This window comes from Drosophila hydei, unplaced genomic scaffold, assembly GCF_003285905.1.
Source record: "Drosophila hydei strain 15085-1641.00,03,60 unplaced genomic scaffold, DhydRS2 tig00008119-arrow-pilon, whole genome shotgun sequence".
Classification (NCBI taxonomy): domain Eukaryota; kingdom Metazoa; phylum Arthropoda; class Insecta; order Diptera; family Drosophilidae; genus Drosophila; species Drosophila hydei.
In genome coordinates this window covers 5784591-6025096 of record NW_022045830.1, presented here as the reverse complement: position 1 = coordinate 6025096, position 240506 = coordinate 5784591, and the positions used below count along the sequence as shown (strand labels likewise).

At 42.6% G+C, this 240506-nt stretch overlaps 14 protein-coding genes across 22 annotated transcripts; 7 read left to right on the top strand and 7 right to left on the bottom strand.

Annotated features, from left to right (window-relative positions):
- Positions 1–14707: 14707 nt before the first annotated feature.
- On the bottom strand, positions 14708–18086 carry LOC111596404 (glycine receptor subunit alpha-2). The gene is made up of 2 exons (XM_023310610.2): positions 17401–18086; positions 14708–16406 (listed from the first exon to the last, which is right to left on the bottom strand). The coding sequence occupies exons 1-2, from the start codon at positions 17495–17497 to the stop codon at positions 14926–14928; spliced, it is 1578 nt and encodes a 525-aa protein (XP_023166378.1). The 5' UTR covers positions 17498–18086; the 3' UTR covers positions 14708–14925.
- A 5097-nt stretch (positions 18087–23183) lies between these two features.
- On the top strand, positions 23184–82464 carry LOC111596405 (band 4.1-like protein 4). 5 transcript variants are annotated; one of them, XM_030224902.1, is made up of 18 exons: positions 23184–24169; positions 49391–49584; positions 59879–59983; positions 60492–60616; positions 62488–62585; positions 62654–62862; positions 63807–63959; positions 65030–65202; positions 66437–66670; positions 68520–68972; positions 69032–69421; positions 69477–69761; positions 69824–69970; positions 70049–70195; positions 70292–71609; positions 76848–77599; positions 81123–81131; positions 81186–81340. In XM_030224902.1, the coding sequence occupies exons 2-18, from the start codon at positions 49501–49503 to the stop codon at positions 81250–81252; spliced, it is 4749 nt and encodes a 1582-aa protein (XP_030080762.1). In that variant the 5' UTR covers positions 23184–24169; positions 49391–49500; the 3' UTR covers positions 81253–81340. The 5 variants fall into 5 exon arrangements, with proteins under 5 accessions (XP_030080762.1, XP_030080763.1, XP_030080761.1 ...); XM_030224903.1 differs by having other exon boundaries at positions 23184–24174; positions 69857–69970; XM_030224901.1 differs by having other exon boundaries at positions 23184–24174.
- Positions 82465–84240: 1776 nt separating this feature from the next.
- Positions 84241–86204, bottom strand: LOC111597913 (CD81 antigen-like). Its single transcript, XM_023312854.2, has 5 exons — positions 86138–86204; positions 84901–85092; positions 84673–84834; positions 84410–84607; positions 84241–84353 (listed from the first exon to the last, which is right to left on the bottom strand). The coding sequence occupies exons 1-5, from the start codon at positions 86195–86197 to the stop codon at positions 84294–84296; spliced, it is 672 nt and encodes a 223-aa protein (XP_023168622.1). The 5' UTR covers positions 86198–86204; the 3' UTR covers positions 84241–84293.
- A 130-nt stretch (positions 86205–86334) lies between these two features.
- Positions 86335–88342, top strand: LOC111597912 (glycogen synthase kinase-3; the record flags this gene model as incomplete). The annotated part of the gene is made up of 1 exon (XM_023312853.2): positions 86335–88342. A coding segment is annotated over exon 1 (1542 nt), but the record flags the coding sequence as incomplete, so codon positions are not given.
- Positions 88343–97275: 8933 nt separating this feature from the next.
- LOC111597908 (Y+L amino acid transporter 2) lies at positions 97276–108113 on the top strand. Of its 2 annotated transcripts, none has more exons than XM_023312848.2 (10): positions 97276–97529; positions 102974–103302; positions 103805–104051; positions 105150–105223; positions 105292–105437; positions 105515–105729; positions 105803–106032; positions 106094–106346; positions 106494–106555; positions 106820–108113. In XM_023312848.2, exons 2-10 carry the CDS (start codon positions 103003–103005, stop codon positions 106820–106822), a joined length of 1530 nt encoding a protein of 509 aa, XP_023168616.1. In that variant the 5' UTR covers positions 97276–97529; positions 102974–103002; the 3' UTR covers positions 106823–108113. The 2 variants fall into 2 exon arrangements, with proteins under 2 accessions (XP_023168616.1, XP_023168615.1); XM_023312847.2 differs by lacking the exon at positions 97276–97529 and adding an exon at positions 99983–100092.
- A 121-nt stretch (positions 108114–108234) lies between these two features.
- On the bottom strand, positions 108235–109943 carry LOC111597909. Its single transcript, XM_023312849.2, has one exon. The coding sequence runs from the start codon at positions 109836–109838 to the stop codon at positions 108423–108425; it is 1416 nt and encodes a 471-aa protein (XP_023168617.2). The 5' UTR covers positions 109839–109943; the 3' UTR covers positions 108235–108422.
- A 75-nt stretch (positions 109944–110018) lies between these two features.
- On the bottom strand, positions 110019–111405 carry LOC111597910. Its single transcript, XM_023312850.2, has 2 exons — positions 110408–111405; positions 110019–110348 (listed from the first exon to the last, which is right to left on the bottom strand). The coding sequence occupies exons 1-2, from the start codon at positions 111284–111286 to the stop codon at positions 110085–110087; spliced, it is 1143 nt and encodes a 380-aa protein (XP_023168618.2). The 5' UTR covers positions 111287–111405; the 3' UTR covers positions 110019–110084.
- A 93-nt stretch (positions 111406–111498) lies between these two features.
- On the top strand, positions 111499–117238 carry LOC111597889 (eIF-2-alpha kinase GCN2). Its single transcript, XM_023312825.2, has 11 exons — positions 111499–111912; positions 111974–112146; positions 112206–112711; positions 112772–113399; positions 113455–114039; positions 114101–114301; positions 114358–114566; positions 114623–114918; positions 114971–116023; positions 116086–117050; positions 117112–117238. The coding sequence occupies exons 1-11, from the start codon at positions 111856–111858 to the stop codon at positions 117236–117238; spliced, it is 4800 nt and encodes a 1599-aa protein (XP_023168593.1). The 5' UTR covers positions 111499–111855.
- A 354-nt stretch (positions 117239–117592) lies between these two features.
- LOC111597890 (polyribonucleotide nucleotidyltransferase 1, mitochondrial) lies at positions 117593–120483 on the bottom strand. Its single transcript, XM_023312826.2, has 4 exons — positions 120219–120483; positions 119739–120158; positions 118452–119672; positions 117593–118389 (listed from the first exon to the last, which is right to left on the bottom strand). The coding sequence occupies exons 1-4, from the start codon at positions 120356–120358 to the stop codon at positions 117861–117863; spliced, it is 2310 nt and encodes a 769-aa protein (XP_023168594.2). The 5' UTR covers positions 120359–120483; the 3' UTR covers positions 117593–117860.
- Positions 120484–121227: 744 nt separating this feature from the next.
- On the top strand, positions 121228–180315 carry LOC111597155 (G protein-coupled receptor kinase 2). Of its 2 annotated transcripts, XM_030224825.1 has the most exons (13): positions 121228–121649; positions 126749–126771; positions 147606–148088; positions 176630–176725; positions 176821–176941; positions 177012–177593; positions 177661–177766; positions 177839–178028; positions 178877–179125; positions 179190–179347; positions 179418–179627; positions 179695–179958; positions 180025–180315. In XM_030224825.1, exons 3-13 carry the CDS (start codon positions 148037–148039, stop codon positions 180115–180117), a joined length of 2121 nt encoding a protein of 706 aa, XP_030080685.1. In that variant the 5' UTR covers positions 121228–121649; positions 126749–126771; positions 147606–148036; the 3' UTR covers positions 180118–180315. The 2 variants fall into 2 exon arrangements, with proteins under 2 accessions (XP_030080685.1, XP_030080686.1); XM_030224826.1 differs by lacking the exons at positions 121228–121649; positions 126749–126771; positions 147606–148088 and adding an exon at positions 176501–176519.
- A 1799-nt stretch (positions 180316–182114) lies between these two features.
- LOC111597158 (lysyl oxidase homolog 4) lies at positions 182115–183373 on the bottom strand. Its single transcript, XM_023311714.2, has 2 exons — positions 182534–183373; positions 182115–182473 (listed from the first exon to the last, which is right to left on the bottom strand). The coding sequence occupies exons 1-2, from the start codon at positions 183357–183359 to the stop codon at positions 182241–182243; spliced, it is 1059 nt and encodes a 352-aa protein (XP_023167482.1). The 5' UTR covers positions 183360–183373; the 3' UTR covers positions 182115–182240.
- Positions 183374–183468: 95 nt separating this feature from the next.
- On the bottom strand, positions 183469–186995 carry LOC111597156 (methylthioribose-1-phosphate isomerase). 2 transcript variants are annotated; one of them, XM_023311711.2, is made up of 6 exons: positions 186920–186995; positions 185395–185553; positions 184579–184814; positions 184299–184525; positions 184072–184235; positions 183469–184009 (listed from the first exon to the last, which is right to left on the bottom strand). In XM_023311711.2, exons 2-6 carry the CDS (start codon positions 185524–185526, stop codon positions 183680–183682), a joined length of 1089 nt encoding a protein of 362 aa, XP_023167479.1. In that variant the 5' UTR covers positions 185527–185553; positions 186920–186995; the 3' UTR covers positions 183469–183679. The 2 variants fall into 2 exon arrangements, with proteins under 2 accessions (XP_023167479.1, XP_023167477.1); XM_023311709.2 differs by lacking the exon at positions 186920–186995 and adding an exon at positions 185618–186214 and having other exon boundaries at positions 183470–184009.
- Positions 186996–187290: 295 nt separating this feature from the next.
- LOC111597157 (isochorismatase domain-containing protein 1) lies at positions 187291–189241 on the top strand. 2 transcript variants are annotated; one of them, XM_023311712.2, is made up of 3 exons: positions 187291–187519; positions 187567–187776; positions 187835–189241. In XM_023311712.2, exons 1-3 carry the CDS (start codon positions 187385–187387, stop codon positions 188117–188119), a joined length of 630 nt encoding a protein of 209 aa, XP_023167480.2. In that variant the 5' UTR covers positions 187291–187384; the 3' UTR covers positions 188120–189241. The 2 variants fall into 2 exon arrangements, with proteins under 2 accessions (XP_023167480.2, XP_023167481.1); XM_023311713.2 differs by having other exon boundaries at positions 187438–187519; positions 187571–187776; positions 187835–189240.
- Positions 189242–231198: 41957 nt separating this feature from the next.
- Positions 231199–234472, top strand: LOC111597154. Its single transcript, XM_023311707.2, has 6 exons — positions 231199–231620; positions 231924–232084; positions 232159–232360; positions 232429–233618; positions 233950–234159; positions 234378–234472. The coding sequence occupies exons 1-6, from the start codon at positions 231199–231201 to the stop codon at positions 234470–234472; spliced, it is 2280 nt and encodes a 759-aa protein (XP_023167475.2).
- Positions 234473–240506: the final 6034 nt, after the last annotated feature.

Below are 240506 nucleotides of genomic sequence, written 5' to 3'. Positions count from 1 at the left end.
AACCTTTAAGGCTTTCCAGCTAAATGTGACCCATATAGGGTTCCGTATATGGCCGATGGACATATCAAAAGTGAAACGCAGCCAGTCAGGCAATTTTATCGTTTACCTTCAAATGCAGCCGATAGACATCTTCGTGCAATGCAAATAGACATATGCAAAAGTCTCTTACGGCTTGCCATTGCCGTTGCCGCTGCAGATTGTCATTTGGCGATAAGCGTTTGTGCTGCAAGCGCTGCGAAATGAAATCGAGATACATTTGTAGCTGCGCTGACCCAGTTCCTTTATTTTACAAATGCCATTTACACTGGCGATGCCTAATGAAAGCAAAAACTACAAACAACAAAAAAGACCAGATAAATATGTGTATATGTGTGTGTGTGTCTGATTATTTCTCTGTGTGTGTATGTGTAGTTGTAGTCATGTGTGCGGTCATGTGGCGCCTTTTGTACAAATTGACTCATCGGCTTTTTAGTTCCCACTCGAATGTACTTTTTAGCCAGTACTTTATATCGTGTTTGTCTGCCTCTCTCTCTTTCTGACTTGGTGTAAATATTTTTATCGTCTGCCATTGAAATTGCAGTATTTCAATTGAGGCTCATAAATTTTTATTGTCTGACATTTTGTTTATTTATTTAAGCATTTGAGCGTGTCTATTTTTAAATGGACTGACTAACTTTCGCACCCCGTCAGCCGAGTTAAGCTGAAAGCATTTCTAACCCTCCATTGCAAGGCTCACATCTATCTCCCTCTCTCTCTCTCTCTCTCTCTCTCTCTCTCTCTCTCTCTCTGATGCCTGGGCTGGCAATTAAACGACATTTGCCAGACGCCAAGACAAACAATGACAATTACGATTGCTAAAATGTAATAAATATCTGGCAAACTTTTGTTGTTGTTGTTATTCGTCTTGGTGCTGCTGTTCGGAGTTGTGGGTGGCCTGCCGCAAGAGCACTGCCCTCCAGTGAGCTATTAATTTCTTGACTGCAAATTTTATTGTTGCACCAGCTCATGGCATAAACTTTATTATACACTTAGCATAACTCAAATTGGGGCAGCTGGTAGTTGGGCGTGTTCATAGGTCCAAGCTCGCCTCAGATACCTTGGCGACTTGCCAAGCATTCGTTGCTGTGGCAGCTTTGGATGTCAAAGTCTATATTTGGTTCGACTTTAATTGTTTAAGGCATTTAAATTTTAGTGTTAATTTAAACATTCATCAATATTAAAATTATGGGGAATTTGCTTATCAATATTTTAATTATTTGTCGGGATTTTGAAGGCAATTTCTGTGACAGTCGTGAATGCAAAAGGCTTAAAATTTATGTTTCACATTAAAAATTGAATATATTATAATATATTACGTTTGTATTGTTGTTTATTATTTATTTATTTACTATTCGAATTTCATTAAATCCTTTTTTATTAAGATTCATTAATGAACGCGTACGCACAGCTATTTTATTTATAAAAATATGAATTATATTTAAATATATTAAATATTCTGCCTAAATGACTAGAAACAAATTCGTTGAACGAAATAAATTATATATTTCTAACAAAAAAAATAAATAGCTTGCAAATTGTCAACCGTAGGAAATATATTTTAATTAGATGCTCAGCATAAGAATTCTATTTGATTGTTGGAATTTATATTGCGAAATGTCACAATAAATTTCTGCTCCAAAAAAGATGAAAAGTCAAATAGCGAACGAAATGACGTACCGGGAACCTGGCATATTATAACATACCGTAGCCGGGCTGGGGACGGATGGGGAGGGTTGGGCAGGGCAGGGCGGGGGGCAACATCTGGAGCAAAAGTAAAATCAAAATCTACTCGTAAATGTTTTGCTCGCATCGCAATAGTATAACAAATATGCGTTGCAGCCTGCAGGAGCTGGAGCTGAGGGAATATGTTGAAGTACTTGTCCATTGGGAGCAACTGGGTTGAAAATGACACACCATGAAATTACATTTATGCCTGCAGTGCAAATATTTTACAGTTATGAACATGGTTAGCACATGTCGCTTTCCGCCGGCTAACACAGTCCCCAGTGTGTGTGTATGAGTGTGTGTCTAATACAGTGCTGAACATAGCTGGAGCAGACGACGACGACGCCGCCCTGTCTCAATGGGTCGCAACTTGTGCGTTTATGAATTGAGGTCTCAATGTAGTCAAATGTCACTATGCCACTTGGAGCAATTGCAAAATGTGTTGCAAATATTTATATAGTAATATCTACAAACACATACACATAAACACACACCGACACATGCTCAGACACACTCCTTGCTAGGCGGCAGTAGACTTGTTGGCAGTCACATTACTCATACGCAGAGTGTTTGATTAAATTAGCAAGAAATGTTGCGAGCCTTCATCCAGCCAGTTACTATTTCTTGGCAAGTGGCACAAATGACAGCGTCAGTTAAATAATTAAATTTGTTGATTACTTCCTGCAGGATATAAATACATAGACGTATGCATTTATGCACACTCCGAAGCAGTGCAAAAAGCGATACAAATGTTTTGGTAAATATCTGTGTCACATGTAGACGCTGCTTGCGCATAATTAAAGAAAATATGTATCTGCAATATGCACAACATTTATGCCGGGGGTTGGGGCATTCGTTGGCTTAATTAAAAAGAAAAAAGAAGAAGCCGAGGCAGAGGCAGAGGTAGAGAGGCAGATAAAGAGTAGGACGCTCTGTCTGTTGAAATTGCAACGAAATTCTATCGTATTGCAAATTGTTTCCGCCTGTAACCCGACCTGCCTGTTGTGGCCCGAGCCCAGCCAAGCGGCCAGGCGACAGACGCAACAACGGGCCAGCCGACGTACAGTGGGATGGGGAGACATCGGGCAGGCATGAACTTGCAACACCTCATTTAAGCGCCTTTGTATTGCAAATTTTTGCAGGTATTAAATTACAATTTGCCACTGTTTGCTGTTGCTTATGCTGCCGATGTGACGGTACGCAGCGACATAAAGCCAAACAATGAAGCCCAGCCCTGAAACACAATGCGCTCCGAATAAACACACAGATACGTTGGGCACGGAGCTGGGCTCTGGGATTGGCTGCAGATTGAAATGTATCTACAAGTGAACGTCAATCCAATGCTGGCTGTTGGAGAAACATTAATCGTACTTTGGCTGAGCGCAAAGAAAGCGCAATAATTAAGTGCTCAGCGAACAAAAAACTGAAAAAGAAAACATATATATATATTAAGTGAAAATGAAGAGGATTGAACGCTAATGAGTCTCAAGTCTTTAGTGCTTTAAGCGACTCAATAGTCTAACTTGGCTATAAATCAAGTTCTTGGCCAAGTTAATTTACATTTCCAATAAATTATTGCTTTTGCAGTCTCATACGCAAATAAACTTAGAGTCAGTCAAATATACTTGATACTCATTTTCCCTTTTCAGCTTAAGTTAAGTTTGCCTATGCAATTTTGCTCACTTAAAATAGCTCAAATTGTTTTCTTTATTATATATTACAACGAAAGTCTGAGCTGACTACTACAAAGTGATAGTACTTTAAGCTGTTTAAGCTGCTAGTCATTGTAATTGTGTATAAATGCACACATTTCCCAGGAACTTCTAGAATAATTAAATATAATTTCTGTCGAGAAATACATTAAATGAAACAAGAGAGAGGAATCACAGCTATGAACTGGCATGTCTGGCTGTGCTGATCGAGGCCCATTGGCAACCAAATGCCAAACGGAAATGACGAAAACAGTTAAGACGACGGCAAAGTTTCGGCCAAAATGCACATGCAGAAACATTTAAGCAGATATGTGAATGAGAATGAGAATGCGAATGCAATGAAATTTAGTCGAAAAATATGCAAAGAGCTGAAAATTGTTCTCCAGCCCGATGCTGGCAGCATGCTGTTGGCTTAAAGCCTGCTAAGTCCACAGCCAGCATCAATGGCCAGGCTCGCAGTGAAACGAATCGAGTTTATACAAAATGCAAATTTTCGCCAGTGCATTTTCTTTTGTTTTCGCTTGCTGCCTGCTGCAACTTCCGCATTGTTGATCATGAATAAAAATTTAAGTTCTTATTGTTGTTGAGTGGACCGGGGCACGTGGGTCGTACTCACAGCCGAGTCGCATAAACTGAAGTTGTTCGAGTTGTCGTTGATGTTGCTGACATCGCCCACGCCCCATGCCACAAAACGAAACAAAACAAAAAACCAAAAAAAACCAAAAAGACAAAATAAATAAACTTAAAGAGTGCGCTTCATTGATTTAGTTTGGGCTTGAACTGAGCTTCATATCTTTTTGGCCAGAAATCTTAGCTACAATACTTTCTAACTGCCGTCCATTAATCTAGCGCCTGGTTGCCGCTACAAGTGTCCGGCCGTATGACTAAATTAATTTTTGTTCTGGTAGCCACGAACAAGGCAGCAACTTGTAGGTTCTGTCGTGATTTATAGTGCACTCATTTAGAAAGTTGCTCAACAAGCAGCTGCCTTGCTGCATGCAACATGCTGCCCATTGCCCATTGCCCGCTGAATGCTGCGGGCTGCCTGCTGCCTGCTGCATGCTGCAGAACAGTTCCTTGTTACAGTTTAGTCGTGCCTGTCGTTGTTTGTGCCTGGTTAGCTAGCAGCTAGCTGGCTGGCTGCAACAGTTGCCCGCTAGCCTTTTGGGCCGGCTTTGTCCTCTCGGGCCTGTGGCTTTTGGCCATTTCGAGTCGCTTGTTCCATTTAATGAATGACATTTGCTGCGCTGGCGTTTGATTGAGTTGTTTTGAGTGGCCATGATGGCCAATTGACGATTACCAACTGCTAGTTGTTAGCTGTCTCCTTGTCTCGCTGCCAGCAATCGCCGAGGTTCGCTTTAATATGGCTCGCATCAGGTTTCAGCTGTCTCACCTGCTCGGCGAATCATAAATCTTCCGTTTTTTTATCGACCACTGCCCTGTGGTCTTCTTCTTATCACGGCACATAAATTATTTGATGCGCTTGAACGTTTTATCGCAGTTTAAAGAGCCACCTCCAATGTTTATGACAATATTTTGGCACTCACAATATCTGACATTTATTGGCAACTGTCCAACAGAACAACAACAACAAAAGCCGCACTATATATGTCTTCATATAAATTTTATGAGCCCGCAAAGAGAAGCGACTTTTTATGACTCTGCTGACGCCTGCTAAGGCCACAACTGTTCTGAGATCACATATTACAAAGCCAATGGCAGTTAATGTAAGTGACAAGCTCCAAAGGCTCTGCACTTACTCTTGAGGCGACATCAAATGCAGGTCAAAGAAATTTCTCAAATGTAGGAAGTTGGTTAAATGTATATATATATATATATATATATATATATATATATATATATATATATATATATATATATATATATATATATATATATATATATATATATACATATATATATATATATATAACTATATACATAGTTATAACTCAATTTTTGCTGGCTATGCTCTGCACACTTTCTGCTCTCGTGAAGTGCCCTAAGCTGCTAACACAGTCCGCAAATAGAGAACATTCAGTAAGAAGTTTTAATCACTTCCCTGATAAAAATGACACCCACCAAAAAATCCTTTGTCTTTTTATTTGATTTTGGAGCCGACTCTTTTGTGCCACCAGAAAGAGGAAAAGAATACAATGAATGTTGGCAAGCCCATGTCGTTGTAGTCCTTTAAGCTCACAAAGTGCTGCTCTTAGCAGTCGCTTAAAGCAAATAAATTGAGTTGTAAGCCAGCCTTTGTAGCCACGCATTCACGTGGCTTTGGGTGTCAGCAATCATATTGAAATATGACCAGGTCTGACGACTGATAAAGGTAGGTGTTTCTGACAATGAAATTTTCTGTTGCTTGTGCCCAGAGAAGCTAGCACGTCACGTTGGTCACTATCACTACGCTCAAAGCAAATGGCATGCGTTTCATCAAGCAACACAAAAAAAGAAGGAACAGCTGAAAATGTGTTGTCCGAGTGTGTGGATATTGAAACTTGCCAAAGGAAACAATAGACAGCGCTTCATCCTGCTGTGCCTGCCTGTTGTTGGAACTGTTATTTCTGCCATATTGGTTGCAACTGCAAAGGCTTTTGTGCTGGCAGCGAGCAGCAACTGACCCAGTTAAACCTAGTGCTCTTGTTGGCAAATAAGCAATGAAGTCAGGAGTGGCAGTCGATGGGACTCTCGACTTGCGAACTGTCGAGTGTTGCACGTTTGCTGCCTGATTTGTAGTAACTTTCAAATTGGATAATTACTAAATACTTGCTTATTTTATTGTAATGGCCAAGACGATAAATGTAATAGCCGTCATTAGAGGCAGCAGCTTCCGTGCTACGTATGAGACAGCTGAAAACGAGTTGGGGCAAGCTGCAACAGCAGACCCAGCCGCAGCCGCAGCCGCAGTCGCAGCCTTAGCCATGTCTTGTATTGCTTTGCATGCTGCCACTCATTAATGCTGCGCCCCCGGGGCGCAACGACCAAATTGCAGTTACGTGTGGAGCGCATCGTCAGGGCCCGGTCCTTGGGTCCAGCTTGGCACCCAACGTGGCCAGCTCGTACACTTTAATAGCTTCGATTGCAATCTGTAAAATTGAATTGAAATCAATTGGCAGTGCTTGTAGCGACATCGACATGGGGCACCGTGCACCAACCCAGAGCATTGCCTGATTGATAAACTGACGGCGGGGCCATTGACATATTTGCTATAAACAATTTGACATGGGCCCCGCTTAGTAATTGTCACTCAACTGCGTCGTTCCTGTGTACACTGCCTATAACAGATACACTTTCAACATTGATTGATGGCACACCTTCGATATTTGCCTGTCCGAGCTAAGCACTGCCATATGACAGTATGTTTATGAGCTGCCAGTTAGATGGACATGCGCCGGAAATTAGCTTTATTAAGTTGAAAGCCTGACGCTGCCAACTTTAGCAGAGTGCTTGCCAAAAATTGTGGCTTATTGAAAAAGTTCCATTTTGTTGGCCGGGCAGACAAGTGTAAGACAAACTTTGTCTCAAAGGCAGACAGTTTTGGGCTGCTTGCAGCACAAAGTCATGTGCACGATTCTTGTTGAAGTTCGGCACTTGACTTCAACTTTGGAGACAAGTGCCACGCCTCAGAGCTGCAAGCTCACTTGAGGCAAATTCCTGTGGCTTTAAACTTAACTTCAGTACGCATGCATTAGGCAGTCGGCCAACGGGTCGCATGATTAATATTAAAGTTTTACGCTGACTGCGTAGCGCTGTTCCACTTTTATTTTGCTATTTTTTCTTAAGTCTCATTAATGGCAGGGCTTAATGAGTCAGGGCTGTTCCAGTTTTGCTCACAAACCAAATTATTTTACACATAGTTCTCAACTGCTTCATTACACAGCGCAATTCAAACTTTGCACACTCAACACATATGAGTGGGTGAGTGTACGTGTGTGTGTGTGTGTGTGTGTGCCAGCCACCCACTTGATTTGCCCACTTGACTTCCTCTTGAATTGAAATGCAGATTGTGCATGCGGGCTGAGAAATGCCAACGTACACTCAGAGCGCCACTTATTTTGCTAGATTTGCTTGAAATGTATTTTCCACACGTGCCGGCCGAGGTGTGCAGTGGTGTGGTGGTGCGAACAGGGTTCATACTAAAGCTATAGATAGTCTTGGCCAATACCTCCACGCCCTTATCGCTTTTTCTACTTTGATTTAAAAGAAAAAAATAAAATGTACCCTCTGACAGCATTTATTTATGTATGGACCTAGTGATACCTATTTTGGCTTCGCATCACCTCACCTCTCCTGTCCTCGTCTTAATTTCGCAGAACTCCTACGTGATGCCTGACAACTGTTGCCATTAACAGCTGGCCGGGAGCAGCCACAACAACGATCCACAATTTGCCACTTGCTCGTGGTGTTTAATGCGTCTCCATGGTGTCATTGTGCGTGAGTTTCCTGTTCTCCTCTTCTTCTCGCTGCTGCCTGTTGGCTGCTGGTTGTTATTGTTTTTGGCTGACAAAGTTTTTAACATAAATTTAGGAACGAAAACAACTTGAAAATTTGGCTGTGATTTGGTTTTGTGCTCTTCAAATTATTTAAAAGCCTCTTTGGATTTGTTTCTCCTGTGATTCACATAGGCCTGGTTTTACCAATGTTGTATTTAGGAAATGAAATTCGCTTGTTTAATGCATATATTTTATGTATAGATGAATTTAAAATTTTATTAAAATTTAAATATAGAGTTCACATATGAATAGGTATAAAAAGTCTCACTCAGTCGAGCTCTGAGCTCTTTAACTCTGCCCTTTATTTCTTTCCTAATTGAAATCGATTTCAAGTAGTGCAAATACACATATATTATCCACTAATATATTTAAATCACTTATTGTATTTCAGCTTAAAGTATTCAGTATAGATTTCAAGACTAGACGCAAATACTTGCAACTAAAACTGACAAAGGCTGCTGCCGCTGCTGCGTAGCTGCTTTAGATAAATAGAGCTCAAAAGTGCACGTTCATAGACAAAAGTTTTCCACAATTTGATGTTTTTTATTTTCACGCAAATGCAAACAAACAATACTCTCAGCAGACTAATTATTTTAGCTGCTCCAATCCCAGACCCAGTCCCAGTCGCAGTCCCAGACGCAAACTCAAACCAAAGTAAAGGCGAGTCGGAGAAACTAATCAAAATATTTTCGCAACTTTCCATTATGAAGTGAAAAGTTGAAGACGCGACGCAGACGTCTACGTTTGCATTTGCATGAACAATGAAAAGCAAATATTTTGCCGCTATTGACATTCATCTACATAAGGAGCAGAGGGCGACAGCACCGAGTGCTGTCTGCAGTATCTTTGCGCCCCTGCCGCTGTGTTGCCCGCAAAGACCCGAGAAACATTCAATTAAGACAAATTATGAGCACCAGCTCGCATTTCAATAACCTTCACTGAGGCATCAAGTGGCCTGACAATTTTTGCGCTTACGTCCAGCAGATGCAATCGAGTGCTGGGTCCGGTGCGGCTCTTTGTGGGTCCTTGAGCACAGCTTGTTCAGCGGAAATCATTGCAAGGTTGGCACAATTTCAAGATAAGCACAAGAAGGAAAAATATAAAAATTTTTGAATTGAAGTCGTCGCGTTTACCGTTTCTCAAGAATTTCATAGCTGCGCGATGTTTTCTCTACATGGCTTCAGCCGCTGTTCGCCTGTCGTCTGTCTGACATTTTGGCTGTCCGCCCATCGACCCGTCCGCCCGTCTTGCTGCTGATTTATGAATTTAATTAAAAGCAGCAGCACGACAAAAATGTTTGGAAGTGCTCAGGCTCGGCTACAAAGGCCTCTCTTTGTGAATTATTTTCGTTAGAAGTGCGTTTAAAATGTGTTTATGATGAAGATTTTAGTACCCAGCCACCCACAAGACACACAACGTTGGGGCATACAACGAAAACAAGAAGACTTAGGAGCCGACTGTCTGCTCCATTCGCAATAATGCACTTCAGTTTGAGTTATGCGGCCACGTGTTTGTATTTAATTAGCATTTGGCATTGCCGTATTATTCAGGCAGCTACAGGCTACAGGCAATACGCTTTGTTATTTGGTCATATTAAAAATGCGCTTCAAGCAATTATTTTCGCTGTGCTATGCCATTGTGCAACATGAGAGAACCTTGGCCGGAACAAGAAGAGCAACAAAAAAAAAACGTTGCCTGGGATACGGCTGCAGCTACGATGCAAGCCGCAAGTATCTTAATTTGGAGCGTATTTTCAGCTTCTTTAGCTGCTGCTACTACAACCCACATAATCAAGACAAAGCTAAAAGCTACACGATGAAACCTACCGCCCCCCGTGCCATACACATAGATACTCCTTACCACAGCATCATTCAGCTTCTTTGGCTTTGTCTGGGCGCTTCTGGCGTGCCATGTTTATCTTTTAACTAATTTTTTTCATGTTGCCTGCTCTCGCATAGTAGTTAACTTTGTTGTGTCTGTGTGTTGTGCTGTTGATGTTTAATTTCTTTAGTGGAAGTAATGGCCAAGTCGCCAAGTTGCATGCTGCAAAAGTTTTGCTTGCTCTGTGGCCGCTGCCAATACGACAGCCGGACCCAAAAAATATTCTCAAGTGCTGCTGCACTTACTTTATAAACTACGACTGGCTACCAGTTCCAGAATCATTCACAAAGGCGAAGCACAACAATCAAGGGAAGTAACTTAATTTTAAGTGTGAAACGTGCAAGTCCCAAAATAACTTCAACTAAGCTCGTTTAATTTTGGCTACATTATGCAACATATCTCAAGAATTCTCTTGGCATTTGCTTAAAATAATATTACTTTTGCATAAAATATAAATTGTCATAACTTGTTGATTATTTAAAGTTGATTATTAAAGCAAAAGCGCCATCTATTGAGCATAGTCGATGCATTTATGATGCCACCTCCCTTTGCGCTTCTCATCAAGTTGGCAGTGAATGATTTGCGCTTAAGCGTATCCGTGCGGTTGCCGTGCCGCACAAATGGTGCGATAACCACGGCAGGTTGATGTTGTACTTGATTATCATCTGGCATTGGCCACGGCGTCTGTGGCTGGGTTAGCCGCAACTGTGGAGTCAATGGTGGCATTGGCGGCGCCGTCTTTTGGCGCTGGCCTCGCGCTGTTGCATTTAGTGTATCGATATCGTGTCTAATTAAAGCGCAGCTTAGTTAAGCAGCTTGAAAATTTGCTTTAAGGTTGCCCAACGTTAAGCACCACTGCTCATAAGACCGTATAAGTAGGTTAATGTGGTTCAAGTTGAATACTTTGCTAAAGGAAAGAAACTGAAAACTCATCATTACATATATGTATATATATCATACACAGTAGTTTCCTCGAGTCATAAATAACGGATGAGCACAGCATACGAGATATTGCGCAGCACTGCATAAGCCACTCTAACCAAATGGAAGTTTAGATAATGTCACGCCGCCTTTGGACTTGTCCGATAAGATCAGTTGTTGGAAAGCGTTGACGTCGCGTCGTGGCCAAATGGGGCACGCCCCCGCCATATATCTATGACAAATGTAGCAGTCGAGCTGGCCCACCGATAAGCAGATACTAATTAATAACTGCTGGCCCAGCGATTGGCGCTGCTGTCACATGGCTACCTCTAGAGGCATTTGCCAAATTAAATGGCCAGTCAAATAGATGGGCCTTAGAGCCGTAGGCGCAGGCACAGCAACAGGCACAGGCACAGGCACAGCAACAACCGCAACTAGTTGCACTTACAAGTTGTTTTCATTAATTATGAGTAAGAGGTGTGGTGCGCGGTGCCAGTTGCAGCTTCATTGGAAAAACGTGCAAAACGTTTTGGCTCTAGGCGGCTTAGCCAAGTGAATGATTCGTATCTCTGGCAACATGAGGCGCCACTAAACAGACCAAGTTGTTGATTTTCCTGCTGCTGCTGCCGCTGTTGCTGTTGCTGTTGCTGTTGCATGCACCTAATCGACAGGCGCCATCATCAACATCAACATCAAGATGATGATGATCATGATCATGATCATGGGTCAAGGCAAACCATGCGTACCGAACGTCTACAGTGTCTACAGCGTGTACAGCGTCTGGCAAGGTGCTTGCCATTAACGCATTGCGTTCCACGTCCGACATTCTATTAAATTAGCTCCAAAGGCCTCGCCTTATTAGTACCGTAATATCGTATGCACGCCCACTTGGCCTAAGCCAGCACTTCGAATGCGGCTGTGGCTGCTACTGTGCGGCCAAGTTTTGTTTGCAATTTGTTAAAAGGTTGTGGCATGCAGCATGTAAATACCTAAACTAATCAGAGGGAGGCGAAGTAGCAAAGAGGATTGAAGCAGCTGGCACGACGTCGCTTCCTCGCTGGCTCATTAGGCAAGCAGCTTCGTCGGACGACCAATACCCGATACGGCATCGCTTGGCAACTTAATCTGTTTGGAGAAGCATTAAATTTGCAAATGGATTTGGCCAAATTATCCCTTTTGGGCAGTTATTTAAGGCATCTATTAGTCATAAGAGAGCTATTGATTGCATGCGGGGCTAGTCGTTGGCTTGAGCTCATTCGCACGCCTCGTCCAAATGGACGACTGTTGTACTTGACTTCTGAACCAGCGCCCACAGAGCGTGACTGGACTGGTACCAAACCCAGCGCCACGCTCAAAATTGGCTAACCAAAAACTAACAACAATAAGCATTGTAGTTGGTGGTGCTGGTGGTGCCGGTGGTGGCGTTGCTTGTTCTGGTTACTTGTGCTTGTTTAGATAGGCAATCTCTTGAACGCCACTTGAAATAGAATTTTCCCACCATCTAAAAATAAAACTCAACATGCCATTGTCAACACACTCCACTCGACTACGGCAACACTCTCTCAACAGACTGTTCCAGATTAATCTATCGTAAAACTCTATGTAAACTGTTCTAGCTCTAATTCCAGTTTCAATAGGCTCCTACAAATATGAGACATAATTCCCTGAGCAAAGCATAAGCTGAAAACCAATAACATTTCTACCAGCCCTCACAGCGCAATATACCCTGTACTTTTAATTATGCGATATTTAAGAACGCATAACATTCAGTTTTCAGTTTTCAGAGTTCAGTTTTCTTTGTCTCTTCTTATCTGTTTACATATATTTCTACTTATATTTCTTATTTATACAATCATTTTTGCTGTTGGTCGGCAATTTTTTTTGTTTTTATTTCATGCTTCAAAAGCTGGGGACATGTGGGAGAACGGGCTGAGCACTTAACTGCAAATTATACAGCAGTCCGCAGGAGGGGCTGACCCAACTATAATAATAAATGAAAATGTCTGTAATTCTCATGTGCGGACTGGCCGGCAAAAAAAGAAAAATAAAAAATAATGCCAGCAGAAGAAGGCGAAAAACAAAACCAAACTTGAGCACATGCTTATTATGCAGCCCATTTCCTAAGGAGAGAGCAGCGGCCAGCAAGTGGTTCTCACAGCTGCGGGAATCGGAAGCTAAGCCAAGCAAATAGACGGCGTGTAAACGAACTCTGTTTAGCTGAGCTGGCTGTGCGGGGATTACACGCTGAAGAGCTCTAAGTGCAGCATGTTGACCCATTATTGGCCGAGGCAGCGATCAATAAAAAATTTGCTGTTGAGTGCTCATATTTGGGCTGTAATTAACGGGTGCTGATTGATAAATACATGGCAAACAGCTGTAGCCAGTTGTTGGAGGTATCTATCATGTCATATTGCAGGGCTTAACTAGGTGACATGGGAACATCCGCTGCACGAATGAGGGGTGATTTACCTGGCCTCTAAACGTGCTGCTCAACTGGCAATGGTATCGAGCAGCCCTCGCCATGGCATTCGCTGTGGGGTTCAATAAACTTGCCCAGCCGCAAAAGTTTTGTGCAGCAGACGCAAAAAACTGTGCTGAAATACACAAAGTGGACTTGGACCCATCAAAAGCAAGCAGCAAGCCACCAGGCAGCCAACCAGCCAGCCAGTCAGCCAGCTAACCAGCAGCCGGCCAGTCAGCCTACCAGGTGGAGGAGAGGAGAGGTAAAAGAGCCTGTCGCTGTGGGCCTGCGATACACTTCATTTTGACAGATTACATCTCATTATGTACACCTCGCGGTCAGATGCAGTGCAACGGAGTAGCTGGCAGCCAAACGAGTTGTCTGCCGCTTACAGTTTGGCAGTCATTGCAACCGTTGCAAGATTGATGGCCAGATATTGGCTTTGCATAGCAAATTTTCCTTTCTGGTCCAAAGCAATGACGATGACGTCCAAGAGACTGCATTGAGTTATGAGCACTTCAAATTAATTCACAGCCTCGGATCAGGCAGCACTAAAAACCAAGAAATAGAATATTCCGATAGTGCACGACCAGAAGATGCGCTCTACCTCACGACAGTCGCACGTGCCCATAGCAATATATGAATTTATGACTGATAGATAACTAAAGTCATAAATGTCAATTTAGTTGAGAAGAGATCGAGGAAAGCTAATAACTATATTGAAGATTTTATTTGTAGCCAAACTGTGACAGACTCAAACCGATCGCAAAATAGTATCATCCCACGCGCTGAGTACAGGGTATTCAATAGAATTTGCCATGCTGCGGCTAGTGCGCAATAAAATGCGCAACTTTTTCATTGTTTATGGCAAGTTGAATTGAAGTTCATTTATAAGGCAATTTAAAAACAATTTACGTGTTGCATGTGCCGTTAATTTATCAAGTAGTCGAGTCGAGTCGCTAGTTTAAAACAATTTCCAGAGCAAGCCCAAGCCCAAGCCCAGGCCAACGGAGGAGTGGGAGGAGCTGGCAACTGTTTTTCAACACACTCATCATAGGCAATTAATTAAAAATTGAAAAGCAGCCATGAGCAGCAGTCAGCCAGCGTCAGCAGTCAGCAGTCAGCAGTCAGCAGTGGAGCTGTGGCATCCACCGAAGCCACTCCAAGTGCCGTGCGCCAGTGTTTTGGGGGCTGTCTGGCATTATGATTTTTTCATTGATACAAATAGAGCAGCTATGCCTTACCTCCCTGCCTCCCTCCCCTTCTCTTGTGTGAGTGTGCGTCTGTGCAACTTGTTGCCGCGCAGCCTGTTTCGAGTGGCATTATTTTTATTGACTCCGCCTGGCTAATAAGCACAAATTTATCAGCTCTGTACGTGCGTGGGGCTTAAGTCCGAGGTGTTGAGTGTGCAGCAAGCTGGCAAGTCTGGCAGCTTGTTAACGGTGCCCCAGCCCACAATGTTCGACGAGTCGATGCCACAGATCGAGTACACAAATTAGTGTTTAATATAAAATCCATAAATACGAATACTAAATGACTATATGACACATAAACTAGACTACTTAAAGGCTATAGACAAAACTGTTATATTGCAGCACAGTTGTGGCATCATCACAGCACAGTTTCGTCTGCTCCTAATTGGTCGTATTTGAACTTTGAGCATTGCATTCCCCAGGCCAGTACCCACTGGTCACAGGCAGTAGACCAGCGTCCAGAAGAATGCGTTGAATATTAGGAAGGCGAGAGGAAAGACAAAGCGCATCTTGTGATCGATCCACAGCGATACCTCCTTGGGCGTCATTGTGGCAAAGGTTTGCGGCGGCTTCTCTTTCGGCGTCTCGGTCAGCGTCGCTGTGGAACTGGACGATATGCTCGCGTCATTCTCCTCCATGCTTATCGTCGAGTTCTCTCTGCTCAGGCCATTGCCTATGATGATGGGCGTCTCGATGGTGATGACTGTGTTCTTCTGGTTGCCACCAGAGATCTTGCTGCAGCTGCTCATTGTGCTGCTGCTGCGATTGAAGCTGCGCGGGTTGCGCCTCATCTTGGGCACAAAAGTCGAGCGCACAATGTATTTGGTGGTGCGTTTCTTGACCTCCAGATTGTTGTTGCGTCGGAAAATGGTGTTCACGAAGGCGAACTCCATGAGGCTGCCAAAGATGAAGACGGTGCAAACTAGGAACCACACCTCGGACATGGTCACATAGCTGACTTTCGACAAGCTATTCTCCTGCGATAGCGAGAGTGTGATGAACGACAAAAGTGTCGAGCAGCCCAGCATGGACCGCGCCGGAGTCTGATCCGCCTGCAGCCAGAAGGACACCCACGAGATGGCCACTATCATCATGGAGGGTACAAAGTAGTCTATGATGTAGTAGCCCACTTCGCGGCTAAGCTGCACAGTAAAGCTGAGCGAACTGTAGTTGCCCTCCAGGGCGCCATGTGACATGGAATAGGCATCTGAGATGCTGATGGACTCGTTGCACACCCAGCCATCCAGATCATACTCTGTTAGCTGCAGTTGGGTGTGAAAGCTCACTGGATTTGTGGGCTCCCAGTGCAGCTGCATAATCGAAGTGTTGTACATCCAGCTCTCTAGTACTGTGGTGCACTTCTGTTCGTCAAACGGAAACTTTTGGAAGTTCATCCAGCAATACAGCGTGGCTTGTATGCGCGTCGAGATGAGCACGGTGCCATTGGGATAAATCGTGGTCAGCTGATCCTTCTCACTTGTGCCCAGCACATTGGAGCTCTGCTCATTTGCCAAAAAGATGTGTGGCACCCACAGCATATTCCTCAACGAACCATCGCCCACAATGGGCTCGCGATTTGGGGCATAGCCGGAAAAGGCCAAGCGCGTGTCGTTGTAGCGCAGCTGCAGCAAACCTTGCAGCATGAACTGCAAGTCGTTCGAATCCAGATCCTTGAGCGCATAGATATAGAAGCGAGCATTCACACCAATTGGCATGACGTCGCCTGTCTCATTGACCGTTATGGGAGCCTCCAGGCGATCATAGCGACAGAGGTCTGTGAGTCGATTAATAAGTTCCGTTTGGCTCAAGGAATCTGCATTCAGCAGTGATGGACAGATTTTCGTCGTTGACTCGGACAGATTCAGAGAGACGTTGAAGATGGGGCTGGCATCAGTGGATATGTATGACCCGTTGCCAGCTGTGAAGTTGGAGAAATAAATTATAATTAAGAATTGCTAATTAAACTATTTCAATTTTAAAATTTAAATTTAAAAAAAAATTTTAAATTAAAAATTTCAAAAATTTTCAAATATAAAATTTAACAAAATTTAAAAATACAAATTTTAAGACAACATTAAATTTAAATTTAAAAAATTTCAATTTCATTAAAAATTTTGAAATATTTTTTTGTACTTCAATTTTCATAGAATATATTGCGTGTTAAGGAAAAGTGTCCAAAAAGAGGAGCAACGTGAGTTTCGTATTGATTTACAATATATTGGGCTTACATGGGCTTAACACTGATTTTATTTTTTGCCAGGTGGGCTTATTGATAAGGAGCTTGGAATACATGCTATAAGTCACGCAATAGTTTTATAAATTTATTGTATAAATAAATTTAATTGTAAATTTAAAAATCAAATCAAAGTTGTTCAGTTTTATCTTTTAATAGTAAACTAATAGAAGTTTACTGTAACAGCCAGGTTTCAGAAAGAATATAGTTATGAGATATTTATTTTGTATTTAATTTAAAAGTGTTTAAGAAATATTTTTTTAAATTTACAATTTTCTTAATTACAAATATATTTTTTATATTTTATTTTCTTTCAGTTTTATATAACATATACGTTGATTATGAAACAAATACAAGCTGCAATCTAATAGAATTCACTTTTTTCGGGTTGGTTTAATAAATCTGATTTTCTCCAAAAGTCAACATAAATTTTGATTATGTAATCAATTGATTTTTAATTTATATTTTTCGTGAGTTTTATTGCAAGTATAGCAAATCATAAAATTATTTTTATGAGGTTCCCAAGTATATATATTTAAATAAATAATTGGATGAAATATTTTAGTTCATTTTATAATAATATAAATTGTATAAAATTGTAATTTCGTCACGTGTTTGCCTATGAAGCAGTTTTCATACTCGACAAACACAAATTGCACTGTGAAAAAGAAAAACTAACCAAATTGCAACTGTTTTTCACTAAATCCGACGTTTAGGCTCGCCGCTGCCACAAGTCCAATGACAGATAATCTCAATAGAGTCGAAAGGATATCCATTTTATGTATTTGATTTTGGAATTTTCGAGCTGTTTTTCGGGTTCGTTGGCGCTTCGACGGCGCGTCGCTTGGCCTTCGCAACGGACAACTATTTGACGACAAGTTCGCGGACACACGCCGAACGCTTCTGGCTAATAGATATTACTAAGTTATTATATTAATAGTGAGTTGCTTTTAATACTTGTACAGGCTATTTCGCCAGTTGTTATCTCGACTAGCATATAAATCGCCACTGTCGGCAGGCTCTTAGGTGGGGCTTTTCTGGCACTCACTTTGGCAATGGGGCTAATTGCTGTTATCTGCGCCGGAGCTGAATGCGAATTGTTTGCCCATGTCTGAATTTTGATTAAGTGGCCAACGCCACTGTCAGCTTGTGTCAGTATTTAAACTTTCTGCTTTTTTATTTATAAGCAAGAGATATTTATGTCGCCCATTCGCATACTTTTTGTATTCATTCGCTCGACAATTTAAAATTTTGTTGTTCCTCCAATTGTGGCCATATAATTGATGATGAGCTCTTTGTCAGCCTTAATTGAGCGCCGGTTTATTTTTGGCAAACAATTTTTGCGATTATTGAGCAATTCGATTGAAAGTAAATAACTAAATTTAGCCTGTCTGATAAATAATATGTGACGAATTTGTTGTGCTTCATGGAGACTGACACAGTGTACTGAGAGTGGAATTGGAAGGACCTGGAAAACTCCAATATTATCGATACTTTAATATCTGATTTCAATTACATTCGAAGTGTAACATTATGAAGTGTAATTAGAATAAAAAGAAATTCTAACATATAGTTGATATAATATTTAGTTCTTTAAATATATTTGAAAGCATTTCGACACGTGCCATGGTAGCTGCATTCGGTTGATCGGCAGGCAATGAAGCACTTGCCACCGCTTATCACTGGGCAGTGGGTTCGGGTCTGGCTATTTGTAGCCGTAACACATCACGTTTGCGTCTATTTGTCAAAGACAAACAATCATTTCTGAGTCGAGATGCGTCAAACACCGAGCACTCACGCACGGTGTACTGGGCGTGAAAGTGACGCTGATTAGATTAGAGATATTTTTTGCAGTTCATGTTGCATCCGGTCGTAGGCTATCGTCTAAAGCAAGTTGACATTCTGAAAAAGAAAAACAGAAAACTATCAAATTGTTTAAGCACCTTTGACGGGGTAAAAAGCTTTTTAGATTTTTTGGATATTTATTTCGTTTTTGTCGGGATTCGAGCGAGCGCATTTAATTTAAGCCGTCAGGGACATGAAGGCAACTCGTCTAACTAAGCCGATTTAAAAGCACATTTGAATTCAAATGCCGTAAAATGAAATAAAAACTGAAAACTAAAAACCATCAAAATTCCCACCGATGTCGAGCCAAAATGGCACAAAAACTGTCTGCAAAGTTTGCGCCTGAAGTTTTCAGCTTTCAGTTTTTCGGGCAATGCTAAAAATTATAATCCCTTAAATGGCAATCGGGTAGGCTCAGCCATACCCCATTAGTGTCTAGTTAAGCAAATGTTGTCTCTGCGCTTTAAGTGGGCATTATAAACTGTTTTCTAATTATCTTCTATTGCCTGTCTCAATGGATGTGTGGACAATTTGACTGACTCAGCAACAAAACGTGGATAGATCTATGTGACGTCATATGAACTCTCAGCACTAGGGAATTCCACAGACTTCAACCCGACTCTCACTTGCTTAAGCTGCCATCAGCCCAGACTGCTAAGTTTCTTACATCAGATTGTGACAGGGTATGCCAGGGACGATGATGTCCTGCGCTGCATTCCGATGCAGTGGGTAATGACAGATGGAATAACGGTTGTTGGAAGCCGCACCAATTAAGCCTCTCCAGACTTGCAGCCAGCAGACGCAAGTTCAAGGCACAGACGTTGACAGCTGCCCATAAATCACTCACTCAGCTGGGCAGCACTGCCAGCAGGCCGGCAGACATCCTATGCATCCTTCGGCCCTCAGGCATTTCGTCTACTTCTTCAATTTTTGCCATGCATTTGCACTATTTCCCATTCATTTGTTACTCCTTATGGCTTTGGCTTTTTCAATGCGTTTTTGATTAAAGACACTTCTTTATATTTAAATTCTTTTGTTTTTATCAGTTTCTTGTTGCTGTTTGCCACGGCGGAAGCTGCAATCGCCATTTTCCATTTTCCATTTTCTCCACTTGATGTTTTTTCGTTCGTTTTGTTTTTGCTTTTTTGTGGTCCTGGCGTGTTCCATTATTGTTTCCTTTGATTTATGCTCGGTTTCAAGTGATTTCCGCTAGCATTCAACACTTTATGTTTGCTTTTCGGCTTCGGCCAGCGACATTTTAACCGAAACTCTTAAGTGCGAGCATTTGTCATTTGACTTTTTGCCGGGGTATTTTTATTGCTGCTGCTGACGCTGTTGGTGCCGCGGTTTCGGTTACGTTTACGGTTGCGGCTACGGATATTTGTGTTGCTTTTGGCTTTGGCTTTGGCTTTGGGTTTGGCTTTGGCTTTGGCTTTCGCTTTGGCTATGAGTCTGCCGCTGATTTGGGGCGCTTAATCGTTGGCGTCGTCTGCGGTTCGCTCTTTGGTTTTTTGTATGCAGATTCGTAAATGCTTTCGACCATGCAGCTCATAAATTCTTTGCAACTTTTATTTTCCTTCCCCCTTCAGGGGGTAGAGTTTAGGGCTCCTGCGCGTAATTGAAAACAGCAGGGTGACTACTGTGGCTTACTGTGCAGCAGCAACATTTGAAGCTCACTGAATTTATGGCAGTTCAATGTGCAGCTACATGCCGAAAATACCAAATATAAGCATCGCCGGGCATCGAGCTATTGATTAAAGCGAACGGCTGGTGGCTTACCCAAGTCGTCGCCCGGGGCCCACTCAATGCCTTGTAATCTGTCAAAATTAGCAGCCTTCTGCGGCAAACGGAAGTGCGGACAAAAAACTCCAAAAACTTAAACAGGTTATTTAATGCTACACTTTGCCTTTTGGCTCAGCCGAAAGGGCTGTGCTTGAGTTCATTGTCCCCAGTCGTATTGCAGGCGTGGCTCTTGACTTTGAATTCGCTTTTTTTTTTCTTTCAATATGCTGCAATTTGTAGTTTCAATTTGATACACAGCTCTCTCTAGATACCCTGTAAAACAGGTAGATTAAGTCGTCATTTTCTTATTTGTTCAACTGACCTATCTCAAAAGTTTACCCAACACTTCCTAGACTGAAAGATAGCACAAGATTTGCGACATAAATATGATGACATTTCTTATATAATAATAAATGTATTCATTAAGAGCACAGGGTAACTCATAGTCACACACATTTGAGTTGATTTATGTGGTTTCACTGGGACTTAATGCGAGGCAAATAAACCAGCGACAAATGAATTTGTGCATGGAAAGCGCACAAAGATTGAAGTATTTTTATTTGTGCATGTGAATAATACCATGAGCTCCGCACATCATAATATCATAATCATCGGCTTGATAGACGACTCTGTGTGCGGCGGGGACTTTATGAAACTGAAAGTTTTGCCGCTCACCATATTGGACTTTCACATGGCGCAGACAAATTGTGCTGTCGAGACGATGCCGTTGACATTATCTGCGAGCTGCGAACTGCGAGTTGTCAGCTGCTGAAGGCTGCTCAGCTGAGCTGTAATTGATCATGGGAGCGCATGAGTCAAATATTTGTGCAAAAGACAAATAGAAATCGAAACCAGTGTCCATTCAATGCAGAATATCACGTCAACTGTGTCTCGAGCTGCACACAAGACAACAAATGGAACGCAATTCGTATTAAGCGATCAATAATCATTGTAAATACGCCAAAGTGACGCCGGGGCGATAAGCCAGAAATATTAACGCATAAGCAGGAGAGAAGCAGTCAAAGGGGGCGAGGCCTGAGCCTGGGCCAGGGCCTGGGCTTGGGCTTGGACATGGGCCTGGCATCGGGTCTGCTGCTTGTGCCTGGCGCGTCGTAGATAAACAATAGAAAAGCATAGAGAACGGGTCAGCATTGAGAGCTAAACGCTTGCGGCTGCCTTGCTTTTTGGCTTACCTCAGACTCTGACTCCGACTCCGACTCCGACTCCAACACCAAATCTGACTCTGACGCTGGCTGGGCAACGATACAAAGTAAGCGGGCGCATTGAATGCAAAAAGACCAAAAATCGATCGGCTGGACACTCAATGATGATGATGATGAGCATAGCAAATACAAATTATGGTTGAAAAGCGCAACGTAAATACTGCAATCATTTTAATAGACCAAAAACGGCGGCGCATAAACCATAAACCAAACGCCAGGCTCCCCCTCGATGCGAGTTCTATGAGAAATTGGAGGCGTTCATGCGAAGACTGCCAAAGTGCAAGACTGCGGCTAGAGACTCAAAAACAGAAGAAAAAAAACAGAAGAGAAAGAATAGTGGTCCGCAGAGCTGGTAGATGCGCTGGAAGCTGCATTCACAACATTGGCAACGGCACGCGAACAGCGAAAATTGCGGTCGATGATGCGGTTTTATTACACAAGTTTAGCTCTGAAATTAGCGTAGATAAATTTCTAGCTGAATTCCTTTCCCTCACTGACAGTGTGTGTGTGCGCGTGTGTGTGTGCGCTAGACGATGACCAATGCTCGATAGTGGGCCGCTGCAAACGGCACGCAAAGTTTCCAGCCTATTTTAAGCCATTTGGGCATTCCAAGGCGTTTCGGGCTTTTGTGGCGTCTTCTGATCCGCAATCATAGCAAATTATATTGAAAATTCTCTAATTCTGTTTGCTGCTACTCAAATGCCCGGCATCACTAGGCATCAACTGTGCTTGGGAATTTTTAGATTCGTACAGATCTTCCCCTACGATCTAACTCCCCCTTAAACAGATAGACAGCTAGCAGCACACTTAAGACAATTAGGGATCTTAAGGCATCAGTTACTTAGCAATGCCTCTGATATAAAGCAGATGCTATTGCTACCGTACGCATCCAGCTTCCCCCTCACCCACGCCTTAGCTCTAGCCTAGGTGATTGCTGCTGCTGTTTCTTTTGCTTTTGGTGGTGTCTTTTTCATGTGGCTATGCAATGTGTTTATTTTTATGGTCGTTGCCATTGCCGGCTCTGTCGTGGTCTCTTTTTCTCTCTCAATAGCTGGGACGCTCTTGGCGCATGCGCATGCGCTCTCAAAGTCTACACACTTTTGCAGTTTGTTTTGCTCGACATGTTCGTAACATGTGCAATGCATTTTGAAAGAAGTTGCCCAAAAGCAACAAAATACCTGAGAAGTTTTAAAAAATTCTTGAAATTAATTAAATTAATATTAATTAAAGCACAGACGCCTTTATTTTGTTAAGTATCTAACACAAATTCGCAGAAATAGTGCATAAATGTATTTAGAATTTTTTAATAAAATTTACAAAAATTGTTGAGTAATATAATAAGATTTAATTATTTCATAGACTATTCATGAAATGAATACTGATAAACGGGAGACCGGCTTTTGGCTGCACGTGCTACTTGCTTTCATTCCTTTTGCCTTTTATTCGCTCTCCACGCTCTCAATGAATAGCCGGCACTGTGAAACTCTACAAAGCTGGCGCCAAAAACTCGACGTCAATAGCATCCACAGTCCACAAATGCGTTCCACATAGAGCTGACGGCTGCAGCTCGAAGCGCCCGGCCTAAGCAGTTGCTGTTGAAACGTCGTGCCGAACGCATGCTTGGAGCGCATCTAACGATTGGCTAATTCGGGAAGCAGTCGCGCGACTCTTTCGTTCGTATCGAATTCGGTTTCGGTGTTTGATTCGGTTTCGGTTTCGTTTTCGGTGTGGTTCGATCGTTTGGTTGCAATTGAAGCGCTTTTCTCGGCAATTGCATTCGGCTTTGTCGCTTTGATTGATGAACTCAACTGAACTAAGCCCAGTTGTCGACTCGGACTCGGTCAGTGCAGTCGACGAAGCGCGCGTTTCGTCCATTTGAGTTCACTCAGAGGCTTTGCTCTTTAAACGTTGACAATTCAAATCTAAAACTCCAATCAAAATACCAACGAAATAAAACCCGGTGTGTAATCAAATTTTTTGTGTGCTATTCAATTTGTTGTTATTGCCATCGCGTTGTGACGCTTTCGCTTTCGGTCACTGTGACCCTGCGTTTTATAGCGGTCCCTGCAGGCGCTTTATTCTAATAACCCTCCAGTCAACAAGGGCCCAAAAACACAACGAACACAAGTCTATATATATATATATATCTTTATATAATATATATGTATGTATATAAATACGAATATAAAACAAGTTCAATTCGCATTTCAAAATGTTTATCGAGTTCGTCCCCAGTACGCAGCTCAGAGCCAGCGTCGTCGTGTGCTTCGCCTTCATAAATTATACAAGCGCATTTTTGTGAACGACTTGCAAATAAATAAGCATTTACGCTTTTATTATTGTGCCGAAGTGTGTGCGGGTGTATGTGTATGTGTGTGTGTGTAAGTCGCGTTTGTTCTGCAGAAATCGGTCCCATGCGGCGCAGAGTTAACCAAACGCAAACCCAACCGAAAGCAACAGCAAGAAAGCTTCAGCCAGCACCAAGCAGCTGGCAGTGCTTATAAGCCATACCATCGTCATATTTTGGTCTTGATTTGTATACGATCTGTGAATATCATCATAAAAAAAAAACAAGAAAAAACAAAGACATATTTAACTGTAAGGTAAGCATTTGCCACATGACGTATACGCACGTTGAACCTTTGCTTTAAGTTCAAACTTATAAAGCGGCGGGTGCATTGACTTGAAATGCACATACGCACACACCCAGCCATAGGGGTACTCGTTTCTGCCACCATTATGAGCGCTTCAGTTGCTTGCAACGTCATTCGACATTATGCAAATACATAAGCAGCAGTTGCAGTGGCAGTGGCAGAGGCAGAGGCAACATCCTGATGCTGTCGCGTATCCTTAGCCCCGCTCTCATCATCAGCTAACTGCATAATTGGAGTTACCATGTGTGTGTGCGTGTGTGCCCCATTAGTGTTTGTGCTGGGTGTCTCTAACTGCCTCTAATGAATAAATAAGTGCCACTAATAGTTTTAGCACTTCCTGCCGCACATGCAACATTCGTAGCCGTAGACCGCAATACGAGCAGCCTCATCAAATTGCAGTTGAGAGCAAATCTTGACAAACAATGCCAACAACAGCAGCGCGGACAGGTTGACATTATTTAATTAAGAAGCAGCAACTGTCAAGGTTGCCGCAGCAGCAGCAGCAACAACAGCAATAATTGTGATCAATTTTCTGACAGATGGTTTTTATGCAGAGGCTAACAAATTCATGCAGTATAAATTATATAACAAGGTGTTTTTTGTTGTTTATTATTATATGAACAAAATGTTGGCTTCGCTAGCAAAAATTGTTCCCAGGGTATTTAGCCAGCTGCTAACAAATTTTGCTTGTGCTTTTTTTGTTTTTTTTTTTTTGTTGCTGCCACAAAGTTCTGTGGGCCGTGGCAAACAAGTCAATTGGCCGTCGAGACGGTCGTCGTCATCGCAGTTGTCGTAATAATTTTATTTGCCATTCCCACACAAACAGTTGAGCAAAAACTTTATGAATACACCCATAGCATGTTTAGGGTTTTTTTTACATTTATTTTGCATTTTTATAGTGCAACTTTGTCACATTTATCGCTGCTGGAACATTTCCTCTCACAACTATTTCGCTGGGCGGATGTGTCTGTCCCTCATCTGCAGATACCTTCGACCATCTTTGAGATAAACATCGCAGACGTGCGGAGACGACAGCTTTGCGATGACTTGCGCAAGTGAAAAATAAGAAGAAAAAAACCACGTAAAAGAAATAAATGTTATAAAAATACAAGTGCTTGGGCATAACATTTTCCACAGAATTTTCTGACCAGCAGCAGCAGCAGCAACTTCCTCATTTGCTTATCGAATGGGCTCAGTGAGCGGGCTGCGGGGCAATGCTCTGTGCTTGATTTCACTCACGCAGACTCATCAACTTTTAATTAGTTGTAATTTGTAAATTCAACGTCAGGCACAAACCACGAACGCACCAAATGGAAGGGGACTTGGAGAATTGAGGGCGAGGCAACCTCTTTGATGCTGCCGCAACTGCCGCGACCGCTGTTGCTGATGATGATGTTGCCGCTTTGTTGCCACACTGACAGATTGCTGATAAAGACGCAACGACTCCCACTCCGACTCCGCTTAACAACCGTCAAGCATAACCGTCTAATCGGGTAAGCTGTCGCGGCTTTTGGCTTTCGGCTTTCGGCATTTGGGCTTCCGCATCCATCAAACAGCTGTCAGCGGGGGCGGCCTAAAGGATTGCCCTCAGCTTGACAATTAAATTGCGCCAAAACGTTTGAGCTGTTTGTTTACACAGTGTCGCCCGATAAGTCTGTCGCAGCCAGCCAACTGATATTGCCACAAAGTTCAGACGCATTTCGAAGTTATCAATCTAAAAAGTCCAAGTTCAGAAAATCAATTTGATTTATGGCTCTTTCAGCTATTGAATATGCTTGACATTTATTTATTATTATTAATATAATTGTCAGTGCTCCAAGTGATTCAAATAAACTATTTGTCAAAAAGTTAAAATATTGTTTATTAGTTTTTTTTATTCAACATTTTAATAGTTCTTTTTTTCTTTTCATTTCCGTTACGAGCTTACGTTGGCTTCCACAACTTTCGCATATTTATGAAAAATAGTTAAAATTAAATTTAAATATAAAATCAATTTATTCTTTCATAACTTTCATATTAAACTTTGCCAAAGGGCTATTAAAAGTCTTTGTTTTAAGCACTCGCATCCGTTTCCTTAATTAGCAACTTTGACTGGGCAAATATTGTAAGCATATTTTGTGCGAAAATAAAAAATAAAAAAACAACAACAAAACAAAGTTTACGATCTAATTTTATGGTTGTTGCAAATTCATAAAAATTGCTTAACTTTTTATTACCCGAACGCAAAAAGCAAGAACAAATCTCGTGTGACACAGAAGCTGGCCTCTAAGCAACAACAGCAACAACTAACAACTAACTAACAGCACAACAACTTTGGCTACAAGCTCTATAAATCCGCAGCCAGGGCACTTAATTAATTTCTGCAAAAAAGAGAGGGTAAAAACTTTAAGAACAAAGGACCAAAGTTGTTCAGGTCCTAGCCTAGTTGCACGTTAATTTCCAATTTGACGCAACAGCAGCAGCCAACAAAAAAAACACTATTGTCATACATAGAAACAACAACAACAACAAGAGCAACGAGTAGAAAATCAGTGGCCACTGCAACAGTAAAACTAACTGCAAACTTGCAGCAGTAAAAACAGCAGCAGCAAAATAGAAAAAAAAACGACAGCCGAGAGAACAACAGGCTAAGAAGAGGAAGCAGCAGCAATGCTTGCACCAGTTTCGCAGCAGTTGAAACAGTTACCTGGGCGCTAAACAAAAACACAAAAAACAACAACAACAACAACAACCATAAGAAGAACAACTAAAAGACACTGCACACTAACCAAGTGAACCGAGATGCGAAGATGTCGAGTTGGGTAGATGCCATGCAGGCAGCCAGGCGGAGGCTGCTTTAGAAAGTAGCCAAAGCCGAAGCCAAAGTTAAAGCTAAAATTGAAGCGGCAGCAGAAGTCGTAGCTGAAGCTGAAAACGAAGTCCAAGCTGAAGCTGTAGCTGAAGCTGAAGACGAAGCCCAATTCGATGCTGAAGCTGAATCTGTGGACAAAAACCCGTTGGCTCCATCAACAACGTCGCCTTTGCGTGATGCAATTGCCAGCAACGCGCCAAAAGATTGAAAGCAACGACAGCAGCCACGTAACTAGAACACTTGACGATGCTGTGTGTAAATGTGTTTGGTTGTATGTGATGCAACAGCAGCAACTGCTGCTGATGCGCTTTTACCTAGCCCCGCAACAATTTCCAATTAAAGCAGCTGCTGTTGCTGTTGCTGCTGCTGCTGCTGCTGCTGCTGCTGCGACTTGCGCAATCATACGGCAACTTCTGGATGCATCATCCCAGGCATTGGCAATGTCTTATGTAAGCAACTGCGACAGGAAGCCATCGGTAATGGCCTTAAAATACACACTTTATGCCCAGGCAGCGTCTCCAATTAGAGTTTAGTTAATTGCAGCGCGCCAAAGTTGCTCATTAGATTTCTTAGAGGGCCGGTTTCGGGCTGTTCTGCTTGCCCTCCCGAATGCCGCGCCCAGTCGGAAGCTAACGGTATCGCGTCCCACTCCCCAGGTGACTGCCCCAACGTCAACGGCCAAAACTAATTGATCATTAAGTCTATTTCCGCACCAAGTTGGCAATGGCAAAAGTTGAGGTTGTATTTTCAAAGTAAGTCATAAAGCGCCAGCGTTTTTATGACAACAACTAGAACAACAGGCATGTTGCACGCAACACTAACAGCCAACGGAACGCGATGACGCTGCCTAAATGATGACGTTGCCTTGAACTGAACTGGGTGGGGCAGCAATGTCCACATAGGGGAACAGTCCAAATATCTAGTACATTTTCAAGTTTTATGGCTACGGAGCACATCCATTGTAGAAGGGAACAATAACGACAAGAAAAGTCATAAAAGCAAATGCGCTGCATGTTAAAATCTATGAAGAAACAAAAACAGAACTGGGTAAAATCGATTTGTATTTCTTTGTAATGCGGCTTGATGAAGATTCCAATGAAGTTAAAATGAAAAAAAAAGAAAGAAAGAGAGAAAAACTAAAACAAATGGCGCAACGAAACGATACGAAACGTTGCAGTTGATCAGGGCGAAAGAAAGGTTGATGGATAATTCAAGTAGACAAAGTGAAAGGGAAGCTGCATGGCTGTTTATGATGCTATTCAGAGTTAAATCGTTGGCCATCTAGAAAATCATGAGTGAGAGCTCAGTTAGTGTGTGAGTGTGCGAGTGTGTGCTGCATGGTAAAACGATACGACAAAGAGAGGGAGAGGGACAGATAGAAGAAGTTAAAGAAAGTCCATGCTGACTGACTAAAAGATGCCTAGTAAACATATGCATAGCTTAGCTTTACCTTTATACCAATATACCCCAATGGATGAGCCGCATGAAAATCAGCTGTGATTAAGCGCAGTGAAAGAACACAAGAAAAGACTTTGAATTAAGATAAAAGAACTGTTAAGAGCTCGCTTGCATAAAGAACAAATGAAGAGTTAAGATTAGAGAACAGTGAAAGAGCTTAAGAGACAGAAAAGAAAAAAAAACAAATGATGAACAGACTTTTAGCTATTGATAGAAACAACTTTCGAAGCGCTGCTAATGCTGACCCACTGCCCACATGCAAATGATGTGCGCCTGCTGTGCCTCTCTCTGTGTGTGCGTGTGTATCTGTGGACTTTGATAGACAGGAGCTGATGAGCTGCAGGGAACTGGTAAACTGCGCAGCACTTGTGTCTAGTTGCTGCAGTTGCCTGTCTCTCATATGTTTCATGTGCGTTTGCGTTGGCGTTGACTGCATTCTGTCTGCATGCAGAACCCCGACCGTCTTTTTCTCTCTTGTTCAGTCTTGCAGCTAGTTTTGTGGCCTTTTTTGGGCAGCTTCCCATATTTCTTGCTGGCCGTGGCTAAAAATAAAACAGACATTCGACTCAATTTTTTCAAGCTTGTTTGCTCGTTTTTGTCCCATTCTTTTGTTTACTTCTAGCTGGGCCTAAACACATTTTGTTTTTGTTTAGTTTTGTTTTTATTTTTTGTTTTTTTTTTGGTTAGTTGCAAAAGAACTTGCTACCTTGGCTGGCTGCTGTGCTTTGGCTTGGTTATGGGGCAGCAAGAACAAGCGATCTTAATTTACGTTAGCTCGTTAACTTGAATTACCGTTAGGCAGACCACTCACAGCTCTTTCACTCTCAGGCGCAAGTAGGCATTGCTTTTGGGCTCTCGAAATCGGTTTGTTTCGTGGTCTTGCTCTTGGTCTTGGTCTTGGGCTCTGGTCTATTTTGTGGCTGCAACCTTTTTTGGGCATTTACAACGCCTCTGCTCCATTGTGGCTGCTTGGAGGGCGCGTGAAAATGCCATTGTTACCCCCAGCTTGTACACAAGCAAAAGATACATTTGTATCTCTGTGTGTGTGTGTGTGTGTGTGCGCAGTGTATCTGAGCGCGGTAATCAACATTTTGTGGTCAACACGGGTGCGCTGAAATGGAAAAGAAAGGAGCACAAAAAACTAAAAGAAATACCATTGGTTTTCGCATGCTTTATTGCCAATTGGAAAGTTGGCTGACCAACTCGATACAGCGCCCAGAGAACCCATTCAGGCAGCGGTCTCTGGTGCTAGAATGCTTTATGCGCCATTGTCTGTGTTAACTGTAATTGGCAAAAGACGCAAATGCAGATGCCAATGCAAAAAAGAAATGGAAAACAAACTGAGCAGCGGCAGCGGCGGCAGCAGCAACGAGTGTGCGCTATGCATACCAATAAATATGGCTAGAAACAAAACGCCGTTAAGTAATAAATTGTGGCTAAGGCAAAATTGATTTAATAACTGCCGCATGAATAGTTCGCGCTCGGGCCAACTGGCACATCATTAAATAGCCAGACTAATTGCATTCTTCCGCGTTCGCACAGCTGCGACCTGAACGAATGCAGCAACAGCTAATCGAATTAAACTAAATCAAAGCGGCTAACCAACTGGCCAAGTGGCTTCCACTAACTAACCAACGAGCTAACTAACTAACGATCTATCAAACGATGCGCTCCGCAGATTCATCAAATGCTCGAATGACTCGATTGAATGCCAACGCCATAAGATTCGAATCAGCTGCAATACTCATAGTTTGTCTATTTAATGAGGAGTAGCCGATGGGCGGGTGACGCGAGACGCGAGACGGGTGACGGGTGACGGGGCACAGACCACCATCAAGTCAACTACGGCAAGTCAATCAATTAGGCATTTCAACACATGTTGTTTACAGTTCTAATTCTAGACGCGTTCAGTCAAATGCCTCGTTGTCTGCGCTGCAGCAACTGCAGCCAAAAAGGTGAAGGGGCATGGGGAGTGGGGAGTGGAGAGCATTGGAACACATCTTCGCGTCTGTTGCTGGGCGTGAATTATTTTTAAATAGGACCTAGCGTCGCGCACAACGCTTAATGATTTCCTGTTAAATTATGCGGCATTGACTTTTAACTATGTAAATGGAAAAGTTTTGTGAGTTGTTTTTAGGCTTTTTATGGTCTGCCTTTGCAAGTGAATCTTTCTGGTATTTGGGCAGCGTGTGATCGTAAATTTGTAGGTTTTCAGTTTTCGTTTTTTGTGTAACCAAAATGCTTCCAACGTATAAAAGTCAAATGTTAAATGCCTGCGCATAAATCAGGAAACTTTGGTAATAGCCCCCAAAACTACACCGAGCTCATGTGATTGGCGGCCTTTGATGAGCTCAGGCTGATGACTTGCCGAAACTCTTGCTACAGTTGCTGTTCGACCCAAATGCGGCAACATACTAACCCACAAAAATCGTACAAGCTATGGCCACAATGCGCTTGGCCAAGCAGCCAATCCACAAAAGAGACCGAAAAAAGTAATATTGATCAATAATTTCTCAGCTACTCAAAAAGTCATTAGGTTATTTTTGGCCGCGGCAACACTAATGGCTCAGCTGGACTGTAGCTAATCCCAGGCCGGATTCTGGGAAGCACACACACACAGTCACACATAATCTTGGCCAAAAATTGCTTTTGCCACTTTCGCTTGCGGCGCAACAGACACGAAATTAAAAGTGTAAACCTGCTAATTTTGGGAAGTGCCAAACTTGTCTAACTCAAGTAGCCATAGAAGTTTTTGCTTTGAAATATCAATTAGCAGCAACGGATGTATATATCTATATATATATATATATATATTTGAGCTGGCCAAGAACAAGTCGAGCCTTATGATTAATGATGTGGCGCAGCGAGGCCAAGCTAAGCAAACATTGACAGGCAGCACATCAAATGGACTCCACTGTGTTAGCTTAGAGGTGGGGCAGCCAGTTCCCATTGCCTGATTGCCGGCAATCTGTGGACCAGATTTGATTAATAGGCTCTGACCACCCACAAGCCGCAAGTCGCACTTTATAATTGTTATTATGACCATATGGAAAGCAGCAACGAGACCAGATACAAAACGGAACTGAAATACATTTGTCTTAACAAGTTTATTAAACGGCAACTTTCCAGGTCCAACTAAAGACTTGGCTACAATTCTGTGTTTGCTTTTGGCCTTCCCATGTCTATGGAAAATAATTTAGTTTTTAATTGACTCTCTGGTGTTTGTTTCTTCATAGATAGATTTGGTCTTGCTCAAACCTGATTTAGTTTAATTCAAATATTTACACATTTGGCAGCATCAAACAAAAGTTGCAATCATCAATTTTGATTCCATTTGGCCAGGTTGACTGAATGTGCCAGATCCAATACGCCTTGTTGACAAGAAACAACTTTTGGACCGCCATAAAACAAAAGGCTTTTTGCTTTTTAATGACACGAACATGAGTAGCTGTAGTTGTAGCTGTAGCTGTAGCTGTATCTGGGCATCTGAGAGAAGCTGCAACTTCACTAGAAATTTTGCTAAAAGGGAATAATAAATAATCTCTATCATTATGGCTGATCGTTAGGCAACCGCACAGCTGCTTCAGGTATGAGCGAAATGATCATTTGCTAATGAATACAAATCGCACAATTATTTGTGACCACGAAAGTTTCCTTTTGAAATTTATGATAACACATTTGTCAGATCTTTTTAGATTTTGGCTCGCTCACAAGTTCTCCATGGGACCTCCCTCTCTCTCTCTCCCTCTCTCTTGCTCTCTTTTACACAGCATCTACAAGTGACCTGAATTTCGGTTACGCTCGTGCCGTCAAATGCTTAACCTTGACACCGACGGCGTTTCGAGCTTGAATCTGAGTTGGGTTTGGGCTTGGGTTTCAGCTGGGCGCTGAGACGCTGATGTCCAAGACGCCTGTACCGTTAAAGCCAAAAGTGAGTCTCTCAGCCCAGGCCGTCGGTCAGTCCGTCTGTCTTTCTGTGCGGGTTGCCGTTAGTTTTGTAGTCATAAAAACTTTTGCTTGTGTTTTTTCTTTGCCTTTTTCAATTTTTGTTGTTTTTATACGCTTAGACAATTGCGTGGCATGACTCAAACGAAATAAATTGCAAAATCTTTCGCCGCGCTTATGAAAAGTGCGGCTGTTTTTTATTGTTTTGTTTTGCTTCCCTCTCTCCGACGTGTCGCTGGCTGTTTGCTTACTTTTCTCAGTATAATTTTATAGTTCTCTGTGTCTGACAACGTGTAGCTATTTTTATTAGACGCGGCCTTTGCGCCAATATAAAAATGTTCTTTATTGCGAAATGTCTGCATTGAAGTGGGACATACGACGCCAAGTCTAAATATTTAATAAGTTGTATTGAATTAACTACAACGACTAAGTGGGAGTCGGCGCAAAGACGGATGGAGTTGCATATAGCAAATAAAATGTGGCTCCATTACTTGGCTGGGCCTGGCTGGGATTGGCAATAGGCTCTTTAAAAATGTATGTCAATTGGTCAATTTCCGCTTTGGAGCCGTATCGACTTAAGGCCAATTAAATGTCATTAACCTGCTGCGATGCCTGCACCACTTACGACGGCCATTAGCTGAAGTAAAAGATATTAAATATTTATATTGCCACAGCTGCTCTAGAGTCTCAGCTTATCCACTTAACTGTCCACGGGGCATTTTAATTAGGCAAATGGCATAAATGTGGACAATGCACAGAAATTAGTTAAATTATAGCACAATATCTGCTGGCGATTGACAGTTCAATCAACTCACTATGCGCTTTGCAAATTGCAAATTGCAAAGCTATTCGCTGTCTGCTGTCCGCTGTCCACTGACCACTGACCACTGTCCATAGTCCGCTGCAAGCTGTAATAGAAATTGCAAATCAAATATTACGTATACGCCTGGCGGTAACAAATATCATGTTCGCTGCCACCAGCTAGCCCATTGTTGTGTCAGCGCGTTAAGCGAACTCCAAAAAAGTCAAGCATGAAACGAAAAACAAAATAAAAAGCCAACAACATGCCAACGGCGACGTCGCAATGCGACAGCGGCAGCAACACCTTTGGAGTGGCAATTTGTTGGAGCTGCCGCTTGCAGCTTGCGGCCTGTTGCCTGCTGCCTGCTGCCTGCTGCCGATTGCCTGGCCCGCTCCCGGCTTGGCGACACAGCCAAACTGCACAGCACTCAAAAAGGCATACAAATGTTGTTGTTATTGTTTTTATTGTTGCTCCAACTGGAAACCCGTTGTGCTCAAGCAATCAATTGGCAGCAGCAGCAGCGGCAACAGCAGCGACTCCTACTTGAGCGCGGAATCAGCAATCGAACATCTCAAGAATGACTTACCAGCATGAAATCCAGCCACAATAACAACAACTAAAAGCTGCTAATAGCTTGCAAACTCTGTCAGGTTTGTAACACCTTTTAGAGCCGATTGTATTTCAGTTCCGGCCAAACACGCCATATGCTCAAACTCATATTACACACTCTGCGTTACGTAGAGGTCTGTTCATTGGTAAAATGAACTAAAGAGTGTCGAATGCATTCACTGAGTGAAATATCTGTAATTTGCATCGCATATATGAGCTCTCATTCTCGTTGCACTTCGTTATTTTTGCACAATTTTCATTTGGATTGCGCAAAATTGCGAAAATTGCAAATACGACGCTGAAAATTTGTTGCCAATTTTCGATGGCCATAAATTGTTGCAAACTGTCGTTTGCATAAAATTCCAACAACAACGACAACACACAAAGACAAACTTGCAACTGGAGTAAAATCAACACCAAACGCGAACTGATCAAACAGACAGACAGACAGCCAGCCGGGCAGACAGCCAGCCAGACACTGGGACAAACTGCCAAACGTCAATTTTCAATACGTTCAGCGAGTGCGCATAAATTTCGACAGCTCCAATTCTGATGGAAAATTGATATGTGCCCAGCCACATGCATGTGTACATGTGTACATGTGTATGTATTTGTGTAGCTATATAAAAATATATATATATTCATCCAAATACTCTTTCATTGACAAATAAACAGAGCTCGAATGTGAGCAATATATTAAAAGCAACCTTAGAAAAATATCAATAATCTCTATTAAATATTTATATATGTATAGAAAGGAGTATTAAATAAATTGCAAATGTTTATAAACTGTGGTAAGTTTTGAATATTTTTGCAGGAATATAAAGAGTATATTCTATGCTAATATTATAAAAAATATTATATAAATTATATAAAACATTATATAAATTTGAGACTATGATTAGGAATTAATTTCATTGATTTGGCAATGATTGCTTCAGCCAACGCTAAGCCAATCAAAATGTCATGTAAGCAAATTGTTTGAAATATTTTCCAATTATTTTGAACAGATTAACAAATCAAGCGACACAGGGCCTAAGCAGTTTACGTATAAAACAAAGCCTTTAGCCGTTTCGCTTTTAATTAGACATGCAAAATAAATTAAATTAACATCTGAGAGCCACAGCAAAAGAGGTTGTACACAAACATAATTGCTACGGCAACCGAAATGCTAAATTTATTTTATTTTTTTCTATTTTTTCCACAATTTATTAGCAAGCCGAAAAATTGATTGATCTGGCCCCAGAGCGGCTCTGTGTCTGTGCCCCCCAGAGACTGGCTGTCCGTGTGGAGAGGCTGTCTATCGTCTATCAGTCGATTCGTTGGGGTTCAATCAAAATTTGTAATGAACAAGCCGGAAAAAATTAAACACACACAAATATTCTACAGCGCGTTTTTGTTTGTTAGTTGTTTGCTTTGCTTACTTTGCTGCTGCTGTGGTTGTTGGAGTTGGTGTTGGTTGTTTCATTATGCTGCTCCTGCTGCTGCGGCTCTCTGGGTTGCCTTTACATTTTAATGATACAATTTAAAATCAACGCAGACTCATGATTTTGCATATTTCGAGCATTAAAGTTGTGGGTTCGTGGGCCACAGCCGCGGCTGCTGCTGTTCTGGTTCCATTTCTGCTGGCTGGGCGCATAATTCAGCCACGGTTTTCAGTTGTTGTTTTTTTTTCTTTTTACACAACAATCAATGGACGAGAACCAAGCAGCCGCCTGCTGTGATTTGACCAAAACTGACGGCCCGTCTTAGCTTGGCCTGCTGGCTGCCCGCTTGTCCGCCTGCCAAAGCTATCAAATAAATAACCGCGAGACCCGCAGTGTGTGCGAAATAATATAAAAGCAACTTTGCTTCTAATGCTGCTGATGGGTGTGCCACCCCATCTAAAGCACCGAATAGATTCAAGCCAAGTGCTGGGAGGGGAACGCAACATTTTAGCTAAAAGGCGCGCATTACTTTTAATTAAAAGCAACCAACGCCAGCAACTGCACATGACTTGAACTTGAACTCACATAACGAGCGAGTGAGCGACCCCAAGACCCGAGACACAAGCGCAAGAGCAGCCAAGACCCAGGCCCAGACCCAGACCCAGACCCAGACCCAGACCGAGACCCAGACCGAGACCGAAGCAGCGATAGACGCGTAGATGGAGACGGAAAGGGAGACGAAAGCGTAGACTAAGCGCACGACCACCACTGTGTCTAATTCCAGGTCCAAGCTGCACATGATTACCCATAAGCTGACAACGCTCGTTCCACAGTTCGTTGCACAGAGCGTCACAGTTTGACTTTAATCAGTTTGCCACAGCGACAACAGCAACAACGTGAGCCATGGCCACGGCAAGCGAACAAGCTGACATTTGATGTTAATTTGCAGCGAATGACATTGCGCATACGCAACGTTGTCTGTCAGCTGCTTAATTACATCAGAGCCAAACTTGCAGCCAGATTATTTACAAGCCATAAGCAATAAGCCATAAAAATTCAATTAGTCACGCATTAATTAGCCACATTAAGGCATTTAATGTAGGTGTAAAGAAACTTTTTGCCCATATCAAAGAACTTCCAAGCGTAATACGCTGCTAGTCAAGTCTGGAGCAAGTTTTTGGATAAACGTGGGAAGCCATGAGAAATTAAAAATTATATCTAATTTTTAATTGTTATTCATATTTTCAGTTCACTAAATAGATATAACAGACAGCGAAAAGGTCGTAAGTTAGTTGATTTATTACGTTTGTAGGAGTTGTTTCCTTCTGAGAGCTCAGAGTTTATATTCATTAACTTATCTATTGAATATGGCTAATTAATTGATTGTGCGTCTGCTGGCTTTAGCTGTTTGCCTCCGGTGCCAGCGTCGGCCCACGCCCAATTCCAGCAAGTGATTAGCATAAAGCACGTGCGCTGTCAGCTTGTGCGCGCCTTCCTCATTTGTATGCCCAACTGGAGCTGGGGCAGCCCACTGCTACCAGTTCGGCAGCTGTCTGGGCCTGGCAGTGAAGTTGGTGCTGGGTGGCTACCTGTTGGCAAAGCATTCAGCACAGGTGCGTTTCGATAACGCCCCCCAGAACGTAGAGCGGGCCGCACTGAAACCGATTCGCAGTTGCTTTATGGAAATTCCGCATGCAATGGCTGACTTAGACCTTGCAGACATTTGCGCATTTCATTTCATTTGGCTGCATTTCAGTTCTGCTCTGTTTTAACTGATTTATGCCCTGGAGACAAGGCATGAATCACAGCTCAACTCAACTGACTAAAGTCTGTGCGTAGTCACCTGCGAGCTAATACCCTGTAAATCATTGCAAGGCTGCCATCACAATATATATTTATATTGGTCCGCTCTAGTCACTATATGTATAAACTCAGCTTTTTTCTTTATGTAAGCCTTAACCTCATAACCTGAGGCTAACTGCCACAAGTCTATAAAAACTTGTGATTAATAGTCTAGCCTAGTCTATGCATTTTATAGCAGACTTTTTATTGCAAGCTTAGTTGATACAGAAATAAATGTGCGTTTAGCTGCAGCGCGCTGAGTGTGCAGCACTCGAGCTCATTATCTTGTTCCTGCTGTTATTGTTGTTATTACCGCTATCCTGGCTAACTGGAGCAGTTTTTTCTAATTTGTTGTGGTCTGTGCATTTCACGCTTAGTCAAATTGCTAACTTGACCAGCACCAAAGCAAATCACGAATATGCCGCTGCCTGCATGGTCTATGGGGGATGTGTGTTGCTCATAACATTTTATTTAATGCACATTTCGTTCACAATTTGTTGTTAATGAATGCTGGCGCAATGCTTGGCTAGCTGCCTGCCTGATGCCAGACTAAAACCGGCCAGCCGACCGCCCGACCGGCCGTCTGCCTGGTTAGCTGTTAGTTGCCACAGATTTGCAGCAAATTGCGCCCACAAATGAGGTCAGACAGCCGCACAATGCGCGCCCCGTTACTTACAGCTGCCTCACGTGTTGACTTGTGAAAGTAAACGCCCCCAGCCGCACCGGTTCTCTCTGGCTTCACTCGCTTGCAATTTCGTGTGAGCTTGCAACTAACCTTCACATAAATTATTCCCATGAAAAGCTGCAGCCATTGGAGAGCCGCTGCAGTTGGCAGTTTAAGGCATCGTGATAAGCTGCAAGATATTTATCTGGCTAGCAAATTACATGAGGCAACGCCTAGACAAGTGCCGCAACAAGAAAGAGTCCACGGAGAAAGAGAAGGGGAAATTAAATGAAAGAGACGAAGCACATGCGAGCTGGCAGCATGCTAAAGAAATGAGGTGTCGAAACTATTGTTAGGCGTTGCACATACCCAACACTCATACGCCCTGTGCTACGTGCGCTGCAGTTCAAAGAAGATGACAAAGACAAATGAAGAAACTGTGAAATACCAGCTAAAGAATTGTTAATTGCCAGCAGAAGAATTATATGCAATATCTGTTAAGTTTAAGGTCTCTCTTTCGTAGTTGGCATTTAACGGGCTAATGAGGCGCACATAATATTATTTTAATTGGCAACACACAATCAGATACATATATATACATATGCTGATATTTACCTATAATAATTCATTGTGCGCTGCTATTGAACCAAGCCCATTTTTTTTTCATATGTACTCTATGCATAGGCCCTGCTGCCAAGAATCTACGTGTAGCAGCAATCATTTCGATAACACTTGAATACAAAATGAGGGTCATTAATTTTATAACAAACTATGTTGGCCCCGGCCGGGGCACGCTTGAAGTTGGCTAGGAGTCACCGCCGTCGCCGAATCGTCAGAGTCAGAGTCAGAGTCAGAGTCAGAGCTGGAGCCGGAGTAGACTTTCGAGTGAGCCTCAGAGCTGCCGTCAGGCTTTTTCTTATTTTTGTCGTCTTTCGGCCTGGCTTAGCTGGCTGCCAATGTCGGGCGTACGGCAGTCAGTTGGCCAGTACGTCAGTCAGCCGGACTGTCAGTCAATCATAACCCGTTTCAGTTGCTTCGAGTACAAATCAAACTCGTTATCGTTCCAAAAAGATCTATGCGACCAATAAAATATACAGCGCACAGCGCACAGCGCTCGGCTCAGGCCAGACGCCTACCTTGCCATTGGCTGCCCTGGCTACTTGGCGTAAAAAGAAAAAAAAATTGTCAAGCTCTACGTGTTTGGCCATCAAAATGCTGCACGCCTCATCAGGCACCAGGCAGCAGTCAGCAGTCAGCAGGCAGCAGGCAGCAGTCAGCCGTCAGCAGACATCAGAGAGCTTGGCCCGATGGCAGCATTTTAATTGCAGCGCGCCTGCAAATGTCGTTTACATTTGAACTTCGAGGCAAGTCGTGGCCGCTGCTTTTTGGGTCATGTCTGGCTAATCAGCGTCAGCTAGGCAGTTGTCACGCCCACAGAAATTTATCAGCCTCTGTCTTAGCCAGAGCTTTAGATGCCGCTTTTATTAAACATATTTTCCGCAGTGCCGAGCTGCCTGGCAGACATTCGGGCTGGCAGCCAGGGAAACGTGAGCTTATGGTTTATGGCGACTTAATAAGCCTGGCCAGCTAACAGCCTGTTGCCTTGTTGCCGTGTTCCCTGCTGTCCCGGCCACGATTCCAGCCAGCCAGCCGTGTCGACGTCAACTAATGGCGCTGCCAGCGACCTCAGCTGCGCCACCAGCATCAGCAGCAGCAGCGGCAGCACATTAGCCGCAGCACCTAAGCAGCGACTCGGGCTGGAGTTTGGGTGGACTGCGGCATGATAAACAACCGAAGCGTTTTAAACGGCTTCATTAATCTTATTCAGCGCTCCGCTGCGGTTGTCTATTAAAGCTTGTAATGCCAAGTCGCAGTTACTGCGTGCCAGATCCTGGAGTAGCTGCTGCCGATGAGCAGCTGTGGCCGCCGCAATCAACAGCAGCGCTCAGGTTGAAATGTACTAACTGTCAGCTTCACGTCATTCCGGCATTTTATGAGCTGCTGCCGCCGCTGTCACTGCCAATGCGAGGGCCAATTCCGGCACCAGGGCCGCAGGCAGCCTTTACACTATGCTTTAACTCTTACTGCCATTGTCAGCAGAGACTCAAGCTTGGCTAGAGAAGACAGCGTGTCGGGACTAAGGCATGGCCTATAACTCATATTGCCAGATGATGCTTGAAGCTGTGTATATCCTGTAAAAAGGGCTGATCGTATATGAGATAAGCGACTTATTCAGCAGATATGATCTGCTCCAAGCTCTGCTCCGTCGATATAAACGAAATAAACCGAGTAATACAGGCAAAAGAACTGTATTTTTTAGAATTTATTTATGGTTGTAACTAATTGAATTTGTTTTATGGCCCAGAGAGAGAGAGAGAATCTTTATGGTTCAACAGAAAAATAGCTGGCATATTTTGTGGCGGTTGCACAAAGGAAAGAACTTAAATATTACACGTGACCATCTCTAATCTCTATTTAATTACGTTGAGTTGGCAAACTTTGGCCGAGGAAAACACAAAATGAGTTAAGTGTGATTTGCGTGACGGGATTAGCTGTCACGTGTCTATCTTTAGGGAAACCTTTGTCACGTGCTCATCGCTTGATTTGTGCCCTGTGACGAATTTGCATTCATTTTCGGCATGCATTCACTGCTCTCTGTCTATTTTGGCCAACAGCAAGTCTTTGGCACGCCGCCTCGTCGGGCTGGGCATGACAATTTCTTGGCTCGATGGCTTATCATTTCATAATGAATTTGTTTTGTCAGCTAATAAATTATGAACATCACGCTCCACCGTTTGCCCACTAGCTCGCACACATTGCAAAGCTAGAACAGAGCACATCATAATCAACATTCGCATCCGCATTGGCATCGCCATCGTCGTCATCATCATCATCATCATCATAAGCAGCATCATTGGTAAATGTTGTCCCTAGCATGGTATGCTGTTCGGCTAGGTTTATCGTGCGGCTCGTTGATTTAGTGGCCCGCAGTTTGTTTAGTTATTAGCCTTTTTGCCCTTTGCGCAGAACAAATTGCATTTTGATTTATGTGCGCTGAATTAGTTTATCTGGAAAAAAGAATATCATGGGAGACACGCGACAGGCAGGAAACGAGACGACAAGCAACAACTGCCGCCGCCCACATCAAAAGCCACACAAACACACACTGAGAGAGAAGAGGAAATGACACCCATGCTTAGAGCTAATGCATACCGATGGATATATACGTATACCAACTGGCTGGCCACATCAAAGGGCATTCAAAAACCAATTCAGTAATTAAGTAAAACGCATAAACCACAAAGTGAGCTGGTCGATTATTTACACTTCAAGTCTGGCAATAGCAGCCGCAGCAGCAGCAGCAGCAGCAGTGAGTGTGTCAAGCCCTCCAACTGACTGAGTGACTGACGCGCATTTCCTTTCAAACTGCAGAACCACATTGAACCACAGCAAAGCGTATTAAATAACCGCTGGCGAAAGCTTAACTCAAACAGAGCGACCGTCGACAGGGCCAACAACTTGAGAGCACGCTGCAAATAAACAATTTGTAATTGAGTAGTCAACCAATTGCCAGGCTGGCCCACAGGAAAGCCACTGTCAACCAACTGACTCGACTCGAACTGGCCCGAGCTGTGTCGCGGCCTGGTTCATTAACGCATCGAGCCACCCGGTCTGGGTAAGCGCCAGTAAATATTTGAGCGCACCCTGAAAAAGGTAATACACAGCCGCAGACCAGGACCAGGTCGCAGAGCGGCAAACTTGCAATAATTTTGCTCCACATTTTAGTTTGCTTTGCTGTTGGCCAGTCGTTCATTTGGGCCCAGTTAGCGCTGCACCAATGGGCCCGATTCTAGTCGCACTTTGCTCTGTGCCGTCTGTGTGCCAGCAAATTAATGCAATGCAAATTTTTGTTGTGTCTAAAAGTTGCTGACACTATCCGCTGGCTGACCCGATTCCCCACAGACACCTATTTTCAGCACAGCGTAGATTTGTGTGCCAGACACCGATGGCCAAGCTGCGATATCGAGGCAGCTAACAGGCAACAGTCTCCTGCCCATGTACTGCTGCTGTTGCCGTAGAAAGCTCGGCTCAGGCAAAGTTACCTAATTCGATCGTTGCATATTTTAAATAATTTTCAAATGCAATTACAATGCTTGTCAGGCATGCCATGAAGTATACAGAACTTCTATGGCTGCGGCAACAACATATGCACAGCACCAACAATAGTAGCTGACTAACAGCTTTTGACATCGCTGGGCATGCAATTAAAACCACGTTAAGCCTGCAAGCCTGATTAACTTTGAAAGCGCAACACAAAAAGCGACAAAGCCCTCGCACCATCTCTATCTCTCGGCTTAAGCCGTTTGCAAAAAAAAAAAAACAGTTTCAACAGCCTACCATGGAAAAAGGTTTTGCAAAAATTGAATTTTCCCATTGGATTTGTGCAGACTGCATAAAAAGCGACCAAAGCGACCAAAGCGCCTGATGCCATATGATTCGGAAAAGAGTTTTTCCAAGCTTTAGCTGCACTCTGTCAATTATATCAAAAGTTGCCATAACTAATCCATTTGTGCTCTTTTTTATTTATTTCTTTCAAATTCATTCAAAGCGTAGTTGTTGCTAGATGTTGTAATATCTTTTATGTATCAATTTATTTCAGATTTTGTGGTCAAATAAAGCCATGTTATTCTAATAACTTGCTTATTGACCATCTGTTAATTTTGATGCAATATGCAAATTGAGTTTGAAATGTGTCCCACATGCTTATAAAAGCTTCACACGTAACTATTATCTGATAGGTGTTTATATTTATTGCACTTAAGTATCGGGTACATCATTTAATAGTTAATTATAATCATTAATTATGATAATTATATAAAGAAAGCCCCGGCTCTTGATTAATTATGCAAACAAAAGTTGAGAGTTTGGCCCACATTTGTGACGCGTCTTTGGTTCAGTGAACCGAAAATTGGAGAAATGGGTCGCAGAACCTGTTGGGCCCCAAGCCAAATATTGAGACTCCATTCAGATCGATTCGAATGGCTGTTGACAACATTTGAATAATATGCTTATTAATGTGCAAATGAGACGCAGGTTGAACGTTTGAGCGTTTGACACTTTTGACGCATTCATTGATTCGGCCAGATGTTTTATTCTCATTTAATGGTGGAGCATGAAGCAGCTAATGGCCGCAAGGGAGCGCGGCAAAGCGGCTCAGAGATGAAGCAGCGTAAAACGTTTTGTGGCATAAATTTTATGGGCTGCGCCGCGAGTTGGCGGCTGCTGACCAAGAGATAAAAGCCCTATTGCCCTTGGCCATAAATATAATGCAGCATGAGGAAATGTGTGAAATTCAATGCAAAACGAGCCCAAACGATGTGTGAGCCGGTCATAAAATGCTGACATTAAAAGCAGCTCAGCATATTAGTGCTCCGCGGCTAATTGAAGTCATATCGCATATTAACCATACGCCTAGTGCTCCAAATGGCTTTAAATATATGCGTGTACGGTGCCGCAGGGGAAGGTAAACGGAATAGTTGGGAATGAGAACAGAAGACGAAGGCAAATAAGTAAATTGGATTTACCCCAACAGGCACACACACACACACACACAGGCACACAAAGTGCGGCAACTTTGCCTGATTGCCTAGTGATATTGGACTGGGAGTTAGCACTGGGAGCTGAGATGCTCAGCTGCACCTTCAGCTGTTGCCTTTTGCCTATTTCAGCTACTTTTACAGCTCAGCTGACAATGTTGCCAATGTTGTACGGTAATTTTACATAAAAGCACATAAAGTGCAATGTTTGATCGTAAAACTTTTTTACGGCGTTTTTCCTGTACGCATATATAAAAATGCCGTCAACCAGCAGCAGTTTACCAAGACGCTCCTCCGTCCATCTGCTGTTGCTGCTCCTCTGAGTATTTGGCTTTATCTGTTGTGCGTTTATATTATATTATTTTTTTTCGTTCTTTTTTTGGTAGGGAGTAGGCGTCATGAAAATTGTTTGCTCATATAAAATTTGTAACACGTGTGCGAAGACGTCGACGCGACGGCCGAGCTTCTTTTGCTTGAGACATGGAAAATTTATGCTTTCTGGCTAGGCGGAGCGCAATATCTGGTTTATTGTTTGGCGGCAAGTGAAACACTTTGGAGAATTACCCAGCAGAAGGCTACTTTGTGCGTTTTGGTCTCTAAATGTCAATCGAAGGCGGGTCCTGGGCAGAGCCAAAGAGCCGCCTGGCAATATACTAAAATGACTTTTGTACGCCGCAATTGCAATTACAACTGCAATTGCAGCTTCCGTTACCTTGAGCCAGTCCCGGTTTCTAGATGGAGCAACACACAACATTTAAGCACTCATAATGTTAATGACATGCACAGCAGCAAATAGCAACAAAAACAAAAACAACAGCAACAGCAACAGCTATGGCATAAGAGAAAACGCCCACGCTTTCAACTGCTTTTGCCAGCATAATGGCTTGAGCCTGGGACTGAGGCCCTGTCTTAGCCATTGTATCCAGAAAATGCAAATGCAAATGCAGCTGAATGCAACTGTTCCATTTCAGTCCGGGTCTGTTACTTTCAACTCAGCTGTCCCGTCATCCACGTCATCATCGCCATCATCTGAGTCATTAAAAATAAAGTAATTTTCACGCATGTGCCATGCCGAATAGAAAATAAAATGCATTTTCCGCAACAAGACGAATGAGCTGATTCTATTTTACAGTTTCACATGCTGCCTAGCTAGCCCTCGGCCCACGCCCCTACTCCACTCTCAAAAGAATTTTCTATTAGAAAAATCACGTAACGCAAGTCATAAGCAACGGGGGCAGCGACGTTGATGACTGTTGCCTTACCTTGCGGCTACACGACTACGAAATACTTTATATCAAATGCCAATTATCAGACAAAGATAAAATGTAAATCTTTAATTTTTTTTTTTAAATTGTTTAAGATTATTTTTTTAACAATTTAAATACCTATCAGTATTTGCATTCATATATAGATAAGTCTAAAACATATTTTTTATATATTAAAAATATATTTTAATATTAAAGCTAATTGCCATGTTTAGGCAAGACTCTCTCAAACAAATTATGCTACACATGTGCTAGCCACGCCTACAAGAGTCAATGCGAAATGCCCGTGGGTAAGCCACAGTATGCAGACTATGAAAAAAATCCAATGACTACAAGCTGGCAACCTGGCAGCGTGGCAGCCTAGCAGTCACGCCCCCTCGCAGGCAACGAGTCAAGTCAAGTTGTCCTAGACGTGGCTGGCGTCGCGTCAGCCGCGCCAACTGCGGCGCACTTTAAGCGAATTTCATTTGTCTGCAGCGTCAACCACTTGACAATCACTCACGTGGCCCAGCCCCAGACCCAGACCCAGCCAGCCAGCCAGCAGCTTCCTGCATCCAGCAGCACCAAAGGCAGCAGCAGCAGCGGCGCCCCCGTCACTCCCTTGAGCTGGCTGCTGGTCTGTGCTGTTGTTGTTGTTGTTGTTGTTGCTGCTGTTGTTGGCTTGGTTGGTGTTAACAAGTTCCCATGTAGCCGCTTAAATATTAACGCACACACGCTCAGTTGTCGCTGCTGTCGTCAACGCAGTCGGCAACTGTAAATAAATACTCATAGAGCACACGGCACAAGAACTTGTGTGTCATTGCACTCGACGCCTGCAAGTTACAACCAGCAAGTTCCCTAGAGATACAGCGAGAGAGAGAGAGAGAGAGAGGAGTCTGGTCAAGACGTAAACCAAATGCTTGAAATATTTGCTTGAAAACCGCTACAAATCATTAAAATCATCGAAATGCCACCTGGATATAATTAACTGCAACTCAATTCACACAATGCGGCCTGAAGGCTGTGGCTGCTGCTGCGGCTGACATACTCAATGTCATGCCAAAGCGAACGCGTCAATGCAATTAGAGCCAGCTTCGGCAGTCGTCCTGGCTCATTACGTGCTAAAAATAAAAAGAGTCTACAAGAAATTGCTTGGCAGGCACAAGTGGGCGCCAAGGCACGCCGTCGACCGTGTTAATTGCTGCAAATGCCCGAGGTATGCAACATGCCGCCTACTGCCGCTGCCTCTCGCAACTCTTTTGAGCGTCGCACTCGCCAGCAACTGTTGTTGCTGCAAAATTTATGCTCGCCTGTGGCCGCCTGCTGCTGTAGCTGTGGCTCTGTGCAACACACACGCACACACACTGCACCCATGTGTGTAAATGCTCGAACATAATTGTTCGGGTCATAAAAAAATATGGGGGCATTCGGCATGTTAAATTATTTTAGAAATGCATATCTATGAGGGGCAATAAAAACTGTTTAGGATTGTGTTCCACTGTAAATTCTTAGAACTTAATTACGCTGATTTCGAATACAAAATCTTATATCATTAGCTTTCCGTTATTTGGGAAATAGTCAACCAAATAAATCCACCAGCTCAGTTCATTTTCCAGGTCATTTGATTGAGCTCAGCTTCATAGACGCCTGAACGAAAAGCAGCCACAACAAAATGGAGAAAACAGTGAGAGGAAAAGGTAAATCACTGCTCGACAAAATGTGTCAGAGTGCCTTCCTCAAAACCCAGGCTGAGACGCATTTAATCATCATTAAAGGGGGGTTCGAAGCAATCCTTCTGCCTTTTACAGCACACGGTTCACCTTTAGCCATTTGCACTTTTCGATGCTTTCACGTTTTTCATCATCATTACCAGCAGCCTCTATGCATACAGCGGCAGCAACAGCACAGACCGCCATTTGCGCCGAAAGTAATAAATAATTTCGTTTAGCTCGGCAAACAGACCAAAAGAAACTGGAGCACTGAGATGCCAGCCACACAGCATCCTGTGTAGTCGTCAGATGGAAGAGGTTGGCTGAATGTATGGGCATGTGCTAAAAGTTTGTTTGCTCTGCTTTTTGGGTGTTACTTCCGCAAACATCAAATGAGGTGGGTTGCTAAAGGGGCTGAGGGCGTGGCATTCATTGAAATATGACAAAATGCTGTTTGAGACATTTTCAGTTATTGATACGCCCGTCAGCAGGCAGCAAAAAAGCGAAGTAAATAAATAAAAAGAAAATGGAATGCAGCCAGGCAAAGAGTCGACCTGATGACTGTATGTGAGTGTGTGAGTGTGCGAGTGTGTGCTTGTGTGTGTACTTATTAATAATAAACCCAAAATGCTGGATGGCAATGAACAGAGTGTGAGGCCGCAGTAAAATTCGCCTGAAATTGAAAGCAAAGTTCGGTCTTGGCTGCTGCCTGATAAATAGACAGATTTGGCAATGGGTCGATCAGGTCGAAACGGACGCTTTAGTCGTTCTGGTTGGCCAATGCCACACACACGCACTTTATCACAAATCAAGCGAACTTTTTTGGGCAAGCCCGAAAAATCACGCCTCACACACAGCCACCCGCACCGTCTCCTGAAGACTTTGCTCACTGGTGATAAATTTGATGGCATAAGAAATTATGAGGGTGTCGTCGCTGGCTGCTCCTGATGATGTCCTGTTGTGCATAAGGCCAGGCGTAAAGATATGACGCTATAAATATGCCGAAGCTATAAATTTTGTAAGTGCCTAGTTGGGCAGGGGGATGGAGGACAGTGGGGGCAGTAGGGGGTTGGGTTGTACCCGCTCAAAAACCGATCAATGTCATATTTATCACATGTTTTCAAGTTTTTGGCTTAGCTTCGGTGGTTTGGTAGTTAGATGTGGTTAATGCCGCGATTTGTCAGTTTGAAGAAGTTTTATGATAAATTTGATGAAATATATCAGAAATATGGAAAGCTTCAATATGCTTTAAGAAACGAATGTGTAATTTGTAAAATATTGTCAGAAAAATGCGATACGCAGATGTAAATGGTATTTTCCGCTGTGTGGCTGCAAGTGCCGTGCTGTGGCATGTTGCTTCTGCTTCTGGTTGTTGCTTCTGTTGTTGTTGCGGGTGGTGCACGCAGCAACTGTGCTGTGGAGTTGAACGAACTGCCGTTTGTCCGCGTTTGAATGCAATTAAAATTACATGCAGCGCCATTCATAGCGACTGTCATTCACATGAATATATATATGATATATCTCACATACATATATGCTCTTATTAAATTTAATTGAGGCATGTTGCCCGCGTTGCCATGGTCGCGTTGACAGAGTGACCAAGTTAAAGACACTTGTCTGACACATGCCAGTCTAGCTGACAGTCAGTCAGCCGACTTTCCATTAATTAGGCATAATACTTCATTAGCGTAATGAGCGCCTTGAGTATGAGCCCCCCCCTGAGAAATGTGCCAGCTGTGCGCATACGAAGACAGCAACAACTTCATCAACTTCAACGGCACTGGCGAACGGCGAACGGCAAACGGCAAACGGCAACGGCAAAGGCAACTATTGAAAGGCCATGCAAATCTCATAGCAGCAGCTATCATCAGTAATGCCTAAGCTGCAGCTCCCAGCTCTATGCAAAACAACAGACCTCCAGCTGAATCTCTTCGTCTGCAGCTTGCAGTTGGCTGCCATGCGAAATGTGTGAAATGTTAACATGACTTGCTGCCTCTTGTCGCTTTTTTCATACGTCTGTTGTTGCCTCTTTCGCCGTTGCTTTTCATTATGCGAAACGTGCATTAATTATTTTGTAGTTGCCACAGAAGCTGCCACAAACGGCTGTCAGCTGAATTTGATGCCACATCCAAGTGTAACATACCGCAAATCTCTCTAGAAGCACAGAATTTATATGGGAAAACTGCGAATTCAAGCCAACCCAACAAATTTAGCCAGAATTAAATTTGAAGTAAATATTGTTGTTATTATTGAAGAGTTATGTAAATTAAAACTTAATCAAATATGTATAAAGATATTAGGTTTATGTTTATATACGAACGGCTTACCTTAGTTGCAATCCCCAAAGCTGCCAAGAGCTTAAAGCCCGAGCGCAGCTGCTGGCGTAGCTTCCTTCTCTATATATACTATAAGTATCTCTAATGACATAATCTGCTTTTAGGCAACAGTAAATAGATGCGGGGTTCAGAACCAACACTCACAGAAGCGCCCTTAAACTAATCCGCTTAAGTGACTTTTGTTGCTGTTGTTGTTGTGGCTGTTGTTTTTGTAACTGCTTCGTGCATATTAAACTTATCGCTGGCAACAACCGCAATTATAAAATTATAATGATAATACTCGACTGGGGAGCGGCACAACTGCTGACAGTTGGTTTGTCATTGCCATTCCTGTTGGTGTAGTTGCTGATGTTGTTGCCGCGATCTGCGGCAGAGATAAGTGCCAGCGGCTTTAATACAAGCCACGGCCAAAAAGAGTTATTAAAACAAGGCATTTGCGCTAACTGTCAGCGCCAGTTTGTTTGCGTTGACGCTAGCATTGCCTTAGCGAGTCCTCGTCTATCTTTAAGTGTATCTCAAACTGAAACCCGTTTACAGCTGGCTAATTGCTGCATGCAACTAACTCGAATGATAGCGAGCACATCCAAAACTATTTATTAGTTATGTGCACAGTTTAATTACTACTTTCCATGCAGCTCACGCTTACTATATCTGTTTCTCTATCTCAATCTCCACTTGCAGCTCACGCGAAAATGCTGACGATTTCGACTGACAACGCGGCGCATACGCAACTCGCTTAAACTCCAAAGAGGTAACAAATACGAACTGAGTAACAGAGTAACGGCTGCAATATGAACTGCCTGTGTCGACCCTCGCGGATAATGTCCGTGCGCATTAATTTGCTGGATGAGACCGACTTCATACACGAGATCAAGGTAAGTTAGCCTCTCATGATACCCTTTAGTGTCAACATTAGCCACATAAGCAGCGACAAGTACATCAAATGACAGCAACATGAACATCCTAAAACTACACGCACTCGCCACACGCCGCACGGCACTCGTCCTGCTCGTGTTGCCTCTCACAAGGCCTGTGATTTATGTCAATTGACAAAAAGTGTTGCATACTTTGCACGTGCCTACCATATGCTAACCATCATACGCCTTAACCCCTAGCAGCCCAGCCGGCAACCCTTGGCGCCCATCACTGGGCACCCTCATCAATATTTAGTGCAGAGCCTGAGCCGCAGTCTGTGACTTGGCAAACATGCAAAGTGTCATCATTCACACGTCGCCTGCTGCTGCTGCTGCTGCTGTTGCTGTTGTTGCTGCCACACGGACAGAGCCTGTGGTTGCCTCTTGCTTTAAAACTGCGCACGTTTGCCAAATTAAATGGGTCGTCAGCGACGACAAGAGCTGAGAGATGAGAGCTCCCAGCTCTGAACTGTCGCATCGTTGTCGCCTTTTGTCTGTGTGCGTTGCTTAGAAAATTCTGCTGATTTTGCACGCCATCTCATAGTTGGCATCATTGTGCGGACAAATCAAATAAATAGTTGTGATTTTCTCATGTGTGTGTGGCCTGGTTTTGGTGTTTGATTTTAGCAGAGCTTGGCAAAAATGCTATCCAAGCGTGCAATAAAAATAAATATATATAAAATTCCCAAGAAATCAGAAACCTTGTTCATGGCCTTTGTCTCAGGCCGTTTAATTATTAAATATTTTTTGATTAAGCAAACATCGCAAACATAAACAAAGTGAGAGAAATTTTGAAAAAAAAAAAACAATAAAATCACAAATCACAAAATACATAAAAAGAACTTCACAGTTATCAGATTACATTATTCTATATATTTACTTGAAAGGAAATAAAGTTTTCTGCTTTAATTTATAATAAAGACAGTAAAACTTTAAGAAGTTTATAACAATATTGGCTTAAATCTTTTATAGAGACAGCATCTTTGTTATCTCAATGGAGTCCCTTTACATATCAGGAGCGAGTGCATTGCACTACCTCTGTTAAGTGGAACACAATATGACATGATAAGCATACTTATGCGTATATCTTATGCAAATGCATGTCATCAAGGTTGCCTGTGGGGTCTGCGACATAATGAGCGGTGTGGCTTGAGAGGCCTGCCGGTTAATTATATGGCTCAGCGATACACACGTCTCGGTCTGAGCATAAAGATACGTACATGTATCTGCATAATCAGAGCAGTTGATTTGTAAGGCGCCCACGGCATAGTGTTCCAGTTCGTTCCTGATTGATCGAGCAGGCCAAGGGGACGACAGGCTAGTTAGCAATTCTCGGAACTGACTAATGACACTTGGCGTCTCATTGAGCTGCCAAGTTGCATGTTGCATGCCTTAAGTTTTTACCACATCTGCTATTTGCGGCTGTTGTGGCCGTTTCAACTGTGGCTGCAGCAGAATTGAAGCACGTAAACGTTAATAATCACAGCTCATCAACAAGACATTTATAATAATTTTACAACTACATGCACTTGGCTGCCGCAACAAGTCTTAAATGCGAGCCACAACAAGCTGTAAGCCGTAGTAAGCCACCAAATCGACTGAAAACAAGCGGCTCTAAGCTATTCAAAGCGACTTTGTCTGCCCCCCTTTCCCTACCCGTCTACCTGGCTGTTGGCTAGCATAAATTGCGCATTAGACATGTGTTACGATTCAGGCGTTGTGTAGTGGGCGTGTCCCACAATTTGACAATGGCAACCTGGGCGGACAACCACTGGCAGTCGTCGCTATCGACGTCGTTGTCGTTGTCGGCGCGACGCGGCGCACGCCTCGGGTCATTATTAATGAGTTTAAACTGGCAACAGGGACAGAAATTGCAAATAGCGGAGGAGGCAGGTGGAGGAGGGTTGACAGCGACGGGACACACATTTGTCTCTGGCCTGCACTTGGGCAACTTATCGCATGTAATTATTGGCCGAGAGGCTCACGTACCATGACAGCCGCATGATTGATAAAAGGCTTGCCGACAAAATACCAAAAAATCAGCCATGAATGAAAATACGCGGCTTAAAGTGCTGAGGCTCGACGAGGTATGCAAAAGGCAGGGAAAAATTAACTTTGATTAAGAATAAAGTAGACTATCCGACTCTACGATACTCTTTAAAGAAGAGCACCTTAAAGTAAGAGAGGCCTAAAATGCTTAAATATGAATTTACTTACGGATCGGGCCATTCACTTGTCTCAGGCTAACATTAGCTTGACATTCATTCAATAAAAGTAAAGCTATTTGAACCTTTTTAAAGTCTCGCATACCCCTCGCAGAGCTGCTGCGTGTCGGGTATTGAAATGCGTGTGGCCGGCCTGTTGCGAACGTAATTTTATTTACGCGTACACTTGTCCCAGCTGTCTGTCAATGTGGCAACCACGTCGACTCTTACTGCTGCTGCCGCGTTGTTGTCTGCGCTGCTTTTGACGGCTGCCGATGGCACTAAGCGCACGCACTTAAAGTCGCCATCGCACGACTGCAGTTGTGTTAATGAAACACAAAGGGGGACGGAATGGTGGTCTAGCGGGTAGAGGGGGCGCTGGGTCTACTGTTGCGGCTGGCAGTAGCTTGCGGTTGACTCGTTTTGCATTTCATTTCGACAAACTGGCAAACAGCTGGAGCTGCTTTTATCTGTGGAGTAACAGCAGCAACAGCAACAGCTACAGCAACAAGATATAGATACACATATCCGCGACATAAGTCAATGGTGTGCGACTGCCTCGGCAACGTGTCGTAATCGATATTTCATTGCCATGACGAGCGGAGCGCACGTTGCGTATGATTGATTTCTGCTATGTTTGCAAGATGAGAAGGCAACAAATATAACACACACACACACATACACACATATATATATATAGATAGTACATAAATATGATAGCTACAACTTTGGCCGTGATTCAAAAAACATGTCTGCGAGCATCGCATAGCACAATTTATGATGTATGTAGCAACCATTGGGAGAGATGTTGATGTTGTATGTAAACATCTACTATTAGAGGATTGGTAGTTGGTTACTTGCCTCATCATTTCCAACTAATTGGAAATGTTCGATTGTTATGTTAAAGTAGCTGAAAATATGATTAACGTATTTCTGACTTTATTGTAGGAGAAAAAAGAATATATTGAAAATATTACAGAGTTCAGCAAGCTGCAAATCAAGTTCTCTTGCGTGTGCCTAGCCACATGAATTGAAATTTCAGCGAGTAGAATAATAGACTTAAAGCCATGACAATGGTTAAGTAATGGAGCTGCCCAGTCATGGCGCGGCTTTAAAGCTCAGCTCCCAAAAACCTGGCAAAACTGTGACAAATGGTTTCTGACGACTTCATGCCAAGACACGCCGCTCGTAGCCGTTCGTCCAGACAAATGTTTTTTTCTGTTTTGTAGCCGTCTAAAGCGCAGTCTGTGCGCGTTCACATTTTAGTCATTTATCATGCTTACATGCTAATGACATCTGGCCAGGGCCCAGAAGAAACAATTCGCGGCCCAAGTCGCATAACTTCAAGTGCTCGCGCCCAGTTGCTGCTTGCTGCCGTTATATAAGGTTATATATACAATTATATATTTTTAACAGTTAAAATTGAAGCACTCACTGTGCTGTGAGCTGTATGCTGTGTGGGTTTCTGTTTGGCTAGCGCTTAGTTCTGTCAATACAGGGTGCTCGCCGCATGGCCATTTCAGAATTTATGTAAATCATTCAACACACTTCAAGCTGGCCACAATGACAGAGCCGAAACGGACAGAAATGATTGCTTCAAGTATTTCACGAGCAAACACTTCACCACAAGGCAGCTCGCAGCAGCGCCTAGCGAGCACAGTATCTGTGTGCTTCGTCTACGTATCTTGATCCCATTGTATGTGTGTGTGTGTGTGTATTTTCGGCCACGGCATAGACTTTATGCCTCGGGGGACATTTAATTAGACTTGCTTCGTTCCAAGCGTTCACACGCCAAGCTGGCCAAATAAACCTGCAGTTTATGGCCAACATAATTAAGTTAAAAGCTTTTTTACAGCTCGGCCTGCGCGCTTTTAAATTGATAATGAAAATAAGCAAAACCCATGAAGCGTATTTAATAGCTAAATAAATGTTGCCCCTAGATGTTGCCCAAGCACCCATGCCACACCCACACCCACACCTGCCACAGTGCTTAAAGACAACATTTCCTTCGTAATGTAAATGAAAATTGACCGTTTTCCAATGACAGCTCATTGATTTCACCTATCAAATGATATTGAAAAAGGTTGCAAAATGCAAATCAAAAAAGAGCAAAAAGTATTCGGAAAACAACGAACTATAAATTCTCTAAAATACGTTTTATCTAGATTGAAATAATTAGTTGTCGGATTTGATTTTGTGCATGGAGCTCGCTTAGTCTCGTCTGGCATATACCCTTTTTGGCGAGTGTATAAAAGGGCGCAATTAATAAAAAGGTTAGGCCTAAAAGTTGAACATTTTACCTTTTGGCAAAATTCAGCGAAGCATCTATTGGGGTGTGGGGTAATTACTTTATCTGTTGCTGAAGTTGCGTTTTGGTTGCTAATAGGATTATATAACAGACAAAATAAAGAAGTAAAAAACGAACTGGCTGGTTGGCTGGCTGGTTGGTTGGCTAAAAAGCGTCGGCATGAATTCTGTGGCAGTTGCTGGGGCTTTTTGCAGCTGTCAGAACCATAACTCAGTGTCATGTCGGTTTGTTGGCTACGATTCTTTGTATCTGAATACATATAGTATATATTCAGATACGAGTATCTGCGTGGCTGGCCGCAAAGCCTTCAGACAAGACAAAAAGCAATTGTTCGATGGGGGCCCTGGCCGGCAACAGAATCGAAATAGATTTGCAAACAATTTGCAACAATTCAATCAAAAAACTTTAAACGCAAATACACAGAAATACAACGGATAGAAAGACAAACGGCCAGCCGGGTGGAGCAGCAGCAACAGCGGCGGGGGCACATGACGGCCATCAGATAACTCACTCACTTGGTGGTCTGGTTGGGCCGGGTTGAGTTTGAGCTGCGCTAAGCTCTGTGTATGGTCTGGTCTCCAGCATGGGCTGGACCAGACGAGACCAATAAAGACCACTTCTAGACATTTTGCGCCCTATGTCTCTGTCGGTATCTCTGTGTGCCGTCTGTTTATCCAAGCGTTTGAATGGCGCACAAGCCAACAAGTAAAACGCCAAAGAAATTCAAGGTAAGTCCGTGCCATCCACCAAGCTTTTTTCTTTTTCAATTCTTCGTTTGATGTGCGAGGATAAGCGCAAAATATTTGCCAACCAGCCAGCTAGTCAGCCGGCCAGCCAGCCAGCCAGCCAGCCAGCCAGTTAGTCAGCCAGCGAGTCAAACAATGATATCCAACATATCTGCTGTCTGCTCGCAACGTTTTGCGTGCGGAAAATGCAAGTGATGCAGGTGAGATGCAAGTCAAGGCGTTGACGGCGTCTCGACAGCAGCGGAAGTTGTAGCTCTTGCTATCCATGCCGGAAAGCAGTCGACAAGCTGAACAGTTGCATGTGCAATATTTCACAGAAGAAACAGCGAACGGGCCAGTCAGACACCAAGCTACACTCACACATATGCACATTGATTACTCGCGCCGCAAATGAGCTGTGGCTCTGCTAGCTCAGTGCCAAAGCCAAAAAGATGCGCAAAATGTCAACGGGGCCAACGAACGCGGACCGACCGACCGAGCGGCCAACTGACAACAACTGACAACTGACAACCAGCAACTGACATAGCCTAGAAAGCAAAAAGTGCCGCTATGAGAATGGACGAATGAGTGTGCTCTTAACTCATATTGCATTCGCATGGCATCGCATAGCATTGCTCGAGCTGAAGCTAAGGCCATCCGCATGCAGCATTGTCAGGCTTTGTGCCGTGGCGTGGCATGTGAAATAAAACTCCCGTAAGCAGACAGCCAGCCTCTAAGATCTAAGAGCGCAAGTAAAACTGGAAGACAAGTGTAGCTGACACCGAGTTGCTCTTCTTGAAGAGATTATTGACAACTAGTACGTGCGTTTGCTGAAGGCTAAAAACATTAATAGAAAAGAAAATGTTGTCTGAAAGCGGACTTAAGCATATTTACTCAAATATAGTTAGCTACTTTGGCGTTGCCAGTCTAATGGCAGCTTGTAATATGCCCCAACTCGATGAGAGTATGCCAAATGTTGAGGCATCTCTCGACAGCGGGAACAAACCGACAAATAGTAAGCCGGGACGAACCTTGACTGAGCTGCAGGAATTACGCAAATCTCGTTTGTTGAATGTGTTTTCAGTTAGGTGAAGATGCGCCGGCATCAACGTTTCAGCCTCAATTGGTATGTGCCGTGAGGCGGGCAGGGCGGTTCCTGGAGCCGAGGCGGCATGGACATAAATCTGTTTTAAGCATTTTGGCTCCAGCTTGTTTTGTGCATAACGTTGACGATGTCGACGACTGCGACACGATGTAGCTGCCATTGCTCTGTCCCATACTCTGCTTCATCTCTCTTCTATATGTCGCCGTTTTGTCTCTGACATTGCAAACGACTGCGTTGCTTTTTTATATTTTTATTTTTGCTTTTGCCTTGGCTTTGTTTGCTCGCAGCAGCTTAAAACTCATAATGCCGTTATAAACACAAACGAATGTGTGTATCTGTGTGTTTGTGTGTGTTGTTGTATCGTTGTCAAAGGTCAGCGCACGTTTAAGCCAAGCAGCGCAATTAAACGCACAATGCAATCGTGGAAGGCAGCAAAAGCAGCAAAAGCTAAGGATACAAACAGACAGATGTGGCTACAGGGTTACAGTTAGAGATACATTTGTAGAGGTGTAATCTCAGCTCTTCGGAGCAGCAGACCAACTAAGTTGCAGTGAGTGGCTAATTGCGCACAAAGTTGCGCTGGATAATCCCCGACTGCACATGCTGAGAGTGAACTATGTGTTAATTATGTTAAATTCAAAGATGTTGCACATCAGAGACCAGATTCAGATTCAGATTCAGATTCAGATTGTGATTCATTTTTCACACAATTCCCTGGTCGTGGCAATGTGGGTTAGTCACGTAGCTAAAGTTTTGGCGGCAATGGCGTTGATTAAGTTAACCAAAAGACGCTGACGGGATTTTGTGGGCTGGGGAAGTTTCGGAAAGTGTCGCCCCCGTTGTCTTTAGACAGCAGGCAGCTCGAATCGAGTGCTCTGCATGGCAGAGTGGAGGGGACACACACGCGCATGTGGTATATTTTCTTGTATTCCACTTGCCGCTCACTAATTAAGTTGCATGGCAAAAGTTCTTCGCCGACAGCTGACAAGAAAAGCGCTTGGTAAAAATACAGACAACTTCAGTATATGGGGCATTTCGAGTGGTCGTTCAATGTGGAACAGAGCAGCTGGGTGTGGGAGTGGCTAAAAGTGTAAGCTCATTAAGTGGGTTTTCCGGCTAGCGTTGGATTTGCCGTCAGTCGCCGCCAACAGCTACTCCAGAAACATCAAAGTAAGCATAATTTGATTAAGACATTTAAGCCAAATACCTAATCATCATTAGCATCAACATAATCATCGGGCTGGCTCATGGCTCATCGAAAAATCAGCACTCATGCCAGCCTTTGATGCCCTCGACTTGTATACATCATTGATTCTCAGCAAGGCGAACGTAATTTATTGAACCCGGCAACCAAGTGACTTACGGACCAAAACCAATAACCAGAGACGAGGGTGGACACCGCCCTGTCTGCCCTGACTGCCCTGACTGCCTGTCTGCCAAGCCCTAGCCTGCCAGACAACTTGGTCAAACCTTTTGGGACTTAAATGCACAAGTTTTTCCGGACTTGAGCCGAGTTTGTGATTAATTGCTGGCCATTGCGGCCTTTACATGTTACGTTGATTTTAAGCCATAAGTTTGTTAAAGGCTTTTAGGCATGCATGAGGCGTAGTTCATTAGAAACGAAATGAATGGTCTATATTAGTTCGAGCCGGGCTTTCCGTATTGATGAGGCAGAAGGGCCTTTAAAAGCCTTAAAGTACGCATAACCCACAGAGATATGACTTTCTCTGCTTATACTCAAAATTACTTAAGCCCGTGCAGATTGCTCTGAAATTGAGAATTGACTTTTATAGAGGTTGCTCAACAATGTATTCTTAAGGCTTAAGTCAGCTTTTCTTTAAGTCTTGGTTTATTTCCAAACATTTGATTTCAAACAATTTCTAGTGGAAGAGTGCAACATTGCTACAAGTTTCATGGAATCTCTGAATGTACTTTAAATTGAAGCCACAATAATATATCCATTTTTCACATCACCACATAGCATAACGCATTTTGTTGTGAAAGGTGCCAAGCTCTTGCAGAAGATTACATTACACATTAAGTATTCTATTTTCGAGATAGAGTTGGCAGATTTTCGTTGCGAAGCTCGCTGGAAACTCGGTTTCTAAGTAAATGGCAGTCAACGATATCACGAGCTCTCATGTAGCTTATACATTTTTAAAATGCACTTTTCTACTTATGTCCTTACGTAAAAGCACTGACAACAATGCAGCAACAGGCAATAGGCAACAGGCAGCAGGCAGCAGGCAGCAGGCAGCAGGCGGCAGGCGGCAGGCTATGGGCGACAACAGTTGCAAGCTGAAAGTTGCAAGTTGAAAGCAAGAATAAGGACATGCATCGTTCTGCTTGTAGTTGAACATTTTACGAGTCATTGTTTAATGTGCTTGCTTGCACAACGTCCTGTTTTACACGTACTCTCGTATTTCTAATGCAATTTTACAGGACATTGCATTAAGAGTTTAGCAGCTGTCACTGTCAATGTGTCATTTGTGTTGTTCTTTTGCTTCCGTTGTGCTCTGCACTCGCCTGTCATGCAATTGACAATTAGTTTTTGAGTATTATTCACATTGCATGCTTGGCTGAGGCTAACAATAACGGGGCGATAGGCAAGAGGTCAATTCCAGCTTGACCTTTTGAAAGACTGCACGTGCTGTTATATACAGATTATCGCAAGGCAAGCGTAATTCTTGGGCCCTCAATTCCCAAATGACAGCTTACAATCGCTTTCAGCAGTTCATTGCCGCGTAGCATCAGATCTCTGGAGTTGGTTTGTTCTTTTGCTGGTCAGCAAAAGGTTTAACATAAATTCAAAGGGCGCTGCCAATGGTAGCCTCAGCTTCGGATTGTTCACACTTGGCAACCATTAAGTTTATGACGCAACAACAATGAAACATGCCCAATACAAAAGGGATGCAGGCTGGATGCGAGCATCTCACTGGCCACCAGGGGATGTTTGGTCAAGCCAAAATACTATAAATAAAACATGGCAGTGTTGGGCATGCCTAACCACCCAAAGCACCGCTTCGCCCGCCCACGCCTGTCCGCAAAACAAGAAAAAAGCGCAACAAAAATGTAGCTGCTCCGAGAAGTCAGAAAGGGTCTAGTGACGCTCTGAAGTGTCTGGTCAACGCCAAAAATCAAGCATGTTGAGCGCCAGCTGCGGCAGACAATGAAGAAGCAGCCATGCCACAGCATGTGGAATGTGGAATGTGTGTGGGCTTGTGGTTAACAATGGTACGCCTCCTGATCCATAGTTCGGCTGTTCTGCGGTTGCAGCTGTGCCCGAACGCCCTTGGGGAATCGACTCAATTTATTATTGGCGCTAGTCAAAAGCCAAAAACAAAAATTGGCTTTTTAAAGCGTTTGCAGCCCGCACACGAATTAAATTAAATCCACAACAACAAAAACGCGTTGGCTTCGGCGACCAGCAAATGTTAAAAAGGGGGCCAGTGTGGGACACTGTCTGGACCAAGGCGTGGCATTTAGCGCGCAATGTTTTTTATCAGAAAAAAAGGAGCAATTTTCCAATTGAATAATTGTCGCCGGCAAGTTTTCACTTTTGTTGGCCGGACGCAGCCAAGCAGGAAGATAGCAGCAAAAGCAGAGCGGCGCAGCCGGACGACAGGACGACAGGACGACAAGATGGCAAACGAGGCAATGGCCGTGTCCATTCAATGGCTCAACAGTTTGCCAGTGTTTCACTGTTTCAAGGCTCTAAGTGTTTGCCTGGCCATTGAATAGATTTTGCCAGTGCCTTGCTTGGCCAACGATTTCACTATCTGCACTGTCTCTGCGCTACGGGCTCCCTCTCTCTGTCTGTCGCTCCCTCTTGGCATATCTCTTCATCTCATAGCGTTTTTATCTCTATGCTGCTGCACAGCCTTTTAACAACAATTTTCTTGTCTATTTTCAGGATGATTTGCCGGGCCAAGCGCTGCTGGATGTCGTTTTTGCCAGGCTCAATTTAATCGAGACTTCATACTTTGGCATTCGCTATATAGACGATGAGAATCAAACGGTAAGTGGCGGCAGGGACGGCGTCCTGCGCACAGGATATGGCAACTGACTGGCGTATCCTGCTCTGCCGGTTCTCTTGCTGCTGTGCAAACATATTGGTTTTTGAAATTCATTTTCGTTTTCATTGAAATTCATTGAGGCGCATTGAGGGGCGTTAAGAAACGAAAACAAAAAGTCGAGCTCGGCCAACTCTTTGAGCCTTTGACGCAGCCGGCGAGACACCCACGCCCGCAAGGCAAATTATATAATTTCGCTTTCAGAGAGTCGAGCGGCGGACGCAGGCAGCCAGGGGGTCTGTGTTGCCTTGGCCTTTCATTGAAATTCACTTTTATGCCACTTGTCACACGCACATTAGTGCCTGCGTGTCGTCGCCAGCTTTTATGTGTGGCTATAAAAACGGGCATATGGGCTCACCTGTCAACTTCAAGCTGACGCGCACACCTGCGAGTCGTGTGTGTTATCATTTTTAAATTTATATTTCTATTTCCTTTGTTTGGGCCCATTTATAGCACTGGCTGGATCCAGCGTCACGCATCTCTCGCCAGCTGAAGCCCAAATCGGATCCCTACGACTTGTACTTTGGTGTCAAGTTCTATGCCGCCGATCCATGCAAACTGCTCGAAGAAATAACGAGGTAAGTTGAATCCATATTAAAACAATTAAGCTCAAAGTGCATGAAATATTATTTTAAATATTTGCATTAAATGAATTCCAATAAGTAAATTATGCAGCTCTTTTTAAGGGCAGGGCCTTTTTTCAATAATACAAATTTTTTACATTTAAATGCTTGGCATTTTATTAAATGAATTCAATTTATTAATTGCCACACACTCGCCACTCAATAGCCAACAACAAATTAAACGAGTTGACGGCCAGAGGTCCTCGACAGAGGGCAGACAACTAATGGATGGTGAAATAATGCTTTTAATGAATTTATGCATAGTATGCACATCTAGCAAAATAAATTGAATAAAAACCACTTTTGACGAGAATGACCTGCTGGAAGATACCCTAAAATTATAAAATTATATTATAAAAATCTGAAAAAGATTTTTCTATTATTTTTTGCTGCACTTTCAGATTTAATGAGTTTAATGAGTCTAGATAAAAATTTTAAAATATTATATTTTGACTTAAACGAGTCAGAATATAAAACTGACTGAAGGATTGTTAAGAGATCAATCATAAATTATAGATTCCTCAATATTTTATGCCATACCCAGATGTTTATAATTACGTAGTATACTCTCCTTTTGTCAATTTGATAAATAAATGGGTATTAAAATGGCAATCGTCATAAAGTTTTGGTACGGGAAATTGCAAAAATCCCAAAGGATAATTGGGCAGGCAGCCAGGCGGCTCTATGGTGGTCCAGAGCGCTCTTATGTGTACGTGAAATGTGCTTTAGCTATGCAGTTAGCTGCATCCATCAAGCATTTGGTGTGTGCAAATATTTGCGCTTAATACGACGACACGTAGCAGCCATAATCGTCACCAAGTGGGGACGCCAACTGGATCACCAGGAAATCTGTTCGACTGGACTGAAGCCTGGGCCTGGCGAGGGGGGCACGGGGGCAACGTTAACGGATGCCAATCGCTGGCCAAACATCATCAAAACTCGTACGCGCGGACTGCCAACGGTTGAGCTAATATTGGCGCATATAAATCCAGTGAAATGCAGTTAAATGCACTGAAATGAAATGCACTTATAACGCGGTGGCAGTTGGCGATTTTGCTGAATATTACTGAAGTGCAGCGAGTGGAGGGAAATTTTGTTATTTTAGCTATACAAAGTCTGCGGCACACAATTAATGGCAATTGACTTTGACGGCAAGTTGCATGCGCCACATTGTGCTTCAAGTGCCACCAGCCATTGGATAGTTGCAATGAGTTTGCTCACAACATTCAATACACACCATAATATACAGCAAGCCATTTGATATATATAGATGAAATCAAAGCTAAGCAAACAATTAACGAGAGCCTGCGGCACATATGTTGTGGAAATATGTACCGACCTCTTCAGTGTTGCGGTTCTTGTTGTTATCAGTGAAATGCTCAAAGTGGGGCATATTGGAGCTATGACTCCTATTTGATTTATTTGGTATTTCGAATCTCTATGTTAGGGTAATGATCCCAGAAAGTCATTTCATATACAGAAAAGTGATAGTGTCTTTCAATATTTCTATGAAACCTTTTTATAAGGTAGAAAACAGCTTTGAGTTTAATTCATACAATCCTGATCTTGCAGGGTATTTTCCAGTCAGACACTCTAACTTCTTGTTTATTTGTTAAATGATTTTGTCTTGCAAAGTAAACAGTTTGTTTGGGTGTTGCGTTTTGTGTGTGCTTAGGCCAAACATCAAAGTCGTATCCAAATAATTTTATTCGGCGATTTGTTTGCCAACTTGTTAACTGCTTCCATGACGGGTTGCGTCCTTTGTTGTTGTTGTTGTGGCTATAGAGACAACTAATTAAATTTGTTCACTTTTATTTATACGACAGATATCAACTCTTCTTGCAAGTCAAACAGGATGTGCTACAGGGACGTCTGCCCGTAGCCTTTGAACTGGCCGCCGAACTGGGCGCCTTTGTGGTGCAATGTAAGTACAACCACAAAGAAAGCTGGAGGACGTCAGCTAAATCAATTTGTTAATCTCTCCCTCACTAGCCGAATTGGGTGACTATGATCAGCGACGCCATTCGAAGGGCTATGTGTCGGAGTTTCGCCTGCTGCCCAACCAGAGCAGCGAGTTGGAAACCCGCGTCTCAGAACTGCATCAACAGCTCAAGGGCATGTCACCATCCAGCGCCGAGCTGAACTATTTGGACAAAGTCAAATGGCATGACATGTATGGCGTTGACTTGCATCCCGTGCTGGTAAGTGTACATATGTTGTGCTTGGCTTATCCCTTCCTTATTCCCTGCCTAAACCAAGAGCAGCCACATCACGGAGTTTGAATCGTTGCCCCTGCAGCTCCGCTGCCCCGCTGCTCTGCACGCAGCCAGCCATAAAAGGGGTCAGAGCAAATGCAAAGTTTAATTTCATTTCATGGCAAATATTATAAATCATTTGCTCACACACATTTCTGGGGACCAACGCAATGATTACCCCAAGCCGCCCCGTCCACAGACACGCCTGGTCTGTCTCCAGTCCAGACTCTACCGATATCCACACCCCCCCTTGTCCCATTCGTATGTCGTGGCCGCTTTTGTGCTGCGTAAGTTGGCACTTCATTTGCATTTTTTATTGCCCTTTACTTTGATATCAAACCTCAATAAATCACCAGCTGTGTTTGTATTCCAGCTACACATGTGTGGGGAGTGCGTACGCAGGGGTGTTGGGGCGACGCTGTAAACCCTTGTACTCCACATGCCTGTGGTATGTGTGCTCCCGTCTACTTCTGTTTGTTTATAGACACAAATCATTGACTATCGCGGCGCCAGTTGCCAGTTGCCAGCCAACACGGCTCTCCATATCCCTGTCCGGTCTACCCTCATTCCTTTGAAACGTCTTTGTGCTCGCTCTGCTTTTTAATTTAATTAACAGCTAAAATTACATTTATTTTGTGTTGTGTGCTTTTTGCTTTATGTGAGTGGGTTAACGTGGGTGGGCCATAAAGCGTCGCACAGCTGCTAATAGGCCAAGCTGGCCAAAACTTTGCTCTCTTGTTAACACACAAATAGCCAAAAACTTTCTGCTGAAACAATGAGCGAGTCTCTCTCTCCCTCCGTAGCTTCTTTGTTCTCCAAAAGAGCCTCTAACTCGAACTTCTGCTTGAACTTAGCTCATTCTCGATTCTATTTTGTTTTGTGTTTTTCAGGGCGAGGACAGTGTGGAGTACTTTCTGGGCCTGACGCCTAGCGGGATTGTGGTGCTGCGCAACAAGACGACGGTGGCTCATTACTATTGGCCGCGCATTGCCAAAGTTTATTATAAAGGACGCTATTTTATGCTCAGGATAAGCGATAAAAATGTAAATTTCAACGAGTCAGGCAACAATGCCAAAGCCCGATGACGATGACGATGACGACGACGACGACGGCGAAGGCGACGAAGTATTCGCTACTAACCATAAATATTTCGCTGTCGAGTGCTTCGCACAATTTGCAGTTCGTTTTCTATTGTTCGCCTCAAGTTTTTAATGTTTCTTCCAGAAAGGGTATCAGCAGGCGCTTCCGCAATCTAGTCAATTAGAGTCAGTTTTTTATAATTGATATCAATTAGCTTGACATTTTATATAGATCATTTTAGGCATAGCTAGCACATAGTTTATATAGATAAATTCATTTTTTACTGCATTCTTGCATTAGGCTCATTTTTATAAGATCTAACAAAAAATAAAAATTTCTGCGTCTAGTCAAAATTTCATTATTGCTCACGAAATATTCACCTAAACTAAATCTTTTCCTGCACGCAAATATAATATAATAGGATGACAGCAAATTGAACTTAAGGGCACTCAGAATAGAACAGTTTTCCTTTTAGACTCGAAGTGTATAAGGGTTTCGATGCACGAAAAACTGTTTCCATTTTCAAAGCATTTCGCAGCGTTGCCAATTTTTTCGTTGTGTGACAACTTTTTGGCTGTCAGCATACTCAAGTGGGGCAGCTGAAGCACTCGTTAGACAACAAGTAGCTGGTAGATGTTAGCTGGCAGCAGATAGCTCTTGCTACCAGCTCCTTGTCAGCTTTTCTAACTTGAACACTTTTCGGTGCTAACGCTTTGATAATCAAAAAACTTTTCCGCAGTTGACGCACACAAAAGCGAAACTTTACCATTTTCCTCTTTTCTCTTTTAACTTGTGTCGGATGTTTTTTTTTTTGGCCAAGAATTCACACTTTACATTGGTGCGGCACAGAATTCAGCCGGGCATTCATTCACTCAATTTGCCTCCACTTGGCAACTGCAACTTTTGTCTGTCCACGTCTGCGCCGCCGTCCTTGTCATCGTCATCGTGCTCGTCCTCGTCATCGTCATCGTCATCGTCGTGACTTGACTTGGTGCTTATCACACTTGCGTTATTCCTTGTGCCTTCTTCACAGAATGAGCTAAGCACTTATGGCTTCGAAACTCCACGCAAATCGGCGTGCAAACATTTGTGGAGATGCTGCGTGGAGCATCATGCGTTCTTCAGACAGGTGCGCGTTGCACCTCTGCCCAATTCCCAGTCACACGCTGCGGATTTGTTTCAGCTGGGCTCCCGCTTCAGACACAGGTGAGTACTCCTTCCGCCCCCCACCAACCGGCCACAGCTCCATCAGCAGAGCCAAAGGTGCTTTAAGTGCGCAGCCCAATCTGCCGGAAGTATAATTACATACGAGTGGGTGATGGCTGTGTGAGTGTGTGAGTGTGTGTGTTGGTTCGGTATTAAAATAAAGTTATTAAACTCAAGCTGAGGCCATAAGCGAGATGCACAGTTTGTGCGCTTTTGGCCAATTTATTAGCCAGTCGGCCAATTTGCAGCGCTTCAAAAAGTGCAGCCAATTAAAATGTAACCAAGCACTCGAAATCCTGTACCGAATGTGCAGCTCATGTGATTAGATCATTAAAGAGCACCTCAATTCAGTGCTGAGCTACACAAATCGTTCAAATGAGCTAGTTCAATGAACATCCGACGCCCTTCCAACTGCTGACAAGCAAAGCTTGGCCTTCATGTATGTTGTGCATTCGAACCGGATCAGCGGTAGGTGCGGCATCTCTACTAGATGCAACCACATGGTTGCACACAGACATAGATCAAGTTTACACCAACTCGAATGCCCAGCTAATTGGAAGTCCAATAAAAATGTCGGATCTGCAGGCAGTCCGACAAACTCAAGTCGAGCGCAAAGCCCACTAATGACTTTCTGTGAAATGCCTCCAAGCTGTAGCCGGAGCTGCAGTCAGAGTCGGAGTCGGAGTTGGAGTTAGATCTAGTGCCAATGCTTGAGCCTAAGCCGCCAACAAATGCAAGGCAATTGTGCATGACGAATGTGGCAGGGACCCAGGTCTGGCCCCCGTTTGCACCATGTCCAGGTTCATGTTTATGACAGCCATTTGCGGTGACTGCGGCTGGCCATTTGCTGGGCGAAACTTTCTTGCACTTCGCCAGCCGCAAACTTGGTCTAATTCGAGTTCACGTGGCTAAGCGTTACACTGGGAAACTATTAGCCTGGCAGGGTGGTTGGCCAAAAGTTTTAGGACGCCACCAAACATTTTACGAGCGCTCGACAGGCTCGACCAGCTCGACTGGCTCGACCGGCGTTTTTAATTTGTGAAACAAATGAAAGTTTTTTACAACCTTTTTATGGTTCACTGTTCATTATTACGAACCATCAGCATCTTGTACTATTATTGTTTTTATTTTTCCGTTGCTTATTTCTGTTAATATTTTTGGACGCCTTCATGCCTACTTTTATGTTGCCCAACAATCGCATGTCTGACCCAACCCAACCAACCCACAACCAAAGTCGCTCGGACAAGCAAATGGAGAAGGATGCACTTGCTGCCGGACGTGCGCCGCCCGCCTTTACGCGCGTACCCTCCAAGCGCCAGCCTCGGCGCGTGATTGATGACTTTTTCAACAGTAACGGCGGAGGTGGAGTCGGTGGTGGCGGCATCGTCCACATTGGCAACCGCCCCCTGCCATCGCAGCCGCTGCCGCTTCAGAGCTTGGCCAACACCAGTGGCAATGCCAACGCCAAGTGAGTACTCCAAATATCCATCATTTGTTTTCATTTCATGCACAAAAGTTTTGATTTACCCAGCATCAGTTCTCTATGTGTCTACATGTGTACGCACACATATGCATATACTCCTTTTATACACTTCCTTTGGCGCAGTTGTCCTTTTTTATTTATTTTTTTTTTTTTTGGGCCAATTCTTTTTTCGGTCATAATTTTGTAGAGCCGCGCCGGCCGGAAGTGCTCTCGTGCTGCTCATTGCAGCATCTTCCTTTGATCTGTTTTTAATTTTGAACATGCGAGTTTTTTTGAGGCTGTCTGCAGCAGCCGCCCCAAAATACGGCATCTGCTCCCCAAGGGGGAAAATTTATATGCAGTTTCCCAGTTTTGGCATAGTGAAACTGTCGCCCTCTCTCTCCCTCGCTCTCTGTTTATTTCTTTCCTTCTATTGTATCACTTGAATTTACAAAAAAGAGAAAGCGAAAAAACAATGCACAAAACACTTCATCATGCCCCATGTGTGCATGTGTGTGGGTGTGTGGGTGTGTGTGTGTGCGTGCGAGTTGTGTTTGACAGGCCGCCGCCTTCACATTGTTTTAGTGAATGTTATTGTTATTGTTGTTGTTGCGATGTCCTTATCCGAGTGCTCCTGTGGCATGTGTTCTTGTGCTGCCCTTTTTTCGATTTCGTGCTCAAAATCCATTTAGTTGCCATTTGAAGGCAGTTACATTGTCTAGACGCAACATTTATTAAATGTTTTATGGTTCTGAACATCAAATTATATATGGACAAATAAAAATCGGCCATTAGAAAAGCGTTGGCGTTAGCGTGACGTTAGCGGAAATGTTGCCAAGATGTTATGCCAAGGAGAGCGAGATTTTAATGGAAATTGAGTCATACGTCGACAAATCGAAGATTTATCTGTATAGGGCGGGGCAAACAGAATGCGATAGTTGTTAAGGAAACTTCTTAAACATAAGGTAGAAAATGCTATGAGAGCGAATGAACTCTGCAAAAAGTCAGATTAGTTAGATTAATAATAATTTGTCAATCTTGAATCAGTAATTCAGGGAAACAATAATTCATAGATCAAGCATAGTCAAGCATAGTTCTAGTGGGTAAGGATCAGTGGAGTTACAAGCTCATTATTTACTCGAGCAGTGGCAAAGCCCATCATTGACCCCATCAATGTCGCTGGCGCAGAAGCCACCAGCTATGCATAAATTATCCATGATGGTAATAGAGTCTACGAGCTGTGGCAGCATACAGAAATGTAATCGCTGCCGCAACATTTCCTAGGAACACAAGAAAGTACAGATCAGCACAGAGCTGAGTGAGTCGAACCGAATAGAACTAAGCTAGACGCTCACGTCGTTTATCATTTGCAAACAAAGAAGCCAAACGTCAGGCAGCGGGCGCAGTGGCAGCCAGGACAGGCCAATCAAGTTGCCCACACCATTGGCAAGCGGGACATAAATCACAAGGCGCGACCGGAGCAATGGCACGTCCGGGGAGTCCACATCCAAGTGCATGCCCATGTCCATGTCCATGTCTGTTGCGATGGGGAGCTCGAAATGATTGCCCGCTGATTGCCAGTGCGGCAATTACTCAATTTTACACACGCGCATTATTTGTCTGTGTCGATCTGACTGGCAGGCTGGCTGAGGACGATCCTCCCGGCCAGCCCCGATCCTCAGACAGAGGCCATTCAAGCGACAGCCTAAATGCTGCGATGCTGCAGACTTTAATCAACGTTTATGTTAAACAATTTAAATTTATGGCAAAATAATGCGAGACAGCGTTGCAATTGCTGACTGATACCATCCACCTTCCTCTCTCCATACCCTGTCTACGTTTTATGGCTTTGCAGCAACTACGACAGTCCCTACCGCTCCACGTATAGCATACCCACCAGCTTGGGTGTGCGTCCCAGCCATCAGCAGTCCTCGCAGCAGAACAACAACTCCAGCAGCTACAACAACAACGGCAGCAATTTGCAGACACCTGACTCGCCGCGCAGCACGCGCAGCGCACCCTGGCCGAGATCCCAGCAGCGCTCGCTCTTCGGCCACAATCCGTCAAGTCCGCGCTCGGTGCGTTCGGTGAGCACCACGGGCGGCGGGTTGCATCATCACCACAGTCATAGCCATGGCCATGGTACGAGTCATCATCATCATCATCAGCATCAGCAATCTTCGTCGTCGTCGCATCATCAGCAGCGGCAGCAGCGTGCCAGCTCATCATCCGCCTCGCATCAGCAGCAGCGCTATCGCTCCAGCTCCGTGGAGAGTCATTCATCAAACGATTCACGCTCTACACGCCGGTAAGTCCAGATGGTTTCACCTTCGCACACTGGGAGACTCACTTGCTCCACACTCCTAGACACAAGCATCGGCATCGCCGCACCTCCGACAATGAGAGCGAGTTGTCACGTGGTTCGGGTCGCTCGGGACGTTCGCATCATCGCAAGCATCGACGCTCGCATCGACATCGACGCGACTCAGCTGGCGGCTCGGATCATGACAGCACCAGGGGACGAAGTTACTCAGGTCATCGCAGCTCCTCCATGCGCAGCGGTAGCGCCGAGTTGATTGATTCAACCACGCAGTGGCGCGAGGTGCAACGGCGACAGGCGGAAGCGAGTCTGGGCCAGAGCTCCGTGCAGCAGGCGTCCGTGTCCAAGAGCAGCATGGTGGCTCGCAGTCTGCACAGCAACGACAGCCACTCGGACACACATTCGCACCACAAGTCACGACGACATCGCAAGAACAAGTAAGTCAATTGTGTGGGCATGTTCGCTTCTGAGTCTAAATTGTTCACCAAATAGATCTCCGTCGGAGTCGCGCAGTCGCATGTGGAACAGCGAGCTGGCCAAGCACTTGCAGTTCGATCTGGTGGATACCGCCGGCATGTCGGAGCAGCAGTTGCGCGAGATACCCTACACCGTGGTGGAGACGACTTCAAAGCGCTCCAACTCCAATCTTAAGATCCACAAGAGCAACAGCAAGAGCAGCGTGGGCGCTAAGAGCACCGGATCGGGCAACACAATCACGAACGGCAACGGTTCGACTGGCGCTGGGCAGGCGAAGAATCGAGTGGATCGCATTAGAGGGTAAGTTGAGCCACAGAATTCTAGGACTGCTTCAGGCAGTTTCTCATGTTGCCGATTTGTAGACTCTATTACCAAAGCTCTCATCCGCATGATAGCAATGTCGGCGGCGTGGGCGGCAGCGGCGGCGCTCCCAAAAACGGTTCAATACGCTCGGCGAGCACAATCTCCTCACGCGAATGCGAGCGCAACAACGGACATGGCCTAGTGCGGTAAGTTGCAAGAGCGTTGCAACTGAGAGTCATCATCTTTAATATTTGGCCACATCTCGTCTGTTGCACCTTTCACAGCATGATGTCTAGCATGAGCATGGGTGACTTTATCTCGCCCACGGGCTCCAATCTGAGCCCCTTGGAGAACTCAGCGCTACGCGTTTCTCATGAGCACACGGACTCGGGACTAGGTGCTGATCAGGACTATGCCTACTCCTCAGAAAGGTAACTGACCCACGATGAATGAGCCTTGTAACTTTAATCAGTTGAAATCTTTCCTCAACATTGTTTCAACGTCTATTGTTTTGAAATCTTCGGCAGGTCCAGCGACAGCACACGCTATGGCACCAACAAATCCTCTGGCGCCTCAAGTGGCAGTCACCGCAAGTCGATTGGCAGCGCCGGTGGTGGTGGTGGCAACAACGGTGGCTACAACAGCCTCATGCAACAGACTGTGAGTAATCAACAGCAACAGCAGCGCTCACTTTTCGCACAGCAGCAACGCCAACAGAAGCCCAATTACAAATACGCTTCCTCCTCGTCTACTAACCCGAATCACAATCCAAACCCAAGCCTGGCACCGGTGCATAACGCATCTGCCTCAGCTACTAACTCAACGCCGCCGCCGCTGCAGCCAAGCTCTTCGGGCGGCAACAGCAGCAGCGCCGGCGCCGGCAATCGTCTGCTAAGTTACACGACCTTTGAGAATAATCAGTACAAGTTCAGTTTGAACAATGCGCTGGGCAAGGGATCGGGCGGCGGTGGTGCCGGCGGCTGCGGCGGCGGCGTTGCCAGCTGCAGCAGCAGCAATCTCACGGGTAACATGGTGTCAGCTAGTGGTGGTGGTGGTGGTGCTTTCAGCAGGCAACGCAGTTTTGTCGAGTGGCCAAACAATCCGGCTGCGCCATACTATTATCAAGGTCCATCATCCAGTGCGGCGCAGGTCAAGCGGCGCGATGCCAAATCGGATATTGGCGTGCCCACGCGTCGTTTATCCGGTCAAAGTCTGACAAAGACGCAGCTGCTCACTGGTGGTGCAGTGGGCGGCAGCTCTCAGCTGGCCAATGCCAGCTGCTATCCCATGCACTATGCCAGCAGTAGCGTCTCCAACGCTGGCTACAATCGGGCCCTGGGCCAACGTGGAGCGGCCGGAGCCTCACACATCGGTGGCTATGGCCTGCAGCCGGCCAAATCTGATCTTTTCTTGTCCTACATACATGGCGGCGAGTACGAGCGCCCCTACATCTACAACTACAAGATGCCGCAGATGCCGCCGGGCATTGCAAGCAACAGCTCTAGCTCTGGCGCTGGCTCTGGCATCGGTTCGGGCACCGGCTCTGGCTCCGGCACTGGCTCGCCCAAGCAGCTGGCCAGCGCGTATCACATTTCGGGCGCCCAGACAGCGGATCCGCCGCCACCGCCGCCGCCTTTGTACGGTGGCTCGGCGCCCGCCAACGACGTCATGTACTATCAGTTTGACAAAGGCGCCGCCGTCAAGCCCGCACAGCAGCCGCCCATAGTGCAGCAGCCGAAAGCGTCAGCGGCTGCCGCAGGTACTGGGGGCAGCAGTGGGCCATTAGTGTATCTGCAACATGGACAGAATATCGCGCCATCGAATGTCACCTCGACGCAGCAAACTGTGAGTAAGCCCTAGGCTCAGTCCCGCATCTCTTACGCATGTTGCGTCAACCTGTAGCATGTTTCGTTGTTGTTCGTCTCCTTATTGTTGTTGTTGTTGTTTAACCGTCCTCTGTCTTGCCGCATCCTTGTTTGTGTTGCATGTTCCCCCACTCTCTGTGTCTCTCTCTCTCCCTCTGTGTGTACTTAGCTGCTTAAGTTCAAGTTTTGTTGTGTTTTATTTTCATTTTATATTTGCCGCCTTTTAATTGAATTCGTATTTTATTTGTACTATCTTAAGCACCTCGTTTTTTATGTACTTAGCTGCAACTGCAACTGCAACAGCAGTGGCGACTGCAACGAGCAGTGGCAAGGCAATGCCATGCACTCATAACGTATACTTAATTTCTAAACTTCAGCTTATATCTATATATGACTATATATATACATTTATATATATATATTTTTTACGTATTCTCTTATATTTTCGTCTAATAAGTAACTTAAGCTTTTATGTTGATTATTCTGTAAGACTCATTGTAAACATTGGGCGGTGCTTTGGCCAAAAGGACTTCTGTTCCGGCTTTAGTAACATGCACACTTATCTTTGTATGCACACACTTATCCTTGCATGTGTGTGAGCTTACTCCTGTGTCTGTGTGTTTGTGTGGGTTATCAAAAACGACGCGCTGTCTGCAAATAAACTTGCTGCTATCTGCGCTTGGTGTCTGGCGCATAGACTGGAATTTAATTAACTTAAATAGACTGCGCGAAAGTAGGCGTGGGGCGAAACCATACACACACACACACACACACACCATACACATTCCAGCCACGTATCTTTAAGATACAGATAATTGCAGTAATGTGTTTTGAAGTAAATTTATATAAGATTTCATACATCACCAGGGACACAGCAAAGCTCTTTATGATTTATACATTTTGCTGTGAGAATTAAAAGAAACTCCAAAGAGTTACTTCTGTCAGGCTGAAAACCTTGCTCAGCTTGCTAAGTTCTATTAATCAATTTTTACAAAGGATTTTCTATGCCCCAGCGATTCTTTAGTCTTAAAGCTCTGCTCCAAAAGTTCTAACCAATAAACTTGAGCTCAATTTCACGCACCACTAATTAACAACAGAAATATGCCAACTAATTTTTGTCTAGCAAACAAACAAATTGCTCGAAAAGCAAAAGATATTTTAGGCCAAGAGCAGACACGGGCCATGGCAGTGCAGGCTGAGGCTGGCTAGAGGGCAATAAAGCAGCATAAATAATAAGCAACTATTTGCGCTACATTATCCAAGTTTATGTAACAGCAAGGCGGAGCTTGGTGCGGAGCCAAGCTCACAGTGGGTCCAGTGGGTTGCCAAAGCAAATAATTTCAAGTCAAGTTGATGGCACAAATTTCGCAGCTACCACAGCAAAAATACTTACAATTCTTAAATAAATTTTGTGAGAGCGTAGCTCGACCCGCTTACACACACATGCCACATGTGTGTGTGCGTGTGTATTTATGTGTGTCACAAATGGCCTTCATAGCAAGAACAGCCACTACATAGAAACATTCTCGAAATGTTTGGCATAATTTTGCTATAAAATAAATTTTGCAAAATTGTTTTTCCCTAAGCTGGAGGCAGCTTAGCAAAGCGAAGACAGCGCCTGGCAGCGGCAGCAGCAGCAGCAGCAGCGGCAACAACAGCAATAGCAACAGCCAAAGGACATCAAATAAAACAAGCAAATCAAAAATTATGACAGCACAGCAAGGAGCAAGTCAGGAACTCAAACAGCCACTGGCAGAGCAAAAGAGATAGCAATAAAGCCAAACCAACACGCTGCAAAAAAAGATACTGAGAACTCTCTGCTGAGCCCAAAGGGCAAACGTAAGGCATGGGCATGGGCATGGACAGGGGCGGGGACATGGTAGTGGGCGTGGCTGGCATGTGGCATGTCCTTGCCAAAGCAGTTAAGTCAATAAATTTACTGATTTAATGTGCCAAAAGTTTCGATTGTTGTTGTTGCCGTCTTCTGGCCAATACGCACTTCACGCTGCCCCCTGAAGAGTTGAGCAAGCGCCTGCAGTTGTTATTGCTATTGTTAATATTGTTTGCTATTGTTGTTGCTCTACGTCGCCCTCGAGCGACGTACACTAACAAATGCTAGATTAACACAATTGGTAAACAATAAAAGCGACAACTTATGGCCAAGCTTATTTAGCTTAAAGCCATTTTACTTAAACGACCATAGCCAGAAAGCAGCATGAAGCCCAAAGTGTAACTAAATGCAATTTGAAAATAAATACGATAATTGAATATAAATAAGAGTACTCCGCCGGGGTCTCTGTCAAGAGTGGCATATATTCGACTTTAATTATTTTAAGTGTTTAAACACAATTCACAAATTAAAGTAAATGCCATAATTCAACAACAAAGCAAAAGTTTCTATCACAAGCTCAAAATTGTATATATTTTTGCAATATCAATTAAAATCACTTTCCAATTAAGTAAACATGCATTATTGCAATCTAAAATTTCAAACAATTTTGATGAAGCCAGCGTCCGCAAAAGTCCTAAAAAATATATATTTAAAATTAAGCGCATGCCATGTCTGGTTAGTGTTTCCATATATTATTACATTCAGTTCCCAGTTGGGAAACTTTTAATAAAACAAAAAGCAGACAGCTCTGCAAATTTTATTCATATTTCTGCCCGGTGCTGACTAACTTTGTACCGGAGCCCTCAACGAATGGAAAAGCATTAGAACTTCATCAATATAAGCCACACGGGGGGTTTTCATTGCAAAATGTTTTCTATATAAAAAACTTTAAGCAAAACAAAGAGAAAATATGTGAAAAAATAGAACAAAAAGCAAATATTTTTGCATTGGCGATTGATTTATGAGCAGAAAACAATTTACGACTCAAATAGTGCGGAAAATGCTGCAAAAAAGTTTATTTTACAATTGAATTTATTATTTATGCCACACACCGAGTGATTTAATTATGCATCATTCAGACAATAGACGTCGGCTAAATATTTTTTTTATTTTCTGTTTTCATTTTGTTAATTTTTTATGTATGTAGCTCTAAGCTGGTCTTTTGTCTTTCAGCTGTGGACATCTGTCGCTTTTAATATTTATGTGAACTTTTATTTGCAACAAAAACATTTTCAATATTTTTTTTGGTTTCATGGCATTGCATGAAAAAATGCAGACAAAATACTCTGCTGAGTAAATAGTGAAAAAATGAGAGCTCGGGGAGCGTAGGTAATAATTATCTAGACGAGTGTGTTGACACGCCTGCTGGCAGTTGGCCCTGACAGTTGCCAGACATTGAAAGAGTCCTTTTTAGCGGGTTCTGCTAATTGCGGGGGGCGTTTCATGGCCGCCAACGTTTTTGTCAGGCAATTTGATGCATTTGCGTTTGGGCCAAAGAGCCAAGGGGCGTATGTGAGCTTTTAGACTATGCCTAATTAACACACACACACATACATACACACACTTATAGACAGAGGCACACCCATGAAAGTGGAGGAAAATTAATTAAATTTCTACATTCAGCCAGAAGCCAGAAATTCCTGCTACACCCGCTCTTCTGCCTCTATTCATGCTGATTTAAGCAATCCCGTACGTGTTTCCATTAGGCTACAATTCAAGCTTTGATTATTGATGGAATGGTTGGAGGTTGGAGTGCTCTCATCGGATAAGCTCCCTCTTAAGGCAACAAATACAATTTTCAAGTTGAATGCAATTTTAATTAATGGCAAATCAAACAAACTTCAAGAAAATTCACAAAACAAACTTAGCCAGACATAAGTAAAGTTTTAGCTGGCTGCCAAAAGCATAAGCTGCCAACACACGCACACACACATACCAGTTTCTCAAGTGCTTGTATCCACAAGATACAGATACACAGATAGCCATTTGCCATATGCTAACTAAAGATCCCTTTGCGCATGCACCTTTATGTTTTTATTTACAAATGAATATGTCTGTCTACATCTATTCTCCCAGCTAGAGTTGAGTCGGAGTAAAGAAACATTATGTTTACCTTCTGCCACATGTGCCCACAACTAAGAGTGTGTGTGTGTGGGGGTGTGTGTGTATGAATTCAATCATAATAACAGCAAAGCTGCTACAGCAAACATGTCTTTGGCCAAATTGAATGAGCTTTTGAGTGTATTGAGATTGACTCGCAGACAAAAAGAGAGAACAGGGCAAAGCTGTAGCTAAAGATATTGCAATTACGAAATTAATTCAATTGAAATATATTTATATTAATTCAATGAGGCATTTTTAGATTCATTAAATAGAGATCAAATGTGTTCATATAAATGTATTATCATATTTGAAACTTGAACGTGTTTTGGTCAGCTTAAGAGTTTTTTCGGGTTTCCTTTTCGGACTTTGTGTTTTGTCAGCTTCAATTTCTATGGCAGCAGCAACAACAACAGCCTGAGAATGCAATCAATCGTAAACCACAGAGTGCATGTCCTGTGGCACGAGCACCCAACTCGCCCCGCCTCCGACTGTCTCGCCCACCCGGTTTCGGTCAGGTGTTTAGCCGGCGGTCACTTTATGAACGCAATCAGGCGAGCTTTTGTTAAACTCCATCCACTGGCATTTGGCATGTGCCATTCTGTTGTTCACATTGTTGTGGCTGTGAATTGTCGTTGTTGTCGTTGTTATTGTTGTTGTTGTTGAGTATTTTACGCAGAATTTGAATGTATGTAATTAAAATTTGTTCGCCTGCGGATCTAATAATAAATTTATGTGCATACATCGCCAGCTCTTGCAGCTGATTTTTAAATTGAATTTCAATTACACTAAAGTACACAGTCAGCGAACTTTTTTGATTTGTTTTGCTACATGTCGCTATATTATTATTTAGTATTTATGACCTTAAATATTGCATATTTAGTAATAAGTCAAGCATGGCGCATGTTTGCCCGCATATATCATAATAATTATTTATTGTTTGTTTAGTCTATTGCTAATGTTGATGTTGAATTACCAGCAATAATATTTGATTAAGTCTGTGGCTAAGCTCGTTTCATATTGTAAGTGCATGATGAATTGTGCTAAAATTGTGATATATATTGAAACATATATATATATATATATATCTGTGTATATAGTGCCTGTTCATAATTGTACGTAGACCCAAAATCCCTGCAAGAGAGCTAAACCTTGTTTGTGTTTTCAATACCCCCAACTCCACAAAAACTCAAATCAAAACCCGCAAAAACCCATCGCAATGCACAGGCAATACACTCGTCGCACTCCTGCAGCGAGGAGGACGAGGTGATGGCCGTTTTGGAGGCCCTTCAACCGGATGCGACCACAACTAATGATGAAACCGAAGACACCGATGATATATATGACGATGAGGCCGCTGAGGCAGAGGATATGTTTGACGCTGACGTTCCTTTGATGTCGCCCACGGGCAGCCACAATAGTGCCAGCAACAGTCACTGCAATAACAACAACAACAACAACATTAGCAGCAACAACAGCAGCAGCAACAGCAATGGCAATCGTAATGCAATTGCAGCAACAACAACAGTTGCATCCATTTCCGCTTTGGCCAATATTAATCTAGATAATTGCAATGCGAATGTCTACAGTGGTCAGCAGTGTGCCAACGACACCAATGCACAACAGCAACAGCAGCAGCAGCAGCAGCAGCAGCAGCAAGCATTGCCAATTACCAAAGCCAACCAAACGTTAAATTGTCCCACATTGAATGCAAATAGCAATAGCAATAGCCATAGTAGCCAAACCAACTCCAATACGAATGCCAACCCGAATTTGAATGCGCCACCCAGTGACCACCCAACATCCCCCACCAGCCAACAGCAACACCAATCCACAGCAACAGCAGCAGCTGCAACAGTTGCTGCCGCAACGAACTCACTACGAACCAATTCCAATACGCACTCGAATTTACAACAAAATCAAAACATTTCCTCCAGCTTAGAGATAATCCTATCGCCAATTATACAAAGTAGTCGCCGGTAAGTTTATTTCTTAGTTTTTCCTTTACTTATTTTCCTTATTCGTATTTCCGTTGAATTCTGCTGTAAACTTGGTTTAGCCAGTTTTGGCCCTTTAAATAGTATTTCCCTTTTCATTTCTTTTAGTTCTATACCAATTGTGTGTAGCTAACAAGCAGATACTTTCATACAAGTATTGTTCAAGTCTAGTCTTAAGTAGGTGCGCCCTTTGACCCACCCGCATGCAAACAAAGCAACCACAGCGCTAAAAGTGAAACGTAGTCTGCAGTGCCCCGTTGCAGTTGATCCCAGAGATTGTGTATTGAAACCGCAATAGCCTTTGTGTTTGAGTTGTTATGCTTACAATCAATAAGCCAATTTCTGTTGAATGTTTCATCTTAAGCAATTGTAAGTTCATATCGATTTTCGTATATTGTTATCCAGCAGATTAAAGCATAAATTGTGAACAATTCGAGTTAATTTAAAGCAAACGATCTCGACTCCACGACTTGAATATCTTATGTTTATGTTAACAATATTATCTAAGATGGTGCTCAAGTTATTCTCTCAGCTGCTTCAATGGAAAATCACTTATACTCATCCGCAGCTCGAAATTTCTTAATCAAATTGCTCTACAAGCCACACGCACATAACGATATGCCGCCTTAAAGAGGGCCTAAACCCCAACCAAATAAAACTGAATAAAAACATTATAAATTATGTATTAATGTGCCTGTTAGGCCTATGCGTGGCTCAACGCACCGTGGGTGTGGCAGGAGTTCCCCTGGCGGCTGCTTTCGTTTTTGGCCTTTAGCTTCTCAGTGGGGCTCCTGAGGCGCTGCCAAAGCCAAAGCACTTTGCCAGCTGCCAATTTTCAATTGCCTGCAAGAAAGCTGGAAACAACGGAAAGCGACAATAACAACAACGACGACGACAATGATGGGGAAATGAAGGAAAATGGAAAAGACTTTTCCGCGTTACATTCGTTTTCATTTCAATTTCACTTGGTGCGTTTGCTTTCATTTTGGATTTACATTTGATTTGACTGCCTCTCGCCATTTGTTTCTACTTCTGCTTCTGCGTCTGCTCCTTGTCGTGCTGCTGTCTTTGTTTGTTTATTTTTGCTCCAACTACGTTTTTACGCTCGGCAAGGCAAAAGGCGCACAAATATTTATGTGACGCGAAGACAATGCGAATGCCACAACGAAATTCGACAGCCCATTTACAAATGAATAGGTTAATGTCAGCGGGCAGGGAATGCCAATGGGGGCTCGCTGGATTGTGGGCGTGGCAGTCGTCTTGTTTATGAGCCAAAGTTCAGGCGGCGCACAAATTGACTTTAAACATGTCAATTTAAATTTGCCTATGCCCTGAGCACGGTACGGGGCTTACAGTCACGAGTATAGCCAAAAATATGCCCGGGTCCTGCCCTGGCTGGCACACTCAATTGTCTGCCTGGCTCTGTTTGCGCCTCATTAGAGCATCCGAAAGGTCTTCGCCATACATTTGCCCAACCATTTACATTTGTTTTGAGTTCCGTCACAAATATTACTCATACGCCGCATTGCACGCAGCCATTGAAGCAACAAAATGACAATTTCACAACAAATTAACTGCGCAGCCAGGCAAGCCAACATTTATTTCAGACATATACTCTATGAAGATATGATATCACACTCAAGGGCACACACCAACACACACACACACCCATCAGTTGGGGAAAAGTGACAACAAAAATTGCAATGAAAGCTAAGCAAATGACCTTCAAACTCGATAAGCGAAAACAAAACAAGCGAAAGTGCTAAAAATATACATAATTTTCACCAAACATATACACACACAGAGACATACACACACATCGGCCAAGCACACAAATAAAAAGAGCCCACACACGCATAGCTGAAAATATGATAGCCCTGGCAAAAGCAGAAAAGCAAAAACATTAAAATTTACGAGGGTAGGCAAACGCCGGGCAAATGATGTTTCCCGGTCTATGCGCTCGTCCATGTGCCCAGCAGAGCCCAGCCGAACATAAATACAAATTTCAACACAGCAAAAAAGAAAAAACAAACAAAAGGCGACGAAAGACAAAAAGGCTCCGCGCACTAGAACAATTTCATATCGCACAAATACTTTGCCCGGACAAATAGACAAAAGACAGTGGAAAAAACTGAAACAAAAAGTATCAAACGAGCCTATGCACATAAGGAATTTTAAATGCCCTATGATGTAAATGTTCTGGCTGATACCAAACGCACTTGTGCTGTAATTAATACAAGTTATATATATAAAAATGATATATAAAAAATACAATGTTTATGTGCTTACGTAAAAAATGAGAATTTCCCATTTGTAAATTTGATAGTTTTTATTATTTTTAAACTTAAATATATATTTTCTGAATGGAAAATTTGATTCAACTACGAGTGAGCTAACTGATTCAATAAGTCGCATCAACTGCCCGCTTTTAAGCATGTTCAATTTTCATCAAGTACTTAGAGGCCTCAAGTACTTTGCCCTGGTACAGTTCCGTGGCTGTTCCCGTTGATCAACTGCTTTGCTTTGGAGATCGTTGCATAGTAAGAATTAAAATGCTTTAATCCACTTTTTAGAGAAAAAACAAAGGAAATCAAGTTTTAGGCTGTCTGTTTCTTAACACGATAGGTTGTGCGTGTGTATAGTGTATAAACCAAGTGCTGGCCTTTGTCGAGAGGAAGTTTTGGTGTTGTTTAGTTTCGTTTCGTTTCGTTTGCTTTGCACATCGATTCGCGACATTCGGTGCCACACGCAGAAGGGGCAAGTGAAAGTACCGCGGAGGCAGCCCTGCAAAAGTTTACGCAGTTTTTGGCCAACGACAAGGGATGGGCACAAAAAAGTGCTGAAAATGTTGAAAGTGCCGCAGCGGCATTCGTAAATTTGAGGCACGCACTTTGCTGGCAGGCGGAGAGATAAGCTTATAAATGTCTATATAAAAAGTCGACAACGCCGGCTACGGAATTATGTGCTGGCCATATTTTTTGTTTGCTACTTTTGGTTTCTTTCCCTTTTCGCTCGGTTATTGTTATTGTGTTTCGTTATGATTGAATGAAGTAATTATTTGAGTTGTTGCGGCGCCCGAAAAGCCACAACTATATAATAAAAGAACAAGTATATAGCAACTACAGCAAATATATTATATGAATTTTCCTTTTTTCAAGTGCTTAAATAATTTAATGGCTGTCCAGCCATAAATTTGTAATATTTTAAGAGCTTTTATGTTCGCTTTGTGTATTTAAACGCATAACGCATACGCACAGTAGTTTAGAAAATAATAAAAATAAACAAAACTAACAAGCCACAACTACCACAATCACATACCACTGCACACACGCACTTTACAACTAGGATTAGCCACATATAATTGCTTAAAGCGAAGCGAAGTCACGAACTTTAACTTATTTCTAATATACAAATGTTTGCATCTTTATATTTCATGCCGCATCTACTGCAACTGCAACAACAACTCCAACTGCTACAACAACAACACGATTCAACAACAATGCAGAGCGCAATTGTAAGCGAAATGAGCACAGAATTGTGAGAATTAGCTAAATTTAATTTGCAATAGCCAACGCCCGCCCACAACGACCCAGGCCCGAGCCTGCAGCAGCAGCAACACCAGCACGTTGCAGTAGCAGCTGCCACAGTTTGTGCTTCGGCGCCCCCGCCAACTGCTTTTTGCAAACTTTGGCTGCAACAGCAACAGCAGCAACAGCAACAGCAGCAGCAACAACAACAGCAGCAGCAGCAACAACTGTTCGAGCAGCAACAAGCATGGCTATAAGCAACTGCAAGAACAACAATGGCCACATCACGTGTAAGTGCAAAGTTAAATGGAAACTAGATGCGGGCGCTCGCACAAAAGTATGCTAAGTTGCAACTGCAACCAGCAACCAACATCAACAACACTGAACAACATTTAAAAGCCGTTGGGCCAAAAGTTGTGCAGAACTTTCGTATCGACAACAACGTTGCGGGCTTTGTCGTTGCAAATTAAATGTACATTTTGCCAACATGTAAATAGATAATGTCTGTAACGAATCTTTAGTGTGTATGAGTTTAGTATGACTGTGTCTGTGTGTCTGTGTACAAAGCGAAAGATCATATGTATGCTTAAAACTAATTAACTAAGCAAAACACTTTAAAATATGCATGGAAAAAATAAAACAAACGAAACGAAACGAAAATACGAAGAATTTTGAAATAGCTTACGATGCGCAGCAAATAATCAAAAAGCCAAAAAAGCAAATGTAACTCACAGATAAGAGAGGGCACACAAATAACGCAACCAACAACAACAATAAGACTACCAACAACATAAAAGCAAAAATAAATTGTGCGTTAATGATAAGCGGCGCGCATTTCAGCGGCATAAAATTTATTAAAATATGCGTGCCGCACAGACAGCAAAAGGAAGACGCCCAAAAGCAGGCAGCAAGAAAAATATATTTGTGCTTACGAGTATATATGTACATGTGTATGTGTATGTATGTTGAGGCTTAGCCACACACTCACACACACACACGCACAACAACAAAGACACTTGCGCTTCCTGGCCAAGGAAATCGTTAGCGATAAATATAAAATTTTATTGTTATGCGTGCGTTGCTTTCGAATGTGTGTGTGTGTGTGTGTGTGTGCGTGTGTGGGTGGCCTGCAAGTAAATTAAATATGCTTTTTTATTAACTACTAAGAACCAATTTGATACGCATACAAATAATGCCGCACAAGTAGCATGAAAATTATGTAAAATTTAATTTTACTTCAATGGAGAAATTTAAGAAGCAGCGGAAGCAAAAAAGCAAAGCCAAATAAATTTATTAAGTAGCTCATAAATGTAATTTTAATAAAATTCTATACATATATCTGTCAGTGTGCATACATGTATGTATGTATGTCGTACATTATAAAACTAGCTATAATAAAAATAAACAACTTACTTACTTATGCCAACAACGTCCAGCAATTTCAATAATATTTATGTAAGCGCAACCCACAAAGAACAAACACACGAGCACGCAAATAAACACACGCACAGACATACGCACACATACACACACACACACACACAACACACTAAGTTCGAGCATATTTTAAGCCCAATTTAGTTTAATCATTTGCAACTAATTTAAGCGCAAATATCTGTTTATCTATGGTTTGTGTGTGCATGAATGTGTGTGTGTATGTGGGTCTGTATGTGTGTGTGTGCTATGTAAATATGAGTTTGTTTTAGCCGTTTCCCATCTGCTATTCAGTTAAAATAACAACTAATTTCAAAACACTGCCACTATAAAAATAATTTTAATTCTAATAAAATGAAATAAAAACTTTTTGTGGTCTAATTAGAAATACTTATTAAAGAAATACGTATATGAAATAAATACCATAAATCTAATAACGAATATAATACCCTTTGTAAGTTGATCGATTTTTTAGCACTTAAATGAAACTAAATGGAAAATATTTCAAAATCAACAACAAATAAAAAAACGAATACTTAAAATTAAATATTATCTATATGTATCTGTGTCTAACAAGATTTTACAATGAGTGTGTCACTTTTATATATCTCATATAAATATATATATATAAATATATAAATATATATATATATATATATATATATATATATATATATATATATATATATATATATAAATATATATATATATATATATATATATATATATATATATATATATATATATATACAAAATAACTGCAAATAAAAGCATTTTATACAACATCCACTATCTACCCTCGTTATTATTGACCCAGGGGTGGAAGAAGGACATCAAAAAATTCTGCACCTCGCCCGATAAGCCAGAGGACAATAGAAAAAGTTTCAAGTCGAACGTGGACAAGGACGTGCAATGCTCAGGATTCCAAATTAGCAAACTTACAGCTAACAAAAAGAATTCATTCTCTGAGTTATAACTGAGTGCGCATAATAGTCGTAAGCAAGACTAAGTGTCATGCTTAAAGCTGGCAAGATAAGCGCAACAAAAGCAGCTCTGACAGAGATAAGAATGCTCAAGTGGGAAGTGCCTGACTAGGGAATATCCTGTATCCGTGTCAGGCGTGTACTTTGAGTCGAGGGAGCTAGGCTAACAGCTTCACTGCAGGCTCTTAACTATAGAACGGTAGACTAATAGTTAGCCAGTATCCAGTGAATCAGGTGTATGTGAATATGTGTATATATATTATATATTTTATATATTTATATAATATATTTTATCGTATGTTTGACACAAACTTGAACCGTGCGCACTACCATCTTCATTTTCAATCTCTACTTTAGACATTCCAAGACGATTCCAACGTATTAAATCGACTCGAGCATCGTTGCTTAAGGCTGGTGTCTGATTAAAAATATATTATAAGATGTGTCAACCTGTTACATACGTAGTAATAAAACCATGACCCAAAGCTATTGCCATTAAAGCCGCAGCACATTTCAGGCGAATGCTATAATGAGTCGAATAATATTTATTTAAGCTTCGATGTTAACATGGATCAGATATGTTAAAATTTAAATTTGAAACAATTATGTTGATAAGGTCATAAATAAAGATATGTTAAAATTTAAATTTGAAACAATTATGTTGATAAGGTCATAAATAAAAATAATAATAACTTGAAACTTAAGTTCTACTTGTATTACAACAGCGTTATATCAGTCCTCGGTGCTGCGGATCCTATTGGCCAAATGAGTGCCCATTAGGGAAATCACGAGCTGTAAGAATAACAAATTAGGCTGGTTCGCAATTAATAAGTGATTGAACTCAGTACCAGTAATCCAGAAAGTATAAGGGCGCCATATTTGATAACGACTGCAGATGATGTCCAAATGATTTTTACAGCGTTCTTGCAACCGATAGGAAAAGGTTTCGGACACGGCTTTGCAGCTGCATGACCGCAACAGGATCCGGGCACAGTTTCATCATTTACAATGTAATCGTTGTCGCCATTTTCACCGCAGCATTTGAACTATACAAAAAATTTGACCATTTAATTTCGTTCTTGTACAAACACAGTTTTGGTAAAAATCTTACGAATCTTTCGAATGTATGCAGAATGTTGAAATCTGTCTTTCGTTGTTCAAACACCTTTTGAACAAATTTAATTACATCCATTAATATAGCATGATATTTCGTCCAGAGATAGATGACAAAGGTCAGTTGGCATAGGAATAAAATTAAAATGATCACCGAGTACTACGAGAATAGTTATTTTAATGTTAATAAAGACCAATCTAAAGCGCAGGTATAACAAAAGCTCACAATCCTTAGTTGAACAACCTTTCCGCGCAGCGTACCCCAGCAACCCAGCACCGATAATAAGACGACCGACACACCCATGGCTAAGGTTGCGATCGATACAGTGTTCATGGACATCATTTCCTTAATGTTAGATACATCTTTGATATGTGTGACCATGATGGTTCCCATTACAGAAAGAATTAAGCCGCATATCTGAAATAGGAACGTTTCATTCGGTTTATAAATAGTAACGTTCGTAATAATTGTGGTCTCTCCAAATGCGGGCTCCCAAAGAAAACAGTTATTCGCAGTCTAATATTAAGCCGGACTAGTCATCCCAGTGAATAACTTTCAATAATTACTTTGATGAACCTGATATAAAAGTTATGCATAATTTACAATGATTTGATCTACAATAGATTGGCTTTATCTTTTTAATATTTAAATTAGTTAAGTCTAGCTCCAACGTAAGCAGATAGAGTCTATCTTAATAATGGAGAAGACAGAAACACACCCGCCAAATTTATATGATTTTAACTAAAACCTGAGGAATGTATCGACTTTTTCGACTTGCTACGCTTCAAATGAGCATACATATTTAATTTTATGTATAATGATCAGAGGATGTCAAAAGGCCTGTTATGGTTAGAAAATAATAATAATAATTCTGTTTGTCAAACTTATCGTGCACTTTGTCCTTCTCATAGCTTACATAGTAATGAAGTTAAGTTTTTTTCATAAAAATTTCTATCATTTCTTTCATTGATATTCCAAATATACTTCTTTGTTCTGTTATGATTTAAACTTGTGTAATTTTGAAACAAAGACACGTTACTATTTGTTTTTTTTTTTCCGCTGATTGCCTACACAAATTGTTTATATATTATTATATTATATTAGCTAGAATATTTATTCTAACTTTTCAGCTTTTCAATTAGGTGGGTGACAAATCGGCAAACAATTTCAAAATACGTCAGTTTTTGAATAAATTTCAAAATATTTACTATTTTCGATTTGCCACACACATAAATTGGGGAAACCCACGAGAAAATGTTCCAAATTTTAAGTTTTTGGTTTCAATAGCGGCGAAAACGGTTTCAAGAAGCACTTCGTACAGAAAGCATATAATAATTTTTGAGTAACTCAAAATAATCAAGAATATTACAAATAAAAATTCGTTCATAGTTTTTTAGTTACTCGCAGACAAGTTAGGTAAATCAATATTATTACTAGAACTGTTAGCTGTTCATTTATTTACCAAACTTAAGACATTGAACGACATCAGCAGAAATTTAACTAGTTCTGTACTCAATCTCATGTTTGCCAGCGACTTATTCACTTCTTGTCGGAGACTCTTTATATTCAACAAATAACACTCAGTTCTCGTGGGCGACTAATGGTAGCTTGTGAATTCCGATGCTTATTAAAAATAATTTGCAAAGCTTTTAATACTGTAAAAAACTCTGCTCGATTTAGTCACAGAAATGCGATTAACATAGAATTACATACCACTGCCTAACCGCAGATGAGGGCGAGAAGTATTTCTTAGTAAATTTCAAATGAATCTTGAAAGAGAAAAGCATTGAATAGCGGATTCAGAGAGAAGAGGAGAGCACTTTTGAAATACTGTCGAAAATATGACATATTAGGTAGAGAAATCAAGTAGGTATTGACCTACAGGTCGGTAAAGCAACCAAAACTAAAATAGGGACATTGAAATTATCTAAAAATATAGAAAACAATAGCCAATATACTTATGTCTTGAAAGGCTGATTCATTAGTCTAACCCCCATATATTAGGTCATTATTATTTGTCTTTTGTATAAAAATCTGAAATAGAATCAAAACAAAAAAAATAATAAAAACGTGAACAGACGTGCAGAACAACTATAAAAAAAACTTTTTTGTAAGAAATCTTAAAATGGCTGGCAAGACGTCTACCAATAAGCTAACAACTGTGGTGGCAACAGCAGGCTACGGGCCGGACACAATGACCGAGATCAGCTATATGGACAGCAAGGTTATTGGAAATGGTAGCTTTGGCATTGTCTTCCATGCCAAGCTGATGCCCAGCAACGAGGCGATTGCAATCAAGAAGGTTTTACAGGATCGCCGCTTCAAGAACCGCGAGCTCCAGATTATGCGAAAGCTTAAGCACCCAAATATTATAACTCTTAAATACTTCTTCTATTCCAGTGGCGAGAAGCGAGATGACGTTTATCTCAATTTGGTTATGGAGTTCATGCCCGAAACGCTCTATAAAGTGGAGCGACAATATGCACGCGCAAAGCAAACTCTGCCCGGCAATTATATCCGGCTCTATATGTATCAGATGTTCCGAAGTCTGGCATTTATGCACAGCTACGGCTTCTGCCATCGTGATATTAAGCCGCAGAATATGCTCCTCGATTCGGAGACAGGCGTATTCAAGCTATGTGACTTCGGCAGCGCCAAACAACTTACACCTGGCGAGACGAATGTCTCGTACATCTGCTCCAGATATTATAGATCGCCCGAGCTAATATTTGGTGCTACGCATTATAATACAAAGATCGATATGTGGAGCGCTGGTTGCGTGGTGGCCGAGTTGCTATTGGGCCAGCTCATCTTTCCCGGTGACTCGGGTGTCGATCAGATTGTTGAGATTGTCAAAGTAATGGGCACACCCACGCCAGAACAACTCCACGCCATGAATCCAAACTACAAGCAATTGAAGTTGCCGCAGCTGAAGGCGCATCCGTGGCCCAAGGTATTTCGCATACGGACACCACCCGAGGCTATTGATTTGGTATCCAAGCTGCTGATCTTTACGCCCAATGACCGCATTTCGCCGCTGACAGCGTGTGCGCATCCATTCTTCGACGAGCTACGCAACGATCCCGGCCAGCAGTTGCCCAGTGGACGACAGCTGCCCCCATTATTTGATTTCACAGATTACGAGAAGACCATCGAACCAAAGCTGATGCCGATGCTAATACCGAATACCAGCACTGAGAAGCCTGACGCATCGGGCAGCTCTGGCAATCGGTATACCGCCGGAGAGGACAACTCACCCAGGCTGGACAGCAATCAGTCGACGCTGCGCAAGTCGATCAAGGATCAATCAGACGTACTAATGAAGCCGGGGGACAATGTACATGGCCAGAGAACAACAACGCCTCAATGTATGCAGCGACGTGAGTTGGGAAACGGTGACCATGTTGGCAGTACAGTGGTATGCTTTGAGGAGACAGAGACAGATATCTGCGAGGAAGATACCATCACAGACGTTGCCGACGAGCATGGGGCTGAGGAGCAATATAATAGCTCCGACATCGCCTGCTCCAGCGATGAGCTCGACGAACAGCAATCAGATGACGAGGACGACAACAATGACAACGACGATGAAGACGGTGCCGATGACGATGATGATGATGACGACGACGACGACGACGACGATGACGACGACGACGAGGACGATGATGACGATGACAATGCTGATGATGATGATCTAGATGATGATGAAATACACTAAGTATTGTTATTGTTGTTGTTTCTCGAATTCCTCAACGCAACAATTGATGAAAGCAATAAAAATTTAAGGTATATCGAAATCAGAGCTCGTAAATCTCACCCGTCGGGTGAGCGGCAGCGTTAAATAAATGAACTAAACGCATATTTTGGTCACATTATTTATAAGGTCACAATGTCGTCACATTTGCGCGAAAGCAGACGCCAGACACGACGAATGGACATGGAAGTGCCCGAAAGTATGCTTAATTATTGAAATGCGGCCAGTGTGAGGGGTTGACGCGGCGTCTGGACGCTGTTCAGGACATAGTCCTAGCTGCCCTCTAAATATAAATTTTCGCGTTTTATAGGGCCGGCACACACACACACCATTGCAAAGGAAACAACGCTCAGACGAATTAGAACAGGCTACAAAACAACACGCACACATGTCCTGCTGCTGGCGGCAACGGCTCACATTTCCTGTCCCATCCATCGTCCTGCAAACCCGTGCATATATATATACGTGTCTGTGTATGTGTGTGTGTGTTAATGTGGTAAAATGAATTTTCAGTTTCATTAGTTAAATTGAATAATGGAAAACTTTGCTTGCCACATTTGCCATACGCCGTGCTCCTTGTTGTTGCTGTTGTTGTAAATGGCCTTGTCCTGGTCTGCCAACGAAACTTACACTTCCTGACACACACAGACACACACATTGTAACAACAACAGGGCTTAGGAGCAGGGCAATAAAGCAAATTTATGCAAACGATAAATTTCGTGAGAGAAAATGTTTGTTTTGTTTTCACCAGCTCGAGTTGCCTTCGCTTTCTTGTTGTTGTTGTTGTTGTTGCTGTTGTGGTAATTGGCTGTTGTAAGTGGTAGTGTTGGAAAAGGCGCTAAGTAACACCTACCCATTATAGGAAAAGTTGTTGAAAGTTGTTGTCCACAGCATTCAACTCTGAATACTTATAATTTAAGCCTGCGATTACCTGTACTTCGCACGGTTAAGAGAATTTTTATTGAACATTTATAAGAATGCAGCAAGCTGAAACTCCTATTTATCTATAGCTGGTCTGAACTTACATATCTAAGACTCCCTATCTTTCAGGGCTAAGCCGGTTTAAAACCTTTGTAAATGCTAATGTGTTTAATCAAACAATATCTGACCCGACGAGTTCATCTACTAAATACCAGCACGACTTGGAGTTCGAGCATATTTTGTCGTATCAACCCCAAGAGCAGCGCTTCAAGGGCGGCAAAAACGGCTCCATAATAAACACGCCAAAGTGTTTGCCCCATGCGTGTGTGTCTGTGGCTGGGAGTGTGTCTGTTTAGCAGAGAGTGTTTCGGTTGGTCGTGCAAAACCTTTGACTGTAGCCAGATTACGGTATGCTACACACTATATAATAGCAGCTCATGGAACCGTGAACAGAGAGCGAGAGAACTGTCTGACTTTAGCGAGGTGTGGCACACAAGTCGACTGCAGATGTCTACCCCATGTGCGGGTGGCAGAAGCCACCTAAAGCAATGAAACATTTTTCGGCAGCAACAGCCACTGGGGAAAGTAAGTTGGAGGCCAAGGCTCTAACTTGCAGGCATTTTATGGCCTTTTGGGCAACGCAGCTGGAGTTGGAGTAGGAGCTGGAGTAGGAGCAGGAGCAGGAGCAGGCACTGGGTCATGGCATGGAGTTTGTATCTTTTGCTGCTTTCAATGGCTACTAACAAGCAGTCGCCCAAGGTGAATGCGGTTAAAGTGTTTTCAGTTAAAGCACTCGGGCCAAGCATTTGCATAAACGCCTGACGCCCACGCAAACACACAAGCAAACAGACAAACAAATGCAAAACTGCGTGCCACGAGCTGACTGGGCAAACAAGAGAGAGGCAAAGAGAGGGAGGCAGCATTCTGGTTGCCACTGCAACTGGCTGACTGGCGAGTGATACCAGAGTTATTTTATTTCCGTTTCCGGGCACGCACACTTTTAGCTAGCCAAATGCAAAGTGCGCCTGCGGTTGCTACCTTTCTGCACACTGATAAATTTTCACTAAATGCAATTTTAATGGGCTTTGTATAACTGCCGAAATGTGTAATAGGAGCCGCAGCTATTTAGCCCTTGCCCCTCGCCATATTTAAGCAGTACTTAAACATGTTGCAAATGCTGTTATTCGAAACTCTGAAATGAGATTCGTAACTCAAATTACTCAACTCGAGACTAATTAAAATCGAAACTCACATTTGATTCGAAAATATCATGAAATATTTTATTATTTATAGCTATAATATATGCAATGAATCTGCTCTCTACAGGCAGCTCGTTGTATCAGCTGAGAAGACAATTCAATTAAATTAGATTATCAGGCCCTGACTCGCTGTTCGTCTCTACAGGGTATTTTGAAATGTTGTTTGTTGCTGCTTGTCTATGGCAGAGGCCCCAAGGGCGCAGTGGGCAGTGAGCAGTGGGCTGTGGACAAGGGCGGCGTTGGCTGGGGTTCATGCGTTCTACTGCGGTTTGTCCAAATAAAGCAGTTTCAGTTAGTTATGCGCAGCTTGCGGTTTTGCTTTGACTATTTTTGCGTGCAGGCATTTCAAATGCAGCCAGAGGCACGCAGGGGCATTAACTAAAGGTGGGCGGAGTGTGTAGCCGACACACAAATTAGACAATTTTGTGCACTTTAATGCAATCAGGGATGCCCACATAAATTCATTATTGAATTTACACGCTCCAAGTGCGCGGGAAAGAATTCTAGTTTACGTAATTTACGTATGCTCTTGAACTTTATCAAAAGCGCAAAGTTTCCGCAAAATTGAAGTTTTAATTGGATTCTCGATTCAATTAACAGATTTGTCAGCATGTAACAGTTTTATGACGCTTACAGCAATGCCAGCTGTGGCAACATCAGCAGCAGCAGCAGCAGCAAAAACATCTTTGGACTTGTGGGCGTGTCCATGCGCCTTCAATTGGTGCGCTTACCTTGTGCGCTTTTCAAGCCGCTTGAAATTTATTGAAATTGATTTGCCATTTTAATGGAATTACTGCGCCAAGTCGTTGCATTGCCATTGCCATTGCTCGACATTTAATTGAAATCTTTTAATTAGTTTGATTTTCCAATCAAGTGGCACAGAGACACGCACCCAGCCGCTCCCTCAGTGTGGTCTTGTTCTAACCCATTGTAGAGAGCGTTAAGCGAAACCCAATTAGTTGCAATGCCTTGGAGTATGCTTCGACATCACTTCAGCTTCCATTATTCCATGTTGTTGAGCGCACGTCGATTACAAATACTATGCTGGCATCAAGGCGCAGAGTGCCGACCTCAAGCCCCAAGTCAGGATAGCATGCAAAAGCGACTGTCTATCCTGACGGGGGCTCCTTCCAGCACTTACGTTTTGCCCGTTGCGCAACATAATCATTATCCTTGGCTTAGCTGGAGCAGAGTGGAGCGGGGCCAGGACTGCGGCAAAGGATTTCGCCTATTGATACCACCAAAGTGAAAGCCAAATCCACATAATATCAATTTGCTTTCAACGTTTCGCCGTCGGCGTAAATAAACGAGTCAGACAGTTGACGCCGCAGCCGACACAGCGACATGAATCTTGCCCATTGTGCAGCTCCAACCGTCTCCATGCTGTACTGATAGGGATCTCAGCTTGTGAAATCTGAGCGACTTTCACAGTGCCTCACAGTTCGGCCGACAGCAACTGATGGAGCTTTGAGGCAGATAACCAGAGCGAGCATTAGAACAGAGGCGAGGCCATAACCAGAGAACTAAAGAAAGTGAAACTAAATATCTTACAGCTCGCAGAAGTTTTTAACTACAACTAAATGAAGTAGCAAATCTGGAAAATGTTTTAAATTTAAATGCGCACCAGAATCAAAAACCTTTCTTAAAGTTATGAATATTTTGTAAGATTGAAACAAATCTGAGCAAATAGCAAATGTGAATGAACAGTAAAAATTGTGTTTATGTAAAATAAAAAAGATGTGTAATATTTATATTACCTGAATAATAGTGAGCAGCTGAACAGAAGTGAATAGTCTTTTATTCAGTTCTGTAGCACATTTAGCGCTAAGCCTTGACTAGTGAGTGAACCTGTAAGCCAGCGAATACATCTTAAATTCAGATTTATTTAGGCCCTATTCTATTATATTTTTAATATTTCAAGTTAATCAGATTTTTGTGTGTTCGTTCTGTTGTTATTAGTAGCTAGATTAGATGCAAGCTGGTTTGGATGAGCTGATCTGGAGCTGTGTCGCCACAGCCCTAAGCAGTGAGTTCCTCACAAGCCAGTCAGCACCAGTTCAGTTCTGGTCTTCCATATAGCCAGGCTGTGAAGAAGTTAGCAGCAGAACACCAAGAATTATGCGATCGTAACAATATATTGCATACTTTTAGGATTGGCAAAAGGAGTCAAAGGCAAGTTGCTGACGAGGCAAAGCCATTAAATCTTGTACCTTTATATTTGCAGAGATTCAAATCCATCTGCATACCTATGCTGCACAATAATTCTGTTGCCACACTTTCGTATTCATTTTGTTCTACTCTTAATTTCATTTAGGCCACTTTTCCAGCATCACATATGCATTGTTCATTTGCCAAAGTTTCTTTCATCTTGGAACTACTGCTTGTATCAGCGTCTAATAAATACTTCTTTCTCCAGCCACTAACTCGGGTACTTTGTAAAAGTTTTTGCTCAGTTCTATGCAAATGAAGCCAGGCATTTAAGTTGCAATCGTTATCCCAGCTCAGAGCCTCACAGGCACTGAGAACTATCCATAATTTACATTAGCTGAACGCAGAAGCCACCAATAAGCAGCTCCATGGATTAGCTCTAGTTGTTGCGGCTCCACAGACGCCAGCCCACAGGCGTTGCGTTGCGTTGCGTTGCAAAAGAAACGCAACAAACCCACTAACAAATCCATTATAAGCTTATGCCAAAAGCGTTGTGTAAACTTTTCACACGAATTGCCAGTTTCAGTTTTTCAGTTCTCAGTTTTTCATTTCATGCAGACAAGGCGGTGCAATTATTTGAAATGCGGCTGCAGCGCCACCACGACACAAGCTAACCAGACCGCCAAAGAGGTAGGGGCAGAGACATAGCCGGCGACCCGACTCGGACCCAAGCGCAGCTGGAGCTGGCAAATGGAGTCAAAGTCAAAGCCAAAAGCCCGCGACGTACGTGCATAATTAATTCAGTGCATAAATTCAAGACGTTGCCTTTCCAGCAAAGCGGAGCGGGTAACTCTATGAAATTATAAACTTTATCCTTTACAACTGCAGAGCTTCCACTGACTGGCTTTGTGATGCGCCAATGTCGTCAGATGACTAACTGCACACGGCTTTAAATAAATTAACACGCCAAGTGAATGTGCCAAGCCGAGATAACCAGGGGCAGGCCTCTGCATAGGCAATTCTATTCTTAACAAAGTCGGGATTAGGATGAGCTGGAAAATTGTAACAAGAGAGACGTATTTGAGAAGAAACAAATACTAATTGGAAATAAATAAAAATATTTTAAAATTCGGAAATTATCTTAAAATCGATGTTTTTCGATATATGTGTATGGTAACATTTATAAACTCATTTAAGGATCGATTAATATGAATAAGATTTAATTCAATGTTGGCAAATTATTTCAAAGCCGATATTTATCGATATTTATATACACAGTAATGGAGGCGTTGTCATAGACATAGACAGGTCGATAAGAATGTGTATGTATTGATTCAAATAATACTTGAGGAGCTACTTCCAAATCGATATTTATCGATATATGAATATAGCAAAAGAGGCATTTAATTGGGAATGCATAATAAGATCGATTATCAAGAATAGACATTGATTTAAATAATACTTGGGATAGTATACAGAAATCGATATTTATCGATAAATGTATATGGCAAGGGAGGCGTGAATTTAAAAATGCATGGTAATATCTGGGAACATTTATAAATATAGATAAATAAGTATTCTTAGATATAGGTGGAGAAGTAGTTGTATATAGATCGATAAGTATGAATAGATATAAATCGATATATTGTATTTTGTATCAATTCAAGTATCCAGTATCAACTATTTCATGATTTCCTTCTATTTAATTAGAGAAGTTTCCATAAGATTTATAGACCATCTACCACTTCTTCTATTTATAGGGTATAAAACACAGTTTGAAAAGGCAGCAAAACGATTTCAGCTGCTGTCGCCAGTTGCCAGTTGGCAGTTGGCAGTTGCCTCTGCTCTTTCTCTGTTCTTTATTTTCAGCTCTTTCGAGTGCTTTTGCTCTTTGCATTTTGACATTGTCAGCAGACGGCGTCCTCTATATCCTTTGATGCCTGGCAGCAGGCTCAAGACTTCAGCTCCTGGTGCTGGTAATTGAAAACGCAAGTTTATTTCGCACTTATTATAAGTGGGCTGAGCCGTAGGCGTAGGCGGCAATGGGCGTGGTCGCATTGAGTTACCAGCCAGTGGCGCACTTATTGTATTAATCTGATTTTTCGGCAACAGCAAGTTTGTAATTAGTAAAGTTTTGATTGTGCCTCGTGCAGAATTTCTTTCATATTTCTCACATTTTCAACTTGCCTCAAATTGATTTCCCGTTCATCAGCACCAACGTAAGCCCATTCGGTGGCAGATGGGTGCACTTTGCATAAGTACGAAGCCTGGCCCGGGCCTGCAGTTCGAGTCGAAGCTATCGAAAGCCGCTTTGCAACTCATTGGAGATGGTAGCCGCTGCCGATTGGATGCCTTCTCACATGTGCCTCCGGCCAGGAAGCGCATGAATTGTGCAGCAGCCTCTGAGCAAACGTCTCCAACTGGCCAAGTAAGCGGCTTAGAGTCGGCTCTCACCAAAACAAAAAATGTTGTAAAAAGTGCGAACTGCATGTAGAATTATTCAAAATTCGTTCGTGCGCACTGCGATAGCAATAGCAATAGAAATGGATGGAAAGTGTGGCGAATGCATATGAGCTTTTTCCACGTCTGACATTTACAGTCCATTAAAAAATGCAAATCACACGGGGAGGCATTAAAGTTTGCCGCCAATAAGAGAAAAAACGAATAGAAAAGAAAATAAAATAAAACACGCCCTGCGAGACATCCAGAAGCTGCTCCAATTCGAACAGTTGCCAGCAACAATTACTGTAGTCACGTCGGGATCAAAGGGCGGCAAATAACATCAGCGTGACATGGCTCGAGTCGGACAAAGAAAAACAAAATATGGATGCGGCCTGGACAATAGGCGGGCTCTGCTGGCTGCCAACGTGCTAGAGGAGTTGATTGGAAATGCGTTCATATCCTGGTGGCGTGGCATCCGGTGTGAATCGCGGACACACCAAACGAAACTCTGCAGGCGCACATTCAGGTGCACATCCAGGTGCTCGCATGCTCGTGTCCGATGATTGATTTTGCCCCAACTGCAAAACAAACTAATAAGCACCACAGGCCGTCCGGCCGACAGACGAGCAGGCTAGCAGGCTGGCAGGTTGGCAGATGGGCTGGTGACAGCGCTTTTATTGTTGTGCAATAGTGCGTAGGTGTTTTTTGCAACTGCAGACACACATGCCAAACACACAAGCACACACACAAGCACACACATGTGCACACTCAGTTATGTAGGTATTTCAGCATGTGCACGGATCTTAAGCGCACAACAATGCTGCTTGTACACATGAACAGTTCGTAAACAGGATCAGGCAGCTGCACGCAGAGTGCATTGGTTCTCACGTTTTTACTACTATGAAATACAAAACGGCAAATATAACAATAAATCAAGGTACGAGTCCTTTCACTTAAAGCTAACCGACAAACTTTGATAAGCAATCAAGTTTTTATTTTATATTGTATGTAAAATTAAGGAAATAATCATATGCATACATTCTTTTAAAGGATACTCATTAGTTAAAAACAAAGCTGAACAGTTATCGATTTATATTGTAAAATTTTATTATAAATACTTAATACATAAAAGCGAACTTCAATATTAATCTAATTTTTTTTTTTATAATATTATTTCCTAACATAATTTGTGTATTATACAAATATGTCTTGAAAATGTATTTTGAAAAACTGTGAAACTTTCAGTAGCGCCATCTGTATTTGAACTAATGTACCAGTTATGGTGCACTGCTTAAAGTAACATATTACACTGCTTGCAAAGCTGTGTACAGCATTGCGCTGAACAAGCAGTTCACTAATTTCTTAAGAACGCAAGCTGACTGCTATACATTTTATATACTGAAGAAATTGAACAATAATAAACTAATCGATAGATTCTTATCGGCTTACTCTTGAACTCGGAATTTTGTAGGTTCACTCAAAAGCTCAAGCCAGGACATGCGCAGAACAACCTACGCTGACCTTAACCACAACAACAAAAGCTGTAGCTGTATCTGTCGCGCACAACAACAAAAGCTGTAGCTGTCGAACACAACAACAAAAGCAGTAGCTGTAGCTGTCGAACAAAAGCAACGCAAAGCCCACTGGGCATTGCTTGGTGCGCAAAACAAAAGGCGCGAATCCAGCGCCGAAAAAAGCCAAACTGAAGACCTGAAGAAATGGCATAACTGGACGGACAGAGTTTGATGAATGCCTGAGCGTAGCTAACGAGCAGCGCAGGGGTTGTCGTCAGCACTGGAACGTATAATTTGAAGTACGCAAAAGATTTTCAGAACCAAACCAAACATAATAAGAGCCACAACAACGTGACTGGCCGAAGCACAAACGTCGACCTTTTTTAAAGCTGTTTTTCGGTGTTGTTGTTGCTGTTGTTTTTGTTCGTTTTCGTGTCTGCAAACTGCAAGCTTCTTGCTCTTAGCGTCCTCTTATCAGAGCTTGTTTTTCGGCACGTTTTTCGTTCTGGTTCTGGTTCGCAGATGCTGTAGCCATGCGCTGGCCTTTAGTACACTGAGAATTGTGGCCACGGCAGGAAAGAAAGTTGTGAGGCTCCATTACTTAAGTAATTAATAAAAGTACAACTGAGTCAACAGAGACAAAGTAAAGTGTTAAAAGTGTTATTAAATATAAATATTTTATTTGATAAAACGCGCAATTGAAAGATGAAAGTGTTTTTGCTCTAAATATGCTGGGGAGACCTTGATATTGTGTTGTGCGAGTAAAACAAGGAAAACGCACTTTTGATTAGCAATTAACTTAGTTAAAATATAACGTAAGTTTTCATTAACGAAACCCCACAAATAGAATGCCTTCACTTGCCTAGGCCACTAAGCTGCCCTTCTGACGTTCGCAAAGCTATTTTTGGCTGCAAAGATGGACGCGAAATGGCAAAAAAGGCGTCCCCCAACAATGTCAGAGTCCGCGCATGTGACGTCACAGTACGCACACATACATAACCACCCACTCACCCAGTCAAACAGCCATGTATACACATACCTTTTCGCAGCTCAACGTCACACAGCTCTGTAATTGTTAGACGCTGTGGCGCCACGTAGATTTGTATTTTTTAAAATAATTTGGTCTTTATTAGTTTATACTTTAACTGAAAGTCTGATGCAATGCGCTCACACAATCTGGTCAGCCTCCAAGCGAAACTTGAGACTTTAGTAAGAATTGCTCGAACCGCTAACCGCACGACAGATTCGCTAAGCCCTAACCTGAATTAATACAAGCTCAATACCCTATCCATCGTCCTGCAGGGTGTGTTGTCACTGAGCGAATTATGCGTATGAGTATCAAATTCAGGCAGCTCCCAAAAAGAAGATTATAAAAACGTAAATGAATTAATGCCCACTGAAATCAATTTGCCTTAGTCAAGGCTAAGAGCCCAATTTATTGCCAATCGCGACAAAAATGTAATTTATTGAAGCTGCCCAAAGATAAAGTGACATATATATAAATTCTCACTAAATTACAAATATTTTATAACGAACTGATTGTATAAAAATGATTTTTAATTAGCCAGAGGCAAAGTTTATAATTGAATTAGCCAGTTAATCAAATGGTTAGGGCAGTAACACGTAATACTTGTTTGTATATAATGCGTATGCTAAGATAATCTAATGAATCATGAAATGATACATTTTTTATATACATGCAATATTCAATATATATATACATAAAATCTATTAGCACTATTCTACTACCATAATACATCAGCGAGTCGACTAAATCAAATTGAAACTCACTCAGAAATCAATAAATGTATTCAAGTTGCATTAAACCAGTTATCCTTATGGTAATTTAATTAATCGAAAGCTATTATGCAGTATATCGGCAATATTAGCAATATTTGTCACGCTTTTTGGACAAAGCTTTACAAACGTCACGCGCCAGAGAATCCGAAGTATCTGGCAACTGGCAACTGGCAACTGGCAACTGGCAATTGGCATATGGAATTCGAATGGCATACAGCATCGGTATCAGAGCTAAACAAATAATATTGCAAATCACTTGAACAGCTCTACAAATGCTAAACATCACGACAACAAGCTGCGATTCAAATTAAATTAATATTAAACGACTTTTAAAGCATGTATACCTCAGCTCAATGACGTTTTGGGCGCCCCATCACCGCTTAAGTGACTAATGAACCGGGGCTTGAGCAATGTAACACATAAAACACTTGAGAATAGAGCATAATGCATGCTAGAGGCTGTGAGCTCAAGCTCCGCACACTGTGAAGAGCAATCTAAACATGTTCGCAGCGACCTAAGAATACAACTTTAATCAAATAGATCAAATATATCCTAAATTGCGTAGGCTATTTGTGTGCTTTATGGAGAAATTGCAAACGTCTTTAGTTGACTTCATTGTAGCAATCGAGGCAGACAGACGAATTCGCATTAAGCTATTGGACAGACATTGCCCCAAGTGCGGATACATTCAATTATAGACTAGCAAATGCGACAAACTGTGGGATTTCAAATTTGCATAACTGAGCGGATGACAAAGTGTGAAAGACATGAAAGATACAATTCATTATGTATTGTGTGCGCATCTGCAGTCTTCAGATTCTTTTGTATCTATCACAGCTGACAGCTGAAAGCTGGTACAGTTGAACTAACTAAATATTGTGGACCATCCGAATTTAACTAAATTTGAAGTGCCCCAAGATAAAGGAAATAAAAAACGTGTTGGCGCAGAGCGTCAGAGCAAGCACAGAGCATTCTGCTAATTAACTAGAGTTGCGTACAATATAGTAGTGTCTGTTAGATAAAAGTGACGCGTACTTTTTCCGCTTTGCTGGCAATTAGAGGCAAACACGTTGAGAGAACACAGTAAAACACAGAAACGAAAGAAAAAAATACAACTTTTGTTACGGAAACAGCAACAGCAACAGCAACACCAGCAACGACGATTCTGATGAAAGCCAAATACACAAAGAAATGCGGCAATCGCCGCTTCAAAAACTCGTTTTCGGTTCAAAAATTACAAATTCAAAAATGCCGGTTAGAAGCGAACGAGCCCTCCAACCGAACCGCCAATCCCCGACAAGTTCGACGTAGCGCAACAGCCGCATCAAGCTCTGCCGACACGGCCCAAAGCTCGGACCGAGCACAGAGCTTTATCAGCGCCGTGTAGGTGATGCCCACGGCCAGCCAGGCCGAGGCGCATACTCTGGTCGAGATTGCGCCGCAAAGATGCCGTGTAGCAGCCAACGCTCTTTTCAGTCTACTCCATTCGCTGATTGCGCGCGGTTCCACTTCTCGTCGTGCTTGCCCACTGTCAAACGCATTTCTGTGGCGCGAAACAGTGTATTTGCTAGTGTGAAGGTAGCTAACACAAATATCGAAAAGAAAATACTTAAACAACTGTGTGTACTCTTGGCCTGGCTTAATGCAAGAAAATATTATTTATTCCCAGCGCGTTTTTTGTGTGTGTTTGCTTTATGAAGAAAAAACAAACAACAAAAATAAATAAAGAAAAATTAAAAATGGTTTTGCTGCTCAAAATAAAAGCTATTTTTGTAGCTGATTTAAGCATTTCAACAAGGGCTTCAAGATTAAAATCTTTATATAAAAAATGTCAAACAAAATTAAAAAAAATCATTCAGTTCTAATGCTTAAATTGATGCGCACAAGCGAAATATCTAAAGAATCCAACCAGTTCACAATTTACCGTGCTATAATAACTTAATTAGTCAGTCGAATGTTGCAAAATCTATAATATAGTACATAAGCATTTTTATAGCACCTGTGTGAAACAAGAATTGATAGCCCAGTCAGGAACATGCCCACACATAATTCGATAGATAGCTGCAAAAACTATTTTGTATCTTGCTGACGGTATCAGAATTAATGGATTTTATGTACACAAATCTAATATATATAGTCTGCATGAATCAATGCGCTATTGTTGTGATTTTGGCCAAAAAAAAAACAACAGAAACAACATCAAACGGGGCTAATGACTGTGAATAGCAGAGAGAAAGGCCAGCAGCATGTATAATACACAATTGTTGGGTCTAATGGCTTACTAAATGGCAATTATAATTGCCTTTCACACGCTCAAAATACACAGACTCATGACTAAGAAATGTTGTAAGTTACCGAGGAATTCCCTCTTATTACAGTCTTTGGAAGTTTCCGTTTCGCTATCGCGAAAACCCCACATTAAAACTGAAATTCCAATAGACAATTTGCTCGAATTGCTCAAAACTGATTGCCACACAAATGGACGCAAATTTTCGACCATTTTTTGATGGTCTACAATATGTTTTTTTTTCTCACTCCGTTCTGCTTGACTGCCCAACTGTGAAGCCAAAAGAGAAACTTCAGATGGCTAATTAGCAGTATACCTTTGTATACCCTGTAAAGAACTTAATCCATTCAGCAGTTTGTTATCATAATAACCTTTGATATAGTTATAAAAAAGTGAATCCAAATGCTTTGTACGAGCAGCTCATTAGTTTATTCACCTGTTTGTGTTAACTGTCGCACCATAGTTGATTCACATCTGTTGTTGTTCTCACTTTGATGTTATGCTAATTCATGCAAAGCGTGTGCCCACTGCCGGTTCTTGCTTTGAAGGAAGTGCCTGACTATATATATACCGCGACTGCTATACATATATGCCAAACACATATAACAACAACATTGTGACCTAATCAGAGCTGAAATGATAGAGAGAGAGAGGCGAGGCGAGAGAGTATTGGGTGGGCGGTGCCCGATAGTTTTTTGTTTGCTTTCCACAGCCTTGAACTGATTCAAAAGGAAAATGTGTTTGGATAGCATAATTTATGGGCCACGCGTAGCGTTCGTCAACAATCAATCTATGGGGGCTCTGACCAATAGTATATAGCATTTTATTTAATGAAAATTTTCGACGGTTTAACGAACCCAGTGAAATCTTACCGTCATGGCTTACATTGGCTGATAACGAGGTCGGCCACAATCAAAAGTTACAACTGCGCCGCGCTAACAAATGTCTGCTGTCTACTTAAAGGTTTGAGAACTGAGATATGTAAAATGTGCTACAAATAATTCGCCTTTTACTGGGCAATGAACTCTGATTGCCTTTCACTCGGCACAAGAGCAAGAAATAAAAGAAAGGGGAAGGAATAATATAATAACAAGCGCAAAGTCGTGGCTTCAAATGCCAGATTTCAAGCTGAAGATTATGTCGAAATCAAAGCTAGACACATAGGGAAAATAAATAAAACTTTTAATGGACTCGTCTAAGACACACGTTCGCAAATATTACTTAACAAAAAAATACACAAATCTCTTCTCGTACTGCGCAATTAATACATCGTAAAACAGAATACATCGTAAGACATTGAATGTGAATTGTTAGTTGCGTTTCACTGCTGAGATGCGATAAACCTAGAGAACAAACTATCTGAGCGGCTGCTAAATCAATTCAAATCACTCGTATTTTAAAGAACCATGTACACGGTATTATAAATAATGAAAACTAACTCCAATGTAGCTAAAAATTGATTCGGAAAGTTAATACTGGAGCTAAAGAAAATAAAATAAAATGAAATTGATTAATGCAAGAGATTTTCTTTAATTTCAAAGATTTGAAATTTAGAGTCAATTTTGAATTCAAAATTTTTCTTAATTTAATATAACAAAGTATAATAGAAATCTGATTCCAATCAGAAGCTTACACTGAACAAAATCTTAAATGTAAAATACATAATTAGTTGTTCAAAAATCAAAGAAAATCTAAGCATAATTCGCTTGAAAAACTTTTCTCTTTTGTTATTCAAAAAATCTACAATTTTTCAAGCTATAGTAATTAGAACACTATTAACCTATCTATTTCTAGACATACCAAATGTGTTACAAAATTGATCGTATACTTTCTATATAAACAACATTGCGGTACACAATACTATGAATAGACATATGTACATATATAGCTAATCTGATTTGATTATAAAATGAACCTGACTGAAGTTCAGTAAAATGTTGAATAAAATCTAATTTGGTTATTAAACAAATGTGATCTAATCAGCTCAGCTAATCGCTATGCATATAAAATGAAAATATAATTCGAATCACATAAAAATATTTCGATTTAATTCCTGTTTTAATCAACAACTTTTATTCTTATATTTTTTTAAATTAATTAAAATTTTTTTATTCTAAAAATGCTAATAAAATGATGTCTTGCAATGAAATCTTGGGAATTTGATTCTTTCAGGCAGCTTCTTCAAGTATCCCGGCTGCAATATGGAAACGGAGTCCCTGAATCGCAAGAACTCCTCACGCAAGAGCTCTGTTGTGAACGGCAACGGAGATGCAACCACCAAGTTGACAAACGGCGATGAGACAACAGCTGCTGAAGGCGGTGGCGGTGGTGGCGGCGAAGTGACACTAAAAGCCAAAATGAGTTTATTGAATGGCTGCACCGTCATTGTGGGCTCAATCATTGGCTCCGGCATCTTCGTCTCGCCCACCGGCGTGTTGATGTATACGGGCAGCGTTAATTTGGCATTGATTGTGTGGGTCATATCCGGACTCTTCTCGATGGTGAGTGCTTGGAATTTACGAGAGGGGGTCAGTGCCATATAAATATTGATTAACTAATATGCAAATGAAGGCGCCGTTAACTAACTAACCGAACACCTGTTGGCTGTTTGTAAACAGTTGTGGAGGCAAAGTCAAGTAATGGAAATGCGCATGCCAATGTAAAGCTATCAGCAGGACCAATACTCAATTATTAATGCGGGCTGCGTTTTGTCTTTTAATGAAATTATTGAAATTCTCGCATACCCCAAGCACAGACACACATCCAAGCACGCAGGACCGACACGCCCTTGTCAAGAACACGCATTGCTTGTGTTGCTGCTGCTGCTGCTGCTGCTGCTGCTGCTGCTATTCAATAAAAATTAAGTATACGCTGCGTGGCCGCTGACAGTTGAGTTGCGGAAATGACAGCTGCTTTGGGGTTGAAAGAATCCAATTACTTTAAGAATACTTTAAACGAATCTATTCACAGCACACACAAATTTCTCCTGAATATCGTCTTTAGGTGGGAGCCTACTGTTACGCCGAGCTGGGCACCATGATAACAAAATCTGGAGCTGACTACGCGTATATTATGGAAACTTTCGGACCATTCATGGCTTTCATACGCTTGTGGATCGAGTGTATGATTGTGCGACCCTGTTCGCAGGCCATCGTGGCGCTAACGTTCAGCACCTACGTGCTGAAGCCCTTCTTTCCGGAGTGCACACCACCCGAGGATGCGGCAAGGCTGCTCGCCGTTTGCTGCATATGTGAGTATGCGAAATATATTAGAGACGGGTAGCATCAGTGTTTCGTACTTGACCTATAGATTAGACCCCATTCGAGCAGATCCCCTGAGAACAGAGTAAATATGAATGTGTATGCGAAAAGTGTTTGCCATCGGCTTATCAGCAGCAGTAACCGAGGCGGGAGGCACTTTGATTTCCGTTTTATTGTTGCTGTTGTTGTTGCTGGGGGTAAATAGACTAAATAAACAACACACAAATAAATCTATATTTTTTTACTGTCGTGTAACAGCTGACAAAGATCGATTGGAAAAATCCAGCAATTTTTAGATTAGGAAATTGTAACGTAAAATTATTTAATTTTGAAACTTAAATTATAAATATAATTTATAATTTATAATTAGAATTTTAATTTAAAATATAATAAATTTGTGATGATAGAAATATTCATTTTAATAATCGTAGTTCATCTTTTAGCTGTGATCAACTAAATATTCATTTTAAATCATATTTCGTATCAGATTTGTTCAGCTTTTTATTTCAGTTGTAGACTAAGAAATCCAAGACAAACATCTTAAAGAACATCATTTATATCATATGACATTTTCCGAGATAAACATCTGAAAGGACATTATTTATACTATATGACATTTACAAAGCCAAACAACTGAAAGGACATAATTTATACATATTTGATCAGATTGTAAAGTTCACTTATGTAAAATTAATTTGCTTTAGCTTTCTATCAACTCCGATTCATGTGATTTATATTTGCAATACTAGGCTAAGCGAAAGAGATTCAGCCCTAGACCATTTATACTAGTTAGTCTCTGACATCTCAAAGTTAGTTAAACCAAATGTCAGACCATAACTCAGGCAGCTTCAACACGCTGTGACTGACTAACTGATCACGCTGTTTTTGCTTATTCAATATAGATTTAATAATGCGGAATTTTACGCGCTCCAGCTATAGAGAGAAAGAAATAAAGTCAATGCCTTTTACATTGTGTAAATCCTAGGTTTATTACATCATCCGAATAGTTGAGGCACTCCGAATGCCTTCTTTCAGTCGCCGGCCGTTTATTGAAGCTGCTTTGTTTTCATTATTTTCATTTTGTACAGTGGTGCTAACATTAATCAATTGCTGGGACGTTAAATGGGCCACCGCTGTGCAGGATATATTCACATATGCAAAAGTAAGTTAAATGGGATTTGCAACTTAATGTTAGAGCTTACTACTGAGCCAGGACATTGGCATTTGCAGCTGCTGGCCTTGTTTGTCATCATTGCGACGGGCATGTACCAGCTGTATATGGGGAATGTGAAGTACTTTACGTTCGACAATAGCGATACGCGCGTTACTTCCTTGGCATTGTCCTTCTACTCGGGCCTGTTCGCCTACAACGGCTGGTAAGCGTTAAGCGGCTTTGTCTTGTCGCTTGGTCTGTTTGGTCGCTCTAATTGGATCTGTGCTTGTTTGCTGACAGGAATTACTTGAACTTTATCATTGAGGAGCTGAAGGATCCCGTCAAGAATCTGCCACGCGCCATTGCCATCAGCTGCACACTTGTCACCGTCGTCTACGTCATGGCCAACGTATCCTTCTACACCATCCTGTCGCCGGAAGAAGTTTTAGGTTCCTCTGCAGTGGCTGTGACCTACGCGGAGCGCGCGTTTGGCATGCTGGCCTGGACCATACCAGGTGCGTCCTGTTTAACGAAAGAATGTCGTTTAGTTCTATGCTAAATATCTTTTCCTTTTCTAAATATCTTCAGTTTTTGTGGCATTGTCCACATTCGGTGCCGTCAATGGCATTTTGCTCACCTCTTCGCGTCTGTTCTATGCGGGCGCCAACGAGGGGCAGATGCCAGAGATCTTAACCATGATTCAAATTCAACGCTTTACGCCCACGCCCGCTGTGCTGGCCATGGCTCTGCTATCCATGCTGTATCTTACGGTCTCCGACATCTTTGCGCTTATCAACTACGTGGGCTTTGCGACTTGGGTAAGTTCAACTTAATTGTTTGATTGGATTTGTCTGACATTTGCTTTTCCCTTGCCAACAGTTGAGCATTGGCGTTGCGGTTCTCTGCCTGCCCTGGCTGCGCTGGGCTCAGCCCAACTTGCCACGCCCCATTCGCGTGCCCCTGGTATTCCCAATTGTATATCTAATTGCCACCGTCTTTGTCACTGTTGTGCCCATGTATGCCAGCCCCGTGGAGACAGGCTACGGCATACTCATGATACTGTCGAGCATACCCGTCTACTTGGTGTTCATTGCCTGGAAGAGTAAGCCCATATGGTTCCAGAAGTCGATGGGTAAGTTGTGAAGTGGCTCGATGGCACACCTGTACATGGTCCAGCTACTTGTCCTTATCGTGTGCTCACCTAAAAAAAAACTATTTTGCAATTCTGTTTCATATATGATTTCTGCTGTGCTCCTCCCGTACCTTGCAATTCTTCTAGGCGGACTTACACGAGCACTACAAAAACTGATGATGGTTGTGCGTCCCAAAGCGGCGTCAAAGGTTTTTAAGTTTGCTCCTTATCCTAGTTTTCCTAAGTTTGTTTTTCGACACTAACGACTAACCAATACACATCCTGCCTGCCTGCATTTGTTTTACATTTTACACTAATTACTAACAATCGGGCTTCGGGTCCGCTTTCATGTTTCCTTAGCACTCTTAAACGTGTGTGGATAGCCACTTGGTTATTCACTGTAGCGCACTCAAGTAGAACTTAGTGGCTCTTAAGTGCTTAACTAATGTAACCAATGCTCTTGTACTTTGCAGTAAGCCTCACACACTTCCTGCAAAAGCTGCTCATGGTACTCGGCAAGCAGACGAAACCAGCTCAGGTGTAGAGATTAGTGCGTGTATGATGGGGAGATGATGGGGCAACAGCCATTGTTGCCAGAGACTACTCTGAAATTATTAAGCAGATGGAGACATCACGTTAGCCAACAGCAAATGATAGCATTTAAAATATAAAACTATACAAAATGTATAACAAAAATTTGGTAAAAATCAAAAAAAAAAAAAAAGAAAAGAAATGAAATTACAATAATTTAGCTTTTGTGCAGCCAGGCAATAACGCAAATAAATACACAAGATTCCAAAGCTCGACGCGCTTTGAAATACAATTCTCAATTTTAAAGCGCGCCCAGCTCCAACAACATAACTACGAATAGATATATTTTTATATATGTTTTAAGCTTACACCCTTAAGCCCCATGCAACACGTTTCATTGTCTCAGCACACAAAGCTTTGGTGCCAATTGCAAGACTGTGAAAAAAACAACAAATGCAAACTACAAGGGAACTCGAAATGATAATTGCCCAAAGCTAAATGTTGCTTGAAAGGAAATATAAATTTACCGTTGGCTTTCAAATTTAAGCAGGTACGAAAGATATAGCATTGTTGCACACATTTATATTAATATGAATCTATGTTTCCATTCATTCATTCGCATCAATTATTTTACAAGAGAAAATGTTCAACTCGCATTTAATTAGTGTTTGTAATTGGCAGCGCTTTTAAGAATGTTGATTAAAATAGTTTAGAAATTAGTTCGACATGCTTCACATACTCAGAAACATTTTTGCATTTTAAGTTTAAGTCTTAAGTATTCTCTAAGTTCAAGTTTCGAAGGCTTTTTATTAGATCTGCCAACTGCCAACTTTATGTAGTTTTCGAAACTATAAGCATCCAGATGAAATCCAGTTACCTTATACCCTAACTACAATAGAGTACATCGCAAGTCGCACATATCCAAAACTGACAAATTGTTCAAAACATTGCCAAGAGACACGAAAACAAACATATTTATCGAAAATTGAATTGTTAATTGAAACTTATTACGATTTTCTGCATGAAATAATTGTTTAATTGTTGCTTTAAATGTTTTTAGCACTATGAAATAGCAGAGTATACCCCATATATAAGCAGATATATGTATATTAAATATCGAATTATGTAACTGTTACACATTGTATTTGGCATATTTAACTATTTGTGTTAGCCCGAAGCCGCAGCTGGAGACGCTGCTCAACTACGATTATGGAACATATTGTTGACAATAATATTGCAATTTATATAAATGTGTATATACATATATAAATTATATATAAACTGTATTTTATGTATATTATATATTATATGTATACCCGTTGAAATCAAACTAATTTCCGACTTTTATTAACAAAATTACATTTTTTTACTTCAATTTCGATTGGAAGTGACAGATTTAACAAGTTTGGTGTGTGTAGGCTCGCGACATGTTTGACTGATTGCTGCTTAAAGCCATTAATCCCTCATCTAGAGTATTTATGTTTAGGCAGTAAACAGACAAATATATTTGATCGCCTACAAGGAGAAAGTGTCAGAAATTTTAATTTATATTCGGCTTCTATGCTCCTTCAAATTGGCTATTTCCTGTTGCTGCAAAGCCTCCTCCGCATTGAGCAACTCGTAGTTTTTGGTACTCATATACGTCGTCAAGGTGGGCGAGAACGGGCACCTTTTCACGTCCCTTTCAAGCTGACGAAACTGTTTGAGCGCCTCTGCATAGCTTGAGGCAGCCATCAGGTCCCTGGAACTGTTCTTGAGCAGCACACCGTGAGCATCGCCACCGCTCTTGTCGTTGAGGATCCGGTAGGAGCTCATCTGCTTACAGAGTTTCATGAACTTTTGGCGATACTGAAAATTGTAATGGCGCTCCATGCTGAGTTTTACTTCCGAAAATTTCAAGTCAATGCGATGGTACCAAGAGGCCAATTTGCTATAGTCATCATGGGAAAGGTTTACCGGACGCGAACGGAACGGTGCGTTCATCAAACCTGTTTGATACTGTGGTTTGCTCGATTCTATTGAGTGACTGCTGCTGCTGGTGCTGCTCATCCTTGTTCTCTTGGTACCGATAGGTTTTGGCACTTCGGTGTTGCCCCGGGCGGCACCAATGCTGGAGTAGATCAAGTTAGCCAGATGTAGAAATTTGTGTGTCTCACACGTGGATTCCTTGTCCAGTGGCATCTCGCACAGAATTAAAGTGCGCGCGGGTCGCTTCAAATCAAACGACTCCTTGATGCAATCGGTAAGCAGAGTACTCTTACAGCGCTTGCCAGCGGAAAACGCCTTGAAAAAGTCCTTTATGTCTGTGCGTTCAGTGCAGTCAAAGATATGGTAGAGTGACAGATATATCTGGTGAGACTTTTGAATGCCATCGCTGAGTATCAACTCCACATTGATGTGATCGTCGCCAGTTCCGCGTGCACGCAGCATGGCATATTCGTTGTGCAGCCATTGGAACATTTCGCGTGTTGTCTGCATCGCTCGTGTGCTTGTCTGTTGTCTGCCTCGAGTTGAGCTTAACAGCATGTTGACCAAATCGAATTTGCGTACATCATAGTATTCCACATTGATGCCAATCAGCTGATAAGGCAGCTTGGCCAGTAACTTGTCCAAATGGGAGACCAATAGATGCGTCAGCAGCTTAATATTATGTGAGCGTCGAGGGGTCAGCCTTAGCATACAGCCGTGACGATGTTCTCGAATCATTTGGTCCAACAGGTAGGTCAGTTCGTTCCGCATGTGCCGATCGTCTTCATAGCCCACAGCGTCGAATTGCAGCTGATGATAGTATCGCGCTGTTAGCGGCTTACCCGTTTCCGCACTGTTCCGCGTTCGCAGCAGCAATGTGGTCTTATCCATGAGCTTGACATCGCTATCGATCGGTGTATTTTTGTTGCTGCTAGATAACTTGTGCATTGTGTCTGTAAGAGACACGATAACGCGATGGACCTTTTCTCCCATGTCGTTAAGAAACGGTTCTGTATTTATTTAAAATTTTTTAGAGTATATATTGCTTACGGAAAAAATTTTGATCAATGATCAAAAATTAGATTTCAAAAACGTTTTCACATATGGAGAAATATAACAAAGTTTACATGGAAATTTCGAAACAGCCATAAGCCTATTTTTCTTTAGGCAATTTGCTACGACATTATAATTTACACAAGGTTGGACAATATTAAAAAAACAGCATACGTAACATCATAATTAGTTATGGATGCTGTTGCCTATTAGGTTCCTCAATTGCTTCAATTTCATCTCGGAAGCACTCAAAGTAGCAAAAAATTGAGTGCGGTCTTTTAAAATCTGGCGGTGTGTATGTCTCAATTGCTGTTCCTGCTGCACATACGTCAACAGTTGGTCATGCAGTGATTGAAAACATTCGTTAATTTCCCGGTGGCAGTGCTCAAAATCTTTTAGTTGCAGCAGAGCATCGCTTTTGGGCAAGTTACCCGCCGTAGGCATGTTAACCTGGAACCGAAGACAGTGGATAATAATTATATCATTGATTTTTTAATCTATCTACTCACAGTCTCTATTCTGTCCTGGTTAGAGTCTTGTTGTTTGTAGGCTAAGTGCGCCAAGGAAAGCAGCTGAACATTTTTGCAATTCACCTGGCAGCCTGTGACCAGCACATGGCACATCAAAAGCATATATAGAGGCTTACTGGTGTTCGCTTCAGCCGCTTGACGTATGTACGTCGTCAATTCTGTGACTGAAAGGGCGGCCGTGAGAGGGTCATGGCTTAAATAGCACCGCAAACCACACAGAGTGCCCATGCACATCTCCTCCATAGCTACAAGCAGAATGTGAAACTTAACTTTGAAGCGAGTACCGTGCTCTTCACTTGCCACCACATATTGCACTTCCAGTGCCTCATGACCCATGGCTACAGCCGTGCGCATCCGATACTCAGTCAGTAGCCAACTCATCAGCTGTCTTATGTTACCGAAATTACATTGTGTGTCCAAGCCATTGGGACTGGCTCCTTCTACCAGATGTTTGTAATGTATAGCGCAATTTTCCAATTGCAAGGATTCCTGCTGAAGTTTCACATTGACTTGAATGATGAGCGCATCGACTAGAAACATCAAATGATAGCCACGCTCAGCAGTCAGATGCATAAGCAGACAGTCTTTTTGATCCACAAATAGAGTCTGAAGCACTGTGATTAGTTCACGCTCCTTGTGCTCCTCTATTTTTTGGGAAGAGAGCATATCAAAGCGCAGTTTCTGTGCCACAAACACTTGAGGCTTGCACGAGTTCTGGCTGCACAAGAGTCGCAAAGTTTTATCATCCAATATGCTTACTTCGCCGCCATATTGGAAAGAATCTTTTTTCACTACATCAGATGATTCTTTTTCATTTTGTGTTTGGTTAAGATAAACAATAACTCGTGTTTGCGCCATTTTTACAAAAACTTAAATAAAATTGTTAAAAACCCAATAGAAAAAGCAAACAAAATGTACAATATTTTCCTACGCAGAAAACAAAACACCGTTACTTTGACCAGAGTGACCGTGCTTTCTTTATTGAAAAATACTTAAAAATGTTATGTACATAGTATTGATGTTACTTTAAAGATCTATGTTATATGCCAAACAAGTAGTGTTAAGTGTTATACAGCTGGCAAACTACGCACACACAAGGCGCTAGTGAAAAGTTTTAATGAAAAGAGCAACAAGTTGCCATTTTTACGCAATTAAACTACTGCAATTAACAAACAAAATTCATTCTGCACACTCTTGATGTAAAGGCAAGCCTCAAAGCGATGCAGCAGCTTGCCAACAATGAAACAGCTGCTATTGCAGAAAAAACACACCGGCTGCAGCATTCATAACAAAAAACAAACGCACACATGCACATGTAAACACACCAAAACAGGCGGCGAGACTCCAGTATTTTTTATTCACACTGCAACCGCGCAGACCCGAACCTTTTTATTTGATTGAGATTTAATGAACAACTTTAGATTTAAATGGCAGCGAAGGAATCATTTCGCGAAAGACAAACGCAGGAATTGGAGGTTATAAAAGTAAGTTTCATTTACACAAAGCCTATTGAAATGTGATGAAATAAACGCCGGCTATTTCCAGTCCATATTTGGCGGCGATGTGGAAGACTTAAGGCCTCAGAGCAACGCGTCGCAGTGGAAGCCCACAGACATACGCATACTCCTAACACCTTTGCGAGATTCTTCTAATGGCCTGCCACAGGCGTATGTTTGCACCAAACTACATGTGACATGCCCATCGAAATATCCAAAGATGTAAGTTGGCTTTTGTCCTTCTATTAATGCTACTAAATTAATTTATTGATTGCTTGCAGCGCTCCGAAAATAGTGCTGGAGGAGTCTAAAGGAATATCGGATCAGCTTTTGGAGGCTCTGCTCGCCCAGCTGCAAGCCCAATCTCAGGAGCTGCTGGGTGAGGTCATGATTTACGAGCTGGCACAGACTGTTCGAGATTTTCTGCTGCAGCACAACAAACCACCGAAGGGTTCATTCTATGACGAAATGCTGCAGGCCAAGCAAAAGCGTGAACAGGAGGAAAAGGACTTGCAAAGGCAAAGGGAAACTATAGAGCGGCAAACTCTTATGGACGAGGTGGAGCGTCGCAAAGAGATATTTAAAACGGAGGCCAAGCGACGTGGTGAACCAAGACGTAGCATGAGCGAATCCAACAATCGTCATCCCAGTTCTTCGGAAAGCTCTGAAAACTCCTCGCCCTATTACCGCGGCTACACATATCCCAACAAGTGCATAGATCATCGAAATACAGAAATGCTCTCGTTTTACAAGGTGGGCCGCCAAATCCAACGTGCCTGCTGCTTGGGTAAGTATTACTACTACTTTTAACATGACTGACTTGTAACTTACCCTTGTACACTTTTAGGCCATTCGCAGCGCGGCTGCATTGCCTACACCGGCGTCGATATGCATTCTGGACAGTTGCTCTACCTAACCGAGTGGAACATCAAGTACTCGCAACTGGAGCAGCCGTGCAGTGCTAATGGCAAATGCCACTGGAGTTCTGAGTCCAAGTGTGTGGGTAACCATCGAGTGGATGAGGTGATAGTCTCCATAGAGAAACAGGTGGCAGCTCTGTCACAATTGCAACACAAGAATCTCATTCAATACGAATGTGTGCTCTGCATCAAACGCAAAGAGGGCCTACTCGTCTATCTGGTGCAAGACTTTCTATTAGGCACGAGCGTTTTTAGCATCTCCTCAACGCTAGGCTGGTGTATGGATGGGGCTCGCATGGTGGCACGTGGTGTGCTGGAAGCTTTGGTTTTCCTACACAACAAGGGAGTCTCGCATAGCCATTTGCTCGACAGCACAGTGTTTATGGACAATGCTGGCAACATACGTTGTACAGACTTCTCGCTGGTGCCCAATTTGCTGGAGCTGATTGGAGGCGTTGGCCAAAGCAGCAATCGTGGAGATTTGCCTGCTTTAGGTGCGCTCGTTGAGGCACTGTTACCCACCCATAGCTACGAAATGCGTGATTTTGTTGATAAGTGGGTCAAGTTCAAGTAAATTTAATTTGATTAGTAACATTTCAAATCATTCTAGATGCAACTCTGATCGCACTTTGTCTGCCTCTGAGCTACTGGAGCATCCCTTTCTACGTTTGTATGTGGACAATGCACAGCAACACTTGACGTTGCAACACACACAGAACCGCAGTTCAATGGTGCCCCAATCCGAGCAAGCTGTGCCCATACAACGTGGTGTGGTGCCCTTTCAAATTCCCACCTTAGCGCTGAGCCAATCTCGCCTGCGCACCGAGTTCGAGGTGCTTATGTATTTAGGCAAAGGTGCCTTTGGGGATGTGCTAAAGGTTCGCAATATACTGGACAATCGGGAATATGCCATCAAACGTATACCACTGCCCGCCCGCAGTCGTCAGTTGTACAAGAAGATGACTCGCGAGGTGGAGTTGCTGTCGCGTCTAAATCATGAAAATGTGGTGCGCTATTTTAACAGCTGGATTGAAAGCGTTAGCGATGCAGATGCGCTCGAGTTGGACAAAATGCTGGGTGGCGATTGGTCGCAGAGTCAGGAGGTGAGCACAAAGCCTGCTAAATCACCGCAGCTCGGGATGACCGTGGAAGAGGAGGAGACGGAGAGCTCGTCGAGCATGTGGAATGGTTACATGTAAATAGGTGGTCCTAAACGACATTAAGTTCTTCATAATATATGTAATATTTTGTGGCAGAGCTAACATGGATGACTCCGACTCGGATGGCATTGAGTTTGTTGACTCAAATGGCCAAGTAGCCGTTTACGACAACGACGACGATGTTAATGAAGACACCGAGAAAGATGATGCAGTGCAGCGCAAGCAAGGGAACTCACCGCGCCCACAAATGCAAGTAATGTACATCCAAATGGAGTTCTGCGAGAAGTGCACACTACGGTTAGTCCAAGCAATATATTCTTTCAAAAACTTGTATTGAACTCAATACTTTTTAGCACTGCCATCGATGATAATCTCTATGAGAACACAGATCGTTTGTGGCGCTTGTTTCGTGAGATTGCTGAGGGACTATCGCACATACATCAGCAAGGAATTATACATAGGGATCTAAAGCCGGTTAACATATTTTTAGACTCGCATGATCAAATTAAAATCGGCGATTTTGGTCTGGCTACAACGAGCTTTTTAGCGCTACAAGCGCATGGTGCGTGGACAGGTTTTAGGATGTAAGATTGTAACTAATTATGCGCTATCTTTTAGCCGAGTATCCATCGCATTCAACCGTTCAGCATGTTACCTCGACTGAGGATGGCACCGGTACGGGTAAAGTCGGCACTACGCTTTATGTGGCACCAGAGTTGACGGGCAACGCCTCCAAGTCCGTATACAATCAAAAGGTAGACATGTACACCCTAGGCGTTATATTGTTTGAAATGTGTCAGCCCCCTTTCGACACAAGCATGGAACGCGCACAAACTATAATGGCTTTAAGAAATCCGTCCATAGTCATACCAGAGAGCATGTTGCAGGATACCAAATACGAGAAGACTGTCAAGGTGAGATGTGGTTCAAAATTTGATTCAAAAACTAATTTCTTTTTATTGTCAGATGTTGCGTTGGCTGCTTAGCCATGATCCTGCACAAAGACCAACAGCCGAGGAGCTGCTTGTCTCGGACTTGGTGCCACCCGCTGAGCTTGAGGCTAATGAGCTACAGGAAATGCTGCGTCATGCCTTGGCCAATCCACAAAGCAAAGCCTATAAGAATCTTGTTGCGCGCTGTCTGCAACAGGAAAGCGACGCAGTGCTGGAGCACACCTATCATCTAAGCAGTAGTCGCGCCATGAAATCATGGAATTCGACCATTGTTATTGATGACATAGTTTCGCTCAATCCGCTCATCGAATTTGTCAAGGCTAAAGTGGTCAACGTATTTCGCAAACATGGCGCCATCGAGGTAGACTCGCCATTATTGTCACCGCTGTCTTCGCGTAATATCAATTCCAGTGCCAACAGCAATGCGGTTCATCTAATGACCCACTCTGGTTCGGTGGTGCTGTTGCCCTGCGATTTGCGTACTCAATTCGCCCGTCACGTAACCATGAATGGGGTGAATCTCATACGTCGCTACTGCGTGGATCGTGTTTATCGCGAGGAACGCGTTTTCAATTTTCATCCGAAGCAGAATTACGAATGCTGCTTCGATATCGTAACGCCTAGCACAAGTAGCCAGCTGGTGGATGCGGAGCTGCTCTCACTGGCATTCGAAATAATCAACGAGTTGCCCCGCCTCCGCGAACGAAACATTGCCATACGCATGAATCACACAAATTTGCTGCGCTCCATTCTTATATTTTGTAATGTTCCCAAGTCGCAGTATAGCGCACTCTTCGAAGGACTAATGGACTTCATTGAGGGGCGTATTTCACGTTTTCAGTTCCATTCAAGCATCACGGCGATCATGGACAAGTCTCGTACCTCGGCACAGACTTTGATGGATATGATGCTAGCAAACTTTTTGCTCACAGGTTCCAGGAGCAGCGTGGATGAATCCGCCTTAAAATCGCTGATGCGCGGCAAGGGTGAAGCTGCTTCTTTGGCACGCGGCGCTTTACGGGAACTGGAGACTGTGATTGGACTAGCTTACAGTCTAGGCGTGACGGTAAGTATTTGGCTGACAAGACGTGAATGCCATTTCATACGTTTCTCATTGCTTATCCATAGTGTCCGATAAACATCTGGGCTGGTCTTCCTATTAGCTTTGAACGTGCCAGTAGCGGTGGTATTGTTTGGCAAATGACCGCCGATCTTAAACCAAATCGTTCCGGACAACCATCGGTGCTGGCAATGGGCGAGCGCTATGATACCATGCTGCATGACTTCCAAAAACAGGCACAGAGTTTCAATGCGGCGCTGCCAACGCGTGGCGTACTCAGCGGCGCTGGACTCTCCTTTTCTTTGGATAAACTAGTTGCTGCCGTGGGCAAGGAGTATGCCAAAGATTGTCGTGCCATCGATATTGGCATTTGCGTGTGTGGCACACGACCACCGCTCAAGGATGTCACCTTCATTATGCGTCTACTCTGGTCCGTTGGCATACGATGCGGCATTGTGGAGACAGTCGGTAGTGGCGGCGATGAGGCGCAGGACTTGTCTCGCCTGGGTGCGCTGCATGTCATTTTGGTAGCAGAGAATGGTGCATTGCGTGTACGCTCCTTTTATGGACATCGCTTCCAAGAGCGCCATCTGACTCGCGCCGAACTGGTCGAGTTCATACAGAAAATGCAGCGCAGCGATGCCATCAATGGCGGAGCGGTTGGTGGAGGTCCAGACTACGCCAGTCAACTGTCCAGCATGAGCAGCAGTGGCGGTGGGAGCGGACGCGGTGATAGTGCAATCAACTTGTCAGCGTTCAATGTGACTAGTAAAAACAGCTACAGTCAGCTACCGTCTGTGCAGGTAACATTCCTTACCCATGACAAGCCCACAGCCAACTATCGAAGGCGTTTGGAAAATCAGGTGGCGCAGCAAATGAGCTCAACGTTGTCGCAGTTTATCAAAAAGGAATCGTTTGAAGTGCTGGTGGTGGAGCTGCCGCCAGCAGTGGTTAATGCCATAGTTGGTGCCATCAATCCTCGAACGCTACGCAAAAACGAGACTGAACCCGAAATGACTTTTGTGATCGAAAGGTAAGAGCCTTATAATTCAAATTCAAATCGACACTATCTACAAGAATCTTTTTATTTTTAGATTTCCAAAGCATAAACGTTATATATCTGAGATATACGATGAGATCGTGGACCATTTGAGTGATGCCAAGACACCAGTTGTGGCCTTGTACAGCATTTCCGATTCTTACTATCGAGTTATCATCTAGATGCTGTTTGTTCACTTACCGTATCCTAGCTATGTGATACTAGGACAAAAATCCAATTTATTCAAACCAAGTTACGAATAAGTTTTAAGTTAACTGATGTTGTCTGCAATAATTCAGCAATTAGATTTCTTATACGTTGGACTCAGAGGCCAATTTATACTTATTTAACAAACAATTTATTTTTTGAATATGTGAAAAAAATATTTGTTTTTTACAAAACTAGGCAAAAAAGATGGTTAAACGAATTGCAAATTGGACCTTTAACAAGATTTTTGTAATAAACATTATTTCATAGCTAAGCCTAAAAGATTTATTTAAAATAAAGTCTCTTTGGCATAAAAGCTATATTTGAGTTCCAAATGCCAATACAAATTTAAAATTGTTTAATCTTAAGTTCCCCTATGGATGCAATCATCCATTTGCAACGTACCAAATTTCTTAAACTTTACATTCAAATGTATGCTAATAAACTATTACACTTAGCTCGTATTTAAGTTGATTTGTTTAATGTACATACACGAAATTTGTAACTTAAAATATAATCGCATGTCTAACAACAGGTTAACAACATCCTAAACTGTACAACACTTCGAAGAATCCCAAGTGCCAATTTCATGCAACCTCACGAGTTGTTCTCTCCGGTTGCCTTGTTTAGACTGCGTGCAATGCCTACGGCTGGGCCCTGCAGTACTTTGCGCGAGAGCCGCATAAATCCGGAGACGGGGTCGCGACCAAAGTACTTGACTTGTATTTCCTGGTCTACCTCCAAACCTAATGCTGACGGATGCGCAATCTTTCGTTGATCCAGCTGCGAGTTGTGCAGCAATGCTGGTGGCATGCTGGGATACAATATAACCATGACCCCTGTATCGCGCAGCTCGGTGATTTTGGCAGTGTAGATTCCACCGAACTCCAAGTCCGGCACGCGTTCCTTGTGCATGTAACCATCGATCATCTCCTTTGCTTCATCTAGCGCCGATTGGGATGGTGCAAAAACCGTAAAATTGCTGTCGTCTGCAGCGGTCAAGGTGGTGCCCGTTTCCAAGTAGATGCGCTTCATGTGCAGCCCACTGGGTCCAATCAGCTGAGAGCGTTGATGTGGCTCGACAACGAGACTTTCACTAACTGGCCAGCAATCCTTGCGGTATTTGCTGAAGCAAACATAAGCAAAAAAATTAGTCAAAAGCCAGAGTCAAGACGTTGGTGCGCTTACCGTGGCTCCCTGATTGTGTCGCCCATGATATCTAGTATTTTGGATTTGGCATCTGTGGCTTTTTGCAGCGATTCCATTACCACTTTAAGCGGTATGCCAGGTATCTTTAGATCCGCTTGAATAGCAGTGAACCCTTTGCGTGTGCCCGCCACTTTCATGTCCATGTCGCCCATGTAATCCTCAATGCCCAGTATGTCGGTCAAAATGCGATAGTCCTGCAGATGCTTCGTGTCATTGTTCTCATACTTGGTAACCAATCCAATGGCCACGCCGGCGGCAGGCGCAGTGATCGGTACACCTGCATCCATAAGAGCTAGCGAGCCGCCACACACGCTGGCCATGCTGCTAGAGCCATTCGACTCCAGAACCTCCGATGTTAGGCGTACTGTGAAGGGATAGTCGTGTGGGAGCGTGGGCAGTAAGGAACGTTCAGCCAGAGCACCATGACCCAGCTCACGTCGTCCCAGTGGACCAATACGACCCACCTCGCCAGTGGCATATGGAGGGAACTCGTAGTGGAGCATAAAGTTTTTAGCCTTCAGACCGCCGCTGTCCAGTGCTGCCAATGTGTCCAGCTTCATGGCACTCTCCGGCGAGTCGAGGCTAACAGTGCAGAATACCTGCGTCTGGCCACGTTGAAATAGGGCGGAGCCATGCAACGGTTTGTACATGTCCACCTGGCAGTTTATGTTGCGCAGACTGTCGTAGTCACGACCGTCGCAGCGTCTATTGCTCTCGAAGATTAATTCACGAAAAATCGATCGGCAGGTCCTATTAAACTCCTCACCGATGGCGGCGGGATCTGTGTCTGGATAGGAGGACCACACCTTGTCAATGACATTCGCACGGACCTCGTTGACGGCGGTGTCACGCGAGATTTTATCATGATGCGCATCCTGGAAGATTTCTCGCAATCGCATCTCGCACATGCTCTTCACAGCTTGCACCAGCTCTGGCTCCGGCTCTGGCAGTTCATCTACATCACGTTTTTGACGTCCATAGGCCTTTTGGAGTCGTTCAATTTCGTGTATGATAAACTGGGCTTCACGCGTACCCTGCTTGATGGCTTTCAGCAGATCCTGCATCAAGACCACATTGCCTTTGCCCTCTAGCATGACTACCAGATTCTGTTTGGTGGCCGATACAACCAAATCTAGTTGAGACGATTGTAGTTCACGTCTTGTCGGATTAATCAGCACCTCGCCATCGGCCAGGCCAACACTGGAAAGGATTACATAGCGAATTCAAATAAGCCATATTATTTTAAGGAATTACACAACTCCTCACCGTACAGCGCCTATAGGACCATTCCAGGGTATGTCGCTCAAAGAGAGCGCCATGGATGCCGCATTGATGGCCAGCACGTCGGGTGAGTGTACAGCATCCATTGCAAGCATGTTGCACACTAATTGCGTCTCATTGCGATAATCCTTGGCAAAGAGTGGACGCAACGAACGGTCTATCAGACGCGCCGACAGTATCTCCTTCTCCGATGGTCCCAATTCTCGGCGCATAAAGTTCATCGGAATGCGCCCAGACGCCGCGTTTTTTAGTCGATAGTCAACCACCAGGGGCATGAAGCTCTGTCCAGGCGTTGGTTTCGCTTTAGCTACCGCTGTGACCATAACCGCGGTATCACCCATTTGACAAACTGCGGTGCCATTAGCAAAGCGCGCCAGCTTGCCCGAGCTGATGGACATTTTACGCCTGACGAAGGAACACGTTATGAAATTATGTTTTTGTGGAATGATTTGTACAGCGCCTTACCCATTGCTGAAGCTGACCTCCACGGAGGGCACATCGCTGTTGACGTTGCTTTGTAGGCAACGCCGGTTAATTAAACGCGCTGCAGCATTGTATTTTAAGCGATAGTTTAATAATTTTAAAGCTTTCCTCGTAAAAATCATGGCTCGAGGCGCGCGAGTTATCTAAAATTTGCCGGTTATCTCCGGCTATAACGAACCTCGTGTTACCTTCGCGTAAAAAAGTTTTGTTCATCAATAAAAGTATTTAACAAGCGTTAATATATACTAAAACATGTTTTAAAATTAAATTAGGCTTAGTAATTAATTTGTTTTGTTCATATTAATAAAAAAGATTTATTTGCTATATATTTCAAGCTATTGTGACGTCACACGATTAAAGTTTGTTCAAAGCAATCGACTGCAATTACAAATCGATAATATTCACATGTTTAGCAGAATCGGCTTCTGCTATGTTTCAAAGACTTATCGAAATGCAGCCATGTTGAGAAAACCAGTCTGTTAATATTACCAGAAGTCTGTAAGTTACACCATGTTAAATGCTGTGCCTGTTAATTAACAGCATTTGTGTTACGAACGGACGTGGGTGTATACCTCTTTTTTGCTAGCGCGGACGTATAATTTATTTAAAAAGTCTTGTTAATTAATACGCGTATGAGCCGCAACTAATTTAAATTGAACGTGTGTGCTGTGAACGCCAATTAAATCAAGTGCTTTAAATTTTTGGCATTCTGTGCTCGATCGCCGCGCTCTTGCTCTTTCGTGTGTGTCAGTGTGCGTTTGCTGCACGCAAGTAAAGTGTGCGTTTGTGTGTGCAAGTGCTTGTAAGTGTGCGTTTTGTTGGCCAAAAGCAAAAAGCAAAGAGAGCCGCTATAGCAGCAGCAGCAACAACAAAAAGAAGAAAAACCAAAATCGACAAATGCGGTCAAATTGAAAAGAAAAACAACAAATATAGTATTGGTGTCGGGCAACAACAGCACCAGCAGCAACGACAACAACAACAACAAGCAGAGCCAGAGGCAGAAGCAAAAGCAAAAGTAAAGCAAAGCAAAAGCAAACCAAAAAAACAAACGCAAAACTTGCCGAGAAAGCGTGCCGCCTGTGTCGACGTCAGCGTAGACGCCACAGCCGCTGCCGGCGGTGACGCCGTCGCGTGTGTGAAAAGCCGGAAAATTGTTTCAAAAGGCGTTGTCGTCACCAATACCCTTCCCAGCGCATTGGCTTAATTTGTTTATGCTGATCTACGGCTATTTCTAACGCTGTCGCTTTCAAAGTTGCGCCTGTTCTGCGAATTGGACGATTTACCTTATCAACGGCGCCCCCTTATCAGTCACATTCTGATTCAAAATACCAAAGCACGTACTAAAACCTAAACACAAGCTGTTGCCTCGACGGAAATAGCAACAAAATAAAGAGCGCAGCGCAAATAGACAAGGTAAAGCCTCCTAACCCAACACAACCAACAACCTTAACGCCCCCTTCCCAAATCTATGAATAAAAGAATAAGCAGAAAGAAGCGTTGCAATCGGTTGCAGCCGACTGCCCCATACACTGTTCACACTGGCATTTATATTTAAATGGACAAATGGACATGCTGAGGAGTAACTTACCAGCAGCTGAACTGCCAAATAAGTGCATTGCTTCTTGTTAAGCCTTTGAATATCTGATATTTGTCCAAAGCTCATATTCTTTAATCTCGCCTAGGCATGTATTCAAAACCTATATACTTAGTTTAAGCCTATTAACAGAGTATCAACAATCCAGCTGCACCCATTTGGCTGCCGCCTTTTAATTGTCACACCTCATTAGCTGGCAGCGCCGGCTGCATAAGTGCTTTAAAGTATTTACTGTAATTTACACGCTGTCTGTCCCGCTTTGCCCCAGCCGCGACGATGGACAACGCAATTTCATTAAGTTAATCGATGCCCCTTTGATGCTGCTGTTGCTGCTGCTGCTGCTCAGGCATTGAGTGCTTTATGGTCTGCCACAGCTACTCGCTTGCGCCATTGTCGCCTCCTGCCGCTCATGGAGAGTGAAAGCATCCGCGTCATTGTCTTGGTCATTCTTATCACTGCTGTTGTTCGTGTTATCTGCAAGGCCTTTGCAACCTCTTCTTGCCTCAAAAAAAAAAAAAAAAAAAAAAAAAAACACTAAAAAATAAATAAATAAAAATAAAAATAAAATAAAATAAAAAAACTGAAGCTCATTATGCTATGCGCACTTCCGGTCGTTGTCTGCTGTTTGTTCTCAACTTTGTCATTGTTTGTCTCTATTGCATGGGTTACTAATCGAAGTGGTGTTCATGTATATATATATATATATATATATATATATATTTGACATACTATTGATTTCGCATTAATATTTTATATATAGTGAAAGCGGTCATGAGCGCACACTCTAGTTTCTAATATGGAAGTTAAGGAGTCATATGCCGCAGTAAAAATAGAAAAAAACCTAAATTATTTTATTAATATTAACGAGTTTTTGAATATCTGATTATTTCAATTTGCCGAGCGTCTTCTGATAAAATAGTTGGAAAAGCGATAGAAAATCATTTGAATTTGGTCAGCTAGAAAAGCAGTTCATTAGTAAGTGCCTTCACTGTATGTTGCATAGACTGCGTCGGTTGATAACAGGCATTTAAATATAAATGACCCTTATAAAAAAAGATATATCATATTCATCATATTCAGTGCTTTATGTGTGCGAAATTGCTTGAACAACTCGCGCGAAGTGCTCGATATTTATGTAGTTATTTGCCATTGCGTTGTGCTGTTTTGTTATCTTCTTTGCATTTGCTCATGTTGGTGATGTTGTTGTTGTCTTTGTATTTTGTTGTATGTCATTGTAAGTGACACTGATTGCCGATTGCCAGACGGGCTGCATAATTAGGCAGCGCTTAGCATGCGCTGATAGCGTCAGCCGCTTCCGTTCCATCGCTCATCAACAGCGTTCGATGTTCCGTTTTCAATTTGAGAAGCCAACTGTGACCCGCCGTTAGCCATTGGCCAGTCAGAGTTGGCCAAGAGAGTTGACCACATGTGGTGTCGATGTTAGGACCTTCGTCATGCCTTTGTTATTGCCATTAGAAGCGGTCCTAGGCCAGAGGCAGAGTACTTTTGTGACACCATAAAAAGCATTCAAGTGCCGTAGGTTTGCGTCACAGTTTCAGGACTGGCACAAAACAAAAAGCCGAAGGAAAACATGATGTGTATATTGTCTGACTGCAAAGACAATAAACCATCAATGAGCAGGACTAGGCGAAGGACCAAACCCCAAAGCAAATAAAACTCAATCGAATATTATTATCAACAAGGACAACTACGACGACGCGCCCCACAACTGGAACCCCGAACCCATTCGCATGTTGGACTTGGACTCTAGCAATTGGGGATTGGCCACATGCTGCTCATCGTTTGCACGCGTCGTGGCGCTATTGAACTTAACGCGAACCCAGTCCTCGTTCAGTCCCATTCGCATTCTCATTCCAATTCCCGTTGCCTTTCCGATCCCTTTCCCATTACCGTTTCCAATCCCAGGCCCCGTTTTCGTCATTGGCTTTGGCTCTAATTTGGCGCGACTTTGACACTTGTTAGCCAATATGTTTTCAGCCATGTTAATGGCCAAACGGAATTGATATTAATTGCCGCACGCCCACGCACATTGGTGGTGGGCGTGGCAGCGGGCAACTGCCACGCTAAGCGCTTGTCCATTAGCCAGCCACAAAAATCGCATGAAAATCAGCTTAACTCATTTTTGCGGCAGCAACTAGAAAACCGAAAAAGAAGGCAACGGCTTATGAGCTTAGCCTCTACTGTATTGTGGTCGACTTTTCAATACCCTTCTCTTCAGCTCTGTAATTCGCTATTGTTGTCATAAAGAACGCTAATCCTTGAATGGAGCTATGATTGCAGTTACCTGAAACCCTTCGCATAAGCACCTTTTTTACACGCATTATTAGTTTTCCAGCTCTAGCTTTAACTGTGTGTGTGTGTGTGTCTTCTTTCAGTGCGTGTGGGCACATAGCCGTTGGCAGTTGCCTGGGCAGCGCGTTGTGACTTTCAATTCAATTAATCCAAGTTCTCCTACCTCGTGCAACCCCTGAGAAATTGATCTTATTACAATTTTTGTATGAACCTCTGATTGAATTGGGCATTTTTTTGATGCGACGATGATTGTCATCCCGTATCCGTATTCTGGGAACCATCATTTCTGTGCACATACATGTTCCAACAGCTGAATTCAATTAGACTTGACAACTTCCATTCGAAGTGTGAGAAAAGTTTATGCCGACACGAAGAGCAAGTAGAACTTCAAGCCACGGAGCTGTACACTAAATGCATTTTCTATAGCTTAAGGCGCTTTCAAATTTTATTGATTGATATCCACAATGCTCATTTTCTATTTCTATTAGAGACAGCAAACTGGTTTTAATCCAAGTTATGTGGAGCTTCATTAAAACAAGCTCACAATTTGGAATGACAAATTGAATTGTTCAAGGTTCACTGCTTCAAAACGTAAATTAAACTAAGATACCAAAGTAAGAGACATTTACTTACGTCTTCTACGAAAATTGAATTGATAAGTAATTACAATTTTGAAACAATCATAATTGAAATTGTTCTTCAAAGAAATGCACTTCTCCTGCACAAGTTGAAGACATAATCTTCGCATTGTGTTGTCTCAGAGTCTCTCGACTTGGCAACGGCCATAAATTGCCTTAAATTCCATTTAATCCCGCATAGTAAACATTCTGCCAACATTTGACTAGAAGACTCCAACGTTTACCAGCTGATGAATTAATATTTAAGTAGCCATCTAGTTGAGTAGTTCTCGTAAGAAGCGACTTAAGGACGCCTTGTGTTTCACTTAATTTCCTATGTTCAGCTGGCTTATTTCATGACGCCACGTCCTTGGCTACCTGCCACGTTTAGTCAGCCATCATTCTGATAAGAAATTTCAGCTAATCAAGCGGGTCTGGCGGACCGGGCTACCGGTGTGGAAGGGGCGCAGCAACCTGCCGTAATGACCTTGATAAACTTTTGCGTTTCGCTCTGTCAGTGGGCTGCTTTGCTTTCTTAGGATGTGTTGCGTCCTGTTTGGCTTACGGCCATTTTCTTTTCTTTTTTCATTGTTATTGTTCACGGTGTGTTTTTCCGAAAAAAACACTTTACATACTTTCACCTGAGAGATACTCACCTTTCCATACTCTATCTGCCTACATATACACAACGATTTTATGAATATATTTTGAGGAAATACATAAAACGCAAGTTGCCAAAAGCTAAGCTAGCACATACTTTAACATGAAGTGAAAAGTTCTTTAAATGTTTACTTAAATTTGAAAAAAAGGGAAGAAATAAAAATGTATTATATGGGTATCTAATGAATATTTGATACACACAATTTTATACACTTAATACAGGGTATGCAGGGCTTAAGTGTTTCCTTTCTGAGCTTTATTTTGGCTTGGGCCAGCCTTTTGTTATGCTGTGCTATTTTTTTTTTTGCTGCTGCTTTTCACTCAATGTTGATTAAAGACAAACCCTCGTCTTTTTGGCATGGCTTTGACTGAGTGTTATTGCCACTTTGACACGTCAACCTTTAAACCCGGACCGTTTTTACGGGTCTGTGCCTTACCTGTGCGGCGCACAAATTCAATTTCCCTGTCCTAGTTCCGACACGCAAATGCAGCCCAAAATATGTGAACGTACGCACATACACTGTGATCCATCAGCAGATGCCAGCAAATGTGGCCAAAAATTATTCAAAGTGTCATTGAAACTTTCTGTTGTGCCCGCACAAAAGACCAGGCTGATGTTAAATCATCAGCAGCTATCTCGCTGACTCTCCTCTCATTTGCCCCGACTCGGCGCGCGCTCGAAAATCAATCATTTGTGCATTGAACCCCGCCCCATTCGGCGACTGTGACAGCAGTAAATATGCATGGCCAGCGCCATGTGGCCAACACCTTGACACTGCGGCCAGCGACTTGGCAACATCAGAACACAGCACAAAAAAGCACAAAGCAATAAAGAACAAGACAACAAACATTCTACAGGCGATGTATGCAAAAAGACAGAAGAAAAAACTGGCTCATAATGCGCCTCAGGCTACAGCTAAAACTACAGCTACAGCTTCGGGCCCCGTCATCCGGGCCTTGGCAGCGCGTCCAATCGACCTGGCCTGGGGCGGCATACGTGTAGAATTCATTAACAATAAAGTGCAGCGAAGAGGCAGAGTCGGCGAGAAGGAAGCGGAAAGGGGGCGATGTGACTGCTTGGCTGCTGGGTTACCAAGAACTCACGGCAACTCCAATCCTGGGTGGTCCTTTTGACTTGGTCGCCGTCTGCTATGCGAGCAGCTGCCTTAAACGATTTTATATTGTTGCCACAATTTCGGTTAAGAGTAAAAAGGAACTGAGTTGAACAGCTCGTACATGCAGGAATACTTGACTAACCGTTTTTTATTACTTTTAGCTTAAGTGTTTAATAAATTTACTACATATATTTTATTTAATTTCTCTTATAGATATCTGCAATAAGGAGCTCAAGGTAAGCTTGCATTTTAATATAACTTAAAGAATACAAATTTATTGTATCTTTAAGGTTTCTTTGAAAGCTTAAACACACAGCTACTAATAGCCTAAAAATGTTGAATTTCCACTTCAATTTAGGTACTTAAACGCACGGCGAAGACGAATATACCCTACAGTGTAATCTGATACAGCATAAATTAATAAGCGAATCAGCTGAAAAGAAGCTTATATTATATTAAAATTGTTAGTGAATATATGAAATTTAGACAGATCTTAGACAATCGCTAGAACTAAATAAACTTCGAGCTAATAGTTGATCCATTGGGTTGGCTTTTAAAGCAAGCGATGTTCGATTCTGTTTAATCTTTGTATCTTTGTCTACGGCCCGTTAGCCATAATTTAATGCCTCTGGTTTTTATTTGGGTGTTGTTGGCAGTGGTCGTCGTGGTGCTGTTGTGCTCGCACAGTCATGAATTGATTTTTTTGGCACTTGCTTTAAAACAAACCCGCTCTGGAAAACTGACGCCTGTCGCCGATTGCCTCCCCCCGAAAAGCGAAATACGTATATCACGATTTTAGAATTTGTATATTCTATAAAAAAAAAGGGCAGCACTCTGCCTGACAGCAAGAGACAGCATGAAAAAACAACACCGAGTGCGAAAGAAAGTGAGAAGAGGAGAGACACTTGTACAAACATTTCGAGTGCTTAACTTTGTTCTGGTTTTTCTTGTTGTTATATAATTTTTTTTGTTTTTGATTTGCTTTTGTTTTTGCTTTTTGTTCTCCATAAACTTTTCCCTTTTGTCACAGCGCTGACATTTTGTCTGCTTCTTCCAGCTAGCCAGTGAGAGACAACATTTGTTTTTAACAACAGCAGCTGCAACACAATGGCTAAATGCATTTGTTGATGTTATCCGAAACTTTTACTAAGGTGATTTGCCAGCGCCTCTAAATAGTGGGCGTGTCAGTGGAAAATTGTAGTTTTTGTTAGTTTATGTTGGTGTCATTCAAACGGGAACAGTTTAAATTTACTAAACAAATAAATTTATATGCAGTAAATTGGTGGTCTAATGCAATTAGATCCAATAGCATGATATGCTAATTTACTAATATATTTATAATGAACATGATAATCCACATTCACACAATCAAGCCTTAAAGCAGAGATAAGTTCGGAAAAGGGAAACGATCGAGTAATAAAAACTATCCGAAATAATGCCAATTCCAAAACTAATTTATTTTTGACAAGTCATATGATGAACTCTTTTTCTAAGTAAGTTACGCCCTTCTTTAGGCCTAGTCCACATATTTGCATAGTTCAATAGTTAAGTAAAATATATACTTACTCAAACGACTATACCCTTTTTCTAAGCAAAAAACTGGTATTAATAAAAACTTTTCGCCTGCCACACTTGACAGCTTTTCAAACAACAAAAACTACATACATTCACACACACACAAATATATATATATGCATATATATACATATATATAAATACATATGTATATAACATATACGGATATATATACATACATATAGGGAACTTAGCGCATGGCTTGCATGCAAGGGACACAAATGTTGGGAGCTGCCTTTTAGCGTTTGCTACTGCTATTTTTACAGTCGCACTTGGCAACACACAAACTTGGCAAGTTTATGGAGCAGCCAATCTAGAAAGTTGGTCTCTCCCACGTTTGTCGCTCGTTCGCAGTTGTAGGAGACGCGAGCTGAGAACGGAGCGCATAGAGCGGCTCTTAAAGTGCGCGGCCCAATTGCCAACGACATCAGCTGACGGACACTTTGTCATTACGAGTTTCGCTTGAAATCTTTATGAGCACATAAATTTTGCCAATCGATCGTGGGACGCTCCATTTTGCCAGCTCGCCTACCTGTCTACTAAGAATGAGCGCATTTTTTCTTACCTTTCCCTTTTGTTTTTGTTTTTATTGCGTCTGACAACTTTTGACACAGTTGTCGTACATCAAATTGGGACGGCACAAAATGATTGAACATTTGCATTAAGCAAATGACAGATACAGGAATAAAATTTTTCGTTGCATGTACCTGAATTCAACGACACCTGCAATGGGATTTGAAACCCTACCGTTTTCTCGTTTGCAAATATTTGAAAGCCTTAAGTAACACAACACAAAACACGCTGCATATAGTCAATTATTGTATGTGTCTCATATAGCCATGACTTCTAATAAAGCCTATAGACGATTGTAAAGCTTCAGCGAGGAGTCGCGCCAGGTAGCTTTTAAATGTTTTATGCATGTACCTGTGCATGCGCATGGAAATTTCATATTTGATGTTTGTCTGCGCGCGTCCTGTGGCCAATTTGCAAATAGCCCAAAAAACAGCGCTGCCGTAACGGCAACGATAACGTCAACGGCTGCATCAAAACTTTGAGCAAATATTGACATTGTTTTTCGCTTTTCTTTAACATTTTCCAACCGTTTTTATTGCACGTAGGGTAAATAAAACATTTAACCGCTATGCATATGCATATGTATATACACACGCACACATACAAATGCATGCCACTGCGGCTCAGCTGAGCTCAGCTTAAGTTGAGTGACATTCCAGTTCTTACTCACCCTGAACCGTCCCCACCTGTGCCCGCACCTGCATGTGGCAGGCAACGTCGTGGTCAGCGTCGCAGCGTCATCATCAGCGACGACTGTGGTCGATGCTGCTGTTGATTTAGCTGGTGGCCTCGGTCCGCTTGCCGGCTTTTGGCTGTCTGCAGAGCTTACTTAACGACCTGGCCTGGCCTGACCAACTAAAGTGTCTTGGCCAGCCAAGGGCTCAGCCAGTGCTCGATTATATCCTCATAATATTCATTTTAATATTTAAATGCATTTATGACCGTCAGCATGAAGGTCCTAACAGTGTTTGCTTGCTTAAGCTGCCACATAATTACATTATATACCCTTCATCAACCACGAGAATTATATATATTCCTGATTAGGAAACACAACCGAATTTATATAGTTTTGCCTGTGTGTTTGAATAGGCCAAAAGGCCTGAAGCTCAAAATAATGACTGCTTGAAATCTGAATTAAATTTTGATGCAAAATCAAAGTGAAGCAGAAACTTCATGAGAAAATTAGTTCAGCTTTGACTAAACTTGAATGCAAAATGAATTGCTTTCATATTTGTATATAGTGAGAGGCTTATACAGCGAACAACTCTGACTAAGTTTCATATTTAAAATTATTTCATTAAATACATGAGAGAATTTAACTCAATTGTGAACAATGGACGTTACTTTGTCGGTTGCTATTGATACACCTTATATGAATAGCTGTTCCCAATAAAATATTGAATGCGGTTCGGAATTATTATCTTTGATATCTGCGGCAGGAACTGATATGCATAAAGAATTCATATTCGGACAACTATGCATATATAGAGTAATCCATGAATTCAAAAAAGAAATATCGAATGCTGAATGCTGAATGTGTGCCATGTGATTGCCATTTGGCATTGCAAGTGCAGTTGCAGTTGCTGTTGCAATTGATTGATAAATTCGTTAGCGGGAATATGTAAAAATAAGTAGAAAATAGAAAATGTTGCGCTTTATTCTCGTTGCTATTTGCAATTTCGATTTGTAAGGCAAATATACTCGCGCCGGACGTGCGAGCCAATTTGATATTTGCATGCAGATGTATATTGACATATGTACATACATATATATATATATATATGTATATATAAAAAATTCTATATATATTTATATAATATCGATTGATATGAGTATTACGACATTTGAATTAGCAGCAGGGCAACCTGCTGGCGCTGTCAGGGCTTTTGGCTGTGTTTGCTTTAGCTGAACTCTTATTTGTTTATGCATTACATGGCCTAATGCCGCAAAGGCTTGACCAACGTCCATTCATAAAGCTGAAAAGTCAACAACAGCGCGACCAGCAACTGCTACACCAACCAGCAGTAGCCGCGAGCAATGAGCGTTTAACGCAATTGTTAGCCTTGTGCCAGAAACCAAATAATAGTAATAATGCGAAAAAAAACCGCAAAGAAATCATGAAATGCCGAGGGAAATAAAACACGAATCAAAAATAAACGCCACGAGTTTATGAACATTTAAAAATCGCGCCGCCACTTTGTGTTGAAAATTCAATTAAAATGGCAGCATGTCGTCGCGTGCAATTAATGCAAATGGCCAGAAATAAAACTAAATCAAGTCGCAAATCGGACAAAAGCAGAATTCATACCAGGCAGCAGGTAAGGCTGTGGCGAGAGCTCATAATGCATTCGGAATGAAATGTAAACACGAAAATCAGCCAAGTTAATAAAAATATTTTTCCAATTCGCGTTGCATAAACTAGAATATTGAAATGAAATCAAATCAATTGAAAATAAGAGAGAACGAACAGCCAACGGCGAACGGCGAAAACAAACAGCCAGAAAAGTGAAAATATTTGCACAATGCTGTAAGAGCTGTAAATACACGCCATAAACAAATGCAATAAATCGGCAAAATACAATTATTATGCAAAGTCTTCAACAATACGACAACGGCGGGCTGCAAAACAATATTAAATGGCAAAAGTAAAGAAATGAAAAGTAGGTAAGTGGAGACGAACGCGTGTCGAATAGTATTTGAAAACGAGTTATTGACAAGACAACGCTTAGACGCTTTTAAATACAATGATTAAGTTAATGTTTATGCCTTGTTATTGCTGTCGTTGTCCAAATGACGTCACAGTGACGTCAAAGCGATCCGCTGTTATTTATAGCAGGTGCTACCCGAGGCAACCGAACGCCGATTCGATCCGATCCAAACAGAGGCCCGTGGCCTCCGAGGTGGGGCGAGCGGCCAGCAGTGAAAGGCAAAAGCCAAATTAAAACATACACACTGTGTCAATAAAACATCGTCATAGTATTTAAATGAGGTTTGACAGCCACACACACACACAAACACATAAGTGCGCTAATGCGTATTTATATATGTGTACTCGTGTGTGTGTGTGTGTGTGTGTACTCATATATTATTATAAATAAATACTTGTATTGATACAGGTGGCCTTACTCAGGCCAAGCAATTCGTATATCTTTTGGCCGGGTCAAATGCGGGCCAGCCTTGGCGCAATGCGGGTCCACTTCGTTGTTGTCGTCGTCATTGTTGTTGCTGTTGCTGTTGCTGTTGCTGTTGTAGCTGCTGCTTGTTTTATACTCCACACTAGACACATTGAATGGGCACTTTCCATCGTTTGATCGATTTGACATAAGCATATGGAAGGTGCGGTCCGATTCTTGATAGCCCTGTGAACTTTGCAAAAAAGCGATTAGAAACGTGAGCTATTATTAGTGTTCAGACGCACATTGAATCGCTTAGTATATATAGATTAAAAAATAAATGTTACATATTTATTTGATGTCGTACGTTGCTAAATACGGTATTAGCAAAGTGAGCTTAAAAAACTGCCAATATTATTTATAGTCTTACAGCAGGCAGTCGAGGCTTGTAATCAATAAAGATATAAATTCCTCTTTTAATTAATTATACCTCTCATATTAAGCATTATTAATAATATGTTTACCGAGTTAATAATTTAAACATGACCGCATTATTAATAATGATGATTAAAATGCGTCGCGATGACAATTTTACACACATTGCGGCTGCGACTCTGGCTGTGGCTGGGAATGCCATTAAATGTGGAATAATTATATGTAAGCACCTAAGCATTATACTATATGCTGATTAATTAATTAATTATGAAATACACATACCGTTCGGCTGTTAAACAGACACTCGCCTCATTGTATCACAACACCTCCGACGTCTATTTGTTGTTTTTGTTGTCGCAATCGCTGCCGCCAAGGCCTGCTATTAGAATAGTTACTCAATACAATAAGAAAGAACAAAAAAAATAATTTAATTCCTCAAAGCATTTGACGCGCCCTGTCGCAGTCGCGTATGCCATGAATGAAGCAAGCCACAGTGGAATGTGCTGGGCGATCACAAATGAATGAAAAAGCTCAGAGACGGGCAGAGACAGCGAGACAGCGAGAGACGGAGAGAGGGCATGACAGCGAGAGACGCCCTCCTTGCCGACAGAGGCAATAATAACAATAAACATATACAAATTCCTATGCCATATTGTGGCAATCGCATCGAGCTGTCTTACAGTACGCGTCATTCAGCACACCAAGTTAAAAGATTGCTTGTCGGCTTCTCTGAACCAGTTCGTAACGCTTTAACAAAGCCCAGAAACTATGGACTACATCTTTGTATATATATACATATATGTAAATGTATATATATATACTAATTTAAGTGGAGTGATTCAGAAGCAGAATTCTATTGTTCCAGTCTCAACTGCATTGTCTGCACAAGCTCACAGGGTTAATTAATGGAATAGGCTCAGTAGCCCTAGGCTAAGTAGAGTTATGAATATAAGAAGGATTAGTTATAAATACACCCCTTTGCATTCTAGTTTATAAATAAAACAACAAATTTTAAGTATGATATTAAGTAATTGAGTTATTACGGCCGCATCATAGCTTTAAGATTGACAATTGAATTAGGTGGCTACTCAAGCGTGATTTGGTTCCCACAAAACCTCACACGTCACGCACTTCACACAACACAATTGCTATCTGCGGTCTATAATATATGTCTTAGTTATAAGTAAGCCGCTAATAGTAAGTACATTTGCGATACAAAACGTATTCTAAGTGACCCAATTGGCTGCGCTGTCGTGCCATGATAATTTTCACACCATGCAAATTTTCTGGCGAGTTTATTGCGCTTTGAAATTCAATCTGCGCATCGACTTTGTTGCTTTGTAGCTTCTAATTGTACATTTCAATAGTTTGGCGCTGATGAGTCACAGCGCCAAAGTTAGTACTGAAAATTATCACATGATAATCATATGATGTGCTTTGTTTTTGAGTGTGCTGCTTTGCATGTTATAAAAGTCGGAACTGGTCTCTTTCTGGCTCTCTCGCTCTCTCTTGGTCGTTTCCTTGCCATTGATTGATGTCTTCGAGCTTGGCAATCAGCTTTAATGGCGAATACCAATGTCGAATTTCGATGGGTGCGGCAGGCTGTAAACATATATAAGAAAGCAAAGGGCCAATGACTTCTTCTATTCTAGTCCCCTTTTTTTCAATGCATTCACTGAATATTACCCAAAAAAAGCAAAAACCTCTCGCAGGCAGCGACAAGTGCAACTGCGATGCTTGCTTCTGGGTCTGCAAAACTTGGCTCAAGCTCTATCCCATACCAATATAAATATATATATATATATATATACCTTATATTTCGCTCACTCTCTTTTCACTCTATCTCTCTCTTTCTCTCTGCTTTGCTGCTGTCGCATCTTTTGTACTGCACACAAAAGATTTTTGCTCGCCCGTTGTTTTTCCAATGTGCATGTTTTTTTTCTCTCTGCATATTTGTGTTCATTTGCAAGATTTCTTCCCTTATTTTGAGCAGGGCGCGACTGGGGCGACTGCCAAAAGGGCGGCATGTGTGCGTCATTGTGATGCTTGGGGTGTGTTTTATGCCATTGAAATGCAACCGAGCATCTCTCCTGCCGGCTGCCCCAAAAACCCAAACCCAATGCCGGCCTCGAACCCGTTGCCGTTTGCCGGGAACGTTGCTTCCGCTGCATAAATATAGCGCTACTTGCGCGTGCTGCACATTTCTTGCAATTTATTTGGTTTCGCCAGAGCAGCAACAGCAGAGCTACAACTTTAGTCTAAAGTTTTTGTCGTGCCTGGAGCGCTTAAATTAGATTTTTGCTCAGATTTTAGCTTTTATTTGGAGTTATGCCTGAATAATTTATACACAACAGTCTACAAATTTCAGAATAGGTGCAATTTACTAATTTAATTTACTGCACAGTCATTAAAAACTACTAAATACTTAAACATGCTTAGTTAGAAATTTAACCAATTTAACTAAGTGCACGCTAGAACGTTCATATTTTTCAACTCTTAATTATTATAATTAATTATTATAATATTATATTATATTTATTCTGTGCACTTTTCACTCTTCACGAAGGTCGTGCCACTGTGAAAAGCTTAAAGCACGCACATCTCTATGTCTGAACCGTAACTCGTGGTTCACGGCTCCGACACGGCTCACAGGTTGTCTGTGCCGTCTCCTGATTAGCAGCCAAACATACGTGGTACAAATATTTCCAGCTTCACCTGCGAAAGCTACTTTAGCTGGCAAAGGTAGAACACATCCCAAACCAGACCCGACACGAACAGACCTCACCACAGAAGCCAGTCAGCTCGGCAGCCAGTCAACCTGCGAACAATATCTAGAGAATTTGTGGCTGGCCGTTGCTATGGTTTTGCTCATCAATTTGGCTACGTGCAACTGCTCTTAATGTGGATTCATTTGGATTGTTCTGTTTTAGCCAGGATTTTTAGGACAAGTCTCTGTGCCTCAAGCTAACTTTGTTTGCACAATTTAATTGCATATAATTATCGTGTCGACAAAGCAAACTGCAAGTAAATTAACTGTGTCAGAACATGGTCCGTGCAACTAAGAGAAGAATAATTCAATCTCTACTAAAGAATCAGCAATGATGCCGATAGGCGAAAATTTAAGAACCATTTAAAAGAGCTGTAATTAAAATGTAAAAAGCGAGCTGAAGGGAACTTACTTAGTTAACTCAATTGAAATTTGAAATGTATATGAACTGAATATATATATAAGAAATTTAGTATTGTCCCACAGATCGTGCCAGACAGTTGCAAATATATATTTTGCGGCTAGAAACAAATACAATTCCTTTAAAATAAACGAATTTTGTATCTAACATGCAAATTTATTCCCGTTGAGAGTTTTGCAAAAACAAAAAAAAAAGATTGAGAAAATAATTTAAAACTCAAAATCGCCCAAAGCAATTAAATATTTAATGGAAGTTTTGTGCTTTTATTTTGCTTTCATTAAACATACATTAGCAGCAAGGAAAAGCAACAATTTATGCATGAATAAACAAAAGTAAATATTGCATGCGACGGAAACAAATGCACTCAGTCAGATGGGAAATTCGTAAATCTGATAGCTATGGCAAAAGTGGTTTTTATAAAAATGTCCATAGCATGTGTTTATATGTAAATCAGCCCGAGGACAGGCAATAAAACTTCAACTAAAACCAATAAAAATATCGATGTTGGCTATGTGCTGGCAGACATTGTGACGCTGCCAAGTAGGCAACAAAAATAAGGAGTAGTAAAAGTTGCAACTGCAACTAGTCTGCCTTTGAGTGTGTGTGTGTGCGTGTGCGTGTGTTCTATCTCTAGTTCTAGTTGAAAATTTATGCACGTTCCCGTGCTGAATGCTGGGCTGGGTCATCCATGGCAGCAGCGCAACCGAACACCATTAACATTGTCAACGCTTGGCATGATTTATGCGGGGCGCTGTTTTAGCCATGGCCCAATTATGAAATGGCTCAACGCGGCCATCGCCAATACTAATGCAGCGTGCACTGAGTGGTGCCATTTTGCAACATATTCAATTGAGTGGAGGCTCCAGTGCCGGTGCCAGCAATGGGCTATTTATAGCCCACATTAATGGCCCAGTGTTGCACAACGTACAATTACAACTGCAACAGTGCAATTGCAATGGTTCTGGTTTTTAGCGGTAAATGGAACTTAGCACGAATCGATTTTATAGTGAATTTTATAGTATAGCCATACCCATTTGCCGAAGTGATTTTCAGTTTTCCATGTTAATTGCCTTTTTTGAAAATAATTGCTTTTATGAAACTATCCATTTCGATAGTAACATGCTTAAAAGCTTATCTCATTCTTCGCAGTTTGCTTACACTTTAAACTATTCATTAGTTATATACAGATTTAGATTAGAAATTTTCTCACACACACGCACGCACACACACACTTACACTCAACGCGTAACGTTAAACATGAAAGTTCAGTAATTGAGTTTTGTTGAGTTATCAACAAGTTACGTCACTCCGGAGAGCACCCGGGGCAAAACCGAACCGAACGGAACACAACGGAGAGCAACTGAAAATTATAGTATATGAAGTTTTTTCAGCATTGAAAATTGCAACATCAAAACATAAATAAATAAATAAGCCATGGGAGTTAACTGCTTTTAGTTGAGTCGGGTAGCAAAGTTTTGAGTAACTTTTTGCTGCTTACGCAATGCATAAAATCATACTATACCATTAGATGCGCACACTCGCAGACACCCACATCGACTGTCACATACACACGCACAGCAGTAGCATCAGAAGTCAAGTCAAGTTGTTGGCCATTTAAGTGCCCGCACAATTTTGCCAAATTAAATCCAGTTCAATCGTAAACCTTCGAGTTGCAAGGGCCAACCAAGGCGATGGCATATCTAGAGCCAGCCCAGCCCAGCCAACCAAATCCGCACGCTGTTCAGCTTAAATTGTCTGAAAAAGGGTTTATAGTCATGTCGTTTTATATACTGGCTGGTTGGCTGCGACGTCTTAGTGCCAAGACCGAGAGGAAACAAGAGACAAGCAAACCGTGAGCACTTATCTACATAACATTGTGAAAATATTTGCTAGACCCACTAGCGAGCCCGGGCACGGATAGCTCTCTTGCTCTTTATTGTGATTGCCTGGCCAAGAGCGCTGCGTAATAAGCTCTGCCCATTGGTAGCATCTTGGAATTGTTTTCATCATGTCATACAGCATCCAAATTGCCTGTGCTCTTTGCCTGCAGCTAGCGAACAGCAGCAAAGTCAATGCTCGTTCACATGGCGAATTGAGTATATTGGCTATCTTCTTCTGTTTGACTATATGTGGCATCAGATAAAGTATGTGACTTCCCTTAGAGATATGTTTTCACAATGATCAAACTCAGTTAGTTGAATGTTAACAGCTATTGGACTGTCAACAAGTATTTTACGGTCCTTTGCTTCCGTATTGCTTGCTTTTTATCTCTACTTGGATTTCGACTATGCTTTGTTTCGTTGATTACAGACAGCTATATGTCCTGTACAATTTTCAATTAAAATGTCGCTTGCAGCGTATGTTTTTTTGTTTGTGTTGTCGCCCAATTTAAGTTTGTTAGTATAAGTTAGAAAGATAAAAACAAATATATATCTATACGTATATGACGAGAAATTTTCCGTTTAATTTTACTTCTTTTCCAAGCCTACTTCCCGTTAATTTTCGGGGCATTCTGCATAGCTTAAAATCGAATGCCTGCCACAGACACAGACCCAAACACAATTATAGTCCCACTTTGCCAGCAAAAGAAAAAAGCTGTAGGCTGACTTAAACAGGAACAGAAACAGGAACGGGAGCAACAGCAATAATGTGAATGAGTCTGGGGCATTCAAACACGTTTCCGCTTTTCACAATGCCTGTTTCTCTCTGGCTGTCTGTCTGTCTGTCTGTTTGTGTGTCTCTGGCATTTTCCATTCCTACATGCTTTTCCAATTTTCGTATGTGCTTACAGAATGCCCAGCGTTGCTTGAACTCTGAAATGCTTTCACTTGCTACTGCATAATTTATATAAATATAGAAATATAATTGCACTGCTTTGCAGATAAGACTTGAACTTTAAGATACTGCAGCTACAATACTAACTATAGATATATATATTTCTCTATAAAAATAATTATATATACCGATGCTTATTGATCGCATCTATAAACATCTGATAGTCATAAAGATAATACGAATACAGGTGAGCATTAAAAGCCAATCAACTCTATGTAAATGCAAAAGAGTTAAAGTTTTTATTACAGTCATGTTACATATTTGGTATGTAAGCATTTGAGGCCTAAACGTAAATCATGTTTACTTAACATTTTATTTATTCCTGCGCGTATCTTTCAAAAGCTGCCGAAAACATTTTGTTGCTGTTGCTATTGCTGAAATTATGCACGTTCTGTTTGTGCTTAGACTTGAGCCGTCTGCCCAAATGCTTTGTATAAGTAAAAGCTGGCGCTGTTTCTCAAAGATCTCACTTGTGCATATATTTAAATGTAACTACGTGTATATACCCCAAAAGCAATTTGTTGGCGTTGTTGTTGCTGTTGCTGTTGTTCGAACATTTAGCGTCGCTTTGTGTGCGCTCATGAATAGTTAAATCCGCTTGCCTCGGCAAAGTTGGCCTGGCCAAATGCCTGTTGGTCTTTGCTATTTTCCATTTTTTATTAATGAAATCTCCTGGCTCAATGAACCGTAAGTTTTGCCCCCAACCAGACACAGAATTGTGGCCAAAACAACTAGGCAACACTAATGGCACTGGCGTAGCATATTCGAACGTGTTTATGCATTGGCCTGGGGTGTCATAAGTGGCCATAATGTGCCAACTTCTATCAGTGCCATTTGCTGCAGCCATTAGCCATTTTTATCGATGGCGCTTCATTTCCAACTGTATTTATATTTGTTATGGTGCTTAGCTTTCTCATTGAACTAATGATGAGTTGCTCGAGATATCCACATGAATACATTTTCCAAAGCGATTCTGTTAATTGAATTTGTCTGTGAAGCTGTCCGTTTTAATTATGGAATGCCACAAGCATTCAATTTATTTAAGCCGACAAGCTAATCAAAACGATCCAGGAATTTCGTGGCCGACAGCGTATCCTTTCATCCTCTGGCCAGCAATTAAAGTAAACAGTGCGCAAATCAACTCAGCCCCATGACGACTGGCATCCAATAGATTGAATAACTTGGCACGACTGACGAGGCGTGTCCTGCTCGACGATAGCGCCTGCGGTCTGAATAAATGTTTCATTGTCTGTATTTGCCTATTTATTTGCACCGAAACGACCTAAGCAGTCAACAGCAGGCAGAAGGCTGAAGGCAGAAGGCAGCAGGCAACAGCAACTGGCAGCTGGTAACTGGTAACTGGCAGCAGTCAGCAACACTTGACATTGGACACTTCTAACCGCAGACATATTTGACGATTTTGCCACCAACACTCAGCGCCCAGGCGTTCGCCTGTGCTACAGTGCGGATTGTGCACTGAGCAGTGCCAATTTTACAGTTGAGTTCATTATGGAACTCAATTCAATGGCGCAGGTAAGCGAAAATGTCAGCATTGTAATTCTTTATAAGCAGCCTAGCACAAGGCACGGCAGAGCATAAAAAAACATTCAGTGAATACTTGAAAGTCTTTCCCTTGAGTTTCTTCAACGCTTTTAAATATTTATGCAATTGCTACAACTTCTATTTCTTGAATTTTTTTCTACATCATTTTCGTTTCACAAGCGCTACATTCCCAAGGGCTACGTCGCCTGGCCTCTCCCTCTCGCTCACTCTCTATATATTGTGTGCTGTCTCCTTCATCTTATCTATAACATTATTTAAGCTTTATGCAAGGTGCGCTGGGTGCCATCCGCAATTTCAAAAGTGTCTTCCAAGCACCAGAAATTTATGTAATTCACTTAGGCATCACCGAAGCTGCTGTCTGTAAGAATCCATAAATTGTAAAAAGTCGTCTATTTTTTCATAGAGTCTATATTGCCTTGCAGGCTGTCAATGTATGTTGCTCTCCAGGTATTTAGAATTCAAACCGTAACTTAATAAATACTGTTGCCAAAACTCCATCAATAATTAATACAGCTATAAATTATACAACAACAGTAAGCCCTTGGGAAATACCTTTGGGAATACCAACTCGTGCCTAAAAATTGGTGTTAGGCTGTGGTGTAGGTGTGGGCGTGGCTGGTGGTTTTTATTATGTATTTTTTTATCCACTTCTGCTCTTTATGACTAAACAAATGGTATTTATTTCGCAACATGTTTTGGTCTTATGCGGGTTGCGATTTAGGTTGTTGTATCGAGTCATGTTGTTTGCGCTGATTAAACAACTCGATTTTAAAACAAGAACAGATAAGTCTATATAGTGAGGCGAGTGAAAACAAAGCACGCGCCCAGCTCTACTTTAAATATTGGCTGCAGGTCATTGCAACATTCTTGGCATTATTTCCTTTTCACTTTTTAGTCGACTTTCGCTTGGACTGGGTGGTGCAATAAATTTTTTATGTTTTTATGCTTGCACGAGTCCTGTTTACTTTGCCCACGGCAAGTGCACGGCAATTTTATGCCATTTATATGACTGGAAATATAATTTAATGGACTTTTAATCTATGTACTTTATTGCCGCGGCTGCTCACGATCAAAGGAAGACAGCGAAAATGTTTATTAAAATGAAAATGGTTGATTTTTATTTTATAATGCCAAGAACGTCTAGCAGGTCGATGATGCGTGCCATATTTCCCTTGATTATATTCTGCACTTGACGTTTTTTTTTTTTTTTTTTGGCAAATTTAATTAGCTTCTCGCCGGCACATCAATTTGATGTCAAACGAAATATGCGAAAAACGACTTAGCCGAAATATGCAAAGCACGCTTAAGCCCTAGAAATATGCAAGTCTTAGCTTTCATCTCGAAAGTTGTATTAAAAAGGTTTGTTCTCTTGAAGCAAGTTAATTGCTTCTAATTAGGATACTGATAACGTTTTCCTTTACCTTTTAAAGTTGCTAATTGAATTGCTGATGGATTTGCTTGTAATCTGCTTCTATTCCTTTCTTCTTTTATGTATTATTACGCTTAGCTCATATTAAATATGCTTATCACTGGATAGCTTCGATATAAAGGAACAGAATCAACAACCTTGTAAGCTTGTAGGTTGTTTTTAGCTAACCATTGGAGCTAATTCTTGCATATTTTTTCACTATATATTACATAAAGTTCTACAAGTTATTCTATAGTTTAAAATATACAGGGTATTTCGCTTTCGCTTACAGCCCATATGGCCCTTTTATATTAAAGCCATATGTTTGTTGTATATATTTCACTTTGTGTTGACAGCTATGACCCAGAAGCATAAATCATATCTTTGTGAGCTTTTTCTAAAGGCAAACTCATGTGCATGAATACATATATGTGTATATATTTAATATGGCAAAAATTGTGGCACAATCAGTTAAAAGCGTTTGAATCCCCAAGATGCTACAGCCACAGCTGAAAATGTTGATATCTGCCATACGTTTCATTTAATGGCAAATAGCAAAATGAAACTATGCCGCCATGTGAGAGTTGATACGAGAGAGAAACAATTCAGGACTTTGTGAATGCAAGCAGTATGACTTAATTGAAATGCAATTCATAAAAGAATAAATTAAACTAGCGATTTCAAAGGTTGCTTTGGGGAAATGCAAAATTCATTTATGAATGGCAAAGCTTTCAACAGAAACCGACAACATTTACACTCAACAAATCTGAACGCATATTCGAATGAGGCAATGCAAATTGTTTACACACACTTTGCCTATACAGAGCCGATATATATATATAAATACATATATATCGTTAGCAATGAGCTGGCGGAAACATAAGTCAACATACAGGACACTGGCAATCGGATGGTGCGATGCGCCACAAAGCATGCAACAGCTTTTGACTGTGCCCCATGAGTGCGTCAGACGAAGGAATTTGTCACATGCTGGAATGTCAGATGTTGCTGAAAGTGTAGCTATGTGTGTGTGTGTGTGCGTGGGCGTAGATATATGAATGGGGGTATGCCTCTGACAGGCCCAACTGGTCATTTGTTTATTGGCCGCATATGTATAATGTCAAAGTCAGGAGAATATTGCACTTCAACATGTCTTATTATAGAATAAGCAGAGTCAAGAATTGGCTGCTTGACAAAAATATATAGAGAAAAGGACACCCACACACTCGTTGTAAACTAATGTCACCCTGATGGCTGCAACCAAGTTGGCCATTGTCCTTGCCAAACTGGGTCAGTTTTGGCATGGTACTTTTGTGGGCTTATTGATTGCCAGCTCAAGTGGCGCTGAGCTGAGCTCTCGCCGACGATCTGTGCAGGACATGCCCTGTCCTGGGGCATTCTTTACATACTCGAATTGCAGTTTCTGTGATTTTGGCCACTGGCTGCCCAACTCAACAGCATTTTCAAATTAGAAACAGGCTATGAAATGGCATAAGTGCCTTTGCAGCAAACTCCTTTACTATATTTTCAAGAAGCACCCAATTAATTGACATTTGGGCTCAACTGTATTTGACATGTGCTCGAAGGCATAACCAAACAACTATCTGCTAAATACGATGTACTTAAGCCGGACTAATGGCATAACCAAATGACGTATAAGCCAAATTCCAGGAAATGATAATGCTGCTGATAATGATGATGATGCTTTTAGGTAAAGTCTAATTTCCGATTATCATAAGTCAATCACATAACCCAGGCCAACCGCAAACGAGTGACAGCTGCATACTTGCGGCTGCTTCATCTAGTGCGGTATCTGTTGGTCTTACCTAATCATCATCTGTACGTCTTTGTGGTTAACTAACGCTTGTGTAAGTGCCTATGCATCAGTGTGTGTGTGTGTATGTCTGTATGAGCCAGTGAGGGTGTGGGCGTGGGAATGCTTGTGTTTGTGTCAGGCTGAGGTTTTATTCATCTGTCGAGCTCACACTGAACAGTATCACATTCAAATGGTATTAGTATCGGATTGTAACTAAGCTATATTGCATGGAGCTATTCGATTTTCTAGCAAAAGAAGGCAAGGTCTTTTTGTCAAACATAAAATTGGACATTAAAAAGCTCAACACAATAAAAGCTAATGCTAGAAAAATAATTGGAATAGTATTGACAGCATCGATGGTAAGCTGAAGAAGATCTCGATTGCGATATGAAATCTCTCCAATGAAAGCAATTCACAATTCAATTGTATTTCTAAGCATCTATAATTTTATATAAAGATAGAACTTGGTTTTACGAGTGTTCGTTAAACAACAATGATAACTATCAAAAGACCAGACCAGACCATACTTAATGTAATTCATTTTATTTGTATTATATTGAGTATTTTTCGTCTCAGCTGCTAATTGAGTGGCTGGCGAACAAATTGCATGAAATTGCAATAATAAATTTGAACTTCAGTCAAAGTTTACAGTCTTTGTGTGCACGTTGAAATGATTTCAATTCAGTAAATTAAATCAAGAAATGTCAAGCTCTCTCCTGAAGATACCCTGTAACAGTGAACTATGTGTGAGAGTGTTTAAACATTGACAGCAAATGATCAAAGTTTGTCTCAAAAGTCAAATTAAATTCCAGAACTTAGCTACAAGTAGCAAATCTCATTCTAGTTTCTGACTTTAATAAGGCATGATAACTTTTTTAATTGCAAAAAAAAGAAGAGTTCATAAATATTTATCTTTATATATATTTTGGGACACGGTCTTAGCTTAGCGTAGGATATAATAAGAGCTGATTAAATTCTGCAACGACTGCAAATTAAAGTGAAAACAATTTTAAGGGCGTCTACGCAAAATGCAAGCCAGACACATGCAATACCACTGGGTGCGGACAAAAGTTGATCCTTTGCCACACACTTACACTCACACACACATAAAGCCAAATAACCAGACAGCCACACACACACGTTCGTTCAAGTTTAACGCAAATAAATTGCGCATTCAGAGCAAAATTAACACAGAACGACAAGAACTGGGCGAGGCCGAGGGCAGGCTGGCAAAAAGCAAAAATAAAGAAGAAGAATGAGAATGAAAAAAATGGCGGGTAGTAGCATAACGAAGCTTAAACAGAGAAATATGTGAAAAACACAAATGCAAGAGAGCAGAAGTGGAAGAAGTAGAGAAAACGAATAAAAGCCGCAGCTATAGTCGTGGCCACAGCTAGCTAAAGTCATGCTCTGCCGGTGTCTGGCCTGGGTCAGTTTGGCCATGTTTTTTGCGCCAGCATCAGCAACAAAAGCCAAATGCATGCGAAAAGGAAGACGATTTCATAACTAATGTGGCAGCAGCGAGCTGCGGATGTCCGTTTGGGTAATCGAGCTGCTCCTTGATTGGAGTTCAGTTCTTGTCTCCCTTTTAATAACTGGTCCAAGCTCTTCGGGAACCGTAGACCCAGTCGCTACTTGCCTATGCAGGCAACGTTCAACTGACCCGAAAGTCGCGCATGGCATTCAAATTGACAGCATTAAAGGCGGCCATTTGGCTGGGGCCTGGCCGAGGCTGTCATAAATATGATAAGGGATTGCATAAACGTTAGCAGTCACTCTGCTGCCAGCTCCCCAATTCCGTGCTCTGGCTGTAGTATCTTAATTAATAAGTCAATGGCTGGCTGCTTAAGGCAGCTTACGAGGATGAGTTAGGGGAAAACTTCGGGCCATAAACAAAATAAATGAACATATTTTTAGGTACGCGCTGATATCAGCAATTTGTGTAGTCAAAACATACACTTCAGCAGCTAGTGGAAATACTTGTGTTCGAAGTACATGACTGGAAAATGCCCTGTTAAAAACATATAAAGAAGTATTATAAGTGGATTGAAAAAAGAAAATGTGTTTCATGAAATATTTTTTAATTTTAATAATTTTATTTTATATAATACAATTTTATATAATACAGAATACGATTATGTCTGCATGATACCCTATACAAACGCTGCGCACCTTTGCCCTATATTTATTTATAATCTTATAAAGTTATGTCACTTCGAAATAGCATAACTTAGGTGCCCCCTGGGCCCAGCAGCCATAGACATTGAAAAGCGCCAAGGAAATGGCGGCCATCGGTTAGAGCCTCAGTCTCAATTCGATTGCTCTTGCTGTAGTTGTTGCTGCTGCTGCTTAATTTTGTTATGAGCCCTATGCACATTTACGCCATTTCATAAAATTTTCATAATGGGCGCTCGTCCCTTATGTATGTGATGGTATGACGAAGTGTGTGTGTGGGTGTGTGTGCCGTCGAGCCAATGACTGACAACGTCGTTTCAGTTTTTATACCGTCATCGTCACGGGAACTGCTGCTGCCACACTGCGTCCCGTTGCCTGCTCTAATGGCGTAAATGTTCAATAAAGTGGCTTTTAGCGCTTTTGCACACACACACAAGCACACGGGCATACATGCACACTGACGCGCACATATAAACAGAAAAAGAAACAGCAAGCGACACGGCCTGGCCGGAAGGCAGAGCTCATGTGCTCAGTTTGGTTTGGCTCGTCAATGTTTCAGAATCTGCGCCTCATTCTGCTTTTAGGAGGCACTACACGCACTTTATGTGCTTTACCTTTTCAAATAAATTGAATGAGCATATTAATTTAATGCAACACTGTGCGAAGTCGTGAATAATGAATATAAAATGCTCCCAGTTAAGTGTTGCCTTCGATAATCACTTCACACTCATATCCCGTTTAGCTGAAATCTTTCGCTTACTGTTGAGAAAAGTTTTTTGAATATAATTTATAATAAAATATAATTTATTTGACGTCTGTTGCACTTACTCAGCTATCAAGAGATCTCACTATTATAGATGAAAGAGCTCTCCGTGTTTTCTTTTAGTATCTTAGCAGCGCATCTGGTCGTCGAGTATGCCAGGTTGTTGTGTCTCTTTGTTTATTTGTTGAGCTACGCATTTGAAAAACAATTAATTGCCAGCCGCTTGATTGCAAAATTTTGTCTGTGCTGAAATTTGTTTTGAATGTAAACACTCACATGGTCCAGACATGACCACAATTTTATGCTTTGACTGATGTGCGCCGCCTGCTCCAGGTCTCCAGCAACAGCTCCAGACGAGCATATGCTGCAGCTGCTGCTGCTGCTTCTGCTTCTGTTGCCCATTATTTTTAATGTATCGTCGTAGACATAGGAAAACATTCAAATTGCTACAATAGCCATGAGTTCATGTTTAATTAAAAACGCTGCCTATTGGCAGGCGACTGAAAGATCGCTCAATAAAAGCTTGCCACATGACGCACAGACAAGTTGATAAATGAAAAGGGGAACAAATTGCTACCCAACTATTTTCCAGCTAAAAGCTATAGTAAATAATTTATTTATTATTAAATTTTATAATCGAAAAGCACATAAATTGTGTTTTTTAAGTGCATAATGCTGGCAGCACATCCTGTCATCACAAACTTTGAGCGAACTTGGTAGAACTTTTCTCATTCCATTCAATTATTTTACTATTAGTTATTCGAACCGGCATAGCCTCACATAGATGCCTTCCAGCCACAGCTCCATCTGTAGTTTCAGCAACAACAGCTTCTCATATTTGCTCTTTCCATCTCCATGATTAATAAATGTCAACCGCAACATTACTGACACCTCTGCGGGGACAACAACCGCAACAACTGTGCGTAGTTTAGACAAAATATATTGTGGCTTTTTTGTTCAAAGAGCATCTCAGTTGAGGCTGCTTGTTAACCAAGCCTCGACTACACACTCTCACTACTCACACACATATACACATATACTCACTAAGTGCACTCTGCATGATACAAACGTACACAGCTCCTTTGTCGCACGCAGGTGACAAAAAATACACGTAAATATAATGGAAGCCCACCGCCTGGGGAAGACCAGTTGGTGGGTCGCTCGTCAAGTTGCACAACAATTTAACAGAAATTTGTCGAGCAGCGTTAAGCATACCAAGAGTAAATTTCAGCAGATGTACATAGCTTCCTATAAACGTGGTTTATATCAGGCATTTTTTTGCCTGAAAGAATGTTGTAACATGTAGAAGTTGTGACTATTGAAAGCAGCTTTAAGAACTTGTGAAAACAGTAATTTAAGGCAAATAGCTTAATGTTAAATTACTAAATGATATTTGCTAAAGATAAACACTTTGTTAGCTGTGTTTTAGACTTTTGCTCAAGAATTTATGGACGTACATTTAAATCAATATCTCAGCTTTACTCTCTACTCAGCTTAACTCGCACTGTGCGTGCGTTTGGTAAACTAATCTATTTGGAACATGCATACAATTTATCTTTAGACACACACACAACTTTGTTGCCAAAGTCAATTAATTAACACTTTATAACCCATATTTCATTCTAGAAAAACGCGTCAGCTTTTGGCCCAGCCTAGAAACCCAAAACAAAATCCAATCAGGTCCACAAAATTTCCGCAACATCAAAGGCACGAAATTCTGTTTTAGTCAAGCTCAACCTTGAAACTAAATGAAGCCTGTGTGTGGAACTGTACCAAATACCGCAACGCTGGATCTTAGACGACGGCCACAAATTAGCCAGCCTGCCGTAGACTTGCAAGTTTGAAATAATACGAATTCAGCTTCAGCTTCAGCTACAGCTACAGCTTAGCTTCAGGCCCAACAAAAGCTGAACTGAGTTGTCTTGCCCGTCAAAAGCAAAGCAAAGGCAAAAGTTCAATCCATAAAAGCCGCAGGCTGAACAGCTAGCTGAGAGCAACGCGTGCTATTTTTTTGAGAGCGCCAAAGGATTCATTAAAAAACCGCCAACCTGGAACTAATGGAATTAGAGAATATTGTGGCCAATACGGTCTACTTAAAAGCGAGAGAAGGTGAGTGTATATTCCCACAGACAACAAAGCCATCAAGCAAACTGCCCGAAAACTACTGACGAAACATACCAAAGGCCGCTCTTAGGCATCAAATCCTTTGAGGGACACAGTACGCGTGCTGAAGTGGTTTTGTGTTGGCACCTTGTCTCGTCTGGAGGTCGACAAGAGAGCCAGCATCGATTTTTCTTTGGCTCTGATTTTCAGGGCGGGTGTTAATTGTAGTACAGTGCCATTCGCCCCACACCCCGCAACTTTTTGGGTGGCTCGAGTGGACCGAGTCTTGTAGTATGGCGCCTGGCACTGCGCTTTATCTAAAGTTAATGAAGCGTTAAATGTTTGCGCTCCAGCAACTTATTCATTTTCATGCTTCACGTTACAGCTTTAAGTGCTCTATTTGACTCAGTACTCGCTACTGGCTGATACTTGCGCATTCTGTTATCGAGGTCACACTTCAATTGCTGGGCATCCCATGACCAGCCAGCAGTCAAGTTCAGTGCCATTCACTCGGCTCGTCTTATATAAAACAAACGCAAAGCCAACATTTTCTGAGGAAAATATTGCAAAATTATGCAGAACGGTTCTTGGAATATTTAAAGTGTCTGAAGGTCACCTTCACCTTCAGCTGAGTGTGGACTGCTTAAGGAGAGGATGGTGATTTTATGGATAGAAAAATGTATACCCTTACTGATTGCATGCATGATGATTGCTAATGACTGCACACATTAAAGATTCACTTAAATTACAGCAACAACAACCATAGCAACAGCAACAACAGGCAATCGCTTATGATTCGCTTTTCTCAAGTAAATATATCAATATTTTGTACTCTTGCTCATGTTCGGGCTGTCGCAGCTGAGCAAAACGCAACTCAAATATAAGCAGCGAATCGAGCGGACTTCGGAATGTATCCATCAGATACATTTGCACGCCGCTCAACAGATTTCAATGATAGAAACGTGCACGGAATTTCAATTTGTCTAGTTATGTAATATTTGAGAACATTTCGTTGATATGAAGGGGCTGTGCTAGACCAGGAGCTACAGCAAAGGCAGCGCGAGAGTGGGAGAGAGTGAGCGAAAGAGGAGAGAGAGAGAGACGCGACAATAAAATACTGAGAAAATATAAATTTGCAATAGATTTAACAAGCCAAAAAGTGAATTTTTTATTTGAATTTGAAGGCAGCGGCAACAGCAGCGCAACGTCAGCAATGGCCGATGGCTCTAACAGCAAACTCGTTTTTGGCCAAAAAGTTTTATTTTCTTTTGGACCTTTTGATGTTATCTTGGAAAAGTTCTAACAGCGTTTTTCACTTCTGCTTTTTTATTTAAAGCCATCATGCCTCACAACTTATTTATTTTTACTTTTTGTTGCCAAAGTCAAACTTGGGCTAGGAGGACTGAAAAGGAGAAGAGAAAACATACTAAAGAGTTGATTAACTGTTAATCAATCAGTATATATTAAAAAGTTAGACAAAACGTGACAGACGGAATGACGCAGGCTGCTCAATAACGAATACTTAAGATATTTAACAGACTTCAGCTGGTTCGCAATATTTGCATAGATTTTCAGAAGTTGAAATAAAAATAAGAATTATTTGGAAATAATTGCAGTTGTATTACTGAAATCAATTAAGTGGCTATAGAATTGTCGACAGATCTTTATGTTTTTATTGCACTTCGTTTTGCAACCCGAAAGCTTATTAAAGCTTACGCATCTTCTATAGAGAAAGTCGCTTTAGAAGCACTTTTCTACTCTGTTTACTGTTAGTCTCTAAGCTTCGATGTCTTCCTTTGTTTTAATGCAAAAAAATTATGCTTGCATTTGAATTTTTTTCTGCATTTTAGTTGGGTTTTTCTACTTTTTCTTTTGCATTAAGAAATGTGAATGCATTAAAATGAACGCAGTGAACAACGAGAGAAAAGACGTCGCCTTCGATGGCATAAATTTTGCCTTAATGTGCTGCCATAACGTTGATTATATCAGAGTGAAAAAGCGAGAGTAAGGAAGAAAGACATTTAAGACGCAAAATAACTGCTTAAGCGGAATCAAGTTAGACAGAGAGAGAGAGAGAGATAGGGAGAGCGAGTGTGGGGAAACGCATTTAAATTGGTGTCCGCTGGCAGCATAAAAGTGCATAAATTATCAAATGATGGCGCAATTGCAACCTCAGGGAAATCGACAATCACATATCACACTAAACTAGTTGATGTAAGCTCTGTAAAGGCTATTGGAGCTTGCATTTCTCTGCTTAATTTGATGTAAATATTTGGCTAATGCTAAGGCAAATATTCGTGACGTTGAATGCATCCTGTTGGGGCAGCCTTGCGTTTCTGCTTTGCCCTGCACTCAGTTGACGGCGCCCACTTGAGCTGTGCATCAGAGTCAAGCCGGCTGGTTCAATGACCGCTGGTCAAGTCAACAACTTGCGTCGGCTGTTGGCTGGCTGACTGCCGCGCTGCTTTACAATACACGCCAATTCATTTCAAGTGGGTGTTCGTGTGAGTGTTTGTGTGCTTTGTTGTTGTAGCTGTTGCCATTGTACACTTTTTATCAGGCTAACAAGCCTTTAGTTATGTTGTATGCTAAGCAGCTAAAAAAACCAGTTGTTAATTATCGCACGCAATACAATGCAACAAAAGCCGCTGGCGCGGAGGCGTTTCGTGTACCATGTCCAAGTCGTTTCTAGTGCCTAGTCTGTGTGTGTGTGTCTGTCTGTTGTGGCAGTTCTAGTTGGGCGCACATTTAAAGCCCGCTAATTACTTGTAACTCTCTATCGGTCAGCCAGTGTTTCAGTCTGTCAGTCAAGCAGCCCGTTTAATATTTCAGTTAGCATAGGCAACTAATCAAGAAGTGCGATTCCTGTTTTGCCGGCAGCATGTCCCGGTCATGTAACTGGGATCACGCAGTCCTGTGGGTGCCACGCATTGCGGTTTCTGGTGACTGCTTATCTGCAGTTGCAGCACGTAGTAAGCCGCACGGTGCATATGCAGCAAGTGTCGTTGCAGTTGCTGCTACAGCCCAATCACTGAATATGTGATTGCAATCAAAGCGACTGTTGTTTGCAAATCAGAGTGAGAGCGAGAGAGAGACTCGTTGATTGCCACCGAATGTCATCAGAGTGTGGCACACTAGAAATCCATTTAATTATATGCAAAACGCTGCCAATAAAACAGAATTTTACAATCAAAGAGATCTGAACATGCTGTAGTACAGTGAGTGATGTATTTCCGCTGACGGACAACATTTCATTGTCTCTATTCATTAGCACATGGCGAGATCAAAACGTTTTCAACGCGCCACAAAATATACTCTGCAATGGGATTGAAAGACGCTAAGTAATTCAACTTGATTGCCAGCTGGCATAATATACATTTGTTCTATTTTATGCAAAAATTTAAATCAAAATAAATGTGAGAGTATTTTACAGTCAGCTGTGGCTGCACAGCTTGTTTTTATTGGCATCACTTTAGAACTTCAAGAGATTGTCGTTTAAACCGGTAGCCTCTTAGCAGTTGTTGTTGATGCCAGCTCTTGTACTTGAGACTTGAGACTGAAGCCCGGAGACCTGAGACCGGAGACGCGCTGTTTGTGTTTTTTTATTGTATTTATACTTTTGTTGACGTAGGCAAATATTAAATACTAATACGTTGGCCCCCAAACACTGGAAATATGTTTTTGTAGTGACGCGCTGCTGCGTCAGCAAATGAATATTTAATCGACATATTTAATCTGCTGCCCATGGCGTATACGTAATCTTCGACTTATGAATATTAACTAGCGTCTCAAGCTGATCATAGAACTGGTTTTGTAATATTATCAAATGCTTGCGTATGTAGGTTATCTGCTGCTTTTAGGAATAATACTAATAACTATATACATCTGTTTTTATAGCCCGACATTTAATTCTGCTGCCTCTTGTGTTTGCTTTCGCTTGTCACTCAATTATTGATTGTAATAAATTTCTGCTGTTCGCAGTTGTCGCGTTCGCTGCTTTTAAATTTAATTATTGGCAACGCTTGACATTCGAGTGTCATGTTTGTGAGTGTGTGTGATATTCAAGCGCATTGCTTGAATGTATGTAATTGCATGCATTGCCCGTTAATAAAAGTGTTTATTTTTGGCATCGACATAATGTAAATTGCGTGTATTGTGTGACTTTTGAGTGAGTGGAGAGTAAAATAATTATAATTTTGATCAGTATAAATCATTTATAATCATGACATATTTTAAGTGTAAACTTTATCGCAGGCAAATTTCATGCCATTTAAAGTGCTCGCTCGGCCAAAGCAACGGCTTAATTAATATCCAAAAATAATATTAACAATCGCATTTAAATTCCTTTTAATTCACTTAAATAATATACAGATTCGCTCATTAATAGCATTTGCAAATTTCCAATTATGGCAATAATTTGCATTTTTCATAGTTTTAACATCTGGTTTATGCTAAAAGAAAACAAGTTTTCATTTTGGCGAATTACCTGCTACCGAGTAGAAATTCATTTCACAGTCAACTAATTAATTCCGTTAGTTTAGCGCGTTATTATGCAATAAGGTGTACAAACGAATTTTAATAATTGTGCGCACGTAATGGCGTGTGCTGTTCACAATAAATGCAGGTACACATAGGTACGCATATATTGAAAAATATTCAATACACACGCTTATTGGGGCAACAAAAGATGCCGCAGTGGTTGGAGCTGCTGTTGTTGCTGTTGCAGTAGATAAGCAATTGGAATTATGCACAATTTACTCTGGACGAGCCGCCGGGCCATAAATTTCAACTTTATCGATTGTTTTGACAATTAACTTTTTATATTCTGTATTATTTATGTGAGGGTAGCAAAACAAAAACATTTCATTTGGTGGTGTGGTGGCCGTGGCCCAGGTTATGAGATGTTTATGTTTTTGCTTCGAAATTGATTTGGATTTAATGTGTTAAAATTGCGCCGCCAGAACACAGAAAAGTCACAAGGTGATATAGCAGTTTTCGACTAGGTAGCTGTGATTAATTTTCTGATGGGCAACGAGTCGTATACGCAACGGGATGGCTCGTGCGGCCAGGACTTATTTGTCTTTGTTAAGCAGATGCCTGACTATCTGCCAGCCCAGTTTCCGGGCCTACGATTTTATGATTGATGGACCAAAAAGGTGCTGCCAGCTTTTGGGCGTTTTATGAGCACTTAAGTACAACAACAACAGCAAAAACAACAACAACACGAACAGTTGAGTTTGGATATCGTTAAATAAATATAACGCCCATAGTTTGCAGCTCGTCCCCGACGTTGCTGTCCATACATGTATGCTTGCATTTATCTACATACATAAATATGCGAAAGCACTTTTCCGCAGTTCATCCTGTTGCTATGTGTTTTATGCGTCCGCATAAAAAACCGAAAAAGAAACGAAATCTTGGCATATTTTATGCTTGTGCCCGTCATGAAAATGTAAGTGATGCTCTAAACAATTTTGCTGATGAAATGAAATTGAGTTATTCCATACGGCGCACACACTCTCACCATGCGAGCTGAAAATGTTAGATATTTCAAGTAGAGAATTTAACATGTTAAAGGGGCTAGAATTTGTATGGAAGGGATGGGAATGGCAATTGAGTATGCTGTGTGGTTACATTCGGTTACACTGTGCAATGTATGTGTATCGTCAGCATTTCAGGTTTATGACATTCTGTGAGTCTCGTGTACGTTACGCATATCAATTTCAATTCAATTTTTGACAGCACATCCAACACATGCAAGAACCACAACGCCGCACACTGCATCGTCGAACACATTTTTCCCAAATGCAGCACAGAAACATTTTACACTTTATTGGTGTCAGCTATTTGAAATGTTGTCAACAGCTTCGGCCGATATTTCAGCTGCCCCGACAGCGGCAGCAGTCGCAGTTACAATTCCCCAGGGTACATAAATAAATGTCAGCGGCATAAGTAACCACAAAAGGCGTCTCGTTCGGTTTCTTTCGGTTTTTTTGTTGCTGCTTGTTTTCTGAGCCTAAAAAGCAATTATAAAATGCACAGGCAGCATACTCACCTCTCTGTCATCATCATCGGCTTTGCAATTTAGCAATTGAAATTGCATTTTGCTTCATAAGCATGCAACACAATAGAAGTAATGTACACACACACCCACACACAGAACTGTATTGCTCCTGCCCATCAGTTGTGAAAGGCTGTCACGAGTGATGCTCAATATTGAAAGGAATAAGCAAAAAAAAATAGGGAGTGGGCGAGGCGGAGATATGGTAAAAAGAATCTGTTTTAAATTGATTTTATTTATTGATAACAAAAGCTTTGCAAATGGATTTTGCAAATGCAATTTTCAATTAAACTCTCGAGCTGCTATGGCAACAGTTTGAATGCAGCGACGCGTTGGCGGCCATTGATGATTTGTATGGGTTGCCCGCCGGCTCTTTGGACAGTTGATTGCTTGGCTGTTCCAGTTGGTCCCATGTGGCCAAGCTGATGCTGTACAAAAGGCAACGCAGTGCCAGCACAGAGACCAATGAATGCTACACTTGCAAGTGCAGCTGCTAAAACAGTCATAATAAACAAAAACGAATGAAGCTGCAATTTAATTGGATAATAAATTGACTCAAGTGCTTTATCTAACCACTACAAATCTATTTACACGTCAAGTACTAAACATGTAACTAAGCATGATTCTGTCATCTTGCTCGCTGCTAGCTGCTTGTTACTAATAAATTCATGGCATTTCTGCAGTATTACATATTCACAGCTGGATGAAACAAATTTTAGTCGAAAAACTCAAATTCATTACGACGAGTATTTATTATTATGTCTTGCGATTAGAGTGCACTCAAATTTTCTTTTGCCATTTCCCCAAAGAATGGCGTTTGCATGGAAAAGTAATAATTTGTTATAGATCTCAAGGCATTAATCTTTCTCTACTCTCTTTGCATTTTGTATGTGTTTATGCCATTGTGGTATTTGCAAAAACCAAATGCAGTGAGCATGCAATCAAACATAAAATGTTAACATGCCCCAGCGGGGAAGGACCGAGAGCGCTGTCTTGCAACATCCCACTTGGGCTATCGTTCACTTGGCTGCTCAGCGCGCAAAGCTGCTGTCAGCGCCATATGTGCAAGTTGTGCGGTGCGCTCAACTTGAACTCTGAACTACGAGCTGCCATATGGTTTTATTTGCACTACCGTATTTGCTGTTTGCTCTATGCTGGCCGAGTGCATCAGGCAGGCGGGTGGCGAGTGGCGAATTGGCGAATGCAACGGTAAAAGACTACAAATGTAGTTGGCAATTAATTTCTTTTGGCTATTTACAACACCGATGCTAATTACGTACTGCATGGTTTTTGAGGTTGATATGGTTAGGCCAAATGGCATGCAGTATTTAAAGTGTGAATTTCAATTTGAAAACATGCGAGAGAATGTTTGCCCGGGCGCGATGCTGCGTATGAGTGATTACGTATACGCAAGCGATATCGCATGTGCACACGCTGATTATGGGAAACTTAATTATAATTACGCTTAGCACTGTAATGCATTATTGCGGTTTATATTTATGTGTACATGTGCGTGTGTGTGTATTAAACAGACGAGGCTTATCCTTGCTTGACTGACGTAATTTCAGTATGGTAATACATATGTAGAAGCGGCCGGTTGGAGAGAATTTGATAACGTTGTGACGTATTTGCTAGGCAGCTGTCAATGCATTTTGCATTGTCACTTAACAGCAGACGTCAGATTGGCAGAATGACAGGCAGAAAGCTGACAGCATTCGGAGCGTTGGCCCTATTGCCAGATTGTCGGATTGTCAATCAGCAGTTTGTGCGCCCTTTTGCCATTATGCTAAATATAACATGCACAATAAGCAAGCACGCAAATAAGCCCAGCCCGAGCAAAAACAAATATCACAGAGCACTCACTGCCGGTCACAGGTTGATAAGCGTTTCCACTCTCGCACTTTCAATAAATTCAGCTCTTTGTGCCTAGCAACGAGCAACGAGCAACTTGTTAGCCTCTTTATCAGTCGCACGCACTGCTTCAACAATCCGCAAAATGTTCTCACATTTGGGCAACTTGTGTGTGTATGAGTGGAAAATAGGCTGCCCAGTCAGTTTGCGCACTGTTTAGAAAATTTGCGGCCCTTAAAGTGCCTTGGATGAGTTTCGAAAATGAAAATGATAGAATAGATAATGAGGAATGATTGTAATATTGCTCATTTAATTACACATGTATTCAAATGAACAGCGAGGCTTTGCTGGCGGCATGGCTGTTAAGCTGTAAAAGCCATGGCCATCAATCAAATAGCTGCAAAATCTGCAGCAAATGTTTGCTTATGATAACGAATGCAAATGCAGCAAGAGGCAACGAGCAACAGGCCAAACACGGCGGACGCAAGGCAAAAGTGAGGCAGTAAACAGTTAAGAGCGAACGGTAAACAACTAACAGTTAACATCTATCATGTTGTACGGCTGTCAAATGAGCCGCTGTCTGAGCAAGGCCAAAACGCGCCTCGAATGCGTGCGAATGCGGCATGTGGCATGGAGAGCCTGCACGAGCGCATTTATAACTATTTATCGGGCAACAATCTCTAGCACAGACGACTGCAGTATGTAAGTCAATTGCCCAACATGCAGTCGGTCGCCCGTTTAGCCAATCATTCAGTTAGTCATTCATTCAGTTAGCTGAATGGTAAATTAAATCAAATGTTCAGCAAAATGTGGCGCATTTAATTGACTAACAACTTTGCTATGTTTTTGTTTCTTTTTCTTTTTGAGTGGCGCCCGGCGCTGCAATTAATGTCAAGTCACTTCAGGTTGCCACAGCCCGGACACTGATGAGTCGCCAATGAGGGCAACTAATAAAATTCATTCATAAATAATTCAATGGAATGCCCAGGCAGCAATTTATAACAATTTCGCATACGCCGTCAGCTCGGGCAGCGACAACATCAACATGAAAACATCGAGAATTGTGCAGCTTAATTGATTTGTTTTGCACCCAATAGAGCGACATTTGTATACAAATAACATGTATACACATATGTTATATATACATATATATGTATATATAGATATGCATATATAAGTTAACTTATAACACTTAGTTAGCTTATAACACTTAATGTAAGGTATTATTCAACACTTATTATCGGGTGCTAGACAAGTTAAGGAACAGCCCTGGCAAGGGCAACTCTACTTACGCCGGTGAGGCTATGATTTGTAAAAATATAGATCAGTCTCGTGTTTTAACTCGTACTGATAGGACATGCTAAAAATTGGTGTCATATAAGTAAAACTAAAAATAGTGAATATAATAAGAAAAACCAATAAAATTAACTGTTTCGATTATTCAAAAAAGAACAATTAAAAGCAGGGTTAAAAAGCGTTCTTCCAGTAAACCGCTTAAATAAATATTCACTCCGTCATTTGCTCGTTAAATGGCTTATTTCATTGTCTGAGCCCGAGGCCAGCAATAAGAGGCACAGTCGCCTCTCAACCTAACTTTCAGTCACCACAGGACTGGAAAACATATAATTGGCGCCCAACTAGTGGTCGGACTCCACAACCAACAACAATTAAGACAGCAGCGCGGGAGCTGCAATTGACAGATCTTATAAAGGGATTTTTTTTTTTGTTTTGTGTTAGTTGAATCTTGTAAGTGGATACTCTAGCCAAAATTTTTCTTCAAACACAAAAAGTGTTAAAATTTATTTTATAAAAAAATAGCTAGGACTAGCGAGTATTTTATATTGCAATTGCATGTAAAAAAAAAAAAAAAAAAATTAATGATCAGAACCAAGTGAGAGTGACTACTTTGGGAATTTTAGTGGCAGCAATTGATCATTCAGATCGTCAATAAAATTACATTGTGTTACTTTCTGTGTGTCTGAAGTTGTGCATGCAGTTCTCGTAGTTCAGAGCTGTGACGTAATTCGACCCATCTTCTGACTGCCCGTTTTATTTTTCGCGACCACTGACCTGCGCATGTCTCGGTTCAACCAATATAGAAACCCTCGCAGGCAGTCTAGCGACTCAGATTCCGACTGTGTAGTTCCCCCACCATCAGGTAGAATGGATGCAGATCAGCTTACGGAAATAATAAGGACGGCTACTAGCAAAGCTTTAGCCGAACAGGCCGCTGTAAACCAGCAGAGGGAACATGTATTAACTCAACGAATTAATGAGTTAGCTGAACAAATAGCGGTAGCAAACGTTGCCGCCCCACAAGTAGTAGCGTATGCTGCTATAGGAATTAGGAACGATATTCACTGTGACGAGCCACTAGATGCCGTCAAATGCTTACCTGAGTTTGCAGGGGTACAGGAATCGTATGTATCTTGGAGGCAGGCAGCATTAGCCACTTACGAGATCTTCAGACCGTATAATGGCAGTTCTCGTCATTATCAGGCCGTCATCATCATAAGAAGCAAGATTAGGGGCCCCGCAGACGCGGTGCTAGCCTCATTTGGTACTGTGCTGAATTTTGATGCGATAATAAATCGCCTAGATTTCACATACAGTGATAAGAGACCAATTCATGTCATTGAACAAGAATTAAGTACCTTGAGGCAAGGTGGCCTGTCCCTGCTTCAATATTATGATGAAGTAGAGAAGAAACTCGCTCTTCTCACAAACAAAGTTAATATGTCATATGAGCCGGCTTTAGCAAAGGGCCTATGTGAAAAATTCCGCGACGATGCGTTGCGTGTGTTCATATCGGGTCTCAAGCGCAGTCTAACAGATGTGCTCTTTGCAGCAAAGCCCAGAGATCTGCCTTCAGCGCTAGCTCTCGCGCAAGAGGTCGAGTCGAATCACGAAAGGTACTCATTCGCGGCTAATTTTGCAAAAAGTCTTGAAGACAAAGAGCGCAAGCCGCATGCAAAAGCGCAGGGTCACCAATATGAGAGGTATTCGCATCAAGCCGAAAGACAAGCTAGCGGTACAAAGAATCCGCACTTTAGCAAGCAAAACAGGGCCCCATTTCGGACTGACCCACGAAGCACCAGGCAGCACAACAATAATGGCGCACCAGTGCCCATGGAGGTCGATCCTTCCTTTTCAAGGGTAATGCAGCCCACTCAGGCCCTTGCTTACGCGAACAAGAAGCACCCCGCATCTGACCGCACAGGCGGTCTGAGAAAGCAGCAAAGGTTGAATCACGTCACGCAAGGCGCGGGACAGGGGGCAGAGGTGTGTGCTGATGCTGCCTCCAGCGCAGCGGCACAAATCAATGACGTTACTAGTTATAACTCTGATGCCCTTAATTTTTTAGGAGTAAATCCCTTCTACCCGTCATCAGACGAAGAGTAGGAGGGACTCACATGCAATTCCTCATAGACACGGGCGCGGCCAAGAATTTCATTCGGCCACATAAAGGGTTGAAAGGCGTCCGCTCGGTAGAGTCCCCCTTCAAAATTCACTCCATTCACGGCGAGACACAAATTACACACAAATGCTTTGTTTCAATGTTTGGGTTAAAAGCAACTTTTTTTATTCTGCCGGACTTATCAACCTTTGATGGGATTATAGGCCTTGACCTGCTAAAGCAGGCATCTGCTTCGCTTTGTTTAGCTTCAGGACAACTTAAGTGGGGCACGGAGGTCGAACCAATCACCTTCCACAAATGCAAAAATGTAAATTTCACAAATGTAGACTGTGCAGACGCATCCCCATTAGTTAGAAGTTCTTTTTTGAAAATGCTGAAGACCAGACAAAAGGCCTTTGCAGACCCAGACGAGGCGTTGCCGTATAACACATCAGTCGTGGCTACCATTAGGACTACAGACGAGCAACCGATCTATGCCAAGCTTTACCCATATCCAATGGGAGCGGCTGATTTCGTTAATAAAGAAATCAAAGATCTACTAAAGAATGATATAATTCAAAAGTCCGTCTCTCCCTACAATAACCCAATATGGGTAGTAGACAAGAAGGGCACTGATGAAGCGGGCAATAGGAAAATGAGGTTGGTAATGGACTTTCGTAAACTTAACGAAAAAACCGTGCCGGACAAATACCCTATGCCAAATATATCAATGATATTGGGGAATTTGGGGAGAGCCAAATTCTTTTCAACATTAGACCTCAAGTCTGGTTATCACCAGATCATACTCGCTGAACGCGACCGTGAAAAAACCTCTTTCTCTGTGAACGGGGGGAAATACGAGTTCAAAAGACTCCCCTTTGGATTAAAGAATGCAGCAAGCATCTTTCAAAGAACCATCGACGACATACTGCGAGAGCAGATTGGCAAATTTTGCTATGTTTATGTCGATGACGTAATCATCTTTTCAGAAGATGAGGAATCCCACATTAAACACGTGGATTGGGTCCTAAAAAGCTTACACGAAGCAAACATGAGGGTCTCCGTCGAAAAGTCACGTTTTTTTAAGAAAAGCGTGAACTTTCTTGGTTTCGTAGTCACCAGCACTGGCACCACGACGGATCCTGAAAAGGTTAGGGCAATACAGGAGTATCCAGAACCAAAAACGCTGTTCGAGGTTAGATCATTTCTAGGCCTCGCAAGTTATTACAGATGTTTCATTAGGGACTTCGCCGCAATAGCAAGACCCATCTCGAATATCCTGAAGGGTGAAAATGGAACAGTCAGTAAGCATAGGTCCAGAAATATAAAGGTTCAATTCTCTGAAGTGCAGCAGAGGGCATTTCAGAAGTTGCGCGATATTTTGTCATCCGAGAATGTAATGCTCAGGTACCCCGATTTTAAGAAGCCATTCGATCTAACGACCGATGCTTCGGCTCACGGCATAGGTGCAGTTTTGTCTCAAGAGGGTCGTCCTATAACAATGATTTCAAGAACATTGAAGGACAGTGAGGTTAACTATGCAACCAATGAGAGAGAGTTATTGGCCATTGTATGGTCACTTGCCAAATTAAGGCACTATTTGTATGGGGTGAAAGACATTAATATCTTCACTGACCATCAACCCTTGACCTTCGCAGTTTCGGAATCTAATCCAAATGCGAAAATCAAAAGGTGGAAAGCGCGCATTGACGAGTCTAATGCACGTATCTTCTATAAACCTGGCAAGGACAATCTGGTTGCGGATGCCTTGTCAAGACAGCAGCTCAACGCTATAAATGAGCAAGAAATTGAGTCCTGCGCAGCAACGATCCACAGTGAGGTATCTCTCACCAACACCATTGAGACGACAGACAAACCCTTGAACTGTTTTCAAAACCAGATAGTGCTAGAAGAGGCGCGTTTCCCCTTAAAACGAAGTTTTATTCTTTTTGGAAATAAGAAACGCTACTTGATCAGCTATACATGCGTCGAATCGCTGCTAGACGAGCTCGAAGATGTAGTCTCACCCAAATGCGTAAATGCTCTCCACTGTAATTTACACACGCTTGCAATGATACAAGATGCATTGGTGCGAAGATACCCAGCCACAAAGTTCTGGCATTGCAAAAATCGCGTAGTGGACATATTTGCGGTTGGAGAAGGAAGGGAAATCCTCACAGTCGAGCATAATAGGGCCCATAGGTCTGCACAGGAAAATGTTAAGCAGGTACTCTCGGAGTACTACTTTCCACGGATGGCAAAAATTGCCAAGGAAATAGTACAAAACTGCAAAACATGTGCTAGGGCTAAGTATGATAGACACCCCAAAAAACAAGAGCTTGGAGAGACACCGATCCCCTCACATGTAGGAGAGATGTTACACATAGACATTTTCTCCACTGACAAGAAATACTTTCTCACTTGCATCGACAAGTTCTCTAAGTTTGCTATCGTCCAACCGGTCGCTTCAAGAACCATTGTGGATCTGAAGCCAGCCGTAATGCAACTTATGAATTTTTTTCCAAAAGCCAGATCCATTTACTGTGACAATGAACCGTCATTGAATTCAGAGACCATCATGACTATGCTCACAAACAACTATGGGGTCAGCATTTCAAATGCACCACCATTGCATAGCATATCGAATGGACAGGTTGAGCGCTTTCACAGCACTCTGTTAGAGCTAGCCAGATGCCTAAAGATCGACAAAGGCATAAATGACACCGTAGAAGTCATTTTACTGGCCACAACCGAATACAATAAGTCGATCCATTCGGTCATCGACCAGAGACCAGTTGATGTGGTTCAGGCGCACTCTGATGAGCCACAAGAGAAGATAGAAGAAAAGATCAGAAACGCTCAGACGACGCTCAGAGCTAGGGAGAACGCAAAGCGGCAGAATAGAGTCTTCGATGTTGGTGACAAGGTTTTGGTCAAGTCCAACCGACGGCTCGGAAACAAACTCACACCTTTATGTGTCGAGAAGGCCGTGGAAGCAGACCTGGGGACCGAGGTCCTCATTAAAGGAAGGGTGGTCCACAAGGACAACCTAAGATGACTCCCTTGTTTTTTTTTATTACACCTTTTATTATAAGCCGCTAGGCAATTTAGAATAAGTTAGATATAGTTTTTCAATTTACCTTTAGCCACTTGGCATAATTTTTATAAAACAATTTGGTGGCGGGTACACCCGATGCCGGTCATTTAGAGTAGATTAGGTCCACTGAAATGCGACTAATGAATGCCAACAGTAGACGGATAGAAGTAAACACTGAGGTTCAAGACCAGCTTAACCAGTTAACATTTGCTGTCAATGGAGTTCTCGGGATAGCCAAAACTCACAAATTGATTTATTTATTTGAAACACTGAAACACTGTCCAGAAACAGAATGCGGACGATCTAGTTGCAAAGTTTAATGCTTGCTATTACTCTCGCGAAGGCTCATTGTTAGCCCAAACATTTTGGACTCCTCAGATTTAAAATCAATTTGGCTAGAGGAATCCATCAACACTATACATTTTATAACCAAATTCCCAAAAATTAAAAAAGCCTGCAGAAAAATTACGATTTATCCTGTCGTCCACAAGAACCAGCAACAGCTCTATTCGCCCCATAGTTGGATGCTAAGCCAGAACCACAGCATGCAAATCTACAAGCGGAATCGTTGAGGAAACCCCCTTGTTCACGGCACCACCACCAACAGTAGAAGCTCATCAGCCAGCAACAACTAACGAACTCTTCGCGGCGGCAGAGCCAAGCGACTCTTCATCCATACTAGAACCAAGTCAAGAAATCCCCAAAACACCGCCAACTGCATTAATTCAAGAAGTTTCACAGCCACAGGTTGCTCCAACCGCTGCCCATCTCTGTCGACACCTGCCACGGCTGCCGGCTCATCCTCATCCTCATCGGCAGCGGCGTCACGTCAACTGCAGCTGCCGGCATTGTCGGCAGTTGCCGCACGGCAACAGCAGCTACTGCTGAACGGCTCTCTGAAGAGCAAGACGAAGACATTTCCTGCGTATCGAGCATCGGTGCGCAGCGAGAGCGACGACAAGGAGTACAGGGCGGCTAGCAGCAGCAGCAACACGATACCGACGACGGGCAAAAGTCGGCCAAGATCAGCGGCAAGAACTGTAACAATCTGCTGCACAACGCCGGCAATAAGCTAAGCGTGAGCAGCAACTCCTTCGGCCTATACGCAGCATCTGGCATCATCGCCCAAGAGCCCTGTCTCCAGCAACGGCCATCTGAACAAATACTGCCTGACGGACTTGACGCGCCGCAAGGCCGAATTCAATCGCCAGCTGAGCGCGCCGACAGACTACACACATCACTCGTCCAGTAACGGCTCATAGCATCGCTGGAGTGGTGGGACACAGTCATCACGGCCATCACGGGCACGTGCACGGCCAGTCATCGACGGCGCCAGCCACACTCAAGTCGCTGCAGCTGCACAACTTTGGTATGCATCATCCGATGCCAAGGCCCACGTCCACGTCGTGCACCAACAGCTTCAACAGACGCCACATACGTAGGCGCAAGAGCAAGCTTAGTAAGCGCCTGCTGAACGGCGATAGCGAAGAATCAGTACGCTGCTCATACTGCTCCGTATTGAATGTGAATGAGAACGACTTGCGGATTTCATTCGAGAACACCTGCACCGACTCGCTGGTCACCGCTGCTAATATGCGACCAAGGAACCGAAATGGTGCACTTTGATGATGTGTCGTTGTACGGCACTCCGAAAGAGGAGCCATATGCTGTGCTTTAATCTGCATTGGCTTCACTCTTTGGTGGATCATCGACGCAAAGAAGTCCGCGAAGCACTTGCGAGGAGTCGTCGCTGGAATTGGGTCGGTCGAGGACGACCTTACACTTGAGGGGGGGGTAGTTAACTTATAACACTTAGTTAGCTTATAACACTTAATGTAAGGTATTATTCAACACTTATTATCGGGTGCTAGACAAGTTAAGGAACAGCCCTGGCAAGGGCAACTCTACTTACGCCGGTGAGGCTATGATTTGTAAAAATATAGATCAGTCTCGTGTTTTAACTCGTACTGATAGGACATGCTAAAAATTGGTGTCATATAAGTAAAACTAAAAATAGTGAATATAATAAGAAAAACCAATAAAATTAACTGTTTCGATTATTCAAAAAAGAACAATTAAAAGCAGGGTTAAAAAGCGTTCTTCCAGTAAACCGCTTAAATAAATATTCACTCCGTCATTTGCTCGTTAAATGGCTTATTTCATTGTCTGAGCCCGAGGCCAGCAATAAGAGGCACAGTCGCCTCTCAACCTAACTTTCAGTCACCACAGGACTGGAAAACATATAATTTATATATTCACAGATATGTTTTTGTTCTACTATTTGTCATTTAAATAACTCAATGGCCGTTGCCAAATTGACATCGATTGAGAGTAATTGTCCTGTTGTCTCAAAAAAAAGTTGTTTTTCGGCTTTGTTTTCATTGTTATCTGATGGCTGCCATATTTTGGCCACCTACTGCTTTTGTGCATGTTAATCGCTGTTATCTATCGGCTATAATGGGTGGGCATGAATTTGATTGCAAATTGAAGCACCTGCAATCGTGATAATCGAAAATAAAGCACGTTAATTAAAGCAAATTCTCTCGGTGATAGCTGAGGTCTGACAGATTATTGTTCGTGTGCAAATTGAAAAATATCATTTAATGTATAAATAAAATGTATAAATAATCCCGATATCAAAAGTAAAAGATACTATTGAAAACTTTATACAATACAGAATTTATTTTTATAATAATACAATCAAATTCTGAAAAATCAATGGCAATGCGATTCACAATACGTTTCATCAGTCTATAGAATTGTTTTAAAGTGTAAGCGATATCGTTTAAATACATTACACTGATTCCCAGAAAATTGAAATTACACCAATTCGTAAGGTTTATTTTGTTTCCATTGTGCTCAGACCGAATTGTAGCAGTAAATTGGTGTAACAGTAAATACAATTGAAATGTGTAATTAATAAGAAGCAGCTACTAGTTTGGGTAACTGGAAGAGACCATTGTGTGCGTAGAGTTAAATGTGTATTAGATAAATCTGTGTGAAAGTAACGGCTGACCATGCGGAAAACATTGCTGTATTTTTTGTTTTATTTCTTTTCGGTTATTCGAAATGCAGTTGCCGACAGCCAAATATGCAGCATTTTGGCAAATGCTTTGACAGCTGGCTGCAATGCAAAAGTCAGTCGGCTTCCCAGTGGCTGGTTTTGGCCGGTCCAATCGAGCCAGTAGTTGGTAGCCAGTTGTCAGTTGGCAGCTGTGCGTTTTGGACAGTCCAAAATGCGCTTGCATATCAAATCGCAGCAAGCCGTCAGCGCTTGGCAAAATTATTTAAATTATGTACAAACTGCAAAAGTTGAACGGCAATGTTGAAATGCCGGCCACGCGCCGTATGCCAAAACATTTTACTGTACGTCTTGTTCGCCGTTCAAGTTTTGATTTTGCTCTTTTTTCGATTTACTGTCGGCCACGAGGAATTGCATTTTAACATGCCCAAATACTTGGCCATTGACGAGAAGAACGTGAAATGTCTTTGAAGTAATTTGCAATTCAAAAGCTTGGCATGCCAACAACATTTACGCATTGTTCTATCCCGCTCCAAATTGTTCAGATGGGGTATCAGGAAGCCATAAAAATGTGGCTGTAACTTTTGGAGAATTTCACATCAGAGTTAATTGGGCTAGGCTTTTGAGCTATATTATTGTCCTTGTCGGGCTTCCATTCCCGTATACTGCAAGTTATATAATGATAAGAAAGTGTTAGTAAAAATCATTATACCAACTGTTGGGGCCATGAAAGAGTTTTCCTTTTTTCGACACACATAGGAGAATCCTTTAACGAGCCACAGCAACAACTTTGGCTAGCCGATTGAATTTCAAATGCTTAAGCAAAAGGCATGTAAACTTTTTTTGGTCCAGCTATTAAGCCTCCTTTGATGTACGCTTTTACCAAAAGCTAGCTCCTAGCTACAGCATTCCGACGTTTTTCCTTTGTCCGCATCTTTAACCGTTTCAGGCGAACGGCAAGGGGTGCGGCCCATGGCAACAGTTTGCAGTAGCAAATGTCAAACTCTGCTCTGTTTTGACGTGGCGGTGGCGTATGATTAATCAAACTGAGGCGCAACAAGGCACCATGGAGGTAGGACAGCTCAATACGATTGTCGCTTTACATCATTATTTATTTATTGATTTTCCCCGTGTTTCCAAATTTTTATTGTGTTGCCAGAACTAATTGCATTTTGTTCGCCTTTACCTTGACATGGTTCATTACAGGGTAACGTGCTCGTTGAATACGCCCTTTTGCTTGCCTGCTTGGATGTTGCAGCTTTAAATTTGATGAACACGAAGCCAACTTTTCCCGTTTGCTTTCTTCTGGCTTGCAGCTTGTGTAATCATTTTTCATATTCACGCCTTCGCATCATTTTTATATTCCATGGCTTTTTGTTGTCTTTGTTTCAGCTTTATGTTAGCTGTCAGATGTTTGGGCTTTTTATGGCCTCGTTACTTGCCACATTGCGCCTGGTCAAGCGTTTGGGGTATGCAGATTGCAATAAGTTGGGGTTAAACAAAAAATATCATTTATATCAAGGACTCTGTTGTCCTTGGCTAGCTGCCAGTTCACTAAAATCAATATAAGACAGACCAAAATCAACACACTGAACTGTGCTTCGCCTAATTGAGGCAATAAAGTGCAGCTTCAATTATTATTATTAGTTCGATGGGCAAAGTGTTGAACAGGCCAAGTTGCAAGCACTTCAGGTTGTGAAAAAGGCAAGCAAGTTTGGCCATTGCTGAGATAGCAAATACCCTAGACTAAGTTCAAGGGAATGTAGAGATAATCCAGAAAATATTTCAGATAAATATCTGATCTATATATCTTAAGAATTAAGTAGAATTTTTTGATTTCGCTTCGCTGCTTTTGATTTCCATAACTTTATTATACCCTATTCGATATATGTATAGGGCATGGAAATATAATCGACGAAGCACCGAGGCGTCGGCCGCCGAGGTCTAGGTGGGCCAGAAGTGGTCGTGCGCTACCCATAATTTCCGTTTCCGCAATCAAAATCGAGATGTGAAAAACCATTTGTATGGAGCAGCTGCAAGGCAACAAAAAAGAGGAAAGACTAGGAATAAAATGAAATGATGGAGTGAGAGAAGAAATGGCAGAAAATGAAATTCTATAGCTAGAATTTGACAGCGCCATGGAGACTTTTGATTGGTTTTGCTTTGTGCTTTCAAATAATTCTTATCTATTTGTCGTAGAATCTGTTCGATGTCGTTATAAAAGCCAGATGACCATAATGATTTGTGCTTGGGTATAAATCTGCCGTTGATTGGAGGCCCTTAAAAATAGAAAATATTTTTCTATAGCATATCTCTTATATAAGCAAGCAAAAAGAAATATAAAATATATATTTATCTCTACTTGATTTCGTGCGGAGCAGACCAAAGCAAAGTACGACTTTGCTCTCGCCTGCAGAAACTTTTTCGCTAATGTCAACACAGTCTCGTTGCACAGCAGATGATGCTATATTGGGCAAATACTTAGTTGCTGTAATTGTGCTAAGAATGTCATCAAATGCAGGCGCTCACACACACACACACACAAACCCCGAGTTGCACCTGATTTACTTTGAAAGTTAGGCAACTGCAGATGGCAGAATCTCTGCCCGGTCGCAGTATAATACAATTTATGAAACTATTTGCTGTTTGGAGGAAATTGGAAAACTTCTGACTGAAAAAAAAGAATACAGAGACTTGTGAGCTTAAATCCAAACAGTTGCCAGACGCAACAAATTGGACAGAGCAAGTGGGCGAAAGGTAGCTTATTAATTGCAATTGAATCATATGCGAAACGATAGTTGCTGCAACGATGAGTTGCTGCAATCTCAGTCTTGGGTCTTCAAGACTGAGTAACCCATATTTGCAGGAAATTTAAGAATTGTTTCCGGCTTGGGCTTAGTCAGAACGAAGATCATCATATATAAAGCTGTTATCCATCCAAGCGCGCTTCTTAAGCTTTTCCCTTTACACACGCACACAACCACACACACACTCAAACATGCAGCGACAATTTTTCTGAGTGGAAAACGAGTTGAGTTCACGTTTTTGCGCTCGTGTAATTTTTATAGCAACAACAAAACGAAATTATAAGAAATGCGCTAGAATGTTGCTATAACCGTAACGTGGCTAAGAGCGTTGCCTGGTGCAAGGACTGCAGCGCGGGCTGTGGATAGTTAAGTGGGTGGTGTTGCAAGTAAAGGCATCGCGCTTATAATTCTAATTGAATAAATTAAAAACTTGAAAGTTAAGCTAGAAAACTGGAAGTTTTTTCCTGCTTGCAAAGATTGGAGTGGGGTTAAAAACAGTCCAGTAAGTAGCACTCTAAATTGAAAGAATGAATGAAAGACAAAGTTGAAGTGAGGAGCATGGGAAAGTGGAAATGAAGTCGGTGCTTAAGCAAGTCATAGTTGAAACTTAAACAAAGCAAATGAAAGAGCTCAAATTTTATATAAACTATGAAAAAACGACTTTATTAACAGCCAAAGAAAATTGACTTTAATTAAATAACTTTTTAGCAAAATAATAAGCGAATGCACCTAAAGGAAGGTGAATAAAAAACATACTCTTAGCTGACTTAAATAACTGATATATGTATTACTTATTTACAAATAGCACCAGAGCTTCGAAAGTTTGTGACAAAATATTCCCAGCAGGAGCCGCTGTTTGTTTGGCCAAGCATGGAATTAAGCGCAAATCCCAGCCGAAACATTTCACAGAGACGGCGACCGAGTCGACTGTTTCGCTTAATTATATACCTTTAATATATATTTACACGAGGCATGGCCTGCTTTCAGCGCAGGAGGCGTGTCTTACAGCCCCTGTCGGCCGTACAGCATGTTGGGCCGTGGCAGTTGAGTCAATATCTATTTGGTATGTACTCGTACAATGCGTGTGGCTTGTTTAATTAAAAGCGACACATGGTAACTTGGGTCGGACCAAGTGCAAAAACATATTCGCTTCACTGCGCACACGACGTTAAAGACTCGTTTATAAGTTTTTAATAGAGTACATCAGCTATTCGAAATGAAACTTTGTGTGCGGAATAAAGTTCACTGTGTTCCTCAAGCATGTTTGAGCCTCGGTCGGCTGTATTAACCATTTGAAGTCGTTGTCTTGAGTTGACCCCACATACTTACCTTTGTGCTGGCCATTGTTTTCGAATTGCTTTCCACGGTATGGCGGTCTGCCAGTCTGCCAGTCTGCCAGTCTGCCATTGTGTTGATAAACACAGGGACGATCTGCTTTTATGCGCACCAGTCCAGGTAACTCACATGGGAGCCATTACGCATACGCAGCGTTGCGCTTGGCGTATTCTTTTTATAATGCTTACGTTTAGTTTATTGTGGATTTTACGACAACCAGTGCTGCATATAAAAAGTTGGCAGCTGACGGGTCGAGGTTGTGTGCTGCGAGCCACTCCGTGCACACTCGTTGGCCACCTGACCAAATAAAGTGTTCTGCAAGATTTTAAATTTCTTGTAAGAAGCTTATCAATCCGACAATCAAAGTATCTTATAACGTTTTACAATATTTGCAATCTTTGGCGTATTATTACACCAATACTGCTCAACTGTAAGTAGCTAAAGGAAACGCGCACTCGACGAACAAATAAATAAACAAATATTTTTTGCGCTACTAGAGTGCAGCATAAGTTGGTTACGTGTTTGTTGAGCTGGCAAGGAGCTTGTGCATGTGGCATGCAGACTTCGCCTTCAAAGACTTTAATTCTTCTATCTCACGCTTAGGGCTATAAGTCTGTTGATATTAGTTTTGGTTGAACTTTTCAATTATTAGTTGGCTGAATTGCCTTGCCGCCGCTGTCGCCATTATAAAACCGACACGAGACGCCATTATTGTGTCTCGTAGTCTAATGGAGCTTGAAAAACAAAAGCAAATGATGCTGCTATGGGGGCACGAGGCAACGACGGCGTAGGTCGAGCCCACGAGCCAGATGAAATGAAACGAATTAATAATGCCAGCAAGTTGGCAATAAAATTTTTTTTATAACGGCTGGAGCGCACATCCCGCTGTTTTATGGGCAACCCGACTAATTTCACTATTTCTCTGAGCCAAGTGGCCCCAGAATTTGCATTGCCATAGATGTGACTGCGGGCTGAGAGTGTGAGAGTCCGTCTATATGAGTTATTACATACCCTATGTCAATGTCGAGCAAGATAGTTGTGCACTTCTTACTATATCAAATTTATTAATTATGTTTTAACAAATACATTTCATTCAAGTGCTTCAGCCTTGCGAGCTTAATTAAATTCAAATAGTCTGGGCTCTCGTTATTAAAGAAATGATAAGATATGAGGCCCATGTTTGACCTATTTATGCTGAGCAGTAACTACTTCATATCTGATAATATGATATTAACTTTTATCTATGGAAATTTATTAACTTTTATGTTTCTGCTTATTCACTCTTATCAATGGAATGCAGGGTAACATTTTTATCGATTACTCCCGTCCCAGCAGCATATTTGTAAGATTTTTTTGTTGATGGTTTTTTTGGCTACTCGAACTGCCATTGCAAATTTTGCGATGCGATTTTATAGAATTTGCTGCCTACGCGTAGAATTTTAATGAAAAAACGCGCGGCGCAGCAATTGAATTTAAATTGGTAGCTGCTGAGCTGCTGCTTCTGCTGCTGCTGCTGGTTGTTGCTTAAATTTGGCATGTGTTTTATGTGCTTGGCTGTTTGGTGTTTTAATATATAGCCTTCAATGCGTTAATATCTGAAGCATAATTAATTTGTCTGTGTCAAGGACGAATCTTCGACACTCTACCATTCACATTTCCGATGGCCGGCGTTCTGCTGGTTTTGCACTGTTTCCGTTCTATTGCTGTAATAAATTGCATTTTACGGCCTTTGCTGTCCATTAATTGCTTTCATAAGAAGCCCGCATGGCGACCAACCTCAGCAGCAGGCGGAGCGCGCAGCTCTGGTGTTCCATACCAAAAAATGTAATTTTATAATTCCGATTACGAAATGAATATTTAAATTGCTATTATCAAAAGTCATGACATTTAATGGCTCTATACGCACACGCGCGCTCGCGTCATGTGAGACGGTCATTTGAATGCGCGCCATAAACATTGTCAAGATGGGCGTGGCTGGTGTCCAGATTTCAATCAAACGAATATTTACATTAAGACCACCCACTGGGGCGGACGTTTAACGCATACCCAAAATCGTTTTGCGACAGCCAATCAACTCTTCGCAGCCTGTTCGATGGTCTGCAGCTTACCTGTTATAGCTTTTTATTGATATTTGCCATTTTTTTAATGCTTTTTTAACTGTAATAATTAATTAAATGTTCACTCGGCTGTAGGTAAATAGACTATGTGACGTCGATTGCGCACTGTCCCACTGCGGTACATTGTATTGGAAGTTTTTCAATCCATGCTTATGGCTTCTGGCTAATGTTTTTATGGCCTAACAGACCAACTTAAAAACTTTAATAAAAATAAATTCAGTAACATTTAATTTGAGTATCTTAAATATGGAATTAGCTAAGATCTAACAGAGTAAGACAGACTGGTAAGGTAAGGAAAATAGAGGAGAGAGAATGGATAGAGAGTAAAGAGAGTAGAGAGAGTAGAGAGAGCACAGAGAGTAGAGAGAGCAGAGATAGTAGATAGAGTACAGAGAGAGTTAAGTGTGAGAAAAGAGTGAGAGAGAGTAGAGAAAGAGGGAGAGAGAGATAGTGAGAGAGATGCGAGAGGCTGTGAAAGAGATACCTACTAAGTGAGGGAGGAAAACAGAATAAAAGAAGATCAGACATATAGATGTAGATATACGTACAAGAGATGAAGATAGTTAGCAAAAATACTAAATATTCATGCTTTAGTCAGCTTAGTTTTAGTTTGACAACTAATGAATTAAAAATAAATAATTTATAAATATTTTAAAGTTTTCAAACTTCATACGAAAGCTAATTAATTAATAATTTGATGTTAACAGACATAAGAATCGTTTGAATAATTAGAAATCAAGTGTAAATTGATAAGAAGCATGTTTCGACAGTCCACATTTCGGCGATAGCTTAATAAAAATATATGTCTAATTAAGTTGATGTTCGTTCAGTGGCCATGATTCGTTAATTTATGTGTGGCTTATATATAACTATTAGAACACTATTTCATTTAATTAAATGTGTCTACCTTGCAGCAAATTTTAATTAAAGGGGGGAGATGGTGAGGGGAAGGCCAAGGAACACACAGATTATGTCACTTATGCTGACACGTTGCGTATACGCACTGTGAGCAGTGTTTTAACTTGGCTAAATTGAAGACTGGTGTTGGCCTTTGGGCCAGCTGCTTATTACGCCGCATTTAACCTCGGTCCGCGTCTTGTCTGCCTGAATAACGAGTCGGTCATAAATAATTGCAGCTAACTGTTGTTCACTCGGTCTTTCACTTCGTCTCTTGACGCTGCTCATCTTGCTGAAAAATGACATAAAATTATACAAAAAGGCGCAGGATGCGGAGATTGGGTCTGTAGCTGTAGCTGTGGCTGTGGCTGTAGCTCGGCATGTCCGCAACAATTTGACACTTATAAATTATGTCACATACTTCTTGGCGGCCAGTGTGAAAAATTGACCAAATTGCGGCCCTGGAAACTGCTAAAGTTTGCTCGCCAAAACTTTTAATGTTTATCGATAAATTTGCAATTTCTTCAAGCTGGTCACAAGCTCGTGATCTATGTGATTTACTCAATTGCTGGATGCGGCTGAACAAGCGCTAATCTAGTGACAACTTGTTGAGCTATAAATTAAATGTGGCCTCCCTCCTGGCGCAGCCATTGTGCTGCCTTTGTATGTGTGCATGTATGTGTGTGTGAGATTGTGTGTTGCCATTGTTTTCTTTAGTTGTGTCGACGCCAGCCCGACTACTCAATTAGCCGCCAGCGTTGCGGCCATTGCAGCTGCCTGGCGACGTTGCTGACAAATTGCATTTGCTGCCAGTTGACATGCAGACAACTGCTCGTTGTGTGTCGGAGGGGTGGGCGTGCCGAAGGGGCGGCCGATGGTCTGCACACACCAATGGCCAACGGAAGCAGACGCAATTTTTCCCATTGATTGGTTTTAATTAGAGAAACCATCAGACACAAATTAGCCTTGCGTCTTCATTAATACTTTTTTATAGCCAACTCGCATTTATTACTCTCTCCCACTCAAAGAGCCCGGCACGTGCGGCTTCAACTTTTAGTTTAAGCAACGAGCTACCCAAATTTGAAACTCTGTATGTTTTTCACTCACGTTTTGCTTTTTGCTGATAAACTTTGTTCAAGTGCTTTGCACTTGCGCTTTTCCGCTTTGCTTTAGGATAATAATTGCCGAAAAAAAGTTAAAATTTTTAGCAACATTTCGCTAATGTCAAAGAATTTAAGAATGATTTGGCTTAACTTTACTTTACGCATGTCTACAGGGTATTAGCCAGTCCTGTAGGCCTTACATAATTATAGCAGCTTTTTGACATTTCGCAAAGCTTGTTATTATTGCCATAAAAGCAGCTGTCAGAGCTTTGTACACCGCTTGCGGCTTCCAGTGGCAACCGACAAGTGGCAAGTGGCAAGTGGAAAGTGGTAAGTGGCAAGTGCAACTGAACGGTTTAACTGGCAGCGGCATCCGATAAGCTCATAAAAGTAGCACACAATGGGCCAACTATGTGAGTTTTAAGTGCACATATTAAAGCACTTGCTGCTCCGTTCCCATAGGTTTTTTTTGTGACTTTGTTTCTCCTTATAAATCATTCAACAGAGCTCGCGAATTCGTTGTATGAGAACTTTTGCTGCTTCACATGGCTTTATATTTATTATTACTCCGAATCCCTTGTTGCATTTGGCATCTCTTGTTTGCATGGCATATCTGAACGAGTTTTTAGTTCTCACAGTTAATTGTTATTTGTAAAAGTTTTGGCCATTCCACGTCCACATCTTTGTTATCGTCAAGGCTTAACGAAACTTTATCATCTGCTTATCCCTTGCTCTCCACCAGCTTACCGAAAACTTTTTCTTGCCATTTTCATTTTGGACAAGACGCTTCAGTTCAGTCTAATTCCACTAAAAGCCAAATCAAAAAGCAAGCCAACTGAATGGCCAACACCACTCCTCAAGCCCGGCCTTAGCCTCAGCTGTTGCTGCCTGCTGACCAGTTTGCTGTTCAAGTTTCTCAAGTTTATTTTACATAATTGCACTGCCACTAAATTAAATGCGCACGCACTGAGCCAGGCGATGGCACGCCCCCTTCAAATAACCAAATGCCAGCTCAGCTTGAAACTTTCGGTAGCAGCTTTAAAGCGCCAAAAAGTTTACGAGCTGCCCCTCGTTAACTAATACAAGTAGCAAACGCTCGCTTAAGACTAACTCATGCATGTGTGTGTGTGTGAGCGTATCTGTTCACATAGAGATGTGTCTTTATTATGGCATTGTCACGACTCACGAGTTCGCTTTGCACAAAAAGCACGAAGCTTTTGCAGATAAGATGTTAAAGTTTTACCTATAAGAAGTATTTATATAATGCATTTATTTTATAAAATATTTTACTTAAATAAAATCTAATCTAAATATTAGTTTATTTACACATATCTAACATTTATCGAGTTGAAGTCAGGAGAGACCCGGCCTTACTCATCGCCAAGTGCAGTCCAATTGCGTTCACTCAACTGTAAGCCATTCGTAATATTCAAGTATATTGTGTGTGTGTGTGTGTGTGTGTGTGCAAGTAGCATTCAAAATGCACACTCATCTGATACCATGTTCTATGATGAGTTGTATGTGCCTTCCAGTTCAGCCACGCCCACAAGGACACTCCAAAGTTGAACGATGTTTAGTGTGTTGTAGCGTATGTGTGTACGTGGGTATGTATGTGTGCGTGTACGTGTACGTGTGCGTGTAGCTGCAGCATACTTTTCAGCGCTGGCAAATGAAAAGCTGTCCGATTGAGTTTCGATCTTTTTCGACGTATTTTTGTTTTAGTTTCATTCAGCCAATGTGCACAGCTACAGTTAACGCATTGATTTCGATTTGACTGCTTTTGACATTTATGCTCTGCTTCTGCTGCTGCTGCTCAACTGCTCCTTCGAGCTCATGCGTCCTTTATGCTGTCTAAATCGATTTACTTGCTACATTTTATGACTCTACTATTATCGACAGACCAGTCGGTCAGAGTAAATGCGAATGCCGCACTTGATTTAGTGATTTAGTCATTGTTAGCCGCCTCTTAGCCTCTTGCTCAAAATATTGAATTGACTTTATTGAATTGTGAAGGAATAACAAAAACTGTTTAACTCTATAAGTAATATATAACTTGCAATAGCTATTTGCTTTGTAATCAAATTAGCAATTACTCAAAGTGTCACGAGTTTAGTTTACACTAATATTGTGATTAAATTCAATTAGTAACTGAGCCGTAAATATATATATATATATATATATATATATGTATATATGTACTAAGAGCCTCGTTAGCAGCTGCAGAATATTATATTAATACCAGCATTATTATTAATTCTGACAAAGGCTGTGGGCAAGTGCAACCTCAGCTTTCAGGTTGGAAGTTAGATTGGTCACTTAACCCCAAACACCTGGTGTTGCATCAGGTGTCAAGCATCAGGAGTTTACAGCCGGACATTGTAAAATACCATGTATTAAGTCACATTTTAGTTATTTCCAACAAAGAGGCAACTGAGGCGTGTCTTATCCCATGTATCTGAATTGATTATTTAATAATATGGTATCAATGTTGTCATAAATCGTTTAATTGCAAATGCCTGTGCTTGATTCGCTTGTAAATGTACAAATGAAACTGGAGACATTCGTTCAGTGAACTGAGATAAATACAAGGAATATTTACTCTTGGCTGGCCAAGAAATTTGCTTGGAATTGTTATGAATCTAGTAACCACATATTTATTGAAAATATGAGCTACAGTTCAATTAAATCAAGATAAACTTAGAGAGTAATTTTAATTGAGGTAAACGTAGCTCAGACAAAGCGGAGAGGAAGTGAGTTAGTTTGACACGTTTGTCCTGATTTGTATTTAAATAATAAATAAATATTATGATTTCATATTCATATTGTATAAATTGAAAATATATATTCTCTATTTTTTCAGGTGGTTCTGACAGCAACAAGGGAAAAAGTAAAAAATGGCGAAAAATATTACAATTTCCACACATATCGCAGTGCATCCACCTGAAAGACAAATTAGGTGAGTGAAAAATGGGAAAATATAAATCAAAAACGATTTGAATATTAATTTTGCTTATTTGCTTATCGCTTATCGCTTAACGCAAACCAATACAGACATAAGCTATGGCTACGTGATAGACCAACAGCCGATTGGTCGTGAGCTCTTTCGTCAGTTCTGTGAGAACAAGCGGCCCGTTTACTTTCGCTACATCAGTTTCTTGGATCAAGTAGTGAAGTAAGTCGCAGCGGCAGATTGGGAGTCGAGGCAGTTGAGATATTAATTGAAATGCTTGCAACATTCGCAGATATGAGATCGAGTTTATTGTGAATCGCATATTCATTGGACATGACATTGGGCGGCGCTTCTTGGACATTGAGCCACAGCTGGAGCTGCGCAACGGCGGCAGCGGTGACGGCGAGGGCGATGGCCTGGACCTGGAGACCCGAGAGGAGCTGCTGCGCAATAGCAGCATAGCCAATGCACCTGAAACAGTTGAGACTGAACATTGTAACAATACCACCGCCAACAACTGCAACAATACCAACCACAAGAAACTGCAGCACGATACCCACAATCACAATGGCGAGGATGCGGCGCTGGCGCTGAATGGCGGTGAAGGCGACGTGGAGAACGATGGCGACGAGGGCGTTGAATGCGAGGGCAGCCAGGATGCGAAAAAGGGTGGCGGCGGTGCATCTGCTACCGGTTCGGGCTCGCCATCCGATGAACTGGTCCTCGATGTGCTCAACGATGATCTCATTGCACAAGTTCGCAGCAAGCTAAACAGCGGCGGCAAGGATATCTTTGCCCACTGTATGAAGGCAGTGAAGGCGTTTCTGGCTGGTGAACCATTTCGCGAGTTCGAGAACTCCATGTATTTTCACCGGTGCGTACCGCACGACTGTAATTAATACAAATTGAATCATTTGATTAATTCACAAATATCCTTGCAGCTATCTGCAGTGGAAGTGGCTCGAGGCACAGCCCATCACATATAAAACGTTTCGCATGTACCGCGTCCTGGGCAAGGGCGGATTCGGCGAGGTCTGTGCCTGTCAGGTAAGTGGACAATTGGATAACAGCGCATACACACGTGTCCATTAACGCGTCATCCTTTGCTGACGTTCGCAGGTGCGCGCCACTGGCAAAATGTACGCGTGCAAAAAGCTGGAGAAAAAACGCATAAAAAAGCGTAAGGGCGAGTCTATGGTGCTCATTGAGAAGCAAATACTGCAAAAAATCAACTCGCCATTTGTTGTCAATCTGGCCTACGCATACGAAACAAAGGACGCACTCTGCCTGGTCCTGACTATAATGAACGGTATGTATTATCCAGTTAGTGCAGCCCCATAGTCCACCATTAAGGCCATTTGAATAAACTGAACTGCAGTCGACGGATTTGAAGCGTATACTCTAAACAATGGCACGTTCGATTGAAAGGACATTGCCATGAATAGAACTGACATTGGACAGAGTCCACGCGCCCATTGGCTCTGTAGATAAGAATGCTGCTCAGCCAGCTCTCGCTGGCCACTCCAAGGATTCCAGCTCATATGGGCACAATGGAGCTTTCTGATTTCAGATCATATGTTGCTGCTACGATTTTTAATCCCGTGCCATGCTAATTGGGTTTACAGCACCGGAAGCATACAAACAAACACACGCGCACACACATAGAGAGACACACACTTGTTAGCGGGATTCATTATGCCTAACAGGCAGACATCAGTTTTCATTTGGATGCATTCATAAAAGTGATAGCAAATGAAATGTGAATGTGTGTGAATGGGAATGTGAACGAATGTGTAATTCTCGCCTTTCGCATTGTTCCTTTTCCCATTTTAATTAAATTCCCACATCCTTTTGTTCCTCGCTCCTCCAATTGCCATTCAGCACAAAATTGAATTACAAAAAGGACAAAACACGCTTACTCAACATTTTGGTAACTCTAGCTGTGGCTCTTCAAAATCGATTTGTGAAGCAGGTTCCCAGTAATTCGACTGTAAAACTCAATGGACAATTAATAAATTCGGAATTAAATTCAACATTTTGTAGCTTTAGCTGGAATCTGCTGAAATCGAGAACAATTACACAAATCAAATGCTGCTTTTCCCTCGTTCTTAGTTCCCTTCGAATTCACATTTGGCACTTTTCGGTTTTATCTTTAAGGCGGCGATTTGAAATTTCATATTTACAACATGGGCGGAGATCCTGGTTTTGAGCTAGAGCGTGCCCGATTCTATGCTGCCGAGGTGGCTTGCGGACTGCAGCATCTGCACAAGCAGGGCATTGTTTACAGGGATTGCAAGCCGGAGAACATACTGTTAGATGATCATGGGCATGTGCGCATATCTGATCTGGGCCTGGCTGTGGAGATACCCGAGGGGGAGATGGTGCGCGGACGCGTCGGCACAGTGGGTAAGTGACGGTGGGCATGTGAGCCAAAAGAAATAAAATAACTAAACATCTTTAAATCTGGCAGGCTATATGGCGCCGGAAGTCATAGATAATGACAAGTATGCCTTTTCGCCGGATTGGTTCAGCTTTGGATGCCTGCTGTATGAAATGATCGAGGGTCAGGCGCCATTTCGCATGCGCAAGGAGAAAGTCAAGCGCGAAGAGGTGGATAGACGTGTAAAGGTCCGTTGACAGTCCCTAAACAATCCAAACCGAGATATGGCTTAGGAATATTAACTAACTTCATTTGCAGGAGGATGCCGAAAAGTATTCGAGCAAGTTTAATGATGAAGCCAAATCAATGTGCCAACAGCTGTTAGCTAAATCGATAAAGCAACGCTTGGGCTGCCGCAACGGGCGTATGGGCGCCCAGGATGTGATGGCGCATCCGTTTTTCCACTCGACACAGCTGAATTGGCGACGCTTGGAGGCGGGCATGCTGGAGCCGCCATTCGTGCCAGACGTAAGTAATACGTCGAGCCAAATCAATAACGCGCAAGCTAAACATTATTTCATGCCGCCGCCAACAGCCGCACGCCGTTTACGCCAAAGATGTGCTCGATATTGAACAGTTCTCGACTGTGAAGGGTGTCAATATCGATGAATCCGATACGAATTTTTATACGAAATTCAATACGGGCTCTGTATCCATTTCATGGCAAAATGAGATGATGGAGACGGAATGCTTTCGCGAGCTGAACGTCTTCGGTCCCGAGGAGAGTCCCACGCCCGACTTGTTGATCAATGCCATACCGGAACCGGACAAGGCAGGCTGTTTTCCGTTCAGGCGCAAGGTAATGACTAAGTACACTCGCATTATTTTTATCGACTAATGATTTGGTGTTTTCTCTTATTTGCAGAAGAAGCAACCGGCTCGCACACAACCCATACCCATTCCTGAGCACCTGCTAACCACTAGTCACAGCGTGTCATCCACGACAGTCGAGAGCTGATAGCATAGATTAGTTAAAGCCCAAACGCCTAACGTACACACATAGAACGAATTGTGACCCACACGCGCACAATTAACATCCAACCCCAAAACCAATCAAAACCCCAATTAAGAGCAAAGCGTACAAATCGCACCACAACTGAAACTCATTGCAATACACGAACAACAACAACCAGAACAATATGTATCAGGAGGGCGAACATCATTTTTTAAATTATATATATATATATAAATATATATATATATAAATATATTTATATATATATATATGTATGTATGTATGTGATGATTAACTATGCAAGCAAACAAGGATAAAAGGGTCCGCACAATATGCAAAAATTAATTTATAAATGTTTTCACAAAAGATACAGACGCACACACAACTTGCGAGTACACTGAGCGAAAGGCACGTTAGGTGGTTACTTAATCGATGGTAGTAAAACACATACCATAGCATACTATACCATACCTACTTATTGAACAAGTACGTTTTCATGGTAATTTAAAGGCTACAAAGCGAAAACTAAAAACTAAACTAAACTATTCAAAATAAAAATAAAAATAAATAAATACATAAAAAGCGCAAGCCAAATTGGCCGTCAGTTTGTCATAGCACCTAAAGTAATCTTACCTAAGCAAAAACACACACAAACACATGTATGCTATTTAAATATGTATACAGGAACTACTTATAATTGATACACTCACACACTCAGACACACACACATTTCTATATAGAGGGCAATCTAGAGGCAATGCCAGAGTAAAGAATGTAATATTTGTAAAGTAGTTTTTGTGCTCAACGTGTTTTTGCAAAGTGTGGGGGAGCAGAGGCGGGCGGTCGGGGGGTTAATGCGTCAGGTGTTTTAGTTAGCGTGTTAAGCAAATGACATAAATACTCGAACAACTTTAATGCATTTTTATTGAAATACTTAACATAAATAAGTACATCTCTACATATATGTAACATATATTTACATATATATCGATGTAACTGTATGCATAAATGAATGTACATTTACTTAGATACATCTACATATATCATTTTTATAATTGCCGCACACTTTTCCTACGCTTTTCAATGCTCTTCAAACAATTCTGTTGCCTAAGTTTAAGTTGACTGCAATTTGTTCATTAGGATTTTGAGGACGTGATTATTGATATTTCTGTTTTGTCATGCAATAATGCTGCATACATGCCACAACCTGTGCTTTACGAGGGAGCATGTGCGTGTGTGTGTGTGTATGTGTGTATGTATACATATAGAAAATTTGCATGCAGCAAACGATGCCAGCTAATTGCTAATTGAGACGTCGACTAGTGTTAAGAGTTCTGTGTATAAATGTGTAGTGTAGGCATTTTTGTAATTAGCAACAAAAAAAAAGAAAGGAAATACAAAGGCAAACCAATTTGAGAATTTATTATGTTAATCATTAAATGCAAATCATACACGATTGCAGCTTCCCATTCACGGGTCAGTGCGATAGCAGATGCGAAAATCAAACACATTTAGTTGCAATTCAATTCATTTTTTGGCACAATTAGCTAATGTTAGGGTATACAATGGCGACAAAAATCAAGAAATTACATATATATTACAATGAATGAAGCACAACCCACAACACAAAGCAAACAAAAAGAACAAAAAAAGTCAAATAACATAAACGCCACAAGCTCGAAGAAAGCATAATTGAATTTTAGCACAAAAGAATCAAAGCAAGCGCCGAAATATTTATCTATAGTAATTAAAGGCATATTTATAGATCATAATAATAAATACCAGATATACAAGCATAAAGTCTACTGTGTAAGAGCAATTAAATGCGAAACAAAAACAAAACCAACATTCAACAAACAAAAAACAAAAACAATAAACGTATTTAACTACAACTATTAGCAATTGTTATTTCATTTATTTATTTGACAAAATGATTTTATGCATGAGTTGTCTTTATTGTGGCATTGCTCGAATCTAAATTCCTTCAAAGGTCAGTTTAAATATGTCGAAATTAATGAAATTATGGAGCTCCAAAGAGCTCAAACGCACTGAATTTATAATATCTATTGATATCATTTCGTGATTGCAGTATTTTATTTTTATATTATTTTGCAATTGACTTTTTTTTAAATAAGCAAGGGCTTTCGTTTACAGTTGCTGACCCTTGTTGTTAGAACTTCACCCGTGTAATCCAGCTCACACTCGGCGCCATTATTCTCGAAGGACATCTCGCCCAGAACGTACTCGGGATTCAGTTCCACGCGCAATTTGTATTTCTTGTTAATGGGCACCGTGGTCACATCCACCCACTGGCAATCTAGCACATGGCTGTACACGTCCGCGCAGCCAGCAGAAATACCTATTAATGGTTTGGCGTTAAGAAGAGCTCAAATGAACGGGGCACCAGCTGAGAACTTACCTTGCGTAGTGTTGCCACACATGTATTTTGGGGTCACGCCCAAATTGCACGTTGAGTCCATTAGGCAGAAGGAGGCTTTGTGGCCCTGGGCCACCTTTTGGTAACGATTATTGTATACGTTGAATGTGGCAAAGACATTCATGCTGTGGTAGTGCATATGACACTGATGCCACTCCCAATCCTTGTAGTTGGCGTAAGGGCTGACGTCGGCAGTGCCCACATTGGAAGCCTTGACAGAGAAGCGCAGAAGCTTGCGGATGGCTCTCGGATTTGTTCTGCGTACCACATAAGCATCCTTCGATACACAGTTCTCTTCCATGGCACAAGTCAACTGTGTCATTGGTACTAAAGCCAGGTACGCACTTATCTCGATGTCGGAGACACCTAGCTCCAGATCTGCTGATTTACTCACACAGGCCACCGTGCTGACATTACGATTGTTGGCATTGCACATAGTCGGATATGTCGGCTCGCGGTGGCATTCCGATAGTTTTCGCTCAGTGCCGCGGCAGCGGGTGCCGACCAAGCCCCAACGATTGGCTTGACTATTGCCATGCTTAGTGCTGGCTATTGCCATGGAAGCATATCCCAGGCCCAACTGCCGGCACACAACATTACCTTCACGCAGTGACCAGTGTGTGCTGCAAATTGTACCCCAACTTCTGCCATTGTCAAAACTGATCTCCACACGACCCTCTCGCAGTGGCTGCATGGCTGGAGCAGTCGAACTAGCCAGGCGTATTCGCATATTGCGAAAATTGTTGTACATGTTTAGCTGGCAGGTGCACAGACCCAGGCAGGACAGCAATAAGAGAAGCGACTTCATTCTCCACTGGTAAGCATCTAGTGCGGCATTCTAAAACTGAGCGCAGGTTTTAAGCCATGATAAACAAAGACTTCCATATTCAAAAAATAAAACAACAAGAGAAACATCTGCCTTAATTCTGCAGCCTTATTGTGTAAAGATAATGTGCATTGTATTTTTTCGTTCAGCGCCGATTTACATATACAAAAGCCAGCTGGCTGGCTGCCAATATGCATGTGGTTCCGCGTGGCTATGACTGTCTGTGCGATGCTTTTTGCAACTGGAGTGCATTAATTTAACGCAAACATTAACAATAACAGAAACAACAGTCTGTGCGGCTGTTATAACTCGAGCAGCTTGGTGATCTCCACTTTTAGCGCTGATGGCTTAAAGACGCCGTGCTCCGTGATGATGCCAGTGATAAGGGATGCGGGCGTTACATCAAAGGCGGGATTCCAGCAGTTAATGCCCGGTGCCGCAATCCGATGTTCACCCACGTGCGTCATTTCACGATCGGGTCGCACCTCAATTATGATATGATCCCCGCTGGGTATTTGCAGATCGATGGAAGTCAGCGGTGCAGCCACATAGAACGGCACGCCATGGTGTTTGGCCACCACTGCTATTTGATAGGTGCCAATTTTATTGGCCGTATCACCATTGGCAGCCACCTAGATGAGATTACGGACACTGATGAGGCTGCCAAGATTATGCGACGGCATTAATAGCTTACCCGATCCGCGCCCACAACAACTGCTGCAATATTCTTCACACGCAGCAACGCCGCTACCATGCTGTCCAGCACCAGGGTGGCGGGTAGCTTTTCATGCACCAGCTCATAAGCGGTTAAGCGTGCGCCCTGGTTATACGGCCGCGTTTCCGTGCAGTAAACGTGCTCTATAGAGATATATTTGCTTATTAATTACAAGTTAGATAAATTGAAGCGAAGCGGTCGCTTACCTAGTTTGCTGAGCTCGCTTAGGCGCCGCACCACGCCCAACGCTGTGCCATACCCTGCTGTCGCCAGCGATCCAGTGTTGCAGTGCGTCAATACACGCACAGGACCAGCTACAGGCACACCCGTCGCCTCGGCCACGTGCTCCAGTATGGCCTTAGCACCATTAGCGCCAATCGCGCGATTGTCGGCAATGTCTTTTTCCAGCATGGCCTCGGTGGCGTTTAGGAATCTTGAATAACAGTGACGTAAATTTCGTGGTTTTAAGTATTTGCCTTTAATTACCTTTGTTTCATCTCTGCCACCGTAACGGCATCATCCTTGGTGAGGTCGTTGGCTAGCGTGATGAGCTCGTCGGCAGAAATTTTCATGTTAACAGCTGTGGGTCGGGCGGAAACCAAATAGTTCAGCTTGCCCTCAATTTCCTGACGCAGCGACTTTTTGCTACCAAACTCCTCTGGATAGATTTCAACGGCCAGCGAGAGGCAGCCCACAATGGCAATGGCCGGAGCGCCCCGCACCTGCAAAGACGGTAAACAAAACAGGCGGAGACAGAGACGAAGACAATTACTGAGTGGGTGCAAGTGCGGGGTTTAAATTTGGTATCATCTGCTGCTGTGTCAACGCTCTTATCTGGCCATAAACTCTTTATAGTCACATTATATAATAACTCGGAGTCCACGTGATGAGCCGCATGCGAGCTCTTTTTGCATAGGCAGCAGTAAACAACTGCAAAATAATCTCTCGCTCTCGTTGATTCTATTTGTTTTAGCAAAATAATAAATAAATAGGAAAACGACCCACTGTTCGCTTCTCAATATTCAGTCTTGGTAATAAGCAGAGGGCAGCCCACTTAAATGAGCAAACCGCAAACAATTTCTTGTTGGGCAAGATGCAATTAATTTTGATGATGATGTGTGCAAGCGTTTTGATGCTTGGCAAGCAATCTGCAAGATTTATTTAAACGATCTTCAAGAAACTTTTAATTACGTTATTTATAGAGCGGGCAAATGGCAATTTGAATATAATTCAAGAGTTGAGCAAGTGACAGGAATTTAATTCGGTTGTGTGCTGATTGACAAAGTGATTGTGGCTTCTCACCTGCATTTTGTTGATCACCTTCCAGCCGTCCTCGACGCCGCGCACCGTCAAATACTTGGAGACGACGGGCAAAAGCAGCTGATCCAGTATCTCCAGGCTGCCACGCTGATATTTGATCGATTGTAGGCTCATCCTTAACAATTTGTACTTTACGACTAACTGCAATAGACAAAGGCAAAATATTAGGAAAGCTCTGATGGCTTGAAGGCCAACACAAACAAACCAATTTAGGGGGAAATGGCGGCAGCTATTCCTATTCAGCGGGCGTCAGAGCAACAACATTTATGTCAGAATTTATGACCAGGGTCTAGCTGAATGTGTCCGTGTGCGTCTGTGTGACTGTATTTATCAATTGATCAATATTAATCAAATGAAATTCCAACGCCAATGCCAGGACAGTCGAAAATTGCTTGGGCAGATTCAGACGTCTGACAGGCAAATGCTTCCCTTAGCTACTGAACGATTGCGATACGAATGGACCGAGACCAATTCGAAAACAGTTTGGCGAAAAGAGAGAGGGCAGCGCAATTAGTTGGGCAAAGGGAGATGGGAGATGGGAGATGGGCAGAGTAAGAGTGAGTGGGAGAATAAGTGAGAGAGGGTAATTGTGAGAGCGCTGGGATAGTGTGTTAGTCTCGAATCTAGGGTCTAGACTCTAGAGCGCGTCGCGATGGCTAAGCGATTAATTCAACTTGTCACAACTTGCGTATCCGTAGCAAATTGATAAAGGCGTTGGCAACGTTGACGGCGCAGCTGACGCCGACGTTGACACCGACGTTGGCGCTGTTGTTGACGCCGGCGTTGCTTTAGCCGTCAGCACGTTGTCGAGCATTATGATATTTTTGCTTGTATATATGACAGCCGACAGCAAATCGTACAGCGACGCTTATCTTGAAAGTGAAATAACACAGCTAAACACATGCATATAAACCAATATATATATGTAGATATGTTTGTAATTTGAACGCCTTGATAATTCTCAGAGAAGCGTAATTTATGCGCCTGCAATTAGTTGTGCGCGCTGTAATTGTCAACCAAGAACTTGGTGCTGGTTCTATGCCAAATTGATGTTTCGATAAAAATGATGCATACACAAATAAACACACGCAAGCACACAAATGCATACAATTGCATGCACATATTAGCGGCATGCAACTGGTGGTTGCGGCAAAGGCAATACACACCGGCAACCCTATGCTCAACATATTACTTAGCGCAACAATAAATATATTGACACTTTATTTTCACTTGCCTTTTTATTACAAATTTTTGAATACAAATTCAAAAACTTTCATTTTAATGAAATAAAATTCAAAAAATGTAAACAGAAAAAGGTAAACAAAGCAGACAAGGTAGGAGACTGTATGACCAGTTTAAAATAAAAAGTGTGACCTATTACCCAAAAATGTTAAGTTTCGATAGCAAACATCTGATGGGCGGCAGCTCGATAAATGCCTCGTTTGCCAAGACAATAATACAAATTGCAGAAAATGTTATGAAACAGGCCGGCTTAACTTTTACTTACTGTTTTGTTTACGTTTCCAAGGTTTGGAAGAATTCTTATATAAAATTCATCAATGTTTTGAGTAAAAGGAACTTTGCTTATTATATATATAAATTCGTTTTTGTTTTGATTTTCATAGCATTACAGTCGGTTTCGATCTTAAATGTGAATTATAATTATTAATTTAAGTTTCATGCGTTACTTTGACAACCAATTAGTTAAATTTTGAAAGCACAACACTTGTTGCTGCGAAAATATCACAACGCTAGTAATTGTATTTTAACACGTAACATTAGGTTAACAGAGCGCGTTTTTTTCGCATTCATATTAACAGTGGCATCGATACCGATAATTATAATTGGATGCACACTGTGATATGAAGTTATTACAACTATCAACAGAGGGCGTTAGCTTTGCGGGAATTTTCAAACAGATTAAAATATTAATAAAAATTTCCAAATTTTAAGTATTATTTCTCAAAGAAATATGTCGAAACGATTGATACAATCACTTTACCGCTTGAAACCAACTAAAACGTTATTCATGTTGTGTGACGTACAGGAAAAATTCAAACCAGCTATTCCCTTGCTCGGGGCGGTAATTGAAAACTCAAATAAATTGGTAAGCTATGTATATTTTTACCATAGATACAATAACTCAAGTTTTAGATAGAAGCGGGTAAGCTGTTGAATGTTCCATTAGTGGTTACGGAGCAATATCCTGAAAGATTAGGCAGCACAGTACACGAATTGGATGTGAAGCATGCCTGTGGCATCGTGCCAAAGACCAGGTTCAGCATGATTGTACCGGAAGTTACAAATATAATGAACGATATTTTTAGCGATAAGCCCGAGACGGCTGTGCTTTTTGGCATTGAGGCAAGCGATTATGTGCGAATATCGTTTATTTCTGTTTAACATTTTATTGCCCCTACAGACGCATGTGTGCATAGAGCAAACGGCCTTTGACCTTATCAATAATAGCATAAATGTGTGGCTGGTCGCTGACTGCTGTGCTTCGCGTCTCAATCAGGATCGCGATTTAGCACTGGCGCGGCTACGTGGCATTGGCTGCATAATAGCCAGCACGGAAAGCGTGATATTCAATCTGCTCTCCGATAAGAACCACAAGTCCTTCAAGCAGATAGCGCCGCTCTTGAAGAAAGTGTCAGCCGACGTGAAGCTTTGGCTACCCACAACGAGTGTCAAGGACAAGGAATGATATGGCCAAGCGGCGTCTTTGATGTCTATTCATTTACCATTAAGGTAGTATTTTTGTGTAGCTCATAGAAATTATGAAAGAGTCGAGCAGAGATAGGGCCTGCCTGTCCTCCGGCCAGCATCGTCATCTCATAAACATTTTGCCCAGCGGACAGCTGAATGGAGCGTTACCTCAGCGGCGCCTTATAAGCCAGCCAGCCAGGCAGTAGCGGTAGCCTGCATTGACGCCAAGCCTCCTTGCTGCCAATTTATGCGAAGACTTTCGAGCACCCCTTGTACGACTATACCAAGGCAGTTAAATTTCATGATCCAATCGCAACAATCTCCGCATGTTGTTTGCCTACGCGCCAGAGGCAACCGCTAGGTGATGGTGACAATGTAGCAGGCGTCTGATTGACTCATAACAGGCCAAGATCCCAATCTCATCTGCATGCCAGGCAGCTAGATCGCTGTCTAGCTAGCTAGCCCCCTCCGGCTCTGTTGGCAATTTATTTGCCTAAGCCCTGCCAGCTGAGTGCCAGCTCGATTGGATCGCAAGTGAAACTGATGGCTACGGCGCGATGGCACGCGATATGCAAACAGCATGCCCAAAGATCTGGCCAATTATGCACCAGCTCGCTTATCTAATCCCAACAAAATATTAAGCTGCAGCTTAGCCAGCAACGCGGCGTGTGAGCGGCTGCAGCCACGCCAAGCTGCAGTGCAACGGTAACGTGCGTAAGCGTCGGCCAGCTTTGGCGGCTCCAGCTGTTAGCTGCCAGCTGATAGCAGGCTGCAGCCTGTTGCCAGTCGCTGACGCAGCCAGCGGCCATAAATTTCCGGGCCGAGGTTCGAGACCGGTTCGCAAGCGTGGCATATTAATAAATTTTGGTTTAGCAAAACGATAAAAATGATAAATCTGCGAAATTGCCAAACCGTGTGCAAATGAACAGGCGATCAGGCAAGCTTCAGCTCTACGACTCATCGCGACTGGGATTTATGTGTCTGCTGCCCGGCAAGTGGTAAGTGGCAAGTGGCAACAGCAACTGCAACTGCAACTCAGCTGCTGGACTGAATTGTAAACAAATTTAAAGCTAAGCTAGCCGATGTATTTATACGCTTATTTCGATTATTTTATTTATGCATAATTAATTGTTTAAAATCAAGTAATCGTAAATGCAAAATTCTCGTAAAATATTAAAAAAAAAATATTTAGTGAAATATAAAATAAATGAGCTGCATCCGAACGGAAAATCGTCATTAAATTGTGATTTTAAAATACTAAATACTAATTATAGTATTTATAATAATAATATAAATTATAGTTTATGTATTATGAGTTACCTTATCTATGCTAAGTACCTGGCAGCCCTATAACAGTACCTGCAATACCCTTTAGCTGAGCATGTTGCATGCCACCATATTTGCCGCCAGAATGTGCCGCCGAGGAGTGTTGACAAATGTGAGAATCTCGAGCGGCGCTTCAAAGAGCCGTTGCCCGGGCTGTGTCAGAAGTTGCATAATTTATGGAGATGTTGCTGCCTGTTGCCCAAATTAGCCAAATTTTGCCCGAGGGTCGGTTCTCTGGGTAATGAGATAACAACGTCAGCAGCAGCTATAACTAATGAAATATATTAGTCTAGATGAGTATCATTTGCATTTCCCACACTGGGCAGGCAGGCAGCCAAAGCTCTTTACTAATTTAGTAGTTAAGTAATTCACATGCAGCAATTAGTTCAATAATTTTATGCTAATTATGCACATCAAGCATTTGGGTTCTTGGGCACCGCCTGCTAGTCGTAGTGGGCGTGGCTGTATTTGTGTCTAGCGGTCATAGGGAATTTTCGCTGTCTCTCTCGAAATAAACTCTTTCCGAGTCACCTGTTAACCCAGTAAAATGCAAGCGGCCGCCGACCATTGCCCAGCAATTAGTGGGCTCCTCAGCTGGTTAGAGAGAGATGGGTGTATCTGTGCAGTGTACAGTGAGTACTACTTAAGAGTAACATCTAATTAGCATATTAGTTATTTACAGCATTCAAAAGGGGCTCGCTCCAATCGTGCTGCGGCCCCACGGCATTTGGGGCGTTCGCTGGGTGTGTGAATGTTTGTATACGAGTGTATGCAACTATTATAATTAAGTTAGAGTTACAGCTCTGGGCCACGCTAAGTGGTCGGTAACAAGCAAAAGTCATAAAGCCATAAGTACAGTTAGACTATTAGCAAGGATATGAGAATGGGCCATGAGAAACACGACAAATTCTAGGACGATGTGCATCAGCATCTTCAGTGATGCAGTAATAGAATCTAGTTGAGTGTTAACTCAACTGTCAATATAGATATAGATATATAAACTAGATCTGTTAAAGACAAGCCGTCATAAGTCAAGTTTGGACTGAAGTGATGGGATCTAGCAACTAGAACTGTTAAGATATAAAAGATATACTCGCACCAAAGGCTTTACTCCAACTCAAAATGAATGCAAAAGTTTCAATATGCTTCACAGTTCTTTGCGGGGCCTGAGTAATCTCGAAACTAGATACATTTATATATAAGATGCAGTGCATGCTTTTCTTGCTCACTATCAAAGATAGGAGTCTAGCAACAAGATCAGATCTAGATATGAACAAACTTGAAATGCTATCAAAAGTAAGAAATTCAAAGCTTGCTTAAATTGAATGCTCGTGTGAGCAATGGAATCTGAATTTGCTTGTTGCCTATCAAAGAGAGTCTGGCAACTAGATCAAATGGAGATATGAAATGAATGCTTGGGCCAAAGCTTGAAATGTTTTCACCGCAATTCTATCTTCAGTCTGATATCCCAGTGGGCATTAACAATAGCAACAGCAGTTTGTGAAAGGCAACATGCATTTGTTGATGTATTTACATATGTTACTAATTTGGTTATTGGTAATTTGGTTGCGACAAGTTACCGTAAATGCGTCGACTCGCTGACATAAAAAAAAAAAAAGAAACAAAACATAAAAAATACCGAAAATAAAACAGAAAAAAAATCTAGAAAGATTTACAAATTTATGCTGAAAACTCGCTGTTGTAGCATTTATATGGGCAATTGGCCAAAATGTTGGCCAACTTCAACACATTTGCGTGCTTTATCTCTGTCGCCGTCGTCGTCGTCGTCGTCTTCATCTCCTTTGCGGTTTTGGCCTTTGTTGGACACATCAAAGTGACTTGAGTCCCATTTGACTTGCAGTTTATGCAGTTACAGTTGCCAAATTTGGTCAATTTCACTTGTTCAGTTCGAAATTTATGCCATCTTGGGTAAAGCCTGACTTGAGACTTGAGTGCAGCGACTGATGCCGCCTTTGCGGGTGCTGAGAGGTGGGCGCCTAGCTACGCAAATTAAATATGCATCATGCATTGCTACGTTTACTTTCTACGTTTATTTGCATATTAACAGGAGATATTCAACTAGAAGACATTGCCAAGATATTCAGCATTTTATACTTTATATGTGAGACTTTTTTTGTGCACATCCTGTAGCCAATGCTCAAATCCGGAAGACCAATTGATTTTGTTCTACAAACCCATATTTGCTGGATTTATGAATTGTGATCGATCTACTGACAAAGCTCAACTCGATGGGCAAAAGGGCAACACATCATACGAACCCTTCAGCAATTAGCCCAGCTAAGTTCTTCTCACTTCACAAGTTTCACATCTAACTATAGCTTGGCCTGGCTTTAGCTTTCTTCGCCCAACCCATTTGAAGCTGCTTAGCGAAATCCACTTGCCAAAATGTCAAAAGGCTTGCGATGTTCAATCAGGGAACGTTTGCTGTTTCGCCGACAGCCTCATTGCACCAATTTGTCAGTGAGTCAAAGCATTTTGTCACGATTTGCCATAAACACCTTGTGGAGCTGGCCCAAAACGCTTTTCCCCCCAACGATTATTGTTATTAAATCGAAGTGATTTGTGCACTTTGGCACAAAAGAGGCCGCCGCTTCAGCTTGCATTGAGTAAATAAATAGAAAGTGAAGTTGTGTGCCCCGTGTTTTCCAGCAGGTCAATCGATAGACCCTGCCAGAGCCACACAACTACACGGATTCACTTTTCAGACTGAAGAATAGAAACGGGCTAATGATAATGTTTGAATTATTCCCGTGCAGTTGAAGAGCGGATCAGCTGTAGACATAATGAACGCCATTACGAATCGAGCGCTGCTCTGTGAGATTCCAAAAACGGGTCTACTCTCGTTTATAGAGCAGCTCCCACAATGGCTTACGTGGAGTTGATGCTGCCTCTGCTGCTGCTGTCAAACGCAATCAATTAAGGTTAATTTGCAGCCACTTCCCAAATTACTAGCACAAATGGGTCTTGAAGCCACCGCAGTAGTCGGGTATTGGATCATTGGAGCTGCCTGACAGCTAGCTATATGTGTCAGTGGCATTGGCCAAAAATTTTTTCTTTGCGGTTATGATTTGTGAAATTCTTTGGTTGGCTGAGTTGACCGCACTTGGGCACATGCCAACGCCAACACTCTCTGGGCCGTGATTAATGGCGTGTGGAACATAAATTTGGCACAGGTTGTGGAGCAAACAGCAATGTGCCCAGAGCCTTGCGGCTGCTCTTGCCCAGATCTGATCTTGTATGCTGTGCATGCAATCGCGGCATTGATTTTGCACAAAAGCATTTGCCAGTTAGCCAAGTTGGTACGCTTGTAGGCCTGTCAGCCAACCTGACAAAATTGACAGCCAACACTGACAACGGCGGCGACGACGACGACGATGGCGACATGGACAATGGCAACCACAACAACGAGCAGCAGCAGCTACAGCGAATTTGGCCAAACAGTAGCCCATGTTTGACAATCAAATATGGGAACGCCGTGCTATGTAGTACCTGTGCCATGACCCATATCAGTCATTGGCAAGCCAAAAGTTCACCGGGTCGTGGGCCGGCATTTAGCATGTGCCATTGGGCATAAGGTAACAAATGGCATATGGCATATGAAAAGTGAAATTTTCGGCGGCTAGTCAATGGCCTGGCCAAATAGAAAAGAGACACTGCCAAAGCATATTGGGGAAAAAAAGTTTCGAACTGACCTCATTGAGCCCACGCTTAGCACAGCTTTTGGAATTCACGGGAATGGCTGAGTGAGCGAGTGAGTGAGTGAATGAATGAATGAATGATAGCCTGCCAGAGCCACTTGCCGAATTGCCAGTTGGACTTTTGATTATCTGGCCGGGTTCTTCAGCTTCAGCTGCGGCTGCGACAGCGACAGCGGTTGCGCCTGCTGCGGGCCGGTTTCGCTGGCATATAAAATGTGTTGACACGAAAGCGCAGCGAGCAACCAAAACAGGGAATTCTGAAAAGTAAAAAACAGCTCCAACAACAACAACAACAACAACAACAAGAGCCAGTGAAATGCTGAAATCTTATGCTGATTGCCAGCCGTAACAGCTGCCTGTGTAATTTCTGCAGGGAAACAAAAAGTGAAGGCGTCTCCAAGAGCATCTTTCGGGCAAACGGAGCAGGCACTTTCATTAAAAGTTTCGGCCAATTCGAAGTCATTAAATTGCAGCCAGAATTGCACAAAGATAATTTTGCTTTTTTGGTCATGCATCAACTTCCTGGCTGTAAAAGCAAAGTCAAAGCGCAAAGACAAACAGCAAAGCCAAAGCACTCAATTGTGGCAGCTGTAAGCGCTGAGTGGCTCATTTCTTTTTGTGTTTGCCAACGACTCCAAACGGGTTTTGGTTTGGATTGAGAACTTCTTCGAGCCGAGCCTGACGCTGGGCCAGTCCCGGGTCTGAATCCAAAGCTTTCCATCAACTGCTGCGCTGCTCTTTATTTTAATTTGCGCACCTAAGTAAATGCCTGGCAAGTGCTAATGAGACATAACGACGTGGCCGTCGCCAAGGCCAAGGATCCATTTATTATTTTTAGCAAATAGCAACAGCTGCGCCACGCTTGCGCCTGGATAGACCCTGCCTAAGCCTGCCCAGCATTTGGAATGCCAATATTTTCTAATATTCGCAATCATTTAACTTAATGTGCGCTCATTTATTTTGCGTGCCCGCAGATGTGGCCCAGGCCTAGGCCACTGCTGCAGTTCGAGTTGAAGTTGGAGATTTCAGTTAGATCGGGCGCGCATCGCTGGGCAAACAAAAACCAAAAAAAGTTATGTTCAATCCCACGATATTCGCTAATGAGCCTGGCCAACGCAATGTGGGCGTGCCGATCGCGCTTCGCCTTCGTGAGCCACCACCAGCGCAGGCACCGCCACCAACAACAAACAATTCAATTTTCGTGGCCATCGGGGCGGGCCACCAATTTATTACCTAATGCTGCCAGCGTGCGTTAGATTGCACTCAAGATTGCCCAGGACTGCAGCTAGTTGTTAGCTGGCAAATATTTATGAACAGGCAGCAGCAGTCAAAGACTTGCAGCGCACACACTCAGCCCCAAGGGCGCTTGCAATTTGTCACTCGCAATATAAAATTATATGGACGCCAGTTAAAGTTATGTCTTCTTTGCGAACAAGTGTTGCTCCCCAGCTTTTCAAGACTGCTCAAGCCGAAATCCAAAAACCGAAACTCAAATGAAAATAAAACTAAAAACACGGCGTGAAAATGAAACCGTTTGCAAAAAAAAAAAAAGAGAAAACTGTGTCCAGCATATGTCTCTCTCTGTGTGTGTGTGTGTGTTTGGGGCAGCATTTGGGTTCGTTTCAAGTGTGATGGCTGTCAGTCACTCAACTAAATTGTCGGCTAGTCAACTAGTCGGCTAGTCAGGCACCACAGCCGGTGGCTTCTTTGGCATTTAGGGCCGCATGCGTCAGTGGGTCAACTATTTGCAGGCACTGCGTCTGCAGTTTGCGGCTAAAGGCTGAACAAATATTAAATGTTGCTAAAAAAGAGGCTGTGTCAAATAAAAGACTTAAGACACGAACTTGACAAACGCACTTGCCAAAGAACTTCAAAGGCCGCCGCGTTATAGCCCACTTCTAACAACCAAAAATCAGCATTACATTATGGCAACAATAGCCAAAGCAACATAGAAACAACATCGATGGTCACCGAGTTTGTTTTTGTTAGCCACTTTTGCCCCTACACCGATTTGCCCCGCTCGATGGCATTCTAAGAGCGCGCGCACGCTGTGAAAGTCTGGTCTCAATGACAAGAAATTCTAGTCTTCATAATGAGGCTTATAAATGTTTTTATGGACGCTGCTCGACAGTCCGAGCAACAAAAATACCCGCAACAATAAGAATCGCATGCGTTGGCCAGCAACAATAACTACGACAGCAGTCGCATCAACAATTTGGCATGTGCACATTTATAACATATCTGGAGCCATCGCAGAGATTGATAAACTTTGTTATTTGTAGCTGCGGCTGCGTGGCAAATTGGCCTTTTAATTGCTCCGTTTCATCTTTAGTTTTTTTCATTTCTTCCAACTCTAATGGATGCAATATCTCCGGCAATTATGCAGGTGCCTTTTCTTTCGCTAATCTATAGAATTGAGATTGGTTTAGGAATCTAAGTCAATTTCTCTCTAAGCAAGTAGAATGGCAAAGCTTTAATAACTTAAGTGTTAATTTATCCAAAATGTATTTCTTTATCATTTCTCTAAATTGATTTTGTATATGTCTTCATTCTACATTGACAACACAAATTGCATTATCAATTGGCATTCCAGCTGCTGTCAACATAGATAGTCTCTGATTATATACGTGATCACCAATGATTGCCTGTTCCCAGGCAGGCAGTTAGTTTCCCTAATGCTTGGGCCACTGTTGACCACTTCTTCCGCATGTGTGAGCACACATATCCGAACATATCAAAATGAGCAGCTAATTCGAGTTGATTTGCAGCGGCAGCAGCAGTCGTACTTGCTTCCTGGGTTATGACTTCTGCGGCTGTCAGGCCGGCGATCAACGGCTGCTAACTACAAACTAGCAACGAATAATGCCAAGAATTAGTTGTGGAAGAATTAACACCACCCAGCAAACGGCATTGACCACAAGCCTGATTGTGGAGACTAAAACGGCAAGTGGAAACATGGGGACTGAAAACAATTTACGCAAACCGTACGACGAGGTGCGCGCTCTGTGCTGCTTGGCTTGAGATTGACTTGGCTTGGTGGGCCAGCAGGTGGCCGAGTCCAAGTGCATTGACTGCCGGGGTGCAGTAGGAGCCGACTAAATATAATCACAATTGGAATTGGACTCTCAGACACAGCCGCTGCCGCTTCGTCTTCTTCTTCCACTGCTGCTTGGCCACTACATACAGATTGATTTGTTTTGCAGTTCCGTTCTGAGGCCTCGCAATTTACCATTTACCAACTACCATTTGGCATTCTGTGTTTACTGTTACCTGCTGTAGCTCATCTCAAATTGATTTCTAATACGGCTGCTGTCACCTTTGACACGTTTCGTAACGGGTTTGTCTATTCAACTGATTGATTTTTACCCAACGACTGCTTGGATAACTTAGCAACAATATTATATCATGTCTGATCTTGGTACGTCCATCAATTGAAGGATATTAAGCCAATCCTATTTTGTGCACAAAATTTAAAATAATTTATTTAATCTTTCTTTTAATTATAAGAAATACTTGTTTTTACTTTTAACCAATAACATTTATTTTTATTAGTCGCACAGCTCAGAGTTTTATTGAATTCGTTCCTAACTAAACTGATCTATAAGCATCCTCAGCGAATCACACATTTTTACACGAAGCCTTCAAGCTTATCAATGGGCAGTCGAAGTAGAAAACGAAGGCATGGGCCAAGCACTAGCATTTGCAGAAGGATGAGGAATAGCAGGAGGAGAAGCTGTCGACAGCTACGACGAAATCGTTTACAGCTTCGTCACACGATTTGTTCCGAGTCGTTTGCCTTGGCCACACAGCTGCATGGGGCAATCGTTGCAATCGACATGTAAGGCCCTTAAAAGTCATGTTTGTTGCTTTGGTCTGCTTTGGTGGTGGTGGTGGGCGTGGCATGGGCTGGGTCTAAGACAGCAAACCGCAGACCGCACAGCACAAACGTTTTTGGCAATTATCAAGATCATGGCTGCCTCTTGTACTTGACTGTTGTCTGCGATAGTCGTTCGTTAGAGCGCTCGGATCCCGTGCCTTTTGCGTAGGCCTCACGGCACGGGCGCGCCCTTGAGATGCTGGCAATGCCCCTGACACGGGTGCTGCTCGCGGTTGTTCGCTGTGTGGTTCTGCTTGCAGCCTTATCGAGTGGCCATTAGTGTGAAATCGTTAAATTTTTAAATGCCACCACGTTTTGTATCTGTTTGTTGGCCGTTGTTCTAGTTTTCTCTCTCTCCGAGCACTGAGACTATCATACCAATTAAATTGGCTAAAAACAAACTGGCAATCTGAGCAGGTCAAACGCTTTAATCACATTTCAAGTGCTTGCTCTCTTGTGTTGTACGATTAATTAGGCAATTAGAGACTTAAAACGAGAGACCGGAGGCATCAACGCCACAGAAGGGGACCGAAAAATTATAAAACAATTCAAATTGGCCATAAAAGTTAATAGTATGACCGTAAACAATAGTTGGCAACATGTTACTGGACTCGTCAACAATGTTGCCAGCCAGATGTGCCGCCAATTTGCTCGGCCTGCCAATGCCTGTCAACGGCTACTGTCGCCGGCCCTTAGCATTGCCATCGTCATCGTCATCGCCATCGCCATCGCCATCGTCATCGCCATCGGCAACAAGCAACTAGCAACTGGCAACTGACATGTGGCATTGGTATTGACATTGGCAATTACATGCAGCTCACGTGCTGTCAAAGTTGAAAGATGACAAATCAACTTGACAGCGACAGCGTACCAATTTGCATGGCAAAATGGCCAAGCAAAAGATTCAAACGAATGATGGCAATGCAAAACGAGAGCAATGCACTCCCATCCCATCCCATCCCATCTGCTAACGCTCTGGCGGTGTTGCTGTGTGGCTACAGGCAGGCAGATCGTGGCTGCTGCGTGGTGTAGTGCCAACCACCTTGACGCCTGGCATTGTGTAATAATTGGCAGTTCGTGGAAAGCTTCGATTTTGATAGCGATTAATTGGCTCGCTTGTTGCGGCCGTTGCTGGAATGCGGCTAAGTAACTTGGACCCCAGCCCATTGCATTCAACTCAAATTAGCATATTCGTTTATGGCAATTGCACCCATTCCATTTCTAATTCGCTTCATCAGTCCACACAGCGCAACCGCTCGCACTCTCGTTTGTCAATCCATGGACTGTTTGGTAATTGCAATTTGATGGTTCCATCATAGTTAAATATTATGACAACCATATAAAAGCGAATTGAAATGGGCCACCGCAGAGTCGGCCATTGCGGCAGCAACGCGCCGATCGAGCAACGACAGCTTCCGTCAATTATATGAGCGATCGTAAGTTCTCCTTTGGCGGAGGCGACTCAGCTGGAGTAGCTGCACCCGCTGTGCACCGGCACTTGCCACTTTTCTGGTAACTAACTGGGCCCTCGACATATTTCAATCTTATGACGAAAGCCTTACTTTGCGTATCGATGTTGCCGCCTAATTGAAATTGCCGACTCGTATTAATTACCCGACAGGCGGTTGATGTGCCAACAAAGTTAGCTCAAGGTTGATATTATATTTGCCAGATGAACAAAGTAGAAAGCAAGCCTAGCAGCTACCCTGTAGGTCACATGTTATTATTACCATGTAGAGCCAGGAGCATTTTTTCCACCTGTTGCAGACAATCCAAACAGCTTTATTATACACTCGTTCTACCATTGGCGATGTGAACAGCGTATTGGAAAAAATAGTTTTGTACATGCTTCGATTCCTTTTCTGAATGTCTCATAAGACTTTTAGCTTTCTTCTAAATAGATTTATTTCTCATTATAAATCGCTCATCCCATTTCTTGCCAAATACTTTCTTGTTTTTATAGCTGCTGCCTTTTACCGGACTTAGCCTGCCTATGTCTGTCTGTCTGACTGCCGGACTGTTACACTGTTTGTTTCTTTGCCTGTTGTTCACACGACTTTCATGTTAACAACTTGCTTTTGTAACAGTAAAAATCAATAAGTACCTGCAGTTTATTACGTCGCCTGGCACTGAGCTAAATAGCTTCGCCGCAGAACATGTAGTAATCATCATTTAGTGATGATGTTGCTTGTGTGCTCATGTTGCTCTTGTTTCTTGTAACAAGCCATTTGGCATTAATTTTTGCCCATATGCAATGCCACTGAATGCACCAGGGACTGTCTTTGACTGAGCAAATATGTCGCACAGCAACAGCAACAGCAACACGACAACAACAGCAACAACAGCCACAACACCAACAATAACAAGAGGCACGACAACGTCAGCAAATTAGTGACATAACTTGCCCGCTGAACACGATTCGAATAAGCTTCAAGCTGGGAGGCCGGCTAACAGGCGACGGCTAGCCCCAACTCCCGCCAAAAAGAGGCCCATAAAAAATGCACTAATTTTCAAATATAATAACATTGCTCGTGCGCTCTCATATTTGTCTGACCTTTGCCATCCCACCTTTCACCAGTCGCAGCAGCAGCAGCAGCAACAGCTTCGGGAAAGCAACAACAAGAACTCAACTTCTATCTTATGTAAGCATTGCAGAATCTTTTTTTGGGGTTAAATGCCCATTACAAACAATTTTGTAAAGGCCAGTTAAATAACAGTGCTGAAATTTGTTTTCAAATTATTTAAGTCGAGCAGCGGCCAAATTACCCAAATTAAAGTAACATAATGCAAGACGTGTGGGTGGATGCGGGTCAAAGCGGCAACAGCCACTGCACCACCGGCCGCCCAGAATCTCGTGGCTGCCGCTGAAGCTGCTTTAGTTAGTTGCTCTGATTTGGAAAATTGCTTAAATTGAGCCGCTGCTCAAAAGACCGATGATACATGTCAATTTGAAGCGACTTCACATGGGAACTTCACGAGCCGTAAGCTCCATTCACAGTTGAATTTCCTAGGAATTTTCGAAAATCGAAAAGTGCATAATTACTAAAATTTTGGGAAACTTGTCAAAAAAAAAAAATAAACGACACAAAAAGTCAAAAGAGAGTTGAGAGAACTTGTCAGCTTGATGTGATCGACTGCAGCAGCGATATGAAAAGACCAAAAGTAAAAGGTAAATCTTCAAAAAGAAACAAAAATTTCAGAGCTGACCGGAAAGTGGTATTTTGATTGGGAGCCAAAAACAATGTTCCAAAACTGTCAGATACTAAAATTTGTAACTTAGCTTAGTTTCATTTCAAATACTTGAGCTGCACTTTACAGATGTCGTGTGCTATTTATTTTGAAACTCTCACCAAATAATTGAAGAATGCAAATGTAACGGAGCGTGGACTTGAGTACCTTTGCGACTCATAAAGATGAATAAATGTTTGCACTCAATCATTAAAATAGGACACGGAACTCAGCATTCTAACCGGCGGAATATATCAATATACCTTTCTAGCTATGTGCATACTTTACACTTGACATGTACTCGAGAGGTTTTGTGCCATCCAAATGGACAGTTCATTATGTAAAATTGTTGACATGCGCCATAAGTACATTCACTTTTTTTGTGGCCAACAGCACAACGGGAGCTAACTAAATAAGCTCTTAATTAAGCACCTACGTCAGGTTTTTGTTTACCATCCTTAGTGCCGCGCAGCCGGGGAGGTAGAAAAAGAAAAGCGAAGCAAGTTTGTTACTTGAGTCTTTAGTTTTGGTTGCTGCGTCCCCAAGTAGGTCAGATGGGAAATTTATGCCAGGCAAATTCTCTTGTAAAACTATTGCCGGACAAGAGTGCATAGTGTGCATACATAAATAAATATCATATACGAAAACTATTCGAATTTGGCCATGGCCATGGCCAAGGCCTGGACTCGACTGGCTCGCTGTTGCCTGGTTATGATTTGCAGCATACGAGCTAAGAGTGAGGCCGCGGCAATGCAAATAGAAATACATTTTCTCGCTGTTTGTTTTGCCAAACGAACAATTTACAAGTTGCACACATGCTGTGCCAGCAGGTTGACCGATGCCAACGAAAATGAAAATAAATGCACTTTAAACTGAAACTCCTGTCAACGGTCAACTGAGGGGACCACAGTTGTTTGATATGCCAACCGCAGCAGCAGCAGCAACGGCAGCAATAGTTTCCAATGTAGCTACACGAATTTTGCTTGTTTTTACTTTCAAAAGACATTACACGGTTTTGGTTAAAGCCTTTTTTATTGCTGCCATTTCACGGGCATGCGAAAATCATTAGCCCCAAATCATTAAGGTCAATCAAGTACGTGGCAAAGATTTGCGTAAGCTTAACGCAAGTGAAACGGAAGCGATTGCTTAGCTGTGCTCTGCTCTACTCATATGTGACAAGCCCCCTAATTGGGGCGAGGGGAGGCAATGTCAAGCTGTGGTTATTGACCAAAAAATTTCGCCAGTCCAAAAATGAAAGCGTTTGATGTGAATGACAGCATATTAGCATAGGTTCAAATCACCATTAGAAGATCGTCAGTTGGAGCTCAAGTTGTAGTTGTAGGCCTTTTACTTTTCATTTGTGTGCTATGCAAATTGAGGTGAATCAGCTGGCTTTGGCGGCCCTTAGTCGTACCCAAAGCTCTAGACAATAGCGCTTGGCCGTGATAAATTGTCTAAACACATTGTCGAAAATAAAAGCTGTTGACGAATTTCTCTTTTCATGTTCTTAATGTGCGCAGTACGCATTCTGTTTGAGTGCTGTTCCAAAACTCACATTTGATGGGCTTTGTGTCCATTCATTTCAAGGTTATTTTTGGGCGTCTTCTCCACATGATGTGACACTTTCATTTTGGGACGTCTCACACAGCGAAAGCCGCCTTCAAAACTGATTGTGTTAATGGGTTTCTTATCATCGAATCGTTTTGATATCTAGTGCGTAGGCCCCACATCGGTAGCTGCTCTCAGTCCTTTCACTTTCGAAAACAACAGATCAATGCCTAACGGTACCTGATGCGATAAGCATATTCTATTATCAATTTCGTAGCATAATAAAAATTAATCAAAAAAACATACATATGAATAAAAGACAATGTTGTTGGCGTTAAGCGACTCTTTTGTATATCATTATCATTTTAATTTGTTTCCCTGAGAATTGTGAAGCTTATCCCACAATTTTGTCAGCTTCTTGGCTACCTGAGCAGCACAATGAGCTGTCTAAAGTGGGCGTTTGATTCAGCGGTCTCAACGTCTTACAAATTAATCAACACATAAACGAAGCTCGGGTTTGGGTCTGCCGCAGGCAGATCGAATCGCACCAGAGCGACCTTTGTGCCAGTTAGAAGAGCACGAACACATGAGGCTGACTAATGGGCTTTTTATTGGGTCACAAGGCGACGCAATTCACACAAAACACCCACTCCACTCAGACACCTGCCGCAGACCTTCATTTCACATAATAGCCTCTTAACTTTGGGAGTCGTGAGGCGTGCCACAAGCTCGCTCGCTGGGGTAGAGTTTAAAGTGCAGCCGAGTCAAGGAGCTGCCTGGGGTATATCAAAACACCCCACTGTTGTCAGGTTATTAAAGAGGAATCCGTCATGTGGTTCAAAATCTCATTAGCTTGTTGTCCAACTATATTTGGACGCATGACAGAGTATCTGGAATTGGCTCTGCTCCAGCAATGAAGAAGATCTCTTTGAGTAGCTGTTTCGCCAACTCTTAATTGAGTTTTGAGACGTTTGGAACTTTACTTGAAACAGCTTGACGCACTAAGGAATCCAAACCTGAATCCGAAGCAGTTCATCAACTGGCTTCTAAGCAATTAAGCAAATTATATAGTTCTAACGATTGCCTTTTCCAGTTGACTGATTCGCCGATAATGGCGTGGGTAAATTAATTAGTTACGAGGCCAAACGATTCACTAACTTGCAATAATAACTCGATCAACGAGCAGTGACAAGTTCAAGTTCCACCAACTGTCAGGCTGTGTGACAAATCTCAAGTTCCTATTATGACTACAATGAAAGTGCGTGTTTTTCACTTTCATTGCAGCAAAGTGACCTGGCTCAGCAAAACGACAGACATTCCATGCCCATACAGGTGGCTCAGTAAACTCGTTCATTAGAGTCATTTAAATCTGCTTAAAAAATGCATACGGGACTACTCTCACTTTTGAAAATATATTTATATATATTTATATATTAACCTAACTGTACTCGGATTATATGTTCCACTTAAGAGAGTCTCAGATACTATGAATATGCCGACTCATTAAAGACTCATAAATTTATGGGCGACTGCTAAAGGTGTAAACGTGTCCAAAAGAGCAACTAAATGAAGACATTTGCGAGCTGCTCAGATGCGAATCAATAATGAAATGGCCATGCAAAATTCTAGACACAACAAACGGTTACAAGCCGCCGCGGGGAATGCCGCCGCACGGCGCAACGGTAAATCGGACTAATGCCCAGACTCAGACTTCGACTGAGACTTGCAGTCAGACTTCGACGGGTTGAGGTCCGCTCATGACTACAGATACCCGACTTTAGATTAGAATGAATCATTTCCAAGCATCCTAATTGAGTTGACTGCGGCTGGCAGCTGGCAGCTGGCAACTGGCAACTGGCAGCGAAAAGGCCAAAATATTAGCAACCGCCTTGTCGAGGTGTGAGACTATTTAGCCAACTAAGACACTGACTAAGACGGACAAGACCAGTCCGACTGTGGCGGAATCTGTGGCCAAGTAGCGGCGATTAGTCGCAGCTGAAAGATGGAAGTTGCGAGGAGAGGCCAAGACGACGACAAAGGGCTATTTATCAACTAGACAAACGCGAGCTGCTCGTGTCTCGTCTCTGGGCAAGTTAACCGTTCTTCGACTGACTGACTGACTGACTGACTAAATAACTAACGGATTCTACAGCATCCAGACTCCTGTGCTGCCTGCCTCCCCCACTTTAATTACTCATTTAGCATTGGAGAGCGGATCTCACACTCAAAGAGCTATTAAAAGTCTGTCTCGCACTTCAGCCCATAGCTGGAGAAATGTAGTTCTTTGGGTCAATGCGAGCACCTTAACTAATCAGAGCCATACCTAGAGGCACACGCTCTTTCGCTCAGTCTGTCAGTCCCGGCGTCTCCCAGTCAGTCATTCGCATTGTCAATAAATAAAATCTTTCGCTTTTGCTGTGACAGCTTTCACAACTGCCTGGCAAAATACGCGAGTTCTACGCACCGCCAACTATTAAAGAATAGTTTAAGACAGTCAAAATGAAAGCGGAAGATTCGCTAAGAATTTCATGGGCCGAAGAGATTACGAGCTGCGCTTTAGGAATTCGATTTGTTTGGCAGCCAGAGTATCTAAAATAATCAGCGAGTGACAACTTGAAGAATCGATGGGATATACATAAGTAACTATGTTTATTACAATATATTTACCGGCCCGTGCGCTGAGCGAGAAGATGTTCCCGAGTTGAACCTCACGTTCTGGATACCATAAAACACAATGGAGCGTTGCGACTTGGGGCAGGCCAACAAATGTCGCTGTTCTATTGTTCAATGACTATGGCAATGGCTGGAAAAATTTCGGCTGCTTTTATGTTTATGCATGAATTCCAACATGAAAATGCAACAAGGAAGAAAACTTGCTGGCCATAAATCAAATTGGCCAAAATGCTCCCAGATCCAGCACGCAGTCATGGCCAACTGATTGAGCTGTCGCGTATTTGGGTGAGATCGCCCAGTGTCTAAATGTCTGCAAGTCGCAGCCCCAGTCCCATCTCCAATCCCCGTTCCATACCAGTTGCGATCTCTTGAGCTGCTGCCATTTGGTTTGTCATTTGAATTTCGTGCCTGTTTTTGCCTTTCTGGCCAAGCCGCCCAACCATTTTAGAGGCAAATCTTCTTTTGGCCAAAATTGAAACTTGAACGTGGTCAGTTAAAAGGAAAACCCCAAATTTCCATACTCTGAGTGGGCTCTGTCACCTTGTGCTGCTGCTTATAAGGCGCTAGATCGCTACCATATTAACGGATGTTTGTCATATTTACAGACACAGCCCGCCCACAGATTTCGCTCTGTATATCTACAGCAAGTAGGTCAGCTCAGAGATCCGGACAGCAAAAGTGCATCAGCGAGCGGAAGCGCTGCTGCAGCTAGAGGTTATCCATATTTTATTAATGGTCTTTAATCCAGTTATAGATATTCGCCAAAGAACATTGCCCAATGGCCAAAGATGAAATGATTTCTATGTCGGAGTCGTTGGGCGGGGAGGTACGAGATGGGACGTGGCGTTTATTCTTATTCTATTACAAATTTTATTACACTTAAGTGTAGTGAATAAACTCAAATGTGTGCCATGAATGCAATGGATGGAATGGATGCAATGGCTTGAGCCATGTCTAATCCCTGGCGGGCGCTTTCTTTGATGATTTGATGTAATGATGAGCGCTGCTCGGCCAGGGCGAAGCTGATGTAATGTTTGCTCGATCTGGTCACGTTGCACGTAACCGCAGCGCCTTTTATTTAACGTGCGGTAATTGCATTAATGAAAACTTAATATCGTAAATTATATTGTACAAATCGTACAAATTGAGCTGCGTACAATGAAAGCGAAATTGTTTGATTTGCTGCGATTGCGCCCAAAAGGCCCAACACCAATTTAGGGCCCATCCCAGGTGATTTTCAATCAATTCACGGAAGAGACATGTCTTAGTTAGAGCATAACACAGCCACGCGTGAGAAGGCGGTGTGGGTTCACTTGGTTAACTTGCCTTTCTTTCATTACTTCATGACTCTAAGCAAATGGCAAGTTTTATTATTCAGCTTTTGTTATTTACCGTTTGGCAGTTAAATGTGTAGATAAATTGAGAAAATAAGAAATTCCATATAATTGACAGATGGTTTCGATGCTGAGCATGAAATATTACGTAGTTTAGCTCCCTTTAACTGAAAGATCTGCGAATGATACTCGGCTAGGCTTGAGCGGCCATAAACTGCCTCCCACCAGAATGCATTGCTCTTAGTAGCAGCTCCATAAATTAAATTTAGAATACATATAACTGTTCCAAGAGGCGGGCTAGTCTATTTTTGCGAACGGTTAGACGCTCAACCCAACAGGTTCCACCTGTTCCTCCTGCGCCTTCGGCTGTCAGTTATCTATGCAGCGGAAAATTTTGATGTTGCGCATTTTGTTTTACGAGTATGACAAGAACGCAAAGCCAAGAAGAACTTGAACAGCAAGCGGATGCTGCTCTCCATGTGTTCAAGCATCATTTCTCTACAGGCCAGACGTGCTGTCGTTTACATAATTAATATCAAGCAGCGCACTTTTCAAGCCTATCATTGCTCTTTATTTTATTATTTTTGGAGCGCGCGTATAAAAGGAACATCAAGTTTACAGCTCCGTGCAGAATCCATTTCCCAAACAGGATATGGTTACACAGAAAATGCTTTTTACATAAAAATAAACATTATTACTGCAATAGTGATTAGAAGTCGTATTGCTGCTGACAACAAACCATTAAAAATATTCAGCTGAAAACTTAACGAATTTATAAAATGATAATGATTGATCTAAGTGAAAAGAAAAGAAAATAAACTTAAACTTAACGAATTAATAAAATGATCTAAGTGAAAAGAAAATAAAATATTAATATTTAATGGAAACTCTTATAAATCAAAGTGACATCCGAGCCTTCCAGGCTCTGCCATGAAAATGGTCTTAGCTTTATATTTGCAGCGGAAACTGGCAAAGAGCTAGCTGCTGGTCAGCCATAAATATGTATCAATAGCGCATCTGGCAATGGATAATCATGTTAAAGCCTCGAATGGCCATTGTACAAGTATATGCATGTCCATGTCTATTAATAATCAGACATGGAAAGCCGTTGAAAGGCATCGGAGCATTGGCCAGTGGAATGCTGCGGGTCGGCTGGGCATTTATTTGAGTTGATGGGGCCGTCGCCGGAAAGTGAGAGTCGCCGTTGGCCGTGGCAGATGAAATCGATTTGAATCTGAACAAACAAATGATTTATGCATCTGCGTTCGTACTCATTGAGAGAATCATGTGAAAATTTGTGCAGCCGCCTCCTAAAACTGACAAAGTTCGGTTCACTTTCGTTGCTCGCTCTTGAAGTGTGTGAGAAAGTCTTTGAACGCAGATGCAATTCGGCGTGCATGGAGCGTGGCCTATGAAATGAGATTTGATTAATTTAGGACTTGTGCGCAATTACTATTGGCCCATTCTGACCCACATTAATCTGCAAATCGCTGCGCTCTGGGCCAAAGCGGAAATTAACTGAGCCTCAGATACGGCTAGAACAGTAAACGGCGACTCAGCAGCTTTGTGGCAACTGCTGCTGATGTTGCTGCCGCGCATGCGCACGCGCCACCAAATCGACTTCATAACTCACAGACGGCGGTATCGATTTTGTTACATATTATTTATTGTGTCGGCTGTGCCGACACCGACGTTCCCGTGGGCGTCTAACGGCACTTGTGTGCTGCACATTCTGCGCCAAGTGGAAGTTGATGCCATAGCTAAGTTTTTCCTGCGAAACAAGAGTGGCTGTGCACTGCACTTGAACGTCAGCTAATGGGAGTGGGTGTAAATGGCTGAAAGCTGCTAGTTGTACTCGTAGTCGTTGCGGCAGCCGCTAAATTATGTAAAAATTTGGCGGCTAGACAAGTGGGTGGGCCTCACAGTGGGCGAGGTTACACAAGTGCAGCCATCCATTTATGGCAAGATGCGGCTGAATGCATAAATCAAACTTCTAGGTTTTCTATTTGCTCAAAATCTGTTTGGTTTAGGCCTCAATATGAAAACAAGTTTCTACAAGCACTTGCTAAAAGTGCTAGACAGGAATATAGCATGTATCTGCATTATTATTTGTAGTTAATATGGGACTGCTGACAGAGTAGATAGTCTATAATTTTGCACTCTATTGCCAAGTAAATATCAAATACTATATAGTGTATGATATCATGGAATTTACATCCAATCAAGAAGATTGAGCAATCTAAATTTTTTATATTATTGTACTTTATGGGCAGATAACGAATTAATATGCAGCTTATGTATTTTATGTGACTTTATAGTGGAGTTCGTTTGTGTTCATTTTTATGATTTTTTCTGTTAATATTCAAATATATATTTTCTAATAAAAAATAAACTAAATAGAGCTTAGCTTAGCATAACTGTCAAATATGTGTAATATTATCGGAGGCTTAGTGCACTTAAGCTGTAATGCCCGCAGGTATGTCGAAAGATTTTTATGTTGCAGCTAACAGATGGTCATCTGACTCGAAGGTCAACTTTAGCGCCAGCCAGTTCTCATGTGACATTTGTAAGCAGCTTAATGAGGGGTCTATTGCCCAACGTCCGCCTTTAAGAACCTGCAAGAATGGGTCTAGCTCTGTGAAAAACTGAAAGTTTTAATTGAAAGTCGCGTAGAAAGTTGGGCTCCGACTGCGATAAGCCGCATGTTAATAGGGCCATTCATATTATAAAAGCGTGTGTGATAAACAGACATCTTTGGTCGATGGCCAGCTAGTCACACAGTAGCTCTCTTTGATTCAGCGCGCGATTTATCTTATAAATCCATTGTGGCCATTAGCTGTAACGGTTGTTGAGTTGAATGAGTTTCGTATTAAAATTATTCATTTGTTCGGCCTATTCTATTCACACAGCGTAGAAACCACAAAAAATATTCATTTACTTGCTTTAATTATCACATTAGCTAATCATATTTGTTTTGTTTCGCAGACCTCCCAGGGGGCTTTAATTATAATAATTTTGTGTACTATTTAAGACTCATTAAAATCGTCAACAAATTGAAAGTTTATGCATAATGCGATTGTGGTATTATGATTCTCTCAAATTAAGTAAATCGTACAGCCATTGACCCTAACCTGCGGTCATTTCAATCAGATAGCGCTAAGCTGTCTTAATATTTTCGTTTCTTAAACGTATTTTTAATTGAACCAGTCTGCCACGTTTTCAGACGCGAACAGCTTAGAATTTCTTTCCATTTGATAGTCTTTCAACACGGTTCGCTTAACTTTCTTTAACGATAGTGCGGATCCAAATCCTGCAAGCTATTTAATGTGCCATTACAACGTGGATCTTTGGCATAGCATTAGAGCCAGTTGTTGATGCTGTTGAACCCATCTTGAATTCTTCAACTTGGCAGCTTTAGTAACGACGATTCAAATGGCAAATTGATTTTTAATGTTCGCGTAGGCAACTGCACAAAATCAGTTTTCATTTTAATTAAAAAGGTGGTAAACTAATACGGTTGAAGTGGAACTTGCCTAACGACTGGACCTTCAAATTTTCAGCATTGCCAATTATTGGCCGCTGTAAAGCTATTCATATAGTCATGGGTATTATCAAGTGTCTATGAAATGTGCAATGCACTAAAAGATACATATTAATTCCTGCTTGGCATCCTTAGCTAAGCCAATATCGCAAAATTTGTTTTTCATAAGACGTAATATAAAATAATGTTATTCCTAATGCATTCAAGTTGTTTCCTTAGTTCAGATATAATGACGTCAAGTATACTCAGCTTACTGGATGGCATTTGGCAGTATGCATGAGAGGGTATTAAGTCTCCGGCACTTTTAAGAAAATGTTTCTTAGCAGGTAATTGCAAGTAGGTTTGAATCAAGAATAGTGGTTAAGTTGGACCATTGTATGGATGGCTTCTGACATAGCCGAGTTAGTTAGTTAAAGCTAACTGGCACAGCTAGAAAACAACGGCGACTGCTGCAAACGGCTTTGGCCGCGATTAACAGGCAAACGGACTGGGGCAAGCAACTTCTATTGGTATCGTAATGTATCGCATGGTATCGAGTGTGTGTGCTTGTGTGTGTGTGTGTGTGTTGGTAGGTAAACAAGCGTACGACTCGTACATCCATTTGCTCAATAACTCATTTAAAAGCGACGTATACCTTGGCCAATAATGAACAAATAAAAGCCAAAATCTGCCGCTCGCAGAGCGCATCGAACAATGCAAGCATAAAATGCCAATGAGCAGCAGCAGCCAAAAAGCTGGCCAGGTTGGGGCCACACTAGGCCAGGTCTACGGATACGGTGAATTTTGCACATGTGTATAAAAGAGGAGAAAGAGGGAAGCAGAGAGGGAGGGAGAGCGAGACGTGCGGCTGGCCAATTGACCGCATTTGGGACCCAAAAAAAACAATGCAGCGAAAAGCGAAAAGGATGTCAGTCATAAGCGAAGATACATTGCTTCGACTTGTAGGAGTAGGTAATATGATATGGCCAAGATACTGCTCCAAGCATAAATCACATGTGCAAGCCAGTCCACAGACACCGGGATCTGAATGAGAAGGGGGCTGGACAAGCAGAAGAGTTGTGTCTAGCTAGCCGCACGTTCAAATGAAAATGCGCCTGAGAAATGTCCGCAGATTGCATGCCAAATTGAAAACTTGATTATGTCGATTTACATAGTAGGAGTACAATTCAATTGAGTTAGAGGCCGGTCACATGACGGCAGAGTCTCCAAGCAAATGCGCCCTTAACCCACTTTCATCTGTAGCCACTGGTTCCAGCCGCTATTTATTTATGACATCTCGCTCAGCTCTCATGCATGACACCCACAAATAATGTACCAGGAGACAGCCAGCTCGTGCTTTAAATGATGTTGTTCCCTTCAGCTCAACTACTGCTGTTGCCTCTGCTATTGCCTCTGTTGCTGCTGCTGCTGCTGTTGCTGTTCCTGCTGCTCGATCGTTTGCGTTTCAGCATTTTTTGCATAAATTTTCCAAATGCTATCAAAAGTGTGCATCTTACGCCAGTTGTAAATGGTTTGTACCAGCTAAAGTTACGAGCTCACGGTTCACCCACGTTAGAACTATGGCAAATCTGGCAGTCCAGTCCCCGAAGCAGCTCCTCCTTCTGCCTGCATTGCATGTCTATTTAAACCTTTACATGTCGCTGACAAAATGCTCAACAATGAAGACAACAGCAATAAAAACAGCAAAAGCAACGGGAAGCCCGCTGCCAACATCTGTCCATTTGTCTTCAGTCTGTTGTTAGAAAACTGTGCCAGTAGTGTAAGGCAGCGATGGAGCATGGGCACATCTAACAGGAGCACCAGGATCAACTCTTGTTACTGCTCTCCATCATTTGTTGCATGTTGTTGCCTGTTTCTGTTTAGACGATGTCAGCACTGATAGCTGACGCTTGCCGGGATTCTGGATTCTGCATTCTGCGCTTGGGTCATGCAGCGTCGGCGGTATTGACATTGTGCAACCAGCCAGTCAACCAGACAGCCAGACAGTCAGACAGTCAACCAGGCAGCTCCCAACGGGGCACATAGTTCACGACACTTTTCTGTCCGTCTCCGTCTCCGTCTGCGTGTCCGAGTGAAGCAGCTTTGTTGTAAATTGTGCTTGTATGATGTTCTCTTGCTGGAAGATGCAAGATTAGCAAATTTGTGTAAGCTGATTGTGAGCATTCTTGGTGTACACATCATTAATTTTGCAACAAACGAACGAGACCTTTCGTTTATTTAATTGTTGGCCGCTGCAGTAAAGACCCCGTTGGAAGTTAATTTGAGGCTGCGTTGCGCATACGCCCCGTTTGCTGCCATTCGATGCGATTCCCTTTGACAGAGTTCCACTTTCATTTAGCTGAGATCGATGCGTATCGTGCCACTCACTTATTATTTACTTCGTTTGTCATAAATCATTATGCAGCTAATTGAAGCGAGCGATTTGTGCAAAAAGAAAGCAAAAGTTCTCGGCCAAAATGTTTCTTTCACCCCGTAACTGTGGGTCATTGTAGGCCAAAGCAATTTGAACTGCTGCCGTTTCGCGGAAATTTTATGAATATTTGCATAGATCTTGACAGCCAGTGGAGAGCATCAACTTGGTGCGTGAACTGGAATTTGTTGGCAGCTGTGCGGAGAAACACTCTTAACCTGTTGAAAGCGCCGGGTCGAAAGTGGCCAATAGTAAATGACAATTTGGGGTGTTAATGATGCTCTTCGATGCGATGCGATGCGCTGCTCATGATCTTTGGCTGAAACTCGTGCCACAAAAATTCATTAAGCTGTAGATGATAGTGGCCTTTTTGCGGTTTCACTTTGAACAAAAGACTCGGATTGATCGAATTTATTTGTGACTTTATTTAAAGAGATGCGATGTTTCACCAATATCATCGAATTTACTTGCAGATGATGCATTGTTGAAGCTGACGAGGTAAATCTTTCATCCGCTGACTCTCTGGTCAAAATCGTGACGTGAATGCGCAGAATGGGAACATTGGAATCAGTGGCGAGTGCCAAGGATGTTGCCACTGTTGGATGTTGCCATAGAGGAGAGGCCTTGGAGACTGACACACATTTAGTGTGTAGATGTTGGCATTTGATTTACCTCAGAGCCTCGTCCGATTGACACTGGACATGAGTGAAATGTTTACTCGGATGGCGCATGGCATGGCCAAGTCGCCATCGAGACACCGACAGCGAGCATGCTGAGAGATTCTGGTTACATTCTCCTTTTCGATTGCCATTATTTCATTAAATTCAGGTGATTAGAATCACTTTCGAGTTGGCTGCGCAGTGAAAACGCACTCTCGATGGCACGTGAGACTGCACTGAAAAGAAGCACCGAGAGTCGGGCAGGAGGTGAGCAGATCAAAGAAGATGACCAGATGACCGGACTCACATGAACCACTGAAAGAATCGCCGGCGATGGAACGATGTGGAACATTTTATTGCCGAACAATGAAATAATATGGGAAAGGCCCTTGGACAGGGGTCGAGATGAGGCAGCTGCAAGTTGCAAGTTGGCAATTGGCGGGCAGCAAAGCAAAGACAACGCAAATAAATAAAATGAAATTGCAATAAATTTCACTCTTGTGTGAAGACGAGCGGCTCTAATCAGAGACTCTAGCCAAGGCAAGGGCAACTGGCAACTGGCAACTGGCAACTGGCTGAAGACAACAGCAACTGAAAACGTTGCCAAAATGCAACGTGAGCCACATGCAACATGAAAGCGAGTTGGAAACAGAAACCGAGCGAGTGTGGGGCAGAGCCAAAGTGGCAACGGCCTGGGAATTGGGCTAATTGATGTTTAGTTGCACTTTTACCCAAAACCGTTTACACAACTGCCAACTGCAGCAAATGAGACTTCTGTAGATCCATATCCAAGGGTTCGAAGAAAACAACAACTCCACTCCACTAATGGATATAACATGTCTTTCAGTCGGATCGAGCCAGTTGCTCTGCGACCTCTCGTTGTCAGTCAGCGACACGGATGCATCTTAATTAACCCAGCAACCGGATCAGGGGATCCTGAACAGGATCAGGGGTGGGCAACGTGTTTTAATTGAATACAATTAATTATTGACACATTTCGTTGGAATTCATTCCAAGCGTGCTCTGAGCTCAGTTCGGAGCTTGCCCAAAGATAACCGAAAACGTGAGCAACGTTTGGAGCAGAGCAAATTTGGTGGGCTCAGGATAGCTGAGCTGCAATGCATATGGAAATGCACTTTCTAAGGCGCAGCAGCTGCTCCTACAACTTTGCTAATGTTGTGGAAATTGAAATTTTAACCCAATTTGTGGAATATATTCACCCACTGACATACAGAGAAGATCGAAAAAGTCTTCAGCCGCTTTATACATGAGCTGCATCCCAGCTAGGAGTGAGTTGCATGCGGTAAGACTCTTACCAGACGCTTCGGATAGCTAATTGTGTGGGGAGATTAATCTGTTAAGATGCTATAGTGGATCCCTCTGTCTTATTTGTAACGGTACCAGAAGTGTTTGGCTTCCCCATTCAAACACGCATTCGCATCAGCTGACAGGTGCCATGGACATTTTTCACTCTATTCAATTGAAGCGATTGGGAAGCCGCAGAGGGGGCACTGGAACGTTGACAAAGTCGCGCAAACATTTCAAACATCTGCTGCCTGGTAGCGTTGAAAGCTGAAGGAATAGATTGAGGCAGCAGTAGCAAGAACAGCTCAGACGGCTGCAACAGCTCAAACGGTTTACTTTTCTCACCCAACCACGACAAGAGTCGACCACAGTCATCCAGCAACATGGCCAACAATCGATTGGAATGTCAGTCGCGGGTGTCGCTGGGATCGGGCTGTAGCTGTGGCTGTGGCTGCTTTAACTTTGGCCAAAGCTGTGACAAAATTGCAACAAGTGGCGGCCGCCCACTCTCCACTCCCTACAGCCAGCCCGCATTTGCCACATTTACCGCATCCACCGCCCCCAACGGTGTCATTTGAATATCAACATTTGTCATCGTGTGCCGTGTTGCATTCCGCGAGCCGTCGCCAGTTGCGGGCCCCGAAATGTGCCCAAAAATAAACAAAATCCAATTAAAGTCAAGTGAAACATGGCCATGGAACAGCAGCAACAGCAGCAACAGTTGCTGTTGTTGTCAGTGTTCTTGCTATTGTCTCTGATCCCTGGTCTTTTAATTGAGCTTCTCTCATGTATGTGGAAATGCAAATGTGTGCCAGTCAAGCAACTACTTAGAAGGATTGCATTTGATCGTTTTCGGTCTGGATGTGCAATTACTTTGTGGAGCAATTTCCAACACTTTCCCTGCCCCAGACAAAAGAAAACCACAAAGTACACGTTGCTAGCGCAGTTTTCCTTATCTCGTAAAGATCAGAGCAGCCCATTGAAATTCGGGCTTGTAATTGAAACGCATTACCGTCTCTTGGCTCTAATGGGCGTTGGCAAGAGATCTCCAACAGGAGAACAGCCGAACAGCCGAACATCTCAACATCTCAACATCTGAGTAGCAGTAACACGACGACAATGTAGGCGATGACAGCGCCTCGAAATTGGAAATTGAAAACCACGGCGCGGGGCAAAGCGGTGACGGAGTACGCACAGGGGCCAAGTTGGGAGATATGCGACATGGCAGCAGCGAAAAGTAGGTGAGGCAGCCGCTAACGAACTGGAGACTATCCAAGTGCAGGACGGTATCAATGGAAGCCAATCGGACATGCGCGACGCATTGGCAGCCAAGAAAATACAAGGCAGCCAGTGGGAGGCACTCGGCTCACGCACTCGCCAGGGGAAAACGAGGCAGATCTGGAACTGGACTTCGACTTAGAGGCCTGCCTACAATCTCAAGGCTTATAAGGTAGCGCTGGCAACACAATGTGCCTCGATTTGTTTGCGATTTGGTTAACGCAAATTTACAGCAGCCGTGGAGTGCTTGGTATGCCTTCAATTCAGGCAGGCCCCTCATAATCCAGCTAGGTGGTCCAGGAGCCGGACTCAGCAAATAGGAATGTGTTCCACACGAGCTGAGCCGGGGTTCCAGCTCCGCAATGGGGTGCTTAAGGTAACAAACTGGCTGCACTACACTCCTCTCCTTTATAGCAATGCAGATGAGTGGGCTATTAGGTTCGAGTCAAGCGAATCTGATGAAGCCTCTCTTCAGCCTTAATGTGATCCTCCTTCACACTTGCCTGTGGCCACCCGTTTGTGATGTGTATGATCATTATAATGCCCTGCCTAACGGTTTCTGTCATCAGAAATTTGCACTATGGGAATAATCACCATTAGAGAGAGACAGAGACTCACAATAGTCACGCGCATTGGAACGCGCAGTGAACGACTTAACCTTGCGTGGCATTTGACAACCAAAGCAGAAGACAAGCAGATAAAAACGTGGACACATCAAAGATGAACGATGAGCGATGAGCGATCTGTGATCATTGATCAAAGATCAGCACAGTCCCAAAGGACTGCGACATAATCTCCACAAAACTGTTTCTCAAACCTTATATCAGTAGCTGAAGACGATGGCGCACGAGCAATTAGCTGACAAGGATGGGGAAGCGACGGCAACCAGAGTAGTCGCATCTGCCTGGTTAAGAGCGTGACACTTGGACGGTGATGGTGATGGAGATGAGCACGACGGTGCCTTATTGGTAAACAGTCAAGAGGAGAGGAGGGAAGAGTGCCACTGAATTCTTTGGATCGTGATGAGTGTCCCGTTCCTCAGTTGTTACCCACTTCTGGAGCATCAACAAATTCCTGCATTTTTCTTAAATGCCGTTAAAACGAAACGATTTTCAGCACTTTGCAGTCCCACAGCATGAAATCAGAATACGAAACTGAATCATAAATGAAATCAGAACTTAATTCGCATTTATTCTGACCCCTCCGCAAGTGGTTCGCTTTGTTTCTGCTGAGAAACTAAAAATTTAAAAATAGAGATCTCATCGCATCTACAACTGAGCCGCAGAACACAGACGAATTTCCCCCTTCAGATGCTCGAGAGATGACCCAAATTCTGCATAATTGTTTCTACGATGGCTGCGGCTGCAGTTTTCTTGGTCCACTTAGTTCTGATTGCCTCTTTCCCACCAGATCCACGAGACCCACCAGACCAAACATATCGCACTGCAAGCAAAAGCCACTGCAAATGCGCCCCAAAAGCGAGAAAGTTTATTAAGTCTACCGATCTTTTCATGCGGATCATTTGCGTGGCGTCGGCGTCGGCATCGGCATCGGCGTCGGCGGCTGCAAATTATCCTGACACCCGGTCCGGTCCAGTCCGGCCAGGTTCACTTCGGTCGTTTGGTTCGTAGTGAACGCACAAGAGGCACTTGACCATCGGCCAATGCGCTTGCGTGTGTTTCATATTTCTCGGCTCATTTCGGTTTCGTGTTGGGGCTTCCAGTGGCCTCCAATTGCATCCACTGGCCGCTAACGGCCTCCACTTGAGACGATGAAGGCAAGTCGAGGCGTTAGGCGTTAGGCGTTATGTCGACTTTGATATTATAACCGCAATTAGTCGACATAGTCTCGAGTGCTATCACTGGCATCTGCTCTCGCCTGTCCATGGACCACAGTCCACAGTATACACTCCGCCCCCGCATCGAATTCACGGATGACTGTAGTGAGAGTTTGACTCGATTTGATTTTCTTGGATTCTGCACACTCTCGAATGTCTCGAGTGTCAGATGATTAGACACAAAACATTTGCACGTGGCAGAGTGACTCAGGCCTGCAGCGAGACAAGCAAACTTTCGATTATACTCGAGATATGCATCGGGTTTCAGGTCAACAGCATGAAAAGGGATGTTGTAAGCCAAGCAAACCATTGAACCCATCCAACAACTGCGCAAACTGAGTTCGTTGTCAAATTTCGAGCTCTTAATCGAATTTGGCTAAAAATAGAAGAACTAAAGAACTGTCTGCGAACAGTTAGATGGCGATTGGCTGGCTTCATAACAATTTCCTGTCAATCAGAGCAACAACTGAGACCATGGCCAACTCCAATCTGAAGGCCTGCCCAGGGGCCAGCCTTCTTCCCGACTGGCGGTGGGGCGCTTGGAGTGTGACCGAGTCAAAGCACGCAATTAATTAGTGGCCCTGGCCGAGGGGCAGTCTGTGGGCTGCTGAAGCGAGGAGAAGCCGCCAAGTGACCCAACGAGCTATCCACCAAACGGCAGCAGAGCTCATCAAGCCACCTACGCTTACGGTACTTTCTCGGTTCCTCGACTAAGACGGCGGCCGCAAATTAATCGGCCTGTGCAGCGTCTCGGAATAATGACAGTTCCGAACCAGAGAGAACAAACTGCGGCTAAGACTGAGACTAAGACTGAGACTGAGACTAAGACTGCGATTGCGAGTTAGCCGGTTGGCAGTCCCGCCGTGGGGCTGCCACACTTTTAAAGTCTCTTTTTAAATGTTTCACTATTTATCATCGCGTTCTATTCGAGCAATTTTTCTGATCGTCAACTAGGAGAACAGAAGGAGGAGAGTGAGAGAAATATAAAGTCAGATACAGATGTCAATAGGAGTTTCTGAAAATGGGTCAGTTGAAGTTGGATTTTAATTAATTTGGATTAAAATGTTACGAAAAGGTAAGGGAGTTGCCTGATATGCCGAAGAAGGCGTTGGCGGTTTACCGTTTTCTGGACTCACCTGAGCGAACCGTGGTTTCCGCAGCGGACCAAAGGCCAGGCGAATTTTGATATTGAAATTGCTACCTTGGCATAGCACAGCAGAGCACAACACACACAAAACTTCAAACACCCAACTCTGAGGAAAGCTTCTGCCCGAGGCCAGGCTTTGATAACATCAGTTGAAGTGCTTGAGTGACGGGGTGCAAGCGGGGAATTCCAGCTCCCACTACAGGCCAACCAAACAGAACAAAGACAACAATTCCATTTGGTAAACGTTTGCTTTGAACAGCGCCACAGAAGAGGGCGGGAAAATACAACGCCAAGAAGTTTTCTGCGGAAGAAAAAAATTAAACGGAATGAAAAATAATCTAAAGTTAGCGCAGAGCTTGAGTTAGTTTGTGCTTGTGTTTGGCTTTACTTTGAGCTTGGCCAAATGTAACTACAATTTAAATGCTAATCTGGCATCTGTTGGCGGTCGGCGGTCGGCGGTTGGCGCATACAGCCGCGGCGCATGCGCAAACAACTCCGCCCTGACTTGGCTACGAAGTCGCTCCAAGTGAGGGTGGATACTATGCAAGCTGGTTAGAGGGCGACGAAAGAAGCTGCATATAGAAGCAAGCTCATTTGCTCATTAGTTGTAGGAATATCTACCGAAAAGTGTTTCAGCCCAAAGAATTGTCCAACTGGGAACAGAGCCAGCGTAACGTGCCCTTCATGGTGTTTTATTTATTGTGTGATGCGGCTCCTGTCCAACTTGTGACGGTACTCAGGCAGCCTGCCTTTGCTGTTTGGCTGTCTAATTAATGTTCACGCCTATAAAGTGCCAACTATATTTGCGGTGCAGCGGATGCCAGCTCTGAACTCCTCTCCCAACACCCAGAGATCAGCCACAAAAATGTCGGAACTGTTTCGTCTGCCAGGCGTAGCTCAAAAGTTCAACGGAACAAAGTACCGCTATGAACTCCCCTTGCTTTCCCATTGCCTTTCCTTTTGGAAAACCGCGACAATTCAGATACGAGACATTATAAGTGGAAATGGAAGCAAAATCAAAACCGAAAGAACATTTGTAAGCTGCCAATTATTATGAAACGAACAGACAGCAGCAACGGCAGCAAAGGCAACAACAGCGACATTCGAGCCCAGAACTGCAAAAGTCTCAGTGTGAGACTGAGACTGAGACTGTGACTGAGCAGAACTCTGCTTTTTCTCTTAGCTCTTAGGTCTCAAATCTCATTTCTGAGCTCTGTGCTTCGAAATCGAAAAACGCGTCACGCCGAAATCCGCTGGCTCGTTACCATTCCGAATTCTGAGCGCCGGCAATCGGAAGAATAGTCTGTGTCTTTTGGGCGCTGGTCTGTTAGTTTGTCTGTTTCCCAGTGCTCAACTCCCAATCCCCTATACCTATACCTATACCTAGTCCCTAGTCCAGTTACTGTGGTGGCCGCCTCGCGTGCTGCCAAACCGCCAATTACCGAACATCAAAAAGCAGTTTCCCTCAGCTGGTCTGCCCGGTTTGCCTGCCTAATAATTTGCTCTCTGACTTTGTGTGACTTTGTTTGTACTTTTAGAAGTCTGCCAGCCCCTCGAACCCTTTGTTCTAACGACCGATCGGCAGACCCATTGGACACCCAAAAAGGTGTTCGAAATGTTAAGAATCTTTTGCCGAATCACGCAATGTCTCAGGTCCGCGGTCTGAGTGAAGGAAATGCAAATGCTCTTCAAGATCTTTCGTGGCTCACGCTTCGATACTGTTTCGGCCAAGTGCCACGCCCCTTACCAGAACTGGTTGGAAAGGTACGTTATGAACCGAAATTAATTTAATTATATTGGGTATAATAAATAAAGAGAGTTACACAACACGCTCCCCTCCCAGGGCCACTTTGACATTGTAATCACGTCAGTCAGTGGCCTATTTACGAGGTGTTCGGCTATTCTTCTTCCCGAATCAGCAGAACAACAAGGCGTGACAGCCAAGTGGTGTCGGCTTGGTCGACAATTGGAAATGAGACAATGTAGTCATAATATTAAGTGATGTGAAGTGTGTGACTAAATATTCCTCTGCATACATAATCGAGGGAAGAATGTGTTTGCTGCTTGCTGATGGAGGCAAACCGTTTGTTCAATAATACTCGATTGTTATTATTATGACACATTTGTAGTGATAATGAGCAGCAAATGAATGTTAGATCGAGTCAAGTCAATTATGTATTTCTGCTATTAACGATAACCCACTGATCCATAAAACACATGTCATGTAAATCAAATCAAATATCAAATATATTTCCTTTCTCTCGTTAAGGAGCGTATTTTAAACGTTCCTCTCCTGCTGACAAACTGACGAAAGTCCTTTTATGATCCCTGTCTTTTGATGTGATCCGCATTTGCGTAGGCTCAGCGCAAATCTACTTCCAATTGCAATGGCAAACACGATCCTCCAGCAGACGCTCTCAGATCTCGCCATCATCTCTCACGCCTGTGGTGCATCTGCCGCTGCGATCTAAGCTGTGTTGTGCGACCTGGCGAGCGGATCGCTTGCTAATGTGCGAAGCACACTCAGAGATCGCGTGGGCTGTTGAGTGTTGATTCAACAATGTTGTGGCAACAAGTCGCTGATTATCTCTCAGAGTGCTTGATTAGAGCAGCCTCGGAAATGATCTTTGGCCAGAACTACTCCAAATTATGCCGCTATCCCCATTGTAGCGCATGACGCCGTCGAATTCGCGAACCTCGAAAAGCTTTGTAAGCCAGCCTCAGTCAACGTCGATTTTCTTGGTGCAAATTATTAGCGTTGAATAGGAATGAAATAGTCTCGTATTGGGAGCATCCTGTTTGCATTGGGCCGATCGACGGGGGCTCCGTTTTATTGCTGCCTTGATTTATGCAACATTTTCCGCAATAAAAATGCCATCGTCTTAAAGAATTATTACATCATCACGTAATAGGCCTCGTCTCTACCTCAATCTCAGCCATAGCATCAGCATCGGCGCCACGCCCGTCTTTGGTCAGTTGGCAGTGCCAAATTGCCCTCGGATGCATGCAGTGCTCCAGCGATCCTCAGTGGAATCTTTCGCGCTGTCATAAATCAGTCGCCAGCTTCGAGTTCCCTCAAGTTGCTTCAACTTGCGAAAGGTAAGGCAGAGGCAGAGGCAATGGCAGTGGCAGAGGCATTAAATACTCGTACTCTCCAGTTAAATTGCAGGGCACGAACAGCTGGCAGAGCTACGTACAACAGCAATATCGTCAACAAAAGAACCAACAACAACAAAGCGACTATTAAGTGTCTTGTCATCCTCAGTGATCCATCATAGCATAGAAGATATCTTTACTCCGCTCTACGGAATGGAAAAATGAACTTGGCACGTGTCCATCATTTTAAATGGGAGTTCTTCCTGTGGGGGAGGTGGTTGAGCGGTGCTAATGTGTGGAGAATTCAACGAAATGTTGTAATAACTTGCCAAATTAGGCTGTTGAAGGCGCGGGAGATTGCATCATAGCGTGACCAGTGACATTCCTGTTTGCCTTCGCTCCAAATGGCCCATTGTCCAGCCAGAACCAAACACGGAAGTCGAAGCACACTCCCCAAATGCCCATTTCATATAATTTCTATTATTTCTGGCAGCTTTGCCAAGTGCCACCAGGTGACAGTTACAATGCAGAAACAATATACAACAGCTGCTAATGCCGGCTACGATCAAGCTACGATCGCACTGATCGCCACCAACTAAGACTCAGAATCGTAGTCGAAGTCGAAGTTAAAGTTGGAGCTGGAGCTGGAGCTGAACCTGAAGCTGTATTCGGCAAATGTTTTTGAGGCATGCACTGAGTGGGTTGTAGAGAACTGTGTGGGGACATTGCCACCGTCCAGAGCCTGGCACTGCCGCAGCCATAATCGCCGAAATGATCATCATAATCGTGATCGTTTTCGGGCCTCGCGCTTTGCGCATTGGTCAGTCGTCCGTCCGAGGTTGTCCTGTCCTCGGGGAGCCATTTTTGGCATGCGTTCGGCAGCGAACACTTCCTGTGGGAACTACTTGAAAAGTTGTTTCATTCTAGATGCATTTCAGTTCAGTTGCTCAGTTGTTCAGTTGCTCTGTTGCTTAGTTGCTCAGTTGCTCAGTTGCTCAGTTGCTCCGCTGCAGTGGCCATGTTCCACGTCATGTTGCCTGGCCATTTTATGGCTGCTCTCCATGAAGGCTGCACCCACCACAAGTAGTCGCTGGCTCCATCGAAGTGGCCTCGCCTGAACTATCCAAATTCTATTTCGATCGTGTTTCGCGTTTCTACAAATACCTCATATACCATTTGCCCATAAATCAATTAGTTCAGTGCAACAGTTTCCAATAATAGTTCGTTTGTTGTGTGGTGTTTGTATTCTCTTCCTCGTTCCATTTGCACTGCATGCTGAACGCGAGGAGAACATAAATTAAACAGCCAATACCCCTTTTATGTTGCAGCAAATTGGAGCAGATTTTTAACGGGGTTAAGATGGGTAGAATCAGATGGAACGAACCTGGTAACAGCCAAGACACAGATCCACACAGATCCTAATAAGGGCGCAGCGCAGTTCACGTGAAGCTTGATCTAAAAGTAATGAAAACTTAAGTTATTGTTAGAGCTATCTGGGACTCAAGGTCGCACCTGCCGAGAATAGAGTGGAAGAACACACTTGCTACAGGTGTTTGCTGTTGACGATTGGCTTGTGTGGTATGCGGCAAGTCGTATGCCCGCTTTCCAAGTGGCCAAAGAGTTCTCTACCTGGCGGCAACATGTAGCGGACACGCCCCTTTCAAGAAGACAACTGCATTTTGGGCACTGGCTGTGGCAAAGGAATCGTCGCGTTGTCGACTCAGTCTGCCAACGCCCAAAGCAAACATTGCTTGATTTATCCCTATCCCTCCCTCTGAGACCCCATCTCGAGTATAAATCGCTGCGACGATGCTGCTAATAGCAGGGTCTTGTCTTGCAAATTTGTAATAGGAAGAGTAAAAGAGTGGATGATAAAGAGATTGCATCACCGAAGCTGGCAATGCAATGGCACCAATTTGCGAATATGTCCGGCATTGCATTCGGATGATGGCCAATTGGTGATGAGTGCCAATTTGCCTGCTTTAATGCGGTTATGAAAGAAAGGAGCCCATTCGAATCGAGGCACCCAAAAAGGAGAGAAGCTTTCTACTCTATCTACGTTTGGATCAAACGACTTAGGCGACATCCATTGCACACGACACCTTGCATACTCATAACTCATAAGGTTCCTCTCGGGCCAGGACCGCGAACCGGACTAAGGAAAGACGCAGGCACTGCAAAAACAGCGGCAATTAGAAGATGAAGGCGAAGACGAAGAAGAAGCTGCCGATGGCCGTTGGCTGGTGATTGAGTTGCAGCTCAGGTGGCTCTAGTCCGCGGTCCCGGTTCTAATTGATGGCGAGACGCTCCTCTGCAGCGAGCAACAGACAACAAACAGGAAAATTCATATTACGAAAAAACTGCATCGTTTAAGTGTCATTATTGGGACCAGAATCTCAACAAGTCGCTGCCGTTGTCGTGTCTTCGAATGAAGATGAAGCTCGAGATGCTGTTGGTGTTGGTGTTGGAGTTGGAGTTGAGGTTGGAGATGGAGATGGAGATGACTACTTTCACCGCGCTCAGAATTCTTTTCTGCAAGCGTGGTCTCACTCAGACATCGGTCAATCTGCTAAGCTGTCTCCCCCCTTGAGCAGCTTCAATATCCGCTGGTCGCATCCAACAGCTCTGCGCCACCCACCTCTTTCCTAAAAGCTGGAGGCATCACTCAGCTTCAGCAGCAGCCTCCGCAGCGGCGGCTGCGCGAGTGCACCTTACTGGCATTTTGGCTTGTGGCTTTTCTTATCTACTCATTGCTCATGTGTAGCTGTAGCTCGTTCGAGTCTTCAGCTGGTTGTGGTTCTTACACCTTGCTCGCTTTTTGCTGTTGTTTGGGCTTGCAACGCCCATGTCGAATACATCGAGTACTCAAAGCTGAGAATCGAGAGGCGAGTACGCAGTGGTGTAGCCGCTGTCTTTGGGTAAGGGCGTTAACTGGGTTAAACGCTCGTTGACAGTTTTATGCTGAGACAAGAGACGTCAACCTGCGGCAGGGCCACGACAGACCACAAAGCGTTGACGATAGTCAGTCAGTGGCACACACCAAACGAGAAACTTATTAAGAGTGAAAATTCTTGTTGCCGTGGCTAGAATGAGTTTTTGTTTTGCATGGAAAGCTGAATCTAAGAAATGCCTTTGCTGCAATTAGTGGTGGCCCTTGGGGAAAGGGGCCCATCGAAAAGTGAAATAAAACAAATCAAAAGCGGTGCAATCAAGCGAAAGGTTGTTACAGTTCTAGTAATCAAGTTCGTCGCCTCAGTCTTTCATTGTTAGTTCGTCCCTCGGAAGTGGGTCAAGTCTGCGCTGCACTTTCAACTGTGTTGGCGCCTTTGATGGCAACTTTCATCATGTGTGCGATGCTTATCAGCAATTAGGCCTCGATTTGTGTCGGAGATTCCTTTTACATGTATCCCAAATCCAAATCCAACCACGCATCCATTAAGGCGAAATCTTCTCTTGACTCAGTGCCTGCAGTGACTTATACCAACTTGCTTCCTTTCTCTGGAAACTCTTCCGATGTATTCCAAGCGAAAGTACTCTGTCTGCCGCCCGTGCCAGTGTCGTCTGTTGTCTGTCGTTCGTCGCCGCCGTGGTTCGTTATACTTCTAATGAACAAATCAGCAACAATCCAGAAACGATCCAAACGAGCCCGAAGCGAGGCAAACAAACAGACGGAGTCGATCAATTTGCAAACAATTGCAACAATGAACGAGAGTTTCAGTTGAGCCGATTGATTGCCGGAAATATAAACAGTGAACAACCTGCATATAACTCCTCCTCCTTCGACTCTTTTTTGTCCCCGCTCCCGCTGCTCCCGCTCGACCTTCTCAGGGGCGGCAATCAGCATGAAGCCGGCGGAGAATGTGTGAAAATCGAAAGGAAATTTGCATGTCACTCAATTGACCAAATCAACGAGAACAGAGCGACACAAATCTATCTGGAGAGTTTTGGGGTCTGTTTGCACTACAAACGAGTCGAAGATATTGTTGTTGGCGTCACTTTCAGCGAAAAGCTTGGCCCAGTTCCCGAGTTTTAGAATGGCAACAAATATTTGAATATCGAAATGACACCAAAAAGCCATAGACAAAGCCAAAGGCAGCGCCAACGTTGGCCTATTGAAATCACTTATTGACTTCCTCATAACGGTCTGGCGCTTCAGACCGATAAGAAAGAGCAATAAACTCGTCAGTTGACCCACACGAGCTGGGAATTGTGATAGCGCGAAATATGCCCAACATAATTTGGCAAATGTTTGGGACTAGACTTAATTAATTCTTGGGAACAACATCATTTTGGCAGCGATCGGCGAACAGATTACAATTAGAGCACAACTTTTGCGAACAGCAATTACTCAATCATGAAGAATAAGAAATAGACGTAGACACAGCCACAGTCATGGACAGAGACAGACTCAGAGACAGAGGCACAAAGCTTCGTGTCTGGCTTTCTATTGCTTAATCAATCTACAACCATTCATTGCCCAGCCCATAATTCAGAACACAGAACACAGAAGATAGGATTGGGATTGGGGATTGGGGATTGGAAGCCGAAACAGAACTAAAGGAATTTTCATTCACACGGCAAACGGATGGCGATCGCAGACTTCCTGCTCCAAAAGCTTTTCCGAAAGACAAAATTTATGTAATTTCTTTATCAGGTTCATCGCTTATTGTTGAGCAAATTGTATAATTCTCTTCACAGCGATGATTGAACGGCTGAGGCGTCAATTATCCGCACAATGCGACAAAAGCTGATGACGTCGCCATCCCCATCGCCATCGCCATCGCCATCGTCGTCATTTTCATCCTCATCGTCATCGTCACTTATCGCCAGAGAATCGAAGTGTCGAACCGACGAATGGGAGTAACTGAATGCAATTGCAAGTGTAACTAAAATGCATGAAATTGGGGAAGGGGAAAGTGCATCGAGTGCAGTTTGCTGTGCTTTCGATTGGTGTTCAATAATATTTAATTGCATCATCAGCCTCTGAGTGCTTGGTATAAGTCTGTGTGGCTAGAGTGACGAACAGATTCAATCATATTTGACACATGTGGAAGACTTGGGCTTTCTTCGTGGCGTAAGTTTTGAGTTGCGTAAGGTGCATAAACGCACACTCCACTTCATCTTCCGCTTCCACCTCCTTCTTTTCCTCCTTCCATGCTACAATCAGTGGCCTCATTCGAGGTTTAGCTCAGATTTGTTATCTTGCATTTAATTAGGCGTGCGTTGAGTTAATGATCATCACAATTGCTGCCTATGTAGTTGTTGGTTTTGATGTTGTTATTGTGGTTACAGCTTTGGTCATTAGAAAGCTGCAATGTTCTTTTTAGGTGGCTGAGAGAGGGAGAGAGATGAGCGTATAGTATATGCGGACTCTTTTGAATCTAAGCTTGTACTCTCTTCAGCAATCAATGCACCTGCCTGGCAATAAGGCAACGCTGTTGTGTGCCATTTTAAAGCAGAGCTGAAGATGAAGCTGCGTGCAGCCGGCGCAGCTATGGAATCACATTAGAAAATCATTTAGCTCGACTGGTATAATTGCATTTTATTGCTTCCGACAGGTTGCCCGTTACAATGCCAGCAGAGAAAAGCTTCGCCTGAAGAAAGTGCCAACAAAGAGTAGCTCAAGAAGAGAGCCACCGAAGAGCGCGTCCCATTAGCTTTCTGGCCGATGTTTTTACCGGTTTGCGTGACCGAAGAGAGAGCCAACGTTAGTTAGTTGTAACCGCTGCCGCTGCCGCTGCCGCTGCTGCTGTTGCTGTTGCTGCTGCTGCTGCTGCTGCTGCTGTTTCTGCTGCTGCTGATGGTCGATGTTGTTGGCTACCAACTTGTAAAGTTTTCCGCGGCCTTCGCAGCGAACATTCAGTGTCAAGGTGCTCTAACTGGCAGTCGCAGTCGCGGTCGTCGAGTCATAGAAGCTAACGAACTTTGAGAGTAATTCAATTTTCCCAGCGCAGCATCTGTAATTCTGTGTTGAGAAGCTCACATAAGAACCTATTGCCTAGGTGTATGTGCGGCAGTTAGGCGCTCCACTTTCTAGAGTGCAGACGGCGAGCGGAGCATATCGGTTCATCGGTGAATGTTTTTTAACTTAAACATTTTTCGGAGTAAATAAATTTGGACAAATTTATTTAAACATTTTGCGTGTGTCCTGCGTGCGTTGTGTACAAAAACTAATTATCTAAACCAAAAGTTTACATAAAACAAAAGAATTAATTTATTTGTTAGAGTGCAAATAAAGCATTAAAAGGATTAAACCAATAATATTTGCAAACAAACAAAGGTAATAACTTTTTTATAATAACGCAACAAAACCATTAAATAACTCTGGCAGAAACATTGCTAAACGTGCTCTGCAAATGGTATCAAATTCATGCCATCGTATGGTTGACATGGTGTCAATGGTTTGGCTAAGACTCAGCAGGATGTCCACATGTCCATCAATTAAAACGAAAATGGTCAATGGACCATTAGAGAAAGCCTTGGGTGAATGTCAAGGCGATTGGCGAATGATCTGTGCAAACCGAATCTTAAGCATGTAGCGCCAGTGAACAAGCAACGTCATCTTCCAGTTGAAGTCGAAACGAGGAGATGATGGAACCGTTAGAAATTCGTGTGACCGGACCAAACGCAGTGCGCTGTTCGCTGTTCGCTGTGCGCTGTGCCCGGAAAAACTTTTGTCATCTATCTAGACAGTCTGACGAAACATTTCCCAAATGCGCTGAATTTAGAGGCAATTAACTTTTGCCGGCTGCCGCACACGCAGCACCAGCAGCACTCAAGTCCGCAGAATGACAAAAAATTATTTATCTGCGAAAAATTTTTAAAGCTCATTCTTGCACTGGCGCATGGCCGAGTGGTAATCGCCTGGGATGGCCGACCATTCGGCTTGGCCAGGCAATTTGGGTCATTTGGGCTGGGTCAGCCAACAGTTATGATACAATTGAAGACAATTAGCCGCTTGGCTATGAGCAGAGAGAAGAAAAGTGATAATCAGTTAGTCGCTATCTAAGCCAGAGTTCAAATATGCTTAAATGTTTGTTCTCAAATGCCATATGAACAAAAACTTTCGCTGCATTTTGATTGCTTGTCATTTAAACACACAAACAATGTCAATTTTTCATAGTTTCCGAATTCTTTGCCGCGGTTACACCTGTTTTTCTCAACTGTATGAACAAAACTGAGATAAAAATCTTTCAGTCAATAGAGCATATTTGCATATACTAAACATTACTCACTTCAACTCTTTTATATTGACTCACTGACAAATTTGTTTACTACGTGCCGCTTACTATAAGTCCGAAACTGTAATAGAAGGGCTATAAGTCGACATTATTTGGTCACCTAAGTTGCCGTATTATGACAATTACCGCACAATAGATATTCGAAGATTCCTGGGGTAACAAAACTTCATTGTTATGCTAAAAGCAGTTCGAGCTCTTTTGTGCACTACATTTATGTTGATTTTTCACTATCCGAATTGGTTCACAGTTAAGTCTTGGCTGCGGTAGCGTTACAAACGAAGCGTGATCCGAAAAAATTCATGTTTTCGTTTTCCACATTGGCCCAGTAGATTAGATATTCGAATAGCTTTCAAATGGTGCGGTTAATATGCCGTTAGGTTTTCGGTGTGGCATTACTTGTCAAATGAAAAGCTAGTTTGTTGCTTAAGTCTTTTGATCGTGATACTGAAACACGTTTGTCGCCTAGCTCTTTTGTTTGTGCAGCAACAGAATGCCCACAATTTCACTGCTAATCCACAGGCAATTAATCGAGCATTTGTCGCATAGCATAACAACTGCACACCCAAGCACAGTATATATATGATCATATAGAAATTGGCGCAAATTGCTAAAATTTCAATAAAAATAACTTTGGCATAGACGATGTGGGTCAGCTCCTGTGCCAATGGCCTGCGGGTGCACTTCAAATTGCTTCAGCCAGTGGAATGAAGATAGTCAGAGCAGAAGCAGGCATAGCCGCCGCAACAGCTCAAGTCGTAGCTATGCCTGTGCCTACCTGCCTGACTGGCTTCATCTGCGGCTACCACACTGCTTACAGTTACAATGACTCGCGCCTCAATTGAGATAAGCACTCGCATTTGCGCTCGCGCTTGCTCTTGCCAGTAGTCGCCGCCACGCCAGTTATGTCATTCTCATCGGCATTCTCCTGGTTCCGGGGCGCAGCCTGGCACAGTTTCAACCAGCAACACTCAATGGAAGTGAAATATTATTTTTCTTTTTTTTTTGATTACTTGCAATTTTAATTAAGAAATAGCATGAGCGACTGCCTCAACGCTGAGAGACAATTTCGAATTGGTGTCAGAGCAGCGCGCACATGCATTGACAGCTGACACCTGACAGCCTTGCTGGTGGCACAGCTTCGCCGGATTAGCCCAAATTTCAGCAACTAAATGCCATTCAGATTGAAGCGTATTAGCTTGCTCATAATCATAACGGTCGATAATCAAAACTTTTCCCCCAATGGCCATTAGCAGCGCTCACGAATGGCTCATAAAGATTTTTATGTGGCCCAATTAGAACACGGAAAGCAAGAACTTACTTGAGTTGCTCAGCCCACTCTTAACTCTTTCAAATGGATTGACTGGCTATAAAGAGTCCATAAAACAACAGCTAAGCAAACTGTCAAATTTGACTGTAAATACGTATATTCGCACAAAAAACATCAACTCGTAAACGGGTTACAACATTTCCTGGCAAAATACATTTTCCCCTGTGCCGCTGCAAATAAATGTATACAAAAGTGTCCATACATGTGAATACATAAATAAATCGACATCGAACTCGAATTCAAATGCCAAACAAATGCTCCACAACAGCAGGAGCATAGCCAGCAGCAGCATCAGCAGCAGCGGCAGCAGCAGCAGCAGCAACTGCAATGCCAATTCGAAATTTATGTGCATGGCAACTGACCGCGATTACTACGCTTGTCTTGTCCATCGATGCGGATTTAGTTTATTGGCCCACTAAAGCGACTGACCCACAACATTAAATTGTAATTTGAGTGGCCAAACATTTTAACTGAATTTCTATTTGCTGCGCTTGCAGCCAGCAGCTTGTTGCCGCGCATGTAAACGAGTCCAACGGAGTCGGCGAGACTTGACCCAAGTAACATGGATAATTAGAACTTCATCTGCATCTGTAACTGCGACTTTTAGCACCCCACTGCAGTATATGACCATATATTTACCGCTATTAGCAGTTTTGGACTTGTCTACATGAAATAAGAACTGATCTTGGGGTGGAAGTGTGACCGTGTCATTGACCATTGCAATGCATGGAAATCGATTTGCGAGCAAGCAATTGCATAATCGTTGATTATGAGCTCACACAGCAGACAGCAGGCAGCACAGCAAAGAGAAGTCAGCAGACTCTGTGCCCAGATTGAACAGTATGCATTAGCCACCAAAATGGCGCACAGCTGCTCGGACCGAGCTCGAATGTTGTCCATTTCAATTCGATTAGCGCGGAAATCAATCTGGTCGTCAGTGCATGTGGAAAACTCACTGGCAGCTGCTCTGTGATTTAACGCATATTACACGTAATGCATTTTCTATGCTGCTTTCAAGCTGCACCGTTAAGAACCGCAAAGCCACTAACAACAATTCAAGTACCCAAAGTATCGATCACATGATCATAGAGGCAATCGCAATGCCAATCAGCTTCTTTTTTTCAGTTTTCCTAGCCTGGACTGTCTGAAGTTTTGCGTGCGTTTTTTCCTCTTTTTTGCCAAGTGGCGTTATTTTAATTCTCCTGGGTGTGCGTGCTGCAGTTGCAACATCCATGAACTCATCATCAACAAAATTGATTTTGCATCAGAGCTGTAGTTTCGTAATTCTTGCACAATTAATCACGAGCACTTCGTGCTAGTGGGCGTTGCTATGCTGGGCAGAAGCTGGGACTGGCGTTGCGACTGGGGCTGGGACCGGGGCCTGCCATTAAACCCATTAAACCCATTATTAAGCTTTAACTGTAACTGCTGTTGCAATTAATCATGAGATAAGCATGCAAAGAAACTGAAATGCTAATTAAAAACCAAGTTACCAAATCATTTTTGCCATCTTACAGCTAATAGCAACAAAATGCAGCTACGGTCATTGACAAGGCACAGAAACGGGCGAGTCAGCATGATGACAACAATGTCGTTGGTTCTACTGTTGGCGCTGTTGCTTGTAGACACAGCAGAGTCGGCTCGCAAGCTGCCTAAGCGGCCGGCAAAACCGTTGAAGACATTTCCGCGCAACAATGCGACGCCGACAATTGCAGCGACCGAAGCAGCAGCAGCAGCGGGCGCACAGCCTGCGAGCGGAAGCGAGCTACCAAAACCGTTGACACCACATGCGAGCGAACAACAGCCGGCGGAAGCTGCTGTAGCGGAACCTGCAGCAACACCTGTCAATGGCGAGAGCAAAATCGATGATCTTAGCGCGACGACTGCGCCACTAGGCAGCCAGATCGATGAAGACTGCGAGCCGGATATGATTGGCTTTGAGCTTATAACTGGGTAGGTGATAGCTCCCATATATATAAATATATATACATAAGTCTCTTGACTTGTGGCAATTAGGAGTGGAGCAGGGACATGGGGCAATGTTGAAAGAGGGCCATTAATTAACGAGACGCCTGTTCGCACATCGTAAAAGGTTGGCACTTGTAGTACAGCGTGGGGCGTACAAAGAGTTAATAAGATTTCGCTTTGGTTGCGAAAACATAGTCTCCAGAATCGTTAATGCTAGCCTCCATTAAACCTGCTGTAAACAAAAATATTTATGCGCCGCATTTTGTCTTAACCCGAAACGCCCGGCAGGTACGTGCTATCGGCGCCATCGAAGCAATTGGAGACGCTGCCTGGCACACTGATGTTGACCGACTGCTTGGAGGCCTGCCAGGCTAATGAATCTTGCAGCGCTGTTAACTACGAGACGGGGCTTTGCGTCATGTTCCGCAGCACCGCCGATCAGTTGCCAGGTGAGTGGGGCACGCTTGTAATTTTGTGGTGTGTGGGCCTGCGGTTTTCTAGCTCCGCCTTCTACTTACGACAGGTTCACTTTCCCGATCGCAATATCCCGTTTTCACGGTCTACGCACAGAAATCCTGCTTTGGTGTGCGTCCCTGTTCAAAGGCCTGGTGCATCGATCGTGTGCAGGGCTACCGTCTGCCGGAGCATGCCAAGTCTAGCCAAAGCGTGGCCACGCGACGTGACTGCATCGAGCTCTGCCTGGGCGAAACGGAGTTCACCTGCCGGTAAGTGGTATTCCCGTTACAAACATTCCAGTTGCCATTTCGCAGCTCATTCATCTGCCTCTCTGAAGCTCGGCCAACTTTTATGCGCACTCTGGCCTATGTGAACTGTCGGACATGGATCGCATTACGCTGTCGGAGGAGGCCAACGTTGTGGCCTATGATGGCGCCGAATATCTCGAAAATAACTGCGCCGAGGAGCCCAGCAAGCTGTGCGAGTTTAAGCGCATCGCGGGACGCATTTTAAAGACTGTGGATTCGGTGCACCAAAATGTGCAGAGCATTGACGATTGCCGTGACCTGTGCCTGAGCGCTCCCTTCCGCTGCCACTCCTACGACTATAATGAAACGGGCGAGCATGTCTGTCGTCTATCTCACCACAGTCGTGCTACTCTTAGCGATCTATCGGAGCCCTATCTGAACATCGAAGAGGCGGCCACCTATGAGCAGTCCGCCTGCTACAATGTCTCCATTGATTGTCGTTCGGGTGAGATGATCACCAAGATTCGCACCTCCAAGCTGTTCGATGGCAAGGTCTATGCCAAGGGAGCACCCAAATCCTGCGCTGTAAATGTCAACAGTTCGCTGGAGTTCGATCTGCGCATGCGCTACAACGATCTCGAGTGCAATGTGCGCCAGAGCGCCTATGGTCGATATATGAACGATATTGTTATTCAGCACCACGATATGATTGTCACCTCCTCGGATCTGGGTTTGGCCGTTAGCTGTCAGTATGATTTGACCAATAAGACGGTTGTGAACAATGTTGATCTGGGCGTCACTGGCGAGATTGAATCTACTCTCAGCGAGGAAATTATTGTGGACTCACCGAATGTTATAATGAAGATCACTGCACGTGATGGCAGCGATATGAAGCGCATTGCTGAGGTTGGCGATCCGCTGGCGCTGCGATTCGAGATCGTTGATGCCAACAGTCCATATGAGATATTTGTGCGCGAACTGGTTGCGATGGATGGTACAGACAGCGCCGAGATTACGCTGATCGATGCCAACGGCTGTCCCACGGATCAATATATTATGAGCGCTATGCAAAAGATGGCCAGCAATCGCAAGGTGCTGCTCTCACAGTTCGACGCCTTCAAGTTCCCCTCCTCGGAGCTGGTGCAATTCCGCGCCTTGGTCACGCCCTGCATACCGCGCTGCGAACCGGTTATCTGCGACAACGATGAGAACGGCGAGCTGAAGTCTCTGCTGTCCTATGGACGTCGCAAGCGTTCCGTCTACAATGGCACCGATGGCGGTAAGTGGCAGTCATAACGGTAGAGCTGTGCAAAAGCAACATTGAATCACTGTCAAATGATTGATCGCAGTGATTTCGGCAGTGATAGTGAAGTGACTTGGCTCAAAGAAAATGAAATTTCCTTTATTAAAACAATTTGTTTAAGCAATATGTAACTGATAAACACTAAGCGGTTCCGGGTTTAGTCCAACTAACTTGAAGTTCATGACCTTTGGTCCAAGTCGCCGCTTCATTCATCTCTGGCCACTGGCTGGTTATGGCTCCCACAGATTGCACTGTACATATATGATTCCTCATCACTTGTTACCTTCTGGTTGCTACCTTTCCACAGTTGAACTGGCGATTAAGTCGGAACGCCAAAAACGTGATGTGAGTCATCAGCAGGCAACCGATGAGAACATTTTGCTTGTGCAGTCCATTCAAATCACCGATAAGTTTGCCTTCAATGGTGCCGATGCGAGCAACGGCGAGCCGAGCGTTGGCCTGGGCAAGCTGCAATTGGAATTGGCCAACAAAACGGACACTTGCATAAATGGCTATGGTAAGTTAACATGGCTCTGCCTGGCGCTACTCGTCTAATCTGCAACTCAAGCGCGCCAAATTTATTTGCGGTAATCGCGTGCCGGTGCAACATCTAACTGGGCCCAAAGCAGAAAGCAAAGCGCAAAAAGCAAAAACCAGCGCACTTGCTGGCTGAGTGACCAGCTAATTAAATAAACCCATAAATATATCTCTTGCGCTTTACAACTCTATTTGCAGGCTTCATAATTGCCGGGGCACTCTTTTTGCTGCTGCAGCTGACGGTTATTGCCGTTTGGGACAACATGCAAAAGCGCGCGTTACACAAGCGATAAACTGACGCGAGCAGTTGGTTGGTCGGAGGATGGAGAATGGAGCAAGCTAGCATGAAGTTCTCTGTCTCCCTCTTTCTATCTCTCTCTCTGTCTCTCTCTTATCTGAACTACAAGAAAAGAATCATAAAAAAAAATACGGAAAAAAAATCAGAAAAAAACGAAGGAAAACAGAAAACTTAGCAACGCTCATAATCTAGTTAGTAGCTGTACGAAACGGGGTCCTCCAATGTGGCTGCAGCTGTGGCACTTCAAAGTCATTGCGCGCAACGTAGAGCTGGACTTCTCTGCACCACATGGCCAATGGGAAAAGCGTGGCACTGACTGAGCCAGACACAGAACACACGCTCGCACACATATGGAAAGGGCTTTGGAACTGTAGCTTAATATTTATGCTCATATATATGCTTACTCTATAAGACTTACTGCTAAGACTACTCTGAATATGTCGGCATACTATCAGCTTAAGACTTGAAAGCTCCTTAGTCGTAGTGAAAAAAAACCATTCAAACCTCTTAATTGAGCTCACGTCGCTGAGACGACGCATGTCTCATTTAAGAGGTTTGACTGTCTAAATACTTTTAATCTAAATACTTAATACAATACTAGGCCTAGTAATGCAATGTAACACGAGACAAACTTCAGATGCTATAAACAAAACAAAAACAACAATAATGAACTACGTAAACGTTAACGTAAACGTAAACGTAAAAAGTAAATAAACGTATTAGAAATTACTCATTTACCTGGCTTTTACTCTACTATTTGGTCGGCAATTTGCCTGTCAATTGATCGAGCCTGTCCGATCTAACAAGGCCAACCTCAAGTGGGCCTTCACGCCATGCCGGCCTGATTGTTGGTTTTGGCCTAATCAACGTTGATACAAATCAATCAGAGCTACGTTTAGGCCGAGACAGGGCGCAACACTTACCAGGTGGAAAATTAGCTAGTGAAACTGAACCAGGTCTTCGCTAAGCCAAACGACAAGAAGTAAAAGTGACAAATTAATTGAGGCAGCAAAAAATAAATAGGAGGCTACAAATTGCCGATAAACAACTTTATTTGCTTGATTTCACCTACTTACAAATTGATGAACTTAAGCAGCATGCTTAGCAAATATATTCAGCTTAGGAAGAGAAAAGATTTATAGACCTTTGATTTAAAGGAATGTTGCTTAATGAACGAAATAAAAAGGCTTTTGCTAGTTGAATAAAAGATAGTTTTGATAGTTGAATAAAATAAACTTCCATATTTGAAACTTATTATTATTCTTGAGTTTCCCAAGATTTTAGACATATGTGACTACATCATTGTTTTGCTGCATTTTTGGAAAATCGAACAAGTAGTATAGCCTTAAAAAAATTCTTTTTATATTCAACTCACATCCTTTAAATTTCATTCGCTTTCTATGACTCTTTCTTTTCATAAACTTTTACTTTTGCTCTACGTATGAAATTTTATGAAGATGGAAGTTAATTTTTTTATTTCATAATTATTTGTATCTTTTATTTGAGTTTTCACGACGTCGAGCTTCAGTCACAAATTTGAAAGGAAATGTTTAACATTATCTCTAATCTGGTGCTTTGAACTCCGCGCCACTTGCCACAAGTTGAAAAGTTGGCAAGTCAAAAGCTGTCACCGACATGACCGTCCAAATTTAGACAAAGCCTCATAGATGGCCTCCAGAGGAGCGTGCTCTCCAGTCAACCCACCGCCAAGCCCCATGAGCTGTTAGCTCCAAGGAGCCCCAGCGAAAGTCACTGGACACTTTCAGCGCCAGAGTCGCGCAGATCGGTGCAGTTTTTGTTTTTCTTTGGGTTCAGGTTTGGGTTTGGAGTTTGAGTTTTGACATTGGCACGACCATAGAAACGGCCTCCGACTGTGGCACGCATAACATAAATTCTGCAATGCGTATTTCAAAAATTGCTAACGCTCGATGACGAGGACAAGCCGGCGGCGGCATCTTGTTGTGCGACTCTGTTCCTTGGCGTGTCGTGCGGCGCTTATATGGAGCCACAGAGAGGCCGAGGCCATTCAGATGTCCGCTGGGCAAATGTTTATGTCAAACGCGCAGCAAATAAAGTGCTTGGCTTGACAATGTCCGCGGCAATGTCATCGCTCTGCTGCTGCCGTTCGACACTGGCGACGGCCCTTGGGGACCAATCTGGGTGGGTATTTTTTCATAATTTTTATGAATTACACGGCGCGGCATGTCTCCTTTGCCATTGAAGTTGCATCAGCCAAGGCTCCATGCTGTCAATTGATTTGCCCCGATCTGACGGAAGTGCTTCTTATTGAGCATTTGCAAATCATTTCTCACGCAGCCACGTTCCAGCATCCAATCAGAGTGCCAGAGCACTGCTCTCGTCTAATTGGAAGCAAACTACTGATAAGAAATTAAATAACGCTACTTTGCAAGCGCACGCACAAAAGCCAAGCCCCAAATTATCAGCCCATTCGGCAGAAATAGAAAATCTGATTGGCTCTGCATTCATATGCCGCTGTAGTTGGATTGTTCTCAGTGGCTTTGCGGTTCTTAACGACGCAACTTTGAAAGCAGTATAGAAAATGCATTACGTGTAATATGCGTTAAATCACAGAGCAGCTGCCAGTGAGTTTTCCACATGCACTGACGACCAGATTGATTTCCGCGCTAATCGAATTGAAATGGACAACATTTGAGATCGGTCCGAGCAGCTGTGCGCCATTTTGGTGGCTAATGCTTACTGTTCAATCTGGGCACAGAGTCTGCTGACTTCTCTTTGCTGTGCTGCCTGCTGTCTGCTGTGTGAGCTCATAATCAACGATTATGCAATTGCTTGCTCGCAAATCGATTTCCATGCATTGCAATGGTCAATGACACGGTCACACTTCCAACCACAACCACAACGACAACCACAACCGCAACCCCAAGATCAAACACCTAGAGCAGTTCATATTTCATGTAGACAAGTCCAAAGCTGCTAATAGCGGTAAATATATGGTCACATACTGCAGTGGGGCGTCAAAAGTCGCAGTTACAGATGCAGCAGAAATTCTAATTATCCAAGTTACTTTGGCTAACTGCCTGTGACTGCTCGGGGCTCGTTTACATGCAGGGGAACTAGCTGCCGACTGCCAGCTGTGGCTGCAGGCACGGCAAATAGAAATTCAGTTAAAATGTTTGCCCACTCAAATTACAATTTAATGTTGTGGGTCAGTCGCTTTAGTGGGCCAATAAAGTAAGTCCAGCTTAAGTCTCAGGCATGGGTGTCGCAGTCGCTGTTGTAGTCGCGAATTCCAGCCACATAAATTGCGGGTCGCACTGAATGTCCATTTGATTGTGCGCGATTTTAAATTTTCAATTGGTGGCGCGGTAGCTTTTGGGGCGCTTTTGTAGGCATTTGAATTTGAATTCGAATTCGATGGCGATTTATTTAGGCAAATAAACAAATGGCATGTGCACAGTGTTAATTTATCAAGTTGGCGGCTGCGCCATTGAAATTGAGTGCGAGAAAATCACTTTGGTGCGGTTGCGGCTCCTGTCTATGGCAGATTTATGGCCCCGCTGCTCATTTTGTCAGCTCAAACTGCCTGCCATATATCAGCTGTACATATCTTATTATTTTCAAAGCGGTTAACGTATTATGGGGCAATGTATTTTCGCTGACCCAGCTGACATTTGCATTGGATTTTCACAAGGCAAATGTAGCAGAGTTAAGCCATGAACCATCAAAGCGCAGCTCAAATTCAAAAGACTTAGACAACGAACTTGAATTGAGTTTCATAGACAACTCATGTAAATGTTGTTAATTTAAAATATACTCACAGATATAACATCTAGAATGGCATAGCAATCCGATACGATTGCCGTATCTAATTTCATCAGAAAATTTGCGAAAAAGTTAGACACGGCAAAAAGATGCAAATATTTTGCCAAAGGTTATTTGGAAAATGCTAAATAAAAACTATGAGAACTGAGTTCAGGTTTCAATGGCAACCGCAGGCTGATAAAATGCACACAAAAGGCTTTTGTGCACCACGAAGCGACGGCGCTTGTTCCGCCAATGCAATTGCAATATTTTTATTGCTCGCTATTCAATTTTTAGGCAGTTTTATGCGATTGCGACAGCGATGACACCTTAACAAAAGCTGGTTCCCCAAACTGGCTGCGGGCTGTGATAAGTAACGGTATTCATTAAATTAACTCTCGCTGATAAGTTACACAGCTCTATCTCGCAGCTAGATGTCGGCAATTCTTTCGTAACCGTTGTCTGACCCAAGCCCAACGCAGATAACCTAAATCACTGCCCAGTCAAGCTCAGTGGCGTTTTGAAATGAGAAGTAAATTTGCTGCTGAAATATTTAGTCATTCTATGCGCTGCGTGTGCGGCGGCAGTAGGCAAAAGTTAATTGTCTTAGAATTCTGCGCATTTGGCAAATGTGTTTAGATGACAACAGTTTTCCGAAGCTAAGAACATTTGTTTGCCATACGCAGTTCGTTGGTGTCGCAGTTGTGTCGCACGAAATGGCAACGGTTTTAGCATCCGTTGTCGAACTGGACGATGACATTGCGCTTTTGAGTCGACTCGAAGACATTCACCTATCGCCAAAGACAAAAGTTAAATGCATTCTGAAGCTTTCTCTATGCACCAACAACGACAAAGACATCGACTAAAACAACAACAGCCCAAACACTGACCATTTTTGTGTGATGGACGAGCGGCTGATCTTCAATCCCGCCTTTTGCCTGTTGCCTGCTGCCTGTTGCCTGTTGCTCAACGGCACAACAGATCCTACTCATCGGCTAGTTGACGCACGTACGCTCCATGTCAGTCCAATTTGCTGACATGATTATGATTTTGCAGTCAAACAACAAACTAGGCGGGAGTTGAAGATGCCGATGTGACTGTGTGTTGATGCTGCTGCCCGCAAGTGAATGGCAATAACCAATTCCGTATGCCCATTACGAGAGTTGTACTAAATGTTTCTCGAATTCTTGCTAAGAGCATACACTAACTTCACTATAAAAACTACAAAGGTAACTACTCTAATCTTTGAAAATCTGCTCTCTGGTTGCATGAAAGTTAGTAATACTATCTGATAACTTTTAAGGAATAAGTTAACTGTATTTTATTTAGACAAATATCTCGGGAAACCCCCTTAAGGCAAGTGAATACCAAGTAATACTCTTGAATACGCTGATCTGCCGGCCCCATGCTGTTTAGGTTGTTTGATTTTGCACAAATTGATGCCGGCAAGCGTTGTTTTTGCCGGTTCGCCAGCTGCAGTTGACTCCAAATATTTGAACCATTTTCAAGTTGCGGCTGCCGCTGCCAACTGAGGTAAGCGGAAGTCGCTGTCACATGTGCCGTTGACTTGGGCGTGACATAGTTGCATTTATTAATGCAAATACCTATTCCGTTTAGCTCAAACTATAGCTATAGCGCAAGCTACACATTCCTCGTTTATGAAAATGTATAACCGTTCCACGGTCGAGTGGCAAATGGCAAAGCGTCAACAGCCACGTTTTCCACGTTTCGTCGGCCACCGAATGCTTAAAGGCGAAGGCCGTGCAGACTTTGCCCAGCGCCATATGCACGACGCAACAGAGCGACTAGAGAGACCAACGTCGTACTCTCTTTGAAATGCCAAAGCCAGCTCTTAAATGCAGCTCTTTAAAGTAAAAGAGAGACTGCCTCTCTTAGAACGTTCCAGACTAGAAAACTCTGTAAGTTAACATTGTAATGACCAGCCAATTTAGACTGTGGCTGCCAGTCGGAAGCTATAAAAAACAATTAAAGCAGTTGAGGCAAATGATTTGGTAATGCGACTATATGCAGTCTCAGCTATACTCAAGAATACCATACAGCACTGCTGCATAATCTTCAATCGAAGTCTGAAGGTTTGCAGGTGCATTGATTGCCAAAGAGAGCGCAAGCTTGAATTAGTCTCTCTTTCTCTCTTACTTTTTCAGCCACCCAACAAAGAACATTGCAGCTTTCTAATGACCAAAGCTGTAACAACAATTACAATGTTCATAGCAACAACTACAATG

Bases quoted from the DNA above. Each gene is read 5' to 3' on its own strand.
- LOC111597157 (XM_023311712.2), top strand. From the start codon at position 187,385: ATGTCGAAACGATTGATACAATCACTTTACCGCTTGAAACCAACTAAA. The intron at 187,520-187,566 runs GTAAGCTATGTA...CTCAAGTTTTAG, and splicing joins TTGAAAACTCAAATAAATTG to ATAGAAGCGGGTAAGCTGTT. The intron at 187,777-187,834 runs GCAAGCGATTAT...TTGCCCCTACAG, and splicing joins CTGTGCTTTTTGGCATTGAG to ACGCATGTGTGCATAGAGCA.
- LOC111596404 (XM_023310610.2), bottom strand. From the start codon at position 17,497: ATGGATATCCTTTCGACTCTATTGAGATTATCTGTCATTGGACTTGTG. The intron at 16,407-17,400 runs GTTAGTTTTTCT...CCAACTTCACAG, and splicing joins TGAAAAACAGTTGCAATTTG to CTGGCAACGGGTCATACATA.
- LOC111597154 (XM_023311707.2), top strand. From the start codon at position 231,199: ATGCAGCTACGGTCATTGACAAGGCACAGAAACGGGCGAGTCAGCATG. The intron at 232,085-232,158 runs GTGAGTGGGGCA...TACTTACGACAG, and splicing joins CACCGCCGATCAGTTGCCAG to GTTCACTTTCCCGATCGCAA. The intron at 234,160-234,377 runs GTAAGTTAACAT...CTCTATTTGCAG, and splicing joins CACTTGCATAAATGGCTATG to GCTTCATAATTGCCGGGGCA.
- LOC111597908 (XM_023312848.2), top strand. From the start codon at position 103,003: ATGGAAACGGAGTCCCTGAATCGCAAGAACTCCTCACGCAAGAGCTCT. The intron at 105,224-105,291 runs GTAAGTTAAATG...TGGCATTTGCAG, and splicing joins ATATATTCACATATGCAAAA to CTGCTGGCCTTGTTTGTCAT. The intron at 106,033-106,093 runs GTAAGTTCAACT...CCTTGCCAACAG, and splicing joins ACGTGGGCTTTGCGACTTGG to TTGAGCATTGGCGTTGCGGT.
- LOC111596405 (XM_030224902.1), top strand. From the start codon at position 49,501: ATGAACTGCCTGTGTCGACCCTCGCGGATAATGTCCGTGCGCATTAAT. The intron at 66,671-68,519 runs GTGAGTACTCCA...ATGGCTTTGCAG, and splicing joins AGTGGCAATGCCAACGCCAA to CAACTACGACAGTCCCTACC. The intron at 71,610-76,847 runs GTGAGTAAGCCC...CGCAATGCACAG, and splicing joins TCACCTCGACGCAGCAAACT to GCAATACACTCGTCGCACTC.
- LOC111597156 (XM_023311711.2), bottom strand. From the start codon at position 185,526: ATGAGCCTACAATCGATCAAATATCAGCGTGGCAGCCTGGAGATACTG. The intron at 184,815-185,394 runs GTGAGAAGCCAC...CCGTCTTTGCAG, and splicing joins AGGTGATCAACAAAATGCAG to GTGCGGGGCGCTCCGGCCAT. The intron at 184,236-184,298 runs GTAAGCGACCGC...ATATCTCTATAG, and splicing joins AAGCGAGCTCAGCAAACTAG to AGCACGTTTACTGCACGGAA.
- LOC111597155 (XM_030224825.1), top strand. From the start codon at position 148,037: ATGGAATTAGAGAATATTGTGGCCAATACGGTCTACTTAAAAGCGAGA. The intron at 179,126-179,189 runs GTAAGTGACGGT...TAAATCTGGCAG, and splicing joins CGGACGCGTCGGCACAGTGG to GCTATATGGCGCCGGAAGTC. The intron at 179,959-180,024 runs GTAATGACTAAG...TCTTATTTGCAG, and splicing joins GTTTTCCGTTCAGGCGCAAG to AAGAAGCAACCGGCTCGCAC.
- LOC111597158 (XM_023311714.2), bottom strand. From the start codon at position 183,359: ATGAAGTCGCTTCTCTTATTGCTGTCCTGCCTGGGTCTGTGCACCTGC. The intron at 182,474-182,533 runs GTAAGTTCTCAG...AACCATTAATAG, and splicing joins GTGTGGCAACACTACGCAAG to GTATTTCTGCTGGCTGCGCG.
- LOC111597889 (XM_023312825.2), top strand. From the start codon at position 111,856: ATGGCAGCGAAGGAATCATTTCGCGAAAGACAAACGCAGGAATTGGAG. The intron at 116,024-116,085 runs GTAAGTATTTGG...GCTTATCCATAG, and splicing joins CTTACAGTCTAGGCGTGACG to TGTCCGATAAACATCTGGGC. The intron at 117,051-117,111 runs GTAAGAGCCTTA...TTTTATTTTTAG, and splicing joins ATGACTTTTGTGATCGAAAG to ATTTCCAAAGCATAAACGTT.
- LOC111597909 (XM_023312849.2), bottom strand. From the start codon at position 109,838: ATGGGAGAAAAGGTCCATCGCGTTATCGTGTCTCTTACAGACACAATG.
- LOC111597913 (XM_023312854.2), bottom strand. From the start codon at position 86,197: ATGAGATTGAGTACAGAACTAGTTAAATTTCTGCTGATGTCGTTCAAT. The intron at 85,093-86,137 runs GTAAATAAATGA...TTCCTATTTCAG, and splicing joins CGTTCAATGTCTTAAGTTTG to ATATGCGGCTTAATTCTTTC. The intron at 84,835-84,900 runs GTGAGCTTTTGT...CTATTCTCGTAG, and splicing joins AGGTTGTTCAACTAAGGATT to TACTCGGTGATCATTTTAAT.
- LOC111597890 (XM_023312826.2), bottom strand. From the start codon at position 120,358: ATGATTTTTACGAGGAAAGCTTTAAAATTATTAAACTATCGCTTAAAA. The intron at 120,159-120,218 runs GTAAGGCGCTGT...TTCCTTCGTCAG, and splicing joins GAGGTCAGCTTCAGCAATGG to GCGTAAAATGTCCATCAGCT. The intron at 119,673-119,738 runs GTGAGGAGTTGT...AATCCTTTCCAG, and splicing joins GGTCCTATAGGCGCTGTACG to TGTTGGCCTGGCCGATGGCG.
- LOC111597910 (XM_023312850.2), bottom strand. From the start codon at position 111,286: ATGGCGCAAACACGAGTTATTGTTTATCTTAACCAAACACAAAATGAA. The intron at 110,349-110,407 runs GTGAGTAGATAG...CTTCGGTTCCAG, and splicing joins ACCAGGACAGAATAGAGACT to GTTAACATGCCTACGGCGGG.